Consider the following 288,358-nt stretch of genomic DNA (forward strand, 5'->3'; position numbering starts at 1 on the left):
ACAGGGTGATTAAATCCTCTTATAGGGTCACACCTAACAGTGTGTTTTGTAACCTTCAACAGGGTTGGATCCTAATAGGTCTCACTTCAGAAGAGTGAAAACAGTAACTAGTTGCAATTAGTGGTTTTTTCCAAACTGGGTTTCCACGTTAAATTCTGGTGTCAAATGTGTTCATGTTATTTTCTTTTATGTTTGCAACTTAGTTAAAGTAATGGTAATTACAGACATCTAAAAGTTTATATGTTAAGCATTTACTGAGTTACAATATTTTATGTGTGTTTACCAACCTTAACCAGTATTCAGTTTTCAGTTTGTATTTTTGTACTAACATCTAAGGGGTTTGGGATTGATTTTAGTAGTAACTAATTCACCCCTCCCCTCTCAGTTACTCCTCTTATATTTCCAACAAGCTAATTATCTAAATAAAGATATTTTAAATTGCAAAAAGAGTGCATGAAAAGGTAAAAAGATAATTAAATATTAAAAGAAATTGATCAGCGAATTCCCTCTTGTGATTGCACAATTAGAGCCCCAAATTTAGGGGAGAATTCTTTGTTAGAGATCTAGAGCTCATTTTGCAATAACTGGGTTTTGGAGGAGGAATTTTTGAAGAGGAAGGGTTTTAGAAAAAGGGGATTGTTTGTGTGCTCTGTGCGATCTTCGTTTTAGCATTTGATCTAGGTATGATATCATGGTTTATTTGCACAGTGGTTTTAATTCTTCAAATTTATGTATTCTCTATGTCTGTTGCATATTCTAGTTTTAAATTGTTATTTGGGTTAAAACCTTAGTATGCAAATTTATTGTTCTTTGATTGAGAATTATATGTTTTCAAAATGAATTTGGAATTGAAACTCTTGTCTGGTTTATTTATTGTTCTTCATTTTTGAAGACGTTTGCGAATGAATTTCATTCTTTTGAAATCACTCTTTGTTAATTTAAAATTGAAAGCCTTGTTTGATGAATTGGAGATTTGTAATTGGATTATTAGAATCAAGATGAGGGTTTGGGAAAGAGAATTAGGAATGTTTTATATAGATGTGTATTGTTTGTATTTCCTTTTCTATCATAACTAAAAGAGTAATCTTTCAATATATATATATATATATATATATATATATATATATATATATATATATAGTTGCATAATTCTATGATAAACTATAATTTATAATATTAAAAGAGAGGAAGTACATTTTGTGTGTGTGTGTGGGGGGGGGGATTGTACCTTTTAAAAAAAAAATAAAATAAATTATATATATATATATATATATACATACATACAATAAGGTGTTGTGGTGTCCACAACACACACCCCATTCCTCACTAGGAATGGGGACCCCCTACATTTTTTGACTCTCAAACTCATAGTTCGAGTTAGTCGAGAGAAGAAAATTTGGTTAAAGTTAGAATTTTAGAGTCAGAAATTGAAAAAAATAACAAAAAAATTAGAAATTGAAAAAATAACAAAAAAAAAAAGAAATTTTTTTTTAAAAAAAAATAGAAAATTGAAAAATCACAAAAACATTGGAAAATTGAGAAAGTTGAAATGCAAATTTCAAAAATAAAATAAATGTATGTATCGCTCACCTGCGTGCATGTGAGCGAGCAAGGTTCACACCGCACACTAGCATGCATGCCCTGTCTTGCTTAGCATGCGCGAGAGAGGGAGGGGTTATAAAACCCTTCTGCCCCCCTTTTTTTTTCCATCTTTTTCGTTTTCTCTCCAAGGTGAGTGCTCACCCCTCCCCTTCATGTCTCCGCGGGTGGGCCACACACAAAGCTATATTCGATCAGGAAGGATCAAGTACAAGCTAGAACAAAGATCTGTAATCAAAAAATTAGTTACATTCAAATCAGGTCATCTCATTGTTACTCTCTAACCATTAGAGCAATGATCTAAATCTCTTAGCAAAGTTGGCTCAACATCTATTTGCAAATCCTCTAACAAGGTGGTAGTTCTATTGAATTGTCTCAAGACCTCTAACAAGGCCACTCCTAACAAGGTGATTAAATCCTCTAATAGGGTCACACCTAATAGTGTGTTTTGTAACCTTCAACAAGGTTGGCTCCTAATAGGTCTCACTTCAGAAGAGTGAAAACAATAACTAGTTGCAATTGGTGGTTTTTTCCAAACTGAGTTTCCACGTTAAATTCTGGTGTCAAATGTGTTCATGTTATTTTCTTTTATGTTTGCAACTTAGTTAAAGTAATGGTAATTACAGACAACATCTAAAAGTTTATATGTTAAGCATTTACTGAGTTACAATATTTTATGTGTGTTTACCAACCTTCAGTAGTATTTAGTTTTCAGTTTACATTTTTGTACTGACATCTAAGGGGTTTGGGATTGATTTTAGTAGTAACTAATGTACCCCTCCCCTCTCAGTTACTCCTCTTATATTTCCAACAAGCTAATTATCTAAATAAAGATATTTTAAATTACAAAAAGAGTGCATGAAAAGGTAAAAAGATAATTAAATATTAAAAGAAATTGATCAGCGAGTTCCCTCTTGTGATTGCATAATTAGAGCCCCAAATTTAGGGGAGAACTCTTTGTTAGAGATCTAGAGCTCATTTTGCAATAACTGGATTTTGGAGGAGGAATTTTTGAAGAGGAAGGGTTTCAAAAAAAGGGGATTGTTTGTGTGCTCTGTGCGATCTTTGTTTTAGCATTTGATCTAGGTAGGATATCATGGTTTATTTGCACAGTGGTTTTAATTCTTTAAATTTCTATCTTCTCTATGTTTGTTGTGTATTCTAGTTTCAAATTGTTATTTGGGTTGAAACCTTAGTATGTGAGTTTATTGTTCTTTGATTGAGAATTATATGTTTTCAAAATGAATTTGGAATTGAAACTCTTGTCTGGTTTATTTATTGCTCTTCATTTTTTAAGACGTTTGCAAATGAATTTTATTCTTTTGAAATCACTCTTTGTTAATTTAAAATTGAAAGCCTTGTTTGATGAATTGGAAATCTTTAATTGGATTATTAGAATCAAGATGAGGGTTTGGAAAAGAGAATTAGGAATGTTTTATACAAATGTGTATTGTTTGTATTTCCTTTTCTATCATAACTAAAAGAGTAATTTTTCAATATATATATATATATATATATATATATATATATATATATATATATATATATATATATATATGTATATATATATATATATATATATATATATATATGTATATATATATATATGTATATATATATGTATCTATAGTTCCATAGTTCTATGATAAGCTATAATTTATAATATTAAAAGAGAGGAAGTACATTTTGTGTGTGTGTGTGGGGGGGGATTGTACCTTTTAAGATAAATAAAAATAAATTACACACACACACACACACACAAGTGTTGTGGTGTCCACAACACACGTCCTATTCCTCACTAGGAATGGGGACCCCCTGCATTTTTTGACTCTCGAACTCATAGTTCGAGTTAGTAGAGAGAAGAAAATTTGGTTAAAGTTAGAATTTTAGAGTCAAAAATCGAAAAAAAACAAAAAAAATAGAAATTGAAAAAATAACAAAAAAAAAAATACAAAATCAAAAAATACAAAAACATTAGAAATTTGAGAAAGTTGAAATTCAAATTTCAAAAATAAAATAAATGAATGTATCGCTCACCCATGCATGTGCGAGAGAACAAGGCACACATCGCACACTAGCATGTGCGCCCTGCCTTGCTCAGCGTGCGCAAGGGAGGGAGGGGTTATAAAACCCTTTTGCCCCCCTTTTTTTCCATCTTTTTCATTTTCTCTCCAAGGTGAGTGCTCACCCCTCCCCTTCATGTCTTCAAGTTCCAAGGTGTACCTTCTAAGTCATGATTCCATGATGATTACGCTAAAATTTGAGATATTGACCTTAGAGACATGGATTTAGGGGATTTCTTGAGAATTTGCAACAAGCCAATCGAGAGGTCAGCCTTGGTATCTACATTGATCCATTTTAGATTAGTGAGTGTAGTGTCACATCCTGTGTCTATACAATCAACTAAACTAATCATGGCCCTGTCACAACACTTTGTACTTGATGAGAGGGTGGTCAAGAGCATCACAGGGGAAGTGGTATTGGATTTGTGACTTGATAACATTGAGAAGGTTTTCTACCTACCAAAAGCAGACTAGTTCATCTAACTTTCCTATGAAGCGGCTGAGAGATGGTACAAGGAGCATCAACAAGAGGCCATTGACATTATACAATCCTCATACCTTATTGAGAAGCCTCCTCGGGGAAAGATAACTAGGAAAGTGCATATGACTCGAGGATATATGAAGGATGACATTAGATACTCTATCATTCTCCTAAGCAGAGTCATGGGCTTACCTATAGCGGGTCATCTCACTACATTCATGGTCAACTTCATTTAGACCATCAGACATGCAAGGATACCACTGGATTGGGTCACCACACTAAATGAAAACTTGTGTGAGCAACTAAGGATGGTGAAGGACAAGAAGAAGTTTTATATGACTTCTTATATGGTGTACCTACTTGCAGCGAAGGCAATGAACTATCCTGGTTTGTACAAGAAAGGCAGTATGTAGGACCCCAATGCCTGGCCATACATAGTCTACCCTCAGTTGATGAAGAAGAAGCTCTCAACGAAAATCAAGGAGTATAGAATCATGAATGATGTGTTTATCTTTGTGATCATTTGATTCATTAATGGAAACTATGGGAAGAGGTTATCTGATGAAGCTAAAGCATAGATCATGGCTCTTAGAGCCTACTTCATTTAGTTCAAGACATTCACGTATCTTCGGGTAGGTGGTGCATCCATCAGTCCTAAGAAGCTCCCAAGATACCCAAGTGACAAGTTGGTATTATTAGAGATCTCTAGGAAAATTGAGTCAGCCTATGAGAAGATAAAGAGGTAATGGAGACCCTGTTGGGAATGGTCATTGGTCATTGGGCCGTATCAGGTGAGGCAGAAATAGGATATTCTGACCTTCAAGTGGGAATGGGAGAACTATCCTCTTGAAGAATACAACTCTCCTCAGCCATAATTTAACAATGTTGGTAAAGAGGAAAGCCTGACAGGAAAGGACTTCCATCATGATGATGCCATTGGAGATCATTTTATGAATGCCACAAATGACTATAATGTCTGCATCAGGGACTATTGTAGGATGACTTTGTATCTAGCAGAAAAGGCTCTCCATTTGAATATCCCTGATGAGATATGGCTACAAGACTCTAAAGAATTACTAGATCTCCTATTCAATGTAGATAAAGTCAATGAAAGACCCATTCTAAATGCAGAGGTTGACAGAGAAGAAGGAGATGACATCAATCATCAAGCAAGCCATGTCATTAGAATGACAAAGGATTGGATCAAGAAACCTTTTCCACTTGATCCAATTCTAGATACTGTAATATTCCATGCACATGCTCACCCAAAAAGGGGTAAAGGAAGGAAAGTCATAGTTCCTATCTTTGTGCTCCAGTCTCCTATTAGGCTAGAGATAGTCTACCAGCTTGATCACCTAGTTGGATATTATCACCCTCCAAAAGGAAGGAAAAGAGTAAGAGAACCTCTCCTCAGAGGATTTAGACAAAACAGGTTATAGAAGATGTGTCTTTCCAGCAACATAAATAGAGCTCACAAGAGTCCCAAGGTATTGGAGCTACTCAAATCCAAGATGAACCTCACTTGCCTCCTATTGTGTCAAGCCAACAAGAAGAGGGAGAAATTCCAAAAGCCTCCATTCCTCCCATACAAGAAGAGCCCCCTTCTCCTTCCATCCCCAAGAAACATAAGAGGATCAAGATTAAGATGAAGAAAAGGTAAAGGATCAGTAGAAGATTAGTACCTAATTTATCTATTCCTGAAACTATTCCAGAGGAAGAAGAAGATGAGAAAGAAAAAAAATTAGAAGAGGAGTAGGAATAGGTACCCCTACAAAGAAGAACTCAGTTAGTGAAAGTTGTAGAGTTAGTAAGAAGAAAGAGTGCCACAAGTACCCCACCATCCACCTAGGTAGAACCATTAGAACTCTCTTCTTCAGAAGACGAAGTGTAGCACTAGGTGAATGAGAAAAGGGAAGGAAGTGATGATGTTTTCTCCATGATGGATTTTGATTTCATGCCCATGGGTATAGAGTTGGTTGGAGATAAGATCAGAGACACCCCTATAGGTGAACTCCAATAAGAAGATTGGACACAGATGCCGCTAGATACATAGGGTCTTGATCTTACTTCTCCATCTCCACCATAGATTATGGTGGTAGATGAGGGTTCAGTAACTCCCCCACCTCCAAGTTTAGAAGAGGAACAAGTTCAAAAGGAACCATCACCACAAGAGCAACCAAAGCCAAGGGCTACTGATGAAGTGTCAAAGGAGGGACAGATGGTAGAATATGCACAAAAACCTTGCCAAGATGTTGAGGAGAAGGCTACAGGATCTACAGAGACTAAAGCTATCGAAGGAGACTCCTCACAATAGGAGACAACTCCAAGCAAGAGCGATCAAGGGAAGGAGGTAGTTGAACACACCCCTTCATCATCAAGAGCCAAGGTCATAGAGAAACACATTTTGAGATGGTTTCAAAAGGAGATAATGAGGAGTGCTAAGCCTTAGTTTTTTGCTTCAGAGGATGAGATTTGTGATATTGAAAAGATCTTGAACAAACCTGAGTCTCCATTACATGATGCAATGCCATTTGCATTTGTCACTACCATATGGAACTAGGATTTATTTGCACAAGTGGCTCTCCCTCCTGAATGTGTAGATGCAGAAGCCATTAGTCTTGAGGATTATGAATTAAAGGATTTTATGTTAGGAAGGCCTACATAAGATTCAACTTGACAGATGATGACTATGGGAGTCAAAGAGGTTCTTAGGCACATGGAACAAGATGAGATTGAACTCTGAATGCTTCAAAGGCAAGTTGAGATCCTAAAGGGATATGTACCCAAAGTTGTTGGTCCTCTTGATCCTGAATGCCTCAAGTAAACTTTAAATACCATTCTTAGAGAAGGGGAAGGTGTATGACTCAATCCATTTTTGAAAGCTTGTCAAGAATGGCAAGAAAGCCTTGAGGATAGCGGTGTTACCATAATCACAAGGAATTTGAAGTTACTGCATGCTACATAGGAGAATGTGAATAAGATCATAGTAATTTTGAGGTAGGACTTTAGTATCATGGATGAGGTACATGCATGGAGCAAGGATTTACAGACTCTACAAGCCATAAAATGGCAAAGGTACCACACTTTGATTGATGTATATATCGGAGAAGAGCTAGACTTGATTGATGATTGGATAGAGAAGATTGCGAATGGTAATAAAGTGATGGAAACATTACACAAGGAGATCCATCAGCTCAAGGACCAAGCCTAATAGTGAATTTTGGAAGTAGAAAAGTTGTACAGTGACGCATGCTTAGACATTTTTGTAGATGAAGAATGAGAGAAGCTATTCCAGTTGAGGCAGTAGTAGAGAATTTAAAGAATACATTAGAGGAAGCATCCAATGATGAAGATATTAGGCAAGCTTTTAGGACAGAGGAAGCACTGTTAGAGTTGGACACCAAACTCAGAGATTTTGCAGAGACTCGAATTGAGGTGGACAACTATAGATAGAAGGTGAAGGATAAATATGAGGCTTTAGACCTTCCAGATGTGGCTAAAATTACTGATATGATAGATAAATTCAAGGGCAAGCATCCAAACATAGCTTTGGGATGAAGAAGAACAAAACCCAAATGCCAGAATTTCAATTTTGACACATAATAAAATTTTGAGTTTTTCACCCAGTTGAGGTTCGCAGGTCCGCAACTCCACATTTTCATACAGGCTTGCAGCTCTGCAAGTACATAGGTCCATAGCTTCAAAATTTAGACGTGTTCCAATAGTTAACTACCAATTCCAAAAATAACACCTTCCATGCATCAAGAACACATTCTGATGACAGTTTAACTTCCACACACACCTAGTGAAGGACCAACTTTTATTTTTGGTGTCTCCATGCACTTCCACTTTGACTGATGACTTCCTCCCACTTTCTCTCTCATGCTTTCTTTATTTTTGACATGTAAAGGGCTCATGCATCCAATTAATGAATAAAATATGGACGGAGTCCCTCTAAGCACCAAATTAATTGTTAGTTTGTATATATTTAGTTTGTTTTAATATTTTTAAAGCATTTTATTGCATGAAGATATCTCTCACTCCCAACACAAATTGAGGAGATGATTTCTTATAAATACCCCATTGTAATATGTAACAAGGGCTGCCATTATTATGCAATAAAATTATGCTTTTGGTGCTCGTATTTGGAGTGTAGTGATTCTTGGCTGAATGTGTCATTGTTTTCTGAATTTTATTTATGAGATTGTGATTGAGCCAAAGGTTGATTGCATTGTTTTTGGTTGTGCGATCTTTTAGTTCTAGTGTTTGCTACAGATTTATGAATTTTGCTAATGTAATGACCTTGAGAAGAGATCATCAAATTGTGCCTGCATAGCCTTTTGTCTTGCATGAGCACACTTTTCATGGCCTTGCGATTTGATGAAAGGTGAAATATCATATGATTGTTAAAGTTTCTCACCGTAAATTGCATCAATGGATTCTAGGAAGCACTACTCTTGTTTTCATTGGTTTCCTATCAATTTATTCAAAAGCTTAACTCATAGCATATTGTTTTCTATAGCTTATGTCCGCTTAGGATTTCAATTTCAAGTTATTTCAATTTCATGTTATTTTCTTTTAGTTTCATTATTTTCTTTGCTAACCCCTTGTTAGAATATGAACTCATTTTAGTTGCACTATTAGAATTGCATTCATTAAAAAACTAGAAAATACAAAAAATATTGTTCTTTTGTGCATGATTTTGAGACAACAAATAGATTTACTTCATTCCGAGATCATAATAGAACCAGCAAAGGCCTCCTCGTGAACAATCACATTTATCTTCAACTGAGTGGATTTTGGTACATCGCAAGACAAATACTGAACCTTGGAGTTGATCCCAAAAAGATTAGCTTTTAAAGAGAGGAATTGTGCAATGGATTCATGTTGTTAACCTCATGTAAAATAACTGCTCATCAGAAGTGGTGCTAGAAGGAGGGACCCTTTTGACTCTCAGAAAGGAAGAAAACTTGTCTAAGTTTTAGAATTTTGCACTCCTACAATAATTTGCGCTTCACCAGAAGTTCAAAATTTTTTTTTGAGTCTTTGAAAAATTTAGTTATGCAACTTTGTAGCTCCGCAAGTATGCGGGTTCACAGATTTGCAAGTGCATAGGTGTGCAAAACTTTGTGATGCACAAAATTCAGAGAGGTGAGGAAGTGTACTTCTACAGAGGTGCACTTTTTACAAGAGTTGATGCAAGTTGGAGGATATTGATCCAAAATCCCCATTTCAGCGAGCATTAAGGTCTATGCCAAGTGCACATGAGTTTCTCAAGCTTACCAACTTTCATAAACCACATAGTGACAAGGGAACATCTCAAGTTCAACAACTTCCATTCAAACTTTCATCATCTTCCTCAACTCCACCTCCACTCCAACCACCTGGTGGACCACCACATATTCCAATAGGTACTCCTCAATAACCACCATTAGGTCCACCAAACCCTCCAATGGCCTTTTTTGCAAATGTTTTCGACTCACCAATAAACTTGAGAGGTGCACTCCATGACCTCCCTAAGAATCTTGAGAAGTTTTGCCCCAGATTCATCTATGGTAAGACTCAAACTGCTGAAGATCATGTCAAGGTATTCAAAGAGATTTGCAACCAAAAGCAAGTTGCTAATTAGGATGTGGGTCTTTTTTTATTTCCCTACTCTTTGGGAGAAATTGCCTTCAATTGGTACGTCAATTTTCCACTTGGATGCATTGGAGATTGGGATACATTCAAAAAATTGTTCTTGGAACAATTCAAAACATTCATCAATCCAACTATGATACATCAACAATTCATTTCAATCAAAAGGGACCTAGCTGAGATAGTCTCCTACTTCAACCATCACTTTCACATGGCCTACCGCAAGTTGGAAATGCCATACACCATACTGGTTGAAGCTACTATTTAGATTTATTTGAATGCTATGGACCCTCTTATGTGATCTTTCTGAGAAGACTTCCTGCAGCAAATATTGGCACATTGGATAAAGTCTTTCCAGATGTGATCACGTTCATTAAGCAAGCCAATCCTAATGGAGGAGGAATGATGCTTCCAACACAAGCAGTCCGTACGATACCAACATACCTTGTAGGAGCACCCATCGTGCCTAGCCAGTTCATACCTATGAACCCAATTCCATTATAGCAGACACCCACTCCACAAACTCAAGCAATAACATATCCAGGGTATGAGCCTCCAAAAATAGCTTTCTTTGAACAGAAAATAATGATTCCTATGGAAATGGATAACAATCTTATTTCAAAAGTTGGTCAAATGAAGAAGACTATGTCACAAATGAACAATGAGTTGACACATCTTAGATTGTCACAAGGAAAAAATAACAACTTCCAAAGAAATAATGTTGGCCCCTACAACAACAATTTTGGACAGAATTACAATAGGAACTTCATTGGGAATAACAACAACAATGTAGGAAACAATGGCAGAGGAAACAACTTCAATCCTCCTAATTGCAACAATGGCTTCTAAAGGCAAAATTGACAATGGAACACTTGACCAACTAATGGAAGCATTCCTACTGACAACAACAATAACAACGTGCAATATGCTAATATCAATCAGCTTGATGATAGCCAAAATGTGCCTAACCACGATCATTCGTACTACAATGGTAATTAAGAGGTGAATCAAAACTCACAAGTAAATGAAAATCCTCCTCCTGTTCAATTTAATGCTATGCTATTGGAGTATTATGATTCTACATAGAATCCACAAGTGGAACAATCATCAAATGAGGAATTATCATTCCCTTTTAGTTAGAAACTTGATATTTAGCATGATGAGATGTTTGCCTTTCAAAATGACAATCAGAACACATACAATCTCAGAAATAGAAAGGATCCCTTGACAGATGGGATTCCTCTAGGTTTGTAACCAACTCCACTTGATCCAAGAGCAAGTAACAATCTGCCATTGGTAAGACTAGTGTAGGGAGGACAACAGTATCATAACCCAGTTAATGTACCAACAATACTGAAAAACCCCGCTTGGTCCACAAAAAAGTACAATGCAATAGAAGATTTGAAGAAAACAAAAGCCAATATGTACATATTTGACATGTTACAAAAATTTTCGCAACAAAGAGAAGCACTCATGAAGACATTGGATAATACAAAGGTTTCCCACAATACAAACATTGTCCCTCAAAAGATAGTATTGCAACAAGCGAATGCTATAGAAGCGATGCCCACTATGTTCAAAGACAAAGTTGAGGTACCCCGATTTTTGCTTAGCATCAAGATATATGGGAAGAAACTTCAAAATTTCCTAATTGATTCAGTAGCTTCATGTAATGTAATGCCATTATCAATAGCTCAAAGGCTAGGAGTTAGTCCTCAACCCTCTAACTGAGTGGTAATACAGTTGGATAAAACAAAGGTAAAAGTCATTGGTGTATTGAAAGATGCATGGATACAGTTAACAATTGACCCTCAAATCTAGGATGTTATTGACATACATGTGGTAGATATCCTGAAAACATATGGATTGCTTCTAAGTAGAGAATGGACGAAATGTCTAAGAGGATGGTTTTCTACAGACTTCACTCAATTATGGTTGCCATGGAAAGGATTGAACAATCAAATCAAGATAGATGTTGAGCCCAAATTGAAAACAATGATCATAGATTAAAATGGCCCAAATGAGATAGCATTCTTACAATTAGATTTGGCTTCATACAAAGTGATGGTATTAGATATGGTTCCAAACAATACACCTCAAGATCAGAAAGGAGAACCTAAGATGCCAGTGCTCAAAAGTGAAACCATGACACAGTTCATAGATAGTATGGTGACTAATTCACAATGTTTAGGAGAAGAAGTTGATCCCAACATTCCCCTCCTTCTAGGATTTTGTCGGCTATAGAAAGTTAGTCACTCTAAATTTGAATGTTCATCATGTCAAGAAGTAGTTGTGAAGGTATTGAACCACATGATGGAAAACAAGGATACAAAGAACTCATAGAAAGTCAAAATTCTGTGAACTAGAAGAAAGTGAAGATCTAAATGTGTCATACAGTGATACATCTTTAGATGGTGGAGGTTTGTCTTCTCCTCCTCTAGGGATGATCAAAGTCCAAAGAAGAAGATGATATGTGAAAGGTAAAGGATGGACTTCAGTAGTCATTCATCTTGAACCTAAAGTTGAGGAAATCAAAGAGATGATAGGGTAAATTCAAGAAAGACAAGAAAAACACACACTTCCTCTATCTACAGATTATGAAGGGGACTCATCAAGTCCTGTACGAGGAAAGTTACAATGGGTTCCTAAGAAAAAATCATTCAAGGCTCAAGTGAAAAAGAAGTTAAGGATGAATAAGCATAAAGTTAGAAAACCCAAGAAAAATGCAATTTGGACACTCTGCTTTGATGGTTCTAGGTACAAGATGGGAGCCAATGCAGGTATTGAATTGGTCAACCCAAAAGGTAGGTCTTTTTACGCCACATATCAGTTACAGTTTAGATGTACTAACAATGTTGTAGAATATGAGACGTTAATATGAGGACTCCTCTTTGCACTAGAGAAAGGAGTCATAGCTCTTAAAATCAAAGGGGATTACCAATTGGTCATACGAAAAGTAAAATCCATATACTCTTGCAACGACAAAAGATTACTTGCTTACAAGAAAAGGGTATGGGATATATTGGATGACTTTGAAGCCTTAAACATCAAGCCCATTCCAAGAAGAAAGAACATGGTAGCAAATGCTCTTGCCATCTCAACTAGTGCATTGCAACCAGTTGAAAGAACCAAGTTGAAAAGATTTTTAGTAGAATTGGTCATTGTTCCATCCATCCTTGATAATATCACAAACTTTTAGGTCTTTCAAGATGATCAACATATACTTGAGTTTATCATGTGTAGTCAACATTTTGAGGGACAAGAAATTGATGATACACTAGATGATAGACCTGAAGATGATGGACTTGAAGATGAAGATGGGATTCTAAATTTAAAAACTAACACTATTCCAAAGGGAATGGTTAAACTTAAATGTATCTTTGACCGTGATGAATCAACACTCAATAGAAGGGAAACCCAAGAAAAGGTAATCGAAGAATGTGACTCATACAATTTGAGTACTGATGAAGAACCAAGAATGGTAGAGATAGGAAAAGTGTGTAACTCACAAGAAAGAGAGGACATGCTTAATCATCGAGTATAAGGATATCATTTCTTGGAGCTATGAATAATTAAAGACTTATGATCCTAATATTATCACGCATGATATCCTACTGAAGCTCGACGCCAAACCATTCTGACAAAGTCAAATACTGGTAAATCCTCTCATTGAACCATTGATCATGAAAGAAGTAAAGAAGCTACTACATGCTAAGATCATCTTTCCTATCCACCATTCCAAATGGGTGGAAAATTTGGTTCCCGTGCGGAAGAAGACAAGAGAGATTCATCTTTGTGTTGACTTTCGTAACCTGAATCTAGCATCTCAGAAGGATAACTATCCTCTACCCTTTCTAGATGAGGTTTTGAAAATTTTTAATGGTTAAAAAATGATTTCATTCTTGGATGGATACTTAGGATATAACCAAGTGATGGTTGATGAAGAAGATAGGCTAAAGATGGAATTCACAAGTAAGTGAGAAACTTTTGCCTATAGAAGGATGCCCTTTGGACTAATTAATGCGAGAGCTACATTTCAATGAGCGATGGATGAAGCCTTCAAAGGATTGATTAATAGTTGTATAGTTATTTACATGAATGACTTAACTGTCTTCTCAGAAGATCGAAGTACTCACATTGTTGATCTAAGGCAGGTATTCAATAGGTGTCGTAAATATGGTATATCTCTTAATCCCAAGAAATGTTTATTTGGAATTACTAAATGAAAGCTTCTGGGACATGTTATTTCTAAAGCTAGCATCTCCATTGATCTAGATAGTGTCAAATCCATTTTGAAGTTAGCACCTCCACACAATCGAAAGGAATTAAAGTCTTTATTTATAAAGATAAACTTTGTGCAAAAATTCATAAGTGGATTCGTAGAGATAGTTCACCCTCTTAATGATTTACTCAAGAAGGGAGCTAAAATGGAATGGGTTCCTGAGATAAAGAAATTAGTTGAAGATATCAAGGTTGTCATTTCAATGGCCCCAGTTTTGGTGAGTCTAGATTACAAGTTACCCTTCAGGATCTATTCCTTTGCTTTCAAACATTCTTGTGCAGGGATTTTGACACAGAAGAGGGAAAAGGAAGATGAAAGACCCATTTATTTTAATGAGTTGTCCTTTGAAGAATGTAGGGTTGAAATATTTAAACCTTGATAAACAATCCTTTGCATTAATCAAGGCAATAAAGAAGTTATGCCATTACATATCGAGAAGTAAGGTGTATGCAATTGTACTTGATCCAACAATAAAAATACTTTTGATGCAGAGTGAACTCAGTAAAAGGAGAGGAAAATGGATGGCCATACTTCAAGAATTTGATCTTGAAATTCAATCCATGAGATTAGTCAGAGGTCAAGGGTTGTCAAAAATGATAGCTGATAACCAGGATGGAAATGAAAAGGAATTCAAGTTTGACGATGAAATGTATGAGGATGATCAAAAGAAGATGGTTGTATCACAAGTTAACATTAATCAGGGAGTGGTGATAGATGTTCGATATCAAGACATTGTTTATTATCTCCTACAAGACCAATTTCCCAAGTGGATGAACAGTTCACAATATAGGGGACTTAAGATGAAGTGTGAATCTTATATGCTACATGATAACAAGTTGTACAAAAGAAACTATGAAGGGATTTATTTGAAGTGTTAGCTATGAGGAGGAAAAATAAGTCTTGGAACACTTTCATGACAAGTATGGTATAGGACATGGTTTGGCAGAAGCAACAACCCACATGATTCTAAGATTGGGCTATTTTTGGCCCTCGATATTCAAAGATACTTTCAAGCATGTATGCTCTTGCCATATCTATCAAACCAGTGCCAATAGAGAAAGGAATCTAGTAATCCCCTTACAACTTGTGTACGAGATACACCCCTTTGCAAAGTGGGGGCTGGATTTCATTGGTCCAGTAAACCCACCATCATCAACTGGACATGCATTTATTCTCAGAGCTACGGATTACTACACACGATGGACAAAAGAAAAAATATTCAGAAATTGCACTACTAAGGTGGTGACAGATTTCTTGGAAGAACACATGGTTACTAGATATGGAATGCCATTCGCCCTTGTGTGTGATAACGAGTCTCCTTTCGTATCCACATTCTTGACCTAGTGGGTATTTGAAAAAAAAGTCATTATCAAGTTCTCTTCAAATTACTACCCGCAAGGAAATGGGGTAGCGGAATCTACAAACAAGAACTTGATCATAGTGATAAGATGATTGTTGAAGGAGAATCCTAGGGATTGACATACATAACTTAAATATGCCTTATGGATAGATCGAGTGAGAGTAAAAAATTCTTTGGGGACTTCTCCATATTTTCTTTTCTACGAACAAGAACTAGTGTTCCCACTTAATCTCAAAATTTCAGTTTTAAAATTCATGAGTGGGTATGCTAAAGATGCTGACAAAGTACAAATCAGATTGATGAATCTTTTAGAGATGGATAAAAAATGAATAGCTATGTTGGAGCACATGGCTAAACACCAGGCTGTTGTGAAAAGATGGTTCGACAAAAGAGCCACAACCAAATCATTCAAGATTTCTGACCTTGTTCTACTTTGGGATAAGGCAAAAGAAAAGCCAGGAAACCATACCAAGTTTCAATGCTTGTGGACAGGCCCTTATCAAGTCGTGGAAATTCTGGGAGAAAACACTTTTAGGCTCAGTTCCTTATAGGGGGGATTTCTTCCCTTACCTGTGAACGGGCAATTTTTGAAGCATTATTCTGAAGCCTAAAAGACACAAAAGAAAAAGAAAAAAGTTAAATTTTATTTCCGCATTTACCTTAAGATTTTAATTTTGGCAAGTGTGTTTATTTTTGCAAGTGTGTTTGCTTTCATGTTGTGTGTTTTCTTTCATTCGTGTGTTTCCTTTCAAAGTTGTGTCAGTCCTAGGGGGGAAGATGTACTTGAGATTTTCTCAAAGATTTCACTAACCACTTGTTGGTTCTGATTTCAGGAAGAGGTATTTCTTTGTCAAAACATTTAGACAATTTTGTGTCTTATACCAACCAAGCAACAGGTATTTCTTGTGGAAATAAGAGATTTTCATTCTGGAAATCAGAGGCCTAGACCAACAAATTCTTAACACCTTGTAAATATTTAAAATTTGATTGTTTTAGGTGTTGTCAATTTGAAGTCAAAGATGACGAGAGATGATCCAAACTTCAACTGGTTCAAATAGGAGGGGTCTCCTCGAAAGGTTGCTAAGATCATTGTTTAGCATGAGAGTTTCCAAAAAGTTCTAAAAGAGGAATGCAAGGGATGTTCACAAGAGATTGAATCTGAGAAACGACATCGATGTCTTGACTAAATAGCTTAAGCATAGTCAAGATACATAATTTTTTTTTTAAAAAAAGGAGAAAATGTGGTGTTAAGTCTGAAGGATTCTAAAGATCTAAAATGTCAAAAGATACGTTCTTAAAATAGAGTATCTTATATTCAAAATATTGTTTCATCAAAAATAGCATTTTGAACGACATGAAGCAATTATTCAAAAAGCCATAAATTAAAAGAACACGACATCCTATCAAGAGCCCTTGAACTAATTCTCTCATCTGGTCAAGCAATTGATTGATAAAAACCTTTGTGGAGTTTCCAAATGAATGAGCTAGGAGGAGTGGAAGATTGTTTCAAGTTGTCAGAAAACTTTGATTGACTACATCTTCACACGTCAAAGGGAATGAATACACAACACACACATAGAGTTTGAAGGTTTCAAGTTCTAAGATTTTGATTGAAAAGTCATCCGAAAGATGCTCGAGATGTTCAAAGTTTGGTTGGTGTTTGACACACATTGGAGGAATGTTTGTTGATGAAGAAATGCCTTGGTCATTTCTTCCTTTTTTTGGGGCTATTTGTTGTGGTGTCCATAACACACACCCCATTCCTCATTAGGAATGGGAACCCCCTACATTTTTTGACTCCCAGACTCACAGTTTGAGAGTCGGGAGAATTTTTTTTGGTTAAAGTTAGAATTTTAGAGTTAGAAATCGAAAAAGAAAAAAAAAATTAGAAATAAAAAAAATAACAAAAAAAAATTAGAAATCGAAAAAAAAAAGAAAATAGAAAATCAAAAAATCACAAAAAATTAGAAAATTGAGAAAGTTGAAATGCAAATTTCAAAAAATAAAATAAAAAAATGTATGTATTGCTCCCCCACGGGCCCATGCGAGTGAGCAAGGCATGCACCACACACTGACGTACACACCCTATCTTGCTTAGTGCTCATGAGAGAGGGAGGGGTTATAAAACCCTTCTCCCCCCCTTTTTTCCATCTTTTTCATTTTCTCTCCAAGGTGAGTGCTCACCCCTCCCCTTCATGTCTCCACAGGTAGGCCGTGCGCTTGGTGCTGTGTACACTGGGCAGCGCACGTTGGTGCTGCGCTTGCTGGGCCACACGCTCAATGTTGTGTGCACTGGTGCCATGTGATCATATGCCTTGCATGTGCCCTCGGTACTGCATATGCCTTTGCACCTTATGCGTTCCCTCGGCATTGCATGCACCTCCGAGCGCAGGCCTTGGCATCGCATGTTGCGCGCGCAGGGTTTTGATTTTTGTTATTTTATTTTGTAAAATGTGTTTAAAAATAAAATATAAAATGTTAAAATATATATATATATATATATATATATATATATATATATATATATATATATATATATATATAATGTTTTTAAATAAAATAATAAAAATAATAAAAATAAAAAAAGGGGATAAAATAGAAATAATAAAATGTTCAAATAGGACATTTTTTTAATTGTTCAATGTTTTGCTTTACGTTATCTTGTGACTAATAAAAATTTTCTCTTGTAATGTGTAGGTAACATAACTAAATGACATCCACCTCTGGAGCAGCACCCAAACCCGTAGTCTTCAAGTTCCAAGGCATACCTTCAAAGTCATGATTCCACGATGATTACACTGAAATTTGAGATACCTACCTCAGACACACAAATTTAGGGGATTTCTTGAGAATTTTCAACAAGCCAATGAAGAGGTCTACCTTGGTATCTGCATTGATCCATTCTGGATTAGTGAGTGCAACATCACATCTTGTGTTGGTACAATCAACTAAACTAATCATGGCCCTGTCACAACACTTTGTGCCTAATGAGAGGGTGGTCAAGAGTGTCATAGGGGAAGTGGTATTGGATTTGTGACCTAATAACATTGAGAAGGTTTTCCACCTACCAAAAGTAAACCAATTCATCCAACTTTCCTATGAAGCGGCTGAGAGATGGTACAAGGAGCATGAAGAAGAGGCCATTGACATTATACAATCCTCGTACCTAATTGAGAAGCCTCCTCGGGGAAAGATAACTAGCAAAGTGGATATGACTCGAGGATACATGAAGGATGACATCAGATACTCTATCATTCTCCTAAGTAGAGTCATGGGTTTACTTACAATGGGTCATCTCACTACATTCATGGTCAACTTCATTGAGACCATTAGACATGCAAGGATACCACTAGATTGGGCCACCACCCTAAGTGAAAACTTGTGTGAGCAACTGAGGATAGTGAAGGACAAGAAGAAGTTATATATGACTTCTTATATGGTGTACCTACTTGCAGCAAAGGCAATGAACTATCTTGGTTTGTACAAGAAAGGCAGTATGCAAGACCCCAATGCCTGGCCATACATAGTCTACCCTCAATTGGTGAAGAAGAAGCTCTCAGCACAAAGCAAGGAGTATAGAATCATGAATGATGCATTTATCTTTGTGATCATTCAATTCATTGAGGGAGACTATGGGAAGAGGTTATCTGATGAAGCCAAAGCACAGATCACGGCTCTTGAAGCCTACTTCATTTAGTTCAAGACATTCATGTATCTTCAGGTAGGTGGTGCATCCATCAGTCCTCAAAAGCTTTCGAGATACCCAAGTGACAAGTTGGTATTATTAGAGATCTCTAGGAAAATTGAGTTAGCCTATGAGAAGATAAAGAGGTAATGGAGACCCTATTGGGAATGGTCGTTGGTCATTGGGCCATATCAGGTGAAGCGAAAATAGGATATTCTGACCTTCGAGTGGGAATGGGAGAACTATCCTCTTGAAGAATACAACTCTCCTTGGCCATACTTTGACAATGTTGGTAAAGTGGAAAACCTGGCAGGAAAGGACTTCCATCATGAGGATGGCATTGAAGATCATTGGATGAACACCACAAATGACTACGATGTTCGCATCAGGGACTATTGTAGGATGACTTTATATCTAGCAAAAAAGGATCCCCACTTGAATATCCTTGATGAGATAAGGCTACAAGACTCTAAAGAATTATTGGATCCCCTATTCAATGCAGATAAAGTCAGTGAAAGACCCATTCTAAATGTAGAGGTTGATAAAGAGGAAGGTGATGACATCAATCATTGAGCGAGACATGTCACTAGAATGACAAAGGATTGGATCAAGAAACCTTTTCCACTTAATCCAATTCCTGATCCTATAATCTTCCATGCACATGATTGTCTAGAAAGGGATAAAGGAAGGAAATTCACAGTTTCTATCTTTACATTCCAGTCTCCTATTATGCAGTAATAGGTACCCCTATAAAGAAGAACTTGGTTACCGAAAGTTATAGAGTTAGAAAGAAGAAATAGTGCCACGAGTACCCTGCCATCCACCTAGGTAGAACCATTAGAACTCTCTTCTTCAGAAGATGAAGTGCAACACTAGGTGAATGAGAAAAGGGAAGGAAGTGAGGATGTTTTCTCCATGATGGATTTTGATTTCATGCCCATGGGTATAGAGTTGGTTGGAGATAAGATCAGAGACACCCCTATAGGTGAACTCCAATAGGAAGACTGGACGCAAATGCCACCAGATACACAGGGTCATGATCTTACTCCTCCATCTCCACCATAGATTATGGTGGTAAATAAGGGTTCAGTAACTCCTCCACCTTCGAGTTCATAAGAGGAACAAGTTCAAAAGGAACCATCACCACAAGAGCATCTAGAGCCAAGGGTTACTGATGAAGTGTCAAAGGAGGGACAAATAGTATAATATGTGCAACAACCTTCTCAAGATGTAAGGAGACTCCTCACAATAGGAGATGACTCCAAGCAAGAGTGATAAAGAGAAGGAGGTAGTTGAACATACCCCTTCATCATCAAGAGCCAAGGTCATAGAGAAACACATTCCAAGATGGTTCTGAAAGGAGATAATGAGGAGTGCTAAGCCTCAGTTCCATGCTTGGGAGGATGACATTTGTGATATTGCAGAGATCTTGAACAAACTTGAGTCTCCATTACATGATGCAACACTATTCATGTTTATCACTACCATATGGAACTAGGATTTATTTGCACAAGTGGCTCTCCCTCCTGAAGGTATAGATGCAAAAACTACTAGTCTTGAGGATTATGAAGTAAAGGATGTTATGTAAGGAAGACCTACACGAGATTTAGCTTGAGAGATGATGACTATGGGAGTCAAAGAAGTTCTTAGGCACATGGAACAAGATGAGATTGAACTCCAAATGCTTCAAAGGAAAGTTGAGATCCTAAAGGGATATCTAGTTGAAGTTGTTGGTCCTCTTGATCTTGAGTGCCCCGAGCAGACTTTAAATACCATTCTTAGAGAAGGGGAAGGTGTACGACTCAATTCATTTTTGAAAGCTTGTTAGGAATGGAAAGAAAGCCTTGAGGATAGAGTTGTTACTACAATGATAGGGAATTTGAAGTTAGTGCATGCTATGCAAGAGAACATGAATAAGATCGTAGCAATTTTGAGGCAGGACTTCAGTATCATGGATGAGGTATGGGCATGGAGCAAGGATTTGCAGACTCTATAAGCCATAAAAGGGAAAAGTTACCGCACTTTGATTGATGTATATACCGAAGAAGAGCTAGACTTGATTGATGATTGGATAGAGAAGATAGGAGATGGCAATAAAGTGATGGAAACATTACACGAGGAGATCCATCAGCTCAAGGAGCAATCCCGAGAGTGAATTTTGGAAGCAAGAAAGTTGTACAATGATGTATGCTTGGACATTTTTGAAGATGAAGAATGAGAGAAGCTATTGCCAGTTTAGGTAGTAATAGAGAATTTCAAAAGACATTAGAGGAAGCATCTAGTGATGAAGATATCAGGCATGCTTTTAGGATAAAGGAAGCACTATTATAGTTGGACACCAAACTCATAGATTTTGCAGAGACTTGAATTGAGGTGGACAACTATAGATAGAAGGTGAAGGATAAATATAAGGCTTTAGATCTTCCAAATGTGGCTAAAATTACTGAGATGATAGAGAAATTCAAGGGCAAGCATCCAAACATAGCTTTGGGATGAAGAAGAACAAAACCCAGATGCCAAAATTTCAATTTTGACACAATAAAATTTTAAGTTTTTCACCCAGTCGAGGTTCGTAGGTCCACAGCTCCACATTTTCATATAGGTCTACATCTCCATAGGTACATAGGTCTATAGCTCTTCAATTCAGAGGTGCGCCGATAGTTAACTACTAGTTCAAAAAATAGCACCTTCCATGCATCAGGAACACATTCTGACGACAGTTTAACTTTGACACACACCTAGTGTAGGACCAGCTTTTATTTTTGGTGTCTCCATGCACTTACACTTTGATTGATGGCTTCCTCCTACTTTCTCTCTCATACTTTCTTTGGTTTTGATATGTAAAGGGATCATGCATCCAATTAATGAATAAAATATGGATGGAGTCCCTCTAAGCACCAAATTAATTGTTAGTTTGTATATATTTAGTTTGTTTTAATATTTTTAAAGCATTTTATTGCATGAAGATATCTCTCACTCCCAACACAAATTGAGGAGATGATTTCTTATAAATACCCCATTGTAATATGTAACAAGGGCTGCCATTATTATGCTATAAAATTATGCTTTTGGTGCTTGCATTTGGAGTGTAGTGATGCTTGCCTGAATGTGTCATTGTTTTGTGTATTTTATTTATAAGATTGTGATTGAGCCAAAGGTTGATTGCATTGTTTCTGGTTATGAGATCTTTTAGTTATGGTGTTTGCTATAGATTTATGAATTCTGTTGATAGAACAAGCTTGAGAAGAGATCATCAAATTGTGCCTGCATAGCCTTTTGTCTCACATGAGCACACTTTCCATGGCCTTGTGATTTGATGAAAGGTGAAATATCATACGATTGTTAAAGTTTCTTACTGATGATTGCATCAGTGGATTCTAGGAAGCATTGCTTCATTTTTCATTGGTTTCCTACCGATTTATTTGAAAGCTTAACTCACAGCGTGTTGTTTTCTATAGCTTATGTCTGCTTAGGATTTCAATTTTAAGTTATTTCAATTTCATGTTATTTTCTTTGCTAACCCCTTGTTAGAATAGGAACTCATTTTAGTTGCATTGTTAGAATTGCATTCATTAAAAAATTAGAAAAAAATAAAAAATATTGTTCTTTTGTGTGTGATTTTGAGATAACAAACAGATTTACTTCATTTCGAGATCATAATAGAACCAGCAAAGGCCTCCTCATGAATAATCACATTTACCTTCAAGTGAGCCTATTTTGGTACGTCACAAGACAAATACTAAACCTTGGAGTTGATCCCAAAAAAATTAGCTTTTCAAGAGAGGAATTGTGTACTGCCTGCCCTCATTTACCTTTTTTTGGACACATTGTTGCTATTATTATCAGACTATGTTAGACTAGTTTTATGTTGATAGATTAGTAGCATTGTTTTGAGACTATTAGACATTATGTTATGAATTTAGTTGATGTATGATGAGATTATTTAGACTCTACATTTTATGTATGCATGATGATTATTACATTGTTTTCAGTCATTGATGACGATTAGTTAGATGGCTTATTATCACATGTGTTTTATTATGAATACTTACCCCATACTTGCATGTGTATGGTGTGCATGTTTGTTCTTATGTATGGCATTTCTAATGTGGTTAAGGAAGAGAGTCGTAGTCACCTGCTAGTTAGGATCTACACGATGCACCACTTCCTACCATTGCCTGCTGAGCTTAGCATTATATATATATTGTATGTACATGCATGGTTTTTATGCAGGTTGCAGGTACCGAGTATCAACTTTCCTGAATTGCCACGATGAGCGTACCCCATTACACTATCTCAATGATAAGAGAAGGGATATAAATTCTCAAGTCCAAATTCCAAACCCTTAAACCATTTTTCCTAGTAGGTAGGACAAGTATCTGGATATTTTACCTTTCGAATGTGTCGGATGACATATTTCATGATTTTTAACCCTTTAGACTGATTTTGTATGAATTATTCTATGATGGGTTTTCATATTTTATCTTGGAGGTTTATGGTGAATTTTCTATTAATTAAGTCTTAATAAATAGATTTAATTAATAAATTAATTATTTGGAGAAAATTAATATAATATCATGATCTTTGATATTTTGACTATAATTAATTAAATGAGAATTAATTGAGAAAAAGAATTAAATAAAAGAAATTAGAAATAAAAATAAAAATAATAAAAATAACAATAAAGTAATAAATAAATAATAATAATAAAAGTTATAAGAAAATTAAAATAAAAGTTATAAGCTTGCCTAGGAGTAAATGCACCTCTTGATTTCACATATGTTAACAACACAGGAATTAGTGCACCAATTAAGCACATGGTGTCTACAACCTTATGAATCATCTAGAAGGTTAGAATAGACTCATGCTTAGTTGTCAACACCTCCTAGTTGTTTCTAGAGACATTCTAGGTGCTTCTTGGGAATTCTTTATATTCAAGCACTCCTAGAGGCTTAGGGAGAGCGTTTGGAGAGCATTTTTGGAGGACTCGGGAACATGGGAGAAGGAAGGAGCTTGCTCTGCAATTTTTGAGAAGAAGCGAATTAGTATCAAAATACGAGTAGACTCTTGTGATTTTACCTATGTTATTTTCACTTCTTGCATTTCTTGTCTTCTTCGTGTCTTCTGAATACTTTTTGAGGATTTTATGTGTGAATGATCCAGTTGTTTAGATTTTGTAATGGATATTTAATTTTTCTATGTGTAAAAGCCCCCACATGCGTAGATCTAAATAATTTCCAAAACTAAGATTCAATTGTTAATGATCAAACCTATTAGACAAATTAATAGGTACATCTGAGGAACGATTATTATGAATAGAATTGCTAATTTGATAGTATTGAAAAGCCCTTCCTATTTTAAAAATTATATATATATATATTAAACACTGTGAAATTTATTATATTTTGCAACATATACATACATACATATATATATAACTATCTATATATATATATATATATATATATATATATATATATATATATATATATATATATATATATATATATATAGTTAAAATGCAGTCAAAAATTTTCATTAAAAAATTTGAATCGCATATGATGGCAACGTTTCATAAAAAATGTTATTGAAATAGTATTTGAAAAGAAATATATAATAAAAATTTATTATGGAGGGGCGGGTTATACCCTGTACCCCCCCTTCCACTGTTATTAATGATGAAGGGTCGCAGGGTACCCGCAATTGACAGGACTGTCGTGACTGATGTCTGATGGCGACCGTAACAACCCCGACGTCTCTCTAATGTAGGGTTGTGGGTACCATTAAACGCTGCGGCCAAGGTATGTATGATCTATGATACACAGACTATGGTACAATTGATATGACCGCAGGTACTACGTACCCCGACAGGAGGGGTTAAATTGATATTTGAGTATGAATTTCAACTTTTCAATGTTGCATTGTTATTAAATTATTAAATGTTATAATTATATATATATATATATGTATATATATTATTAATTATAAATAATTATTATATTTAAAAGATTTGAATTAATGGATCATTCTTTTAAAAGATAAATGATCTAAGGTATTAATAATAGCTTGTCAATTATTATTAAAAGTGGAAAGATATTAATAATTAACTTAATTAAACTTAGTTTAATTAAGGTTAATCAATGGAATATATTATAAATCAAAGTTTTGAGTTATGCAATTATTGTTTTGATAATATTGGGTTCATTAGAATTGCTAATTGATTATTGATAAGGGCCATTTTCAAACAATGTTTATATAAACCAAATATTATTAGAACAATTAGAAAATTGAGTCTAATGGTTTTGGGGAGAAATGTTAATCCATCAAAACAATACATGAGTTAGAAAAAAATGTACAAAATGTTTCTCTATCTAAATTTGGAAATGAAAACTGAGACCTCCACACATTATTCAACTATGTAATTTTAGCAAACCAAAACATGTGCTTTCATTGTGTACTCTCTATGCTATTTGTTTTGGGTTTTGGGTTGACTAGTGTTGACCAGTTATAGGATGTCTACCAGAGGCTCGGGGGTTATGATTGTGATATCATGATGATGTCTTTTGATTTCGATCTTTATAAACCCAACCATGGTTATGTGATGGTATGCTCTATGAGATGTTTGTATTTACTGATTGTTAATGCTTTTTAGTCTTCTTGAGTGAAGCTGAGTTATATGTATCTAAAACACTTGAGTTAACCATTTTGATTCATCGATCAGTTATCCTTGGATTACTTTCCAGTCACCATGATGGGACTGAAATGTTGATTTATGATGTCATGTTGTGACATGTTTTGACTCGACCATTTTGGAGTCTTTGATCAGTATGATTTTGAGATATATTTTGGTTATTGAGAACCAATGGATACTTTTGATTGTCAGTGATACCTTCAGTTGCCAATAGAGAACTGTTGTGGTCATGATTATCTATGGATGCTTTTTAGTTGCTCATAGAGAATTGATGCTTTTATTATGGATATTTGATGTTCTTATTGTGGATTATCTTTTGGTATTTCTTTCCAGTCGCTTGTATAGGATTGGGGTGATTATGAGATTTATGATTCCATGAGCTTAGGGTAGGTTATTTTCTTGTAGTTTTGGGTAGTGGCTTGCAATGGGGGCCAGGGCCCTAAGTGGCTGCCAGGGTAACTCATTGTAAGTTGTTTTAATAAGTGAAAACATTCTCACCTAATACTGACTAAATGAACCTAATAAGATAATGGTTTTGTTCTCGCCCATGCCTCGAGTGCTAGTATAGACTAGGATGGGAGTAGAGAGAATGCTTGGTTGCGACCTTGCATTCCATAGTATGCATTGTCAATATGAGAGGATACTAGTGGCCGCATAAGGATCAGTAGGGACCCTAGAGTCCTAAGCTAACTACCAGGGTAACTTCTACATGATTAATGCGATGACACTTGCCCTCTTATAGAGTAGGTTTCCTACATGTCTTTGTGTGCCTCTAGGATTAGATGTCGATTTATGTGTTGGAACCTTTGAGTTAGTATACTTTTAGGATTCCTGGACTTAGAGAGTATTTATGCTATGTGATTTTGATAGCCTGTTTGGGACTTAAGTTTATCTCCTCAGCACGATTGGAGTGGACCACTTAGGTTCCACGTGGTCGGGTGGTAGTGTTTTTCTACTCTTATCATTTGAGATCCGTTTGAGACACTATGGCTGATGCATTCATGATTATGATGGTGGACATGTATCCTTATATTGATGATTTGCATATGTTAGATGATGTTATCTTATGCTTTACTTTGCATGTTAGATTTTTTTTCTGCATATGATGTAGTATGTTCTAGCAGTGACATTCCTATTATAATAGTACCGATGATCTCTTCGATGATTTGGGATGTTTTGCATGGAGGGATGGCTAGGGCCCACGATGGTCTAATGATGCTATTTACGGTTGAGAGGAACCGTGCAGTTAATTAGTTATGTTTGATGATTTATGGTTATCTCTTATGATGATGTATCATGTATGATGTATGGATTCATTTATGTTATTGAATCATGGATGAGAATTAGGATGATGATATACTTTATTTCACATATGTATATTCTTTTAAGCCTTTCATACCATGTGATATGTACAGTGGATGATTGAGCATTTAGAAATGTAATTCAAAAAGGACACTTGTATATTTTTTAAGTACATTGGATGTATCATTATTATATGAGGATGTGATGTTAGATGATTAGTTAATTTAGATGTAATTCAACATTAAGGGATCCATAAAGAATGTAACCTATTATGTATGTTTATGTTTACTTTCATTTGGATTGTTGCTATTGCTTCCATTATTGTGTATAAGTTATAAATGGTTTTTACTTTCATGTATATTTAAAAAAAATTTAAAAAAATGCTACCAAACTTAGTGAAATTTTAGGTTAATTCCTTGGATCCCTTAGCGGGGCATTACAAAATGTGCAATGGATTCCTGTCGTTGACCTCATGTAAAATGACCGCCCAACATAAGGGAAGGGGCAATGACCACCCCCTATCTTGCTACTTGGCAACGGCTCATGCTACCATGGTAGCTGTGAGCACTACTTGACAGTGGCTCACACTGCCATAGCAACATTGAGTTTTGACACAATAGCCTCATGCATAGCGTGAGAGCCCTTTTGGGTAAGGTAAGTATTTAAATTATTATTTTTAGTTTATTTTATTTTTTTATTATTAATAGTTTTATTATTATGTTAATTAGAATGATTAAAATTTATTAATTTATTAAATGTTCTAAATATATAAAAATTTATTAGTTATTAAATATTCAATGTTATATTATTATATTATTAATAACGATTATTTTATTAATTGATTAATGATTGTTTATTAATAATTTAAGATAAAATATTTTATTAATAAATAACTAATTATTATCATTAATGATTTAATTATAATAATATTTAATTAGTTCGTAGTTAACTAGTTTATTATTCAAATGTGTTTGTTCAACATACTTTAAATTGTGATTTGGGGAGATTGGCAAACTTGGGTTTTGCTTAATGATTCAATTTTATATGATTCAAATGTTTTTTTTACTATTAGGGGAAATTGATTACATCTTTCAATAATTCGAGAACCTTAGTAGTTTTGATATTTTGGTAATGAAGACTGAAACCCTGGTTTTGAATATTGAATCTTGTGTTTATTTGATAAAAAATTGAACTATGAAACTAGGTTTAAGCAACTTTATATGATTTTTTGAATTGTTTGGAATTCTAGTGAACTCAAAAAACCTTAGTGAATCTGACAATTAGAGAAATGAAAATTGAAACCTGAATTGAGATCGAAAAACATTATGAACCAATATACTTGATGATGAAGTTGAAAACTTAAAAACCTATAAGTGAAAATGGAACTGGTGTGCTTTCAAAACCTAATATATTTGTTGAAAGTTACTTTTGTATGTACTCTTTTTATGATGTGTGATTTTACTGTTGGGTTTTGGGGTTGTCTTAGCTTTGACCAAACCAGGATGTTTACCAAAGGCTCAGGAGTTCTATTTTGTGATGTCATGATGATGTTTTGATCTCTATCTTTTATACTCAACCATGGTAATGTGTCTTGTATGCTTTAAGAGGTGTTTTGATCTATCGATTATTATTTCTTTCTAGTGTTCTTGTGTGAAACTAAGGTGAATGGTGTGACCTTTTTGATATAACCTTTGAGTCTTCGATCAATTGTCTTTGGATTTCTTTTAGTTGCTTGTATAGGACTAAGGTGTTTGTATGATTTTTTCTTGGTGATGTCATGTTATGATGTGGATTGGCTTATGTATACTTGACTTTGGGATTAGTCCTATTAGGATGATCATATTGGTGGAATATGTGATTATGATTAGTATTTTTTAGTACTTGTCAATTGTTTGTTTAAGAACTGATTTATGCTATGTGGTTTTTTGTGTTCTTCTTCTTTTACTGAGTTCGGGTAGGTTATTTTTATGTCATGTTAGGAAGTGGCTTGCAATGGAGGCTAGAGCCCTAAAGAGGCTACTTGGGTAACCCATTTTAGGTTGTTTTAATAAGTGATAACATTTTATTAAATGGGTTTAAAATGAATTAACAAGATATTGGTACTACATAAAGTCATTAGGGGGCCAAAGCATTAAGAGGTTAGTTGGGTAACCTTAGAGTTGACTTGTTAGTATGCCTTGTCAGTACGAAAGGATACTAGTGCTGCATAGAGTAACTAGGGGGCAGAGGATTAAAAGACTAGTTGGGCAACCTTAGAGTTGGCTTGTGCAATGACACTTGTCCACATGCATAATAGATTTTCTACATGTCATTATTGCCTCTAGGTTTAGTTGACACTTATGTCTTGGTACCTTGAGATAGTTTTCTTTTAGGTGATTCCTTGAACCTAGATGTTGATTTTGGATTTTGAGTTTATTATCCTATTTGGGACTTGATTTTATCTCCTCAACAAGTTGAGAGTGGGCCTTTTTGGGTTCCACAAGGTTGGGTGGTAGTGCTTTTTCTTATACCATTGAGATTGGATTGTTTGATTGTCATGGCTAGAGTTCCTTATTCTATATCTCTTTCATCATATTCTTGTGTACTATGATGGATGGTTATACCTATTGTATTGTATTTATTTTCATTAATCTTATGAGATGTTGTTGTAATCTATTTTTATGATGTATATTCTTTCAGCCCTGTAACGCCCCGCTTGGGAACCCAAGAGAAATAAACCTAACATGTTACAATGTTTACTGAACTATTTTTTTTTTTTTTGAAGTTTAAACAACATCAAGATAACATTAATGCGGAAGCAATAAGAACATACACAACAAATACACATTTGCAATTACAGATATAGTTTCAATTCCTCAAAGGTTCCTTTACGTTGAGTCACATTTAATAATTTTAAATTAATTAGTTTAAGTTTCCAAGTACAATGTCTCATGATCATAAATAAATAACCAATACAAGATCGCATAAGCAAATGCATAAGTATAACTAATACAATGAAAGTACATCCAATAAATAACATCCACTACACATGTCGCAAGGTATGTGAGAAAAGATACAATACATCAGAATACATGACAACTTATATACATCATCTGAAAAGAAGTCTCTAAGATAAGAAATAAGAATGATAAAGGTACATCTTTTGCAACGAACATCCAACAGCTAGCAATATGAAGGGGAACCCAAATGGTAAGAAGGCACTACCTCCCGACCGTGTGGTTACCTAGTCAGGCTTCCACTCCCACCGTGCAGGGAAGATAATGAACGATCCACATACGGCTAATCAAACATAAAAAATTCCTAGGCAAGGTACCCCTAATAGCCAAAACTACCTCAAAGGTAACACATACTACTCAAGAAGATAAAATAATCCAAAAGTAAGAACACTCAATCCAATACCGACACCACATAACCAAACATCATACACAAACCAAGTAGAAACCAAATACCAAGATCATAAGATAAAGTCAACAAAAGACAATCACCTCAAGTCAAAAACCACTTATCAAGAGTACACCATCCATGAATTACCAATCATCATCAATGAAAGTAAATAACCATAATAAACACATCCAATAATAAGTACACCACTAGAGATACACAAATCTACAGAGGAGACTCAGGCTACATACTAGGGAGTGTCATCACATGGCTGCTTGAGTTACCCTGGACTGATCTCTTAATAGACCTCGGACCCTCAAGCGTTGAGTTACCCAGGACTGGTTACTTTGAACCCCGGACCCTCAACATCACACATATGGAAAACTAGAAAGCCCTCTCAAGAAGACGAGGTACTCATCTCATTCCCATCCTTAGTCTATACAAGCACTAAAGGCATGGGTAGATCAAATATCTCTAACTTATCTTTTTAGTGTGTTTTCCCCCATAAATTTTAATTACTAGATTATCACTTATTACATAACTTGCATTAGGTTACCCTGGTACTGACCACTTTGGGTCCCGGACCCCTATGCAAGCCACTCCCAAGTCACATACCTAGACAACCTCTCCTAAGCACATAAAAACACAGTTGTGTCCCATACCACAACACCCATAAAGATCAAACTCGGTTCCTTAACAGGCAACCTGATAACAAGAAAGTTCTCCCATTCGAGTACACATAAAAGCTCCACAAATAAAACTCATAAATATAATCTCAAATATGAAAGTCAAAACACATCATGGCATCCAATAACATAAATGGTAAAACAGAAATTTGACAAAGCCTCTGGTGTACATCCTAAACTGGTCAAACTAGGTCAACTCCAAAATCCACAAGTAAAGACAATACATAGAAAATAGTACAATTTCATAGTTGGGTTTGATTTGAAAAGACATAAAAAAATAATCAAAAGTAATGTTTTCAATTTGCATTACAATGAACGTTCAAGTGTAGGAAATTCTCGGTTTATTCTACCCATTAACCCATTCATTATTCGACTTAAATATGTAAAATTACCATCATAATAAAAGTCATTTCCTAGTAAAATAATCTAGAATAATCGTTTTATTCTATTTAGGTTATTAAAAAAAATAACAGTTCATTGATTTTAAATAAAATAACCATAATTTTAATAAAATCAATATTATTAAATATGATAAATTAATAACTTCATTAATTAATTCTTATCGTTAATAGATCCTAATTAAATCAAGTTTAATTAGATTAATTAATAATTAATAAAGTTATTTAATTTTTATTTAATTACAAAACATTTATATAAATTAATAGTTAAATAATTATAAAATTTAATAATACAAAAATGTTATTAAATTATAAAGTAAATTTATTACAATGTAAATTAAATACATTTTAAAACGTATTAAAATTTAATTAATAAAAAGAAAACAAAATATAAATACGTACATATTTCGGCATGTTTAAAGGCCCGTCGGCCTGGTACCTGCGACAGCAGGTACCCTGTTGTGCGCAACAGCGGTACCAGCTGCCGCGGCAGTCTCTGCCAGCAGCAGGTACGGGAGGGGGTATATCCCCACCCAATCAATTTTATATATATATTTTTTAAATTTAAAAAATTATAAAATTAAAATAAAACATTTTTATTATTATAATTATTATAATTAAAAGCTTTGTGTATATATAAAATTTATTTTATAACTTTCTTTTATCTCACATATATATATATATATATATATATCATTTTTACACAATACTTCTTCCAGTTCATATTAAAATATGTATATATTTTTAATCCATGATTGAAACTTCAGTCTAATAGGAAAAATAAATCGAACCCTTTGAATTTTCAATCCTAAGATTTTCATTTCCAAAAAAAACCCTTCCAAATTTTAATTTCTTAATTTCTTCTTTTGATCCAAAGAACAGATCTCGATTTAACACTAATTCCTTTCAATTATAGAACGAGGTTATCTAAATAGTTTTTCAATCCTGATTCCCAGAAGAAATTAAATCGCAAAAGATTCAGAAGAAAGGTAGCAAGATTCATTCAATAAAATTTGAGAAAGCAATTTCCAACAAGCACGAAGAAGACAAAGATCCAAAAGTGTTTCTAGAATGGTTCACAAACCCTACCTTGATCTGATGCTAACAATTTGGTGAAACCCTTGCTAATCCGAACCCTTCCAAGCTTCCAAAGATTTCTTTGTTCCCCTTTCCAAAAGTGTGTTCCCTGAAACCTGTCCCCGTAATAATGACCCCAAAATCCTCTAATATAGAATCTAATTACCTTTAGGGTTTTTGTCTCTACTACTCAAAAATAGAATAATTACTTTATTTAATTAATTCATTCATGCACAATTAATTTTTCTTTTTAAATTAAAATATTCTTTTTATTATTCCTTCATGCACTTTAAGTGAATTGTTAAATTACTTTATTTAACTATCCAGTTGACTTCTATTTTAATCAATTTATAACTTATAAATCTCATGCGCACTTAATGCGATTAAATATCTTTATTAATTTCACATGTTTAATCTTTTCAATTAATTTCTTTTATTTTCAACTCATGCATAAATCATGCGAACTATAATCTTTATGATAATTAAATATCTTTTCACTTTTAATTTCATTTTTTTTTTAGAAACTTAATTGATAAAATATTTATTAACTTAAATAACAATAATATTTAGCATTTATTTAAAAATGCACTCTAAATATATTATTATTAAATTAAATAAATATAATCACGTTCTAAATTTAAACTTTATTTAACTTTTTAATATATTTAGAACGTTTAATTTGATAAATATTTATTAACTTAAATAACAATAATATTTAGCATTTATTTAAAAATGAACTCTAAATATATTATTATTAAATTAAATAAATATTATCATGTTCTAAATTTAATCTTAAAAGTTTTATCTTCAATTTAATTCTTTATATTTAATTAATTTCTCAATTAATTAAATATAATTAAATATTCATAATATCATAATAATTCTCCATTAAATTAAATTATTAATTTAATCTATTAATTAGACTTAATTAATAGAAATTCATCAAAGACTCACAAAACAACATACGCACAAAATACTCACGGGTTTAAAAAGGGTAGACAGTCTGTTACGAGTCCTCCTTGCAGGACAAGTATTTTAGGCTATGGCTAGGATTGGACCTGATCATTATCTTCCCATTCTCACCATTTGAGTATTTGTAATAGGGCACGCTCATCCTGGCAATTCAGGGAAGTTGATGCCCGATACCTGCATCCTGTATAAAAGACGAGCATGTACATGTATATAATACATCTAAACTAAATAGACAATGGCGGGGAGTGGTTCATCATGTAGATCCCGACTAGCAGGTGACTACAACTCCCTCCCTTAACCACATCAAACACGTCAGACAGAAAGATAAAATAAACACGCACACCATACACATGCAAGTATGGGGTAAGTATCGTAAAAATCACAAGTCTAACATCAAATGCGTACATATAATAATGCATCTCTATCAATACAACATAATCATCATTAAAGACATCATGTTAACATTTTTATGAAAGAAACCACACTTACTAACTAGGAATCATCATTAACATCATGTGAAATGAAATCAACTAAATAATTATAACCGATATATTTGTAATCAAAGTCATGAAATACTATCATAGTATTGTAAATCCAATATCTCTAACTAATCAATGCACAAAATCAACCTAAAGCAAATTGACAATGATAACAGAAATGCGAAGTAGGGGCAGGCACTACAAGCCCTTCATACCCTACAACCTGTACAGTGGAAGGTGCATTATGATTATTACCAAGTGGCATTCGAGATGATTGTATATTGTTTAAATGGATTTATACTTGTACATTATTCTTTGATGAGGATTTATTATATATTGGATTTAGTATTGATTAAAATTAAATGTGATTCATCATCATGGGACCCTTAAGAGTTGTAACCTGATTATATGTTGTTAATATTTGAGTGTATGTTATTCCTTTGACTATTCTATTACTGTTGTGTATGTTAATAATTAAAAAAAATGTTTGGCAAACTTAGAAAAACTTTAGGTTAATTTCTTTTGGGTTCCCTAGTGGGGTGTTGTAGATTCTCAATTGTTTATTCTTCATAATAAAATAATTATTAATTTATATCTGATAGTTAAAAACTTACTTTAAAATATTGACAATTAATGATTACTAATTAAATATATATTTAATAACATGTAAATGTTAATTTTTATAAAATATAAGAAGCTAGGTATATATGCATTTTCATCTGGAGGGAATTTAGCCAATTTATTTTTGCCATGAAAAAGGGTGAAGAAATAATTTAAATCATTTTCCCTCTGGTTAAGTGTAGATTTTCTCCATGAAAGTTTATTTTGATGAAAATGAGGGTTTATTCTTATTTATGATTTTCCTTTGTTGAGGAGAGAAGAAGGGTGAATTAGGTGAGAGAAAAAAATAGAGGGGGATGATGGATCCTATATTGAATGCTATGGGAAAAAATTGTGGATCATTATTGTAATATATTTTCTACCGACTAGGCAGGATGGGTGATGAGCCTATACCAATTAAGATTACACCATGCTAGAAGATTTAGGATCCCTAAGGAATCATTAAGAATCTTCCTATCATGCCCTTTGAGCAATATAAGAATAACATCAACACTATTGATTGCTATCCCTCTGGCCTTACCAATAACATACTCATATTTTTTAGCAACACCTTTTAATCTCCAAATGAGCAATATTACTAGTGTAAGTTTAGCCAGGTATTCTCCTTAATTTGTTTTTTAATCTAGTTCCCATTTCCAAAGATGATACCTATTTTCCCAATGAAAGATGTATCATCAGACCTTTATAATTAAAGTGTGAGTTTAACTTTTAGATTTTTAAATTGTTTTCACTTTTATTTTGCTTCTTAATTGGATTTTTTTCTAGATTATGTCTCTTGCATATGTGGACTCAAATAATCAAAATAATGGTATTATTATATGACATCATAGAGAGAAATTAAAGTATGTCAAGAATAGGAAGCACAATGCTTGAGCACTTATATATCTTGATACTTGCATCTTGTTTTAAAAATTAATACTGAATTCAATTTGGGTGTACGAAGATGTAGAAAATGATATATATTAGCCACTTTAAGTTGTGATCAACATATAGTGTAATTTTAGTTGATTGTTGTTATTTCATTCTTGTTTCACATATCAAGTATATATGTTTTACATGATAATCTTGAATGAGGACATTGCATTAACACCAAGACAAACCAAAACATAGTTCAAAGAACCACAAATTTGAGCTATAATGTATGAACCATTCATTTCCAAGAAACGAATTACCCACTTAAAACAATAAAGCTATATGTTAGCACATTTCATAAGAAACTTTAATTTTCTTTAAAGTGATTCATGAACCACTTTAAATTTAACATTAGTTTATGGTATATATGTACATTTGTAGATATTAAATAATAGGTCATGATGCGCATAACTGGAAGCCACTAACAATTGCCCTCTCAACTACCTAATGAACTACTAACAATAGAAAGTAGCTTAGGGAATGAATTAAGTAGAGGCAATAATTTTGAAATTAAGAAAGAGCTAGGAGTTTGGTGACATGATAACTTTGAAGCATAAAATTTAATACCATATAAGAAAGCTTTATTTGTGTAAGCTCGCTCTAGAATGATACCAGATATGATATGCAAGAAGGTAAACAAGTAATTGTTGCTTCTTTAATGTCTATATATGTACTTTAATATGCTTCTTATATTTTAAATGCTAAAGAAGAGTGGACATTAGAGGCTCTGAGTTTAAAAAGCATTAAATAAATGTTATGTCAAATTTTTTTTGCTACTTTGAATTTTAAGGTGTCACTTTTAGGTTCTACATTGGTGGATAGGATATGTTCTTTAGTGGTCCTGGACCAAACATTTTTCTTTTGGGAAAATTACATATGAACAAGCCCAATTGGGGAATATGAAGAATGTCTAATTGACATCTCATGCATAGATGGTGAGAAAATCATGTAAAGGAAACTAATTTGGTGTCAAGGTTTGTTTAAATCAATTGGGTATTAAGAAAGGAAGTATATTCACTCAATGTCACCCAAAAAAATTTACATTTAGAAGGTAGGATATTCATTCTAACTATGATTTCATATTTTATTCTTCAATTTCATTTATCATTCATTCCCAACTCTTAAATTATGGTTATTGATTTATTTTTTGATGTTTGGATCTCGTGACATAATAGGCCTAAAATGAATGCTCCTATGATATTGGAACTTGTTAGATGCCACTACCCATGCCATTTTTATATCACATGTGATATATTTTCCTAAAGATAATTTTTTAACATATCTAAATAATATATCTATTTGTTGTTTCACCTTCTAATTACATCCCTTAAATATACAAATTACAAACACTATGACATAACAAAGTAGTTTTAATATCTTTTGAAGACAAAATTAATATTTTTCTTAAATACTTAACACAATATTTTAATTATTTTAAATAAAAATTCGAGTGTTTTCAGTTGTCTAAAATTACAAGAGGGTAGAGACAATTTTGGGTCAGACTTTCCATGGAAAGCATTAAATCCTACTCGAGAAATTTTTCTCACATGAGAAAATAATAGGGGAAAATACCAAAATTTATTACTACTTTCAGGAAAACAAAAGGGTGAGAATTCGATGAGATTCACAAAATTTTTTCTTAGAGACATTGGGCATCTGAGCAAGAACACAAAATATTGTGAAATTTTATGGCTCACCCTTTATCCCAGGTGTAAAATTAGGGTTTCTTCCTTACTAAACACCACCGTTATGCATTGGTATGTGACTCAATTTCATTTATTTTTTCCTCATTTCCCTTATTATCTAAACTACTTCAAATTGTATCCATGTGACCTATCATTAAAATCTATTTTGTTTTATTTTTGAATGCTTTAAATTTTAGCAGAAACCTATTCCCCAAGATTGGAGAAAAGAGATTATGAGGTATATCTCTGTACATTATTTTATTTAGCTCTTCCCTTATGCACATCTCTATAATGTTTGCACATGTGTTATGCTTTCTCATTTCTTTTTTTATTAAAGACGAATGATGCTTGTCCACAAAACCCTTATTATTTACTTCATCTAGTACTCGCACTATTTACCTGGGAAGTCAGATTCTTTCTAAAAGTCAAAAAAGTATAACATTAAAAGATTGACTAATGTAGGGAAAAGAAAATAATGATATGAAAAGATCAAAATGGAACACTCATGTTATCTAATATGAGAAACTCTACATGCCCTATTTGACTGTGTATGAAGTTCCACTCTATTGAATAGAATAATGTACTATTTTGATCATTACATTCATTATGTCATTTATGCATTCTTCCTTTGTAGCTTTTATCTTGTCCACGCCTCTTTTCTCTAGTACTAATTAATAAGAGTCATTTTTCCTCATCTATTTTTGCTGCCATAACATCTTCTTTATGCTTAAAATATCATAGCCTTTCTATTCTTTAGTGTGTCCTCTTTTGACATTTTGTGAGGATTTTTCATCCACCATGAAATATGAGACCTCTAAAGATCTCCATCATTCATGTTCCTTCATCTTTAATGTTGATTTCTTCCACAATTGCAACATCTTTAACCACCTCTAGTGATAGAATACATAATTCTTCATTTCAATCTTTGAACTCTTTATCTTTTGTATTGTAATCATAAATTTTTTTCTTATTCAATGTAACACAACCCAACATCTTCATCCCTGTCATCCTCTTCATCATCATTCCTTTTATATGCATACTATCTTTGAAACATTTTTCAAGTAAGATTTAGGGGTCTTCTATCCACTCATAATTCTGCCATTATCGTCAAAAGACTTTATCATTCTCTATTTAGCAATTTTATTCTTTATCTAACCATAATATTTGGCTTTTGTTTTTCAAAATAGCTCTTGATAAATAGGTGAGTGGTCATCCCTTGAAATTTTTTCACCTTATTATATCCCTTCCACACATTTGCTTCAAAATCATATTTCTTTGATTTCCCATTCTTTGTTGCATCATACTACTTTAACATTGACAATAATTTTAAAAAAATATATATAAAGTGGCAATATTACATAGGCTTAAAAAATATCCTTCATGTTCATAAGAGGGAATTTCAAAGGACTAGCCATTTATCACATCAAAGAAAAGTCATCTCACATCAAAGAAAAATCATTTCTCAATCAATTGGTCATGGTAATTTATAGTTCATTGCTCACCATAAACTACCATTGCTCTCAAGTACAAAGATAAATCTAATGTGTACTAATTAAAAAACCCTGAATACAAATAACTTCTTAAAACCCTATCCTTTTCAATCTTCATTTATTTACTCCCTTGGGAATCCAACTTGATAGTCTTATGGTTACACCCAAAAAAATATTCTTAATGTAGCATTTTTGTCCCCAAACTAATTCAAAACAATTTCAGCAATAAACTACAACCATTGAGTTTCAAATAAGACAAATTTAATGCTTATGAAAATTTATAATAAAAAAATTTAACTGAAATAGGAGTTAGTTCATATGCAAAATTAGATTGGTTCTATGCAAAATTAGATTGTTTCATATGCAAAATTAGATTGGTTCTATGTAGAATTACATTGGTTCTATGCAGAATTAGATTGCCTCATCATCTTATCAACAATCAAAAAGTTAAAAATTATGTAGAAAATATAGTTAAACCATCCAAGTGTTACTAGGCCAAAGTTGTTGAATCTATTGTAAGACTTTGAATACCCATCATGGTTACTATACATGTCCATCATGTTCCTATTGAATCTTCGCCTATTGTGCAGGTCTGTGAAATAATAATAACCCACAAACATCGTATTCATCTAACAATAAAGGTGTTGTGAAACTTTTATACTAGACTATTCCAAACCTGTGATATGGCTATCATGATTCAATTATGCAATTTGAATCAAACTCATTGACATGTCAGAATTGTGTCTATAAGTTTTGGACATGATTTTTATGCAATGTAATGTGAAAATTATACCACCGAATATGATTAAAATTAATTAAAAGCCCATTGGTGGAAAAAGTCCCAAAAGAAAAAGAACTTTGGGGGTTTGGAATATCTTTATGCCCTTCAAAATAGTCTTGGAGACCTAAAGTTATGGGATTGGAAATCCGTTCAGATTCTATTTTGGTTATTAGTCATCCCATTAGTGCTCTATACTTGTGAACTATGGGCAAGAAATACTTTACACATCAAATGGATGGAATAAGAGAGAGTCAGAAAATACATGCATACAAATTCAAGTTAAAAATTTGATCTCACATGAGATCCTTCTATCTCAAACACGTGCATTTTTTGAATATATCTGAGAATTTGAGCAGATGGAGGCAAATTGGGGGCTTGATGTCTTGAGAAAATGAAAGAAGCCATGGATGAAGGTAAACTACAGGGGGATGAACACATGGAAATTTACTTGAAAGCTTACTCTAATAATGGAAAAATAAAATAAAAATTGTTATTGACTATATGTTGGAAAAGACATTAGGGAGAAGAATAAATATTACCTTGAGGAATTTAACAACACTCTTCACAATCAACAAAATTCCTATTTAGAGGCCGATATCTCTTGGAGAGAAGATTACCAACATTAATCATTTTGTTTGATCATTCCATCAGCACTTATTTTTTTTCTATCTCCATCATCTTTACCAGAGATCACATTATCCAACTGGTTTAACCAATCAATACATCATGTTTCAAAGCCTTGTTACTTCCAAGTACATATGCACACATTCAAGGTTTTAATCTATTGATAGGTTCAATAGGTCATTTCCATGTTCAACTAAACTATAGAACACAAAATATAGTCAACAACTTGTTAATCAAGGTCCTCCAAGATTGAAATTTTTTATTGTAACCTTCCACTACCAAACCACAAATGGTTACATAATCATCATAATTAAAAAAATTTCCTTAAACACAATACCAACTAGCAATATGAATGCAAATATAGACTGAATATGAAATCTTTTAATTGTTGTTTATTAGCTATTATTGAATATATCATTGATTTAAAATTTTGAATCTTTCATTTTGAAATTATGATAAGCATTGACATTCATAAATTAATTGAAAGCTAGTGGTGATTTAATTGAATGCTTGTATATAATTCATGTAGTTTGAACTTGTTTGTATATTCATTAGTAAGTATAAGGCTTTGAAATATAAATCTTTACAGTTAGGCTTTAAGGATGCACAATTATTCTGTGTTAGTATAAATTATTTTTATCTATTGTTAATGATAAGTAACATGTTTCTTCAGATCTCTCCTAACAAAGATCCAAGGAGAATAGGTAATTCTATACTTACACTTATGAAATTAACAATTTTTTTCATGTAAAAAACTTCATATTGCATTAATCCATATCAAATACTCTCTTTCTTTAAAATCACAAGAAATACTTAGGTTTCTCTATTTTAGGAAAATTAGCCAAAGTTCTCATGACAAATCAAAAATAGGTCTCATAGAGTACCAAGCATTCTAAAGAGAAGTAGGTTAAACACCGAGGTCGCTCAACTATATCAAAGTAATGCTGATTTGAAAAATTTGTGGCTTCTTTATTATTTATTTTCTGCTTGAGTTAAATGTAGTTTTGGAGATAAAGAAAATGAAAATCCAAATATAGTGGTTTTGTGGCTATGTTTATAAGTTCAAAAGATGAATTTATTATTGTAGTGATAAAATTCATGTTTATAGAGTCCTTTCTATGGAAGATTTGATATTATAAAACTATTTGTTTATACCTCAGGTGCAACTCTTCTCCTAGTATTGTCAAACTAAACTGATCCATAATATAGGAGGAACAACATTTAGGTTCAAAAGTAATTGAAGAGCAGTAAAGAGACAAGAGATAAGGTATCCTAAGTGCAATGTACTATGGTCTAACATGAAATACTTAGCAGTGTAGCCATGTATCAGAACTTGTATTTAATTTTTTCTTTGTAATTAGATGTTACATGATATTTATCCTCTGTACATTTGGTCTTTTTAACAACCCAAAGTCTCAAATCAAAACACCAAAATATGGTGATAGTAGCAAAATGCCATAAATGACAAATGGAAAGAGAAATACCTTTTTCATAATATTATCCATGTCTATTTTGTCAGGCTTATTTAACATAAATGATTTTTTCTGAACATTCTCCTTATTTTCCAATCAAAATCTTATTTGAAGGCCATGACTAATTTCTTGTAATTTTCCATATTTAGCATCCTCTACAAAGTGCAAAGATATTCCTACAAGAAGTTGTTAGTTAACCTTTTTTGTCATTTCTATATTTTTTCACCCTATTTTTTTCTTTCAATCTATTGTATTTGGAAGAATTCCAAAATGGTAGAGATGTTTAAGATGAACTATGGAGATTTCTTATGGGGAATATGTTGACCAGTGTGTCATTCAAAGCTTATCTTAACACCTCCTCCATTTCTCTCAAATATAACTACAATTAGGGAGAATTAGAGAAAATTAAAATCTCCTAGTCCTAGTCATTAGTAATTGAGTGTGGAGGTGGATGTCCTTTTTTCAAGCCTAGACTTGTAGCCTAACTTCACCTAAAATTTACACCAAGTTGCATGATACTGGGAATTCAAAGTTTGAGTTTTTAACCTATGAAATTTTTGAAAGGTCAAATCATTCTTACCTAATTTTTATCATTAGGCTATTATGAGAAGGTATGCTCAATTTATGCTAAATATTTGTGTTGATAGTATTCCCTAGTGTTTCCTTACTATATCAAAATCGAAGAAAGAAAACTCATGATGCCCCAATTAAAATTGGTTACGATCCTTAGACAAACGCAATAATGGTTCTTTTTCTATCAAAGACAAAACAATTTTTGTAGGTTCTAATGAATTAGTAAATACTAAAGGTTTTAATACTCCTAATGTTGAACGAGACTTCTCTGCTTCACCTAGGCTATTTATTGAATCAAAATGACATAAATATAACCTTTGAGACTATGATATTAAAATTTATGAAGGCTCTAGAGTTAATGTTGGCATATGGCGGTGGTCAAGAGAGCTAGACCTAAACTTTAATAGGATCTAGTTGACTAGATGTTGGCTTAGCTACATCATGATATCCCAAAACATGATGCAAAGGGTAAGTGGAAATGACCATGATTGTTGTGTAACACCATCTATTATAAAAGAAGTTGCACCAACACCAACCATAGATTCAATTTGTGTTGCTTCATTCAAGATGGGAAGGGTATTAACAAGACTAATTAGTATGTCATTCTTAGAAACTGTTTGATGGAAATCATTACTGGGAGTAGAACTCTAAAGCTTGAATATTTTCCACATGCCATCAATTTCCAGATTTATCATTTTCCTATACTTTGCATAATCTATTTCTTAAAACCGAAATAAAACAAGAAACATCTCACATGCAATGAACATTTGTAAGGTCAGTGGACTTGTTTGGCACAACTATTGTACAATATATGTTGGTTGCATATGGATTTCTCTTGAGTTGTCAGGTTGACAAAAATTCATGATAATTTGAATAAGACTAATAAGGAAAGTATTCTCTTGGAAAGCTGCATTGTGTTTAATGAGATAATTAAGAATTTGTAGCACAAAAGTTATAACACAAGCATTAGTCACCTTAAGCATTTCCATTAATTGTGTTAACCCATGTTGACTAAAAAAATTATTTTATGATCAAGACAACCTAAAATATTGCAACAAGTTTTTGGCATACTAACACAAACATATCCTCTAATTATTTTGGTTTCAATAGGATAATCAATCTGCTTACTTCTGCAACCTATATAGGGAAAATATTTGTGGGTTCCCATTTTCCCACAAAACCAAGTTGCCTATTCTAATGCCATCCTCTTTAACAACATCCATCATCAAAGAAAATAAGGCATTTCCATTTTTCCTTTCTCCTCTGCCATCTATTTGCTTCTAAGCCATCCTTTCTCTCAATTTTTCTGCTAGATCATTTTTCCAATATTAAGATAAATTTGAACAACCCAAATTCATCTGAGAAGAAGGTGTAGTAGATAAGCTAGATTTTTCTACAATTTTTCAATTCTTGGTGACTCTTTAGAGGTTCTCCAAATAAGTCATCCAAGGAGCCATCTACAACTATATCACTATACCTATTTAGTATTAAAGATGATGTTGCATTTTAAGCCTCCTTTGGAAGCTTTGATTATACAATATTTTGCTAATAGCTATCAACATTGATACTATTTTATATAGCTTTATAATAATGTGATGAAAACACATTTCTCTGTAGGAAGAACTTTTGCATTCATCTCCAAATTTCCATTGGATGTTGGAGAGTCTTGCTTTTTGAAAATAACCATTTCATCTAGAGTCTTGGCATTTAACAAAGTTGTCCCAATAATTCTACAACACATTTTGGTTTTTCTTCTAAAGCAAATCTTGGTTGATAAAATTTTGAATTAATTACTAGTTTATTAGGAATAGCCAATAATACCTCGTGTTAAGGCTTGGTCACTCTCCCTATCAATAATGTCGCATGTAACACTTCTTTATAGTTCATGATATTTTTTTTTATAAATTGAATATAAAAGAGCCTGCATCATCCTCTATTCTATGGTTATTTTCATGATATTAGATAATCATGAGTGATACATGTTGGTGTCAAGAATGATCAAGGTCAATATGAAGCATAATAGACTAAGAAGGGAGATTGCTAACTAAATAAGACTATTGGTTTTCTAAAGATACAAATTATCAAACGATGATTAGTACAAGAAATTTTAGGTACTCAAGCATATGGTGATTACAATATAATTAATTCTTTTCTCTTTAACATGGGGTTTTCATTTCACAATTCATGAATTAGAGCCCATGCTTAGAAAAATATCATCCTCAAATTTCAAATATGTTTCATCCTCTAATATATGATGCAATCTGTGTTGGTTTCCATGCTTGCTAGAAGGTAGACAATATATATTTTTATTTTGATGTTGCATTTGCTACCTCAAAATTAAGGACACTTTAATACTTCTACTGCCACCTCTAATAATTTTCTTGTAATGATATACCAAAGTGCTACTTATCCATTTTCTTTGCATGTTATTCATCTTCCACTTTTGAATGTTCTTCATCTCTAGCATCACATGTACCTGATGTATTTTCACTTCTCCATATGGTGGTGATATAGCAAATTCAAATCCATTCTACCTCTGTTGATGACACCTTCTCTTTATACTGTTGCATTCTATAGGATACTGTCTCATATTGTTGAGTTCATATGAATTAAAGCTTTACATATTACAAAGACATTTATTCCACAATCATTTATTTAATGATGAACACATTTTCAAAGGTGTTGTAAACTATATAGTGAAAAATTAGATGAAGATTTGGATACAAAAATATTTCCAAATGTCAAACTTTCTTATTTCAACATCATTAATTGCACTCTTCTACTTTCTTTTCAGAAAACAAGAATAAAGTGTACAGAGATAACTAAAAAATATGAGAACATCATTCATTCTTCACAAACTTCTCTAGTCTTAGATATATGTTAGCTATAAGTGTGATGGTTTGACCATTTTTACCAGTATCCATCAGCTTCACATATTGCTAGTCCTAATGAAAATGCATCATGGTTTCTATTCATGCTTTTCTAATTAGGTCTACACATTCTTCCATTTGATATTTGCATTTAATTCTATTGAAAATTTTCTCAATGCAAGGAATATTTAATGTTTTTCTTGAAATGCATAGTATTCTTAATGATTAGAAAATGATATTTGAATTTTTGGTATTCCTATTTGTATGTAGCTTATAGTCCTCTTTGAATCTTAAAGTTCAACTAACTAAGATGAGACAATGAAGCTACTTGGTTCTAATGTGATCCGTTAAATACATAATCATATGCTCTTTGAATCTTCATGATGATCAAAATAGATTTTTAAGATGATAACTAGGTTAGGAGATAATGATTTGTTAGAGGATCATGGTGATAATCTTTAGCTAGGAATGTTTGTAGAAGTGTCACTAAAGAGGCACGAAACAAACAATTGTGACTCTATGAAAAGTTACACTTTAAACAACATATATATTCACATAAAAAATCATTAATGTCTTTTTGGAACACAAGACAAAAGCATTGTGTTAGTAGACTGAGCATTCTCAATGTAATTTTTTCTTGTACATACCCTTGATTACATGTGACACTTAATACATTTTTTGGGCTTTCTTTTATTGATTTTTAAAATCTATTAATGCTAAACTCATCAACTAATCATCCACTAAAAGGTTTAGAGAACCTTTATGCTCTCTTGTTAGTGATATCAATTGTATGGACTTCAACATGGAACATATAACATTCTTTTGATACTTATTCTTGTTCTTGGTTATCTTGGACATTTTGTACATGATTTTTAGTAACGTGTTCTCCTTAGGTTGTCACTAATTTCTTAGTAAATGGATCTTTAGATGAACTTCATGAAATCATTTAAAGTGTAGGAGAGCTCTATACATAACATATATTATGATTTAAGAATGGAATGAATACCATAATTATAGTCTTTTTCTAAGTTAAAAAATAAATATGCTAAGTTAAAAACAATTACACAACCATCTTTTATCTAACCAGCTAAGGGTTGGGCATGGAAAATGCTAGAAGTGTCCCAAGCTTAATAAACATCATAGTATTATGGTTGCATATATGCAACAACCCATTCAAAAAACTATTCTAGTTTGTCTTGCTAGTACGCAGCTAGTAAAATAAGATTTGATAACTAAGTTCAAATATTCATATTACCTTAGGTTTCAATTTAATTTTTTCAAAAATTTCCAAGAATTAATGAAAGTTTTCTAAAGCCAATTTTTTTATGGTCATTGAAACTTGATCTAATTTATGTTAATACTAGGATTAAATGGCCTTTATAGAATTAAAAAGTACCATCTAACTTTGTTTTTCTTTGTTGGTTTTGAAGTGTTACTTGCATTTCTCGGAAGTGTTCCTTCTCCACTACAACATAGATCCCATTCAACAAAATTATCCAAACTAGGCAATTGGTAACTTCTTTTCTTTCTATGGAAGATTGTAATTGACAAAATTTCATACCTATATAAATACCATAATGAATCTTTTAATGATATGATTTCTCATTGGATATGTGGATTGTTAAAACAAAAATATGAACATATTGTATGTTTCATTTGGGTGGCTCTGAAGATTAACTATTATTTTACAAAGAATAACCTTATTTCTTGACAAGAGTATATAGATAATCATTGAAAATATTTGGACCTATTCCTTGGATTACAATAACAATTAACATTCAAGTCTTCTTCTATTTCAAAATTTCAAACTCATCTATCAAGCATGCTAGTAATAAATGCAACCCCCTAGTCCATCTATACAATATGCCCATTCCATACCATTGATCCTAAGCCACACACCATGTAAACATGTACATGCATAATGTATATGCTAACTAGCTATCCTGCCACTCTCTAGAATTACTTCTTACAAACCTATACAGTGCAATTTAGGCTTAAAATGAAGGAACAAGGTACAATCAACACCATGATAGGTTGGGCATCACCATAGAGCCAACTAGGATACTAAACATGGAAAGGGTATTTTCATGACCCATTGGACTTCATCTGTACATCAGATTAAATTGATGTTGAGGTTGGATGGTAGATGCTTCATAGGGACTCTTGATCACTTTAGCCCAATGTAGTAAAAAAAGGACTTAACCTTGTTTCCTAAGAGGATACTAGAAAACCAAAATTTGATTTAGGTACCCTTTTTGGAGTTGTTTCATGGCCCAAATTATGAATACTAGGTAGCCAATGCAATGGGTCCAAAACTAGAATGTTGTTCAGGGCTAGAGGGCTAATTAGTGTTAGAAATAGGAATTATTGGTGAAGGTGAGGTGAATAAGTAATTTACAAGCTTTAGTCACCAACTGAATATTTCTTATTACTTTGAACCATACATAAGAAAGTAACAAAGTAATGTTGAATAGTAATAGTAACCATGCACAAAGATAACTCATAACACCATATTTTGTTAACTAGGGAAACCCTGGCCTAGGGAAAACCCTGGTGGAGATGATACCCACTAGATAATATACTGATATATATGTTCCTTGTTAGAGGATGGACCCGTTTAGGAGTCAATGAGAAACTTCAATATAGAGAGTCCCTATTAGGAGATTCCAACCCTATTAGGAGTTGTAGTATAGTAGATGCAAGATGGGCCCACTTCCCAAACATGCATTTCCAATTACAAGAAGAGCTCATTGCCCAAACAAGTAATTAGTCCTCTAGAACATAAGTGTTGTAACTTCTTTCTTGACTGATCTTTGATGTTCATCTTGATTTCGAATCACAAAAATAACTTCTCAAAACTTTGCATATATTGCTTTATAGAAAGTTCGCATATCACAATAGCACACAATACTGCACTTCTCTTCACAAGATGTCCTTTTCCTAAATACCATGCCTTTACACAGCTAAGATCATAATATACTTTTCTAACTTATAGTAAACATCTAGGATGTTGGCCCTAATTGATCAAGTAATTATTTTGTAAATAAAATAATTCCTTTCCCTTAATTCCATTGTCTTGTTTCACTATTAAAACACATATATCTCTTTTCCATACAATTTGTACTGATGTCCAAGGTTATACATATCATCATCAACATGTATACTATCTTCATCTATCTTCACTAGTCATAATATGACGTCTATAACAAGTTACATACAAAACAATACACTACTGTAAACCAAATTCATACTTAGATAATTTTTTGAGTACCAAAAGCTAAATATCTTTATTTTTGAGATTTTCTATAAGCATGTACATCATGTATTGCCATAAATGAGAATAATTACATATCTTCATTAGCTAATTGTCAACAATTTGGCCTCCAAATACAAAGAAAGTACTAGAAATTGGTGACTTCTTTTGTCAAAACCAATTAGGAATTTAAGAGACTATTAAGGAGGTTAATCTAGAGCTTTATCTTTTGGCTACAAAACCTTGATAAGTTATAGGTCGGATAACATCTTTATGAATGGTGTATACATAGGGAAATACACCTAGGGCTCATTGTTTCTCTTCCCTGCTTGCAAGGACAGAAAAAAATTACATAATCTTGAAAGGAATATTCCAACCTAGTATTCTACCAAAGGCCATTAAATTCCCATGGTGGAAATGCCTACAAATCAAAAAACAATCCAAAACCCTATGTTAAGAGGAAAAACCAGAGCAACAGAGACCAAATTTGTTATAACTTTAGTTTTAGGATAGATCTAGTCACCAAACCAAATGAATTTGACATATTATTCTCCAAGAAATCTAAAACTTCCCTTGTCTTGGTCTATACACGTCCATATAACCTTTGAAACAATAGATTTTTGCAAGAAAGTAAGATATTTTAATTGATTCAAATGAGCAATTACATATCTCTTCCTTCCACCCGCCTAGTAGGGCTATTTGAAGGCCTTCCCCAATGGTTAGGTGTAGTTTTTTCAAACTCCATAGCCATTGGAGGGTTGATTACAAAAGGTTTGTCAAAATACAACTTTTAAACAACTTTTGCATTTTGTTGCAATTTTTCGTTTAAAGAGCAACTTTGCTCATTATGAGTCCCAAAGTCCTCATAAATACCAATATGAAGTAAAAAGACTAAAATAGTCTAATATCCTAAAATCTGTCTCTTATTGGACCTTTGACCATAGTTGACCTAGTGGCTTATAAATGCCAAATCCTAGGAGTAGGTCTCACAATTGGGTCAGAAACATGCAAACCATACTTTATCTTATTCATTAACATAACTTTGACCTCTTGAATGTGTGGACAAGCTATAAGGGTCTCTATCCTTCATGTGGTTTCTATAGTTGGTGATATGTGCTCCTAAACCAAATTTTTTGCATGATCATGGAGAGTTTGAAGAGTTATCTCTTCTAGAGACTCCTATAATGGAGATTATATCCTTTGGACTAGCCTTTATGGTAGTATGAATTGATGATAGCATTTTTGAGTTAGCCTTGTCTAGTCAAGTGGACATCTTTGGAAAGGTCATTCACACATTTTTTTATGAAAATATGCTGTAAATTATTGAATAGAGTGGGGAGAAAATGGAGAGGTTTGTAGAGCAATCCAAAGCATTGTAAGTAAAGGCTACTTTCCCCAAAGGAATTACATTAAAAATACTTATAAAATTGATGTAAATATAGTAGTCTCTAGTTATGTAGATTACTTGCCATTAATCTCTATAGAATAATTTGATAGCAATTTCTATACAATAGATAATGATTATTATTCCATGACCACTTTATGTTAAGCAGTCCTTGAGTATGTTGAAGGGAGGTGGATTATTGAAGGCTCTAGACCTACTGACGGATTAGGAGAAGATAATGCAAGATTATACTTTATAGTTGTTCTTCAAGGTCATATATAACTCCACAATTGTGTAAGTCTTTTTCTAGAAAAAAATACACTTTAAGAAACATCCATTGTGTAATTGCTTGGATTGTGCGTAGAATTTTTTTGTGGAACCATTTGCTATTAAAGACAGTATGGGGAGATCTACGTGAGAGGTTTTTCATTTTTCTTTTTATATATCATTATTTGTTTAAAGGGGTGTCAAACATATGAGCCCTTTGCAGTGAGCTCATGTCTATCATTGCAAGAAAAGTTCAACACCATCAATATATAGAGGAATATACAACCACATTAGTAGGCCCCTTTGGAATTTTTAGACACAGAGTTGAAAAAGTTGTCTAGATAAGGGTACTTGAAGACATGCTCGATCCACACAGTTTGGATGGTGGATAGAAGTAAACTGAAGTAGTGGATTGAATTCCTTGAAAAATTCCAAGAGGGAATTTTTAGCATTATGAATACATCCTAAAACTTAGGGATCGGTTGGAGTGACCTTATCAAAGAAGGTGTAATAGGGACACTTGGAGGACAAGGGTGCAATAACACAAATAGTTTTAATTGATTGAGAGCAGATCAGTAAGGGTTATGGGGGAACAAAAAAAGATGAGTTGGTAAAAATTTACCCTTAAAACCACAAAAATCTATGCAAAAATAACATTAATAACACCCTAAGAAAACTCTAACCATTGTCACAATTGAGCAATACAATTTGTTGCACCAATATTTTTAGAATGACTTTTTGTCAGCACTAAGTTGCAACATAAATGCAACCCCCTAACCCATCTATACAACGTGTCCATTCCATTGAATCAACCGTAAGCCACATACGCATTCCATGGAATTGCCCTTGAGCCACATGCCACATATGTGCATAACACATATATCACCTACCTACCCTACGAATCTCTAGCTAGGTTTTATAGTGAGCAAAAATTTATATTTCTAAGGTGACTGATACACTAGTTGTAGGTTTAGACAACCCCTACAAAAATTGAGAGTTCTTTATCATTTCTCAATGAAAGTTGAAGAATCAAATGAGCAATTTATAGAGGAATACTCCCCTTATCTTCTCCAATAGGAGTTTGAACAAAACACAAAGATAATCACAATGAAAATTTCTTCTAAAAGACTATAAATTAAATAGAAAAGGAAGAAGTAAGTAAAATACTAACTTTATATTGTTATTACTCTTGTCCAAAATTTTACAACATATATACATTTATTTCAACTTCCGCCAACACACAAAATTCCTAACTTCCCTTAGAAACTAACTTTTGACCTCATTTAAACCTTTTTACCAAAGGGAGCCTACTATTAGAAAAGTATCACATGGATCCTAGGGAAAAAAATATCACAATAAGGGTTGTAAGTTTAGTAATAGAGCATGCCAACTGTGCACAAGAAGCTTTCTTATTTAGAGTCCTAGCTAGTCCATGGAAGCTAACAAGTCATATAGGATTGGATGCTCTTTTTTACTCAATTCTATACACCAAAAAATCTTTAGGGTTTGAACTTGGTTTTTCCCCATGAAACTCATTTATTTATCATTTGATCTCACCCATAGAGAATATTGTGGCTAATAATTAGATTTAAATGTTCATTTATGCATCCCAACTGGCACACAACTGGATGTATTTTGTAACACAATTTTATACTTGTACATATCTTCCAATTTAGAATCCTAATAGCTCTCATTTTCACTCTACTAATATTTTTATCCTTATTGTGAAAATGATCTAAAATTGGTTTTTCATTTTATGCCTCATTTATTTTCAATTGTCAAAAGAACCCTAGCCAAATCTTTTTACCTCAGTTAAAATAGTGAAAATCTTTCCCTAGGGTTTTATTTGGGTATACTAAGGTTGTGTTTTATCTTTCCATTAAAAAATTTCATCTAAATTGCAACCTTTTTTCCCTTATCCTAAGTATTTTTAGGTAGGATATTGTATATCTTCCAAATCATAGGGCTCCAATCTTAGGATCATAGCTTTGGTGTTTAGTTGCAAGCTCACATTTTCTTGCTCTTGATGTTATGACACAAATTTTAGAGGAGGATTGTAGAGTCATGTTTTAAGTTCCCTAATCTTAAGATGTGCCATGGTCATGGTATCATAAGTAAAAAAGAAAGGGTTCCCAATCTTAAGATTTCCCTTTGTATTGTGACATCGTAAGTTTTTGATGGAAGGTTTTAAGTCATGGTGGGTGATGTTATGAAAAATGGTAGTCATGGGATTGTAGATGTAGAAAGAAAAGGTCATAACCATGCGATCACTACTTGTTGTAGGATCATAGAAGTATGAATACAAGGAAGAAGCTAGAAGGTGTCAATCCTAAGATAGAAAGGTGATTGAGGCATCATAATGGTTTGTATAAGGTGTTCTGATGTTATGCTAAAAGCTCTAGTTGTAAGATTGGGAAAAAAAATTTAAGGATCATGATACTACAGGAAATGATGATCATAAGATCATAAAGTAGTAATTACAAAGAAAGTTGCCAATTAAAGTCAGAAAAGTGACATGTGTTCCATCCTAATTCGTCATAACTATAATACATTCAAGGTAGATGCCACGTCAAGCTGATGGGGCCAAAGATGTCTTTGGATAAGCCTATAATCTAATGGATCTCATTCTCTGATATTGTGATAGACAATGTTTTGTAAGATCTTAAGTGTATCAAAATGGTGTTACGATGATACAACAAGCAATATATTGGGAGATCACAAAGATGAAAGTAGATGTCGTTGATGCCACAATAAAGAGAAGTGGCAGTTCTCATAACATTGTAGAGGTGAGAAGGATGACTACCAAATTCATGAAATAGTAATCTAAACTACAATAATAGTATCGTAAGCCAAAGGAAAATTAGATAAGATTCTATGCTAGTAAAGGTAAGCTGGCTATTGTAAGATCGTAAAGAATTTAAAGGAAAGCTCTGATGCAATGGTAACTATTGTATGATGAGATCTGTTGGTCATGTTTTTATCTCATATTTTATAGTCATGTCATTTTATGAATTTTCCTAGCTTTTTAATGAGAAAATTAGGGTTTAGTTACTTTCAAAAGTTTAGCCCTAACTGAAACCCTAATTAAACAAAATTTGTGCCCTAAGTAAGCCCTTTTAGGTTGTTTACTTTTATTTTAAGGTTAAGCAGGTAAATCATTTTGAAATGTTATATATTATTTTGGGTGCCTTTTAAAAGGTTTTCAATTAGTTTCATTATTCACCCAAAAAAAAATTTGTTGTCAGATTTTTTAAGATCTATAGTGGTCATCACATCGTTATAGAAACTTGTAGTCATTTTAATCATGTAATATGGAAACCAAGAGATTATCAAAATTGGGACCCACTTGACATAAGAAAGGTTTTAATAAGGATATCTCATGTCATCTGATCTTTTCTTGATCAATGGTGGTCACTATGTCACCACCCAAAGTTGCAAGCCTTTTTTCGATAGTGACATGGTGACTTCTCACAAAATGAAAACACAGTAGGCCAAAAAGTGTTTTACAATGCCGCAAGTTATGGTCATCATTAATGAACTGTGACCATGAAAAACTGTCAGATGTGTTAGAACTATGGTAGATAAAGTGTCATATTGAAATCATGTGTTATTTGCATGATACTAGGTTTTTTCAGGAACAATGGTGGTCACTATGTTGCCAGCAGAACTTGTGGGCTCTTCACCAATAACAACATAGTGACCTCCTAAAAAAGGAAGACATGGCAGGACTTATTTTTGAAAAGTGATGCCAACAAGGTTTGTTGTATTAAATAATTTTGCTAGCGTGTAAAGGTAAACTGATGTCACAGGTTGCATGGACTCACACTTGGAAATAGAATCAGGTTGATTGACATTATTAGATCATTTTAAGATCTATGATGGTCATCATGTTTCTATAGGGACTTTCTTGATGTTTATTACATGCGACATGGTGACCAAAGGGAAATGGAAAGGACCCACCATAGTTGCATTAAAATACTTATAGAATATGCACCGTCAGATTAAAGAAACATCAATGACTGTCGCTATCTACCATACATGACATGCTCAATGTTTACACATAGCAACATAGTGAGAGTGAGACACGTCCTTGAGTGCTAGTGGGTTCAAAATGAGTCAGCAACTTATGTGGAAGAAGAAGCTTATGTGGAGAAATCTGATTGGATTGACTACCAACTTGGCAGATTAAAAGTAAATCATGTGCAATTTTATTCCTGAATCATTAGATTTTTAAAATCAATAGTGTTCTTTCAAAATTAGAAAGTGGCATACCACTTTGTTTCTCCTTAAAATTCATTTATGAAAATTGAAAGCTCCCTGTGAAAACTAGAACCAGAGATATATTGCAAGATGTCACCATTTATTCTCTATGCAAATGAATTACTGAACTGCAAAGAGCTAAGAATTAGCTAAAGAATTGTTCCTAGTGTGATTAAGGTGTGACGAAGCTTCCAGTATTCACAATGTGTGTAGAATTGAAGTGAAAGAGTAACAAGGAGCCAAGTAAGTTTCTCAAGCCATTATATTCATAGAAGTATTCTAGTACTTTGTAAATTTTATCCAATATGCCTCCCAATAAAGTATTCTTGAGAATGGTAGATTATGTGAGAAAAAATATACATTATGATTTTCTTGAACTATTGCCCAAATCTACAAACGAGTCTACCTAGGTAAAAAAGTTAATTCTTTCAAACCCTAGGCTTAAGATTGTTGACGACCTGTATGATAGAGGAAATTAGGTTAGGGATGCAATTACAACCAAAATAGGGATTTATCTCTTTAAGAAATAGTTCTCAAAAAGGAAACTATTTTCTCCCCATGGAAATATTTGGAATTTTGATCTAGGAAAACTAGTGGTCCCTAGTGTTTTTATGGATGTTGACCTACTCATGGCCATTGCCCAAAATTATGACCCAACAACTAGGATAGTAAGAAGAGTACATGGGGAATGCCTACTGCAAATAAATTCTGAAGAAATTTGGGAGGTTTTTAGTTTAGAACCTTTTTCAGATTACCATGTACCCATTGACTTGCCAAGGCTAGAGAGAAAATCTTTATCTAAGAGGGATAGGGTCAGGCAGGGTGCACTAAGGGCAAACTTGGGTTTAATTGGAAATTTTCTAGTAGTTACAACATCTAAAAAAGAACCTTTTAAGAAGGAATTTTTCACTTTCAGGGCCATGGAAATATATATGATTCTATGTAGAGTTTTTGGTGAGGATGAGAAGAATTTTATGCCTATAAAATTTATGTATATGATGGCTCAAATCTCTTGTTTTGGTGTGGATATTATTTTTGACTTTGCATCTTATATTGCTAAAGAGATCCATGTAAGGTTAGTTGGAATTGCAAAGAGCAAGGTGGATAAGACTTTTGGTCATTATTCACTATTAATGCACATGTTTATTTTTAAAGTAGTTACATATTTTGAAAAGGAAATGGTTTAGAATAAAAAATATGAAGAAGAAAATTTACCTATCCAATTGTGGAGCATAGACATGACCTGGGATGCACAGGATGCTAGTTTTGTTAGGTTTGATAGATATTTTGCATCTAGGTTAAGATGCCTCTTATTAAGGGACAATCCCAGAATCCCCAAGGCACTAATGAATTTAATTAGACCTATGGATAATCCATATGATTTAAAAGTGTCCCATAATTGGGTTGATATCATACCATACCCTATTTCAATAGTCTTTGGGGTATATGGTTTCCAAGGGACTCCCCATGTACTACCCTACCAGGTGTCTTTGAAGGTAGGAATTGCAGAGATGTTGTGGCAGATAGGAGGACTGGAGGAAGCACAGTTGGCTAGAAGAAACAAAGGCTCTCTTTTCCCCACTTGTACAGTTGCCCACCATTTCATAATCACCAAAGGTGGTTGGTTAGTTTTGTACAAATTCCTAGACCAATACAAGATGGTCATCTCTCATCCTCATTTTTGTGATAGTAAGGGATTTTTTGAGATATTCAGGAAAAGGGCTAAGGTTTGTGCAAAGGATCACCAATTTTATTTCCCTAAGGACATAATAAGGAATGAGTTCTCTCTACAAGAGCAGGAGATAAAAAAGGAAAAGTGAAGAGTGTATTCTAGGGTTTTGGAATTTATTCATTGTTTTGATGACAACTGCAAACCTCAAGCTAGTGCCAAAGCAGAGGAAAATAAGCTAAATAAACTCATGACTATCTTTTTTGAAATCATAGAAGTCATGAATGAAAAGAAATTATTCTTTATTAATAAATTTCTAGAAAAGGCCAAAGAGGTCATGAGGAAACTATTTTTTACCCCTACAGAGGATCAGGGAAATTAATTGTTCAAAGGAGACATGGCTCTAGTATAATTCAAAATAAAAGGGCCTCTATAGATAAAAGTAAATAGATAGTAGGGTCAACCAGGGTTGTGGTTGAGGAAAGACTTGATGAGCCCTCACCTAAGAGGTAGAAAATAATAAGGGAGCAAGCTCCTCAAATTGAGGAATATTCATGTACTCAGTCCCCACTGCAACTGGGAGATGAACAAATGATACACCTGGAGCAGATGGAGCAGTTAGAATCCCAAGGGGGAGTATTCATTACGTAGGCAGAGTTAGAAGAGAGGAATCCTCAAGAACCTCCCATGCCAAGCCTTGAATTAATAGTGGTAGACTATAGAGGAAAGGAACTGGATCCTGTGATTGAATAGGCCAGTCATGAATTCATATCTGATGACTATTTTGTCAAAACTAGAGCCTTCTACCAATTTTCCTAGAGGATAAACATGAGAAAGTTTGAAGAAAGATGCAATAAGCTAAAAATAGAGCATCCTAAAATGGAGGAGGCAAATGTGCATAATCAGATAAAAGAAGAGATGGTGTAGGAATTCCAAAACTTGACCCCTAAAGAGGGGAGACAAATGGTAAAAGCATCTAGTGTTTTGCTGCTATCCAATTGGGATATAGCAGATGCTTTGGTTTTTAATTTTGTTACAGCTAGAATGAGTATAGAAAACCTAGGGAAGAAAGAGGTGCTAAATTTAGTGAGGACTAGGCAACCTTGATTATTTAGTTAGTAAGGAAAGGATCTAGGATTGTCTCTTCCCAACCTAATAATACCAGGTTGATAGGCAACCTCATCATCAAAAGAGTTGAAGAAACTACTATTGAAGAAGCTGCAGAGCTAGGTATTGGATCATCCAACCTCATCTATGTCACAACTCAAAGAGACAAAAGGGAAAGGCAGGAGCTACAAGAAAAATATGAGAAAGTCTTGGAGGCATACAATAAAGAAGTTCAAAAGAGAATTAAACTTGAAAATAAAGTGATGGGAATACCCACCAGGCCAAGAATTTCTCATCCTCGCTCACTAGTGGAGCCTTTTAAATCCACTCCTCTCATTGAGATACCAGATACACCATAGAGGCCACAATATTACACTGTAGAGGACTTTGAAGAGGAAAAAAGTAAACTATGGGAATTACACGTGGAACTGGAAATTCAATATGAGGATAAGCTGAAGAAAGCCCTCATGTATTTGGTTAATAAAGTTTATTAGCCCTCATTTTATTAGCAATTGGCAAAAACAATAAATGTATGAGATGAGATAAAGGCAAGTGATCAAACCTTAAAATCAATTGTGAATAAATGGATTAAGAGGAGTAAAGATATTACCTTTTTATGTTTTTCTATAATCAATTCATCTAATCAACATATTGAGAAAAATTATGATATTGTACATGATCTCTCAAATTTTGATGATAGGAGAGTTGAGATACAAAGGATGATTGTTAATTATTTTTACAAATATAAAAGTGTCAAATTTGATTTATTCCCACATGCTATAGATAGAAAGAACATATTGAAAAATAAAGAGGAATGGACCCAAGAATTGAATGGCCTATTCTGTTTGAGAATGAATAGAGTCATTAATGAGAAAGGAAATGCATGGTAGGTAGCCACAACTGAAGAAATTGTAAAAGCACAATTATTATTTGATTCTTTAAGAAGAGATTTTGTTGACATTGACAAAATTGCTGAATATGTGATTAAGAAACAAAAAGATATTCTACAATTTAATTGGCTAGATGACACACTTTTTGACAAGTGGATGGCAGATATCACTCAGGGAGAGTAGTTGGAAGAAGCTGAAACTGATGATGATGAGATAGAACAAGATGAGGTACAAATTATTAACACATCATCAAGAGATCAAAAGGAAGAAGAGGACAAAACATAGCAACCAATCATAATTGCTAGTACAAAAGTTTGAGTTGATGATGTGGAAACTGAGCACACAGGTGTAACTATTGTTTTAATAGTGAATGATGATGAAAATGGAGAGCCTCAAATTGAAGTAAATATGCAGCAATCAAAGCTAGACACATCAATAACAAACCTAATGGCTACATATTTCGAAGAGTCAGAATAGCAAAAGGGGCAATCATGAAATTTGTAGCATTTGAAAGTGTAATAGAAAGTGGTCCTACAAAAAGAATATTATGATGTAAAGCTTATTTGTTGCACAATTTTTGTCTTTTATGACAACAACAAATGTAAATATCTTTTAGAGACAGCTGTCATTTTCTCTATACTTGAAGCTTGTTGCATCTCACCATAAGTAAGATCCCAAGGTTAGAGAAAGGGTCTAAGAATTTTGTATGTTTTTGTTCTAATCAAAAAGTAATGTCGGTCTACTTATGTGTATTTTTATCAGTTTACTTGAAAGATTTGTAATTTTTTGATATTTTCATCGCAATGACAAAATCAACAAGATGTTCTAAGTTTCATTGAGTTTCTATTAGTTATTGTATCATTCTTTTTCAAAGGATAATACAAAAAGGGAATTTACACTATATTTGTGTTGTTAATTTCTATCTCCTATTTATAAGCTTGTTTACTTAGAGATCAGTTAAATAAGGTTTAATTGATTGAATGCTAGTTGGATGGGTTGTATATTGATTTTATTGTTTCTTTTAATTCAAGGAGTTAAGGAAGTGCTTCAATAAAATTGGTAGGGTCTATGGGTTTGTAAAAGGGATGCTAGTAAGAATGAGAACTGGTGATTATAGTTGATAAAATTCATCTACAAGTTATTTGAAATAGGTCCCCTACTAATAGTTGACTTTGTGCAGCAATGGATAAAGCATTGGTCATATAAATCATAAACAAATTGAAATGAATTTTGCTACATATATCAAATTTATATTCAAATCTGAATCAATCAAATATTGTATCAAGTGTATAAGGGTGGTCATCATCTATCTGTGGGAATTTATGAGTTATTTTTAGCTTCTGTAGCTCATCTTTGTCTCACATATATCAGAGAAATTGGACCATATCTATTGTTTCTAGGGATTGAGGGCAAGATTCAAGAAGTTAATTGAATCCCTAAGGTACTCCCACCTTGATTTTTTAGAGCCAAAAGTGTAGGAAGCAATTATGCTTTGTGTTGTTGGCCCAAAGACATATTTTATTATGCTAAAAATGAGTGTTGGCTACCTCTAGGTATAGTAAATTTTGTTGTCTACTGGTAATAATAATTGTAGTTAGATTAGGAGCCAACAAGATCATAGAGACTTTTTTTAGGGTTTATGATAGTGCAACAGGGGTTTTGACTCCTGGGTTGATCATAACATCATAAAACCCTAAGTTGACATGAAAATATATTTTCCATGTTTTTGAGCTAGAAATAACAAAGGGATCTCAACCAATGAGATACAAGCAAAATACATAGAGTGTAATGTTGGATAGTAATGAGGACGCTCCCTTGAGGTGATAGAATAAGTTAAGTTTTAAGGCTTGAGTGTGCTAAAAATAAATAAAAAGTGATGTTGATGGTGGATGCTAAGTTATAAAGACATTCTATTGATCAATTATAGTTCACCGTTCACAAAGAGAAGAAAATCTAAGAAGTTGTAGAGTTTCTAGTGTATGCAGATTATTATTTTTCAGTGCTTAGATATACTTTTCTCCAGTATTTTCAAGCTATTTCAAAATGCCTGATAAGGAAGTGGAAGAGATTCAGGCAGCGGACCTGGAAATTGCAGAGATCTCCACTTCTAAGGGAGGGAAAATAAGATAGAAAAAAAGATAATAGGTTTGTTGAGGAATGAATTAAGCTTTTCCTAGGACCTTCAAATGTAAATAGTGTAGATGACCATGCTTTCATAGACCCATATTATTCCCTATATAGAGATGCTACATACCTTGGAGTCATAGGTTTTGAGATTTTTAGGTATTTTTACCATAACAAGGAGAAGAAAATCCTAGTATGTAATCCGTGGAAGAAGAACTTAGTGAAATTGATTTTCCCTAAAGTTTTTGTCGATGTCAATTTGGTAAAAGCGCTAATCAAGTTGTATAATTTAGCTACCAAATCATTCCATATAAGCAATGGAACCATTCTTTGCACTCTGGACCGTGCTTCATTCTTTGAAGCTTTTATATTGGATGGTGCCATGGGTTAGCTTGTAGACTTGGAGGATTTACAAAGGAAATTTGAAAGAAATAAAAAAGCTTATATAGGGAAGTCTATGCTACAACATATTCCCATGGACTTAAAGAGTGTAGATGATTACTCTAAGAAAGTGGAGAAGATGTTGCCTTTGGACAAGTTTAAGAATTACTTTGTAAAAACAATGTATGGTGTCCACAAACTGGTTGGAAAGGATGGAACATATATGGTGTATTTTAGTTTATCATAACTAGAGATATACAACATTCATACCATGGAGGGGAATATGATTATGTTGAATATATCCTAGAGGTGATGAAGGAAAACATTGCACTAGCTCAAAGGGGAGAAATGAAAGATTTCAAATTCTATCACTACTCACTGTTGATGCACCTAATCCTATATAGGAATGTGAGGTACATAAGCCCCGGTTCATTGATCATACCATTGATGCAAATGGAGAGCTGCTAGTTTAGCTATGGACATGGGTATGGGATAGTTCATATCATTTTGTTGATTCTATTTCTTTCTTCAATAATTTTAGTACTATTAGTATGAAAATGTTAGACCCAAGTTACTTTAGGGCACCTAAAATCCTAAAAAGTCTTTTGAGACTAGCCCTTCTCCAAGAGAGTAAGAGCTTAGACCATAATTGCAGAGATATTATTCCTATTTCCAACTTTTTCTTTGATGAGAGTATATGGTTTTCCCCAGCCACCCCATATGTTGCCAAAATTCATTCCTCCCAGACTGGCTATTATTGAACTTATGTGGCAAATAATTAATGGTTAATAGGGAATAGTTAGGCCCTCAGGTTTGTAGGGGTACATTTTTATGTAGATATTTTAGGGAGGGGGACTTTTCAATTGGAAAAGAGGCCATAGATAAAATTTATTCTTTCCTCCACCACTTCAACCTATCAACTGGTCCCTACAGGATGTATGATCCTAATGATTGGATAAAGAACACCCTTAAGGAAATAAGGAACTATGTGTTGCCCAATACCAAGGAGCTACCCCATGAGGATGTTATTCCTATTATTATTGCAGAGGGGGAGGCAATAGATAAGTTGGCCAAACCTAATGATGTGTTAAGGGTAGAAAGGGAAATGAAGATGACAGATCCTAATTTCAAGAGATTTTATATAGATATTGCCTATCCTCATAGGATTAAGAAGATGATCAATGACCATAATGCCAGAGGGACCCTTACAAGAGGAAGAGAGGGTATGTCCTGACAATCCTAAACCTGATGTAACTCCTAAAGAAGAAATAGGGGAAGATGATCTTGTTGATGCATCATGGTTCACCAAGAGCAACAAGAGACGAAAGGTTGTCCATATCCCTACAAAGGTTGAACATAGGACACTTCAAATTCTACTAGACAAGAGTTAGTACTTTGTTGACTTGAGGAAAAGTTATTTATAAGATAGGGTTATTGCATCTAGGAACACACTCACAGACCTAGAACTAGCTACTAGCTACAACAAGGTTGGATGATACGATCATCCAAGTCTAATAGTTTAAAGAAGATGATGAATTCATCAAGAAAGAGTTCAATTTTTTTATATAAAATAATGTAGAATGAGTTGGTGTTGAAAATGAAACCAGGAGAATCAGATGAGTAGAAGTTAGAATTGGTTGAGGAGTTGCAAGCCTATGATTCTGAGAGTGAAGTCATGACTCTGGAGAAGGCAAGAGACCATGTGTAGTGGAGTGGGATGGTGTTGGTACCTAGATGGAATTTGGAGGAAGCATTTATGCTTGATCAAATTAGGAGATAAGAAAATGCCATCTAATATGAGGCATATGGTGTTGATGGACTGCAAAGAGTAACAAGGTTCAATACTGACAAAAAATCCATGGCATTTTGGAGCAAGGATCCTTCATAAAACAAGCCAAAGTTAATGGATGTGAAGAGCACATAACATGGTAACATGGTAGTATGGACCTTGCAAGGTACTTTAGGCATATATATCTCAAAGGCCAAGAAATATTTTTCATTCATGACTAAGGCCAAGGTAGAGGAGATAGAAACAAGGCTTTCCAAGTCTGTACATGACTACATTGATGCAAGGAAGCTCTATGAGGATGATCTTAGGAAAATCCATGACTACAAGGAGAGGATTGAAGAGCTTGAGGCCAAGGTCCAAGTACTAGAGTCTGAGGTTGCATCTCTCAAAGAGAAACTTGAAAATGCAAAGCAAATGATTAATGCTCAATAGAGAAAAAAAATCAAGACAACCAATAACAACCATCTAAGATCACAACTGAGGCTCCAAAACAAACATATTTGACTACATAAGGGGGGTGAATAGGATATAGAGGATACAACAAAGCCTGAAAGGGTAAGTATTGTTACTCCACCAACTTAGCAAGGAGATGAGGTAAGGACATTTTTCCTTTAGAGTATGATGAACCACAAGGTTGAAACTCTAAAGAATATATCACAATAGGTTCATAAATTTTATGTTTCTTTACAAAGTGTTGAGCAATTTTTCAATGAGGCACTTTCATGGCTATCACCCACATTCAATTTGCGGGAGCCATATATTCAGTTTTTAGAGAGGCTCATTGTATTGATGGCTAAAAAGCCAGATTTTCTTGATAAGATAATTATAGTGAAGGAGGGCTTAGAAATAGTTAAAGAACTAATTGGCTTCTTCACTAGGAAATTGCAAGTCATATAGGGAAATTTGAAAGTTCTATCTCAAGAAATTCAGTCCTGCATACCACCAATTTTGGATGCCACTAATACAATGAGGGATTGGTAGGAATGATTTGATTCCTTTGGTACCATTTTGACTCAAGAGGCCATAGTGATAATTTTTGAAGACAACATGGATGCACCTTTTAATAAATTAGTTGTTTAAAGAAGAGACAGAATTAATCAAATTCTTAGTTAAGTCAAAAGCTATCACAAATTCTAGGTGGACTAAAGCCACTAAGGACCTAGAAGAGGTTAAAACCACAAAGTGACCCACCAAGTGAGAGATATATGTATGGGAAGTGGTGTGAGAAATAAAGACCTTACTAGTAGGTAGCAGCTGAGAAATAATTAAGGTTAAAGGCAATATGAGAATAAAAAGATAAGACCAAATACACTGAGCACTTCATTAGAAAGGTAAACCTCTCATGAATAGACCTATCAAATTTTGAAACTTTTGAGGTTGCAGTAAAGTGCCACCTATTGACTTTTCAACTACTTTCTTGATTTTGGATCAAGCAAGGGAGAATATTTGTGAATATCTTTTTGTTTATGTCTTGCTTTTCTCTTTTCCATTATTATAATGACATGTATCCTCTTCCCACCTATAGCTTGTTGCAATCCTATATAAGGATTTCCAAGATGTGGAGTTGAGGTCAGAAGTCTGTATAATTTTCAGTCTTATGCTATTTTTATAGTCCGTCCAATTTTTGTGATTGTATGAATGTGTTTATCTTGTATACTTGAAAATACAATGAATATGAATGATGAAACCACCAAGTTTTGAGTTATATTGTGAGTCTATATAAGTATTGTGTTCATTTTTAAAGAAAATAATACAAAAGGAATTTTTGCATATCTGTGTATCTAAATTTTGTCTCCTTCCTATCATATCTGTGATCTTGAGATTGAAATGAGCAATGTTCTTTCAGTTTAATACAATTCATATACATTATATATCTTTTATTGATTTCTTTTAGTTCAAAGAACCATGTAATTTCTTTCAATAAGTGGTAGGTTTTTGGGTATATAAGGCGAACATGACAAGAATGAGATTCAAAGTCCACTATTGACAAATTTAATTACAAGAAAATTGAATAGGTGTAGAGATTGTTGACTTTGACTCTATATAACAATGGATAAGGCATTGATTAATTAATTTTAGTTTCAAGATTGATGGTTATACAATTGCAAAATACATATATCAATCAAAATCAATTTCCATTTTATGTAACAAAGAACTAAAAGTGTTGGTAAATACTTAATTTGTGATAGTTTTCCTATTGATTATAATTAGCTATTGTAGTCAAGGAATTTTTTGCAAACCCAAGAAGATTTGTGACCAATATCTGCTATAAGGGATAAGGTTTGAAAGAAAAAATATCAATGAGTAAGTGTTTTAAAGAAGAATATCAAAATAACCTATCACATTTATATCCTTGAGGTTTTCCCACCTTGGCCCTATAGAGCCTAAAATGAAGTCCTAGTGATTCTATTGATGTTGGTCCAAAGCCAAGATAAACCCATTTGAATATAGGTTTTAGCTATTCCTTAGGCTTGGTCTATGTCTTGTACACCCTGGTATTAGGTTCAAAGCAACCTTGTATGTTCCTTACCAGTAAGAACTCCAACAAAATGGTGACTCTGCTGGGGAGTTGTGTGAAGATTATTGTCATATACACTAGTACCTTGTCTATAGAGTAAGGATTATATTACCTAGTGTGCAGTGTTGAAGGTTTCTTAGTTTGACCCTTTATGTTAGCTTCTATTATTAAAAGCTTTCCTATGTTATTTTTTAGTCTAAAAAGTCATATTTTAAATACTTTCCCTCTGTAGGGTGGCAACTCTAGTCTAAGGTTTTATAGCCCAGTGCTATAAATTTTTAAGAAATCCTAATCAATGGCTTATAGGAAGAAAAATACATGTTCTTTTACAAAAGACTACCCATAAATACCACTATATATAGAATTACGTCCCAGGTGTAGAAAGACTCAAAAAAGAAAAATAAAGCTAAATCAAATCCTAATTGGATCCCCAGGGGAAGTTTCTCTGTCCAATCACATTACCACCCCATGGTAGAAAAGGAATCATCCTCCAAGATATCTGAATCAAAAGATGTTATACTACTAGGAGAGGCTTTCACCACCCCTTTTGAAAAGGGGAGAGCTTATTAGGATAAAAGGGAGTCTCATGTGGGGGATGTGCCTTGTAGAAAAAAATTTGTAAATGAAAAAAACCACAGTTGGGTGTTTAGGGAAAATATGGGTACAAGTTTCAATCTAGGCAAGGACCATATGTGGCTAAGCTTATAGACCTAGATAACCTAGTGGATTCTGAGGCCACTACTGCAAACCATGAGGATTTGTTTCGAGAACTAGTCATTCTTAAGAGGAGGGTTACAAAAGAGGAAGCCAAATGCATATATTTAGAAAAGGAGAAAGAACAAATCACACTGAATACTCTCATTAAGAGAGACAATCTACTTAGGAGAGTTCCTTCCCTACAAGAGAAAAATATGAGGTTAGAGGAAAAATCTTCTAAGCTAGATTTTGATATTTTTTGAGATATGAAAAGCTTAAAATATAAAGTCCAAGAGTAGGAGCACCTTCTAAAAGAGAAGGAGGGGCCTGTTATTTCACAAGTTCAACCTTATAAACTAGTTGAACCTAAAATTGTAGATTTGACTGTGAAAGACCCTGACGAAGGAAAAAAAAACTATTGGGGGAGTACAAATAAATGAGCTCTAGGTTATTCCAAATAAGTCCACTAGCCTTGTCATGTCAAAGCTTGATCTAGACTTGGAGAAGGCCAAAAAGGAAAAGGAAGATTTGGCAAAGGAACTTGAGAGAGTGGAGAATGAAGCTCAGACAACTAAAACTAGGAGAAAGATTCAATTCGTTAAATCTAACTCTATATTAGCTTTTCAACTAGGACAATACTCACAAATTACCCCTTCTATCCCTACTATTAGACCTTTGATAATAGGAAATAGCTCTTCACAGTCAGCCCTTGCCTCAACTTCTACTACTAGCCAAATCCCAGTTATTTAGCAAGCCCAACAACCATAGATCCCTATCCAAAGTTAGGTTGCTTGAGCAAGCACATATATTGTTTCTTAGAGAAGACACAACTATCTAGAAAAATATAAGAAAATTTCCTTTGCAAGCATTCTCAATTTCCCCACCCTATCTTTAATGACCTAAGAGATAAAGTTGTCAAATTTTTAGGAAACAATGCCATAACTAGTGAGGAACAATGAGAATAATAAACTAGTATTGAACTCCTAAATACTATATTCTAAATTTGATATGCTTGTGTTCAATGAAATTAATTTGAATATCTTGATTTATATCTATTCCAAATGTGTGAAGTACATAATTTGTAGTCTGATATATATTGAAGAGTAATATAATTTTGGAATTTGATTTGAATGAATAAAATCTTACAATCTTGAAATTTTTTATTTCCTCTATCCCATTGGCATACTCATCATCTTTTAGTAGATTTCTAACCAGCTCCTTTGTAATTCCTAATCATCATCTACATCTTCTAGTTCAAGTTCCTTTATGGCCATATAATTGACATAAATTGACATGATTGGTATTGGCCTAAAAATTGAGATAATTATAAGTATCTTTCATAATTCTTTTGTAGATTGAAAGCTCAAATGAGGTGTGAGCTAGATGGCAATCTCCTCTAGATAAATTGATAGACTAAATGATTTTCATACCACCTAAGGTAATACAAGTTAGAATAATCTTTTGCAAACTAAAAGCCCATATAAATCCATTGAAGAAAGATTGGTCAACTGGACCTAAAAAACATTTTTTGGAAAATTATAATTCCTCTATTTTGGAATGTAAACATTAATTTCACTTATTTTTTCTTGCAATAGGCTCAATGTTTTTTGCTAATTTATGGAAAACCAAAAAGAAAACAACTAGATTGTTATAAATGAATTCTTGTCCATAAAAAAATTCTTCTTATTCTATCTTTAATTAGGTTCAATGTTTTTTTGAGAGGCCCAACATTGCATAATTCCCCGAACTATGTAGTATATGTTATTGATCTGATTTTTCACAATGCAAAAATTATGGAAAATTTTAGTGAAAAATCATTTGAGTCTTAAAATCTTGCAAATTAGGGTTTTGTTCCTTGTATTTTTCAAACCCTTAGATTGCCCTAGTTTAAAAAACCCTCAAATTTTTTTATTGCTTTTACCCCAAGGAAGGGCTTGCGCAAGCATGAATTCATTATAATTTTGTCTAAACTTTATGTGGTTGTGCTTGGCCTATAAATTGTTTGATCATTCTATTAGGAAATACCTCTGATGACACAAAGTCTTTATAATCGTTGATCTTGTTCAAATCAACGGGTGTTGCATTCTCGCAATTTTGAGATGCAAGGTTTTTAAATAATGTAGGCATGTGACTTGGTGACACGTAGCCCTTGCCTTTTTTAAGTTTCAGTGAACTGTAAAGTTTGTGGGGAGTCATAAGTTCTCAAAAACTTTTGTAGGTTTGTCAGTACTTTTCGTGCATGTTCTGCATTTCCTGCGATATCATTGGTTGAGTTACTAACAGAGATATGCATTTATCACCAAGAAGCATCAACCATTGATTTCATTTGAATCAAGGGATAGCGCTTTCTCGCAAGAAGGAGATGCTCGTGAAATAAATAATGCAAGGAAGCATCAATAGGACAAGTGGCATAGTCTGACAAGATGGGCCTGCCATTCTCAAGGATGATGTTGAGATTTCTTCTGTGGCAAGTGTCAGACAAGTTGGAATGGTTGGAAATTTTTTATTCATCACTTCAGCCAATGTGGTGTTTCAGATACCTGATTCTATAACCATAGATCTGTCAAAGATCAAAGGCCAGTGCATGCCCCCATTTTGAAGCTGCACAAGAGATAAATAATGTGGGCAAGCAATTTTTTGACATATGGAAAGGTGGGGTCGAGAATTGTTAGTATGTGTTTTGGTGTGCCAAGGTGTAAAAAAATTGCTAATATGTACTGCCACTTATGCAAATAAAGTGTTTTGTTTGCCAGATCAACTTAAGTTTTGTTAGACCATAGATCCTTCAAAGATTGAGGGCTAGTGCATGCCCGCATTATGAAGCTGCTAGTCAAATAAGGAATGCGGGTATGCACCTTTGCGATGCATGTCACAGTTGGGCCAAATTATGGAAGAACGTTGAGTCACGCCATGTGGTTTGCCACTTGTGCTTAGCTAGAAATACTTATGATGTGGGCACAAAAAGTTTTAGAAATTAATGCAATATTCAGATGAGTTAGAGCACGCAGATTGAAAGCACTCATTTCATTGGCCCAAGTGGATGATGCAAGCATAAAATGCAGAATAGTTTCACACCGTTGATCCTTTCTTGATCAATGAAGGGTGCTTGCCTGCATTAAGAACTTGACTGAAGTTTAAGTAAAGTGGGTATGCGCTATGCGAACATGTGTCCATGGTGACATCTAAAATTTTAACTCAGAAGATCTGCAAGGTATAATCAGTGTCACCGTTGATCTTTCAAAAATCAACGGCTGGTGCAATCCTGCAATAAGGAAATGCTTGATCAATAAGGAAAGCTGAAATGCGCCAGCTTGGCACATGGAAATAATGATATCAAGCACCTGCTCGCTCAGAAGAAGATATGGGACCCACTAGCATGGAAGTTGTCAGAAGGCACAAACTCATATAAAGGCTTCCTATTGGTCAGTATAGCTGATTGAATTTTGTTCAAATGTGAATTGATCTGATTGTTGATCTTGTCTTGATCAACGAGCAGTGCTTCCCTGCAATTCTAAGGTGCAAGAAATTTAAGAAATGCGAGCAAGCGATATTGCGACATGTAGCCTTGTTTTTTAAAGCCATAAAGCTTGTTACCTTTTAAATCAAAGCCATCCAATCTGGTGAAAATCTACAGATAGGATTCAAATTTGGTTGCAATTTGGAGGTAACGATACTGAGAGTAAATATGGTTCAGATTTCATTCGTGCGATTTCAATGTATGAAAAGAACTCACCATTAATGAATCACCAAAGCACTAAAAGAACATCAAGGCATACAAAATTCTCAGAGCTAGGGCAGGAAAATTTTAGCTAGCAATCCAATAAAATTGTAGAAGAAATCACACAGTGTAGAAGTGCAAATTCTAGCGGGTAAGTACTCTGTGACTCTTTAAAAAATTCAAGTATCTGCTATTATAAAATTTCTAGGGTTTTATTCAAAATGCCTCCACGAAAAGAGTTCACCGGACAAACATATTATTTGAAGTGTTCTGTGCATGATGATTTTCTTGAATAATTCCCCTTATTAGTACATGAAATAACTAAGGGGAGGGAACTCATTCCAAAACACCTAAGACTAGCTATAGCAGAAGATTTTAATGACAGAGTAAATTGGGTAAGAGATGCCTAGGTTTCCATGGAGGGTCTGGAGTTGTTTAAGAAATGGTTTTTAGAGCAAAAAATGGACACTCCTATGAGCAATGTATGGGAGTTTGGCATTGGTAAATTAATAGTCCCCACAATTTTCTTTGATAGTGATTTGTTGATGGATTTGGCCAAGAAATATGATCTGACTACAGGGTGGGTAAAGAACCATGTTGAAGTGGATCTCTTTAGGGTTTGCCCTGAATTAATTAGTAAGGTTTTCAACCTCAATCCTAACCATGTTGTGCATGAAACTATTGATGTGGATGACCTTCAAGCAAGGTATGATGCACAAAGGATTTACCTAAAAATAGGGCCATTGCAGGAGCATGCTGCTAAAATTGGCACCTTGCCTGTGATTACAGCCAACATCCCAGAGCCATAGCTGAGAAGGCACTTCAACCTGAGAGCTCAAGCATTATATTTTTCTCTTTGAAATTTTTTTGGGATGGATGAAGTTGATCAAATCCTAGGCTCTATTGTCCTTATCATCGCTCAAACTCTTCAATTTGGGATGAGCACTATTCTGGATTTTGCTACTTTTTTGGTGAAAGAAATTCACAATGGTCTAGTGGGGATAGCACGGGGAAAAGTGGACAAACCATTCTGTTGGTATTCATTTCTTATGCATGTATGCTTGTACAAGGGATTTACCTTCTTCTCCAAGGGTATGGAGCTAGAAATGACCAAGGATGGAGAGAGGAATCCAGTGTAACTGTGGAGTGTAGATATGACTTCAGAAGCTACAGATGCCAATTATGTGAGATTTGATAGATACTTTATCAAATCATAGGCTACTTTTGAAAGGGGATAGCCCTAGAATTCCACAAGCATTGTTAGAATTGGTTAGACCCAAGGACCATGCACAAGCACTATTGGTTAGTCATAATTGTGGGGATATAGTCCCTTATAATGTTTCAACTATAATAAGAGTATATGGTTTTTTGGGAAAGCCACATGTGTTTCCTTTTCATGTGCCCTTGAAGAGAGGGATAACTGAGCTCCTATGGCAAATAGGCACTATAGATGAGAGGGAATTGTCTAAAAGGGTACCTTTTTTCTAATTGTTACTGCGGTACATGATTTTGTCTTTGTCAGGAAGGGGTGGAAGCACCTGAATTTTTTTTTAGATCGATATAACATGGCAAAATCTCATGCCAAATTTATTGATCCTAAAGGATTCTATGACCTCTTAAGAGAGAGGGTGAAAGCTTCTCGCATGGTACAACAAGTTTATTATCCAGAGGATATAATCATAATTACTTTCACTTTGTAAGAACAAGAATTAAGGAAAGAAAAATGGATAGTATTCATCAAGACCCTAGAATTTATTAATGCTTTTGAACCCCAGTATGACCCATTGAAAGACAAAAAAATATTGGGAAGCCAAAATGCAAGCATTAATGAATAATTTTGATGTGATCATCCAAACTATGAATGAAAAGAAAGCCATGTATATGAAGACATATCCAGACAAGGCTGCAGAAGTACAAAGGAAGATAAGAAGCAAAAATATAGTGGCTCCTAGCCAGTATACATTACAGAGAAGGGCAAGTTATGTCATGGTTCAAAGTGTTCAACAGGAAACCCTTCATCAGAGGCCAAGGTCAAGAAGTCCATCTATAGCCAGCTCTCCAAAAAGATAAAAATTAGAGTAGGGGCCTTCTTCTTCTCAAAAAGAACAATACTCCACAAGACAGTCCCCAATCCAAATAGATGATGAAGCATCTCTAAAGGAGTAGCTTAGAAAAATTGGTGGAGAAGGGGATGTAATTGTTACATCCACAGATTTGGAGATTGGAGAACCACAAGAACCTCCTATGCCTTCCTTGGATTTAACTATTGCTGATTACCAAGGTAAGGAAATTGATTTGATAGTTTCCCAAGCCTCTGAAAGTTTTATTAATGATGAGAATTTTGTAAAATATATGGCTTTTGCTCAATTTTTGTGAAGATTAAACATGGGAAATTTTGAGAAATCCTGTGAGAAGATCAACGTTGAGAAACCATACAAACTTGATTTAGATATTAAGGAAGAGGTGAAATCTAAATTTTTGAATGATTTTGCTCAATTTACTCCTGAAGCTGGGAGGCAGATAGTTAGATAGTCAGGAGTCCTTCTGCCAGAATGGGATATAGCAAATGCCATTATTTTTTATTTAGTAAGGAAACAGAGGGATGTTCAACTAAGGATTGCTGAAGAAATACTACAGGCTCATAGAGGAGTCAAATTTAGTGATGACCACCAAGCCCTTGTTATATGGTCCATGGAAAAAAGGGACAATACCAGAATGCATGAGATTCTCACTACAAAGCATACTGGTGCATTGACAATGTTTAGGGCTAGAGAGATATATAGTAAACAAATAATTGGGATGGCATCAGAGATGCTAAAATTTGGTAGCATGGTGTCTGGCCAAGAGGACGATAAATTTTCCCAACTCAATGCTAGGTTTGAAGAAGTTTTGAAAGCATATGAGGAGAGGGGTATGCAAATACAATCATTAGAAAATAAAGTAACTCAAATGGAGAAGATTCTTGGGAAAATAAAATTAGGAGAGACTAGTAAACCCAGGATTGCATACCCCCCACGCCCACCTGTTGAGCCTTTTAAATCAACACCAATTATTGAGACACCTGATACTCCAAAAAGGCCTTAGTTCTATACTAAAAAGAATTTTGAAGAGGAGAAAAATAAGTTATATGCAATGCATGTAGAACTTAATAATCAATATGAAGAAAATTGAGGCAAGGTATCATGTATTTAATAGAAAGGATAGAATGGCCCACATTTTTTGATCAATTAGCGAGGATTTCAGCTATCAGGGATGAATTGAAGCAAAATGAAGCTATATTCAGACCCATTGTACAGAAGTGGACAAAGAGGAATTTAGATATCACTGCTATGTGTATATCTATTATTCAACTAACATATCATCAGATAGAAGAAATTTTTGATTTACAAAATAAGTTGCAAGGTTTTGATGATAAGAAAGACTCTTTCTATAGAAGATTAACTATTTGTTTTTCCAAGTAATTTGTGGAAAAATTTGATTTATTCCCTTGTGCTCTAAAAATAATTGATAAAATAAAGGAAAAGGAAGAATGGAAGAGGAAGCTAGATGAAGTCTTTTGTGAAAGAATAAATAAGGTTATAAATGAAATGAGCCATTTGTTATGGGCAATGACAAATGAGGAGTTGGTAAAAGTATAGTTATTCTATAATATCATTAGAAAATATTTTGTTGATATAGAGGCAAATGCAAATTCTTTAGTAACTATACAAAGAGAAGTTCTAAATTTTGACTGGCCAGAGGACACTACCTACAATAAGTGGAAAGAAGAGTTTATGTCTATAGAACAGATAGAATGAGATGATGAGGTGGAGGATGATGATAAAGAAGAGGGTACAAAAGTAGAAGCCACCTTTGCCACTAATGATAAAGACAAAGAGGATCCTCAAGTAGTAGGAGATGACTCATCACTGTCACATTTGATGGCCACCTATCTCGAGGAACCAGAATGCTAAAGGAATTTGGTCATAGTATTTTTGTCTTTCCAAAGGAAATAATAGAAGCTGATCCACCAAGGAATTTTCAATGTACTAGTCTTTCTGTTATTCACATTTTTGTTAGGTTGTGATAGGTGTATGTAAAACTCTTTTGAAGGACACCTGTCAATCACATTTGCCCTTTGCTTGTTGAAACTCATGCCTATATAAATGAGTTTTCAAGGCAATGTGAGGGTCCGAATTTTGTATAATTTTTAGTCTTGTGAGAGAATACAATCGGTCTAATAGTGTGTAGTTGTTTTGAGTTTATTTTTAGTTGTACTTTCTGATGATATATAGAAATGACAGAATCAACAAGGTATTCTGGGCTTTCCATTCTATTGGTCATTGTATTAGTCATCTAAAAGGATAATACAAAAGGGTATTTACACTATATCTATGTCATCAATTTTTGTCTCCATCTTATGGGTTTATCTACTTTGAAGTCATTTAAATAAGGTTTAAATTGATAGAATGCAATCTGGATGGGTTGTATATTGATTTCATTGTTGCTTTTAATTCAATGAATTATAGAAATGCTTCAGTGAATCAGTAGGGTTTATGAGTTTATGAGAGGGATACTTCATAAGAATGGGAATGGGTGATTACAATTGATTAATTCGTTTACAAGTTATTTGATTTAGATCTCCTGCAAATAGTCAATCTTCTACCCAATGGATAAGGCACTGGTCACATAAGTCAGAAGTGAACAAGGATGAATTCTACTGCTGTATATCAAACCAATTATAAAATCAAAATCATTTTTCATTCCATTTTGTTCAAAGTTATAAATGCTAGCCACTACTCGTTTATATATATTCTCTGAGTCTTAGGTAGCTGCTATTTCCAGGAATATTTGTAAATCCTACCAAAATTATGACCAGATCTGCTAATAGGGGATGCATATAGATTTAAGAAACTTTTACAAAAAATTGATAAACTGTGTATGTGTCTGAGGGTAAAAGATGAGAATCAGAATGAAACTAAGATAATTTCATATCATAGTTTGCATTAGAATCATCCCTAAGTATACCCACCTTGGTTTGGTAGAGCCTAACGAGTAGGAAAGCATCCTTTGGTTTTGTTGAAGTTGGGTCATAGTGGTTTATTCATGTAATTGCTACTAGGAATTGGCTAATCCTTAGATTGTGTGAGTATTTTCACTGTGATATTGAGCATTTTGTTGTCCATTAGTTTGAAACACCAACATATGCAACACATAATCCCCAACACCTTAGATTGAAATAGCCAACCCAAAAATAATATGAAAAAGACAAATATAGGTTTGTTGAAAGAAATGAACTAAAAAGTTAAAATTTGTAAAATAATTGAGCACAAAATCAAGAAGATTTAATACCTCCCATTTTAATTAATGTTCTAGTTATAAAAAAGTCGTCATAAATCCATAAGTAGCAATTATTAAAATTATAAATGTAAAGCCAATGAAAGGCTCAGCTAGATAAGCTATGCATTGAGTCATTTCATCCACACAAAATTTATATAAAGCAACTTTGATAGATGACATAATAGAAATCCAATGGAATTTTAACCAGCTAACACTACTAAAAAGAAATGATCATCAATCAACTATTTACAAATTAAGTAGGCTAGCATGCTAAGATCATTGAGAGTAGATAAAATTCAAATTAGCAGAGTTGTGCCTAAGGCATAGATGGTGAGGAAATCACAAAAAAATATTAAAATATAAAATGTCAACCTACAACATATAAGTAGAAATACAAATACCAAATAGAAATTTTACATTCCATATCCATCAATACAAGACATAACACCTCAATAATAAAAACACTATTTTACATGGAATGTGGTTCTTTGAAGCCTACTTTGGGTGTAGCAAATTCTACAATCATGAAAACTCAAAAGTTAATACCAGGAAGTAGCATGATTGGTGTTTAAGAAGTCACTTATCTATTAATGTTGTTCTATCAATCAAGTTGCCAATATAATAGATGTGCATGCTAAAAATCATGGATGGAAGTACATCGTAATAACTTATGGTTGTTTTCATATATACTCAACAATCATTGCATTATAGTTTTATACATTCATTCTTTTAAAATTATCACAATTTTTCTTTATCATAATGATAAGAGAGTAATTGTTAGTGCAGGAACTACAAAAAGGTAATGTTGAAATTCACAAGTGGGAAGATTTACTTCTTGTGGGTGGAGGTGGGTTGAATCAGAAGTAACAAACTTTAACCTCTAGAACTATTTAACTTAAATCAATCACATGCATCTAACATCTTCTAATAATCATGAAAGTAAAGACATGCATGAAAATAGATAACACAAGATTTGATCACCTAGAAACCCTCCAAAATGAGAAGATAAAACTGGGGTCGGGATGACACCCACAACTTATCATTGTAGCAATATGTAATTGGTTAAGGTTACAAAGTTTGACCACCATCAATGGTCTACCCTGTAAAAGGCATGCCCTATTAAAGGCTTTACACCCTGTTAAAAGTGGCTTGTCTAAAGGATTTACAAACACTCACTTGGAATGTCACCTTGTTAAAGGATTTACAATATGGCTGTTAAACCAACCTATCATCATAGGATTTTCATTCCCCTAATATAGTGGCTAGAAAGTATAGTAGAATGTGTTGACCTGATGACTTACAATCTTCAATTGCTAATTCTGGATCCTTATTTTGTTAGCTCTGATTTGATATAACTCTGTTCAAAGTGCTGATACTTTGTTTTGATAACCTAATTTTGCAATACTATTTTTCTTGTAAGTCCTCTCACCCCTTTCAAAACTTTGCTAGAATTCACTCATGTATTCCCACATGACAGTCAACTATGGAGTTTTTGTCCTCCTTAAAAATAGGTTTTGAGGCTTAGGGTTAGGTATGAATCTACAATTGAGATTCATCCATCTTTCTCACTCAAATCTTTCCAATTTTCTGATTGGTTGCATGCTCTCTCCATTTTTATAATTGGTTGCATGCTGATTACATAGGGAATATAATAGATTTGATCTTATCTTTTAGATCCTTTGAGATTCATCTTTAGTCAACTCAAAAATGATTTACATCTAAGTTTGTGAAGGCACAAACACATATGTTGATTCTGTGTTACTTAGCACTTATTGATTGCTGATGCTTGACACGTATAGGCATTCTATCTTTCTCGGCTCCTATAGTAACTTTGTCTTACTCGGCTCTTATACTTTGTTCAGCACATATACTGGCTCGACATCAATTGTCACTCGACACTTGAGACTTGCTCGACACCTGAATAACTCGGCACCTATTGAATTTTTGGCTCGGCACATACTGTAGCTTGGAATTTATATTATACTCAACATCAACTTAGAAATTTCTTTATTGTGTTGACACTAAATTGTCAAAACCAATCTAAGACCAACAGGTAATTTTTTCATTTCATCTAAATTTCATTTTCTGATTTAATACTTTCTTGAAAAATATTATTATTTCAAAATCAACACATTAATTCATTAGGGAATATGAGCTATATGGAGAAGCCTTTAAAGTACTGTCATGGTTCAATATAATCTTGATTATGTATATTTAGCTGCAATCTAATCCTTATGTACTGTTAACCAACTATCATAACTAAATTCTAGTTTTCTATATTTAAATATGCTAATAAAAAATTCTTTTTAATCTAAGTATTCAAATGTAATTTATTCTTATTTGTATCATGATGTCAATGTGGATGATGCTTTTGTGGAATATCTAGCTTGTCCCAAGATTGATAGGAGCATTAATCACATCACTTTTTGATGAAAGTATCCAATGAATAACAAACAAATACAAAGAAATCATTTTAGGTAGATGAACTCTCCTAGCTACAAACTTTTATCAATTCTTTCAAATATCATCCTTATTCTTCTTCTTTCTTGTCCAAGAGTGTGATAGTGAACCCATAGATTGTCTTGCCATGATTCACAAATTTACAGTCTCTTTATTTTGTCACTCTATGCTATGAGAAACTTACATCTCATCTCCCACAACTAAAGTGAAATAATTCTAAATTTTTAAAACTAGGCATGAAATAATTTCAAAATACTAGTTTTCCAATATCTTGCCATCTAAATGGTCATCTTTTGGAAGAACTTTCTCAAAGTTTCCAATAACTTCTACTGTTGCATTACTACACTCAATCTTAATTTAGATAAGATTCATCATACTCTAACTTAGATAAGTGTTACATATACTACCATTCATGAAACCTACCTCCTGATTCTTCTTTTTATTGCATATGTTACCATAGGATATCACTTCTGGATGAAAAGTATCGATGACACTAGTAATAGTATGATTTATAACTATATTGATCAATGTAAGTGTACTATTATCAATTGTGTCTTAGTATTTATAAAATAAATCAATGTTGTAATATATGTATCATCTTAGGGGATTGTACTCATCATCTGTATTACCCAACCATGGTGGTTTACACCTATCTTATCTTGCATATACTAATGATGGTGGATTTAACAAGTAGACTCACTCTAAATAGTGGCCTTCTAGTTACAATCTATAGTGTACATTTTAGTTATGGGAGTTGATTGTAACTTGAACTACCATAGGTTCTTCTATAGTAGTCTTCACAAATAGAGTCACCAGTAATTTAAGTTTTTTGTTGGTTTTAAATAATGTTTCATGTGAAGTTTTATAGCTTTTTTGCTTTTTCTTGGTTTTAGTTGGAAAACTTTGCAAACTTTCTTCTCTTTGTTTTAGTAGAAATAAAACTATTGTTATTGATGTTAGGTGCAAATTCTTTTAATCAGTGAAGTTTACACCATCTTGGAGATAATCCAAATCCTTAAGAACAAGCAATTTCAATTATTGAATGGACCTTGTTTGCTTTTGATGAGGACAACTTAATCTTGTGTTTTGGTTTTTGGGATGGTAAGTTTCAAACTTCTTTTCATATTATCTTGCCAATTCATTTTCATATGACACTTTATAGAGTTCACAAGAGACAAAGTTAAATGCATGCCACTAATTATACATTGTTGTTGCATCATATAACTTCAACTCATGACCAACAAGTGTTCAATTTTTTATCTAGATGGTAATTTATGCAACGGATTTGAAGAAGCACTAAGAGGATACAGGGAATTAGTCCCCAACTGTGAATTGCTGATTAGTAAGGATTTGCATTTGATTAAGCTTTGATGTTTATGATAAAATGTAACTGTAGAATGGCTTGTGTATTGAAGTCTTGGGCTCATAAAACATGTCTTTCTAGAATGATTGATTGGGTTCACATTTATATTGTTCATATATGTAGTAGGTATTTAATATAGTTATGCCATTTACTAATGTATTTCATACTTTTATTTTTCTATTAGGGCCAACATCTTTTACACCAATCATCAAAGCAATGATTCATATTATGGAGTAAAGTGGGGGGCAATATCATGTTCTTTTGATAATTCTAGATGGATACATTGTATATCATTTATTTATGCTTCTTTTCAAATGTACTGTTAATTTAACAAATTGAGATTTCTTTCATCTTGTTGGATAACAAACATTTTCTTACTAGAATTATTGAATCATATGTAACATAGACTTACACTGCACACACTATCCTTATTATTTATGCTTGTACCCATCATCAGATTGATCTAATTCAAGTTAAATATTTATAGGTAACAAGAAGTGTTGACACTGAAAATAGTAACTTGAGCCCACAAGAACAAAATACAATCAATGCAATAGTGCAAGCAAGGTAATCCCATGTATACAATTTTGTCATCATTTTTTTAATGCTAATAACTATTCTATAAAATTATAGCTATAATGCAAGAATTTTTATGACTCATGTAATTAATATCTACAATTATATCCTAATTTATGGCATACAGTTTTATTCTGAATAAAGTTGAAATTAAAGCCCTTCTTGCCAACACTCATAAACATCATTTTCATCAATTTTATCCATGTTGTCACCTCAAATATCACTTTCTTCATCTTTAGCTATGCAAGAACACAAATTTGTAGTTCGATACAATTCAAATACTAATGCTCTTACAATGCTCTCCCAACTTCACAATATCTATCATTGAATGCCACGTAGAAACCAATCTAATATTTACATTTATACATGCTTTATGTAGTTTTTCTATACAAAGTTCTCATCTTGTCTATGTGGCTTCCATTACATTTGTGGGTGTTAAGCCTTTCTTTTGGCCCCCAATCATAGCAACATGATGCTGAGTAGTATATTTCTATGCAACTCCTTCCATTTCTAGCAATGGAGGCTCATTCAAAAATACCTAGTTTCTTCTTTCTACCTAAATATATGAAATAGAAAAGCTCAATTATAAGTAATTAGATTATATATTGAATAACAAGAACTCAAAAGATAAGAACCAAGACAATGTAGAAAATTACACATTGTATGATCATTTTTAAAGGGTACTAGCTCAATTAAAGAAAATTTTCTTTACAAGGGAGGTTCTAAATCTAAATCTTAAGCTCCCTTGTTGAGGATTGATGTCCGTTGTGGTGGGAATTTGTTGGTTGTTCCCTATCTTTGTTTGGTGACTCACACTATTGTATTTGGGCCTTATATTGTCATATCTTTAGATTTTATGTATAAGGTTTCGAGTCCTTTCAAAACCCATTTTTACCTAATCAAAACATTTGCTTTACAAGCAGATGGATGGTGGTTCAATTCCATCGTGCCCTATTATGACCAAATATACTATTAAATACACTACTAAATATTTGAATAAATATGCTACTAAATATACCACTAAACATGACTAAATATACTAAACATGTTATTAAATATACTAAATATGTAACCAAATATATGATTAAATATGTGACTAAATCAACTATATACAACTAAATATGTGATTAAATAAACTACTAAGTATGTGCTAGCCACATGATTAAATATACTACTAAATCAACTACTAATTATACCACTATATATACTACTAAATATACCACTAAGTCAATGATCAAAATCAGTGATCAAATAAATGACTAAAATTGCTCATTAGTGAATTTACTAGTGCTATAAATGACTAGATATTAACTACTATTAGTCACGTGACTAAGTTTAGTCACCTATATACAAATTCTAGTGGTTTTGTAGTCATATATTGTTATTTTTGTACTAGTGAAGTCTTTGGAGGTGACAAAAATGTGTAGAGAGCCAAGGAAGAAAGTTTAAGAGGAAATTTTGATTGATTGAAATTGAAAGAAGGTGAGAACATTGTTCAATAGAGTGAAAGGATCAAAGATTGTGTAAGTGCAATCAAAGCTAAAGGAGGTAAAATTGATGATGAAATAGTAATCAACAAGGTACTAAGAACACTTCTTCCTATTTATGCAATTAGAGTTTTAGTTATTCAAGAGATGAGATGAAATCCATTACATGATATAACTCTAGATACTCTTGTGGGAAGATTGACTACATTTGAGTTGGATAACTTTGATAACTATGCTCCTTCTTCTAACAATCTTGAATCTACATTCAAAGAAAAATTGACCCTTGGTAGAAAAAGGGAGAACTCAAAAGAAAAAAAAGTTGACGATGAAGAAGAAGAAGAATCAGATGAAGATCTTGAAGTCATTGAAGCTCTTCTAGAAAAAAAAAGTAAAAGGCAAAGGAAAATTCATAGGTAAAATTCCATTGATTTGTTTCTCATGTGAAGAAGTTGGTCACATTGTTGCAAGATCTCCAAACAAGGAAGATAAAGATGAGAAAAGGTTTAAAAAGTTCAAAGGTAAGAAAGACTTAAAAATTTACAAGGACTACAAAAGAAAATGTAAGAAATCATGTTACATTGCTAAAAATTATCATAGTGATAATGATGAAGATGACATAGTTTATATTGTTGTTAAAGATGAATCTAATGATGAGAAAAATGAAAAGATGGCACTTATCTCTCATGTTAGAAAAAATGATTCATGGATCAAAGATAGTGGTTGTTCTCATCACTTGACCTGTGATAAAACACAATTTGAACATTTGGAATGTTATGATGGTGGAAGTGTTAGATTTGGAAACAATGAACCATGTTATGTAAAGAGAAAAGGAATCATAGCATTAATTGATGAAATAAAATATGAGAATGTCTATTGGGTTTAAGGATTAAGACATAATATACTCAGTGTAGCATAGTTGAAAAATATAGGATAAAAGGTTGAATTCATGAATGGAAAATCTAAATTATTGGATGGAAAAGGAATACTAGTTGGAACTGGAAATTAGACAAAAGGAATTTTTTTTTACCTAGACCTCACTAAAATTTCATGCTTGCTATCTCAAATTGAAGAAAGCTAGCTATGGCATAAAATAATGTGTCATGTTAACTTTCATAACCTAATCACCATAAGCAAGAAAAAAAGAATAAGAGGCATAACTTATCTAAAGAAACTTGATATGGGCATGTCCAAATAATGTCAAGTTGGTAAAATGAGAAAATAGAAGTTTCAAAAGTAAGTCCTACAATTTTGAAGAAGCTTTGGAACTAGTTCACACACATATTTTTCAGCCATGAGGTGTGGAAAGCTACTATGGAGATGTGTATTTCATTCTATTTTTTGATTATTATTCTAGGATAATGACTATAATATTTTTGAAGGATAAGTCTAATGCTTTTCAAAAGTTCAAATGGTATCCAGCTAGAGTTCAGAAAGAAATGGGGAAGAATTTGAAATGCATAAGATCAAATAAAGGAGGAGAATTCATCTCAAATTAATTCAATGGGTTCTACAATGAAAGAAGAATCGAAAGATAGGAATCAACACTTAGAACTCCAGAGAAAAATGGAATATCAGAAAGAAGGAACATATTCACCATGGAGTGCAAGAACACTAATGATAGAGAAGAATGTTCCACCAAAATACCAAAGAGAAGAAATCAAGACAATAGTTCATACATTGAACTGAGTTCAATTGAAGAAAAAACAAAACACCTTATGAATTATGGTATGGTTACAAACCCAATGTTTGTTATCTTAGAGTATTTGAAAGAAAATTTTATAGCTTAAAAGATGTAAGGAAAATAAAGCTTGATACAAAAAGTGATGAAGGGATATTCCTAGGGTACTCCAATGGAAGAAATGCATACAAACATCTAAATCTTAGTACTCACAAAGTCATAGAAAGTGCCCATGTAAAGATTGAAGAGTTTATAGAAAGAAGTGAAGAATAGAGTAGCAAAGAGCTTGAAGATTACAAAAAGTTTATGTATTATGAAGAAGAACCTAAGAATTTATCTCAAAAGGTTGAAGCCAATCAACAACCAAGTACACCTAACAATTTACTAGTAGTTCATCCTGAGTCTCAAACAAAGGCACCCGAGTCATTGATAGTTCAACCTGAGTTGTAGCCTTAGGAAATGCAACTTGATTCACAAACAGTGCAACCTAAGTTTCAAATAAAGGCACCCAAGAAACAACCAAATTAGGTAGAGAAACTTGAGGAAATTGATGAAGATCTTAGAGAACTAAGTTAACCAAGTTTAGAATCAAGAATGAAAGATCCAAGACTAGCCAAATGTGTTAGAAGGTATCATGCACCTAATCATATAATTGGAGGAGAGACAAAAGGAATACTGACAAGGAACAAATTAAAAGGTACATGTTTTCTTAGTGAATTTGAGCCTAGATCTGTAAAAGATGCTTTAGAAAATGAAAGTTAGATAGAAGATATGAATGAAGAGGTTGAAAAAATAGAGAAGAATAAAACTTAGTCTCTTTTTCCTAGATTAAAGGATACGAATGTGATTGGTACAAGGTGGATATTCAAAAATAAGTTAAATGAGAAAGGAGAAGTAACAAGAAACAAGCAAAGCTAGTATGAAAAGGTTATGCTCAATAAGAAGGTATTGATTATGGCAAGGCTTGAAGGAGTTAGAATACTTATAGCTTATGCAAAACAAAAAGGATTTAAAGTATATTAGATGGATTTCAAATCAACTATCTTGAATGGAGTCTTGGAAGAAGTAGTCTACATTGAAGAACCTGAAGGCTTTGCTGAATCAAGCCAAAGAAACATGGTATGTAAACTTCATAAATCTTTATATGGATTAAAGAAAGCTCCTAGATCATGGTATGAAAGACTACATGGATATCTAGTGAAAATTGGTTTTCAAAAGATAAATGATAATAACAATTTATACATTTAATCAGAAGGACCATATGACAATTTATTGCTTGCAAAAATATTTATGGATGATATCATATTCAGTGGACATGAGACATTATGCAAGTCATTTACTGAAGAAATGATGGAAAATTTTGAAATGTCTATGTTTGGAGGGATTAAATTATTTGTGGGTCTACAATTTCATTAGATGAAGGATGGTATATATATCACTCAATCAAAATACATCAGGGAAACATTGAAAGTATTTGGAAGGGAAGATTCCAAACCAGTTGGAACACCTATGTCTACTAAACATAAGCTCTCAAAAAATGATGAGTCAAGGGAGGTAAATCAAACTAATTTACATATCAATGATTGGGAAACTTCAATATGTTGTTGAAACTAGACCTGATATTGCAGTTGGCATAGTTGCAAGATTTTTTGTTAATCCTAAAGAAAATCACATGATGGTAGTCAAAATAATTTTAAGATATCTGAAAAAAATTGAAGATTATGGGTTATGGTACAAGAAAGGAGGAAATATTGAGTTAAGAGCCTTCATTGATGCAGATTGGGCAAGAAGTATTGATGTTAGAAAAAACACTAATGGAGGAGCATTCTTTCTTGGAAAGAGGCTAGTGTCTTGGATAAACAAGAAGCAAAATTGTATTTATCAATCCATAGCAGAAGTAGAGCATGTTGCTATAATAATTAATTGTTCTAACTTAATGTGGATCAAGAAATTGATGTTAGGAATGAAGGAAGAAATCAAAGAACTAGTGGTTATCTATTGTGATAACACAAGTGCAATTAATATATCCAAAAATCTAGTGATGCATAAAAAGACAAAATGTATTGCAATCAAATATCATTTACTAAGGGAATTGGTTCAAGACAAAGAGGTGAAAATGGAATATGTGAACACCAAGGAGAAAATAACAAATATATTTACCAAATCTTTAGCTAAGCATGCATTTATGTAGGTCTTGAGCATTGGGCTGTCTACAACTCTATACAATTATCATTCAGCAGAGGGTGTATGACTCTACAGAATTGATGCACAGGCATGGTGTGGGTCTAGTGTCACTTTTTTTCCTTGACATGCATCTTTGTTTTCTATGGTCCCCTTTTATTAAATGGCATTTGGTTGCATGTGGACTTTTTTGCCTTGTTTTTTTTTTTTTTTGACAGTTATGGTTGGGACTGTTTGACCCCTTCAATGGCTCACACATGTGAGCCCAAGATGAAGCATGTTTTAAATGTCAAACCAAATAACATGCCCAGAGGAGTAAATGTTAATGATGTTATACAAGAGGAAATTTTCACATTGGTTAATGATAGCTTTGAGGAGTCAAGAAATAATGAGAAGAATGATGAGAATGAATGCACTGATAAAGTTATTAATGATAGTTTAGTCCTTGATAAGAATGTAGATAAGACATCTTGCAAGGCTATGCTCATAGAAGATTCATTTCCTAAATTCCCTGATTCCAATAGTTTTGATGGTAAATTTGAAAAAGTATTTTTTATCGAGTGCCCTAATGGAGTGGGTGGGCTATAGCTGATGGAGGTGGATGGGCTTCCAGTGTTGTAGGTGGAACCCTAGAGTGAATAAATTTGGGTAGGGCCTCATTTGATGGTTTGAAAACTGTAACCCTATCTCCCAATGATGATATGGTTAAGACAGTTAGAGAAAATCAATATAGGTTAAAGAATATTGCTATTTCTTTTTGTGTTTAGATCTGAATACATTGCCATCTCATAAATTCCTTGATGATTGGTTAAATGTTGTTTGTGGCAAGAAATTTGGTCTGCATGTTAATTTCTACAAAATAATTCAAAAAGGGTTTTTTGTTATTTTCTTAAAAAGTCATAATATGTAGGAAAGAATTATAAAAAAGGTTTTTGTAATGTGGTTCATTCTCTATTTAGAGCATATGCATGGTCTCCAAATGGAAATTTTGATAAATTTATTGAAAGGTCCACATAAATTGGGTGGAGATTAAAAATTTGAAAACTAAATTTTGGCCTTTTATTTCTCATATTGTAAGTCCTCTTGGAGATATTTTGCAAATTAAGGAGTCAACAATTACTTTGCCTCATTTGAATGCTTGTGTTCTTGTTTTACATTATCCTAATGTTGTTTTCCCTAATATTATTTCTTTAGACCCAGAAGGTGAGAATTTCACATTGGATGTCTCTTTGCTAGGTAATCTTAATGCATGTTTTCACTGTGAGCTTAATGATCATATGAAAAACATTGCCTAACCATTAAATTGCATGTTGATAAGGCTAAAGTTAATGTTAAGGTTGGTAATAATCCTACACCATTGAGCAAGGAAATTGTGGTTGAGAATGTGGATAGAATGACACTGTGTTCTAATGATATTGATAATGGGGACAATCGTAGCCCTACACAGTCTTAGCCTCCAAAGATTTCTTCTAAGGTTGAGACAACAAATTGTGGTGGGTTTGTTACATTGGATAATATTCTCTATGACAGGGATTTCATGGTTATTTTGGCTGAAGGTACTTCTCATAATTCTTATAAGAGTCATCCTAAGGCTTTGACTCTAGTTAAAATAGGGGGTAAGAAATTGGATAAATCTAATGAGATCTGTGTCCTATTGAATACCTTGGTGGTAATTCTAAGGAGGTCGGTGCTTTTGCACTTGTGGCTTAGGGAGATGGGAATACAAATTTAGAAGGACAATTCATTGAAGTAGTTAGAAAAAAAGAAGACATACAAAAAAAGGATTGGTTTTGTTAGTGATGGGAGGAAAAATGTCATTCTGAATTATTTTAATAGATTGCACAAGGCTTAGAAGCCTCCTTCAAAATAATCTCAAGTATTATGATGATTAACCTTCATATTTGGAATGTTAGAGGTCTAGAAATATCTAAGAGAAAGTACTTGGTTAGGAAATGGTGTAATAAAATTAAAGAGAAAGACATCATTTGCCTTCAAGAAATAAGACTGGTTGGATTTCAAGCTTCTTGAGTGGTTAAATTTTTGTGGGATAAAGCCACTGGATTCCACTTTGAGCACAAGAAGGGTAAAGGTGGCATTGCTATTGTGGTAGGACATAAGTGGATTGATTCCATTGATTAACATGGTTGTTCACTTTATCAAAGGGCTATTTGGGTGTCTTTTTCTGTTAAGGATACTCTTATTGGAATTTGAAAAAATCATAATTCATATGATTATAGAGAGAGAGCTAAGATAAGGGAATGGTGTTCTATTGGACTGCCTAAAGTAAAATGTATTTTTATGGGGGATTTTAACATGATCAAACATGTAGTGCCTCTCCCATTTGACTTCTATTACTCATCCCGATGAATGCAACCTTGCTGATCTTTTGTTGTGATGGGATCATGATTGTGACCCTGAGTGGTCTACACCATCGAGGTGTTTGGATTTATGTTTCAGTATCAATTGCTTTGATTACGCTTTGGACTGATCTATGAGATTATGATGTGATTTATGGTTCACTAAGGTTTGTGCCTGTGGTTACCAGGATCAATGTGGTATCATGAGGTTGTTCTCTGATTACCTTGAGATGTATGCAGAGATTGCACTATGTACTATTACCATGCTACATTGGACTAGGTTCCTGTAGCAGTGGTTAGTCATGTTTATGACTATGGTTGTTTATGTGTTTTAAATGCCTTTTTAATGCAGAGTAATCAATCATTATTAAATGTTTAAGTAATTAGAATGGATTGTCCATGTTGGATTCTTTGGTTTTGTGTTGCTAACATTTACCTTGTTATATTTCTAATTAGAGAGATGTTTGTTACTCATGTTATGTTTACTTTTGAGTTGACCTGAGGGTCTAATGTTACACTTTGATTCCAGTATCATAGATATTAGACTACTATGTTGTTCAGTTAATCATATTGCATGATGATGCCATTTTGAGATGACAATGTGTTTTATGATGATATCTGGTTATCTGATATTTGGACATACCTCTGACTATGTTAAGTGATGGATTTAATGCTATGGTTGTTTACTTCATTCCTGCATTGTTATGCTTTATGTGAACATGAGTGATGTAAATAGATTATTTTAATATAATTAAATAAATGGTTAAATTAGGTGATTTAATGCATTTATTGCTTTAGCTATGTTATTATATGCAATTGCACTTGATCGTGTTGTTTAGTGTGCAAGATTTATATCCCTGGTAGTGGCACATGGAGTTATTGATTCAACCATTCATATTTTACCAATGTTGTCCTTATATGGTCGACGTATCCTTAATTAAATGTTTAATTTAGACCTTTCGGTGATTATTAAATCCAATCTCATTTGCATTGTGTGTTTAGACTAGTGAACGTGTCTGTGCATTTAGAGTTCGCATTGTCACGAAAGTTGTTAGGAGATTTCTGTGTTTTTGAGTTTTTGAGCTTTTTAATTGATTTATTTTAATTTTTGGTAGCTTTTCCATAGATGAATTCCTGTTCATAGGAATAGCCTATTTTCGTTTGGTATGATTCGGGGTTTAACTAGGTTGGCTAGTTATTTGCCCTAATCGATTATTCACTCGAAAAGTGAATAAGTATCCAAAGAGGAATTTAATTCCTCACTTCTCACTTTTGAATTAGGAAGTTGGAGAGTAAAACCCAAAATCATCTTCATGAGGATTTATTGTTTCATTCGTTGTGGGAGCTACGGGCATGGGATCGTCACGAGGTTGGGCTCGTTGGATCTAGCTTGGGGAAACCTTGGATTGCTATGATTTTCAGTTACTTCTGCGGGATATTTATTTTATGGTTTAGATTCCCATTTTGCCCTTTTGGCTGTGAGGTAGGGCTTTCTTGTTTTATTGTTTCTGCTTCTATTTTTGGTAGCCGTTTGTTTGGAGGCTAAGAACTAGTGTTCCCCTCCGTTTCTATATGCTAGTTCTACCTGGTTGGGTGGGTACGAACATTTCATTATTTTTCGGGATGAGGGTTTAGGATTTTGCACCGTTATGCTGGTCATTTTTGCATACGATGTTCGATTCCTTTTATTTTTGGATTTTTGGGGTTTTTGAACCCAAAGGCCAAATGGGTTTTAATTTTGAAATTTTTCTAAAATTTGGGGTTTTTACATCGTTTTGCATGCCACCCTATTTTCTCGAGTTTTCTTGGCACAATGTGGGTCATGGACCTGGATGATCCATTTGGATATCAGTCAGACCACTATTGCACTTTTGTTGCATTGGGATGCGTGTTGCATCTGTACTCCTGACATTGTGTTCGGTTGAGTGATTTTATACCTGTTGTTATGGTTTTTGTTGGACCTTTGCTTTTGTTTCATGAGCGCTAGTAGGATTCATGTAGAATCCATACTCTCAGATTAAGGCCGGTTGAGTAAGTTCATGATGTTTGGTCTTGTTGCATCATTGGGATTCATGTAAAATCCATACTCTCAAATTTAGGTCGATTGAGTGATTTCATGATGTATAGTTTTATTGGCTTTGGGATTCGTGTAGAATCCATCCTTCATGTGTTGCTTTTAGTTGGGTGTTTTCTTTGCATTGTGTTCTCATTCTTGTCCTTGTGTTGTGATCTTCATGATGGTGGTGTACCACACACGAGTATGTGTGCGTACATTTGTTGGGTGACTTGCGAAACTCGATCTTCCGTGGTACTTTTAGAAGTTATGATCATTGGGGTTGGGATGGGAGTATGCATGCCCACAAGCACTTGTTGTAGGATGAACATGGGTAGGGTAGGGTAGCATATGGAGGAGGCTTCTATCTCGCAGCCTGGTGACCTTAGTCCCATAGGGTTGGCGAAGGATAGGAAGTTTTAAATAAGTGATAATTAAAGAAAATGTGTGACTGGTAATAAAAGTTAAGATAATAAAATGTGTGTGCAGGGCCTTCCATTGAGGAGTTGAAATGCATGATCCGAGCTTGGGCTTGTCAATGCCAAGTGACTCTCCATGATGTCAGCCCCTACTTAGTAGCCTTTTGAGTGTCTGACCAGGACCTGTACTCCTTGCACTGTCTTAGGTTCTTGGTTGCAGCCATCATACTATCTGGCGTGAGTGTTAGCCATGGATGTTGTTTTGTGTGTTTTTGGTTGGATCTTTATCTCCATCAGCACAGTGGGTGTGGACCTATGGGTTCCATGTGGTTAGGAGGCATAGCTACCTTCACCGCTGCTAGGGACTGGTGTACAAAGATGATCTTTTTCCCTAGTGCGACCATTGATGGATGTTTTCACTTGGTACTTCGAGTTTTGGAGTATGCTTTCTTGTGATTTATGCTTTCATTGGAATGCTTAGATATCATGTTTAGATGATGTTAGTTTATTTGACGCATTCCCATATTATGATGTTTAGCATATGATTAGATGATGTGAATTGTTGTAGTAGCATATCTATTGCTTATTGATGTTTAGCATGTGATAGGTGATGTTATCTACTGTAGGATTATCTTATTCTTTTCTTCTAGCATGTTAGATTTCCTTATGCTTTTGGTTATTCGCATGTTTATTAGTGACGTCCCTATTATGACAGTACCGATGATCTGATCGGTGACATGGGATGTTATGCATGGGGGATGGCTAGGATCCATGATGGTCTTATGATGCTATTGATGGTTGGGAGGAACTGCGTACTTAATTTGTTTGTTCAGTTCATTGCGATGTTGCTTATGTTCATTGTGATGTTGCTTTTAGTACATTCTTTTCTGCTATAGTTTTAGATGGATAGATGTATCTCCTTCTTGGCATCTTGTTGTTTTTGCACTCGAGTGTTTGCTTCTTGATCTATGTGGATCCGATACTCCCTAGTGTGGAGGTTCTGCTCTGTTTGGCTTAACATTCTTCCTTTGTAGTCTTCTTGTCTTTTTTTGGGTGACCATGTGTCAGCATGTTGCGATACAATAAAGTGTCACACACCCATTTGAACTATGTCGTGCACACCCTGTTTGTGTCGCACGCCTCTTGGATTTTTGTCATGCGATACTTCATAGTATCACACTCCCTTAAAAGAAATGTCATACAATACGCTTCTAGTATCGCACGCCCTTTGGAGAAGTATCGCCCAACCCCTGATTGTGTCACCCTCCTTCTGGAGAAATTTCACATGACACTGGTAAAGTATCGCAATGTGCTGATAAAGTATCGCACAATGTTGATAAAGTGTCGCATGATTTTTATGAAACCTGCGCGGGTGGGCAGCGAGAACTTTTTGATCTAATCTGAAATTTACAGGGATGGTTCAGGGTACCCTCTTAGGTGTTCTTCAATCCCTTGGTGTTGCTTTTTATTTTTCGTTGTGTGTGTTTCTGTTATCGGTCTCTTGGGGTTTAAAATATATCGTTTAAGTATAAGTTGACTTAAGATATATTTTAATATATGCGATGAATCTTTTGAGATAGGTTTCAAACCTCTCAAAGATAAGTTAAAGATTCTAAGAAATTTTAGGGCTTCAAAAATCCAGACTTCGCCAATTTTCAGGGCATCAGGATTTCAAGCATAGCCAAATTTCAGGATTCTGCATTTTACCCCAGCTTGGTGTTTTGTTGATGAGTGGTCATTTCTTGAGACCTCATCTTGCTATGGTGGTTGTTGGCTTTTGTTCGCGTGTGTCAGTTGGTAGTGGCGTTTAGAGATCTGTTGGTTGCTGGGATTGTGGTGAAGTCTTCCATTGCAATCTTTGTGATCCCTATATGATGTTGTCATGTGCATTCATACTTGTAAAAAAAAATTCTTGGCTTGTATTTCATCCTTGTTTCCAAGGATCTTTAGGCGGGGCATTACAAAACATAGCTATAATAAATAGGGTGGGTTGAGACACTCATGGAAGGGCAATGGGCAGTACTTTTGGATGAAAGTCAAAAGGTGTTTCAATCTTATTGACCCCATTAAAAATAGAAAAGTTGAATTTAAAGATATATGGTTTGATAAGTAGGAGATAATTTCCATAGCAAGTCAAATTATGATATTTCTATCAGGATTTAACTGTGTGATTTTTGAGTCAAACTCATTGACCCATATTTCATGAGTAGTGATTCAACATGAATCCATCTCTCATGAGAATAAATGGAACACTTAGCACTCATTGGATCTAGGTGATGCTCACAGGGGTGAAGCACCAGGACTTCTTGGGAGGTCACCCATCCCAATACTACTCCAGCCTGAGCGTGCTTAACTATAGAGTTTCCTCCATAGTTAAACCCAAAGCTTGCAACCCCATTTGCAAAACCTTCACCAAGTGTTGTGTGGACTTCACCGGGAGGTCATTCATAAGGCACAACACTTGGTGAAGGTTTTGCAAATGGGGTTGCAAGTTTTGGGTTTAACTATGAAGGGAACTTTGTAGTTAAGCATGCTCAGGCTGGAGTAGTACTAGGATGGGTGACCTCCTAGGAAGTCCCGGTGCTTCACCCCTGTGAGCATCACCTAGATCCAATGAGTGCTAAGTGTTCTATTTATTCTCGTGAGAGATGGATTCATGTTGAATCACTACTCATGAAATATGGGTCAATGAATTTGACTCAAAAATCACATAGTTAAATCCTGATAGCAATATCATGATATATGGTTTACTTGGAATAACAACCAAGATGGCCGCAATCGAGCATTTTGTAGGCTGGATAGGGTGTACACTAAAGGTGCATTTTTTTGTTGTCTTAATAAGAAAGGACACTCTCCAATTGTAGTGAGTCTTGTTGTGATTTATAACCACTCTGTTATTCATGCAAAAATTTCCATTAATCAAGGTGGAATTAATAGTATTGACAAATAGAGGAAAACCTTTTTTAAATGAAACACCTTGCTACTCAAAGATGCAAACAACAAAGAAGCTATTAGAATGGTTACAATCTTATCAAAAATATGTAACCAGTCCCCAAGGCTAGTTAAACAATGGAATCATTTAGTTGACAGTTGGAGAAAAGTGTTTCAAATTATTGGAAAAAATTGTTAGAGGTACAAATGAAGAGGAGAATGATCTCCAAAGGGAGTTAAATAAAATTAAATATTTTTTCCCAAATGAGCAGGAGGATCCCGCTCTTCTTCTGAAATTATCTTCAATCAATCATCGGTTGAGAATTTTGTAAAGGCATAAGATCCAAGGGTTAAAGATTAAGGCTAAGATGAATTGGTTGAGAGATGGGGATTTTGGTTCAAAATATTTTTTCAATATTATTAGGACAAAACAAAAGATTGAGAGAATTGAAGAGATTCAAATGGACAAATACAAGGCTGAATGACCCTAGGGCTATCAACAATGTTTTTTTTCAGTTTTTACTTTGATTTGTTTACATCAGATTATGGACCTCTTCAAAAAGAAGCTTTGAAGGACTGTATGAAAATGATTTCCAAGAAGGTATTAGTTATTGAGAGGGAAAATTTAAAAAGGACATTTCTCTCCTGGAGATTCAAGATGCTATCAAACCAATGGCTAATGATAAATCACCAGGACTTGACAATCTCCTAGTTTAATTCTACAAAGAGAATATGGATATGATTAGTGAAGAATTGTTGAGGTTTTATAATGATGCCTTTGATTTTGGCTCTCTTGGAAATAGTGTGAATAGAGGATTTATCAAACTACTTCCAAAGGTTGGGGACAAAACTATGGTTAAAAATTGGAGGCCTATTACACTTCTTAACTTGTCCTATAAAAATATTGCAAAAGTCTTGGCTAGAAGAATTGTGGATGTCACCAAAAATATTGTGTCAGTTACTCAAACTGGTTTTATAAAGGGGAGATACATACTAGAGAACCTTATCACAAGTTGGGAGTCTATGAATTGGGCAAAGGTAGGTGGGCATAATGTGGCTTTGGTTTTGCTAGATTTTGAAAAAACATATGATAGAGTTGAGTGGGCATTTATCTATGGAATGCTTGATGCATTCAGGTTTTCCCCCTACTTCTGCAATTGGATAAAAAATTTGTTCAAGACTCTTCCATTGTTATTGATGTTAATATAGAGCTATCCGAACCTATTGTATTACAGAGATCTATTAGGCAAGGGTGCCCTATTGCACCAGCCCTTTTTGCGATTGCTACTGATACTCTTTTCTATATTCTCAGGGATACATGTTTGGGTTCTCCTATGAAGGGTATTACTCTCTCCAATTCTAAAGAGTTGAATATTGCTCAGTTTTCTAATGATTCTACTCTCTATCTAGAACTTTTTGAGGATAAGTTTTCTTCTACTTTGAATAGGCTCATTTTTTCTATCTTTCTTCTGGGGCCAAAGTGGCTCCTCATAAATCTACTATTTTAGGTTGGAAGGATGTGCCTCCTAATTGGTTGAACAATATGGGATGGAATTGGACTAGACCAAAAACTATTACCAGAAACTTGGGTATTCTCTTTTCTTTGGAACCCTACTTCTCTAACATGAGGAATTATTTTTTTAGTAAAATGAATAAGAAACACATGAAATCAAAAACTCATTCCCTATCCTTGGTAGGAAGAATGTAAGTCATTCAGAAAGTTCTTGCTTCTCATCACATTTTTTTTTGCATCTACTTGGTTGTTTGCTAAGTCTCAATTTAATCTTCTTTAGAGAATTCTCAAGGATTTTATGTGGTCAGATGGTATGGGCTCCAAGAAGAGACATTGTGTTAAATGGGAATAGTGTTTCCTTTTAGGCATCTTGGTGGACTGGGTTTAAAGGATATTAGAGCTAAAGGGATGGCCCTTGTGACTAAGTGGATCTACAAAGAATTTTGGGGGAATGAGCCTTGGAAGGCTCTAGTGAGAAACAATATTGAGCAGTCTGTTATTAGAAAAAGTTAACAGTGGGTAAAAATCCCTTTCTAGGACATCATTTTGAGGGATTTCAAGATGAAGATTTTTGGTACTAAAATCTTTAATTCTCTTTGGTTTTCTTGGAGACAAGTGCAGGAGTTCATCTCTTGTAGGAATCTTTCTAGGGGCCCTCCTAAATATGTGGTTGCTAATAGGTCAATTTGGTGGGGTTTATACTTGAACAATAAACCTCTTGCTCTTACTCAAAGTTACTAAACCAAGTAATGGAATGACAAAGTATCTCATTGATTAGTGATTTGTGGGTTAATAAGAAGTTGGGGACTTGGGATGATTTTTCCAAGAAGTATGAGATCCCTATATTACAAAAGAAAACATATACCTTGCTGTCCAAGGTGATTGGTAAGGAAAAAATTGGTAAAATTCTGAATTGTGATGCATTTATCAGGAATATGAAGTGGAGTGATGGTAATAGTATTGATAGTATTACTACTAAGAAAATATATGGTATGTTTAAATGTGATAAATCTTTGCTCCTATGTGTAGTTAATTGTTGGGGGTTTGAATGTCCTTTCTCCAACTAGCAATTCTTTTTTGAGTATTTTTGTATAGTCCTTGTGAGCAAAAAATCATTCATTTTAGATGGTTGTTGATTAAGAAGCTTGCTATTGTGTCTATTTTGTTATCCATCAATATTAATCCTGTTATTTGCAGTTTATGTAACCAAACTGAAATTTTTGAGCATGTGTTTTTTGATTGTCTTGCAATGACAAGAGTGGTTTCTCATGGTGTGGAATTTTGGCTAGATATGTTAAGTCTTTTGATCCTTTTTTAAATAGATTTTGGTATGCTCCAACTGGTGAATTACTATGGCTTCTTTGGAAAGACAAGAAAAAGGATTTCTTTTAGAACATCAGATGGTGCCCTACTGAGTTTAATCTTAAACTCGCTCATTTTCACATAATGTCATAGGTATCTTTTTGCTTGGAGATCCCAAGATCTAGATTCATGAAGCTAATGCATGATGGGGTTATTCAAATTTTTAAAGATGTAAGTTAAAGTTGCGCATTATATTACAAAATATCAAAGTTTTCTTACCAAGGAGGAAATTGATGATTTGAGTGTGCTCCTAGGTAACTGTTAGTTGGACTCTTCTAGTAAGGATGAGGATCATCAAAATCAGAAGGGTAGTGGAAGGGGAGCTAGTACAACAGGTCCTATTACTACTGACCAGGGGGACTTTTTCTACTAAAAGGATGTTGGACACCAAGCAATATAAAGTACTTTCAGGCTATGTGGATATCTTTAGACTTTAAAACAATAGTTTTTGTTGTGGTATAATCATCCATTGTAAAATTTAAACTTACTGTATAGTTTTCTTCCTCCCTCTACAATATGTATTGGTGAGGGTTAGTTGATTTTGTTGTTTCTCTCTATGTGAACTTGTATGTTGTTTAAACTATTTAAATATTAAAAAAGGATGCATTTATGTATCTAATAGGTAAAGTATGGGTTATTCCCCTATTTGATGATCACTAAAAGAAATATAAAAAAATAGTGTGGCATCAACCAAGCTCCATTGAAGATCAATCAAGTTGATGCAAGTGTAATACAACACATATTGCATATGAATTAGTACAAAAGGTACATTGTAATTTTAGAAGTCTGCATCCTTTGGAAATTGATGTTAAATGTTAGAATTCTTTAGAATAACTAAGAGAGAGGGTGAATCAGTTATCCAAGGTCTAGATGTAAAAATAAATTTGTTTACAACTTATTGAACCCATATCCATAAAACCTTAATATGCATGCATATATTAGATCATACAATGCTTAAACTTTGTAGGTTACTATCCTAGGTCAAAACAACTTTGTAGAAATGTAAACATGAAACATAACATATTTAATAACACATTTGGCACATGGATTTTATGTGGAAACCCAATATGGGAAAAACTAGTAGTTACATGCTACTAATTCTCACTCTTCTGAAGTGATGCCCTATGACAAGCCAAACCTATTAAAGGTTACAATATACACTGTTAAATGTGACTTGGTTAGAGGATTTCAATTACCCTATTGGGAGTGAGCCTTGTTAGAGGACTTATCTATTTAAAAGATTTAAAAATGATTGTTAGGTCAACCTTAATCCAAAGGATTTACCCTAGATTGATACAATGATTAGAAAGTAACAGTGAGACTTGACCTAATAACACCTTACAACACACTTGTAGATTATAGATCTTTGTTTTAGTCCTCCATTCTGCTTGACTTTCACACACTTTAGTTCTGATAGCTTTTTCACCATTCAAGAATTCATACTCTTAATCTTTCTTCCTTTGCTTACCAATAGAAATCTCTTCTATTCGACCATTGAATGAAGCAATACACTAGACACCTTGTCTTCCTTAGGTTCTCACATATGACAACCCTTGCTTCTAACCAACTCTCTCTATAAATAGAGATTTAAGATCCTTTGCTGTTCAACCTCAATCGTCCATTTTAGGATTAGGTAGGATAAGGTAGGATGCAATGAATCTACCCACTTTTCCATTTAGTTCATCTAGAAACTTCTTCTTTGAATTTTCCTCAAAATGGTTTACCTTGAATTCTGTGTCACTAGCTCATTATAGTTATCTTCCACACGCTTCATACATTTGAAGAAAACAAAATTGTCTACTTGGATTCATCAAATCTATGATTTTACATGAATACTTGCATTCAACATAAATATGTTGTTAGTAAACTTCCATATTGTTCTTCTACTTGTCTTCAACTAATTAACTTGACAAACACTAAAGTTTACTAGTGCTCAACATCAACTAAGTTTTACTCAGCTTGCACTGAGTTCACTCGACATGCACTGAATCTTCACTTTGGTGGGCTCCAACTGATATTCTACTAGGCTTGCACTAATTTTTCTTGAACCTACTATCCACTCAGTCAAGCTTGGTAGACTCAATTCTTCTTTCTTGTTCTTCTAGACTTAATGAGTGCAACCAACTTTTGTAGCCTTAAGTGGATAAACAATACACTATATCATCACTGTCTTAATTGATCTTTGTACTCTTTTTACATACCATAACTCAACTTTTCCTCTAGGTTCTCTTGTTATCTCATTTGATTAGAACCTCCTCATAAATCAAACAAATGATAGTACTTAAATCAACTAAGCAATTGTCTTACCAACAAGTAACATGTTTGACATTAGTGACAAAACAATGATTGAAGCACATCCTCATACTCTTATCAACATTTTCTCAACAATATCCCTCTTTGGCATTGATGGAAAACCAATACCAACAACAATACCAAAAAGAAAATAATTCCTTGTATTGAAATCTCTCGATCTATCAACAGTTTTCATCTTCTATATAGGCTACAAAATTTTATTATGATCAACATAAAATCAACTCATCCTTATGACTCCCTCTTGATCACTCCCTCTTTCTGATATTCAAGTATTTTTGCACTATTCTTATATCTCTCTCTTACTAGGTAGATGCATTTCTCTTTGTCATTTCTTCCTCTTTAGTAAACATCAGGTACACTATCTCCCTCTAAGTAGATATTTCAAGTATTTCTCTCTTTGATTGGTATTCTATATTCTCCCTTCTTGACAAAAATGCCAAAGACTTGTCATCTCAACATGTTGATGTTAGTAATTTTATCTTCTCCCTTTGTTGCCTTCGATGTGACTAATCTTCTATTCCATTTCCTTTGATTACTTTAGGCAGCTCCTAAAGTAAGATCCACTGCATAAAGTTGTAAGATATAACATTCAACTCCAATTGATGTATGGTACTACTTATACTTCTTAAGTAGTTTTGAATATGGGTATCACCCTTAGTTTACCTCTTAGATACTCATGAACATCCTTAGGTAATGCTTTTGTGAAGATATCAGCTATATACACTCTTGTATTCACATATTCCATCTTCACCTCTTTGAACAAACTCTCTTAAGTAATGATACTTTATTGCAATGTATTTAGTCTTTGTGTGCATCACATGACTCTTTAATATATTTATAACACTTGTATTATCATAATAAAGTATCATAGGTTTAGTGATTTCTTCCTTTATATCTTTGAGTAGTTGTTTGATCGATACAATGTTTGTATAATTTATTGCAGCAGGAACATATTTAGCCTCAGCAATAGATTAAGATATGCAATTTTGTTTCTTGTTTCTCTAGGTGACCAACCTCTTTCCTAAGAAAAATGCTCCTCTACTTGTGCTCTTTTTGTTAGCAATATTTTCAGCCCAATCACCATCAGTGTCGACTCTCAACTCAATTTTTTCATTTTTCTTGTAGTATAGACCAAAGTCTTATGTTCCTTTCAGATATCTTATTGTTTTCTTAACAACCATCAAATGATTCTCCTTAGGATTAGTAGAGGATCTTGCAACTATCCCAATAGATAATGCAATATCAGATCTGCTATGCACTACATATTGCAATTTTCTAATCATAGATCTATATAATGTTTCATTCACATCAGCTAAATTATCATTCTTTGACAACTTGTGTCCTGTCACCATAGGTGTGCTAATTGGTTTTGAATCTTCCAATCCAAAAGTTCTCAATATTTCCTTCACATACTTAGACAGAGTGATGTATATACCATATTTCATCTGATATACTTACAAACCAACAAAGAACTTGATCCCTCCAAACATAGAAATCTCAAATTATTTCTTCATTTCATTTGCAAATGCCTTACATAATCCATCTTGACCTCCAAATATGATATCATCAACACAAATTTTAGCTAGTAAAATACCTTTACCTCCTTCTATCTTCAAGTACAAACTGTTGTTATCATCACTCCTCTCAAATCTAATTTTCACAAGATAATTGTGAAGCCTTTCATACCACGCTCTTGGTACTTGCTTTAAACCATATAAAGCTTTGTGTAGTCTAAATACCATGTTCTTTTTGTTAGCATCAATAAATCCTTCTAGCTATTCAATGTAAACCTTTTCTTCTAATATGCCATTCAAAAATGTATATTTCACATCCATTTGATAAACTTTGAAACCTTTGTATGTAGAGTAAGCAAGCAAAGTTCTTAATCCTTCCAATCTTCCAACATGGGAAAATATTTCACCATAGTTTATCTCTTCTTCTTGTGCATACCCTTTGCAAACTAATCTTGTCTTATTTCTTGTGAGTTCACCATTTTCATCTAACTTGTTTCTGTACACCCACTTAGTTACAATCACATTCTTGTCTTTTGGTCTAGGAACTAGAGTCCATGTCTTGTTCTTCTCAATCTATTCAATCTCTTCTTTCATGACTTTTCTCCAGTCCACATTCTCTAAAGCATCTTTCACTAACTTAGGTTCGTGCATGCTTAACAAACATGTATCACTTCTTAGCTTGTTCCTTGTCATTGGTCTAGCATTTCTATCTCCAACAATTTGTCTAGCAATGTGATGTCTTTTGACATCCTTTGAAAATCTTGGTTCTACTCTACTTTCCTCATTAGGTTTGAAAACTTTTGAATCACTGTGTACTTCTCTATCATACAATTCAACATCTTTTTCATGTACACTAATCTCAGGATCAAAATGTGTCTCAACTTCAGTATGTAACTCGACACTTGACTACAACTTGGTTCTTAAATGCAACTCGACATTCATTGTATGTGACTCAATAGTCACTAAAACCTGTTGTTAATTTGTAACTTGATTTACAACATCTTCATCAGTAGGCATACCTTCATAAAAGTATACAAAATATTTGTATTCCTTTGGTTCCTTCATAGGCTCAGCCTCATGTACCTCTATATATTCATCAAACTTCACATTTGTACATTCCACAAATTTATTAGTTATGAGCTTTACTTCTTGTGGAATATCCAAGGAATATACCTTATTCACTTTTAGCATCTAATTTACCATTCTTGAAATCTTTAAGAATATAGCACTTGTTTCCAAATACCTTAAAATATTTTACATTGGGTGAGTATCCATACCATAATCCAAAAAATGTTGAATGAGTACATTTCTTGACTTGCACATGGTTCAAGGTATAGACAACTGTACTTACAACCTCTCTCCAATATTTCAAAGAAACATTCTTATCCATCATGAGTGTCCTAGCATAGTCCATTACATATTTGTTTCTCCTCTTAGCAATTCCATTTTGTGGAGGGGTCCTAGGTGCAAATGTCTATCATTTGATTCCACTATCATTATAGAACATCTCAAACTCATTTGATGTAAATTCTCCTCCTCTATCATATCTCAAATATTTTATGCTTTTACCTATTTCCTTCTCAATTCATGTTAAGTATCATTTAAACATTTGGAAAGCATCATATTTATGTCTTAGAAACATAACTATCATCATCCTAGAATAAATATCAACAAATAGCATAATGTACTTGTCACCCTTGTAGATTTTCACATTAATTGGTCCACACAAGTCAATATGAACAATCTCTAAAATTCCTTTAGAGGTGTGAATCTTACTCTTAAAACTAGATTTTGTCATCTTGCCTAACTGACATTGTTTCTAAATTACACTATCAGGTTTCTTCAATTTAGGCAAACCTCTGATTCTTCTTATGTTACTGATACTAACTAAGTTATCAAAACTAACATGACATAACCTCTTATGCCATAACCACACATCATCAAATTCTACAATAAGACAAGTAGCATCATTCATATCAAGATAAAATAGATTACCTCTAATTTGATCACCTTTCTCAATTAGTTTTCAATCAATATCATATATCTTTGCTATCTTGTTCTCAAAATCAACCTTGTAACCTGACTATTTAGTTGTGATACACTCAAGAAATTATAGTTAAATCCTTCAACATTATAAGCAGTCACATAAAATATTTAATGTGGGTTTGATAAAACCTTTTCCTTTTATTAGATAGGGTATATTATTACCAAACCTTACACTATTTCCATCATAATAATTTAGGGTAATGAACTTAATTGTATCTCTAGTCATGTGATGTGAACACCCACTATCAATGATCCATCTGTCACTCTTGTTCACATAACATACCAGTGCAGTTTCCTCATCCTCATCAAAATCATCTTTCATTACAACATACATGACTTCATCTTCATGATCATCAAATCCATATTTGGTTTTTTCTTCTGCAATGTACCAAGACTTCTTGCCTTTGTCTTTGTAATCTTCATTGTCCTCATCTCTTCTATTGTTCTTCTTCTCTAGACATATAGCAGCAATATGACCAACCTCATTGCAATTAAAACAAATGATAGGAAACTTACCTTTAAATTTTCCTTTGCCTCTATGAAATATCCTTGCTAGCAGTGGTTCAAGTTTTTCTACATCCTCCTCATCTATTTCACTATCACTAGAAACATATTTAACCTTTTTCTTCTTCTCCTCAAGTTCTTTTAATGAAATCTTAGCTTTTAAAGTAGATTCAACATTTTCAGGTTTGAAATTATCAAAATTAGAGAGCTCAAAGGCAGTGAGCCTACCTACCAGACCTTCAAGAGTTAGATTAGAACTTAGTATACATCTGAATTCTTCTATGGTAGAAGCTCTAATAGCATAAACATCATCTTTTATTCTAGAGCAATATTGAGCAATGTTCTCACCTTCTTCCATTGTCATCTCATCGAACTTACCTCTAAGACTTTTAGATTTGGCTCTTAAAACATTTGTGTCTCCTCCATAAATAGTGTGAAGAGAATCCCATATATTCTTTGCACTGTCACAACCCTTGATATCATTGTTCTTAAAATAACTTAGGGTAGAGGTAATCTCCAAAATTGCCTAATTATGTTCCTTCTTGTTTTTCAGATATTTAGCAGTTAGGGCTCCAACAGGATTGACATGCTCAGTGATGTTGGTAGATTGTGCATGATCTCCAAGACCTCCTAGGTGTAGCTTCATCAGACTTTTCCATGTAGGGAAGTTGTCCTTGTTAAGCTTGGGTACCTCTCTTTTTGGGATTTTGATCTTTTGCTTCTAGTACCTTCAAATTAGTTCTCTTAAGCAGATGGCTTTGATACCAATTGTTGGAATTATTTAGAATAACTAAGACAGGGGTGAATTAGTTATCCAAGGTCCAGATGTATAAATAAAACTTTTCACAGCTTAGTGAAGCCATATCCATAAAACCTAATATGCATGCATCCATTCAATCATACAATGCTTAAACTTTGTAGGTTATTGTCCTAGGTCAAAATAACTTTGCAGAAATGTAAACATGAAACATAATAGATTCAATAACACATTTGACACATGGATTTATGTGGAAATCCAATTTGGGGAAAATCACCAGTAACATGCTACTAATTTTCACTCTTCTAAAGTGATGTCCTGTGAAAGGCCAACCCTATTAAAGGTTGGGAGTGAGCCTTGTTAGAGGACTTTAGATCATTCAATTGGAATTCCATCTAGTTAAAGAATTTACAAATGATTATTAGGTCAACCTTAATCCAATAGATTTACCCTAGATTGATAAAATGATTAGAAAATAATAGTAAGGCTTGATCTGATATTTACAACTCAATTGCAGATTATAGATCTCTATTTTAGCCCTCCATTTTTCTAGGCTTTCACACACTTCAACTCTGATAGCTTGTTCACCCTGCAAGCATTCATACGTTTAAGCCTTCTTGCTTTGCTTGCCAATAGTAATCTCTTCCATTTAGCCACTGAATAAAGTAATACCCTAGACTCTTTGTCTTCCTTAGGTTCTTGTACATGAAAACCTTTGCTTTTGACCAACTCTCTCTATAAATAGAGATTTAAGATCTTTTTTCATTCAACTTTAATCATCCATTTTGGAGTTAGGTAGGATTAGGTAGGATACAATGAATCTACCTACTTTTCCATTTGGTTCCTCTAGAAACTTCTTCTTCAATCTTCTTTGAATTCACCTCAAAATGGTTTACCTTGAATTTTGTGCCACCAACTCATCATAGTTATCTTCCACACACTTCACAAAATTCAAGAAAATAAAATAGTTTTCTCAGATTCATCAAATCTACAATTTCACATGAATAATGGCACTTGACATCAATATGTTGTTACTTGGCTTCCATATTGTTCTTCTACTCATCTTCAACTAGTTAACTTGACAAACACTAAAGTTTACTGGTGCTCAACATTAACTAAACTTTACTCGGCTTATGTTAAGTTCACTTGGCATACACTGAATCTTCACTTTGCTCGACTCCAACTAATTTTTTGTCTGGCTTGCACTAACTTTTCTTGGCACTTACTGTCTACTTAGTCAATCTTGGAAAACCCAATTCTTCTTACTTGTTCTTCTTTTGCATCCTTAGATGAATAAATAATACACTATATCGTCACTTTCTTACACTATATCATAACTTTCTTAACTGATCTTTGTACTCCTTTTGGATACCATAATTCAACCTTTCCTCTAGGTGATCTTATTATCTCATTTAATCAAAACCTCCTCATTAATCAAACAAATGATAGTACTCAAATCAACTAAGTAGTTGTCTTACCAAAAAATAGCAGGTTTGACATCAATGACAAAATAATGATTGAAACAAATCCTAGTACTTGTATCAATCTTTTCTTAACAGTCAAAGAGGGAGATTCTAGTGTCAACATGGAAGGGTAACATGCAATATTGAGGAAAGTTCAGAGGGAGAGTCTTGATATTCAGATAATAGAATGTATAGATAAGAGGGAGAAAATTATAGCACAATATTGACAGGAAAGCAATAGAGACAAATCCAATTAGAATCTTAGAGGGAGTTCATATGGATGAGAATCATAATGAAACTAAGGATATTATCTTATTGCTCATACTTCTATCAGTTTATGTTGACATGTTGTGTTTCCATCAATGCCAAAGAGTGAGTTTGTTGGAAAAAATTATTCAATTGTAGATTGTCATTGATGTCTACACAAATGTCAGTATCAACCGAGCAATGTAGAGTTTGCAATATTAACCTTGTATATCTTAGTATTAACTAAGTAGTTAGGTAAACAATACTTTCCAATATTAACCAAGAAAGTTGGTTAATAAAATGAGTCCTACTTGCAATATTGATCAAGTGGTCAGGCATTAAAGTAGAGAAATATTGACTGAGTGGTTGGGCATCGAAGGAGAACAATATTGACTAACCGGGCAGGCATCAAAGGAGTCACAGTGTCAACTGATTGTTCAATCCTAGTATTGACTAAGTGATAAAAAAATATAATTGTCAAATATTTTATTGATTGAGCCCAACTATTTGGATGTTTATTGATATTTTGAAAGGGTATTCAAGCCAAATTTTCCTAGCTTATTATATATAATAAAGGTCAAGTTGAGAGGAAAAAATGTAACAAGTGGAATATGAAATAGATGGATATGTGAGCAAAGGAAAATGACAGAGTAGGAAAGTGTTAAAGATAAGATATAAAGAAATATCTGATTAAGAAGGATCTATACTCATGCCAGAATAGGGATCTAAATCTGCAAAGAAAGTTGCTTCATAAATCAAGTCAGATTGCAAAGCATAATTCTTTGCAAGATCAATGACTTTCTGGCTATCTGTAAATATATAATTATCCCTCTATGGATGTCCCAATTCTTCCAAGAAGAATTGAAGCTATATCATCTCCTTGACTACCTTTGTGGAAACAACGTACTCTGCCTTTACAGTGGATAAAACATTCACTTTCTATAATCAACACTATCCTACCAACACTAAATACATAACTTATAGTACTTCATATGGTATCAATATCCCCTGCCAAATCTGAGTCAACCTAGCCCTATAAGTCAGTAGTAGAGCCCCCAAAATGTAAGCACTTATTGGATGTTCCTCTCAAATATCTAAGAATCCATTTGACTACATTCCAATGCTCAATTATTGGATGACTCACATACCTGCTAATGAATCCCACTACATGTGCAATATCTGACCTTGTACATACCATAGCATACATTAAGCTTCCTACAACTGAAGCATAAGGTACCTTGGACATCTTATCCTCCTCTTCTTATGTCTTTGGATACATCTTCGTAGTCAATTTCAAATAACTAGGTAAAAGTGTGCTAACAACTTTAACATTCTCTATAGAAAAATGTTACATCACCTTCTCAATATAATCAACCTTAGATAATTTCTATACAAATCTTCATGCGAAGGATTTTTTTATGCTCCCAAATTCTTCATAGAAAATGAATATGTTAATTGTTCTTAACCCCTTAATGTGATCCATGTTAGACCTAGTGACAAACATACCATCAACATATAAGCATAAAATATTGTAACTATTATCATCCAACCTCTTAAAATAAACACAATGATATGAATGACACCTACTTTATCCATGCTCATGCATAAAACTATCAGATTTCATATTACCATTGTTGGAGTACTTGCTTCAAGCCATATAAACTTTTTTCAATCTGCACACTAAGTTCTCCTTACCTTTGACCTCAAATTCCTATGGTTGTGCCATATATATCTCTTCATCCAAATCACCATGAAGAAAGGTTTTTTTAACATCAAGCTTCTGCAAATGCAAATCTTCAGTAGCCACAATACTTAAAATAGTGTGAATAGAAGTCATTTTAACAACAATAGAGCATATCTTATTCAAATCAATGCCCTTTTTATGTGCAAATCCTTTAAGAACTAACCTAGCTTTAATTTTTTTCTTACCTCTATCATCTTCTTTCAACCTGTATACCTATTTATTTTGAAAAACACTTTTACCTGCAAGAATCTTACATAAATCCTAAGTATTATTTTTCAGCAAGAAGTCCATTTCTTCAGTCATTTTAGACTCCTACTAAATCTTAGTATACACCTACATAACTTCATCATAACATTTAGGTTCACCAACACTAGTTAGTAAAATAGAGTAGAAAGAGGGAGAAAATCTTTTTAGAGGTCTACTTAGCCTTGTTGACCGTTTAACATTCATTGGGGTGTGTGGTATTTGTTTATGTGGTTGTTGTAGAGCATAAGGACCTTTTGGAACATCATCTTTTGGAGTATCATCCAACATTACATAATCATTTTCTTTCTTCTCATGTTGCTGCAAAAACTCTTTGTACAACTTTCTGATTGAATAAGACATTCCTGCTTCTTACAATTTTATATTTTTGTAAATTCCAAAGCCTATAACCAAATTCATCAATGCCATATCCAAAAAATATACATTTCTTTGACTTATCTTCCATCTTAATTCTAATTTCAAAATCTACATGTGCAAATGTTTCACAACCAAAGGTTTTTGAGAAAAGAATAACTCACCTTCTTACCAATCCATGCTTCTTCTCAAATTCCACAACCCAAACGAGTATAAGGACCTCTGTTAATCAAATATATAGTAGTATTGATAGCCTCTTCCCACATGTTTCAGGGCAACATATCATGTAACCCCATGCTCCTTGCACACTCCATTATTGCCATGTTCATGTGTTCAACTACTCAATTTTCTTGTGGAGTCCTTGGAATAGTTTTCTCTCATGAATACCATTAGTGGATAAATAATATTCATATCCATGATTGAAATACTCACCACCATTTTCAAATTTGCGATATTTTAATCTCTTACCAGTCTCATTTTCAACCAAACATTTCCATTTCTTAAAAGTTTGAAATATTTCAGATTTTTGTCTAAGGAAATAAACTCATACTTTTCTAGTTACATCATCAATGAATGTAACATAATAATTAGAACCACCAAGGGAAGGTAGTTGAGCTGGTCCTCATACATCTATATGCACAAGCTCTAATTTCTCTCTTCTTTTTTTATTCTCACTCTTCACAAAATTTGCTCACTTTTATTTTCCATACACAAAAATCCATATTGACACATTTCAGACTTGGTAAAAATTTCTTTGAATGAATTAATTTCATATCTTTCTCACTCATGTGCCTAAGTCTATTGTTCCAAAATGTTGTATCAAAGTCTACAACAATTGTTTGTTCCCCTTGCTCAACTGCATCAACTGTTCTTGAACACTCATTTTTCTCTGAAATAATTAAAGTAGAAGGAACAATATTACCTGTATAAAGATATAAGGTGTCTTCTTTCACACCTTTTTCTACTACAAAAGGAACCTTTTGAAACCTTCCAATTTTTATCATTAAAACTAATTACACAACCCTCATCACCTAGTTTCCCTACTGAAATTAAATTCCTACTTAGCCTTGGAACATGTCTCACCTCATGTAGTCAATGATTCCCATGTTGCAACTTAATCTTAAATTTTCCCTTTTCAACAATCTAACGAGGTTCATTATCCCCCAAAAAACCAAGCCCGAAATCCCCTTGGACATAATCAATAAAATAACCTCTATGAGGTGTACTATGAAATGAAGCCCCACAATCTAACGCCCAAGAATTTTCAACACTTCATAAAGAAAGAAGCAATGCACCCTCTTTAATTTTGTTACTTACCACATTTTCCTCGTTTCCTTTTGGTATACCTCCTTCATTATTCTTTCAAATCCAAAAATCTTTCTTCTTATGCCTTGGTTTTCCACATTACCAACAATCTCTTGGTCCTCTAGATTAAGACTTCTTCCCCTTTGATTTTCCTCTCAATTTCCCACAATTTTTTAAATTACTTCCTCTCTTAGTCATCCTGCCTCTTCTTTGTGCATTCAAAGAACTTCTTGATGTAGATCACCCTAAGGTTTTCCTACGCATTTCCTCACTTAGAATAACACCAATCACATCATCAAATTTTAGGATATTAGATACAGAAATAGAATTACTCACAACCATTACCAAGCCATTACAACTTTTAGGCAAAGAACACAAAATCAAGACAACCCTAATTTCTTCATCAAAATTGATATTCACAAAAGATAACTGACTAGTAACTATATTAAACTCATTTAAATGATCTGCAAAATATCTAGCTTCTACCATCTTCATATTAAATAAATACTTCATGAGAAATACCTTATTTGATGCAAAGGGATTTTCATACAAATTTGCCAAGGTTTGCATCAACTCTTCTGTCATCTTCACTTTTGTAATGTTAAATGTCACTAATGGTGCTAGACATAATCTAATACTTCCAAATGGCTTTCTATCTAAAATTTGCTAGTCCTCATCTATTGTAGTTTCTTGTTTCTTGGCTTTTCCTTTCAATGGCTTCCATAAATCCTTTTGATAAAGATAGTCCTCCATTTGCATTTTTCGTGACTAAAATTTTTACCTAATAAAATTCTCAACCTTTAGCTTACTCTTGTCTGCAATCACTCCCACACAACCATGAGACTCCCACTCAATCTTTGAGACTTTCCTGCAAATGATAATTGAAAAATAAGCAACCTCACTCTAATACCACTTGTTAGGATTAACCATGAACATAAATAAAAATTACATGCAAATATAACCAATATTAGAAAATAATAAATTACACAAAAGAGAACACAAGACACAAATATTTAACGTGACTCACCCAATCCTTGGGCTACGTCCACCAAACAATGAGTCAAATATTACTATTGTCGAATGATTACAACCTGATTACAATCTATAATCCCTTACAACTCAATACTACCACAAGAAGAAAATATCACATCACACCTTATGAAATCCCTTACCCTAAGCCATTTTATACATGTTTTTTTTTCCACTTTAGGGTTAAAATTAGTTACAACATTACTTTCCTGATCAGTCACCATGAACTAACATTAATCTAGAAACCCAATATGGAAAAAGCCAACAACAACATGTCACTAGTCTTTCATTCTTCTCAAGTGATCTATTTAAGAGCCAACCTTGTTAATGTTATAAAACACACTATTAAATGTGACCTTATTAAAAGATTTAATTACCCTATTAGGAGTGACCTTATTAGAGGATGTTAGAACATCCTATTAGAATGCCACCTCGATTAAAGGATTTACATATGACTATTAGTTCAACCTTGATTAAATTATTTCAACACCGATACAATGGTTAAAAAGTAATAACAAGTTTTGACAAATACAACTCACTTTGTAAATATAAATCTTAGTTCAGCTCAAATACTTATTCACTAATTAGCCTTCATTGTCATCTCAGTCTTTGATTCGCTTGGAAACCCTTCAAGGAATCACACTTCACCTCTTCTCAACTCATCTCATCCTTCTGCTCAAGTTCACCAATCAATAGCATCAAAAATTGCTCCAACCTTATTAGGTTAGCCCTTGTATGTCCTTAAATAAGCAATTCTAATATTTTTTCACTTAAACACCACCACTATCTTAGGTTTAGGTCAGATTCATCAAATATTTCCAACATTTCATCTCTTTTTTTCCATTCTAGAAATTTCTCCAAACTTCTCCTTGAATCCTTGCATATAAATGTGCAAACACAAATATCCTTGATTTAAATGTTATAGGTCATCCATCCTTATCTTCAACACGCTTTACATATTTCAGAAAAATAACTTCGTTAGCTAGAAATCATGAGTTCTCATAAACTGTCAAAATGTTGTTCCTTGGCCAACACTGTGTTATGACACTCAATCATCATTGGGTTACTCGATTGCTACTAATTTTCTGTTCAATACATGTACTGACACTTGATCAATACTGATGCTCGATCAACACTATTTTTGCTTGGCACATAGTGTAAGTCAGTCGATTCTAGCATCACTCCACACAAACTTCAAGTTCCTTAATCTTTTTCTTTGTTGCTTGATCGAGCCTATGCATTTGGTTAATCTTTGATCTCTTCTTGAAGGCTTCAATATGACTATCTTCTTCACTTGTAACATGACTTAAACAATTAGTTTATCTTGTCAAAGTCTAACTAATCAAGTGCTCATTGTAGCTTCTTTTCATAACTCAACCTTTCCTCTAGGTACTGTTGTTATGACTAGCTTCTCAAATCCTCTTCATCAAACATCTAGATATGAAACTCAAATAATATAGAAAACTATCTTACTGAAAAGGTTTGTCATCAATGCCAACAAAACAATTGTTCCAATTGTAGTTACCAACAGTTGCTTCCATACCCATTTCTTGAAGTGTTCTTCACTCATTTAGCATAGATTCATATCATTTATATCAAACTTGAGACTCTCATAGTTGTGTTTGGGAGAGAACATTCACATCCATCAATCTTGAGCACACTAACAAGCCCTTTGGGTTCACCTATTGAGCTACTTTGAGGTTGTGTTGAACTCTATTTATCAATTGCATTTGCTTAGTTAGATTCAAGTTTGTTAGTTTTTTTCTTGTATTTGATCTTGATATACATGTACAATTGACATTTTCCTTACTTAAGCATGCTCCTAACATGTATGTTTTTCATGTATATGGTTTGGGATGCCTGATGGGACCCACAACCCTTTTCCTATTTAAAATTTAAGATAAAATTTGTCACTTTCTAGAAAAATTGTGCATTGTCATCTTCACTTATATGCAGTGTCGTCTATGTAGAGGAACTATCATAAATGAATTTTGGTGTCTGTGGCTTAACTTCATATGAGTGGATTTTACCTATGACCTTAACCTACATTGTCATCTACAAAGATTGGCATCTCCATTACGTCATTTGTACTTCTCTTTCATCTCCAACTAACATCACAAAACACAAGAGGTTTTACAAATTTTATTAATTTCCAATATTTTTTATAGTATATTCTTTTAGGTTTTTAGTAGAAATTCATATTCACACAATAAATATGGATAAATTAACTTTTTGTTACATTAATTTTCTATTTTAAATATGTTATTTAAATTTGTCGTCTGCATAGTTTAGTGTCTTCAAAGTTTGGCATTTGCAAGTCCTTTTTGTTATCTATGCTCTATCAGGATAAGTATCAAGTATTACCAATAATTTTGGTCATTTTGTTGTCTCCATCTTCCATATTCTTTCATTTGGGTAGCTTGGTTTCTTTTCCTTGCCTTTGGTATTTGTGTTATTTTTGCACTTAAACTGATTTAAACATATTTGTAATTAATTTGTCCAATTTGGTTATTTTATCCACACAAATTACTAAGTAGTTTTGTTACATATAGTATATTTGGAGGACCTTAGACTTATAAAATGGAATGAACATGCATGATTAATCACTTGTCTTTGAATGAATGTTGAAAATAAACTTGTAATACAAAAAAACTCTTGAATGCCTTAAGGTTAAAAAAATTTCATCCAATCTTGAATGCCTTGAGGAATTAACACACATTCTTGGAATGCATGTTAGGGACATAATTAAAAATGCACTCTTGAATGCCTAGGGATCAAAGAAGAATGCTATGAAATGTTCGAATTGGGTATAAAACACTTTCATAAAATATTGAATGCTTAAGGGGCAAAGAGCATTACAAATGAACATTTGGACTTGTTGCTTAAATGAACACAGTCAATCCTGAATGATTTAAAGAAATTCATTCTTATTCCCTCATATTTCAAAGCTTTGGTGATTTATTTTCAAGCATGCCTACATTATCAAGTTGGAAAGAACCTTACATATTAAACATGAGTGTCTTCAAGCGCAATTAGTGAACTTAAAGCTTCAATTTGAGAATGAACAATTATCTTGTGTGTTTGAAGGGGTATTTTCCAACACTACCTTGAGCTAATTTACTTTATTGCAAACCATTAATTAAGTGGTGCATGTACCAAAAGTTGTTAGCAAGACCATCCAAAATAACTCTAGGAGCGCTTCTAGAGAGTTTTAGCCTTTGGGAAATATGTGTCCCCATTGGATTGCGAGCTCAAACTAGTAAACCCCTCCCTCCAGTTGCTATATAAATGAGAAGTAAGGTAAAATAAAATTCTCATACCCCCAAGCTCAAGTGAGGTGTGTCAATGGTAGCCTGAGGTAGGAAAACTTTCCTACACTTTTGGCATGGTCTACTAGGCTCTTAAGTGAGTCACACACATGAAAATTAATTGGGGGGACTCAAAAAATATTATTACAAACTAAATAGGTCCAACCCCTTATCCTGGGTATGTTATTTCTATGAATATAGTGTGGGCTTTCCCATGTTGTATTAGTTTAAATGGTGCAAGACGAAACATGACGCTCTAAAGTTACTTACCATTGTGCTCTCTTCGTATAGGCATAAGGCTACTTGGACTTCATTCCCAAGAGTCATTGACCAGAAAAAAAGGGAGCTTCTATTTTTCATACCTTGAAGGTTATCTAATGTGTAAGTTTTTTTATATTCTTTTGTATTGACTCACCTGTAAGATTGAGAGGGAAATATCACAGTAGATCGAGGAGACACCAAGTTGTGGGCCCATGAATAACATATTGAAACCAATTAGCCTAAGGAATGAGTGTTTGAATTTTTCTTGCTAGTATTAAAATGAGCTATCACTTGTCTCACATATGTTTGTCTAGGTTGATATGTACCTAGTAGGATTTTTTTTTAATATTGTATACATTGTTTCTTTAAAATCAAAGATAGTCAAAATTATTGATTTGGTGAGTTGAACATTAGTAAGCAAACTAGTTTGTGTGTGGTTCCTTTTCCATTTGCAATTTTTTTCTTGAGTCCTTGTGCTCAGTCCAAACATTTGAGGTTTTGTTCTTGCCATGTCCAAAGTCATCCAACATAAAAAGGTGAAACTATCAAAACCATTTCCCTACAAAGAAAGGAAGAACCCACAACACAGTGATAAACAATTTTGATATGTCGTTAAAGACATCAAAACCAAAGAGGATAGAAAATAATACTATGAGAAATTTGAGTACAATGCCAAAATCCTACAACGGTGAATTCCTTACTAGAGAGACGTGATTAGAATACTCACATAGTGACCACACCATCCACATTTTCAAAAAGTCTATTTCCAAGATGCATCTTTTCAAACCTTATAGTCTTCCATTTTCCAAACTTTTCTCTAGAGAGCATTATCATTTGAACCTTAGTCATTGAATCAAAATGCATATTGATCACGATCCTTTATCCTCAACATTTTAAAATCCAATCCTAGGTAGTAAGACTTTTGAACCTACAACACTAGACCTTCATCTGTAGCAAACATTTTTTTATTATCATAGTTTCTCTCTCTCATTTGGGATCATAAGTCAATCTCCAAATATTGAGTCTTCTATCTTGGTTTCCTATTTTGCTTGAGATCATTTGTCCATCTCAAGTAGGAGAAAGATACCTATATCATATATCACATTTTGTTTGCAAATCCATAAGGTCTCTTGTTCACATTTAGGTTGTCTCATACCTTAGTCATATGTCCAACATGAAATTAGTCAAACTGAATCAATCAATCATAGTCTTTGGTCATTAATAAGAATTTTTCAATCCTTGCGTTTTCCCTCCTTTTCACAAGGTTCATTGTTCTCTCGCATTTTTCCTTCTTCCACCAATCTTTCATCCATCATTGTGGTCACACTTGTATGGACACATGTGATCTAGTAGATTCACTTTTAATTCCATGTCTCATTTATTGGTACCACAAAGACAACATGAGTTGGAGAATCTATTCCCTCCTAGATCAACACATTTGGCAGACCCATTTCCTAGTCTAAATATCAGCATGCCTAGATCAAAACCTATGAGGGAACTTGAGAATCCCTTCTAGAACACTAGTATAGGCATAGATGTCCAAAATGAAGAAGAGCCCTATCATGATAAAAAGCTCTCTCAGAATGAAAATCCTTCCGATGAAGTCACATAATACCTTGCTGATGGAGACACAACCAAAGACTAGAATGAACACATAGGAAAAGGGAAATATTATTATCAATGAAAAATGCCCTATGGGCTTACAATAGTATGATTCTGGAGAAAGAAATCCACCACACAGTACCTTCTCTCTATGCACTAAGAACTGCCTTTACAATGCCAAACATGTTCTTAAATAGACCCCAATTCGTTTAGGGTTAGGAATACATTCTAGAATATGCTATTTGGCATCCACCACCAAAATAGAAGGTTCTAGAAGTCATGTTAGAAGTCGGTGTAAAATTAGAAGAATCCAAAAATGGTAGTCCAACTTTTGGGAGGCATAACTTTTGAACCAGAACTCCAATTGACAAACCGTTTACATTTTCAGAAAGCTCTCGAAGTGCTCTATAGCCCTATGGACAAGCTTGGCTCATTCCCCCACTTTTTTGCCTCATAAAAGGCCATTTAGTGCCCTAAATTTGACTTTGAAGCACTCTTAGGAGGTCTCTAGGAATCTTAAAATTGCAATAACTTTCTCACTCTAAAGTCTTTTGACTTAATTTATTTTCTAGAGTGCTTTAAATTAAAAGTAGAATCATCTCTCTAAATTAAACTCTCTAATGGCTCTATTACAAAAAACCCATTTTTTATATTTACACATATCCCAAGGTGCTTAAAAACTCTAACTCAAAAAACTAATAGTGGAACTGTGAGAGTTGGAACTTTTATTTGACCCAAATGTGTATCTAGAAATAAAAACACATTAAATAGAAACTATCTCTAAGCATATTTTTGGGTGATACAGGATTGCCTTTACACCACTGGATGTTCTTACATCAGACACCCAGGGTAGATTGAAAAGTGACCCTGTCACTTCATGGTAGAGGAAAATCCAAATGGGCAACCTCCGCTGCTGATATCCAAGTTGAGTCCTCTATAGGTCATCCTTTCCACTTCACCAAGTACTCTTCATACTACCTATTTCTGGTACTCCTAGCCACATGACTATCGAGAATCTCTTCTATCTCCTCCTTCTTAGAAGTAGGAATTGGAAATGGCTCCAGCATCAACCCCTCATCTGCACCATCATCATGATATTTTGTTAAGTCTTCAATGTTGAAGATAGGAGAAATGTGAATCCCATCTGGCAACTCCACCTCATACGCATTTCTCAAGTCATGTTTCTTCAAAATTTTGCAGAGGCCAAATTTCTTCATCTTCAGCTTGTTGTAAGTACCCACTGGAAACTGTTCCTTTCATAAGTGTACCATAACTAAATCCCCTACTTGGAACTCCTTATGTCTCCTCCTTTGATCTACCTTAGCTTTATATTGTTGATTCATCTTGGTGATGTGTGCATGGACCTCCTCATGTAGGCTCTTGATATGTTCAACAAATTCTTCTACCTTGGCACTTGTCCTCTCCCCTTGCTCCATCTTCCTCAATTCTGGTGCAGTCCTTGGACTACTTCCATACACAATTTGGAATGGTGATCTACTAGTACTCCTATTTAAAAAATTATTGTAAGAAAATTCTGCTTGTGGCAGAATCAAATCTCATCCTTTGGGCTTATCTCCCACTAAACACTTTCGCAAATTGCCCAGACTTCTGTTTACCACTTCGGTTTGTCCATCAGACTGCAGATGTTGTGTAGAATTGAACCTCAATTCTATCCTCAACTTCTTCCATAAAGTCCTCCAGAAATACCCCACAAATTTAGTATCTTTGTCGAAAACAATACTCTTTGGGAGACCATGTAGTCTCACCACCTCTCTAAAAAACAAATCTGCAATATGTACAACATCACGAGTCTTGTGGCATGGATGAAATGTGCCACCTTGGAGAACCTATCAACCACCAAAAATACTGAGTTATTACCCCTTTGTGTTGTCAGCAATCGAAGAACAAAATCCATACTTATGTCCTCCCAAGGCTTTGATGGAACAAGAAATGGCTGATAAAGTCCATTATTGTGACTAAATCCTTTGGCTACTTGACATACTTGACAACTCTGCACAAATTTCTTCACATCTTGTGACATTTGAGGCCAAAAATAATGTTCTCTAAGAATGGAAATGGTCTTATCTCAACCAAAGTGTCCTACCATTCCCCCATTATGTTTCTTTTTGATCAAGTTTTCCCTCATGGAACTCCTTGGAATGCATAATTGACTGCCCTTGAATAGCATACCATCCTGAATCAAATAATCTAGCCACCTAGTTCTGTCTACAGTAACAGGTTCTTTACAAGCCTTCCATGCTTCAGCAAAATTAGGATCCTCAGGGTACATATTCTTGAGTTCATCAAACCCAACCACTTCAACTTGCATTACTGTAAGCAACAACTATCTCCTACTCAATGCATCTGCAACTCTATTAGACCTTCCACTTCTATGTTTCAACACAAATGTATAGCTCTGCATGTACTCTACCCACTTCATATGTCTCTAGTTTAATTTACCTTGGCTATTTAGGTACTGCAATGCCTGGTGATCAGTATACAAGACAAATTCTTTTGGCAATAAATAATGCCTCCATTTCTTTAAGGCCTGAATGATTGCATAGAACTCCTAATAATAAACAGAATACTTCTTTGCATCATTCAATTTTTCACTAAAATATGCAATAGGCTTACCTTCTTGGCTTAGTATAGCCCCAATCGCATTGCCACTAGCATCACAATCTACTTGGAACACTTTACTGCAATCAAGAAGTGCCAACACAGGTTGTTCTGTCACCTTCTTCTTTAACAATTCAAAACTCCTTGCAGCTGTTGTGGTCCACTTGAACTCTTTCCTATCCCCCCTTATTGTTTCAGTCATGGGTGCACATATGCCATTGAAATTCTTAATGAACTTCCTATAAAAACTAACCAGACCATGAAATGATCACACCTCAGTAGTAGGCCTTGGAGTAGGCCATTCCAAGATGGCCTTTACCTTCTTTAGATCCATTTTGAGACCTTCAGATGATGCAACAAACCCCAAGTAGACTAACTCTTTTTTTACAAAGTTACATTTCTTCAAATTAATCAACATTTTCTCTTCCCTCAACCTTTCAAGGACACTATGAATGTGCAATAAATGTTCATCCAAATTCTTACTAAAAATTAAAATATCATCCAAATAGATAATAAAATTTTTTCCCAAGAATTTCTTTAGTACCTCATTCATAAGTTTCATGAAGGTGCTTAGCACGTCAACTGGTTAGTCCAAAGGGCATGACTAATCACTCATATAGACCCTCCTTGGTCTTGAATGCAATCTTCCACTCATCTCCCTCTCGTATCTGTATCTAGTGATAGCCACTCTTGAGATCTATCTTTATGAAGTACTGAGCTCCACTCAAGCAATCCATAAGATCACCCATTCTTGGCAAAGGAAACCAATATTTGATGGCTATTTTGTTTATAGCTTGAGAGTCTATGCACATTCTCCACTCTCCAACCTTCTTTGGTTCCAGTATTGCAGGTACTGCACATGAAATTAGGCTCTCTCGAATCAAACCCTTCCTCAATAGCTCTTGAACTTGTCTGTTTAGATCCTCAGTTTTAGTAGGAGTCATCCTATGAGCAGCCTTGTTAGGAAAACTAGCTCTAGGGATTAAATCTATCTGATGACTGATCTACCTTACTAGTGGCAACCCTTCTGGAACATTATTAGAGATGACATCTCCATATTGACTTAATAGGCTTGAAACTTTAGGTGGAATTTCACTACTACCTTCCTTATCTCTTCTAGGAATCAAAGCATAACACATACGCTGATGTTTCATACCATCCAAAAATTTTCTTCGATCAACAAGACATATCCTAGCACTACTGCATACCTTTTCACCTTCCTTTATCAAGGGCTTCAGTTTGTGGTGAACTCCATCCTTTGTCAGAGAGTATCTATTTGCATGACCATCATGTACAACATGTCTATCAAATTTCCATGGTCTTCCCAACAATAAATGGTAGACATCCATTGGAATAATGTCACCGAGAACTTCATCATAGTAACTCCCAATCTTGAACTTCACCAAACACTGTTCATTGACTAGGACCTTATGATCATCCTTCACCCAAGCAATTTGATAGGGTTGGGGGTGTTTCTCCCTCTTGAGCTTTATCTAAGAGACCATCTCCTCAGACACCAAGTTGTCAGCGCTACCACCATCAACAATCACATCACAACACTTATCCTTGCACTTGCACCTGGTACGAAACAAACTCCTCCTTTGTCTAGGTTCAATCTCACCACTTAGTAAGACCCTTTCATTTACAAAAACCTCTCCTCTTTCTACATCCTTAGAATGCGATGACTATGCATCCTCATCCACATGAGCAACCCTTGCTTGACCATCAGCTCTCCTATATGTCCGTCCTTGTCGTTGAGGGCATTCAAATGCATGATGACCTTCTTCATTGCAATGAAAATAGGTACCATGGAAGCCTCCTCTTCCTAAACCTTGTCCATGTCCTCTACCTCTTCCTCTTTGATCTCCAACGTTTTGATCATGGGAGCGGTTGAAACCCTCCTTCCTCTGGTTCCTGCTAGTACCCACATCTTCATTTTTCTTCTGGGTCTCATTTCAGCCTTCAAATGACCTACCACCGCCCCTTCCTCCTTGACCACGTCCTCTTTGCCTTCTATCAAACTTTTTGTTTAGCTTCTCTTCAACTCGTAGGGAAAACTGGTATACCTCTTCAATGCTAGTCATTCTAACTAGACTTAACTCCTCCTGAATGCTAGGTTGTAAAACACTGAGGTAATAGGCAACCTTCTCCTTATTAGCTTTTGCATGTCCTACCCTAATAAGAAGTCGATAAAATTCCTCTATATATTCCTGGACAATTTTTTTTGCTTTCTTTAACCCTTGCATTTTCTTGAACAAATCAAGCTCGTAATCAACATGAATGAACTTGTTAGAATTGGTAATCTTTCCTTGGTTGTATTTATTAAATGGGATAAACCAAGGTATCCCTTATGTTTTTTTTCCTCTAGTCCACATGTGAGGACAAGTTTTTTTGTAATTCCTTTATTAAGCAAAATAGTTTATTCCTCCTTAAGAGGATTATGACACTTTTTATGCACACACTTATGAATGTGGCAATCATTCACATGGGAGTTACACATAATTCCTTCTCTCATCTCTTTATAAGAGATGCTTCTCTCTCATTCTAAACACACAATCACTATGTAGTTCATGTGATGAGCCTTTTGGCTCCACATTATCTCATTCTCTCACTCTCATCATTCTTTAGGCATTTACCTCATTCATATAATTCACAAGAGGTTTTCTTTGCTTTCCCCTTTCAAAATCCTTGTCTCCTCTTTTGTGTTGATCTTGGAAAGCTCATATAAAGTATGGTAATTATGTTAATCACAAACTCTCTTGGATTAATTTATGGTTCTTTATTTTTAGTTCATTTTGATTTTATTATTTCTCAGAGAAAACTAATTCTTGTTTTGAGTTTTGTGATTATGGATTGGAGCTCACCTTATTTCGACCTAGGTAACTCTATTTAAAAATTATTATTTTTTGCTCTTAGTAGTATTTATTAATTTGAGTTTAATATTTTTATCTTTTTATTTAAAATAAAAAATTACATTATTACTTCCATAACATTTTATTCAAGGGATTACTTAAATAATGATAATTAATATTATTTATACATTATAGTCAATTAAATTTAATTCTATTCATATTATATTTTTAAAAATTTAAATATTTTCTCTCATCTTTTTTTAATATTTAATATCTATTTTTTTTTAGAACTTATGTGAATTTCTATTTTTTTAAATCTTATTTATATATGCAACTTCAATTCTATGTCAAAATCTATTGATTTTTTGTTTTTTGTCACTATATATATATATATATATATATATATATATATATATATATATATATATATATATATATATATATATATATATATATATATATATATATATCTCACTCTATTAATATTTAATCTTAATTTTTTTTTTAGAAATTATGAACAATTTCTAATATGATTTCTTAACTCTTTCAACTATTTAATCCTGCTTCTATTCTATTCTCTTGTTTTGTTCATATGTTGTTATCATGATTCTTTTGTTGATGAATTTGTGTCTTTTATTAGTTGCTATTTTTCTTTATCTAAAGTTTCTTCTGATATGCTTGCCCTTCTCCTCTTCCAAATGTGCCATTTTGGAATAAGGAGGAAGAACTCTAGCAAAGAATTTTGTTTTTAGCTATTTGTCATAGAAATTTTAATCGTGATCTGCAAAAGTTTTGTTATTGGGTGTTTATGCTTTTCTATAATAAATCTGGAAATGTTAGCAGGGTTTAATCTTAAGTTTTTATTTTTTCTTGATTTTTATGAGTGATTCTCTATTAATACCATATCTCTAGAGCTCACATGAGATTTAAATATTAAATCCAATGCTCGATTTAAGATCTTAACACTATTGTGTTATAGGCGTCTGATTTGGAATTGGGTTGAAATGCATTTTTTCTTGAACCCATGTTTGCATTTTTCCTTCACTGCTATAGGTGAGAAGAATCATTTTTTTCCCTTATGCTTCTTGGATTTGTTTTTTTCTTTTTCTTTTTTTCAGATCCCATTCTGTATGGACCTTCATCACTATTGTTCAGAGGCTTGACATGCAAAATTTCTTGATTTATTCCTTGGTTAAAATATCCCTTTGATGCCGTCAACCCTCTATCCTCAGACTTGCATGATCTATCATCTATTTTTGCATGCTTTGAAGGCCGGCCAAGAAGAATTTTCTCATTCTTATTTCTCCATATGTTTTCACTGTTTCTTGACACTTTGTCCATCAGAAATAGACATTTTTAAAGTTTTTTTCTCGACCGTTCAAAAAAAACCCTTAACCCTCTTCTCTAATGGTCATCCTACTCTTCCTCTTGTTCGCAGCGTATGCTAGGGTTTGGATGATTTTTTGGCAGCCTAAGAGCTTTCGCCCTTGCCAGGCTTTAGAGCATGTTCTATTTAATTAGATGCTTGAGATGTCAAACCCTTAAATTGTCAAATTTTTAATGTTAAATCATTTTTTTAATTTTGCATGTGTTGAGTGGCCGGCGTCATCTTTGTGCAGTATTAAGGAAATAGATTAATAAGTTTTTTAATAGCTATTAATTAGCTATTTTAATAAGATTTTTTAAGCCAGGTTTAATATAAAGTTTTAAAGTTTTATATAACCTTTTTTTTGGATTGTCATTAATCTAACGCTTTTTTTATTAATCATATCAAGGTTTAATATTTGAATTTAATAAAGTTTTTTTTGGTTTGTCATTTATAAAATTTACTTTTTAAATATTTAATTCATTTCTAAGTATTTTAGAATGGTTATATAAATAATTTCAAATTATAGATTATGATCTCAAGTTTCAATGTTTAATATAAAGTTTTTTAAAAAAGAGCTTGTTTGTGCTCATAAAGTTTAATATAGTTTTTTTTTGGTTATCCTTCCTTAAGCTAACTTTAATCTAAAGTTTTTTATTATTTCTTCAATAATAAACCTTGAGCAATTCTTTTATTAACCAAGTTTATGTAGTAACTTTATTTTTTTCTCTTTTATTAAGCATTTATTAGTTTCAAATGGCCATATTGTAGGTTATAAAACTAATTTATAACCTCTATACGACCTTTGATCACATTTTAAACTCTGTTATAAATTTAATTTATAAGTTTGGTTATTTACTTTAGTTCACTTTTTTATAAGTTATAAATTATTACGTTACTAAATCATTTATAACTTATTCATTTGACTTTTATAATTATAATTTGTATTCAGATACGATTGACTTTAAGTCTTTTAAAATAGTTTTCTTTAAAGGGATATTTGCAGATTCCTTAGTAATTTAATAATGGTTCTACATCAATTTGATTCCTTATGCTGCAGGATTATTATTCCTTTAATGTTTTCTTGCAGGATTGCATTATTATTCATTTGTAACAACATCTATTTTAAGTTATTCTCTAACAAGTTTTTTTAACTCTAGATTATTTTTTTTCAAAAGAAAGAATAATTATCATTACCAATACTTTCATTTGCAGTGTTGCCTTAAATAAAGAGAAATCACTGCTAACAAGAGAAGTTGTTAATTAACAAAGTTAAAACATCTTTTCTTATATTGAAATGAATTCATGTAGGCAATTAATACAGTACTCTTCAAATTTTCATTAATCTATTTCAAATAAAAATGAGTTCATAAATGTTACCTTTCTTTCTCTCTCCTTCTATCATAATTAAACCTAAACCTATTGCATGCCTAACCTTTTTAACCCTCTCCTCTAGACCCCATTGCATATATAAATAGCCCAACCCCCTACACCTGATTAGTAGAACCCGCCGACTCCACTATAATCCCTATGTTGTCATCCCCTAAAGAGGCCCTCATTTGAGGATGAATCCTTTGACTTTCACAGTATCAGACCACCACTAAGATTGCATCAAATAATGCATATGCCCTACCCACCATATCCTCTGGCAATAGCCCTACAATATGAATCATTTCCCTTTCAAAATACATGCGATTCCTTAGCCTCAATCCTATCCTCATTCTATCCAAAAGAGTCATTTGTACCTTATCCTCGTCAAACTTCTTGATGGGAATAATTCCTCCCACCCATGCCTTTGAATCATGCAACGAATAACCACTGATTGCCTCATCCAATATGGTCGCATTCACAAAAGGTGGATTAATACATAACTCTTTAATCTTCATCATCGTCCTATACTCAAGTAACATATCATATATGTTTGAGTACAATATGGACAATATTTGAGTTTGATAAATAGGACGTGGTGCTCTTGGCCTCAACGTCCCATCTCCTATTATGCTCCTTATTGCATGCTCCACCTCTCTAGGCATTCTTTGAAATAGTTCTTCAAAATCTCCCCTCAAGTTGTTAATTCCAGAGGAAATTCCCATCGTAAAACATGAATCTTCACTCAGAGATTCAACACCTTGTGATCCATTTTGTTTTCTGCAACCTGCATTCAATATACATAGAAATATAAGTTTTTTTTTCATGACAAAAATACTATTAAGTATAAGTTGTTTTTCATGCAAAATGTTTTATAATAATATACTCCACTGTCATATTCTTTACCTTCACCTATTATCAGCTCAATTGAAGTTTTCTAAGTAAGACTCCAAGAGTTTCTCTCAACTCCTGCAACTTATAGAAGTTTTTTTTTCTGTTCTCTTTGATTACACTATTGACTGCCCAATGCATGTTAGTGGATTTTTTTTTGGCTTACTTGCAACTATCTACTCTAGTTATATTCTTTTGTAATTGCTAAACTTTTCTATCATTTCTTTAACGTCTCTATCCATGTATGCATAAAAATAAGAGTTTTTTGTTGTTCATGTAATATGCTTTAACCAAAGCTTTTTCGACTTTCATCATTCTAAAAATTTGGTTATGTTATTTTTAACAAAAAAGAGTACTCTATTTGCTTTGGTAGTCATTCCTAATGATCATACATTTCTTTGATTATGATTAGATTTCATTATTTCAATTTATCAAAAATTACTATTTAAGACATTTTGTCTTTAATCAAAATATTCATTCTACTTGAAATATATTTTTATAAAAGGATCCTCTCAATGTTGTTGTTAAAGGTAAATATTGTGACTTATCATATATTTATTTAAGTATATATGGGTGCACACATATATACCCAGATAAATATATAATTGTATTTATGACTATAATGATTCATAAATTGATATATATACCTTCACAAAATGAATTAAGTACTCATGTTTACCCTCAATGGAGTTTTATACCTGATATCCATATTTTGTTTATTTTTTCATTGATCTTCATTGGATACCTGAATTTACCTTAATTTTTATTGAATTATGAGTTATCTTACACATTTGCCTTTAACTTTATTATGATATTTTGATGCACACATAGTTGCACTCTTATGTTTTTATAGCATTGTTCTATGCCCATTTTGGCACTTTATGGTTTTATACCATTGATCAACATGTTTTATATGATTTTTTTTTTGAGTTGCATAGGGAGCCAATTTTTCAAGGTTAACTATGTAGGTCCCCTCAGTATAACTGATACATAGTTTCCTTATCTGGCCCATGGAGTATCCCTCCATCCTATATTGGTGTGTACTCATTTTATATGGAGCTTCCTTCCATTTGATCCTATCTGTTCCACTTTGATAGGATAATATCTTTATGGAGTTTCCCTCCATTTTGTTCTATTGGTTCCACTTTGAAAGATTGATATTTATATAGAGTTTTCCTCCATTTGATTCTATATGCTCTACTTTGAAAGGTTGATATTTATGGAGTTTCCCTCCATGTTCCATTTTGTTCCTCAATGAAGAGGATGTTATTATTGGAGTTTTTCTCTCCAAATTCAGATGATTTGATCCAATTTGAAGGCAATATGTTGTTAAATCCTCATAATCCATTCCTTTGAGTATCCTAACAAAAAATCATGATAATACTAATTTGATTAGCATGTCTCTCCTTATACTTTATTTTCATATATTAATGTGATAATGATCTACATACTTTATTGCTTAGATCATGAGTCATGCATGTTATGGAGGGACGCCCCCATTAACTTGCAGTGGGATGATTCATTAAGTGGATTGTCTATATCCACATGATTAATGCAATGTTGGTGCAAGTATCATTAGTTGGCCTTGTCTGTGGTTATTAGTACATTAGTATAATATGCTTTTCATGAGAACACTGATCAAACTTTTTTTTGTACTTATTGATAATATTTTGAGCATATACTTTATCTTGATATCAGGTTATCTCCATTGTTTTGTGGTAACATGTTTTATTTTCCTCATTGTTTCTCTATGAGAGTTTTCTTATCCTTATTCAAAAGGATTTCTAATTTGAATATAAGATGAAATACTTCTTGTGGATAGTTGTCTTGTTTCTTGTGTCTATGTTTTTTAGGTAATCCATCCAAGCACATACAAGACAATATTATTTGGTGTACTTTAATGACCTATCCACTTCTCTCTTGGCTCTACGAAGATCTACCTACACTCACAAGAGACCTTTTTGCATAATTGAAGACATTGTCAAAGTTTCAATTGCTGCTATTTAGAATTTCATTGTAAAAAATTGGGTTTAATACCCTTTGATGTAATTTCCCCAAGTAAAGATTAAAGGGGGATGTTAGAATTGGTAATCTTTCCTTGGTTGTATTTATTAAATGAGATAAACCAAGGTATCCCTTATGTTGTTTGTCCTCTAGTGCACATGTGAGGACAAATTTTTTTTGTAATTTCTTTATTAAGGAAAATAGTTTATTCCTTCTTGAGAGGATTATGACACTTGTTATGCACACACTTATGAATGTGGCAATCATTCACATGGGAGTTACAAATAATTCCTTCTCTTATCTCTTTATAAGAGATGCTTCTCTCTCATTCTAAACACACAATCACTATGTAGTTCATGTAATGAGCCTTTTGGCTCCACATTATCTCATTCTCTCACTCTCATCATTCTTTAGGCATTTACCTCATTCATATAATTCACAAGGGGTTTTCTTTGCTTTCCCCTTTCAAAATCCTTGTCTCCTTTTTTGTGTTGATCTTGGAAAGCTCATATAAAGTATGGTAATTATGTTCATCACAAAATCTCTTGGATTAATTTATGGTTCTTTATTTTTAGTTCATTTTGATTTTATTATTTTTAACAGAACTGCTTCTTTAGTTTGTCCACCATGCGATCCCACCTTGTGATTTTCTCCTTTCCTCTTCTTTTCCTTTCCAGCTGAATCTCTTGCCACCAGATTTTGGCATGGCCCTTCATTTTGGCCTTTGCAAACTTAACCCTCTCTGGGTCCCTGATATCCTCATACTCAAAATACTCCTCTAGTTCATTGATCCAATCGGTCAACTCATTCGGGTTTAGAGTTTCCGTAAACATACCCACATCAATTTTACGTCTTTTTTCAAGCTTAGAAATGGCCCTAAAAATCATCTCCTCTGCCTAATTTAGGAATTCCTCTTCACCTTCCCCTTCCTATCCAATATTTTCTTCTTCTTCATTTCCTTCCTCACTTTCGTTGCCTGCGACAACATTCAGTCCTTTGCAAATCTCCTCCTGCAATGCTTGAACTTGTCTCTGGAGGATTCTAACCTCAAGAGTAACAAGTCCGGCCCTTCCACCACATTCCCTTTGTGGAGGCATCTTCTTGTCTCAAACCCACAACCACACAATCCTAGTGCAAACTACCTCACAGTTGGTGCTCTATCTATACACTTAGGAAAACCTGCTCTGATACCACTTGATGGAGACACAACCAAATACTAGAATGGATACACAAGAAAAGGGAAATATTATTATCAATGAAAAATGCCCCGTGGGCTTACAATAGTATGATTATGGAGAAAGAAATCCTCCACACTGTACCTTCTCTCTAACTCCACTAAGAATTGCATTTACAATGCTAGAAGTGTTCTTAAATAGACCCCAATTCGTTTAGGGTTAGGAATACATTCTAGAATATGCCAGTTGGCATCCACCGCCAAAATAGAAGGTTCCAGAAGTCACGTCAGAAGTCAGTGTAAAATTAGAAGAATCTAGAAATGGTAGTCCAACTTCTAGGAGGCATAACTTTTGAATTGGGACTCCAATTGATGAATCGTTTACATTTTTGGAAAGCTCTCAAAGTGCTCTACAACCCTATGGACAAGCTTTGCTCGTTCCCCATTTTTCGGCCCCATATGAGGCTGTTTAGTGCCTCGAATCTAACTTTGAAGCGCTCTTAGGAGGTCTCCAGGAATCTTAAAATTGCAATAACTTTCTAATCATAAAGTCTTTTGATCTGATTCTCTTTTCTGGAGCGCTTTAAATTACAAGTATAATCATCCCTCCGAATTAGACCCTCTAACTCATCATAACTTTGGCTCTATTACAAAATAACTCATTTTTTGTATTTACATGTATCCCAAGGTGCTTAAAAACTCCAACCCAAAAAACTAATAATGGGATTGTGAGAGTTGGAACCTTTATTTGACCCAAATGGGTATCCAGAAATAAAAACACATTAAACAGAAACTATCTCTAAGCATATTTTTGGGTGATACAGGATTGTCCTTACACCACTGGATGCTCTTGCATCACTTGCAGACCCATACAACTTGGAAATGCTAGAGAAATTCATTAGGGTAAATGACTGAGATTTTCTTAAATCTCGTTAAGGAAGGTGCTAATGTTCCATAAAACTTTGATGAGAGTATTTTGTTTCAACAAATCAATAAATAATATTCAATCTTGAGTCCTTAAATGAGACATATTGGTAAACAATTCATGTGCACAAAATAGTAAATATCTTTTAAATTTCATAATTTCTATTCTATTCATTTCTTTTAGTTTTCTTTCCTATGTTGACAAGTTTTCTTGATTTGTTTCAATTCTTATTCCTATTTACTGCAAAAAAAGATTTTTTATAATCTTTTATCATTGCCCTTTCTCTATTAGCACTCTTTGTTCGTGGTTTTTTTGACAACAATAGAAAGATTTTAGTGCGATAAAGAAGGGTTTGAAACTTAGTTTCTGAGAATGAAAATTAAGGCGAGATTTTATTTGAACTTCTAAAATTTTAATTTTGAAGTTTGATTTTTTGTATGATTCATTTAGTAAAACACAATTTTCTTGATTTGATTTAGGCATAAGAAATTGTGTTATTTAAGAATTGGCATTAATTAAGGTTTGATCTTAACTTATAGTGGAAGAAGAAGCATGCAATGATTGAAAAGAAGGGCAAAAAAATCAAATTTGCAGTGAGCATAGTATGCTATCATTGGATGCATAAGGAATTATATAATTAAGGATGATTCGTGCCTCTCATAGATGAGTTGAGCATTTTGTCAAACCTTTATTCGATCAAGAATAGTGGATTTAATTGAGACCTTTAATATTTTCTATATTATGTTTTGAAAGATTAATATGGGAAGAATAGTTTCCAATGAATTATGATATTATTGAATGGATCAAATTGCTTTATGTCATTTTGGACTTTTTCAAGTTATGACATTTACAAGATTTGGCTATGGTTTATTGGTTAGTGCATGCACTAATTATCAAATGGCTTACCAATTATTGCATGCACCAATGTTTGTTTAATCATTCAATGCATTTTGGAAATAAGAAAATTGAGTTGCATTTAAGATGCTAAACTTCAAAACATACTATCCTTACATTGGAGATTTCTTTTTCACGTGTATAAATTGAACATTTTTTCTCTGAAATCCGTATTTTTTAAAGGGACCATCTAAAAATGATAAATATGTAGGGTTTTAGAGCTAGGGTTTTTAAGTTATAAATAATACTCATCACATGAAGTTTTTATTTATATGGAATATTTGTGATATTTTATTAAGTATTAGGCTCATGATTTCTATATTATGATTGTTTATTTTCTAAAATGGATAAATATTGAGACAAGTGTTCACATGGTAAAGCCATAAGTGTACATTTGTATTTCATAAAAAATAAGTAGATAGTTGTAGGGATTGATAAATGAATTAACTACTTTTTGATGATTTATAATACCACCATATATTCTAGAGTTCTAAGTTAGGAATTTTACTTATCATTCTTACTCATTTCAATGATTGGAGCAATCATAAGAAATGAATTGGAATAGTTGCATTAATGTTTTAGATTATTTGCATTAATAATATGGAACCTTCAATCAAACTCATTCTTTTTAGTACTTTGCATGCTAATGAATGATTTAGAAAGAAATCATTTGTGGTATTTTATCAAGTATTAAATTGTCTTCATTTATTATGAGCACGTGTTCTCTAAAATGGGAGGTTAAGATAATTTTGCAATTTTAATCATGATTAATCTTTTATTGAATGCTCATGAGTTATGAGAAATACAACATCTTTACGTCTTTATTTCCTCTTGATATATTTAGTTATGACAAATTATATAGTATCTTTATTGCTTCATGATACTATGAGCGTCTTACCTCACTTGACTTCTTGTGTGAATTTTTTCTTCTATTTCTTAATATTCTAATAAGATGGATATTGGAGTGTGATTTGAAATATTGATTTAAAAAGATAAATTAGATAAACACAATTAAATATAAAATATTTTTTGTTAATTTATAATCAATATTAGTATGTAGATTGTCAAAGCTTTCAATATTATGTTCAATAGTTGGAATTGTGGAAACTTAATATCTCAATCACTAAAGACCATTAATGTTTTGAGAAACAAATCCTTTTTAGAAAGTGACTATTTATATTCTTAAAAAAATTATATTTACTATTGGCTCATAGTGCACAAGAGCATGCCACTACTAATTTAACTTGTCTTTCAAAGTTCAAATGAATGATATAATTGAATAAGGGTTTTGGATTCTTCCTATATAGATCTTAAGGTGACTATCTCTATCTACACTGAGTTGAATCATAAGGACACCCCTAATGATTAACAAAAGCTAACTACATACTAAGGTAGGGGTCCCATGGGAGGGGCTTGGGCTCTATTTTTGTGGAGGAAGTGGCTCTATGATACTTTTTTAAGGGAGGCTAAAAGGTTAATTGGAATATTTTCCTACAAAATAGGAACCCCGAATTTTTAGCCTTCTCAATTTGAGCTGGTGAAAAAGGGGTGGGAATGAATTTAGCCCCAAGCGTAGGGAGGAATTATGCCATTTGTCAACAATCTCTACTTCATTTTCCCACCAAAATGAATTCCCACCAAACAAATTTATGAATAAATTTAATTTAATTTTTTTTAAATTTATGAGACAAAAGCATCCTTAAATTTAGCAGCTATGTTTTTAAAGCAGATTTACTTGTAATTCCATAGGACCGCCACCCTTTTTAAATATCCCAAAAAAATATCAACAGCACCCGCTCTATTTTTAAGGAAGCGAGTGTCCATAGGACCCCAACCTAATCCAAACTCCTTCGAAGATAATAATGAAAGAATGGGTTGGACTCCTTCAAAGATAAAGACAAAAAGAGAGTAGATTTTAAAGGTTTCAAGTGAGGTGGCCATGCCATGGACTTCACATTTATGATGTTCACATGGTTCGTCAAATTTGACCTTATAAAGTGAAAAAAGTGGACAGATATTCTAAAATATAAAATGTAAAATATAAAACAATTACATGCTGATTCACAAATATACTTTTCACCATTCACGTTTCTGCACGTCCGTAAAATTTGCCTTTTTAAGTTCACCATTCACCTGCAGGTTACTGGTATTTAGATCTCGACGATTCTTAATTTGTGGACTAGAGCTAATTAATTATTAATAGTACACAAATATTGGTTAAAGTGTCAATTTAAGTTCAACGTTTTGAGTATATATGTTGTTGTATGTCCCGAGTTCGAATCTGCACAACACATCTGTCATTTCACCTCAGTCAAATTGATTTCTTTTCAATAATGGAGGCCGCTGCACCGATGTTACATCCCATGGAAAAATATGAATCCAGTTTCTTTGTCAACGAGGAAGCTCAGGCAACAAATCTTTCACATTTTCTTTCTTTTTAATTTACGTTCTTTTTTTTTTTTTTTGCCAATTTGTTGTCTCACTGGTTTTACTGCGAATTTGCTTAAATAACGGTCTTATTCATTTACAGTTACGTAATTGTTTCTTTATATTACAAATGCATTCTTTCTATTTTAGCTCTCAAGCTTTTAATCATGGATTCAGAGTTTATTAGTGATCTCCACTTCACATAACTACAAAGTAATGGTTTGAAAAATAGATTCCTCTGTGTTTTATTTCCGAATTCCCGGGAAAAATTGTTCTTAACATGAAAATTCTTTCTTTTTTGCAAAGGTCTGGAAATCTAAAATTATAAATAATTTAGCGTTATTTTTTAGATTAAGTTATAGAGGAATGGAAAGAAATTGCATGACAGGATAGTTCCGGCATATTATTTAATCTCTCTCTACGTCTCTCTTAAATTGAATAAAGCTATACTTATGTAAAAGAAGAGCAGAGTAACAAAGTTGTACTGTAAATTACAACTGGAAAAGAAATTGCTGGAACAGGGATTCTTTAGAAAAGTCTTTTTTATTAGGCAATATATGCTGATTCATCAAGAGTTTAATTAAATTGACGAGCAGATTTTTTCAGTGGACACGATATAAATCAGTTGTCTCTATTTTATTAGGCAATATATGCTGATTCATCAAGAGTTTAATTAAATTGACGAGTAGAATTTTTCAGTGGACAGAATATAAATCAGTTGTCGAAATTTCTTTTTTAAATTTAAACTTTAGCAGGGTATTGGTTCATGGTTTTCTGTTGACATTTCTCTTGTGTTTCTTCATTTCAATTTTTCCTATAGAAAAATCCGTACATGACATTCCTTCCCTTCTATATTTTTCTTAGGTAATTAAAATTTGAGAATTATTTTGCATATTTGCATGAATAAAATTTCCGTAAGTTTTATTGTTTTATCCAACTAATAAAGGGCGTTCAACCAGCTAAGAAGTGCGACTACCACATCTATTTCAAGATCTACCAAATTCAGCCATAGATAATTGAACAGGATTTTGCAGAAATTTATTTTAATTTTATTAAATGCATATATCCTCTAATGGTGAAAGGTAAATAAAATGATTTGGTCTTATAATCTGTATGTTAATGTATGCAAAATTACACATCAAGAAATGGCTTCAAAGCAAAACGACTTACGGACGGATTTTCCTGAGTGATTCCCATTAAGTGAAAGTACATAACCCAAAGAAACAATTTTTTTTAACTCCAAATTAAAAATTTCCGTGATCTACATCCATTAAATTGCTTCTCATTTATTCCATATAAATGGATACAGTATCTGCATAAACTATGGAAGTTTCTGTAGTTCCTCTGTGCTAAACATACACCGATGCAGAATACAGGTGGTTCAAATTGGCCACAATGGCTGCCTTCTTTCAGGATATGAGGAAAAGGAGAGAGAACTGTATTCACAGTGGGATTTTATGACTGCGAGGGTGGCTGAATTTGCAACAGTACCCTTCCTATTAATGCAATTTCCGCAAATAGTTCTAAACGTTCAGAATTTAATAGCAGGGAACGAGTCTGCACTCTTCGCAGTACAATGGACGGTATGCAATTTCTCTTCCCCTTTCCCTTCCATCCGTTCTCTGTTTCAAGGCTGTTTGAATTTCTAGATCCGAAAATGTTAAAACTAATTTTCTCTGGTAAAAACCTAATTTGATCTGGTCTGTAGAGTTTCTATTGTGAACTCTTTAATTAGGACTTCGGATCCGAATAAGTACAGCCTCTAACTTTCAGTGTACGCAGTATCTAATATTGTTGTCAAATGAATAAAATAATTTTATAACAATATAAATTACTGTTTTCTGGGAAAAGATATAGACTAAACTTTTAAGAAAATGTTTTTTCTTCCATTCAAAGATGTTCCACGAAGCCCGCTCTACAATTCAGATCTCAAGTCTAATTTGTTGTGAATAGGATAGTTTATGATAAAATATAATTTCGTGTTTGAACTGCGTATGCTGTGAAGAATCATCTCTTTCCTTTGCCCCCATAAATTGGTCAATGGCGCATCTGTATAAGCGTTACCCTCTGATGGGGGAGTCCATGCAACTACAGGGGAAATTTTCATGTTTCAATTTTTATTTACTGTTAGTTATGTTTACAGTAAAACAGATGGTTCTTTATTTTCTTCCAATTAAAGAATGACAAATATTATATACATTGAAAAATAATTTTACCTGAAAGGTAAGGTATAATACTAATCTTTTATATGGAGAAATGATAACTTCACAAATAATTTTTTCCTTTAACATGAAAACTCATTGATGTAAAATATAATATAGATTCTGTACATAAAGTTTATTGAAGAAAGAAGTTGATAGAATAAGAATGACTTCAAAAGAAAAACTATATAGTTGTGTTGTAATGTCTTAGGTATATAAAAAATAGTATTAAAACTAAACAATTTCAATAAAATGACTAATTTATTGAAACATAAAATTTTCATTTAAAATAATTTATTATATAAGAATTTAGATAATAGAAATATATCAAATTTTGAAATTAAATGTATACAATTTCTAATGAATAAATTATGTAGGTAAACTTATGTTGATTCAATAAAATAATATAATAAATTTAAATTAATTAATTGTCTATAAAATTATATTTAAATAAAATAAATAATAATAAGACTATAAATTTTTTTAAAATAGAAATTAAAGTCATAATTATCATAAAAAAGAGTCTTTCCTTTCATTTCTATAATAAGATAATAATATTTATTTAGTTCTAAAATTAACTCATTATGATCACTAGTTGTAAGAGTGAGAAAATTTAAATATAAAAATAATTTAAATATAAGACATAAAATGGTAATAACAAATTCAGAATGAATATATAAGAACACATATGAAATAAAGAATACAATTAAAAATCGTATTTATAAAAATTAGATCTAAATTTTTTCCATTTAATAAATTTACATTGGATATTCTTACAAAATAATTATAAATTAAATAAAAATAATTAAATATATCAGTTTCACCATTATAGTCTTTTAAATCTTGAATATAATAATGGCTATGTTATTCTGAAGAAACCCCGAAAATCAACTCTGAATTGGAAACAGACAATTTCTCACATACTTTATATTAAACCAACGATACTCCCTTTTAAATCACTGACAAATAGTATTTGCCTTTATGAAATCAGGGGTATATTCCCTGTTCCGACGAATTGTGCCATAGAAATCACACATATAAAACTGTTATGTAACGTACCAGAAAAATAGTTACCGTTTGTTTCAAATGTTTTTGGGACCACCAAATACCTCTACGTTAAACGGAAGAATTAGGAGCGGCAACAAGGCATCAAATAAAGCACTTCTGGAAGCTTTTTAAAAACACATTATGGTACTGCTTTAAAATGCTCCACTGCAAAAGATGGCCCATATAAAAACTATCATAGAAGATAGCTCATATAAATTCATATTCTTCATGTGATTTACTGTAAGTAGGAAGAGCGCTGAAATGAAATGAATATGAAAATTAGCTAAAGCAACACAAAAATGACAGACAGCAGGCTTGAGACATGGAAGATCAGTGTGGATGCAAAGGCTCAGGGATTTCATCTTAAATTGAGAGCTAGCAATGCCTTTAAAAAAGGATGGTTTAGTCGAAAGAAATCTAGTCTTCTTCAAGTTTCTCTCCGGGCAAATGTATGTGGTGTTTTTCTGAGGATTAAGGCTGCAGCTAGAAGATTATTGGGTACATTGGGAGATCGAAATCAAAACTGGAATAATGTGAAATGGATTGGAGAATTTCGTTTCAGAAGGAAATCCTTTCGGATTAAAGGACAGTACGTTGATCCAACCGCCAGACCCAGCCTCAGAAACACTTCATGTTGTTTTTACAAATCCGGCGATTCTTCGCACAGTCAATCCATCAGGAACATTATCTTTACACAGAAGAAGTCAGTCCATGAGAGTCACACGGATAAATCTTATCTGAAGTTCTGGGAGGTGGGTTTTCTAGAAATTGCTCATTTTAAATTTTTATGTGAAATCAACCAGTCTGTGCTTCAGGTTTTGGGTCATCTCGATTTCTAGCACGTTTAGATCTTTATATAGTACGTATATCTGGAACGCATGATTTGTTTTGGGATTCTTTAAAGACAATAGGCAAACTATATCTTTTTGTACTTCAAAATAAATTGAGTTCTTATTGAAAACAGAGGATCAGCTAGACTCAAACCAATGACCTCCCATGCGCACTACCTCATTCAACTATTTGACTAGTGTTCACTTAGCATGGCTTTTATACCATTTTGAAAACTTAAAACTATGGACTGTCTAGAAATTAATCCAGGACGTCAGAGCATGGAATTTGAATTTATAAGACAGACGGTCTCATTGAGACCGTTGAATGCAGTGACCAGGCAGCTAACATCTAATAAGTTTCATTTACAAATGATTTTGAATTATATTTAGTTGATCCATGATAGTGAACGTCTGAAGACTCCAACAAGGGAGAGACAAAATTTAAATTAAATGTAATAACGGAGTCCCGTAAATGCCAATTGACAAAAATTTAGGCAGTTTTTCCCCAATAGACTTCCACTATGATGAAAAAGTGCAAAGAGATACTTTAATTAATATATTGTGTTTTTAGTTTTACACTGTGATGTTGTCATCTTTGTGATGGGTTCCGAATGCATTTGCAGGCACAGCTTACATCCCTCATGGGCAATTTGTCCCTACTTTCCTATTTTGTGAACAAGAGGGAGAGGGGAGCCAGCATAGTCCAGGCAGTGGGCGTGTTAACCACTCTCATTGTGCTGTTGCAATTGGCTATAGCCGGGGCTATGCCCTTACTTGCTTTTTGTGCCACTGCAGCAGCATGTTTGATAGGGTTTGTTGTGAATTCATTAAATTATACAAATATTATCACTGATGGTGCTTGGAAAATCTGGACAGAGATTCTGGGTGTAGGAGGCATGTATGTGCTTACACAGGTTGGTACTAGCAAGGTCAAAGTCTGATGTCTTTTGGAACAATGAGGCTAAAAGAAAAACATCTTTTGGAACAATGAAGCTAAAAGAAAAACATAGAGGAATACTAATAAAGTAGTGTTTCTTGATTCTGTTTCTCATGTAGGTGGTTTGGTTGACTTTTGTCCCCTATCTCCCCAGAAGTAAATTGCCTGGAATAATTGCAGCTGCACTATTGCTGGTCTTAATGGAACTGGTGAGATTTAACTTCCTGCGCATAATATATTATATTATCTAATGGATTCATTTGGGTTGGTAGACAAAAAATCCCGTTCCTAAAATGTCTGAATGCAGGCAGGCAATTTGAAGGGAAAGCTCTGTTTTACTTTTATAAACTTTTTTCCTCTCTAATTTTTCAAAATTTATTTGGCTGGTAAGCATTTTGTCTCAGCTGCTATGGTGATTCTTTTACTTGTTGGAACAACTTAGATCTGTATGCTTTGCTGGAAAAAAAACTTCACAAAACATAGATTTGTTTTGGTACACATATATTCTTTGTTTTGCACTGTCTGAAGGTAGAGAGCTGATTTCAATATTGTAACTCTTCACTTTATTAAAGTTCTTCCCTTCACAAATTTGTTTAGGCTTCTTAGTATCTGAATTTGGGTGTTTTAGATTTTGGGAGTTCGAGATTATGAGATTTGGAAACTCAGGAATTCAACAAATGGGAATTCAGAAAATATAGTTTTATGAGGATGACACAATATAGAGTTTAACATCTCTAACATCTTTAGAATGACCGGCGAAAAACTGTTGAAAGTGAAGATTTCAATTTATGTTATTTTTTTAAATTCAGTTGACTAATGCATTATTAAGAAAGGGTGTTGAAAAATTATACCTCAATACAAAGAAATGTAATAGTCTATCATGTAGGGATATGCTAAGTATCATAATGAATTCATCTATTTGTATTGGAGATGTTGTTACAAGATTCAAGAAGAGTTGGCAGATTAACAGATTTCCGGATGATTCATTGATTAACAGAGGAACAAATGTGTTCCTTATAAAGAATTACAAGGATGTTGTTTCTAAAAGAAACAACGTAGACTGAAGACGGAATTAGAAACAAAACTAGAGACAGGATAAGAAACATTCCTATTTGGACTGAAGACAAAAGAGACAGGATAGGAAACATTCCTATCTAGACTGAAAGATGGACTATAGACAAGTAGTTGACTATTATAGAAAGTATAAGATATTATCTTAATAGATGTTACTGTTTATTATTATGTAAGGATATGCTAAATATCATAAGAATTCATTTATTTGTATTGGAATGCAATTGCCTATTATGTATAGATTTTAAGTATCATAAAGGATTCATTTATTTATATTGGTCTTATTCTCCGACCGTATCTTCCCTTGCTTTTCTATTTTTAGGATGCTACCTAGATGGCTTTTTACTTGTTGAGACACCTTATGCAAACTGGATGCACATTGTTGGAAAAAGAAAATCTGAAGAATCCATAAGGTCATTGAATCCTATTGTCTACGTCCACTTATTTTTTAAGTCCTTAACAACATCATTATTTCGAAGCACAAGCTTCAACAAAATGCTGGATTTTCAATGCAAAGCTCCTTATTATGCCAACATTGAGTTGTCATTGGCCATAGCCTCTCACATTATTCTTGTGGCTTTACCTTTTGAGTTTAACTACTTCTTGTTCTTTTTCTTGATCAGGCAAATTGGGGATGGCTACCAGCTGCATTACTGAACATTTTTGAAGGAATTTCAGGATGGATAGCAACACTTCTCTTCATGTGGTCTCCTGTGTCCCAATTGGTATACAATTTAGAATGTAACCTGAATAGTACTTTTGCATGAGTCCAAATATTCTTTTTAACTCATGCCATGTTTTCAGAAAATCCTTATTCTCCTATGGAAAAGCTTACTCTCCCATAAGTTTGTTGTTTTGATAACTCAAAAGTAGGGGAAGTTTTTTTGCTGATAACTAATACTCTTGGCTGCTTATCCAGTATTCAAACATAAGGAACCCTGTGAATCTTCATGGGCTCTCAGTCTTCACAATTCTACTTGCTCTCATTGGAAATGGAATGCTTATACCTCGTGCTCTTTTCATACGAGACTTAATGTGGTTTGTGTTAACCTCCTCAGCATCTTTCCTTTCACCTGTTTGTTGGCTATCTACCTTTTATCAAGAAGCATCTTACGGAGATGAATGTGATTACAGGTTCACTGGTAGTTCATGGGGTTCTTTAGTACAAGGCTGGACTATTCTACTAAGCATGTACCTGTGAGTACTATTGTTCTTTTGTCTCTGAGCTTCAAGTGATTTGTGTACCATAGTCCATGATTTTGTTTTCTATTGCCATATTTGACCTTTGTAAAGGTCTCATGCAAAGTTCTATTTACGACTTCCTGATAGGGTTAAATAATAAGCTATATTTATGGATGTGTTTGTCTATATTATGTTATTCATGCACTGCAACATTTCTCTGGTTAGTATAACTTTCTGCAAAGATCTTATGTGAATAATTCGTGATGCAGAAATAAGGCAGCAAATACTTTTTTGTTTTGGGGAGTGACATGCACCTTCACACTGTGGCTAGGTTTGTGCCAAATTTGATTCAATATATATTTGTTTTTGTTTTTAAAATATTAGATATCTGCATTTAAAAATCCAAGCTTTTCAATCTTGATCTGTTAATTCTAAGTATATTCGTTGATTTCTGATATGAGAATAAAACAGTGATATGGATGATATGGCACCAATTGTAACACTGTTTGACAGCCATGATTACATGTGTTTCCCTAAAGCATAAAACCTTTTGTATCCAATATTTTTCCATCAAACGTCGGCAACAGATTGAGTTGCTTGCTTAGATACTGACTTGTCAATCACAAGATCCAGAGCATCTCATGGCCCCTACAATTATCTTTTTAAGAAGTCCGTCATCATTTGCAAAGCAAGCCACACTCTTTTAAGAAGCACCGAACTTGATGTGTGAAAGGCTTTGCATAAGCACTAAAGTCACAAAGTTTGAAAGGCCCCTTAGTACCCTGAATATATATTTTCCAAAACAATGCAGCACCTTATGCTCGAGCTTCAGGAGTTCTGACCCCTCATTCCCTTGGTAAAGTGAGAGATCCCAAAGCAAAAGTGGAATCTTTTTCTCCCCACCATGTTTTCATGGGGAAGGCTTCTCAGCACCTTCTCTAGAGGAGAAATTGTGAGAGTAAATAGACCTTTAGAATAGTAAATGTGCCATGCTGAAAGAATTTTGTAATGTAACCATCCTGACAATATCTGGGCTGACTACAAACTTCTGAGTAAGTTTAAGAGCAAAGGAATCTCCTTATTTTCCCCATACATGCTAGTTATCTTCAAACATATAGCAAAGAACGTACTACAATCACAAAGAAAAGGGACGCTAGAGGACTGACAGCTGTTTTTATGTACATACAATTTCAAATAAAACTCACAACGAACTTTACCTTTCTTGAAATAAAATCAAATTTTGGGATAAGATTTAACTATCCCAAGGCTTCAAATGTGAAGTATTGACTAGCAAAACATGTGAAATCAATATGAAAATTGTTTTATGATGGAAATTTATGGCTCAGGAGTCACTAGATTGAAATGAATTCTTAATTTTTGTTTTTAAACATGATTCTTTTTTATTTGCATAGATCATTAGTTATCTTAAAGAAATTGCAGGATTGTTGATAACTTTGACCTATTCTTCTAAAACATTATTAGAAGATTTAAAGAAAATGAAAAGAAAGAAAGAGAAGGTAAAGAGAAAGGGTAAAGAATCTAAGTTTCTCAACAATATTACATGAGTACACTTTAGTGCTATAAATTAACACCACACAAACAATGAAAATCTTCAAAGGAGACTTCTCAAATAAAAAAGAGATCAAAATACACTGAAATAATGCTGTAGTACCTTGATATATCAAAATATTGACACGGAATTTACAAGTCATACAAAACTTGCAATAAACATATCTTGATTGATGTAATAGTTGCAACTTTGTAGGTATAGCGCCTAGGAAAACAGCATGCTTTAGGTAAAAGGAAACCATTAAGGAAATGAATTAATTATAATTAAAAGCTCCACAGTTTCTAGTCCCCAAAATAAAGTAATGATAGCTCTTTTATAGAAAGCTAGGTCCCAAAGTAAGTTACAATCCGACAGTTCAAATTTTATGAAGATGATGAGCCTTTACAATTCGAAAGGCAAGAGAATGTATTAAAAGCATCGTTATTCTTACATTTGAAAGGCCGAATCTTCATTTTGGAGTTGACATCTTTGAAAGACAATGTCAACTGGGCAATACCAATGAAGTTCTAAGCGAGAATTCTACAAGACGGGTTGGTGATCAAAATACCGTATACACAATTGGAAGCCAAAAATCTTGCAGAATTGGAGCCCAGTTTCCTGTTTCATTGCCTGTTTCAACTATCAATCCACCATCTTTTCAGTTTTCTCATCTTACAAAATCTTAGTAGGCAATGATGGTTTAATTCATCTTGCTCCTCTCTTGATCTCACATGCATTTCCATCTATAACTGTAGGATCCAAATGTCATGGAGATCTGAGCATGATCTGCAGCCGTGCCTCTTGTTTTCTTCTCATGTTTATTCATTACAACTATGGTATTGTCTGCTCGACTCATTACTCTGGATCATTGGTTTGCTCTATCATCTGCACCTTGTTAAACATTTTTTTGAGCCTGGCTATAGGAGCATTTTCATTCTAAAAAACACGGAAACTAATGATCGTCCCAATATCTTTTCAGTGACAGTTAATTCTTCAAATTTAAAGTTTGTAGCAAACTTCTTTGATTCTTTCATTTCTCCAATACACTCTTTAGCAATTCATCTTCCCACTTAGGTGTTTGATCCGCGGTCTAATTTGTGGAGTGTTTTTTTCATTTCAATATTTTCTCACAAGAGTAGCTATTACTGAACCTTTCAATCACCCTAACCCTGGGCAATTCAACCTAATTATGCTTCAATTGAGCTTCATAAAAATCTATCAATTTCTGAATTTATCTTCCCATTCTATCACTTCTCATTTTTCTCTTGCAATTTGAAAGGTTTCTTCTCCTTTGGATACCATTTTTCTTATCCATTCCTTTGTTGCAGTACTTATGTGCTTCATCCTATCAAATGACAAAACCTGATCTTGTGAGAAAGTATTGGAATTGTAGGTATCTGATGTCCTAATTGTAGCCCTGTTAGTTTCTTAAATTAACCTTGTAGTGTAGCAACATATTTCTTCAATTCTTTCTTCTAGTTCTTATCATTTTAAATTATTGCAACTAGAACAACTACAAATTGGCTTAATGCTTTGTCATTTCCTGCTCCCTGGTAAAGTATCCCAAATTAATAGTTGACACTTGGTAATCAGTAGGAGTTATTTCATGGCGATCCTCATGTATTCTCCTGATCTTGTGAGAAAGTATCAGAATTGTGGCAATCTGATCTGCTGATTGTAGTAGCCCTATTAGTTTCTTAAATTACCTTGTAGTTTAGCAACATATTTCTTCAATTCTTTCTGCTTGTTCTTATCATTTTGCATTCTTTCAACTAGAACAACTACAAATTGGCCTTAAGCTTTGTCATCTGCTGCTCCCTGGTAAAGTATCCCAAATTAATAATTGACACTAGGTAATCAATGGAGTTATTTCATGGTGATCCTTGGGTACTAATGGTATTGCAATATGTGGTACTGTTGATTCTCATGCGTTCTTTGTAATTGAAGATAAATTTGTAAGTTTCAATCCTTTACATTAAAAGCTCTTGAGATCAGTAGAAACAACTTCAATTTGCTTCGTATGCTCTATCTTATTGGTCAACAAAGCAAGGATATTGTGACCTATTCTTGTTTCTCATGGTTGTAATCTTTTTGGTGACATTCTTTGATTAGTGTCTTTTTCTCTTTACCCATTTGTTCCTCAAATGTATTCTTGTTGTAGTTCTACCATTATTGTATCTTTTGAGGCAGGGACATGTGCTTCTTGTTGCTCCATGGGTTTTGCAATTCAAATACTGACATCAAATTCTTTATTCATGTCATCTACATTTTCAGTGGTAGGCACTTCTTAGTTGATTTCATCTAGTACAACCTCTTGTAGCATAGAAGCATTTAGTTCTTGTTGCTTTGTTGGTTGTTCGTTTTGAACTCCAACATCAACTTTTTTACTAGGCATATTTACTTCTTCCAGAATGAGTGTAACTTTGCTAAATGCTCATCAATTTGTTTAGGAATTACCAATTTATTTCCTAGATTATGGATGCTATACTTGAATCAATTCCTTTTTTTGTTGGAATGTGCAATTGCCCCTCAAATGAAATGTAAAGGCATAATAGATGATTCTAGAAATTGCTGGATTACCGAATAGGTTAGGTCAAATTAATATTTAGATTTGTAAAGTTCTAGAAATCATATATGTTTAGATAGTTCTAGAAAAGTCTATTTGTATTATGTCGGTCAATTTAGATGTTTCTGGATACAATTGAAGACCTCTATAAAAGAGGCACAATGTAATGTTTTTTGATTAAGGATTAGGCAATGAAATTATTCTATAATTTATGTCAGTGCCTGTAGTGTGTATTTTTGTGTTTAATTATTATTGTGGATCCAATCCATCCACCCCCATCAGATTGGTATTAGAGCCGGAAGGACAAAATTGTTGATTAAAGAGGAAGCGATGTTTTGGTGCTGCTAAATTGTGGAGGATTGATTTTTGGTATAGAAAAGACAATTGTTTTGAAGAAGACCACACATGAAGTGTTGAGCAGCTGCGAGCAAAAAGAAAGAGGGCAAGTCGGCAAGAAAGCACATTATTGAGAACAACAAAATCAGTGGAGAAAAGGTTTTTCATGAAGATTATGAAGGAACCAAAGTGTTTGTAAAGCATGGAAGAAAGGACAGAGGAAAGAACAAAAGGTATGATCATTTGAGAAATTCTCCTATTGCCATTAAAAGAAAAAAAAGGATATGACATGGAGTCAAGTTTGATATTTATGTAGGGTTTGTTTCAAGTTGTTTGAAGATTTAATTAAAAATCTGGAAGTAAAAAGGCATTTAGAAATATCTAAAAGAAAGAGTAAGGTGTGTTAAATTGTTGATTTCAATGGGAAAAGTTGGTAGAGTTCAGAAAGAGAAGACAAATAAGTTAGAAGAAGAATTAGTGATGGTGAAGAAAGGAAATGCAAGATTATTGTGTGAAAAATATATTTTGCAAAAAGAATTGGCAAAAGTAAGAAATGAAATGGGAGAAGAAAAGTCTAAATTGTTAAATGAAATTAGTGTCTACATAGAGGAAATTGAAGAGCTGGAAAATAGGTTAAAATTTGTGGAAGAAGTACATAATTGGCAGGTGAAGGAAACATGCAAGCTTAGAGAGCAAAATCAAAAATTAGAAGAAAAGTTAAATTTGTTTGGTGATGCTGAGAAAAAGAACAAAGTTTTAGAAAGATAATGTGAAGAAATTGGAAGAGGAAAATGATATGTTAAATAAGAAATTGTCTACTCTGAAGCAAGAGAAAGAATATTTAAATGCGAAACCATTTGTATGTGATGGATCTTGTGACACAAATGATTTGAGTGATTATGGGATCGAGAAATGTGACTTTGCTAAAGTTGTTTGCAAAAAGAAGTGTAATGAAGAACATGAAAATTGTATTGATAGAACTTCTAGCTATTATAATAACAATATTGGTTTGAAGATTATGGAAAGAATGGGTTTTAAAGATTAAGGTTTAAGAAAGGATGAACAGGGATGTAAGAAATCCGATTGAAACTACAGTCAGGCCGAAATATGGTGGTCTTGGATATGATGCAAGTAGTGGAAAGATGAATAAAGGTTGAACAGAATCAATTGAAAGTATAAAGATTGTGCAATGGTCACACTGTAGCAAGAAAGGGCATACAAAGGATAGATGTTGGGATATACATCCTTGTAATATTTGTGGCTTGAAAAATCATTGTGATAAGACATGTTGGAATAGAGAGTGCAATAAAGATTTTATGGCAGGTTGTACAAAAATGGATTGTGGATGGAGCTACGAACCGAGTTGGTAGAAGTTTATAGGTATGATAAAAAGTTTATTCGGGTACAAATGTTCAAGTGTAAGAAGGAATGCAGTAGCATTGATAAACAGATTAGAGAAAGGCATCAAAGAGGCAAAAGGTTATTAGTGAGCCCTATCATTGGCATTTTTGACAGATGAGGCAAAATTATCACTGGATCTTGTGAAAAGAGGAAATCGTTTTCAGCCAATTGCTTATTAAATGTTTGTAGAAATTAAAGGTCGCAACCTTGGAAGACACTATTCATGAAGGCATTAACGGATATCAAGATTATCGGAAATTAGCTTTTGGCATCAGGCAGAAGAAAGGATTTGGATTTGTATGCAACAACATTTAAGGTTGAAATTAGGGAGTGTTGGAATGTGTAATTTCCCCTCAAATGAAATGTAAAGGCGTAATAGAGGATTCTAGAAATTGTTGGATTATCGAATAGGGTTAGGTCAAATTAATATTTAGGTTTGTAAAGTTCTAGAAGTCATATATGTTTAGATAGTTCTAGAAAAGTCTATTTGTATTATGTTGGTTAATTTAGATGTTTCCGGATACAATTGAAGACCTCTATAAAAGAGGCACAATGTAATGTTTCTTGATTAAGGATTAGGCAATGAAATTATTCTATAATTTATGTAAGTGCCTGTAGTGTGTATTTTTGTGTTTAATTATTATTGCGGATCCAATCCATCCACCCCATCATTTTTTGGTATCTTCAACAATGTTGAGGAGAATGAATTTCCTATTGCATTTTAAGTTTTAACCAATTCTTGTTGAGTATTGTTATCTATTTGACCTACTGGCTCAAACAGAAAGAGCTATACTGCTGGAAATGACTGATTATTTAAGTGTTTATGTTCAAAGCATAACATTATGCAAACACTTGGTCATTCATGTCTATAAATTGCATTTTATGATGAAAATAGAACAATATCTCATGAAGTAAAACAAGTGTCATAATTTTTTCTGAAAATTTAATTTTATTCATCAAATGTCCATAATCTTCCACATAGGCTGTGAAACTAACCAGTCATAGAAATAAACCAAAGCTTGACTTTAAATATAAATACACATGCGGAAAAGAAATATAAAGGTAAGAAGGGTCATGGGTGTCAGCCATTGCCTGGAATGACTGGCTGTGTTGCCGCTTCTCCATGCGCTTGCCCTCGTTGTCTCACATTCCATGCTGCCGCTCCAGATCTTGCAATTGTAAAAAATGAGTTAGACCGAGAAGATCTAAGCAAAGGCCAACAAACTCACCATCCTACCCTACATATGCATCTACATCCAAAATCCTAAGCTATGATTTATTTTACTAACTGGTTGTGTCATGTGCAAGAAAAGATCAATGTCATGTGGATATAATATGTGGCTCCAGCAAGGGTTCGAGCCCAGCGTATCATTGATCAACAAACTTATATCAGATAAATCAGCTAAGTGTTTAAGGGACATATTATCATTAATTTGAAACCTTACAATTGAAAAATAGTTAAAGATGCAACAATGAAGGAATAACCAGCAAGTAGAGAGGAAGTAATCATACAAAAATGATGGAACAACTGGAAGAGTAATGATGAAAATTTCACAAGGAAAAGCCATAAGTCACATTTGTTCTTCAGCTAACAACAACACTAACTACGTTGACAATTAGCAAGGGTGTTAAGAAATACAAGATGTTTTATTGATACACTTGAAATTGCCATTTGGGCCACCGACTTAAATTGAAAAGAGAGCAGAAATGAATATACAATGTGAGTAAAGGTGCAATATTTGTAAATGATTCAAACATCACTTTTAAAGGAAACAGTAAACAAGCATTTCTCACATTTTGAAAGAAGGAAAATGCAGCCTATAATTTGAGTGATACAGTTGTTAAAGACAAAGAACATAAAAGCAACAGCAAGGGAGGTATTTATAATACATTATTTCTTATTTCAAGCCCTCAGAAATGTCATTTCAAGATAACATAACAGTTACAAACTGGATAAGGTGCACAAGAAGTATAAGTGTGTAAACAAAATAGGAGCTGAAATATTGATGCACCCATTTTGAACCAAAGTGCAATGAAGATTGAGAAAACAATTTCTAAAGAACATATCTATTTTCAGCTTATAAAAGAAAGCACCAAAAGCTGTGAAGGTTAATCTAAGACTATCAGTAAGAAATAAGTAGTATGTGTAATATATGGATGGAAGGTGTTGCATATAAAAAGTGAAACAAATATGCTAAAAATCTTTTGTTGTTCCTGTTAGAAAGTGAAGGAATGGATGATATAGAAGTCAGCATGAACAATGAACACAAGAAAGAAAATGAATAGTATTATGTGTTCTTAGCAATAGAATGCTTTGCTCATAGATAAGAATTGAAGATTACTCAAACAACAAGTTTACATTTTATGAAGGTTGGAGTCCACAGAGCAACACTTCGAAAAGGAAACTTTAGCATCAATTTTAATATGAGTGATCTTTGCCTATCTGGAAATCAAAGAAATACCCAGAAATGTAAAGCAAAACACTCAGTAACATATGGGTGATTTAAGCATTTCTCCTTCAAACAAGCAAAGTTTCCTGAATGTAGTATTTCAGGTTTTGATGATAATAGTAGAAGGGACAAGCATTTGACAAAAAACAAAGACATCTCCATTCATGGTGCCCATTCCAAATGAAATAAGTAGATATTTTCAGCCATGGTCGTCATGAAATTTAATAAATCTTGCTTCAGGACCGGTTTCACAGTAAAGATGTAAACCCAGTTTGAGTTATGACCAATGTTACCTTGGCATGGGGGTATGGTAGAGCGGGGGGGGGGGGGGGGGGCGGTGTCGGGACGAGTTTTAGGTGCAGGAAAAAAGGTCCTCAATTTGGGGACAACAGGAGTGCAGTGGCGAGGGAGCGGAGGGGGGGAGGGGGGGGGGGAGTGGGGGGAGTGGGGGGAGGTTGCATAATATATATATATATATATATATATATATATATATATATATATGACTGAAAATGCTAATTATGAAATGATACTTCAATATATTATATAACATACCAAATATAGTTGAATAGAGAAAATTGAAATGCGATTCACAAACCATAAGTTCAAACTTGAAACTTGAAACTTCATGACCATTACCAATGACCTTTTAACAAATTAACTTAGTTCAAGATGCAAGATTCAAAATTCATTTTTCAAATATGATTTTATGAATATCATATATCATAAAGATGCTCATGATGACGATGAGCCGAATAGCATGAAACAATGAAATAATAATAATGTATCATAGCCATATCAAAGTGAGTACAATCAACAAAATGACAAAATGTCAATAATGAGAATGGAATCATCTCAAGTGCTCTCTAATCATCCCCTATACCAAATTCGTCATCACTGGAACTACTATACTCCTCGTGGGTAAGATCCTGATCCTCTAATGGAACACCAACTAGCCCTACATTGGCCTCTGCTACATCGTCATCCTCATCAATCTAAGACGGATCCTCTGGCTCCACATCCCATCGTACTGTAGGGCTCTCCTTGTACTCACGTGTCTTGCAATCTTTGAGCCGCAAGTAACCATGTACAATGACCAACTTCTCCGCTCTCTTAGGTAAGTTTGTTCCTCATAACAGAGTGAATGAAGCTATAGGTCAACCAATTCCTCTTTGTAGCTGAGGAGCTAGACACTTGAGATAATAAAGTTGAAAGTTACAACTTACGAGTTACAAACAAATGTTCATACAATTTGTTAAAAATGATAAATGGTAAATCAATGATCATTGAATCAATGAATCATAAATTAAAATTAGTAAAGTAGAACTCTTAAAGTTAAGATTATAAAGAGCTGGAATTAGTAATTAGTATTACAAACTTGAGAAAGCAGTGAGATGGCTAGTGAGGTGATCTTTGACTTTTGTGACCCATGACATTTCCACCACAAAATGGGATTCTTTTGTGCCATGGTTTTGAGATCCACCTTTGCAATATTCGAGTATCCTACAAGTTACAAGTTAATAACATAATATTAAAATAACTTAAATAAAGTTATAAGTAAAGTAACAATTAAAAGAACTTATAATTATAAAGAGTTTAGAGCACCGAATCAAGATTTAAGGATTACCTGAAAGACTAGCAAATTTGGACCACTCCATGCGAATCTCACTAGTAGTCTCAATATCATACATCTTGGCAATGCATCGAAAGAACCCATTCTTCACCTCATCATCCTGAAGTGGTGTGACTCTACCAGGCATAGGTATGTACCACTTTAGGTTCAATGAATAGGCAGCCATGTGCAAAGGAGTGTTCAACTTCTCCTACCTGCAGTGAATGATAGGCTTAATGTGTTCTGTATAGAATGCTAGAGTGGGGTCTCTCTCATGCACAACAACCCTCATCTGCCCAAGCATGGAATCAATGCACTCATTAATCTCTCCAAGGCTAGGTGAATCTGCATCTCCATATCTGATCACTTGAAACACTGGAGTAATGATGGAAACTATGTATTTTGCATCACTCCAAAACTGATCACTCTTCATTGTCTCCTTTACCCTCTTCCCCTACTCTGTTTTGGACTCAAGCCATTGATTCCATTCTTGTGTCATACCCATGAGTTGCAATGGCTCTTGCAACTCAATCATTCTCTCCAAGAGAATATAATATGATTGCGAAGCTCCTGAAAAGTGCATGTGATGAATGGTGATTGCAGATAAACATCTGCACCTCTCTCCCATTATTAATTGCCTTTCTAATCCACTCTATTTTTCCCATGTCTTTGAGTACATTGTTCTGGTATGCACACAACATGAAGTCCACCAAATATGCCTATAGGCTGCCTCAACAAGCCTTCCTACAGCTTTGCACACATGTGCTGCATTTGTCACAACTTGGACCACATTTTGTGGCCCAACCTCCTCAACGGCTTCCCTAAGCACATGAAACTGAAAATCAGCATCTTTATGATGCCCTGAACAATCAACTACCTTGAAAAAGTATGGGTCCTTGATGCATGTAACCATAATGTTGATGAGTGGATGATGACTAATGTCCATCCACCCATCCATGATAATGCTGAAGCCTGAATCCATCCAACATGCTTTCATCTGCTCCATCAAGATCCCAACCTTGTCATAGGCTCTATCGAACACTGTGTCCTCAACTTGTGGTCACCTAGTGGCACATATGATGGCTCTTCCTCATTCACTGCCATAGACATCATCCTCACAAAATAGGGAGATCGAGCCACATGTGTAGAGATGCCATTGGAAAAGAAGAAATCACCAACAACATCATCTAACCGGTCCCTTGCATGCACGTTAAATAAATGAGCAATGGGGTTACTACCACTTGTAGTTGCTTTTTGTTTCCCCCTATTGTTATCCCCTGTTGAACTGTGTGTAGGTGAGGAAAATGATGGTGTAGGTGACATAGTCCTTGCTCTCTGATGCAAGATACGACTAGATGTATCTCGCTGCCCCTCTAACTGTTGTATATTCTGTACCTGTTGCCTAGAAGACAAAGATCTAGGTACTGGAACATCACTATAATCAAGAATGCCCCCATAGTTTGTTCACTTCAATTCTGTATTTCACATCCACATGTTTTGACAAGAATATGCATGGGTTCACACCATAGCCACTCCAAAAAAGGTGTGCATTAACTCTTGTAATGCTGCCGAACCGTTATGTGGTACATATATTACACTTCCATTTACGTGTGCCACCACCTGAAGGTGTAGAGTGTGTAGTTTTTGTAGCAAACTATTTTAAAAGGGACTTTGGATCATAAGGACCCCTAGCATACTTTGTCAAAATCTCTGAAGGGCAATCAATAGAAGGCACCCCTGGTGCAACATAAGGAGGCTCTTCTTTAGATTAACCATTTACATCAGCCCCATGATCACTTCCCTCGAGCTTAGGCTCATAATTAGATGCACTTGCCTCAGTAATTTCTGTGTCTTCTACACTTTGGCCGGATCTAGATGCCATTTATAAAATTGCATTACACAAAATGAAAATAAAATTATAAAAATGATCATGATACATTTCAGCCCAAGTAAAAATAAGTTATACAAACTAGTTTCAGCATACTTAAAACTTAAAAGTTAAAACTTTACCATTTAATTTTAGCATTTACTATTTAAAAAATTAAAAAAGGAAGCTAAATGCTAAATACTAAATATGTTTCAGCATATGCCATATTGCCATATTTTTATTTGAAGAACAATGAAAAAATTAATACAGATAATAAAAATCATAGAACTATCAGCTATCTACTATCAACAAGATTCAAGAATGAAACATTCAAAGATTTAAGTTGAAACTGGAAAGTGAAACTGTTGATGTGAGTTTTGTACCACTACATAACATATTAATAATTGAATATCTAATATGGAGTATCAAACACACAATTCCTCTCTTGAAAAGTTAATGTTCATGGGACATGAGAATAACTCCAATGTTCCTTACACTTGTGGATACTTGTTCAGTTTTATCGATGTGATTTGCTGGTAATCATGTAGGCAGCCTTATGCTATTCATTTGAGGATGACTTGGGCTTTTGGTGAGATGGTGATGATTTTGTATGAGTGCTAGGTGATGGTGATGGTGATGGTGATGGTGGAGGATGTAGCGCCAGATAATGTTGATTGTGCGAGGAGGCAATAATGGTTCTAATGACTTCTACCTTCCTAATTTTCTCAGAGTGAAATTCAACTACCCAACTACTCGCTATTCTACTCCTACTCCTTCAACTACTCACTATTCTACTCCTACTCTCATGAATGGAAAGGTTAGCAAATGGACGGGGATCGAATCTAATGAAAGCTAACAGGTGGCCCCACCCTCACAGATGCAATGATTCAAAGGAAAAATAAACTAGTTTGCCACACAAGGCTTCCCAACAAGTCGCTAGGATGCTAGTGGTCTAGTATTGATCCCTATCAAACATTCACTAACATCACCATACAATTAGCCATCTACTTCTACTCTAACAACATGAAATGAAATCCTACTTTAATTTGAGAGATGAGAAGAACCATGCAATACACCAAAATAATCATATATATCCACCATGCAAGTCACAACAATGAATATAAAACAATTTTGATAGTATCTTGGCAACAATCCTCCAACATAACTGCCTCACAAATGTTACTCTAACTATTTGGAAGTAGAAACCATGCAATAATACCAAAGGCTCTTAATCACCATGCAAGTCACATCAATAAAAAAGAAAGCGATTTTGGCATTATCTAATGCAACAATTTTCTCCCCCCCTTACAAATGAGAGCAAATGGCTTTTTATAGATGCCAAAATTACAATCGACAGTAGAGATCAAAGGCAAAACTGACGATCCAGATTGAATCCTAGAAACTCTAATTAGGGTTGCCACCCCATCGGCCAATGAAAAGATGCCACGTTGTCAATGGACCAATAAAAAAAGTGTAAAAGTAGCAACCAATGAGAAGGCACCAAAATGACAGCCGATCATAAATAGACACTTCTCCTATTCTAGAAGAAAGAGAAATTGCCACTTGGGCTTACATTAAATGATCTTCTAATATGACTCTCCCCTTTTCTTTCTTTCTTTTAGCTAAGGCAATGAACCTAGCTAGCCTTTCCTTGACTTCCTCTATAGGAGGACAAGGTGTGTGCTTTATCTTGAGCTCTCCCGATTTCATCATGCTGTTTGTTGCTTGTAGTGTCTTCTCATGATCTTTCTCATACTCCTTTCCGATTCCAATGAAAGCATTTAGGGAGGAAAGGGTGTTCAAATGTTTCTTCTTGATGGCAACCCTTCCTAAATCATCCAATCTCGATCTGAGTCGTCTCATTGATATCTTCTTCTCTGATGTCCTCAAAATCAAGTGTTGCCCCAACGTTGCTCATCATGGTTGAAATAGAAGTGTTGAAGCTTGGGTTGTGATGTGCAACCGCCTTCTGTATATCTTTTTTGCCAAGGGGGACTGTCTTTCCTTTAGTCTGTCTTTTACCCGTATCATGTCTACTGTACCAATATTTGTGTCCATTATTCACTTCATTTTCGACAAGAAAGGTGTTTTGGGCATCATATCCTTTTTGTCTTTCTTAGTGTTTGCCCCCTTAGGATTCTTGCTTGTACTAACATCCTCCATCTCGTCGCCCTATTACGGGATGGTAAAGTGGTGGACAATTAGACTAGCAAAACCAAGGGAGGCAATCCTTAGACTAGAACGAAAGAAGGAAGTTAGCTTAAGGACCCTTTTCAACTCTAAATGATTAAAAGTCATCTCTACCAATAGCCAGATCTTGACTCTTTTGGAATTTAGGATCAGACCTTGAGAATTTCAAACCCTCTTGCAACTCAAAAATTTAAACACTTGAAACTGTCCACCATTTGTCCACAAGAATTCAAACCTTTGATCTCAATAATTTCCCAAATAAAATCGCTCAATTTAGGGCAGAAATTGCAGCTCCAACAAAAATCAGAATTTGCAAAAAAATCGCCTAACACCATGAAAATTTGTCTTTCAACAAAAAAATGCCCAAAAGAAAGAGCTAGTCTGCCCTAGGAAAATCACTTACACCTTGAAGAGGAAGAGTGAGAAGTGAGGAAATGAGAGGAAAGAGTTTCCTCTTATACCCAATTTGTTCATCCTCCCAAGCTGGCCGATTGGGACCTTGGGAGCAAAAATAAATTAATTAGTGCACAAGATATCGTCCCCAATTAAATGCTAAGCATGAAATTAACTTTGCCAAAATGAAAATTACTTTTTAAAATTGCCAATTAGTTCCAAATTGCAAAAGAAAATTAAATAATGCCTTGGGGGTGTTAAATATTTCTATTTAATGAAGATTTAGTAATTAATATGTCATTAAAATCGGATTTTGGCTAGCCAAAAGCCATTTTTCAATATTAAATCAATATTGATGGTTCTAACTTCATTATTTTCTCTTTTGGAACATGAATATAAATAGGGAATCCAAAGATTATGAAATAACTAATATTTGTTGTGATATTTTTATCAAGACTTAATAGTGTAGTCTTTGAGTCAAACTCATTGACCCAAGTCTCATGAGTAGTGATTCACACAAATCCATCTCTCATGAGAATAAATGGAACACTTAGCACTCATTGGATCTAGGTGATGCTCGCAGAGGTGAAACACTGGGACTTCCTGAGAGGTCACCCATCCCAATACTACTCCAGCTTGGGTGTGCTTAACTACGAAGTTTCCTCCATGGTTAAATCCACTCTGCTTGCAACCACATTTGCAAAACTAGGCTATGACCAACTGCCAAAGCCATCCACAGCTCTGGCAAAAATAGCAACTACCAAAAATAGACTTACTCAAAATAGTAAGTCCACAACTACGACTCCCAAATCACTTGGTTAGCTCACGAGGGTCACTATGATAAGTTAACTCTAACAACTGCACAAACTTGCCAAAACGGGGACATTACAACACATTCAAAAACAAAATAAAAATTTGAAGACAAAATATGACCTAGCTCTTTCCACTTTTGAATCTTTGATATATTCATAGATAAATGAAAACCATGGATAAATAAAGCAACAATTTGTTCAAGATGTTTGTAAAGTAAATGGGGGAATTTTTTTGAAAAGTAGTTACCTGTTTACAAAATTATCTTTCCATCATCCAAAATTGCTAGGGGTTCAAACAAGTTCAAATAGGTTCATTTTTGGTTTGCCAAGGTTCACCCTAGATGAAACAGACTCCAATTTGCAATACCTTACCGACAACCACAGCGCATTGAAATTCTACCTAGATCTATTGCAAACCAAATCCAAATACAGCCATGTAATTGGCAAACCCAACAACTTATGTTTCTAAACTAGGTTAAGCTAAGGTTTTTAGTTTCATTTCCATACTTGTGCATCTATTACTTAGCCTTTTTTGGAATTCAATTATTTTAGAAGATATCATAGAGAATTTTAAAGAAGTTTCCACAAGGTACATTCCTAAATTTGTAGAAATCAAACCCATGTGTTGGGAAAGTTGAAAGTTTTGACAACACTTTTGTAATGGGCTTCTTAGATGTGATTGGTACATAATTTCTTTCTTTCTTTGTGTTTGGTCCTGAAATGCTAGGTGTAACTTCCAGATTTTGCTTATTATGAAAAACAATACATAACAAATCTTCCAATATAACAAATATAGAGATATAATGCATAAAATAAAAAATTTCGGCCTTTATTGGATTTGATTTTCAAGCATTACAAACTGATAATAATAATAATGTAGCAGACCTGGTTATGTACTTAATACAAATAAATGTTATGCAAATCTGTTACAGTATTTACAGCCCGATTCGGAAGAGCATGAACATATGTTTGGTGCCATACTACACTCCCAAAGCCTTTGAACTGCTCCAGCTCCATCCAGTCTTTACCAGCAAGAATAGAGTACTGGATTGGTATCTCAGAAACACATGAAATGCAGGCTTTTGATCTTTCTAGACAGTCAACTGCCTGTAGAAGCTACAACAATAAACATTCATTGAATGCAAGTGCAGAGGACCACCAGAATGTAGATATAAACTCCTTAGAACTCCCCATGCAGTTTCGGCAGTCATATATTTGTTCCCCAATAAAGTATGGCCTGCATGTAGGGTTCTCTACTAGCAAGGAAGGAGCTATGAACAACCACCCCTCCATTAACAATCCTTTGATTTATCTCCAAAACTTTCCTTTTCTCTATAATGAATCAATCACTCTACCAGCGAATAACTGATGATAATTATTAAGTACCTAAATGAGAATTTGAAACGTCAGATTTTCCTTTGAAACTCAATAGAAATCCTCTTGACTGTATCTTCCAACAGCGAAGAGAATGTCAGTATATAGGGTTTTCAACCCCTTGAAGCCTAAGAATATCATCGAAGGCTAATAATATCAGTCCACCAAATAATCTCATAAATATCATTAAATTAATTTTAAACAGGCATGCTGAAAGAGAGCTCTCCAATCTCTTTTATAACACTTTCTAAAAGCTCAACCACTCACCTAGACGATCTGGGATAAACAAAATCACCTTTCTCCCCTTCCCTATAATTTTAGGATTTTTGCTTCTCACCCCCATTTTCTTGTGGATACATTTTTGGCCCCTATTTTATCGAGATTGCATTTTCTTTAAGATTTCATGCCATATAACATGATCTTTCTTCACTTAAGTCCCCAATAAGTTTTATTTCTTCTTCCAATGTATTACAGAATAAAGGGGGACATTTCATTACATATTTCCCACAAACCATAGACCATGCATCAATAAAGTTAGATAATTAAATTTAACTTCATAAAATAACTTTATTAATGCATAATAAATTACATCAATGATAAATAAATGACCTTGTTGATATTACCAATTTACCTTTGACATGTCACTACAACTGAAAGTCCAACATGCCCATAATGACTTACTATAAATAGAAAGTATGCCTGAAAATGCCTCAGATCACCTTGGAATGAACTAAACAAAAACTACCTAGGCCAAATGGCCTTAAAGTCCACTTTATGTCCTTGTTAGCCTACAAGACCAAGGAAAATAGCCTAATGACAATATTGTGTCGTGAACTCTAAAAAGGGAACATTAGAATCCGCCCTTCCCGAAATAGCTTTTCCTCAAGCAATGTCAATGTAATTCCACATTCATTGAACTAATCAAGATTATAACCAAGAATAATCCAGCCAAGAATGATCCCAGGGTCCCAAGTCATCCTACGAGATCTGTAGTACCATTTTCTAAAACACTGTCGTACAAGGTACCCAAACAAGTGATCTCTTGAAGTGCTCTTGAAAGAAGAGAAATCAAATATTGAATCAACTCTATTAAGTGCTTAGGATATTTCTCTTCAAAATAACTAATCTTTAACACCAAAGGAGTAACCTCCAATAAGCCAGCATTGGCTTCCTCATCCTCTACTACTAAACTGCAAACCCAAATGCTTCCAGGGTTCCAAATCAATCTCATAAAGGAGCCACCATGTTGACATTGCGCTGCTCTAATCACAACATGAAACATTTTATGTTGTGGCATCCTAGTAAGATCCCTAATTGCAATCTTAATAAATATCATGACCTCGGGTAACTGGAAGAAATATCTGCTCCACTCAAAACCATGATCCTCTGTATATCTCTCCATGAAGTTCCAAAAAAGAAATGGATCTATCACAAATGATATAGATTTTTCTATCACACCAAAAGCATGTACTTGTGGTGGAGAGGGATCTCATTAGTGATATAGTCGCTACACCAACACCCCCTACACGATGGAACCATATACAACCACGTATCATGTGGGATTTGCATCCACTACATACCATGTCGATAAGACAAGCCATGCAGACGAAGGGTCAAAGGACTTGAGGAACTCAAACCAATGACCTTTTCTTTGAAACCATGTAAAATCTCCTACGGTTGTAAGATCTAGCTAAAAGAAAAAGAATAAATAATTTCAGAATTAAACAAGAAAAAAAATAGAGCTACTCACAATAAAAATTAACTGATTACATTGTGCTCTTTCTCATTATTGATTAACAAAGATTATACTATGCATGTTTTATACAAATTGAAACCATCATTGACAAGAGCAAATTATGGTGAAGAGTTTCAGTTATCACAAATCATGCATGAGAAAGTGGAGTGCATCTAAACTCTATAATAGTTCCCCTTATTGGACTTAACACATAGTAACTAGCTCCGTAAATTATGGATGAGAACAAAATCTTAACATTAACACCCCCACTTAAGGCTAACTGAGAAGAATGAAAAAGTAATGAAAGAAAAGATGCAACTGAAAATCTTTTGTGACAAGAAAAGTGCAGATACCTATCAATACCTATCAAATGGTAGCCACCATATTGCTGATTGAAAAACCTTCTTTGAGACCAAGATGATTATTAGGATCAATTTGCATGAGTGCCCCCAATAACACTACTCGAAAAATGAACAGATAACAAACAAAGGCAAAAATCTATCAATCAAATTGAAGATACAATAGGCAATAATTTGCATAGCTCCCTCAAAAAGGGTATAGATGGCAAACAAAAGCAAACATCTATCATTCAGGGATGCACTTGACACATTGTACGAGTGACCCTAACGACACTACTCAACCATGTAAGAATAAATTGCTGATTGAAAATACAGGTGCCAATCATCTATAAATCTAATCAACTATGGAAGTAAAGAAGCATGTGCACAAAGAGGTATGATAGGTCCACTGAAGGAGATGTCACTAAAGAGAAAATGAATGTAAGACCCATGCAAAGAGAGCATGACCTTGACCTTTCTTTGATGTAGAATTAGGTCCAACCTATAATGCCATGACTTTTCGATGCAAGCCTTTTCTCATGGGCCTAAGAAGAATTGGTGTCTTCTATTCGAAATAATTGTATGACATAGGAAGAGAAAAGGTTGAAAAATTCATTCTTTCAAGCTCTAATCTGTTGTACCTGCAAAAAAAATGCCTCTTCTTCCAGCTCTCTAGCTCTGATAACATGTAGATTTTTTCATCACGCCAAAAACACATACTTGTGGTGGAGAGGGATCTCATTGGGGATATAGTCGCCATGCCAACAAATGAGGTACTAGTATAGATGTCTATACAAATAACCCTAAAATCAGCTTACCAAGCAATGCATCTGTAATTGACAATTGGAATCATATCACTAGCACATAACCTCCAAGTGTCAAGGTAGGAAGCTTGAGTACACGAACAAACCCAACTTACTGCAATCAACCAATTATATCTAGAAGCATAAATACTGACATCATGAAGGTACACCCATAAGCCCAACTTACTGCAATCAACCAATTATTATCTAGAAGCATGTATATGAACATCATGAAGTGACTACAATGACACAAACTCTCTGAAGTGGGAGTGAAAAATAACTGAAATATACCAAGATGATTGCCCACTGACTGAATTGAAATTTGCTAGTGTTCAAAATCAAATTGCTCCAAGATTGAGGTCAACATAAGCAATGTTGAAAATCTAGGTCAACAGTAAACAATCTAAAATCTCACCGGATACATAGAACTCATGAATATGGGAGTAATAGAAAACCCATCTTCTCCATCATCAATCCTCAACCAAGAATTGCTCATTCACTGGACTAAATAAAATGTCCTACTCATCTGCAAAAAAATATTGAACCCATATGTAATCTGATCAAAGAGTGGACAGCGGTGCTAACATTCATTATTGTAACTTCAATGCCCTCTGAAAGATGAACCATAACATAAAGAGTTTGTTGCTGTGGACCAATTCCAAAGGTAAAATGTTGAAGCTTACAACACAAACCTTCATAGGGTGAGCTCCATGAGTTTGGAAGATCTGAAATAATAACTACTGCGGTACATGATTGAAATCAGGGTAGTACAGTCTGATCTAAGTACACTACAAAGAGGACAGCAATAATACCAATGAATTCTCCAAATACATGCATGAATGTGAGCATTGCAATGTTCAAAGATAACTTAGAAGTGGCTAGACAATACCTTCAAACAATCTCAAATTGAAATTTTTACTTTCTAGACAAAAGAAATTGTACCAACTACCTTGAATGAGAGCAAACCATAAATTGAAGTGACTGATCTGCAACCAAAAAGCAAGCTCAAATCTGTAATCTTGATCCATTCTTTTCCGAATAGCACTCCCAAGATTGACCATTCATTAAGTTCTCCTATCCTTGCTTAGAATCTCTCTCCAATCCATTTGTATTACTAAATAAACCAATGGAATAATAGCATGGCTGGTAAGGAAAGTAACATTACTATGGATTCTGAAATTTAGATCGTCCCTCCTCCATAACTAACTCCAACTAGCCCCAGTAAGCTCCATTATTTCTTGTTGAGAATTGTAAGCATGTATACCCAACCATAAATAGCTTCCAACATTCCCTTGTAGCCTATACATGAAAGCATCCAAAACTAAAGTATGAGGAGCAATAGCTGTGTTCAAAACCAAACCCATAGGAAGACTACTATGATTTACAGCATCATTCAATTCAAGGGATGGATTGTCGAGTATGCAGATATCATATGTATCTCCTCCTTTCTCCATAGCTGCATATGAAACAAGATGGAAATTGGCGTTACTTCTTGCTGTTCTAGAATTTTCTGCAAGCTCAAGAACAAGTTCTAAAAATCTTTTAAAATATGAAGTGTGGAAGTCTCCAAGACTAAATATATCCTGTGAAAAAAGTGCATCTCCAACTACATATGGAAGGCATTCATTACCACTCATTAACTCAAACAAAATATGAAATGTCACACTTGCTGGCCAATCCCAAAGTTCAAGACCAAACCTCATGTCAGATTGAAGCAACTCAAAATGAATGCCAACAAATAAATAGCTCTCAATTAAAATCATTAATTTGCATACCCACGTTATCCTCCAATTCCTCATGTAGTAAAAAATAATGATGCCTCCTAGATTCATATCGCTCCAAATGCAATCATAATTTGTTTCCTTATTTGCACATTTCATATCCAGGGGTCTCCCAAGAGGGTACACAATCACCTCACAAAGCGAACTCAGATCATTAGCAGGCTGAAAATCATGTTCCAACTCAGGTTCTGAATCTTCCCCTGGATCCCATACCTTACTAGTTTCACCAAGTGCAACAATACAGCCAAAAGTTGTTCCATCATCGGGCTCAAAGTGAACTTTCATATGTCTTCTCTACACCCACCTCAAACAATGGTTTATCATTGAATACCACAAATTGATTCTTCCAATTATGTTTATGTAAATCAAGAGAACTGCTGATATGATGAATTTCAAAATCAGAGTTGTTATACCTTCATCAGTGACTCCAAGGTTGTCTCAAGTCTCTCGTGCATCCTCATTATCATTTTCGGTAGTATACTGCGGATCTACATTATCAAAGTTCATAAACTTCTTCCCAAAGCCAGCCCCATGCACAGATAAATCAGATTTTCCTTTAAGATCTTCATTGCAATCATCATTACTATCCTCCATACTTGCATTATGGTCATTTGTAATATACCTTTAGAGATCCTTTCAAAATTTGAAGTTGATTTGTAAACTTAAATTGCAAAAGACTTATTCCTATTAAAACATGCACGTAATTCTTTATTTGTTTCAATTGTACATATCAAATATGGTTTGCAAATGGGTATATCACCAATACTCTTGGTTGAATTGGATAAATGGAGAATCCAATCGATTGCCTTGATAGTAGTGGAGGGTTTTCACTGTCAACCATAAGTATGATTCTCTAAAAGATGGACATCATCCTAAGCTCCCACGAATTTACACTGTTAATTGGTTATATAAATGATATATTTCTGAGATGCAATCCTATTGCTTATACGATGTTCATCTACAGTGATCTTCTTCCTTAATATTAAATAATTCGAGGATCTCTTCTCTTCTCTCTGCTCCTTTCCTTTTCTTCCTTCCTGCATATTGTCTGTTATTCCCCAAATATCCACCAACATGGCTAGCTGATTGGTCTTCCTGTCATTTCTTATATGTTACCACTGATTCCGCTTTCTTCCCTTAGCTCGTCTTTCTAACCCTATCATGTTTTGCATGAAGCATAAGAATAAGTCCATGGTTGCAAACTCCAATCTGCCATATCACAGTCTAATCATTTTTGTACCCACTAGGATGGCAGGATACACTGCTCTGATACCATTGCAATGGGTTGTCTGGCTGGGCTTGGTACTTCAATTTTTTCTTTCTTTGTGTTTGGTTCTGAAATGCTAGGTGTAACTTCCAGATTTTTCTTATTATGAAAAACAATACATAACAAAGCTTGCAATATAACAAATATAGAGATACAGTGCATTAAAAAAACTCTTTCAGCCTTTATTGGATTTATTAATACAAATAAATATTATGCAGATTTGTTACAACATTTACAATCTGATTTGGAAGAGCATGAACATATATTTGATGCACACTACACACCCAAACCCATCAAATTGCTCCAATTCTGTCCATTCTTTACCAGCGAGAATAGAGGACTGGATTGGTATCTCTGTTGGTAAACAGATTGTTCTTTCCCTTTACTCTTTTGGATGCCCAATGTTTGTGAACAACTGATTACAACAGTCGGAAAGTTGTTACTAAGTGACTAACTTTCCTCTGAATTCTTAGGTACAGCTCCCTTTTGTGTTTGAAATCTGCAATGAATCATGTTTTATCTCTAAATCTAAAATGTGGTACGTTCTTAACCCAAGAACAGGAACGGTGAACCAAGTTAGGCCTACACAGGAACTAGCTTAGGCAAGAGTTTGAATTTTAGGATTAGGCAAGTTTATGGATTCACACATCTTATGAACCCGAAAAGTTTAAACAATTCAGCAATGTATACTATCTACAACTAAACTGATATCAGCAAGATCCTAGTTCTAAGAATGGAAAAGAGTAGAGTTGAAAGAAAGCATGGAAAGGGATTTCTCTTGAACTTCCAATAACGATACTATTATCTTCAATTCACTATTTCGAAATAGGGGAACAAAACTCTGTCTATTCCTTCATTCCTTTCAAACGAAAAGGGAAAACATAAAAGTAATATAGAAATCAATGGAACAAAAAATGATTGACACAAAATACCCTCAAATTGTCTTTGCAACATCAAGTATTTCACATAAAAAATTAGCCAACCTTTTATTAATCTTTCAATTCAGTACATATAGGATTCTGAGATGACCCTTACAAAATGAGACTCAAATCAATTCATCTCCTCAAAATTGACAAATGGCAAGGAGCCAATTTGTCAGTTACAATCATTACATCAAAATGTGAAAGAGCAAGATATGAATCAGTTCGCCTTCTTTCCTTTTTCTGATTTTGCCTTATAGGCCTTGGCAGCAACAATGATTGGAATCAACTCCTTGTGCCTATGAACATTGACGTTAGTGTATCTCAAGAGCCACTTGGAATGCTCTCTGGTTAACTCCTTGACAACATTCAACCAATCCTGTATTTCCTCCACAGCCACGTGTACACACCCGCCAAGTTTTTGGAGCTTGGACACTCTGTTCCAGAGATTGGAAGATGTCTCCGTCAAGCCATCTAGATAATTGGAGAAGTTCTTTTGCATGACGGCTACTCCAACAATCCCTTTTCCTTGTCTGCTAGCTTGGGAATTTGTATGTAGACCTCTTAATAGTTCATAGTCTCTATCTTGATCCTTTTCCACTTTAGCTTTCGTTTCCTTTAGTCCTTCCTCTGCTGCCAGGATCATTTCAGATTTGAATTGCATGCTCTATAGCCATTCAAATAGAGGCTCATCTCCCCTAGGCAGAATCTTTACCTCCATAGCTTCCTTACCCTTCATATGGATACTCACCTTTAGTAAAGAAATGCAATCTTCACTCTTAACTTTCTTTGCTACCAAGGTGGCTCGATTGGTTGAGATATTATCCTTCTCTGTTTCGAGCCTCAGTACTGCATCGCCTGTTTGCTCTATAATTGCAAGTCCTTCTGACTTGAGTTTTCCGCTCCACTCTCTACCAATCTGTCCAAAGTGCTTGTCTTCTTGTAGCTAGGAGATGAGAGCTTGAACGTCAATAGTAGTGGGATCACAAGTGATTGACATTCCTGAGATACTTGCCAACATGGTGACTAACTGCCTGATAAAGCCATTAAGCTCATGAATCTCCGCCTTCATTTTGACTTTTGCTAGCTTAACGCTTTCGAGTTGTCCCTCTATCACATCATTTGTTAACTTCCACAGGCTCACCTTAGTATCATGTCTTACTTCTCCGAGATCCATAGAATGTAGGGCGAAATCATCTGCGGACATATCTTCAATTCTCCCTTCTTCAGTGGGCTTGGCAATCTCCATAGTCAGATGTCCTGTCTCAGGATCTTGTCCAAGGATTGACAGGGTCTTCTGCTTCTTGACTTTACTCAATGCTAATCTAGAGTGGATAGCCAAAATCTCTTTGTTGGGGACTCCCTCTTCTTTCCTCTTCCTCTTTCTATCGCAGGTGTCCTCTAGGCATGATTCTGTGCCAATCACCTTGTAGTGCAGTCCCGAGTGTGTATACTGAAGATCTTTCCTTTGACCAGGGTCAATGTCTTTGTATCTAAAGAGAAAGGATTCTTCAAGACCTATGAAATGAGCTTTGGAGATTCAACACCTTTCTCTACTTCTGTAGTCTTCTTTGTTGCTTTGTCAGATTCAGTAGACTCAATCTCATTGCTTCCACCATCTCCAAGATCCACCACTTGTACTTGGGGGCTGCTTGGTAGGAGTAATGCAACACTCATAGATGGGATCAGACTGCTATGGGGTGAGAGAGCCACTATGACTGTACTATCTTTCAATTCCTCCACCTTATTCTCAGCTTCTGTTGTAGTTCCAATCATTGGTAGAGAACCATCCTAACAAGTTTTGGCAAGAGGAATGCTCTTGTTGGGAGGTAGTTCCAATCTACCTCCACCTGATGGTTGTGTTGGCCCTTGAGTCATAGACAAGGTTGCACTAGATGTACCACCTTGGAAAGAGGAAGCCGCTGCATTTTTTGGAGAAGCTTGAGTGTATGTGCCTTTGCCCGGACTCCTCTGAGCTATGGTCCATTCGACCCATTTTTCAGTCCTCTTGTAGATTTGACCCATCATTATATCTAGCTCTTCTCCAGTGTCTTCATAAGGCTCTGAGCTTATTGGAGTGCCTCTGAGCTTGGTGAGGTAAGTGTTGCTATACATGTTCTGGCCCATCGTCCTCCACCCCTTCAACATCAATGCTGACTTTGTACATCTTCACCTGATCAACTGTTAATCTGGCAAAGGCTTGATCACGGCTCTCGAACTCATCCTTGCAGTTAGCCCAGTAATCCTCAATGGTGGTGATATGCTTAATTACACTTCCTATTTGCAAAACATCCCTAGCATAGCCATTTGGGTCGAACATGGGCCTCAGGACGTTGTACATGGTAGCTTATACTTCATCTCAAATACCTTCAACATATTCTTTGTGTCGAAGCGAGTGTTGCAACTGAAAGCCCCCACCTTCATGGGGAATTCATATCCCTTCTTCTTCAAGCTCGTGCTCAATATGTTCACTTGAATGGCTTGCCACACAATCTCGATCAACACGAGCATGTCACTGGGATATCTTGGTAGCTTCAAGGGGAATCCATCGAAAGCTACAAGACGCAAATAAGAAAAAGTTGAGAATTGAATGAAATAACTCCCAAACAGGCTGATGGTAGCCATGGTTTCAAGACTGAATCTCCTTTCTGGACATCCCTGTAGCTCCTTGCAAATTCTCAAAGTGAATGCATCATTTACTTTCACATACTCTGCATAACTATTGTACAACTGTAAGCATGGATAAAACTCATAAGATTTCACATCATTAGGAAAACTATCTAGTCTTGGGAGGCCTAGCCATAATTGCAATGAGGCCAACATATAGATGAGGAAAGAAGACAAATAGAATGTATTATAAAATTTGGCTGCGCTGAGAGCATTGGATAGAATTTCGCTTACCTCTTGAGCCCAATCTATGTATTGAGTGTCAAAGCAAATGACTTGTACTAAAAAGAAATACTGCTCAACGAAATTCAAAGCTTCTACCTCACCTTTTAACCTATGTAGGAGAACCAAGATGTCAATAATCTCTGGTTTGAGGTAGGTCCCAAACAAGGTTTTAGGGACTTTACTCTTAGCACTCCGTGGTTTCTGGAACCATGTCCACATGATTTCTTTCCTCCAGATCATCTTCTTTGCAGAGAACTCAGAAACGGCTCCCCTGAAGGTCAAATTTGAGAATTCTTCCCATTTTGGCACATGGAGGCAATTGACCACACTTTGTTTGGCAATTGAAATCAAGACTGTGTCATCAGGTAGCACAATCTGCCTTGTCTCCAGGTTGTAATGATGTATGCACTTGTAGATTAGCTTTGGTGCTTGAATTGTAATGGGAAAACCAACAGCTTCAACCAACCCACATCCTCATAGTTTCTTAGTGATGGTGTGAATCCACTCAGACTTTACCCTCTTTTGAAAATCCTCCATGTCGTAGAAATGAAGAGAGGTGTTTGTGAAATTTTGCAATTGGGATTTGATCCCAATCAATCTGTCAAAACCCGCAAACCTGGTTGCCATGATTTTGAGAACAAGATTTGAATTGAGGAAGTAAACGGAATGGCTCATGCAACAATTATTGGCTTTTCAAAAAGCTATGCACATTAATAGAATAGTAGTTCAAATAAAAAGCGGTAGTTTGTTCAACTGCTTATCTTTCTATATATGGGAGCCATCGATTCATCCGTTGATCTTCAAAATTTGCGCCACATGAATGAATTTAAGGGGATATTCGTTAAATAGTAAATGCGAGGGTTTAATGAGCATCTAGAGGTCTTTTCACTATTTCGTTGGGCTCAACGGTAACTTTCCATATTCTCATAACTTACTTTCCCGTTTTCCTTTAAGTTTCGAGAAGTTACTATTAGGGTACTCCGTGGAAGAATGTCCGCCAAGTTAGATCCTACTTATTATTTCTTTTCCATAATGGTTAGGATTGCTTTATTATCATTCTAAGACATTCTAAACACGACTTGCAAATCCAATCTGATCATTAACTTGATTTTCTTTGGAATTTGGGAAACTATCCTCATAGGTTGAGAACCCACCGAGGAGAAGGCAGTTTCCATTTCTCCATTAATTTTTCCTTTCTTAATCGAACTTTTGGATAATCGCCCTTCTTGAAGTCGGAAATGTCTAAATGAGATGCGAAGACCTTTTCGAGGACCACTTAATATTCCTTTTCATTCCAAACTATCTTTTCGGAAAACCAACTTCATGGGTTGAAAACCCGCCTAGGAGAAGTCAGTTTTGAGTTTTCTGCCAAGGATGATTATGAGAGCTACAACGAATCTGAACCATTTTCTGAAGTCATAATCACAGATGAAACATTGATTCACTGTAGGATGCCTTGCTATTTGCATGTTTTTGATCTGTGTGCATCATTTAGTGCCTTTCACGGGAAATAATCCTCATGGGTAGAAAACCCGCCAAGAAGAAGACGATTTTCAAATTTCCGCAAGCATCAATTTTTCAAATAGTGATCCATAAACGGATATAACTTGTAGTTGATCATTGAATGAGTAACATGAATCTCCGTCGAACTAGGCACTAACCTACCCATAAGATCACTCAACAAAATGAAAAACCACCCGGCTAGGAATGAAGAGAGGGAGAAAAGGGAAAATCCAATAGAGACTCACCTAACCTAAAAGGACTTAGACCTAGACTCAAACAAAACCAAGAATTCGATCTTTTTGTTTAAACACAAGTAGTCACTTTTGCTAATTGGCTAGAGAACAAAAAGTGGGGCAACAATCTCAAAAACACATGAAATGCATAATCTTTCTAGACAATCGGTTGGTTGAAGCACCTACAACAATAAACATCCAAAACGCACATATAAACTCCTTAAAACTTCACACACACTTTCAGTGGTCCATACTACCTACATGTAGGGTTCTCTGCTAGCAAAGGAGCCATGAACAAAAAACATTTTGTTAGAGTAAAGGTTAGTTTATCTTAATTAATTTAATTAATTAAGTGACCTTTTATTGCTTTCTTAACAATCACTTAGATTTGCATAATCGGTATTTCATAATTATAAATAATTATTAAATACAATTTCCCTTTAGGGTTTTTACCTTTTAGGTTTTACCTTTCTCCTTTTATAAGGATTCTAGTTGTAAATCAATTCATTCTCTCTAATGCATTTTTACTCTTTGAGAGCAATTTGCCTTGTCTCTATTCTTCTCTTGTGACAAGTTTTTGCATGCAAGTTTCTTGGGTTGAGAAGAATTGTATTTCTCAAATCCAACTATATTAAAGCTTAGATCTATTGCAACTTGTTCTTGATTTTGAATAATTTTGGAGTATTTGAGGGTTTCAGTTTTCAGAGATTTTTTGTATTGGATGTGGGGGGACCTTCATTTCAGATCCCTTTGGCTCAAACAAACATCACTGTTGAACTTAGAGTGCCCAAAAATCCCTATTTTCATATTAAATATGTGCAGTTTGGACACAGTTGCATTCTAAGGCAAATTCTTTTTGGCCCAAGGTTGTACGACCTTGGGCACAAAATCAAGGATGTCGACTTTTTTGTAAAATATATTTTTGCAAGAGTTCATCACAAAAAAATATTATCAAATGCATATGTTTTAATTTAAAGAAAGTGCATACATTTTGGATCCCATGTTTTACGAAAGGAGCGTGCCTTTTTTTGGCTACCCTATACTTCTGTACATGTAGGCAGGGTCATTGACAAGTCTGTCCGACCCCACCTTGGGCCCTGCACATGTCCTTTGGCAACACATGTTTCTTATTGGAAAGAGCATTGGTTTTTTAAAGAAGGCACAGGATTTTTTTGGGGTACTTGCAAGCCCTTTTATCGTACCCACTGATGTTAGATCCTCTCACCCTTCCTTGTGCCTTGGAAGCAGTTGTACACTGGTCCCTTCTTCCATGTTAGCTAGTGGCTTTTACTCCCACTGGTATGTCTCCTCAACACCACCTGAACAACCTCATTTTTTCCTTAGGGCCCTGCACTTAGCTCCCAACCTTCTGCCACGTGGCAAGTAGTCCCCTATGAATATGTTTTTTGGGGCCCTACATCAAAGTCAAAAGACCCTGCAACATCCATACTTGCTGAAAGGCCAAGAGTGGATTTGGAGTACTGTAGGCCCTATGCAATCCAAACACCAAACACTCGCATCATTAGCTACATGAACTGTACCCTACCTCATGCACCCCATCTAGTCACCTTGACCTGTAGGATTTGATTGCCTTGATTACCCACGTGGCACGTAGGCCAATACCTTGGGTTTCCCCCTCCAACGTTGGCCCATCGCAAGCAGTTTTTTCTAGTTCTTTGGTGGTTTCCGTTTTCATACGGTGGTTTTGCAGGCTGTTGCAAGGGTTTCGCATCTCTCTTGGGTGGTTTCCCATTTATGAAAGGCAGTTTCAAGACTTTTTTATTCATCAGTGGTTTCTCAGGTGGTAGTCAGTTTTATGAGCCATGTATGGTGGTTTTGCATGTATTCAAGTGGTTTTTGCCTTTTGTAGCAGTTGTCATTTTTCTATGCAGTTTCTCGCTTCGAAAGATGGTTTGGTGGCATTCTTATGGTGGTTTACCATTCTTTTGATAGGCACATGCATTTTTTTTTACTGTTTCTTGATAGGGATTATCTTTCCCAACCATAGTGGTACTTTCTTGCAACCTTTTTCGGCATTTGGGATTTTCTCTAGCTTTTTTTGCCTTGACAGCCATTTGATTGTCAAATTTGGTCTCATCATCTACTGATGTTAGCACTGCATCAACATACCTTGCTTTCCCTTTTGGCTTAGTTTGGACCTACCTTTAGTTTTTTACTCATATCTTGGGCATACGGACTCCGTTTTCCGCAACAATATATCACCAGAAAGTTGGTTCCGAGCCCATCACAATGGTGCATGTATTTTTCAATTTTGATGCTTTTTTAATGGTTTTTTTTGTCAAAGGCAAGGGTTCCTTTTTGCACTTCGGGAGACATCTTGACCATTCAATCTCAATTTTGAAAAAAACTTGATATCATTAGAAACCTTGTTTTGTGCTTTTTCCAGTTATGCTAGTTGTTCTTCTAGATTCTGCTCCAGGTACATTCTATTATGTTTTTTGCATTTTTGCACTCTAGTGCATATATTTGATGTTTCAGGTTTGGGGATTATTTTTGTTGCATGGGATGACTCATCTTGGGCTGTACTTTCTATTGTACCAGCGTTATGTCTCTTTTGATCTTTGTTGACATGTTTTGTAGCATGTTTATACAAACGCACTGAGATAAAGTGCCATATTTCTCTTTGTACTTTCACTTTAGTTGTTAGTCTTGTTTTGCCTTCTAATTTGAGCAGTATCATCTAAGGGCACTCATACATATTACTATCTTCTTGAGATCTACCTTATCTTGTGCCTTATTGTACATGCACTACTCTAATTAAGTGTTATAGGGGTTGATGTTTGCCTTTGTTTGCCATCTACTTTTGTCAATGAGTATTCCTTCCATGAGATTAGCTTCATGACGTGTCTTAGATTGATCACCTCATGACACTGTTATGTATACTTTTGTGCATCTTGATTATGGTTCCTTGGTATGCAGTTTTTATTGGCAGACTTGTTTAGTTGCTTGTCATCGCACCCTTGTTTGCATTAGGAGGGTTTATCCTATTGGTTCTTATACTTCCTTGGTTCATTGGAGTGAGCTAAATATATAGTATTTGTTCCCATGTACTAGGCGGATGTTGTGACTGAGTACTTATGCATTTTGGTGAGATGAATTAGTTACCATATGGGCACTTTTCTTTTCGTTCCTATTTTGGATGCAACCTTTAATATTCGATTGATCAACTCTTCAGGATTTGGTGTTTAATGCCCTCGGTATCTTCAAGTGCAATTGTTTGCTTTTGGCTCGAGTATCTCATTTGAGTTCATCCATGCAGATTATAGTCTTCTCTACTTGGCCAGGTTCTATTTCAGTGGAGGTTCTTCATATCAGCAGTTATCTTTTGACAGTGTTTGCAATTTCTGTATGCATCAATGCTGTTCTTCATGACTGTCCTTTGTTCCTATCTTTTGGGACATTCTCTAGTATGGAGGCTTTTGCAATCCTTTACTAGTTTTTCAACTTTCTTTTCATCTCTTTTTGGAGTACAATTTTTCCCATGTAGTTTTCTCTATGTCTCCACTTTACAAAGATTTGGTTGTGATTGGGTACCTCATTAGGCCATGTTGTCGGGACTCACATTTATGCTTTCTAGCTTCTAGTTGCACTTTCATTTAGTTTGCAGCTTCTCCCTAAACTCATCTTTATGGGGGTTGTTAGAGTGAAATGTTAATTTATCTTAATTAATTTAATTAATTGACATTTTATTCCTTCTTAAGAATCACTTAGGTTTGCATAATAGGTATTTAATAATTATTAAATACAATTCTCCTTTAGAGTTTTTTAACCTTTAGGTTTTAGCTTTCTCCTTTTATAAAGATTGTAATTGTAAATCAATTCTTTCTATCTAATGCATTTTTACTCTTTGAGAGCAATTTGCCTTCTCTCCATTCTTCTCTTTTGTCAAGTTTTTGCATGCAAGTTTCTTGGCTTGAGAAGATTTGTAGTTCTCACATCTAACAACCTCCACTAACCATCCTTTGATTTACCAACACTCACCTTTCCTATAGATATGAATCAATCACTCTACCTACAAATAACTCATGATAATTATTTAGTACTTGAATGAGAACTCAAAATTTCAGATTATTCTTTAAAACTCAATAGAAATCCTTCTGATTGTATCTTCCAACAACGAAGAAAATGTTAGTGAAAAGGTTTTCGTCCTCAATCCAATAATATCAATCCACCAAATAATCTCATAAATTTCATTTATTTCCAAGCATGTTGAACGAGAGCTCTTCAATCTCTTTTATAAAACTTTCTAAGAGTTCAACCACTCACCTAGACAATCTGGGATAAACAAAATCACTTTTTCCCCTTTCCTATAATTTCATAATTTTTCCTTTTTAGCCCTCTATTTTCTCGTAAATACTTTTTTAGCCCCTCTATTATTAGGATTTCTTTTTCTTTAATATTTCATGCCATATAACATGATTTTTCTTCACTTAAGGGGGACATTTAATTGAATATTTCCCTCAAACAATAGACTATGCATTAATAAAGTTAAACAATTAAATTAACTTTAAAAAAAAACTTCATCAATGCATAATAAATTATATCAGCGATGAATACACGACCTTGTTGCTATTACCAATTTACCAATTACATGGCACTACAACTAGAAGTCCAACATGCCCATAATGACTTACTATAAATAGTAAGCATGCCTGAAATTGACAGATCATCTTCAAATGAACTACAACAGGCCAAATGGCCTCAAAGTCCTTTTTATGTCCTGGTTAGTATACAAGACCAAGGAAAAGTTGGCTAACGACAACATTGTGTTGTGAACTCTAGAAGGGGGGCATTGCAACTTTTCTTCTTACTTGTTGGCAACATCTTCTTTTGCAACTTTGTCTCTACTCAAATTTGCTTGTCTAGGGATTTCTATGCTTTGTATATTCTTTGCATTTGCTTTTTTATTCTCAAAATGCTTTGCCATGAAATGTATCAACTGTGCATGCATTTAGTCCTCAATAAGGATAGGTGGGTAGTTGATGACGTAAGTGAGAATGTTAATACTACGGGATTTTGAATTTGAACCAAACCTTTTGTTTTCCTTTTGAAAATATTGAGTACCATTGCATGGTTAATTTATAAGAGGAACAACATTACCTTTCAAAAGGATTTTGCAGAATTCTCGAAGTTAGTCAGTTGTGTTCTTTGCTCTAAAAGTTAAAATGCCCCCTTTTGGGAGAAATTTACTTTCAATGAGTCTTGTGGACAATGCAAATGAATTAATAATTTTTCACTTGAAGTTGTGGTTAAATAAAAAGTTTTGAAGGTGATGTCATCAAAAGAAAATGACGATGTCAATATGATGTTATGATGGGTCAAGATCATGGGACAAATGGATGGTGTCATGACTCACAAGTTTGGTTGTCATAGCCAAGCATCGTCCCCAACCACAAAAAAAAGTAGATGGTTGCAGACATTTTTAACTAACAAAAGAAAGGTATGTATATTGTGAAGATATTTTTGGAACATATTCGCCTAATAGAAGCAAATTAGGGATGGCTTGTGAATGTTTTCAAACCATTGCTATCTTTATTCAGTAATTCTACCTATATAGGTCCCAATAAGTTCATAGAAGTCAGAAATTTAGTACATACAGAGAAATTGATGCAAAAGCTAACTTATACCCAAGATAATTGAGTCCCTCCTCAATTTGGGTTTCCCCATTTCTTCCCTCTCCATTATAATTTTCTTTCCCATTCCACTTTGAAGTAAATAACATAAGGGACTCTTCTTGAAGCCTACTTTATACCCCTCTCATTGCCCCATTTCTTTATTATTTGCTTTCTTTTTATTTCTTTGTTGCCCTTTACATCATGAAATCCAAGGTTTCTTATTTTCGAAATCATTTGAGGGATGTTATCAATGTCCTCGTTTATTGTAGGTATAGCGAAGTAGCCCCCCTGCCACCTACCCTTGCAAAACATTTCTAACTGACAAAGTGCAAATTAGGACTGTTGAGACATTTTGTAAACATTTATAGATAGCAATGGCAAATTAGGGAAATCTCCTAGGTGTTTTTGATCCATTGCCATCATTATTAATCAAAATCTACTAATATAGGCTAGGAGTTGATAGAAGTGAAAACTTGAGTATATAGGTAGAAATTGTCACAAGGGAAAACCTACACCCAAGATAAGTAAATCCCTCCCCAATAAGGGATTTCCCCTATTTCTTCCCTCTCCAATATGGTTAACCTTGACTTTCTTCTCTCAAATAAATAACTTGTCTCTTCTTGGAGCCTACTTTACGTCCCTCTCATTACCACATTTCTTTATGATTTTCTTTCCTTTTCTTTCTATGCTATCCTCTACATAGTGAGATCCAAGGGTTCCTATATTCTGAGTTGTTATAGTAATTATTCTCAAATGTCTCCCCACATTTTCTTGATTGATGATTGTTCTCTTTTGTGCATGGCATTAACTTATCAACAATCATTACTTCAGGATTTTTACTTGACACCAAAAGATAGTGCTAATACCGAAATGATTTCTTGCATGGATACAAATAGGTTCCAATCAAAAGAGAACGAAAAGTCACAACCAAAAGAAGATGAAGAGTTGTGGTAAGAAGAAAAAACAACTATCAACAATGATGAAATATGCTCAAACAACACCCAAAGTAATGAAATAAGAAAAAATGCTTATTTGAAGACAAATGCCTACTAAAAGGAGAAAAGACATCCAATGTTTTACTCCAAATGGCCAACTTTAGCGCATAAATTTTTTTTGATGAAATGTCAAATGAATCAAAACAACCAAGATAAGGTATACAACATTGAGGTCATTTGATAACTAGGACAATACATAATAACCAAGTAACTTATGCATCAACAAAATGTTGTCATACAATTAAAGATCTTGCACAATACTTTACAACAACATGGAATTATTGCCGAACAATTAGGGACTGTTATGAACCACTAAAAGCCTCATTACAACAATATAGAATTATCACATGATGTTAGTTAACAAATTTGTCTTTTCAAAATGATCATGGAAATGACTCTTTATGCCCAAAGTGAAAGACAAATTAGTAACTAACAATTGGAGAAATCACTATTAAATCAGAGATTTTCCTCTGAATTTTAGAGGTACAGCTCCCTCTTATGATTTAATTTTAGTTTTTCTGGGGTATGCTGTAATAAATTCTGCTAATTCTGCTAAAGAATCCCAGTTTAGACTTAAGGTATTTTGTCAAACAGATGGCATGAAACCCTGGTAATAAGCTGTGATACTGCTGTAATATCCCTTTTTTGTTTGACAGTTACAACTCGAATCTGAACTACTGACTTTTCGTCAAACAATAGGTGTGCAACCAAATAAATTTAAGCGATGAACTATTTAATACTATTTTACTAATTGGTTAATTTGTGAACTAGAGAATAAATTGTATTATCAGTGAAAATGGGTGACTTCAGATTAGACTTCAACAATGGCACAATATCACAAGTATATTACCGGTCCATGTAAACAACAACAATTTAGCTCTGAACGTTAAACACCAATTGACTAGGTCTCATTATTTGGAGACGTACATACATGAACAATAACATGTGATTTGGAGAGGGAGATATAGACCCGAGTGAAATGCTCATGCCGAATAAATCGGAATGACAACCTGTTGCTGCCAACTTCACGTGCGATGCCTAGTGCTATTTCACAGCACTGTTTGTGACTGATCTCACACACCAATCTCCTTCCTAACGGGAGCTCAAAAAACCCAACTTCTGATGGTTCAAACTGTCGACAGTTGGAAGTGAAGAAACCCGTGAACTGCCCATAAACCAACTCTCCTAGTAATGCGATATGGACCAAAAAATTTGGGCTGAAGTTTTTGAGACCCACTCTTCTTCAAGGATCTTTGCTTGTATAGTTGGAGATGGCGATAAACCATGTCACCCAACTCAAAACTCTGTTTAGTCCATCGGTGATCAGCGTACATCTTCTCTTGATTTTGGGCTCGTAGAATGTTCTCCTGAAGAGATCCGAGGATATCCTGCTGATCCTGTATCCAATCCTCGGCTAGTGGTATCCTGCTATCCTACAAAGCCAGGTCTACAAATGACAGGGGCTCACTGCCATAGAGAGCACAAAATGGAGACATTTGAATGGACTTGTGGTAGGAGGAGTTGTAACAACACTCCCCTAGAGACAACCACTTAACCCAGGCTCTCTACTGTCCTACTACATAGCTCCGGAGATAACCCTCCACCCATTTGTTAACTATCTCAGTCTGTCCATCCATCTGGGGGTGATAACTAGTGCTGGGTGTCAACTCTGTATCGGTCAATCTAAATAGTTCCTGCCAAAAAGTGCTAAGGAACTTGCTATCCCTATCGATCACAATGGTGCGAGGAAGACCATGTAAACGAAAAACCTCCCGAAAGAATAACTCACCTACCTGAGAGGCTGACCAATCTGTTGCTATGGCAAATAAGTGAACGAATTTCCTTAATCTATCCACTAGCACAAAAATAGAATCCCTGTCATGTACCTTAGGCAACCTTGTAATAAAATTTGTGGAAATACTCTCCCACTTCTGCACTAGATGGGGAGAGGCTATAATAACCCGGTTGAAAACTCATGCTCTAACTTGTTCTGCTAACAAGTCTGACACTCCTTGATATGCTGGAGGACATTGTCCTTAAGGCCTTTCTATGAAAATCTTTCCCTAACTTGTCTACAGGATTTGAAGAATCCTGGGTGTCCTGCTGATGGTGCATCATGTAGAGTTTCCATAATCTTACCTTTGAGTTTAGATCCTAGTACGAGGAAAATACGATCCTTATACAAAATCACATCATCTATTACCTTATACTTGCTATCCTGAAGTTGCCCATACATAATCTGACATGCTTGAGCATTCTTAGAATACTCAACCAACAATTGAGACTTCCAATCTACTGATTCTCAGAAATAGCACAACATTCCGCTATTGAGGGTCTCTTGGAAAGTGCATCAGCAACTACATTGTTCTTACCTTTGACGAACTAAATGTCAAAATCATAGGCCTGAATCTTGCTGACTCGCTTTTGTTGTCTCTCATTAGGATCCTTTTGTTCTAGGAAGTAGCACAAACTATTGTGATCCGTCCTAACTATGAATTTGCCCCCCACTAGCTCCTATTTAAACTTGGCTAAAGCATGCATAATAGCCAACATCTCCTTATCATAAGTGGAGTACAGTCTCTCGCCATCCTTGAGCTTGCTGCTTTCATAAGCAATCAGATGCCTATCCTGCATGAGAACTGTATCAATACCACTCCCTGAATCATCACACTCAAGAACAAATGATTGAGAGAAATCGGGCAGTGCCAAGACTGAGCATGTGCTCGTCACTTGTTTGAGCCTATCAAAGGTCTCCTCTCCCTCAACTGTCCATCTGAAAGCCCCTTTTCCATGTGACATCGGTGAGGGGAGCTGCTATCTGGGAGAAACCTCTAGCGAACCTCCTGTAGTAAGAGAAAAGATCCATGAATCCTCTCAAGTCTGATACATTCCTCGGTGGTGGCCAATCTAGGATTGCTTGAATCTTTTCTTGATGTACCTTCACCCCATCTGCACCAATCACGTGACCAAGGTAAAGAATCTCGGTTAACCCGAACTCACACTTGGACTCTTTAGCAAACAATGAATGCTCCTCCATGATATTGAGTACCTCATTTAGATGCTACAAGTGCTCTTCCCAAGTTCTACTGAAAATCAATATGTCATCAAAAAATACTAATATGCTCTTCCCCAGCTGCTTTCAAAAGATGTGGTTCATACATGACTGAAATGTAACTGGTGCATTAGTGAGTCCAAATGGCATAACCAAGAACTCATAGAGACCATAGTGACATCGCAAGGCTGTCTTATGCACATCCTCTTTAGGAATTTGTATCTAATGGTACCCTGATCTGAGATCTATCTTTGAGAAGTAAACTTCCCCATGTAACTCATCCAGGAGCTCATCAATGCGAGGGATTGGGTACTTGTTCTTGATGGTCCTCTTGTTGAGAGCACGGTAATCAATACACATGCATAGAGTGCCATCCTTCTTCTTCACCAATACAACTAAAGAAGCAAAGGGATTGGAGCTAGGTCTGATGGGTCCCATGTCTAGAAGTTCCTTAATTGTCTTTATTAACTCCTCCTTATGATGCCTAGGATGATGATAAGGTGTCATGATAACGGGTTTGGTGCCCTCCTCCAACTCGATGATATGCTCAAACCCTCTATCTAGGGGAATCCCTGGAGATATGACCTCAAAAACCCTCGCTGAATGTCAACATGAATCTGTAGCCATAATGCCTCATGATTGCCTCCATCCTGTGCACTGAAATCAACCTGGGTTCTACCTCTGGCATAGCCTTGAGGATCACCTATCTGCCATTTTGTAAGAATTCCAGTTGCATCTTATCATGATCAATTGTGTACCTACCAATAGTCTGGAACTAATCTCTACCCAACATGGCATCTAACCCATTTAAATCAACCACATAAAAATCTATCTTAAGAAGGAAATCAACAAAATGAATCGGAAGTCCTCACACCTTCCTTGCACATCTCAATCTCTCACCTCCTGCCACTCTAAACTCAAACTCAGGTATGTTGTCAATTTGTAACTTCCTCTTACTAACCTATTGTGAGTTTATGAAGTTATGTGAAGCACCTGTATCCAAGAGACATAATACGTTGTCCTCTCACAATTCCCTTCAAACGAAAAGGGTGTCTTGTGGGATCGTTGAAAAGCGATGCTATGATAAGAGGCTGTCCCTGGGTGCCTTCCTTCTTCCTCTCTCTAGGTGGTCGATCCTCATTCTCTTTCTCATCACTGCCATCAACATCGCTGCCCTCTTGTTGCTCATCCTCCTTTGAAAGTACCTCTACATAATGTATCTTGCCTTTGCCAAGGCATCTATGATCCGATGTCCATGGCTCTCTGCAAGTGAAGCATAGCTTCTTCCTCCTGAGTTCATTCCGTGTCTCAAAGTCCATCTTGGGAGGTGTAGCCTTATGTTGGTTTTTGTTCTTTTGGAATGAAGTGAACTCCTTATACGTTTTCTTAGGAGGTTGTAATATCGAAGAGGATGACTCTAGATTGTGTGCGATATTAATAGCATCATCCAGAGTGTTTGGTTTAAGTACCTTAACCAAACCTCTATATCTGTCCTGTAAACCCTCGGTGAACAACATTACCTTACGCTATTTTGACATATCTGGAACCATCATTGAGATCCACTGAAACTCGTCAATGAAATCATCCAGAGATCCACCCTATCGTAACTGTGCCAAATCCCTGTAATAGACCTCTATATCCTTCCTATCAAAGCGAGTAATCAGCTTAGAGTTGAAAGTCTCATAGGACGTAATGAGACCATGATCCTAAGAAACTAACCCGTGATGCCACCAATCATATGTCGCTCCCTCTAAATGCATCGTAGCAAATCTGATGACTTTTGTCTCTAAGATAGGTTTAAGTGTTAGGTAAGTGTCTAGCTTGTGAATCCAAGCTCTCGCAAATGTCTTACTGCTGCCATCAAAAGTAGGGGCAGAGAGTTTGATCATAGCATGCTTTAAGACCCTGTTCGGTGCTCTAGGTCAACTGTCCAACTACTGTCTTTCTGTCTCCCGTTTCTGATTTAAGTATAGAATAAAGGAGATATTTTGTTTAATTGGGTCAGGAAACAAATCTTATTCATCATACATCACCATAATGTATTCTGGCAGTAAGTTTGGTGTCATTGGTGGTGCTACCTCTTCCTTTGCATTAAAAATAGACAATAAAGGCTTGTTAGTTTTTTGTGTGGGGGCCCTAACAGCTCGGGGTGATCTTGCCACACTACCACCTCTACTATGATGGCTTAGGGCTCTCCTATCAACTGAAGCTAATTGCTGCATAGTACCTGCAAGTTGGTGAAGTGCATTAGCAATGCTGTTCTACCTATCTCTGATAGCCCACAATGTTTCCCTTACTTCTCATTCCTGTTCATTTTCATCATGAGCCATTTGAATGTTGTTTGCTTGATCAGCCTGTTCAATTTGTTCAACCTATGTAGCCTGTTCAATTTGTTCACTTGTTCCAAAAGTTAACTCTTCGTCAATTGAATAACTGTCTTCAATGTCAATATGCTCTGAAGATTTTGCTTGTTCCAGTTGGAGATGACTAAATTTATAAAGTTTCTTCCTCATACTTGGCTGCCATTTTTCCTATTTATTCCCACTTGAAGGGTAATAAATTTTCCCACAAGATGGCAGGATTTATAGCTCTGATACCACTGTAATGAACTCTGTTAATTCTGATAAAGAATTCCAATTTAGACTTAAGGTATTTTGTCAAATAGATGGCATGAAACCCCGGTAATAAGCTGTGATACTGCTGTAATATGCCTTTTCTGTTTGACAGTTACAACTCGAATCTGAACTGCTGACTTTTTGTCAAACAGTAGGTGTGCAACCAAAGTAACTTAAGCGATGAACTATTTAATACTGTTTTACTAATTGGTTAATTTGTGAACTAGAGAATAAATTGTATTATCAATGAAAATGGGTGACTTTAGATTAGCCATCAACAATGGCACAATATCACAAGTATATTCTTGGCCCATGTCTCATTATTTGGAGATGTACATACATGAACAATACTATAACATGCGACTTGGAGAGGTAGACACAGACCAGAGTGAAATGCTCCTGCGAGATAAATTAGAAAAATGACCTGCTGCTGCCAATTTCATGTGTGATGCCTATTGCTGTTCCACAACACTGTTTGTGACTAATTTCACACACCAATCTCCTTCCTAACGTGAGCTCCAAAGACCCAACTTTTGATGGTTCAGACTGTCAACAGTTGGAAGTGAAGAAACTCGTGAACTGCTATTAGAAAATTTAAGTGTTCTTGCAACCACCTCAAGCACCCGTATACTGCTCCAGCTATCTCTTTCTTACTTGTCACTATTGGGAAGGTGTTCACGTGCTGCATTCATTGTGATGAGAATCTAGATTGCCGATCATCTATTCTCCTTCTCACGTGCTCAGTTATTGTGGATTGTTGCTAGGAAGAAATGCAAGATAGAAATAATTTCCACGTTAAGACATTGTTCTATAACAATATCTTCTACTACAAGATGATTTTCCTCCTCGCCTGCTTGCCATCCTAAGTAAATATCCACTCAATGGTGACTTGTGCATGTAATCCACATATACTGACCTGTATTACTCACTGCCATCTAAAGAACTCTAGCTTTCTATTAGCCTCCAATGTAATCAATCAAACTCTAGTACTAAAAAGACAAGCTAAGAATAAGCATCTCTGACGTTACCCGACCAACCAAATCTTTGAAATTTCAATGACCACGACAGCCAGAACAAGACAAAAAATGTGAGGCCAAAGACACGAAATACAAAACTCGATCACCTTGGAATTTTATCCAACTCCCTCACCCCACAACATTACACACAGATCATAATCGTCCAAGATAGGACATCAGATGTGAATACAAGCCGCAAACAAGAGAAACAGTGCCAGCAGAGCATTCAACTAATGAAAGGAGAACATAAAGAAATGAAACCGACACCACACAATCACCATACTGCAAAAAAATTTAACGCAAGATGTCAAACAATAAAATAAAATAAATAAATACTCAAATCCATGTTATCATAGCGCCACGGAGGAGAAGGTGAGACGTTGGCAAGAGAACCCAAAAACAAAGGCAAGACAGAGAAAACTCTGATCAATCAAAAGCAGCCAGACAAATAAATCATACCGAAGATGGTACCCTACCACTCATATTATTTGAAGGTTGAACATAGCTATCTGACCATGGTAGTTCCAGTCTTGTATAAGATATGGGATAGAAAGCCAAACAATACTTACTATTGGAGAATCGTACAGACACAATTACTAAAAAAAACTTTGAAAAAGATGGACTGCATGAAAGGAATAAATCTCCTGACCCATGTCACCAAAATCATCAAATGGACATGATAGCAAGAAGCCAAGAACCTCTCCCAACAATGAAGGCAATAAAAAAATAAAAAATCTTTTGCAGCAACTTGAAGTAGAGAGCTAAATTACAATTATCAAAACTCCGTCTTTGATACCATGTTGAAACTTAGAGCTCAAAAATCAATAATGATCAACATTAACAAGAGTAGAGCTCAAAACTGAAACAATGAACACCAGAAATATCCTAGGAAAACCCTTCAAGAATGAAGGGAAAAACCCAGCCACACAACAAAAATATATCTTTATTGATAATGAAATGTTCAAGTGTACAATATCCTTTGCATGATGCAAATATATAACAATAGGAGACTCTTCACATGATAATCGAAAGGTCTCTTGAGATTCCTATAACTCCTATAATTAATTATGACTCTTCGAATATTCATGACTCAATGCATGAGAATGACACGTCATTTACATTTAATATTACAAATTAAAACTTAAGTGTCTTTTTCAGCTGAACGTAACAATAACGATAATAACATTCATATTTCCAAAGATAAAGAACTCTATTGCAGCTACCATCTTCAACAAATTTCACACACCAATCTCCTTCCTAACGTGAGCTCTAAAGACCCAACTTTTGATGGTTTAGACTGTCGACAGTTGGAAGTGAAGAAACCCGTGAACTGCTATTAGAAAATTTAAGTGTTCTTGCAACCACCTCAGGTGCCTGTATACTGCTCCAGCTATCTCTTTCTTACTTGTCACTATTGGGAAGGTGTTCACGTGCTGCATTCATTGTGATGAGAATCTAGATTGCCGATCATCTATTCTACTTCTCACGTGCTCAGTTATTGTGGATTGTTGCTAGGAAGAAATGCAAGATAGGAATAATATCCACGTTAAGGCATTGTTCTGTAACAATATCTTCTACTACAAGATGATTGTCCTCCTTGCTTGCTTGCCATCCTAAGTAAATATCCACTCAATGGTGACTTGTGCATGTAATCCACATATACTGACCTGTATTACTCACTGCCATCTAAAGAACTCTAGCTTTCTATCAACCTCCAATATATTCAATCAAACTCCAGTATTGAAAGTGCAAATGTGAGTGCCAGGTTTGTGTCCGACCTCACTATTTTCCTTAAGGGTTTCGTCCTTAGGAAATATCTAGCCACATTCAAGCAACTTATAGGATTTTGTAAAATAACATCAATTCATGGTGACAATCCCAATGCAAAAGCTTTCTTTTATAACCTAGAAGTGTGGAGAGAAACAAACATCTTAACAATGTGGGATAAAAGACTATTTCATCTTTTAGTCACTTAAGTCATTTTGTCATAAAGTGACTTTTAAACAATAAAGTACTTTATATTTCAACTCAATAAAATAAAGTGACTTTAACCTTAGGATTTCCCATTTAAAATCTCCTCAACTAAAACCAAAACTCCTGTGACTGGCTGGCATCCTAAATCACATGCCGTTAGCCTATCCGGATGGAAAGATAGACCAACTAGGCGCCATTAATGCTAGCGCAGAGAAGGGGACATTACAACTTTTAACCAGAAAATAGGAATGGTAACTAACATTCACCCATCACCATGGCATAGATGTGAATAAAGATTTAGTAATAAAAGAATGGAAACTAATGATTCAAGGATCATTCAGCTCCACACCCACAAGTCATAAAACAAGGGAAAGATTAGTAGTTCACCTTCATCAGTATGAAATACTTGAAATTCAAAGATTTCACAATACACATACACACAATCCAATGAACAGAAACTCATCAAAGACAACTGCACTAATTAAAAGATAAGCTGCAATCACAATGAACATCTATAAATTCAAAGATTCATAATGCATCGCTTCCTTATTCTGATGAAAGATAAAAGCCTATAGGCTATCACATCCATCTACTTAGAAGATCATGCATGAACAAAAAAATGTACTCCTTTCTCACCAACAAAACTGAAATCCAATTGTCCAGGACTCTGATCGAGTTGTACTCATGCCTCCAAGGAAAAGGGGGCTCCTTCCTCCTCATGACTATCTTTCAATTACATATTGAAGACATTATTCTCTGTCCTTTCAGTTTCCATGACTCTTTATTTTTTAGTAACTGATTTCATTTCATTTCAACTTCTGTAATTGTCTCCTTATAGCTGTCATTAAGATTCTGCTAGCTTAAATTAGTTGTGATTGGGCATTCTTCATTGTTACGGAATCAACCAGATATGAAGTGGTGAACCCCACATTTGAAAATAGTTTCTTTGTGGTATGTTAGGAACCTGTGTGTTCCTTCTGTTTATTTTGTTAGAGTAGTGTTGTTGGACGCATATGCTTTGTAAGTCGTCCCGTGAGTATATTTTATTATCCCACATGCATAGGTAGTATTACTTTTCTAGATCGTACCCAGTATATAAGAATAGGTTGAGGCCCTTGATGGGTACGGACGAATTTATTGTATTGAGCTTGCTCAAAGGAGGTTACCCCCTCGAAGTGGCCTGCGATCAGTAGATTCATTCTGAGTTCTGCTATCACTTGGTATTCTGTTATTTCGAGCATTCTCACGATATTGCTATAAGGAGGTTCTTCTCATATGGTATCAGAGCACTCTCTTGGGCTCGCTGGGTGGAAATTACATCAAATTTTTTTTCTGTCGTGGCCTTCAGGTTCCTCTCACTTCTAATATCTCTTGTTATTGCAATAACTCTTTTCAGTTGTTCTGTCTGTGAGTGAATTTTTCTAAGTCGACTGTTCAAAAAAAAAGAGTAAAATTTTTTCTGTTTTTTAGTCGTAGCTTCCTTGTTTGCTTTCTGTTTCTGCTCATACTTCCGCAGAACGTCTGCAATATCATTTCGCATACTTCCTTCCTTGGCGACCCAACCCCAAATTTTACATATCAAAGCCCTAAATCCCTCATTTATCTAATTTTAGGGTTTGCCCTATCTTTTTCACCTCTCATCCAATCGCCACCAAACTGAGCCACAAGATTCGATTCCTCATTTTGCTCCCTTATCCCTCTTGGACTGTTCGCCTCATTTCGCCTCCCTACCCTTGAAACCCTCATTTTTCTTTTTCCCTTGTCCCCAGGTAGTCTCCCACCACCCGTCGAACACCCATTTCCTATATGAGTTTTACCCAAATCCAAGTTTGCCGTAACTAAAAAAGTTTTTGTTTCTCATCTTCTACCCATTCCAAAAAAAAAAAAAAAAAAAAAAAAAAAAAAAAACCTTTTTTTATGGTTAATACGCGTACAGGAGCAAAAATCATGGAAGAGGAAATTGCATCCCTCAAAACCAAACTTCAAGATCTGGATGACAAAATTCTGTGTCTTAACTTTCAGCAGTCAGCCATGAGCCGAAACCATTCAGGAGATACTGGGTCCTCTTCTGGCAATTTCCGTGGACCAAAGCTTGATTTTCCACGCTTCGATGGTTCTGATCCGACTGGATGGATCTATAGGGCAGAGTAGTATTTCAGCTTGCATAATACTTTGGATAACCACAAAGTCCCCCTTGCATCTTTTCATTTGGAACATGAAGCTCTTCAATGGTTCCGTTGGTACATCAAGGCTAATGTAGGCCCAACGTGGAGCGAATTGTGCACCCTCATTTTGGAGCGCTTTGGCCCTAGTTCCTTTGATGATTTCACAGGAGCACTCACTAAACTGCGTCAAACAGGCACTGTAAGAGAATACCAGACAGAGTTTGAAAAATTAGCTAATCACACAGAGGGCTTGTCTGATGAATTCTTCCGTAGTTGTTTTGTCAGTGGTCTGAAGGATGCACTTCGCTCAGAAGTCAAAATGTTTCGACCTACTACAATGATGGAAGCCCTTGGGTTGGCTAAGTTAGCGGAAGACAAGATTAGTGCTCTACAACGCTCCAGATCTAATTTTGTTCCATTCAGAAATACAGGTTCTCACAACCCTCCAGTCATACCAGCTCCCAGAACTACTCCGATCAAGCACTTGTCTGAAACAGAGATGCGAGTCAGGCGAGACAAAGGGCTTTGTTATAATTGTGATGAGAAATGGTCTCGGGGCCATAGATGTGTTCAACAAAAGCTCTATCTCTTGGATGTGGATTCTCCACCGGAACTGGAAGAATATGTAGATGCTCAGGAAACAGTGGATGATGAGGTTGAGCCTCACCAGCCTGAACCTCCTTCACCAGAAGCTCCACCAGAGATATCTGTCCATGCTTTGGCAGGAGTCACTACTCCACAAACCATGCGGGTCCAGGGTTTCTTCAAGAAGATCCCTCTTACTATACTCATTGATTCTGGTAGCACTCATAACTTCATTGATCCACGAATAGCCAAACAGGCTGATTGCTTTATCCATCCCTGCTCTAGCTTTGAAGTCATGATTGCCAATGGGGGCACTTTACCTTGTAAAGGGAAATGTCGCAATGTACGTCTCTCTATTGGAGATTATAACATGCGCTCTGACATGTTTGCCTTACCCTTAGGTGGCTGTGATGTGGTTTTGGGTGCCCAATGGTTACGCACTCTTGGCCCCATTCTCTGGGATTTTGCTGAACTTTGGATGCAGTTTTCAGCCGAGGAGCACCAACACACTTTGAAAGGCTTACAACCAGGGTCTCTCAGCATCATCAGTTCACACCGTATGGAAAAACTTCTTAAGAAGAATTCACATGGTGTCATCGCTCAGCTCCATTCCATTCAGATGCAGCCATCAGCAGTCTCTAGCACTCCTGCCGATCTCCAACACATTTTGGACAAGTATTCTGGTATATTTGCTGAACCTGTGGGATTACCTCCTTCTCGTCCAGAGGACCACCGTATTCCGCTCCTTCCTGGCAGTGTTCCGCCCAACATCAGGCCCTACCGCTACCCATTTCATCAGAAGACCGAAATCGAGATACTTGTCCGTGACTTACTGAAGCAAGGTATTATTCGCCCTAGTACCAGTTCCTTTTCTTCTCCAGTTCTGCTTGTTCGCAAAAAAGATGGGTCATGGCGACTCTGCATTGATTTCCGAGCACTTAATCATCTCACTATAAAGGACAAGTTTCCCATTCCAGTTGTTGATGAACTTCATGGGGCTCATTTTTTCTCCAAGTTAGATCTTCGTTCTGGGTATCATCAAATTCGGGTTCATGAGGAGGATATACCTAAAACTGCCTTCCGCACACATGATGGTCACTATGAATTTTTAGTCATGCCCTTCGGCCTCACGAATGCTCCTTCAACATTTCAGGCAGTGATGAATAACATATTTCGGCCATACCTCCGGAAATTCATTCTAGTCTTCTTTGATGATATCCTCATATATAGCAAAACTTGGGCTGAGCATCTCCATCATCTGGAGCTTGTCTTGCAACTTCTCTCTGATCATCAACTCTGTGCAAAACTATCTAAATGTGTGTTTGGCCAGGAGGAAGTGGAGTATCTCAGGCATATTGTTGCACACCATGGAGTGCGGGTGGATCCTACAAAAATAGATGCCATGAAAACTTGGCCGCATCCTAAAACTCTCAAGAGCCTTCGGGGTTTTTTGGGGTTGACTGGCTACTACCGCAAGTTTGTCAAAGATTACGGGAAAATTGCAGCACCATTGACAGCTCTGTTAAAAAAGGATGCCTTCTCCTGGACCCCTGTTGCTGAGACTGCATTTGAACAACTGAAACAGGCTATGTGCAGTACACCTGTTCTCGCGATGCCAGATTTTTCCAAACCCTTCACTATTGAGAGTGATGCTTGCGGCAATGGATTGGGTGCTGTTCTCCTGCAAGATGACCATCCTATTGCGTTCACTAGCAAAGCCCTCTCTGGTAAGAATCTAGCCCTCTCTACTTATGAAAAAGAAATGATGGCTATTTTGCATGCTGTACAGAAGTGGCGGCCATACCTCTTAGGGAGTCATTTTTGCATCAGAACCGATCACCAAAGTCTGAAATACTTCCTGGAACAACGGGTATCCTCTCCTACACAACAGAAATGGGTCAGCAAACTCATGGGGTATGATTATGAGATCACCTACAAGAAGGGTAAGGAGAATATTGTGGCAGATGCTCTTTCTCGCACATTTGATAATCAAGCTTCCCTTTCCGCTATTTCTATGCCCATTCCCAATTGGTTAGCGTCTGTTCAGCGAGGCTATGACAGTGACTCTTCTTTATCTCAAATCATTCACCAGCTAGCCAATAATCCTTCTGCTATACCACATTACTCTTGGGATGGTGCTTCTCTTCGATACAAGGGTCGGCTAGTGCTTCCTCAGAACCCAGCTCTACATCAGGCTATTTTTTATGAACTCCATGCTTCTCCTTCAGCAGGGCACTCAGGCTTCCTCAAAACTTATGAGCGAGCAAGGAGAAACTTCTTTTGGAAAGGGATGAAACAGACGATTCAACAGATGGTGGCTGAATGTGATACTTGCCAACGCCACAAGGGTGAAACGACCCTCCTTCCTGGCTTGCTCGAACCATTGCCCATCCCTACATGGATTTGGACTGATATTTCTATGGATTTCATTGAAGGGCTTCCTAAATCCGGTGGCAAGACAGTGATCTTGGTTGTGGTTGATCGTCTCTCGAAATATAGTCATTTTTGTGCCCTCAGCCACCCCTATACTGCCTCCTCTGTTGCACAAATCTTCATGGACCAGATATTTCGTCTTCATGGACTCCCTTCTTCCATTGTCTCTGATCGTGATGCAACTTTTACCAGTCATTTTTGGACTGAACTGTTTCAGAAAACTGGCACCAAACTGAAGATGAGTTCGGGCTATCACCCACAAACTGATGGTCAAACTGAAATTGTCAATAAATGCTTGGAAACTTATCTTCGTTGCTTCACTTCCGAGTAGCAACATCAGTGGGCCAAGTGGCTCCCTTTAGCTGAATGGTGGTACAATACCTCTTACCACACTGCCTCTAAAATGACTCCATATGAAGCAGTCTATGGTCAGGCACCTCCAGTGCTCCTTCCCTACACTCCCAACAGCTCACCAGTCCAGGCAGTTGACATAGTTCTCCGCAGCAGGGATTAGATTCTTCGTACCTTACAGGATAATCTTCACATGGCCCGTAATCGGATGAAACAGCAAGCAGATCAACACCGTTCTGAGCGATCATTTCAAGTTGGGGATATGGTTTTTCTTCGTCTACAGCCATACAAACAATCCTCCCTAAAGCTGAAAGGGCGTCATAAGCTGGCCCCAAAATTTTATGGGCCTTATAAGGTTCTGCAGAAGATTGCTTCAGTTGCTTATAAACTGGAACTTCCTCCTTCTTCCCGCATTCATCCAGTCTTTCATGTTTCTTGTCTAAAGAAAGTTCTGGGTACCACTGTCAGAGCACAAACTACTCTCCCTGAAATGGATACGGAAGGATCCATTATCCTGGAGCCGGTGGCAATCATTGACCAGCGCACTCGCCAGCTTCGCTCTCGCTCCATCTCTGAGGTCTTGATTCAGTGGCATGGCATGCAACCAGAGGATGCTACCTGGGAACCCCTTCTTCAGATTCAACAACAATTTCCACACCTTAAGCTTTGAGGACAAAGCTTTTTTCTAAGGGAGAGGGGATGTTAGGAACCTGTGTGTTCCTTCTGTTTATTTTGTTAGAGTAGTGTTGTTGGACGCATATGCTTTGTAAGTCGTCCCGTGAGTATATTTTATTATCCCACATGCATAGGTAGTATTACTTTTCTAGATCGTACCCAGTATATAAGAATAGGTTGAGGCCCTTGATGGGTACGGACGAATTTATTGTATTGAGCTTGCTCAAAGGAGGTTACCCCCTCGAAGTGGCCTGCGATCAGTAGATTCATTCTGAGTTCTGCTATCACTTGGTATTCTGTTATTTCGAGCATTCTCACGATATTGCTATAAGGAGGTTCTTCTCATGGTAACCTTTTGTGCATTCATGGCAGAATCTGCTTTGCCATTAACAAGACTCTATAGCAACAGTCTATTGGTATCATGCACACATCATGGGCTTCTTCCAAATGTCCCGTCCTCTTCTTGCCCTTATGCGTGCCAAGGTCAAAGTTGTGCATAGATGAAGCATTGTGGAAACAAGTGCGGAGAGAATTTGGTGAAGGAAGTGATGGCAGCACTGGAGATGACACTGAAACAATCACCTATCTTTCTGCTAATGTCAGATAAGGAGGACTTGCCTCCTATTTTATCGGCCATTTACAAAGAGTCTTATTGAATGAATAATTTCTTTTGATCTTTTAGAAATGGCCATTGTTGGTGTATACTCTTCCATAGAATTGATTACTTTATCTTCTTGATAAGTTTGGTTTCCTTGGTACTCAAATAGAATATAAAATGGGGTTTCAAAACGATTAAATTTATGTCTTTTCTAGGCATGACACCAACATAGTTATCGCTTAAACAAAATTTTATATTTTCTGAAGTATTTTTGTATTTCTTGTATTGTATCCTTTTAGAAAATGTGTTTGTGCTAGCCATTTGAGGTCACTAAGTGGCTTCCACATATGTTTTGACTAATTCACCAAGAATCTTTGCCTCAGTATATTGAAGGTATTTGGAGTCCGTTATTTCATCTAGCAGCTTGTAGACAATGACAAAGTTGCCTCGTGGAGATAATGTTGGAACACATCCACCACCTAATGTAATAGGAATTAGTTGTATTAGGGTTCTATCCTGATGTCATTATAAGGTAGATATTGTTGTGCAAAAGAAGTATGTAAGTCGCCCTATTGTCATAGACCATTGGCTTATGTAAAGTAGGAAAACCCTAGTGAAACACGAGGACCCGCACCCCCCTCCCAAACCTCAAAGTACTCGTCCTTGAGACATACCCACACCTAGTACTTGAGTACCCAAGTACCCCAATCTTCGCCATTCCACAACCATGCTGCCGCTGGGATGGGTACTTCAATTTCTATTTGAATTTTGATATTTGAATGTTACTATTGGGTATGTAATATGTTACTATGTTGAATGTTCAATTATTCTAGCCCATGTTGCAATTATGCTATGTTCAAGTATTTTAATTTGGTATATTATACTGAAACATCATTTTATAACTTGCATTTCAACTTCAAGTTCTATATGTATACTATACAACACCCCTCCCTACCCCGTCCTCCCCTTGCCACCGTCCCTTGGCCGTCCCCCCACTGTCTTGAAAATGAGGTCATTGTCCCCCTGTCCTGAAAACTCATCCTAGTTTCTTGACATACCCTAGTATTGGTGTTACACTAGAAAACCCTATATCTAAAACCATATACAAACCTTCAACCAGTGATTGTTCCTAAGCATGTTTCAACGAATACCCAAATTGTGATGGAAAATTCTTCAGTCTTGTGATGCTGACAAAGCCTACGAGGAGATGCCAATTTGATTGGAATTTTCATTACCTTAATAAAAATTCTCGCCTGATGTATTTAATTGAGGGCCGATAAAATTTTCAATGAATCCATTTGATGTTTGATATAAATGTGTTTTCACTTGAATCTTTCTTCAAATCCCAAGTTGAGTTGTAGGGATAACTGCAGATGTGACTATTTGTTTTTATTTCCATCAATATTCTAGTCATGACTTGGGAGATGTTGGACTTTTTAGAGGTCCTTGGGATTGCTTCGAACTCAAGAATTAACTTGGGAGTCAATTGGTAATGCTAATAGGATGTAGTTACAAATGATTGTCAAATTTTATAATAAATTCCAAACATGGTATCAAAAGTCAATGCTTATTGTGGAACTAATTCACAATGCCAAGAGATGCTTCCATCTATGTGTTAGGGGCCAATGTGGTTCCTAGAACTGCTTTCGAGATCTGACAACCATTCTATCACAAATAAAAGATGATGCTTTGAATTGTAATTTCCATGTTCCACACAAAATGTCGGTTTCCAATGAGGTTCTAGGAACCTTATTGGGATCCGATGGGATTGATGGAACTCTAAAATTTTATTCATTGTAATGCTTCCATTATCACCTCGAATGAATTTCTAGACTTACAAAATATCAACATGTCTATTCTATGAAATGGTGAGTTGGCCCAACAAAGGAACAATTTAGTAATTCCCAAATGCGATAAAGGCATGCAGTAGCCTTGCTCCTAGTTGAAATTTATTACTAGAAATTGCTGGCAAAATGTTATCTATATAGCCTATAACCACACCAATGTCAAGTTTAGCATTGGCATCAGAGTTGATAAGTGTGGAAGAAAACGAATTGGCTACAGAGTCGTTCCCAAGCTACAGAGTTGTTCCCAATGTTTGGCAAAATGGCCATGAAATAAGGGTTGGAGGATTCAACACTATTCATCTTAATCTTTAAATTTCACATTCAAAAGCTCTTTCGATCAACTTCTATTTTAGAGAACCTAGCAAAACCTGTCCATCAGTTCTATGAATACCCTTGGTTAGACACCTCAAACTTTTTGTGCAGGTATACACGAACCTGCCATACAAAAAGCATTGCATTTTGAAGCTTTCAAGAAGAAAGATCATGTTCGAAAAATACACTTATTATTGGTAGTCATTGACTTATGACTTTTTTGCATTTTTTTAAAGTTTTATGCTTGTTTGTGAATAGATATAACTTAATTGTCAATTATGGGAGCATTGAATGAATACGTTTGAGGCTTTAAGCTTGAAAGTGACAAGGTTAGCCCAAATTTTTGTAGGGTTTGATATTTGGGCAACACATAACTTGGATGTTTTGTTGTTGAGGTTAGCTAGGACAATACAAGATCTAGTTAACATATTCAAACATATTATGTATTGAAAAACCCATTCACATAGATACCTAGATTCTCTCAACAACTTTTATTCTATTATGGTTACATGGTGTTTCTTATAGACTTAGATGCTTGTGCATCACATATGAAAAACTCTGACCAAAGGCTTTGTCAAATTTTAAAAAATGAATTTTGTAGGTTTTTTAACGTTGAATATCTCTTTTACATTTTGAGAAAGCACCTCATCAAAAACCATATTTGTAGCCATCTCCTCCTCTAGATGTTTGGATTATGGAGAGTCCACCTAGGTATTTCCTAAATGCTCTACAAAGGAATGGAAATTGTCATTGAATCACATCACCTCGATTGCACAAGCTCCTTGCCTTTTGTGTTATGTCTCATCAAACAATGTACCAACACATAGCCATTAATAAATTTGGTAATTTGTCACATCCTTGGCCGCACTTTTGGTTCATCCAATCTTTCCAAAGTCCTCCATTATTAAATCTAGCCAAATGGACAGCACACACCTTCTAAAAATGGTGGATGTCTCTCTTAATTAAATCTCCTCGTGGCTACACATTTAGAAAATAGTCTCCATTCCAACCTCCTACATCTCTTGCTCTACTACATTGCTAAAAGTCTTGAAATTCTTAGACTTAATGTGATACATCTATGGACATCAAGATTGCCAATGTGACTTATCAATGTCCTATTTCTATCGCCAAACCATCGATATAATGAAATGCTACAACCCCTTTCCACCAGTTTTTTGTAAGCTTTTATTTCTAGCTATGTATTTTTATGACTTCCTTTAACAATGGAACATTGTAATTCATAGATGCTGGAATCTTAAAGCCCACATCAACAACTGTTATGCATTGATCAACTTTTCTCAATATGGGTTGTGAGCTACATTAAATAGTATAATATAATAGTACTCAAAGGTTGCCTCTGCTGGGCTAGGAGCTAGCTTGATTCGATAGAGCTTCCTCTGGTGAAGCATGAGGTCACAAAGTCCCCAGGCCACGTGGTACTGCAGAACGTGTCACACTAGTGTCAATGGTCATGTTAAAAAGTTTACCAAGTTCAATGCAGTTTATAGGGGGTGCTATACTTGATTTTTTGCAGTCTAAATAAACAGTTGCCCCTGCCATCCTAGCCAAGGTTGTGTCATTGGAATGTTTGATAAATTAAATGGATCAATTGACTAGAACTCTAGTCAATGGAGGTAAATCAAATCTGTGTGCCAATCAAAACAATCTCTACATGATAATTCAAGGGCAATAAGGGAATCTATCACTAATGGCACTGCTTCCCTTGCTGGCTTTCTTTCCAGCTTTTTCTATTTTTCTTCTCCCCGTAGCTAGAAAGTAGGGAATTCATTTCTCTCCTCAGTTCTCTTCATGTAAAATCTCCAAATATTGCTTATTATTGTCCTCTTGATCTCATCTGGTGTGCCATACTTCTATGAAGATTGCTCACTAGATTTTGGATGTTCTTAAAACATAAAAATTGAGCAGCACAACAGCAGAGTTTTCATTCATTTGGAAATGAAATTTTGGCAAAAAGAAAGAAAAACCTAAGAAAAACAAAACAAATGCAGCAGAGGGGGTTGGAGAAAATATAAAAACAGCAGCTTAGCAGCAAGGTTTTTTTAAAAAACTTTAGGGTTTAAATTTCTTTTTAAAAAAGTTAGAAAATAAAGAGCAAAAATATAGAAAATACCTTTGCAAATCCACTTCAATTGTCGACTCAATCTTCATATCAAACCTCCAGTCACTCAAAAATTTATCTAGTCTTATAAGTTTGCAACTGCTGAAGATGAGGTAGAGAAAAAAATTAAAACAAATGGTTTAGAAAAATATCCGCAGCAGTGTTTTTCAGTAGTCAAATCTGAGTTTAAAAGATTCCAAGCTTTGCTGAGGAACTCATGAATTATCGAGTGTGACTCGACCTGCAAGTAATTTGTTGACTAAATAATCTCCCAAGTCTAGCAAGAACATACCTAGCTTTCATACTATAGATGAATTTATCTTTAATAATACAGGAAAACAGAAACTTAATTCTTTCAGCCATGCCTCTGTGACATAAATTGGAGGTAGACGCCAACCGGATTTTCAATTCCCATTGCGAACTTCCCTGTTCTAGGTTTGGGAAGAGTTTGACGAATTTCCTAATGCTTTCGTTCGTAATCACATCCACATCTTGTACAACCCCACAAGACCTTCAGAAGATTTCTCATTCTTGAGTTCCTTCTTAGCAGCCTTTCATTCCTTTAGGGCCTGTTTGGCGACCAGAATAGGAATTAAGAATAAACATTTGTTATCCTGGATTCATTATTCTAGATTCATTATTCTCAATGCATTTGGTTGTGCAAAATTAAAATAGGAATAAGATTCAATTAAAATATTTCCACCATTATAAGTTTAAATATTACAAAGTCTTCCCCATTCTCGTGCTCTGGAGAGTCAGCACCGCTGTGAGTGATCCAAGCCTCATCGCCATCGCCCTCGTGGCTGCTGTCTTCCTCATCCTGATCGCACTCCTGTATTCACTAATCTTCTTCTCCATCAGACTCTTCTAATCTGCTGTAATTATGAATTCCTCACCACAGCAATAAAACAAACTAGATATAATAGCGTCAGTGGGACATTACTATTCTGCTCTATGGTGCCCTACTACTAAGGCCAGGCCTGCAGCTTGAATGAGATAAAATTGACTGGGTTTTTCTATCGGTATTTGCAGAGCGTGTTCTCCATTGATTGCCTGGGTTTGGCCATTGTATATGCAGAGTGTATTCTCCATCTTCCTTACGCAGAAATAATACACCAATGCTCGGATCCCAAAAATATTAAAATGTGAAAAAGCAAAATGCAAAATCAAATGGACATTTTCATGGAATTTGATATTACACCTATTTTGGTGGAATATCAAATGCACGTTTTGAGGTCAAAATGAGCATATATATTCGTATTCCTAAATCCTATTTGTCACACCCAAACGGTGAATTCAAAATTTTTAGTATTTGTTAATGCCTATTCCAGTCATATTCCCATCACCAAACGGGCCCTTAATTATTATCCCTTAACCGAGTTCTTCTTGGAAAAACTTCTATTTTGCCATTGGATGATTTGTTCGATCATTTTGCATTCTTAGAAGCCACGTAGTTAACTGAATATTCTTTAAAAAATGATCCTGAAAGATAGGCTGAACTTTGAAGAGCTAAAATCCTTTTCAACATTGTATTTCTCTTTATATACTGTTTACAAAATTCTCACAGAGCAATAGTATAGGATATTTCTATTGTAAAATGATTTCTCCACTTAGTCGGAATGTTTCATCCAGTTTAAGTCAATAACTAAATTATTCAGTTCTATGCCACAGGATGCGTTGCTTTGTATTCCACAGAGAAAAATTGCATATCGAAAATTGAACTGGATTAATAAATCCATGCATCAACCAATGTAGATAATTGTAGAATTACAAAAACAGAAGTGTCCAATACACTCACAACACAAATTACATGTACTTTCTTTTCTTATGGAATACGCATATGTAATATACAAATAGAGAATGACAAGGGGCAACAGTGATCATAGCAAGGAATGCCAAAGATAAAACTGCAGTAGTAAAGAATCACAGCAATGAAGGAGACACAGCCCTAAAGGCAGCAAATCCATATGATCACAATATGAAAGCATTAGAAACAGTAGCTGCAGAAACCATGGAGTTACATAAATGCAGATAAAACACCAATCAACCACTACAATGGAACACTACCATTAAAGTCTTCCACTGCAGGCCATTCAGTAGAAAGAGTTTACAATTAGCAAACCTGTCAATAGTAGCCCAAAAATGTTTTTTAAGTAGTAGAAGTTAGCATGATTGATCAGGTCTTCATTATGGAGGGTGGAGACAAGAAAGGCAAACCCCTGTTCCTGTTAACAAGAGCAACTGATTGAGCTCTTCAACTTTCCTGTTTTTCCTCAAGGTCATGTGGCATCTTCCACTACAGGCCATGCAGTAGAGATATTCACAGTTAGTTAGCCTGTTAATTGTAAATTGAATGCTCTTTATGTAGTGGTGATTAGCATAATTGAACAATGCGACATTACAGAGGATGGAGCCAAGAAAGGAAAGTACCTCTGTGCTATCAACTAGAACAACCAACCAAGCATCACAACCATTTTGTTTTACCTCAAGAGGATGAAGCTGATCAATGATGATGGGGATTTGTCTTGTGAGATCTTGTAGAGTGGTTCTCCTTGACCAGCCTATAAAGATTGGCCATCTGAAAAGACAACAAGGAAGGAAACATATGAAATTTGAGCTCAATGGAGAAGCAACAATCAACAAATATGGTGAGGCAACAAGCTTCCACAAGGAGATGATGAAATTCTCGAGAATACTTGGAGACAATGTTGTGCGAAAAGAAAGAACCAAGAAAACAATGCTTCTAATTCAATTTGTAAAGGAAAACAGTAGGAAGGGGGGGCAAAAGAGAAGCTGAAGATGGAAGGCATGAGAATTGATCCAAAACACATGTTGGTGATCCTAAATTTCTTGCAAAAAGGACAGAGATTTGGATTGTTAGGAAGGAAGGAAAGGCGACAACAAAGAATGAGTTTAAAGTGGAGAAACATCCACACAACAAATAAGCTAGGACTAGGTAGCAAATCTGGTGAGCCAAATCCAAGAGCTAAGCTTGAATGAATTGAAAATGGGGATGGAGCAATTCAATTTGCATCAAGATGGGTGTCAAAGGAAAGAGAAGGAATCTAACCACAATATTTAAGCTTGAGCAGAAACAAGGAGAAAGAGCTAGAGGTTCAAGATCAATCCTTGAAAAAAATGTACTGAATAGAGGTGGAAAGCTTAATGAGTAAGAAGTGCGAAACTAGCCCTTGAATCTCAACAAGGATGGGATGTTGTATGGTAACAAGACAAAGTTAGCATTGTAGGGCTAGTTTCCCAACAGAAATCGATGAAATTTTAAATATCACTTGATGTAATAATATCCATGTAGAAGATTTCAGAGCACATAGATGTAGAGAGAGAGTGAGATCGTGTTCATTTAGTTGGATCAACCCATGGAAGATGAAGAAAGTAAAACAAGAAGAGATTGATTGTGTCAAATGAACTCAATAAAAATTGATTGCCAAGTCCTCCAAATATTGTTGAAAGGGCTTAAAGGTTTTGTCTTGAAGATGAGCAAGAGGAATAGCTATGATCCATATTAGTGGTTGAAGCAATGTAGTGAGTAACAAGAGTGACCCAGATCTAGAGAAAGAGCCAGATGCAAGGATGAAGGAGAAAGCTCAACTTCCTAGTCCCTACCTAGTAGCTAACCCTAGACAAGGGGAGGAGGAAATAAGACGTAGACCTTGTGGGAAGGAATATTTCTACCATATGTGTGCCATGGAGAGCAAGGAAGATCACAAACCATGCATGAAGTTTGAGTTGAAAAATGAGTTTGTGGAGCTAATTATGCCAAAAGGTTTGAAGCTTAACCTTGATGACATGCGCAAGAAGTCTCAACCCAAAATTCAATGGAGAAAAGAAGATTAGAGCCAAAGGTGTGTGTAACACATCAAAGAAAGATGCCTTGTTGAGGAAAGTGATGCCCAGTTTTGGGATGATTGGGAACTTTCCAGCTCATCACTTGAAGTAGGAGTGCTAGAGAAAGCCCTAGTTCGTGAATAATAGACTTCCACAAAGCCTTCAATTCTAGAGCAAGACGCCCTATTGGAGCCTTGACAACAACCATCCATTGGCTATGCAAGGATGTCTCATTAGGTATTTGGTTGAGGCCCTAGCTCATTGGTCTTCAATTGTCAGGTCCACATTAACATAAGAATTGGTACATCAATGTGTCAATAAGGTTTCTTGTCACTAGAAAGTGACTACCAAATTTATTTATGTAAATTTTTCATATGGGTCAAAAATAGAAGAGTATGCCCCCTTCTTCCCCAAATCCCATGTTAAATTGCAAAGCGACATATCATGCAAAAGAAGTTAGGTCACCAAGGGAGTTTAGAAATCTAGTTAATGGGACCCTTAAAAGTGGTGTTGTTGGTTAGGTTAGGGTATGTAGTGTGTTTTCTCATTTCCGCTAAGTGATGTCATGTTTGATCCCCTCCATTGGTGAGTTCCTTATATAGTCATTCTTCCCCTATTTGTGTCCCACGCATATTTTTGGTTTAAGAGAAATGATGAATGCAAGGATGATTAATGACCTACATTATCATTTAGGAACTATTTAGAGCATTTGTACACCACTGACAACTAAATTACAATGTTAAGAGTTAAACATGTTAAGCCTCAAGCCATGTATGCTAATTCACTAATCCTCTCAAAGCTAGATATACTCTAAAACAACTTATGTTATTGTTATTGAGTAGAAAAATGGAAGCGTTTTAATAGGATGTAGGACTCCACTTTTCACATCGAAAGAATTTAAAATACAAGAGAAAGAGGGGCTTCCAAAGCGCAAATCTCAACACAACTCGACTTAGATTAGCAAAACCCAAGGAGATAAAAGGGATGCTAATGTTAAACTCAAATCGTATCAAGGAAGTACACAAGCATATCCTCTTTCATGCAATGTAAATTTGAATGAGGATATGTAAATGTACAAGTGCAATAGGTTTAAATTGATTAAATGAGAAGTGTAAGATAGGTCAAGGTCCTAAATATATGCAATCAACCCAATTAAGATATGGAATTATGCTAAAATTTAAAAATGGAAGTAAATGATAGAGCAATTTGAAATATGCTCGGAAAAGTGTGTTTTTGCTCCAAAAAGTGTGGATATGGGCCAAATTATACAATTACCTTCATAGATGCAATTGAATTCGATATGTGATCCAGTATGTATATGTAATAGCTTTGATTCAAAGAAATCAAAGGGAAATCAAAGAAGCCAAAACCTCGTGAATGGGAAGGTATGTGACATACTCTGATGAATGATAGAAGAGGCCTAAAGGATTTGGGAATGATAGATCTCTTCTTTTGAAGCCAAACTCCACTACTATCACCTTGAAGGAAGAAGCTTGATGCAAAGACGAAATGCTTGGACTTGATGAATGCTTCCAGATGCTTGCTTTCTTGCTTGAACGCCTTGAGCCTTGAATGCTTGATCACAAAGGGTGTGGATATGAAAATGAATACCACAAGCCTCCTTCTATACTAGGTTTTGGGTGGGGAAACAATACAGGCCAATCCCAGAGTAAAATAAATAAATTAGGAACCCCGAGGCACTTCGGGCCCTGTGCTTCACACTCACCGGGCAAGAGGTCTGATGGAGCCTTAATTTTAGTCTCCATTTTTGCACAATTTTCTATCACTTCATTATCCATGTCATGTCAGTCAATGGAAGTATTATGGTTACTATGGTTGATCAGAAAGATATAACCAGGAGATGCCTATATGTGAAAAAATATATATAGAAGCCCATATTTAAATTAATACGAAGTAAATTAATAATACTGGTGTGATGCATAATTTATAATGTTATTAAATTTGGGAGAAGGCAATCAAACAAGACAAATATTCTTTCCGACCCTTATTCTGCCTTCTAAAGTCAGCCGTGAGATTAGAGTGCGGGCACATGAATACTTCAGTACTGGTGGAATCATATGGAATGAGTTTTATAACTTGGAAGGAATAACTGAAATAATTGTGGGTCCCAAAATCATTACTGGGAAAATATATCTGAAACCTTCATCATATGGTCCATTTTCCATTTTGATCGAAAAAACATTTTATGGCTTACGCAAAGTTTTTTTGAGTTTGACAGGGGTAGCCAAAATAATAATAAACTAGTACAGTGAAACAACAAATACTTGGATGAAATGGAAATAAAACGGCATTAGAATTAAGAATATGTAGGAATCGAAAGGCAGACAAAGCGGTGAAAAGCGATAATTTAGAACATTCAGTATGAAGGAAATTCACTCATTACCATCAGAGGCAATCTATCGAAGTAGCGATAAGTCAACTTTGGTATATCGCATTAGTTGTTATTTGCAGCAGTGGTCTCGCTGACTTAGCATTGAATGGTCGAATTGTTCACCCAGAGATGTTGTCGTTATGAAAAGAAGATTAAGGCAATGAGCAAATTTCTTGAGTACATAATGGACAGGACCGGACCACGCAAAACTTCGCCATGACGAAATGCGGGAAGAGTAAAATGCGACATCTATATCCTCGTCATCGCGTGGAAGATTTCTCTTTTATCACCGCTTACTCAATCGAATTATTAAGTTTAGAAAGACAAATATATGCATCAGGCAGTTTGGAATAATATTGCGATTCATTAACGATAAGCGGTTACAATTTTAAGGACGCCGCTATTCTCTCCCACAAACCACAAACTGTATAGTTGATCAATTTTCAAAGAAATTTAAAAAAATATATATATAGATTTTTTTAAAAAATTTTAGCATTTAATCTTTATGATCTATATAGTTTGTAGTTGAAAACAACAATAAATTTTTTTGAAAAAAATTTACGTTTTGGTAGAACTGAATTAGTGCATTTTGTCCTATCCCCAATTTTAATATCATTAGATTCTTTGGATGTGTGTCTATTAGTCTTTACACCCTCTTGGTTTATATGGAATAAGAAAAATAAAATAAACGAAGCAATACAATTACAAAGGAGTATTCAGAATTTGTAAAGGATTATGATGAATGTTTCACTTACAAAGATAAATAAAATAAAATGAGCAATACAATTACAAGGGAGTATTCAGAATTTGTAAAGGATTATGATGAATGTTTCACATACAAAGATAAATTAATGTACTATTATTTTATGATAATTTTTTTTTTTCATTTTTTGTTTATTTTAAAAGGCAAGGAGAATAAAATTAATGTTTGGATTAGTTCCTTATGGTCACTAAGTTGATTGATGAATTACTCTAATCGTGCATGTGTATTAGATTTTTCATAGCATTTTTGTTTGATAATTAGGGATTGTGTGAAATATACATATGTTTCATCATCCATGTCTAATTGGACTTTCCTTCTAAAGAAGTTAAAAATCCTTCGAGACTAACATCAATTGCACATATGATTGGTCTTCCACATATAGAATACATGAACTTGTGATGTATGTCGTCCTCTAAGGTTGTATATAAGAATATTTACTATAAACTGTATTGCCTAAGTAAACAAGGCACTGGTCATTTAGAGTCATTGAAGAGTAGTTATAAGATTCAGTCAAACTTTGTGGTCCTCTCGACAACGGTTTAGGGCACCTATTCGCCCTAGTTCATACCCTTCGGTGCTTGGCTTCTTTTTACCGAGGAAGGACCCTTAGTCCTTGCCTCATCTTGTGCTCCATGCTTCTTCTTTTATATCTTTTTCTTCCCGTTTTCTTTCTTTCCTTAGCATCGTTTGGTGCTCTTGCTACTAGCGGTCTTGTATCTTGTATCTTGTATCTTGTATCTTGGACATTAATAAATTTATCTTATCTTATCTTATATATATTCCCTTCCTACAAAAATCAACTCAACTATTTTTAAAATCTTATGTAAACATTTAATTGTTTCAAGCAATCACATAGCTTTGTTTCAATAGAGTTTGGGGACCTTGCCACCCTCAGAACCCATAAACCTTAAATTCACTATAGAAAAACTTTGAACTAGGTGATCAAGTTTGAAGTAAAAGTTCACTAGCCTAGGTGTAGTGAAGCCTAAAGTATAGGGAAATTTGAAGTATTCTTGTTCATTGGTCAGAACTAATTGTGGAATCCTATTGGAGAATAAAAAAGCTCTTGGATTTCCAATCTTTGGTTTTGGGAACCAACAAGGACAACCTCCTTTTATACTAGTTTTTGGGCAGGAAAACAATACACTAGCTAGAGTTGGGAACCCTGAGCCATTTTGGGCCCCGTGCTTTGCAATCATCGAGGAATAGGTCAACCTCTTCCAGAACAAGTTGACTTGGGTTGACCTATTATTGGAGAAGGGAAGAGGAAGGGCCTCCAAAAGTCTTAAAGGAAGTGCAGAAAGAATTGTGAAATATTGGGCCTGCCATAAGATATGAACAAAAAGGTAGAAAGATGATATAGAAGCATGAGATGGATTAGAGAAGGATAATGGGAGACCACAACCTTAAACTAAAGAAGGCTAAAATGTCTCAAAATGAAGTGCATCCATTTTAAGACAATACATTTAGCCCCTACTTTACTTGGAGTATGGGGCAAGTCATACTCTTGGTAAAAGGAGAAGAGAGAGGAGACACTGACACATCAAGATACAACATCACTAAGCTTAAGGATAGAAGCCCCCAAAACCTAGGATCCTAACTCCATTCCCATGCATAGGAGCATGAAAACAAAGCAAAAGAAAATGAAAGGAAAAGAAACCCAAAGAGACACAAAATGGGCTAGTACTAAAGCCCAAATAAACTAGTGAAAGCGACCTTATCTAAGGAAATGTCTATCCACTAATATCATATCCAAAAGACTATTACAAAGAATAGAAGATTAAATAGTAAAGGAAAGAGCACCATAAATGACTACATCCCACATGATTCTATCCCACCAACAACGAGAGAGAGAGAGAGAGAGAGAGAGAGAGAGAGAGAGAGAGAGAGAGAGAGAGAGAGAGAGAGAGAGAGTATCTCACCTAGTAAGGTAGAAAGAGTTTTGATTATGAAGAGTTAAACAAAAGTAATCTTTCCCAAAAGATGTGATGGTTTGGAAATTACCTCTTAAAAGGTTATATAAGCTATGTGAGATTTGGAAGAACAGAACATGGGAGAAAAAAGAGAACGAAAAAATTTAAGAATAGTACAAGGAAGATAAATAATTGCAAAGGATAGGACGAGGATCAATTCTAGTTCTTGTCCTTTTCTATGGCAAGAAGCATTCATAGGAGGACACAGTTCTTACTTAGAACCCCACATACCTTCACAGTATGAAACACATGCCTTATAGCATCAAACTAACATAGTCCTGGTTAGGATACTCCCAGGTGTATGTTGTACCCTGAGTTGGACACACACTGTGTCCTTCTCCAATGCCTAATGCCAAGCCAAAGAACTTAGTTATGCTCCCTTTCCTGCCCTTTGTAATTACTTATCTTCCTTGTGCGCCTTATTGTGAATCACAAAAAGGAAGGATTGAATGGTCTACCAGGTTTGTGTGCTTGATAGTCAATCCCCAAAAAACAAAAAAAGAAAGAAAGATCAAATGGTCTAGTAGGTTTGTGTGCACAATAGTCGATCTTGTGCACCCATAGACATCTTATACATGCATGCATACGTGTATGTGTATGTGTGTCCACCCATGGATCAATTTCTTGGTATCACCACAGAGTGTAAAGGTGTTTGTATGTGTGTGTGTTTCCCTAAGGTGGAGAAGTATCACTGATTCTAAAGATTTAGCAATTTGTTTCCCCAGGATGGAGAAGTATCATTGTTATCCATTGTGGATTTAGCAAAAAAATAAGGCGCATAAAAAGGTAAACTATAGTATAAAGAGAGTGTATGTGTGCGCCCTCATGATGATTAGGTAGCCATATACATCATAAGGAATACAATCAAGGATAACTACTTCTATCAACAAGGAGATATCTTCCATCAATAATGTACGCCACAAACTTAGTAAAGATAGTTGACTCTTGTAAGCTACGGAAATAGATAAATTATGAAAGGATATGTCACTTATGACAATAGACCCTTAAAGGAAGAGATCTTGTGTACAAGACATCTACCTTCGAGAGGAATTTCATGAACAAAGATACAACTTCAAGACAAAAGAGGAGAAGAATATCAAGAATGCACTTATTCAACCCCCTATGTATAGGTGAAATATGGATCCTTGGATGAAGGATGACAAACTTTAGAGCACATAGTAAGGGAAAATGTTTATAATGAATATGGTTTTGCAAATAAAGAAGAGGTGATGATCAAGGACATGCACCTCTTGTATAAGAGAGAGTCATGATCAAACAACAATTCCTTATAGGAAACGAATGTCACATAATAAACAAATTCCATTGTACTAAGGAAAGTTGATAAGCGACAATTGATAATCATGCACGAAATGCAAATGCCCTATATCCAACAAGAAGTATCATAGAATAATGCAACACCATAGAAAAGACAAAAAAAAAAAAAAAAACATAGAATATGCAATTCCAAACAACATAAGATGCTAGAAAAGATGTCACATATGAAGTAAACTGTAGATGATTATTAAATGAGAAACATTAAAATCCATGGTATAAAAAGATATTTGCTAGGTATAGACACATGATCCTACATGTAGCAAAACTTTTATAGCCAAAGATAAGAATGTACCATAAAATAATGCAATGTATAGAAATGAGTTAAAGAAATGAAAGGATGCTACGTTATGTCAACTTTGTTATCACAAAAGGAACACCAAAGGGATAATGGATCCTTGAGAGAAGAGAAAATAAAAGTCCAATATATGCTCTAAATGATAGATTTTTTATAATAAAGATGCACTTAGAAGCATAATATTGCACTTAGGATGCTAATCCCTACATGGCACAGTAAAATGATGCAATAGAAAACATCAAATTATAAGAGAACGTAAGTTCGTAGAGGATATTGGATGTATTGAAAAAGAAAAGGACACATTACACATCCCTAAGTGGTTTACATTTATACTTGACATGTGATTTCAAGCAAACATAAGATTGTACTTGGGATATTAGTCTATAAGTAATCACAATAAATGAATGCGAGAAATGATGCTATCATAAAAGGAAAACTAATTGGAAAAGGGAGAAAATGATCCTATGATATATATACAAATATAATTAGGGCCCTTGCCCCCAAAGTGAGGAGACAAGGGAAATGACTATTATGTCGTTGAAAGTTGGACAATGAATCCACACAGGTTAGGCTAGCAATGTAACAAAACTAGGAACAACATAATAGGGTTATAGATGTATCAAGTAAATGATCATGAAAAAGATACCATTCAGTATTGTAAGTCATATAAAACATAACATAAGCAATGAATTGAAAATAAGGATAAGAGTTAGAATAAGATCTTAAGTGTAATTAGCTTGAAATTGAAAGATAAATATTTTATACGCATATACTCATCAAAAAAAGGTGTTTGATTAACAAAGTCAAGAATGTAGGGTGTTGGTTTTGAGGTTGGGCCTTAACACAAAGGCCACAAATGGAAACATTAGGCCTACGTGATCAAATAAATTATTGGATCAGAGAAATAATATAGGAATTTACTAAAAAATAAGGGCCTTCCCCAATTTCAAACAAAATTGAATAAAAAGAGGACCTATATTTAAATTAGGTGTCCATTAAATTCCATATGAAGCCCTACTATGAAACACACTAAGATTGCTGCAAAAAAATCATGAAATTACACACCTATAGCGTGTTTACATTTACGACGAGGGAGTGATTCCCCTTCTTCCATATCATCATTGTTTGAGGTGTTCTAACCTTACTTAAAAATAACTTATATATAAAACTCGTCAAGCTAATCTTGCTTAATGTCAACATCATTGTACACTATCCTCTTTAGAAACTCTAAGGCGTGACATGTCCTCTCCCAATGTGTAGAAATTGGACACAAACAACAACTACAACAATATTGTGCCCTTCTCGGGGTAACCCTTAGCTCATTCTAAAATGGCCCTCTAATTAATTGATTAATTATGCCCTCTTAGTCACCTAGGTCTAAAAAAGAGCCAACAATTTGAGACATAATAAATGTGTTCACTCTATACCTTCCTCACTATTCAAATTGTTGCTCTCTAAGTCCTACTTCATGCCTAATAAGATCAATTCATCATTTGAATTTATGCACCAATTGTGTATTAGTCCGAAAGTAGTCTTGGACCTTTATTGGTGTGAGCCCCACTTAGGGCTTTTTTAGTGGTGAATATTCGTAATTCTACGAATTTTAGAAGTTTTTTGCTAGTAATTTGGCTAATAATTTAAGATTTAATGCAAACTAAATCTCAAATATTTAAAATCGCTCAATAATTTATTTCATTAAAAAATTTAAACTCAAAGATTCGCCACAATATTCGATACATCATTAGATTTGATTCACCTAAATATTATATATTATCAAAGAAATTAAAATTAATTCACCAATAATTATCATAATTATTGGTTACTTTAGGGATATATTACCAATATTTAGTTTTCACTATTGATTTAAAATATAATGTAATTATCCTCATAATTTCCATGAGATAAAACATGTTCAATTTTGATTTGTAATATTGCATGACAATTAGTGAACTTCCTATTATTATTAAGATTCCCCAATATTTTCTAGTCAAAAATTATGATTCCAAAATAATGACCAATGTAAATAATATTAAAATAAAAAAAATTGAGAGATTCGTTGATAAAAGTAAATTGGTTTTTCAAAATAATGAAAGATTCATCAATAATTTATATCTTTTTTTGGAGGGGGGTTTCTTAAAGTTTACCTTGGCCCCACTGGTGTACCCATGGGAGATTAAACCTACACTACTAAGCACATTAATGAAAACTATTCTACACTAATGCCACTTTTGGAATGATTATCTAAGGTTGACAATCTCTTTTTATAGCCATCCAGGGGTTCTCTATATGCACAAGCATTTAACCTTGAAATATGTGAAATGACCTCTAACATACTAGGGTAGCTTTGCCTAGGCTTTCATTCTTCGAGTGGAAATTCAATTGACAAACTTTGGCTACTCGCAAGTGTAGATGATAAATGTTTGTACCATTTGGTTTTTGGAAGGAATTAAAAGCATTTACTACACCATTTGTAGAATAAAATATTATTTCATATTTTCAAGGTACAAACTTATAAATCAAGATAGTGAAGCTCTAGTCATCTCATTGTATGTAGTTGGCATCAATACTCATTAATAGCTTATTAATCGCCTATATAAGTTAGTGTTTGGGGGGTGTTCAAACTTGGATTGGGTGAAAAATCTAACACCTCTCAAGTTGATCATCATATAAGCAGAGAGGACTAGATCTGTCGTTTATGCTCCTTGTCTAAGGCCGAGATAGAGACACATTTCATCTTTTGTTGCCCGTCATACTATGAGATTAGAGGAAGGTTCTTGTAGTTCCCTCGCAACTTTCTTCATGTATACAGATTAGAGATGTCTGGTTCGCTATCTCAGGGAGGCGATGCAGCTTTGGGACTCCACTTTGCAGCGCTTGACCCCCTAGAAGGTCATAGGTTAGCCCCTCATCACCACCTTCTTCTTTCCCTTGTCTCCGACAAGGGGGTGAAGCGGACCTCCAACACTAGCACTACCCCCGTGGCTAGCCACTCTCAATCTGTGAGACCCAGACCAGGTTTACTACTCTCACTCCTCAGTGGCACCACTCTAGAAAGTCACAACGACAGATCAGAGGTCCTTCATGCCCAGATTCATCTTGTCCGGTGTTGGAGTTCTTTCAGTTGAAGAAGGGTCCCTAGTTCTTGCCTCCTTGTTGGCCCCTTTAGTGTTTTATTTGTTTTGATCTCGCTTGCTCTTTCCTAGACACTATTTGGTGTCTTGTAGTTTGTTGCTTCCTTGCTTGTATGCTTTCAATTGCTTTCAATCCCTTAGACCCTTGGTGGTCTTTTGTTGGACATTAATAGACTTATCTTATCTTATCTTGCTACTAGCTCAGTTTCCAACTTGGCCAAATGACTTCATTTTCAATGACCCAATGGGAAAAGGCATTTAAATTAATGAAAGTTACAAATTTTAAAGCTTCAAGTCATGTTGGTAAATTACTAGGGCTATGGGCACTTGGCTAGTCCTAGAGCTCTATGCTAGTGGAAATCAATGTAATATCCTTGTTAGGGCTATGAACAACTATCTAGTAGCAATGTTCTAGCCAGTTGACTATGGGAGACTTCCTAATTACATAGTTTTATGTGGGGACACAATTCACTTGTAATTACCTCAAAAGAGGAAGGATTTAGCTCCTTGGCCACCTCCCACATACACATCCAAATGTATATTTCATGATCAACTAATTCTCACTCAATATAATTTACAAATTCTTTACAACTCTTGAGACACCCACCATACCAAACTTGAGGATTTCCTTAGGTTTAGGATCCACTTATATTATTAACTTCTTCCCTTCTTGTCTAACTCTGAAACCACACTAACACTCATACCAAGGATTGCCACCAAATACATCAATACAACTTGATGTGTAGGAAAATAATGTACTTAATTACCTTTATCCAATTAAACTTCATTACATTCCTTGATATTTAGGTATAGTATAATATAAGTCATTACCTTGTTATCTACCATCTCATGACTATATAGTACTAGTATCATGCAAAATATTAAGTTGATCGCTCTATTATTATCAACTTCTTCCCTTTAGTATAGTTCTTCCTTTCTTCTTGTCTAACTTTGAAAACCACACTAAGACTTGTACAAAGGATTGCCACCAAATACATCAACTTGATGGCTAGGAAAATAATGTATATAATTACCTTTATCCAACTAATCTTCATTAAATACCTTGATATCGAGGCATAGTTTAATAGATGTCACTACCTACCATCTCATTACTATATAGTACTAATATCATGAAAAATATAAAGTTGATATTTCATTACACCTCTTCATTTCTTTTTATTATGAATATATTATTTATGCCTATTAATAGTTTGATATATAAATTGAAATAATACATAATTTTTTTTGAGAAATATAATAATCTTAATATTCTATACTAAAACTAAATATAATACAATGAGAGGGCCCTTATAGGGCCCTTATCATATTTATCTAATAAAAACTAAATCATGCCATTTCGCCTCTCAACATAGAAACAAAAGTAATTACAAAATATATTAATGGTTATAAAATCTTCTCTCTAAATTGTTAGATATAATTTAGATAATTAAGATGTAAAAGACGATTGATTTGATTTGTTTTAATAATAGAGTGATTTGTTTTTTGCTTTACGAAATCAAACATTGACTTATTTAAAATATTAAGTTTTAGATTTTTTAATTATATATTTTTTATATTCTAATAATTGTTTTTGAATATAGGTGTCATTGCTTTAAAGGACATGCATGCTTATTCGCTAAACAATCCACTTGATCCATTCATAGAACTACTTCAAGGCAAGAGAAAATATGAAGTTCCTAACTGATATCATGTTTAAAGGAGATAACTAATTGTATTTTGTATTCTGTATATACAATATTTATTTCATCTTTCTATTTTCAAATATCTTTAGAGAATTTTGACTATATTTAACATTTTATGTTAAGTCTATTTTATTTTGAATTATAATGTCTTTTAAAAATATAAACTTTACCAATTCAATTAGATTTTGCTTTTCAACCTATCAATGATTAATAGTTTATGAAGCTTTGAAAATCTTAAAAGAAGTATAATCAAATATTATTAATTTAATTTACCTTTTGAAAGGTATGGTCAAAAGAAGGTAAGATTTGTAGAAATAAATTACTAGATAAAATTTTATTGATTTAAATGAACTTTTAAAAGATATTTTTAAAAAAAAATTATAAAAGATAAATTATAAGAAAATGTAATTCATCCATGACTTATAAGTTTTGAAAAAAAAAACATGAGAATATTTTTTTCAACTTTAATTTTTGAATTATTTTATAAAATTTAAAATGTATGAATTTGTATTTATATTATTTTATGAAAGAATATATTTATTTATTTTTAAATCTATTTAAACTTGTGGTTAGCTAAATTATGTTTGAAATGGAGATAAATCGTATACTTATGAAAGTAATTATTGCATTTATATCTCAAACATCATATATGTTATTTTCATCTTTTATTCATCCTAAATCTTGATTGATTGATAGGTATTAGAGAATAAATTAAAAATGTTAGGGATTCTTCTAGGACCTTAGAATCAAACTTTTTAAGGCCCTTGAAAGGTCCATCTTCATAATTGAAGTGATCATTAAAGAGAATAGTCTTAGAAAATGCTAGTGTACTAGGATGATGATACAATAATATATATTCATGTGATAGTGCTCCAAATAATGTTCATAAAGTGGTGCTTATGATTTTGATAATCCTATGATGATAATAGGAAGAACATTTAAATGTCTTTAAATAAAGGGACATAAAATTAAAATGATTTACCTATGGCAATAAAGAAATATGTTATATTTTTAGATAATATTAATCTTGTACTCATAATATTACCTTAGGAAAATGAAATGATATATCCAATTCAATGAATGCATGCCTAAGCATGGGGATACAATAAATAGTAAGTGTATATAGAAAGGTCAAATGCATGAGAATATGAATAAATGAGGATAAATGGAAGAGAGATTGTGTCATTTGTTGATAGTTTTACTAAACCCTTCTCTCAAAATGGATTGAGAACTGAAAGGGAATTGATACAAAATAAATAAAATTTCTATTAAATACTACTATTAGTTTTGTGGTACATGTCAATTTAATATGAGAATGTATCTTAAAGAAAAAACACTCACGAACATGTATGTAGAACAAATCTTTACAAAAAAATGATATTAGAACCCTATATAATAATTAAGCACTATAGATGATATCATATGTTCATCCTTGACATGTATGTTCTATGGGAATTTGGAAAATGAAAAAAATGATGGATGAATAAGCCAAAACAATCACCCTTATCCTAGACAATGCTTCGAGAAACACTAATGCCATGATGTTTTTTGCTAGGTTCTCTTCTATTTGGCCCAAATAATCACATCAATTGTGGTGTCATGGATAATATTTTTTATTAAAATAAATAGTATGAAAAAGATGTTAACCCTTAGGTTACTAATGACAAGCTTTCTTGGGCTAGTGTGCCTTAGATTGCTAATGTGGTTTCTTCTCAAGCTATTTTGGCCACTTGTGTTGTGGATGAGGATGTTGACTCACAATCTTATTGTCTCCATTTTTTCTTGAGATGTGAGTGGGAATAGGCCCTTGGTAGTTATATCCATTAGTAATGGCACTGCTCTATCCACTAATGATGGGCTTGCTTAGGCCAATGTGCATCGGGTTGCTCATGTGGTTTCTTCTCAAGCTATTTTGGCCACTCGTGTTGTGGATGAGGAGGTTGACTCACAATCTTATTGTCTCCTCCATTGTTTCTTGAGATGTGAGTGGGAATAGGCCCTTGGTAGTTATATACATTAGTAATGGCATGGCTATCAATTTTGGTTGCACCCTTATGGATATTGGGCATGTTTGGAAATATTGTGACACTACCTCTAAGAGGGTTGGTTTTGTTGGCCTTCTTTCTTAGGATGGTGATGTTTTAGCATTGGGTTTATTTCATTTGACAATACGTTGCTACTAAGGTGGAAGAGGGATGAATCATTGTGAAAGGAAATAAATATAAGATTTCTATTCCCTTTTTGACATGAATCTTTGTTCCCAAAATGACAATGCTTAAGAAAAATCTTGCAAGTTCTTGGTTGTGGGTACTTGAGATTGAGTTTTCTTTGGTCCTTTCGTTGCTGCCGCTTACTAGCTTTTTGTGTGCAGTGTTTGTTTCAAGTTGTGGGAACCCACTAGTAAAACTTGTTTTGTGGTTTTGGTTTGTTCCTTAATTTTTTGATGAGATTTTATGATATATCTTTTATAATCATTTTGTAAAGGGTTTTAGGTCCCTTCAAAATGTGTTATTTCCTTAATTAAAAACAAGGGTGTTGACGCTTACACAACCACAACCTAAAGGTGTCATGGATAATGTAACTATGTCATCTCTTAGTATTTTTTGTTGGTTGTTGATGTGGGTGGTAGGGTAGTTCTTGGTCTATCCTATGTGGTCATCACAAGCTTGGGGACTCTCTTTGAATTTATCGACATGGAAAATAGTGGCCCCTTTCTTGTTCACTTTCTTTCTCTATCATGGTTAGTGGGAAGCATATAATTGATAATAAAAAATTATTATTCATGTCAAATTCTAATTTGAAAAATTAATTTATTCTACATTTGTCTTAGATTTGCATAAGTAGGTTTTCGAGAGTTGAAGGCCTCTTATTAAAGACACAATTAAGATTTTTCCTTGTGTTAGGATTTTTAATTGCAACGTTTTAGACTTCAAAAGACATGGAGTTAATTCTAGATGGTAGGTTGTGGGTTTGGGTGAGCATTCTCTCTCAAACTATGATTTCCCCCTTTTAATCATATTGACTAAATATCTCAAGATTATAATAATTATGATGAGGTTTCTTAATCTCCCTCTCAAAGTCAGAGAAGAATCCTATATGAAGAAAATGGATTCAATCATTCTCAAAATCAATTATTACACCTTTCTATGTATTCTTCTCGACATTGCTATTTCTAAAAGTCTTCAGTAGGATGTCTTAATTTTTGAGGATAAATGATAGATTTAGTTTCTTGATTATGAGAAACTTTCATTCCATTTTATAAGCTCATGTACTACTAGACACTTTTCTCTACTTATCCTTTTTGTTTTGTATTTTTAAGTTGTTGACTTAACAACACGGTGGTAAACTTTCCTTTATCACTTAATATGGATTTTGTATTATTATTTTACACTTTAGTTGATTCAACTTCCCCTAATCCTTATTAATGGTTCACGATGTGATCTTGGATTATTCTCCTAGGGAAAGTTTTTCCATCAAGTTATGTAGATCAAACATTTTATCATTCCCTATAAGGACTTCAATTGTAGTTTAAGCATCTTCTTAATTTTATTTCATTTCCTTGCTAATGGGATCAATTATCCTATGTTTTCTACAGATTCCATGAAGCACATGAAATATTTGATTATATATTCTTCCTAATTGTGTGAGGTAAATCTAATTGCAATAGTAATATCTCTGTAGTAAAAGTATTAAATAATGATATGGCTTTTATAATCATTCAAAGGAGGAAGATGTATTATCCTAAATTTCTTTTTAAATCCCATCATTTGGTTACATGGGAGAAATAAGGTTTGGTATAGTGTAGGTCTAGTATAGTTTCGGCCAAGCTTCTCTAATAGAAGCTTAGTTACAACTATGTTTTTGAGTAAATATTTTGGTAGTAATTTCATGTTTGATGTAAGAGATTATAGGTCATTCCAAAACCTAATGTTAACCCATTAAGAAAAATATAAGTCACAAAAATCACATGTGCAAACTAAAGTTTATCATCAATGACCGTGATGACAAAGTAGGGCTAGAATTTTTTTGTATATGAAAGGGGTTATGATGCTTAACCTTATGTAATGATTAGATGATGAAATAATATACTAGTCACTATTATATTGGATTATCATGATTTGTGTATAAATATGGTGACAAATAATAGGCACATATAACTAGTTATAATCTTAGTGTAACCATGTTAATGATAGAATATTTCCTCTAATAGTTAATTCATTAATCTCATCATATCAATGAAATTATATGAAATGGAAAAATAATTCAAGAAATACCAATGTAAGCTAATTATGAATGGAAATTAATCATGTTAAGTAGTATTCATAATAAATGCATCAATATAATTATTTAATTAGGTTTTGGGCGTCTTTAGAAGCTTACCATTTAGAATCAATTAAAAAAACATAAGTAAATGCAATGTATAACAAAAAAAAAGTATCATGAAACATAAACATTGTGTGTGTGTGCACGCACATGCATGAGTCAGTGTGTCTAAGTGTATGTGCATGTGTGTGTGTGTGTGTGTGTGTGTGTGTGTGTGTGTGTGTGTGTGTGGTCACACACTGATGAAGGGTGCTCTCCTTAATACCACAAAAACATCACAAAAAGTAACAAACAATAATCATTTTGAGAACAAAATATGGACTTGTTATTATCTCCACAAATGTAAAATTATGAAATTTTGAAATACAATAAACAAACCCACACATACACCTTCCTTACAATAATTTACAAAGAAGAGTTGTGAACTATCAACTAGAGATATCTTAGATAATCTATGGGCCTACCACCCAAGAAGGTTCTAGACATCAAATCCTAACCCTTGACATCGACCAACCCTAAAATTACATATAGTGTTAGCTCAAAAACAATTATGATATTTATTTTGATCTTTTTGGGTTTCCCAACTTCAGATTACCATAACTTATAAATCGTTGAATTGATTGGCTATTGTGACCCCATTTTGGAATCCTCAACTTTAGATCTGCAATGTGCGACTCACAAAATCTCCAATTGACCTCATTTTGGAGCTCATTCAAAGCCTATAAGTCCTTCAAATTGAGTCAAATTTTTTTGTACTAAACTTCCACACAAAAAATCTATAATATCTTCACAAATAATCATGATATGGCGATGAACCTCCACCTCTAAAACTAGGACATTCCAAACTCATATGACTAACTTACTAAGTAGAAAGTCTCCACAAATAATAACTCTACACTAAGGCAACCCTTATTGAGGAAATAGTAAGGAAATATTTTTGGGTGATGCAAGATTTCTCTTACAGCCAGGGTGTTATTGCATCAGACATTCAAGGTAATTTGAAAAGTGATCCCCCTCATGTCTCAAATTTTTAGAGGAAAAATAAGATCCTCCCTTGTCATCCATGATGAATCTTCTATTGGTATCCCTTTCCATTTGACTAGATATTCTTCATAGGTCATGTTCCTTGTACTTATGCCAACATGACTATCCAATATCTCCTCAATCTCCTTCGTCACTGAAGTAGCTACTAGAATACTCTATTGTGCTTCTACAACTTAATCTCCACTACCTCCTTCATGAAATTCTTTCAAATCTGAAGTGTTAAATACTATTGAAATATTCAATTTAGTAACTCTACTTCATAGGCATTTCCATAATCATACTTTTTTAGTATCTCACATGGTCCAAACTTCTTCATTTTTAGCTTAGTGTATGTTTCTACTGGAAAACACTCATTCCTCAAATGAACCATGACTTCATCTCCAACCTAAAATTCTTTATACCTCCTTTTTTCATCTTCCTTAGCCTTGTACTTAGGATTCATCATTGTAATGGGCTTCCTCACCTTTTGATGAATGTTCTTCAAATATTTTGCAAAATCCTCAACCTTGACACTACTTATATCTCCTTTATCCAACTTCATCAAGTCAGAACCATTTATGGGATTGCTCCCATATATAATCTAGAATGTTGATTTACCGATAGTTTTGTTGACAAAATTATTATATGCAAATTTTTCTTGAGGTAAAATCAAATCCCAACCTTTTGGCTTATCTCCAGCCAAATATCTTAGATTCATAACCTCTATCTACCCATCTTCAAATTCTTCCACAATGTATGCCAGAAATACCTAATAAACTTGTTATCTCGATTTGAAACTATGTTCTTTGGAAGACCATGAAGTCTTTCCATTTGTCCATGTTAGCATGAATATTGATGCTATTCCTTTGGGGAAGTATCCTAACCATTTCTAGTATAGTTGGAGAGATTGTTGGCATGATTAACATGTTTAATTCATGATTGTGTTTATCATTGACGTTAACATTGTATTGAATTTGTAGAGACTGGTAGAATAGAAGATAGAGAGTGAGTTTGTATGAACTGTGTATTGATGATGATGTCTAGAGCTATTGAGGATATGTTCTACATTGTGTATTGATGAAGTGAACAAGTGTGTGTGCAGAAAGTCAAAGACATGAGAGAGTTATTCAAGAGTTACAGAGAGTAGTGTACAGACAGAATACCTAAGAAAATTTTGATGTATGGATTGTATCTCTTAAGAGGGATATAATTATGATGAGAGAAGTTAGATAGTGACACTAGACACCCTAATGATGATGCCAATGAGTGCATGAGGTTTGAGGTTGCATGTGTGAGAAGTTGTGTTTACTAGGAACCAATAGTATTTTGCAATTGTGAAAAGATGTAATGAATTGTAATATCTAAATGAGGTCCTATTATAATTAATTGGGAAAACCTCAAGGTTGACTCAAAGAATTATTTTGAGGATATGATATAAAGGAAGGCTATTTTCCTTGAGATTCATGTGTGTTGTAAGTGAGTTGTATTAGATTCATCAAGGTTGGTAAATGCATGTAAGCAATCAAAGGGATTAGTTTGTTGCGAGTTTGAAGATTTAGTATTGAGATCTAAGAAAGTGTTTGGTGAGGTATTAGCATAGTAAGAGGAAAAAGAAAGAGTTCAAGTTGTGAAGTTCAATTTCATTTTATTATTCTACAAGGAATAATAAAAAGATCAATTGGACAATGAGTTTGGTGGTCTTTCCCCTGAAGCTATTTGGATAGTGGGTCTATTGCCTTCTACGACTCCTAACAAGGTTGGTACAAATCCTAACAGGGATTCAAAGTGTCCTAATAGGGACTAATATGTACTGAATGTATTTCATTGGCATCTAATAGAGTCCATCCTCATACAAGGAACTTTATATAAGTACATCATTTTGTGGGTACCATCCCCACCAGGGTTTTCCCTCTAATCAAGGGTTTCCCTAGTTAACATATAAGATTGATAAAAGTTATATTGATTTGATAACTGATTCACCCGCTCCCCCCACCCCCCTTTTTATATTGGTGAACTTACTTTCTGACAATTGGTATCAGAGCGTCATGTCCTTGAAGGGAAAACTTAATAGCTTAAGGATATCTATGGTGCGTCATTTCAAAAAAGAGTCATAAGTTTTATGGAGTCAACTATGACAACTGGAAAGAGAAGATGAAGACACATTTACTATGTATGGGTTTCGGATATTGGTTGATGACAAAGAATAAGAAGAAGATTGTGGAAGAAAGAAAACTTGAAGAATGTAGTAATTTTGAAATAGATCTAGTTATGTGCAATATGCTTGCCAGAGAAGCATTATTATTAGCTCTTCCTAAAAATGAATATAGTCAAGTAAAATCTTTAGAAACATCTCATAAAATTTGGATAGCTTTGGAATCTACTTTTAAAGATGATAAGCATGCTAAGAGAATCATATTACAAAATTTGATATGTTTGTTTTAAGATGCTAAGATGACAAAAGATGAATCTATAAGAATCTATATTGGTAGAATATCAGAGATTGTTGCAAGAATTAAGTCTTGTAATGGATCTAAAGATGAATATAATATTATATGGAAGATTTTTAAAATATTAACACCACCATTTAAGAAGACGACGTAGATGATTAAGTAAGTGATACCTTACATTGAGAAGTTAATTAGAGAAACTCTTCTTGGAAGCTTGGAAGCAATAGAAGTGATCTTGAAGTAGACTGGAGATTAGCCTAGTGTGGAAACCACTTTTAGTGCATCAAATGTTCACCTTCCCTTGTCAAGAAATGCAAGCACCAATGGAGACTATTCTAATACCAATAGATCTAGATCTAAGGAGGACAAAAGGATTGAAGAAGGAATTGCATTTCTTATAAGAAGAGAACCAAATAGTAAGAGAATCTTTAAATGTTGGACTTGCAATAAATTTGGTCATAATGCTTCTAAGTGTCCTAAAAGAGAGAAAAAGTATAAAAATATTTGAAGTCTAAAAATCCTAGAGATTGTTTGTATGCAAATGAAGATGATGAGTCTAATGAAAAATTTCATACTGAAAGTGATGATGAGTTAGGATTTGTATCTATAAAAGAAGAAAATGTTGAAATAGAAGTTAGAGAAGAGAAAGCCCTAGTTTCATAGGTTGAAAGAAAAGCTGATTGGATCATAGATAGTGGTTGTTCACATCATATGGCTGGTGACATGAATAAATTTTTAAATTTTAGTTGTCACGATGGACAGATTGTCAGAGTTGGTAACAATGTGGCTTGTCATGTCAAGGGGACAGGATCAATTACTCTTGATGGAAAGACTAACACAGACGATATTTACTTTTTTGATGGATTATATAACAACCTATTGAGTGTTGGATAGTTGGTTGATAAGGGATATCAATTAAAATTCATAGAGAAGAGATGCATTATCAAAGATAAAGATTGTAAGTTGATTGACATTGGTACAAGATCCATAGGTAATGTCTTTCAACTGAACCCTACAAATATTACATGTTTGGTTGCAAAAGTGGATAACAATTGGTTGTGGCATATAAGGTTTTGTCATATAAGCTTTGATAATATTGTGAAGATGGGTAGTAAATTTTCTTTTAGAGATTTACTAAAAATTGTGAAGCCTACTAATGTTGTGTGCAAAGAATGTGTTATGGCTAAGCAAAAGAACATCTTCTTTTCCTAGCAAGAAGTTCTCTACAACAATGAAATTAGATATTGTTCATATAAATTTGAGTGGTCCTACTAGGACAAGAGGATTCTATGATGAAAGGTACTTCATGATTTTTGTTGATGACTTTATTAGGATGATGTGGGTAACATTCCTCAATTTTTTTTTGAAGTATTTGAGAAGTTTAAGTTGTTTAAGAATAGAGTTGAGAATGAAAATGGAGTAAAGATCAAAATTTTAAGATCAGATATAGGTGGAGAATTTATCTTGAACAAGTTTAACACCTTTTGTGATGTGAATGACATTAAGGGAGAACTATTCACACCTAAGACTCCTGGGAAAAATGAAATTATTGAAAGAAGAAATAGGTCTGTAACATAAGCAATGAGAGCCATGATGTTTGAGAATAATGTATCAAAGACATTTTGGAGAGAAGTGGTGAACACAACAGTGTACACAATGAACATAGTACATATCAGAAAAGAAGCAATTAAGAATTATGTTCTGTATGAGCAATGTTAGTATGCTAATAGAAACCAAATTTAAATAAAGCTTCTACAAACTAAAAAAAATTCATAAACTTCAAGATAGACTAAGATGAACTCTCAATTGAGAATATGAGCCATTAATGGGCTCTCTCAATGAGAAGCTCTCTTGTTGAGTAGCTTTGCCTAAATAGATAGGATGTATGCTCAATATGCTTCCAAAGGCTTCAATGGATGATTGTAGATTTTTGGTGTGGATAGATGGCTTTAGTATGGATTTGGCTCTCAAAATAGCATTATAACTTTACTTCATGGATTGTGTTATTTTGCAAAGGGGAAGGATCCAATTTATAGGCAAGAGGCTTGAGGGATTGAGGGCTAAGATGCAAGGATGGGAAAAAGCTTATGGAGGGCTCAGATTGCATGAGAAGAGAGCACATGGATTGTGCTTTCTTATAGCCAATCAAGGAGTGACACATGTCACATGGTGAGAGGATGGAGGAAAGGGGAAGGATGAGTCAACAAAGGAGGCTCAAGGGATAAAATCTTCATAAAGACCCTCATAATGACTTGTAAGAGCAATAAAAGGGCTTGTAAGAGTCATTTATGACTTTGTGGGCTTTATAAAGTTTTGTGGTTGAAGATATTTGTGAGAGATACCATGAAATTCGAATTTGAGGGTTTAGGAGGTTTTAAGCTTGCTTAGGGTTGTAAAAATGATTAGAGGAAGGGTTAGAGATGGCTTAGGACTAGGCAAGTGGATTGCAATTAATGAGGGTGGGTGAAGGAGGAGATATTTGTTAACTTTGGCTTGAGTTAGCAAGTCTTAACCCATGTTTAGGGAATGTGACAAGGTTAGGAGGGGATTAGGATTAGGGTTAAAGACATCTTTTAGAAGAGTCTAGGCTTTGGATGAGGATGAAGACTTTCTAGAAGAGTCTAGAACTTCCTAGGATGAGATTTTATGAAATAAATAAAGTTTTATTTATTTCAAGGGTTTGGGTTGAGGAGATATTTATTAAAATATTTTTAATAAACATGAGGATTAATATTTAATCTTGATTAAATATTTTGAGTTGGGATTAGGGGTAGGAAATGATGAGATTAGCCTTTAATCGAAATTAAAGAAGGATTAGAAGATTTTGGAAGAGGTTATTGGTCATAAGGAAATTGGCCAAGATTTAGGCAAAAAATAATTTTTTTATTTATTTTAGGATTTTTGGTCAATTTATTAATTAAATAATTAATAAATAAGGAAATAATGTTTAAATAAGATTTAAACATTTTTGGGAGGGATTCCTTAATTAAATATTTTTAATTAAGATAAAGGGATTTAATGACATAAAAATTAATTAATTAATAAATGATGATGTCATCAGGGATTTTTTCAAAAAATAAAAATACTTTATTTTTTAAAGGATTTTTAGGTGTCTACATGTTCAAGTTGTGGAATAGAGAGAAGAACCAATATCTAGACCTAGAGAAGAAGTATGAGGTGAGTGAGTGACACCTACACCTAACAAGAATCAAACTGCTAATCAGATTATTGGAAGAAAAAAAAAGGAGTTATGACAAGAAACAAAGTTCATGAAGAATTGTGTTTGATTTCTCAAGTTGAACCAAAGAGTCTAGATGAGGAATGCAAGAATGATCACTAGATTCAACCAATGAAGGAAGAACTAGATCATATTGTGAAGAATGAAACATGGGAATCAGTTCCTAGACCTAAAGATAAGAATATTGTAGGAACTAAATGTGTTTTTAAAAATAAGATGAATGAACAAGTTGAGGTTGTGATAAATAAAGCAAGATTGGTATGTAAAGGATATTCACAACAAGAAGGTATAGACTATGAAGAGACATTTTCCCTTTTTGCCAAAATTGAAGTAGTAAGAATGTTCTTGGATTATGTAGCAAGTAAGAAGTTTAAAATGTATCAGATGAATGTGAAGTCAATATTTTTGAATGGAGAACTTGAAGAAGAAGTCTACATTGAGCAACCTCAAGGATTTCCTTTAACAACAAAAGGAGATATTGTATGCATATTGAAGAAAGTATTGTATGGACTAAATTAAGCACTTAGAACCTGGTATGCGATGTTGGATAAGTATTTGGTAAAGTTGGTATTTGGTAAATGTACTACAGATAGTTGTTTGTATTTAAAAAAAAATGAAGATGGCTTGTTGGTTTTTGTGATATTTGTGGATGACATAATTTTTTGGAGGTAATGATGAAGCAAGTGACAAATTTGTTGATGAAATGAAGAATGAAATTGAGATGAGTATGATTGGTGAGATGAAATATTTATTAGGTTTACAGATTGTGTAGAATAGTGATGACATTTTCCTATCACAGACTAACTATTTGAAAGATTTCTTGAGGATATTTGGCTTGGAAATTTGTAAGTCTATTGGTATACCTATTATAACTGGTCACAAGTTATCTAGCAAAGATGAGACACCTACAATTGACAGAAGAAGTGCAGATCCATGATTAGAGGTTTACAATATTTGAATTACACTAGACTAGATATAGAAAATATAGTTGGTATAGTAGCAAGATTTCAAGTAGACCCTAAGGAATCACACTATGCAACAATAAAGAGGATATTCAGATATTTGAATGGTGGACCTGATTTTGTCTTGTGGTATGATAGATCAAATGACTTTGCTCTATGAGCATATACTAATGTGCATTGGGAAGGCAATATGGATGATAAAAAGAGTACATGTGGTGGAGCATTTTTCCTTCGAGGATGATTGGTTTTTTGGATGAGCAAGAAACAAGACTATACTTCATAGAGAACAACATAAGTAGAGTATGTAGTAGCAAAAAAAAATTGCAAACAGATCATGTGGATGAAACAAATGCTAAACGATATTGGGATAGAGTTTTTAGAACTTGTTATCATAAAGTGTAATAAATAAAGTATAGTGAGTATGTCTAAGAATCCTGTATTACATTTTGAGACTAAGCATATATTGGTTAAGTATCATGTTTTGAGAGAGAAAGTTTTAAGAGAAAGAAATCATATTAGAGTATGTGAATACAAAAGAGAAGATTTCAGATATTTTTATGAAGCCTTTGCCAAAGGATACGTTTGAGTATTTGTGAGGTATACTTGGGGTTATGCCCATGCCTACTTCTGAATAAATGATGCAGAAAGTGCATTAGTCTGATGGTATAGAGCACTATTGTTTATCTAGACTCAATGATGATGCTTCCTATATGGGCACATATCTTTGGTTGAGAAGAGTCATTAAGGACTCTTGGTAGTTAGTATGAGATAATGTCTTTGGAAACTTGAGCTAGTTGAAGACTTTGAGTAGTTGATTGACATAATTATGCTTTTGTAATTGATGTTAATGGGGGAGAGATTGCATGAAAACATCTACTATGAATGAGAGAGAGTGTATGATTGCAGAGAGAATTTTTCATGACATATTGATGTTCATGGGGAATTATATCAATGAGGGAAAGTGTTAACAAATGATGCCATTCATGTAAGAGTGAGAAAAGATCAGATGAAGAATTGTTCCTTTCAGTTTTAGATTTGATTGATGAAGAGGACTTGAAAATATGAGAGTGGCAAAATTTTTTGATTTGGTATTCATGGACTTAGATGTTTTCCATCAATGCCAAAGGGGGAGATTGTTTGAATGAATTTTGATGGTATTCCTTTGGGGGAGTATCCTAAGCATTTCTAGTACAATTGGAGAGATTGTTAGCATGATTAGCATGTTGCATTCATGATTATTTTTGTCATTGAAGTTAACATAGTATTTTTTTATAGAGATTGGTAGAGTAGCAGATAGAGAAAAATGTTGTACAAATTGTGTATTGATGATGAGGTCAAGCGTACTTGAGGATATGTTCTACATTTTTTCTTGATGAATTGAACAAGTGTGCATGTAGAGAGTCAAAGACATATGAGAGTTATTCAAGAGTGATAGAGAATAGTGTGTAGACAAACTACCTAAGAAATAGTTTTTGATATTTTGATTATATCGCATAACATGGATAGAATCATGATGAGAAAAGTTAGACAGTGATAGTAGACAACCTAATGATGATGTTAGTGAGTGTGTGAGGTTTGAGGTCACACATGTGAGAAGTTGTATTTATTGTGAGCTGAAAATGTTTTGAAATTGCAAAAAAATGTAATAAATTGTAATATCTTAATGAGTTCCTATTATAATTAATTATGAAATCCTCAAGGCTGACTCAAAGAATTATTTTGAGGATATGATATAAAGGAAGGTTATTTTCCTTCAAATAAATGTGTATTGTAAGTGAATTGTATTGGATTCATGAAGGTTGGTAAATTCGTGCAAGTGATCAATGGGATCAATGTGTTGCAAGTTTAAAATTCTGGTACTGAGATCTAAGAAAGTGTTTGGTGCGGTATTAGCATAGTAAGAGGTCAAAGAAAGAATTTGAGTTGTAGAGTTTAATTTTATTCTATTATTCACAAGGAATGATATAGAGACTAGTTAGACAGTGAATTCTATGGTCTTTCCCTTGAATCTATTTGGATGGTGGGTCCATCTGCCTTCTACAACTCCTAACAGGGTTGGAATCTCCTAAGAGGGATTCAAAGTCTTCAAATAGGGACAAATACATACTGAATGTATTTCACCTTGCTAGCATAGCCCCAAGCTATTCACATTGGATCCTAATAGAATCCATCTCCTTCAAAGGAATTTTTATATTAGTACATCATTTTGTGGGTACCATCCCCACCGGGGTTTTTCCTCTGATCAAAGGTTTCCCTAGTTAACATGTCTAGTGTTATTGTGTATGTGTATCTTCTTATGGTTGGTGATTATATTGTTCACATGCTTAAGGTTTAATAAGGTTGATAAAAGTTGTATTAATTTGATAACTAATTCACCCATCCCCCCTCTCAGTTATCTTGGTGGACATTACTTTCTAACACTAAAAAATAAACCCAATCACATAAACAACACCACTAGTCTTCTTACAAGGAATAAAATGCATCATCTTTGAAAACCTCTCAACCACCACAAGTATTGAATCATTCCCTTACCGAGTCCTTGGTAAACCAAGAACAAAATCCATGTTGACATCCTCCTACAACTTATCAGGTACATGTAATGGTTGATGCAACCTTACATTCTACTTTACTCCTTTTTCCATCTAGCATACTCTACAACTCTATACAAACTTTTTGACATCTTTCTACAGCTATGACTAGTAATAATTATCTTTAACCAAAGTAATGCTTTTATCTCTATAAAAATGTCTAGCCAGTCCTCCATTATGTGTTTCCTTGATGAGATTCTCCCTCATTAAACTTCTTGGTATGCACAATTGACTTCATTTGAACAACATACCATCTTGGATTATGAAATCCAACCTTTTTCTCTTGTAGAGTGAAAAATGTTTTGTACAAGCTTTCCAAGCTTCACCAAAATTAGGATCCTTTGGATACAAACTCATGAGTTCCTTGAACCCAACCACCTCAACCACCTCAATCTACATCTCTGTCAAAAAAAGTTGTCTCCTACTAAGAGCATCTACAATTTTGTTAGACTTGGCACTCCTATGTTTCAAAGTAAAGGTGTAATTTTGTAAAAAATCAACTCATTTCAAATGCCTCTAGGACAATTTGCCTTGGCTATTCAAATATTATGAAGCTTGTTAATTAGTATACAAAACAAACTCCTTGGGAAAAAGATGGTGTCTCCACTTCTTCAATGACTGAACTATAGCATAAAATTATTGATCATAAATAGAATACTTTCTTTTAGCATTATTCAACTTTTCACTGAAATAAGCAATAGCTCTACCTTCTTGGCTCAAAATAGCTCCTATTGTAGTACCACTAGCATCATAGTCTATTTGAAACACCTTGTTAAAATTTGGAAGTGTTAAAATAGGCTATCTTATAACTTTATGTTTCAATAGATTAAAACACTTTTCTGCCCCTATGGTCCACTTAAATTTTTTTATCCCCTCTCAATTTTTCAATCAAGGGTCCACAAATACTACTAAAATCTTTAATAAAATTTATTTAAAAAACTAGCCAAACCATGAAAAGATCTTACCTCCATTGTACTCCTTGGAGTAGCTCATTCAAGGATAGTTTACACTTTCTTAGGGTCCATTTTAAAACCTTACATTGAAACTACAAATCCAAGGTACACTAACTATACTTCAAATTTATCAACAACTTTTATTCCCTCAACTTCTAAAACACCTTATGAATATGCTTGATATGCTCCTCCAATGTATTTCTAAAGATCAATATATCATCTAGGTAAAAAATGATAGCTAAATTTGATGGTACCCACTCTTCAAATCCATCTTTGTGAAATACATAGCTCCACTCAAATAGTCCCTGATACCATCGGTCCACAAGAATGAAAATCTAGACTTGATTGTGATCTTGTTGATTGACTAAGAATCTATGCACATCCTTCATTCTCCATTTGTCTTTGGTACTAATATTGTTGGTACAAAACATAGACTCAAATTCTCTGAAATCAACTACCTCTGTAATAACTCCTGCACTTATCTATTCAACTCTTTACTTTTTGCTAGTGTCATTTTGTGCACTAACTTGTTTTGAAAACTATGTCCTAGAATCCATTCCATTTGATGATTAATGTTTTGCATTGGTAGTAATTCATCAAGAATATTATCAGATACAATATCTAGAAATTCTTCCAACAAATCTGCAACTTCTGTGGGTACCTCTTTTACTTTTTCTGTACCATCTTTTGGAATTATAGAAAAATACATATGCTCACACTTCATACCATCTAGGAACTTCTTCACACCAAAAAAAAATATTCTGATGATACTACTTACCTTTTCTTATTTGTCCTTCAATAGCTTTAACTTATGTTTCACACCATCTTTTGTCAGAGTGTAGGTGTTCACATGACCATCATGTACATTACGCTTGTTACAAAGTAAAGTCCACCAAGATAATTGAGAGTGGGGGGAGGGGGGGGGGAGAGGTTAATCAGTTGTAAAATCAATATAACTTTTATCAACATTATTAAACCTTAAGCATGTGAAAAATTTAATCACCAACCATAAGAAGATCTACATACATCATAACACTAGATATGGTAACTAGGGAAACCCTTTATTAGAGGGAAAACCATGGTGGGGACAGTACCCACAAAATGATGTACTAATATAAAAGTTCCTTGTAAGAGGATGGATTCTATTAGGAGCCAATGATATGTAAATTTAGTACATATAAGTTGTTGAGATTATGTGTGTTGCACACATTGCATAATATTGTTATATTGAATTATTTTATTTTATTATGTAATGTTACACCTAAGAGCACCTAGATGGACATGTAACATGTAAAGATTTCTATAGGATATACTTGATGAGTTGTATTGTGACATTACAATAATATTTGATGTAATTATTTAATATTGGGGAAAATAATTAAATATCCAATATTAAATGTGAGGTGAATGGGTTTGGTAGCACATGGTTTATGTAATACCACTTGATGGTTTTGTGGGACTTGCTATTATATAAGAAACCACAAGGGTAGTTGTTGTATGAAAAGGGAAAAAGGGGAAAAAAAGAAAGTCAAGCAAGACAAGGCTTGTCAGGTTGGTCAAGGGAGCATTTGTGAAGGTTGGAATCATGGCATGGGATGTATGGATTCGTGCTTGTTTACATGGATTGCCTGGTTGTAGCTAAGACTTTGAAGGCTTCCATGGTTGTATTTCAATGGTGTTTTGATGAATAATACATGGTGATAGATGCTTTTGGAGGTTGGATGTTTCCCTCAATGTTGGTTTCCTAGAGTACATCTTGTGTCACATTTTTGTGGGTATGTTGTTTATTCTCTTGCATGTGGATTTTAAGTGCTTATTTATTTCAAATCTATTATGGGTTATGTGGAAATAGTTATATTTTTTGTTGCAATTTTCCTTACAAGTGATATCAGAGCTATCATTTTGTTGTTGTAATCCTAGATTGAATCCATGGTAATGCATGAAAGAATGAAAGAAAGGGAAAGATATATGAGTTTCATAGGTTATTTATTATAGATATGAGGGTTTTGGATTTTCTATTATGATGGGATGTTGGCAAGTTTTGGGCATGTGAAATTGTTGGTCAAAACGGTTCTTTGGATTTTCCATTTAAATGAGGTTTTTAGGAGGGGAGTTTGTAGAAATGATCTCTTGGGCAAAAACAAACCTCACCACTAGACCCACATTGGATTTTTCATAAAATTTAATATGTAATATGCCTAAGTTTGGCCGTGTTAAGAGAAAATGCAAGAGATTTTTAGTTTCATCTTGTGTTGATCATTAAATTTAATCCCATTGGAATTTTCATCACCAATTTTTTTTTAACAGTGAAAATGGTAAAAAGATCATCTTGTTAAAATGCCATATCTTTCATCTAGGATATCAAATTTTGGACTTTTTATAGTTGTTGGAAAGCTAATTCAGAGAACTATAACTCGGTATAGGTTTGCATCTATGATTTTAAAATTTTGTCAGATTTTAAGAGCCCAAAAATTAAGTTTTGTTAATTTTGAACGTAACTTGGTCATATAGAGTTGAATTTTAGACTTTGAACAGTCAATAGAAAGCTCTTGGAGAGCTCTACACATTAGTTTAGATTTAATATAGGTTTGACATGGTTTATTAGGTGACATATTGATCTAAAAAATTTATGATATATATTGACTATGGTAGCATTGTGAGTTTATGACATTGTATATTTTAGAGATTTGAGATTTGATGTTATTGTATACTCAACTTATATTTCATATTGGTCTCATGATGACATGGTTATTGTATGATGACTTGTTGGATCTACAAGTTGTGCAATGTTGTAAGTGGTCTACACTTACATGTTGTATTTATGTATTAGATATGGGTTGTCTTTTACTATTGATCTTTCATTATTGATGCATATTCATATTTGTGCCTTGGATTTAGGTTGCATATGCCCTTAGTCACATAATTTGCTAATTTGTTTTCATGTAGAAGGGAAGAGATGTTGTTACCAATAGTCATGGTAGAGGATTGTGGTTGACTATTTTATATCGATGAATTGGACACTTTGAGAGTTAGATGCTCAATTAATGGATGTGATCATGATGTCATAGATTTTGGCATGAAATGATTAGATATACATGTACTTTAGTTTGGATTCTTTATTTGGTAATGGTGGTATATCTTCTTGGTTGAGATCGTAGTTACTTGGTTTCTTTTGAGGAGTTCATGATGTGCACTTTGAGTTCTTTGATGGTTTGATGCCTTGATTGATTCTCATGGTTACAGGAAGGTTTTTCATCACGAAGCCATGGATATCTTAGATACATAGTTTAGTGGGAACTTGTGATAGAGATGAGGTGGCAATCTAGAATTAGTTCCTAGCTTGGTTTGTATCTTCTTGGTTTCACTTGGTACTAACACTTTAGTTGTGTATGTTTGGTAGACCTGGAGGATCTTCATGTAGGATATTTATTTTATGATTCCATAGGTGACTTGCAAATACTCGGGTTGAGTGGGAGCTGTTGGCATTGATATATTTTATTGAGGGTTTGTAGATGTTGGAGGTTATCTTCTAGATCTTGTTGGTGCAAAAGCATCTTTGACATTTGCATGGTGCACTTGTTATCTTCATAGTGTGTGGAGATGGTTATTCATGGTGTATAGAGATGGTTGGATATTGAGGACACATGGGGTTTTTAGTGATCTTCATGGTGTGTGGATACGGTTCCATTTTGAGGACTTATGAGGTTCTTGGTAAATGTGTGGTTTATGCTTTCATTTGACATGTTATCCTTGGTGTTAGGATGGTTTCAATATTATAACATGGTATAATCTTCATACATGTTTAGAGTTTTGACATATTATGGTATGTTCATGTGGAGCATGATATCTTTTTGGTTGAGATGGTTAGATCATGTTTTCATATTGATGTTCCTGAGGCCATGGTTGGAACTTTGACATTGATCTTGGTTTAGTTTCTTAGTATTAAGTACATTGATCATTTGATAGATACTTCATGATATAGCTATGTTGCATTTGGAGTTGGCATGGATTGATTGGTTACTAGTGCGCAAGGATACTAAAGACGGTGGTGATGTTGATTTCTCTTAGATTATAGATAGATTTGTTTGGATATTTATTTAGCTTCAATAGGAAGACCAAGGGACATTAACTTGATATGACTTGAGAGGATATTGTTCATAGATGGGTCTTACTTGGAGACTTGGATATCTTGATAAAAATTCTCATTCTCCACTCTTGGTCTACTCGATGGTTTATTTCTCTCGGGTGCATTATTTTTATGCTTATTTTTCATGGATATAGATCTTGATCTATGGAAGATGAGTTAGTTTTGGAGGTTTCATTTGAGAGATGGTTTGGAATTGGTTATCTCCATGTGCATATGTTGTTGTTATGCTCGTTGAGTTTGGGAGATGGTTTTATATTGAGCATATTCCTTGGATTAGCAATGATTTATGAGTTTGATCTTCTTGTGAGAGGATTACAACCATGATTAGTTATATGGTATGGTTTGGGTATTTTTGTGGCTTATTGGTTGGTGTTTTATGGACAATATAGTACTTGGTACAATTTATGTCTAGAGATGTGTGTAGAAGGATGTGATACATGTTATGATTTATATGGTTTCTCTTTGGTCTTGGTTATCTTCTTGGATGTCCAGTTTCACTAACATTGGATTTGAGATTGGTTAGATCTTGCGATCTCTAGTTTTTGTTCATGTATGTCATATGAGAGATGATATGATTAATCCTTTATCTCTTTCCTTCATTGGTTGTAGAGAACTTGGGAGAGTGTTGGAGACTTGTAATGAGAATTATTCTTGTACATTATTGGCTTACATGTTGTGGATGTTCTTGATGTTACATAGATTCATTTGTTTGAGATGTTGTGAGTGGATTGGTTATATATTTGACATTTTATTTTTCTAGTGGGAGATTCTTGGTATATACGTGGTAGGAATTTCTCTTGAAGCTTATGATTTTAGGTTACAGATTGGATATGTTGATGATTGTATGCCTTTGGAGATATGGATAGTTAGATGGGTTGGCACTTGTGGGTGCTATTAAAGCTATTGATTTTGACAACTATAGATACATATGATTTCCTTTTGATTAGGTGTTTACACTTGGCATTTTAGTTGGTACAAGATTTTATGATTCTTATGTGATAGGTTGGGTGGATTTCTCTTTGAATGGCTTCTATGCATGTCCAGTGGCAGTGGCATAATAGGAGGTGGGATCATTCATGTTTGAGAAGTTAGATACTTTGATTTTGTTGCAAATAGCAAGATGGAGCACATGGTGTGCTTTGATTCATGATGGTGATGTGCTAGGAGGTATTGTTCCCTTATTCATTTATGTGGCCACAGATTGACCCTACACAATGTACACAACAAGTGGGAGATTGTTGAGATTTTGTGTGTTGCATACATTACATAATATTATTATATTGTATTATTTTATTTTGTTATATAATGTTGCACCTAGATGGAAGTGCAAGACAAGGTTTGACAGGTTGGTTAAGGGAGCATTTGTGAAGGTTGGAATCATGGCATGAGATGTATAGATTCATGCTTATTCACATGGATCACTTGGTTGTGGCTAGGACTTTGAAGGCTTCCATGGTTGTATTGATATGGTGTATTATTGAATAATACATAGTGATGGATGCTTTTGGAGGATGGTTTTTTTCTCTCAATGAGGGTTTCCCAGGTTACATCTTGTGTCACATTTTTGTGGGCATGTTGTCTATTCTCTTGCATGTGAATTATAAGTGCTTATTTATTTCAAAACTATTATGGGTTATGTGGAAACTGTAATATTTTATTGTTGCAAGTTTCCTTACATCAGTCCCTATTAGGAGATTCCAACCATGTTAGAAGTTGTAGAAGATAGATGGACCCAATGTCCAAATAGCTTCAAGGGTAAGACCATTGAACTCACTATCCAACTAGTCTATATATTATTCCTTTCAGAATAATAAAAATTAAATTAAACTCCACAACTCAAAGTATTTCTCTAACATCTTACTGTGCCAATACCACACCAAATACCTTCTTAGATCTCAATACCAAATCTTCAAATTCACATCACACTGATCCCTTTGATCACTCACACGCATTTACCAACTTCACATATCATTTGCACAATTCACACTTGCACACATTCTACACTACATCACAAGGAAAATAACCTTCCTTTATACCATGTCCTCAAAATAATTCTTTGACTCATCCTTGGGGATTTCCCAATTAATTATAATAGGACCTCATTAAGATATTAAAATTCATTACATCTTTTTACAATTACAAAATACTGTTGGTTCACAGTTAATACAAAATATAACACATGTGACCTTTGATCTTGTGCACTCACTAGTGTCATCAATAGGTTGTCTACTATCATTTTCTAACTTCTCTTATCATGATTCTATCCCTATTAATAGATACAATCAAAATATCATAAAATACTTCTCAGGTACTCTGTCTGTACACTGTCCTCAATAACTCTTGAATAACTCTTTCATATCTTTGACTGACTACATGCATACTTGTCCATGACATAAAAACACAATGTAGAACATATCCTCAAATATTCTTGATCTCATTATCAATACGTAGTTTGTATGACCTTGTTATTTGTTTCCTACTTTTCTAATCTACAGAAATAATACTATGTTGACATCAATGACAAACACAGTCATGAATGAAACATGTCAATCATGCTAACAATATCTCCAACTATTCTAAAAATGCTTAGGATACACCCCCAAAGGAATACCATCAACATTGATGCTAACAATCTTTGCCTTTGGCATTGATGACAACATAGATGAAAAACATCTATGTCCAAGAATACCAAATCAAAATATGTTGTTTCTACTCTCTTTTCAAATCATCTTCATCAATCAAATCTGAAACTTATAGAAATAATTCTTCATCTATGCTTTCTCATTCTTACATGGATGGCATTAATTGTTCACACTTCTCCCCCACTGATATACTTCCCAATTGACATAAATATCTCATGAACAATACTCCCCCATACATTCTTTACTTCATATATATCTCCCACTTACTATCAAAATATGTTTTTCATGCAATCTCCCCCCTTAACATGAATGAAAATGAAATCATTATATAAATCATCTGCTCATCTTCAACCAACTCAAGTATCCAAGGATACTATTTCATACCAACTACCAAGAGTCCCTAATGAATCCGCTCAATCAAAATACTCTTATTCAATCTAGATAAACAATAGTGTTGTGTACCACTAGACAGATGCATTCTTTGCATCATCTACTTAGAAGTAGGTAGGTGCATAACGCCAAGTGTACCTCAGAAATACTCAAATGTATCCTTAGGAAAAGGTCTCTTAAAAATATCTACAATATTCTCTTTTGTATTCACATACTCTAATATGATTTCTTTCTCTACAACTTTCTCTCTCAGAACATGATACTTAATCGATATATGCTTAGTTTTAGAATGTAACACAAGATTCTTAAACATACTCATTGTACTTGTATTATCGCAATGTATGATAATAGGTTCTAAAAACTCTATCCAATTTCCTCTAGAATTTTTGTCATCCATATGATTGATTACAATTGTTTGTTGCGACACACTTTGCTTTTGTTGTACTATGTAAAATATATTCTTATTTCTTGCTCAACTAAGAAACAAATCTTCCCCCAAGGAAAAATGTTCCACCACTTGTACTCTTTCTATCATCCATATTGCCTATCCAATCTACATCAGTATATCCACATAAAGTAAATTCATTTGATCTATCATACCACAAGCCAAAATTATGTGTACCCTTCAAATATCTGAATATTCTCTTTACTGTTGCATAGTGTGATTCCTTAAGGTCTTCTTGAAATATTTCTACTATACCAACTATATTTGTTATATATAGTCTCGTGTGAGTCAAATATTGCAAACCTCTAATCATGGATATGTACTTCTTTTGCTGAACTATAGGTGTATCTCATCTTTGGTAGATAAGTTGTGACTAGTTATCATAGGTGTACCAATAGGCTGACAACTTTCTAAACCAAATCTTTTCAAAAAGTCTTTCAAATACTTAGTCTATGATAAGAAAATACCATCACCATTCTACACAATCTATAAACCTAAGAAATATTTCATCTCATAAATCATACTCATCTCAATTTCATTCTTCATTTCATCATTGAATTTTTCACTTGCTTCATCATTACCTCCAAAGATTATATCATCCACAAATATTACAATAAACAACAAGATATTCTCAATTTCTTTCAAATACAAGTTACTATCTACAGTACGTTTAGCAAATTCCAATTTTTCCAAGTACATATCCAACCTTGCATACTAGGTTCTAGGTGTTTTCTTTAGTCCATACAATGCTTTCATCAATTTTCATACCATGTCTCCTTCTGTTGTCAAAGGAAATCCTTTATGATACTCAATGTAGACTTCTTCAAGTTCTTCATTCAAAAATGCTGACTTCATATCCATATGATACACTTTGAGCTTCTTATTTGCTACATAAGCCAAGAACATCCTAACTACTTCAGTTTTGGCAATAGGGTAAAATGTCTCTTCATAGTCTATACCTTCTTGTTGTGAATATCCTTTACATACCAATATTTCTTTATTTCTTACAACCTCACCTTGTTCATTCATATTATTTTTGGATACTTATTTAGTTCCTATATCATTCTTTTCTTTAGGTCTAGGAACCAATTCCCACGACTCATTCTTCATAATCTGATTTAGTTCTTCTTTTATTGCTTGAATCTAATGATAATCCTTGCATACCTCATCTGCACTCTTTGGTTAAACTTGAGAAATCAAACACAATTATTCATGAATTTTTTTCTTGCCATAACTCTTTTTCCTTTTCTTCCAATAATCTAATTAGCATGATAATTCTTTTTCAAATTTCTATTAGGTGTAGGTGTTACTAACTCAACTCTTACTTCTTCTCTAGGTTTAAATGTTGGTTCTTCTCTTTGTTCCACAACTTGAATATTATTCTACAAATCATTGTTAGTTTCAAAGAAAGTTTCAACAATTTCATCAAAATTATAATTCAACATTCTTTCTTTGACTCCAAACTTCTCATCCACTTTTACATTTGCACTCTCAACAATAGTCATAGTTCTTTGATTAAAACATCTATAATATTTTCTTTTCAATGAATAGCCAAAAAACATACCTTCATCACTTCTTGCATCAACCTAACCAATGTCATCATCTCTCTTGATATAACATTTACTTCCAATAATTCTAAAATATTTTGCTAATGGTGCATGTACAAACCAAAGTTCATAAGATGTCTTGTTCGTACCTTTTCTAATCTGTATTATGTTCATTGTGTATATTGTCGTGTTGACTGCTTCTCTCCAAAATTTCTTTGGTACATCTTTCTCAAACATCATTGCTCTTACTATTTCTATTACAAACCTATTTCTTCTTTTATAAACTCTATTTTTACCAAGAGTCTTAGGTGTGTTTCTCTTTCTCTCTTAATGTCATTTACTTCACCAAATGTGTTAAACTCATTCGAGGTAAATTTTCCACCTCTATCTAATCATAATTTTTTTATCTTCACTCCAAACTCATTCTCAACTCTATTCTTAAACAACTTAAACTTTTCAAATGCTTCAGACTTTTCTTTAAGTAACACTACCCACATCATCCTAGTAAATTCATCAACAAAAATATGAAGTACCTCTCACCGTAGCATCCTCTAGTCCTAGTAAGACCACTCAAACTTGTACGAACAATCTCTAATTTTATTTTTGTAGTGAACTTCTTACTAGCAAAGGAGTTTTTCTTTTGGTTATCTAAAACACATTCTTTTTACACACCATTAGTAGGCTTCAAAAGTTTTGGTAGAACTATAACAACAAATGTACTACCATCCTTCCCAATATTATCATAGTTTATGTGACAAAAAATTCTAAGCTACAACTAATTGTTATCCACTTTAGCAACCAAATATGTCATCTCTGTAGGGTTCAGCTGAAAAATATTACCTTTGGATCTTGTACCCATGCCAATTAACTTACCATTTTTATCCTTGATAAAAATTTTCTTCTCTGTGAATTGTAACTGATATCAATTATCAACCAACTCTCCAAAATTCAATAGGTTATGCTTTAATCCATCAACAAAGTAAGCATCATCTATGTTAGTCTTTCCATCAAGAGTAATAGATGCTATCCCCTTGATATAACAAGTTGCATTATTACCAACTCTGATAATCCCTCTAGTATGACTACTGAACATAGAAAATCTATGCATGTCGCTAGTCATATGAGGTGAAAAACCACTATCTATGATCCAATCAGATTTCTATTCAACCTGTGAAACTAGGGCTTTCTCTTCTTTGACTTCTTTTTTAGGATTTCTTCTTTTATAGCTACATATATGAACTCATCATCACTTTAACTCCAAACTCTCTCATTAGACTCATCATCTTCATTTGCATACAAACAATCTCTAGGCATTCTAGGCTTGAAATTCTTCTTATACCCTTTCTCTATTTTAAGACACTTAGAAGCATAATGACCAAATTCATTACAAGTCCAACATTTAAATATTCTCTTACCATTTTCTTCGCTCCTTAAAAGAAAGGAAATTCCTTCTTCAATCCTTTTATCCTCCTCATTTTTGAATTTTTTTGTACTAGTATAGTATCCATTGGTGCTTGCACTTCTTGACAAGGAAGGGCAAACACTTAATGCACTAAAAGGGGTTTCCAATATAGGAAAATCTCCAGCCTCCTTCAAGATCACTTCTACTACTTCCAATCTTCCAAGAAGACTCTCTTTGGTAAAATTCTCAATGCAAGGTATCACTTTCTCCATCATCTAAACTATCTCCTTGAATGGTGGTGTCAAGGCTTTCAAGATCTTCCAAATAATCTCATCTTCGTCTTTAGATCCATTACAAGACTTGATTCCTGCAACAATTTATGATATACTACCAATATAACTTCTTATAGATTCATCTTCCATCATCTTAACATCTTGAAATAAAAATATCTAATTTTTTAATCTAATTCTCTTAGCATGCTTATCATTTTCAAAATTAGATTCCAAAGCTATCCATTTTTTATGATATGATTCTAAGGATTTTACTTGACTATATTCACTTTTAGGAAGAGCTAACAATAATGCTTCTCCAGCAAGCATAATGCACACAAATAGATCTCTTTCAACTTCACTGCATTCTTCAAGTTTTCTTTCTTCCACAATATTCTTTCCATTCTTTATTGTTAACCAATATCCCAAACCCATACATAGAAAATATGTCTTCATCTTCTATTTCCAACTGTCATAGTTTACTCCATCAAACTTAAGAATTTCTTTTCTTAAATGACTTGCCATAAATCTCCTTAATCTATTAAGCTTTTCCTTCAAGGACCTGATGCTCTAATACCAATTGTTAGAAAGTAAAGTCCACTAAGATAACTAAGAGGGGGGGAGGGTGAATCAATTATTAGATCAATATGAATTTTGTCAACCAATTTAAACCTTAAGCATGTGAATAATATAATCATTGACCATAAGAAGATACACATACAAAATACCACCAAATATGATAACTAGGGAAACTTTTGATCAGAGGAAAAACCCTAGTGGGGATGGTACCCAAAAATTGATGTACTAATATAAAAGTTTCTTGTAAGAGAATGAAATCTGTTAAGAGCTAATGACATACATTTAGTACATATATGTCCTTTTTAGGAGACTTTGAATCCTTGTTAGGAGATTCTAACTCTGTTAGGAGTTGTGGAAGGCAGATTGACCCACTGTCCAAATAGCTTCAAGGGCAAGACCACTAAACTCACCATCCAACTGGTCTCTATATCATTCCTCTTAGAATAATAGAAATAAAATTTAACTCCACATGTCATATCCCTATTTTAAGATATAATTTTAATAATGATTAGATAATACAATGTTATTAAATAAATAATGATAATAAATTTATATTAAAACTAATACTAAAATATAAAACTAGGAAATAACAATTTTTTAATCTATATTATTAATGTAATAATATCTGGTATGAGACAAGAGCCTACAACGCATTGGTAAATTGTGAACTTCTCATTGAGGAGGTCTTGGGTTCAAATCTACTCACAATTAACACATAATAATAATTAATCTTAATTATAATTAATAACCCAGGCTTTGGCCATTTACCTATCAAAAAAATAAAATTAGTATGATATTTTATATAATAATAAAAATATTAATATTCAAATGAGTAAATAAAGAACTAAAATTAAATACAAAAGACAACATTTTAGAAAGTATGTTAACTTCTAAATAACATTTAATAATAAATAATAAAAAACATAAATAAGTAAGTAAATAAATAATATAACATAAAATAATATAAAGTAACTAAATCTAATGAAAAGTGAAGAGATGTTTAACAAATAGACATGACTCCTTAAAATTAAGATATAATATAAAAGTTTCTTGTAAGAGGATGAAATCTATTAAGAGCTAATGACATACATTCAGTACATAAATGTCATTTTTAGGAGACTTTGAATCCCTGTTAGGAGATTCTAACTCTGTTAGGAGTTGTGGAAGGCAAATGGACCCACTGTTCAAATAGCTTCAGGGGCAAGACCACTAAACTCACTGTCCAACTGGTCTCTGTACCATTCCTCTTAGAATAATAGAAATGAAATTTAACTCCGCATGTCATATCCCTATTTTAAGATATAATTTTAATAATTATTAGATAATACAATGTTATTAAATAAATAATGACAATAAAGTTATATTAAAACTAATACTAAAATATAAACCTAGGAAATAACAATTTTTTAATCTATATTATTAATGTAATAATATTTAGTATGAGGCAAGAGCCTACAACACATTGGTAAATTGTGAACTTCTCATTGAGAAGCTCTTGGGTTCAAATCTACTCGTTATTAACACACAATAATAATTAATCTTAATAATAATAAATAACCTAGGCTTTGATCATTTACCTATCAAAAAAAAAAAAAATTATTATGATAGTCTATATAATAATAAAAATAATAATATTTGAATGAGTAAATAAAGAACTAAAATTAAATACAAAAGACAACATTTTAGAAAGTATGTTAACTTTCTAAATAACATCTAATAATAAATAATAATAAACATAAATAAGTAAGTAAATAAATAATATAACATAAAATAATATAAAGTAACTAAATCTAATGAAAAGTCAAGAGATGTTTAACAAATAGACATGACTCCTTAAAATTAAGATATAAAAGGGAGCAAAGTTTATTTTATAGAGAAGGAAAAAGAAGAGGAGAAGAGAGGAGTTCAAAAAAGAAAAATGGAAGAGGAAAGTAATATGAAGAAAGTAAGGAAGTGACTTTCTGAAAAGGTATCAATGATATTGAAAGGATGTGAACCTTTGAAAGGGTCATAATTATGAATAGTTGTGACTCTTCAAAAATATTGTGATTATACAGTATTGAGACTTTTCCAAAGGATTTTATTTATGAAGTGTTGTGACTTTTTGCAAAGATTATAGCTATGAAGTGTTGTCAATTTTCAAAAGATTTATATTATGAAAGGTTGTGACTCTTGGTAAAGAAGAAATATAAAAGTATATTTTTTCCTTTCTTTATAATTAGAAAAGGAATAGTTTTAGAAAGACAATTTAGAGTTGAGATAATTCTAGAAGGAATAATTCATTGAAGGGTCAACTAAGGATAGAGCCACATGGACCAAAAAAAGAAGAAGGTGAGAAAGGTATTTTTTAAAATTATATCTATGAATTTATTTATATTAATGAATCATACTTGTGAATAATATTGTGTTAACCTATGGGGTTAGCACTATGAATATTAATGAGACTCGAAGAATGGAGCATGTGAGATATTAAGATATCCATTGTTTGTATGACCAAGATTCAATGTGTCAAAATATTTTGATGTTGTTAACATATGCATATGTGATTGGCCTTGGATAGAGGATGCCCATCCATGAAGAATCTCAAGGGGTGCACTCCTGGAAAGACGATGAGGTAGCTATGAACTAGGAAGCTTGATTTAGAGAAGTACTTAAGATTGGGGTTAAATTAGAGGGTAGAATAATATAGTTAGTTTTTTTATTATTGTCATTCTAACCATTATTTTGCAGGTGTTACTTGTCCCTGACTAACACTAATAGGGGGGACATTACACTGCAACTACAATGCTTTCTCTATCTTCTTACCGTGCCAATACCACACCAAATAATTTCTCAAATCTCAATACCAGATCTTCAAATTTACACCACACTAATCTCTTTGATCACTTACATGCATTTACCAACTTTGCATATCACTTGTACAATTTTTACTTGCACACATTCTATATTACATCATAATGAAAATAACCTTCCTTTATACCATGTCCTCAAAATAATTCTTTGAGTTGGTCTTGAGGCTTTCTCAATTAATTATAATAGGACCTAATTAAGATATTATGATTCATTAAATCTTTTCACAATTACAAAATACTGTCAGCTCATAGAAAATACAAAAATTCTCACACGTGTGGCCCACAACCTCACACATTCACTGACATCATCATTAGGTTGTCTACTATCACTGTCTAACTTCAATTATCACAATTCAATCCCTCTTAAGAGATACAATTGAAACATGAAAAACTACTTCTCAAGTACTATATTTGCATATTGTCCTTTGTAACTCTTGAATAACTCTCACATGTCTTTGTCTCTCTATGCTTGCACTTGCCTATGATATCATGTTATAATGTAGAACATATCCTCAAGTGTGCTTGATCTCATCATCAATACACAATCTATAGGACCTTGTTCTCTATCTACTACCTTGCAAATCTTTACAAAAATAATATTATGTTGACATCAATGACAAATATAGTCTTGAATGCAACATGTCAATCATGCTAACAATCTCTCCAACTATTCTAGCAATGCTTAGGATAATTTTCCAAAGGAATACCATAAACATTCATGCTAACAATTTCTATCAAATTTTTATGGCCTATCTATAAATATATGGCATTTATCCATAGGTATGATATCACAAGAATCTCACCCTAGTAGCTTACAATCCTAAAATTGACTGGGAATTGTTCATTAACTATTACCTTGTAGTTATCTTGCACCTAGGCAATATGATATGAATGCAAGTTTTTTTATTTTTTGAGATTTAACTTAGTGATCACCTTTTCTAACACCAAATTTGTAACACTTCCACCATCAATGATCATGTTACAACACTTATCTTCACACTTGCACTGGCTACAAAACAAGATCCTCCTTTGATCAAGTTCATTCTTACCACTCAATAAGACTCTTTTGTTAACTAGGACTTCACCTCTTTCAACATATTCAAAATGTGATGATTTGACATCTTCATTACTATGCACAACTTTGGCTTGGCCTTTAGTTCTCCTATCCTTCCATAGCTATGGGGACATTCAAATGCCCTATACCCTTCTTTTTGTAGTGAGGACATGTTCCACAAAAAACCTCCTCTTGTAGATCCTTCCCCTTTTCCTCTTCCTCTCTGATCTCTATTATTATGATCATGGAAATTATTGGAATTTTTTCCCCTCTGGGTCTAATAGCTACTATTGGGCTGTTCCTTATTCTTTTTATCTTCATTTTGACCTCCATAAGACCATCCTCCAGATCTTTCACTGTGACTTCTTCCACTTTGGTGGATCTCAAAATTCTTATCTAGCCTCTCTTCTACTTTTTCAAAAAACTAGTATACCTCCTCATATTGTTCATTCAAACCAAACTTAACTCCTAAATGGTTTGTCTCAACCCATTAATATAAAAAGCAACTTTTTCCTTGTCATCTTTTGCATGGCCTATTATGATTAGAACGCAGTAAAACTCTTTTGTATACTCATGAATAGATATCCTTGATTCCTTTAACCCTTGTAGTTTATTCAATAGACCAAGCTCATAATCCATGAGAATGACTTCCCTCTTCTATTTCATTCCAACTGAGTCTCTTGCCTCCAGATCTTCACATGACCTTTAAGTTTTTCCTTTGCAAATTTTACCCTACCAAGATCCTCAATATCTTCATACTCAAAGTATTCTTCTAATTCATTGATCCAATCAATCAATTCCTCTGGGTTAATATTTCCTAAAATTGTGGGAACCTTAAAATTAGTTCTTTTTTCAATCTTGGAGATGTCCCTAAAAATCCTTTCTCCTTCTAGATCCATAACTTCTACTTCTCAACATTTAATTCTTCTTTTCTTTCATCCTTGCTTTATCTCTCTTATGGGAAGATTCCCCTCTATGCATATGTTCTTCCAATAATTACATTTTTCTCTAGAGGGGCCTAAAACCCTCAAGTGTAATACCTCTGGCTCTTATACCACACTTTCTCTTCATGGTGGAATTTTTGTGCTTCTATTGAAATGCTAGTTAAAACTACCTCACAATCAGTGATTTGTCCACACATGTCACTCAAACTATAGTCTTGGTACAAACTATCTCATAGTCGACAATTTGTTACACACTCAAGAAATTCTACTTTGATGCCACTTAATGAAGGGTCTTCCCTTTAATACCACAAACAAATCATAGAAACAAAATATGGGTTTCTTATTATTTCCACAAATATGAAATCACAAAATTTTGAAATACAATATGCTGACCCACATGGGTTCCTTCCTTACAATAATTTGAAAGATAAAGGTAGCAACTATCACCCATAGCTATTATATAGTTTCATAATAGATGAAGATAATCACACCATTGTCTCTCTCAAGGATACTATATCTATTCTGAAGACTACTAATTCCATCATAAAATACACTTGAATTGTCAACCTAGGGACATAGGACTTGAAATGGGTCAGCATAGTATGTGCACTAAGTTCCTTTTAGATTCTTAACACCTATGTTGCAAGAAATTAAAATGCATGAAAATAATCTATACCACTATTAGAAATTAGTAAACACAATTGGGCTAACAACAAATAACAATAGAAAGCTTTGGAAAATGAATCTAAACTAGTTAACAACTCAAAATATCCACCATGATCATTTTCTACAAGTGTTGTGGGAACTTTCACAGTAATAATGTTGTAGGACTAATATAGTAAATCTATCTTGAAAACAAAAAATTGCAAAGAATGAATATACTCTACCTAAATATATTCTACCTCTGAAGTAGGCCCCCTTGGTTGGTTTCAAATAACTATGAACACAACAAGTATTCTAGAATCACTCTTTCATTAAAATCCTTCGTTGATTACATCAACTGAATAATTCATGAAGAACAGAAAAAGAGTTACTTTTGAATCTTAAACCAGCATTGTCTATTTCTCATTGGCTTACTAAGATGATCCAAATCTATTATATAGAGGATTGGATACTTATTAAAAACATAACATAAAAGTCTTGAACAAACATCTCCAGAAAAGAAGGTGGAAGATCAACCATGACATAGTACATTTATTACTAAGCAAAAAAATAAAAACTTGTAGGAAATATAACAAGTCATGTCTTCTAGATTTTATGGAACAATAGCTCCTCTGCAGGCATGGCTTATCCATAGGAACTAAACTGCACTTTCCTTGCCATGATCGATCTCCATCATCCTCTTCCTTTAAGGCAGTAATCACCACCCTTTGTGTCATTCTTCATTTTTCTAAAAGTTAGAAACATCCAGAACATATGCAAGATAACATTCCTACTCTTATTTAGATATTAGAATATAGCTTAAGATATTTATATAAAATACTGCATTCTATGTATAATTCAAGTAAAGAATGTCATACACACTACCCATAGGTTTATTAAGTTCTAGTTGTCTCTAGCATAAGTTCACAAGATATTTACACAAATGTTTTGGAATTTTTTTGACAAAGCACAAAGAGTAAGTCCAAACTATGAAAACTATATCAAAATGAAGACATTAATATGCCTCATCATTTGCACCCCACTATTCAAATGCTTGTCCTCAAGCATTATACTTCCTTACCATAGCTCTAAAGTATCCCATTGTAGTTTTCCATTTCTTCCCACTTCTAAAAGTGTAGAAGAATCCTCTGGTGCACTTCCAATGTTCACCCATGTGTTCCTTAACCAATGGATCTGGTTTGGTAGCATCATTACCATAAAGAGGCAAAAGAAGGGTAGGAGGCTGAAAAGCCAATGGCATCCATAGTTCCTTTTTGATTTGTCTTCCCAATTTTATATACTTGGCCACCATATTAATACTTGCCTCATAATTGATAGAGCTATGTGGTTTTTCCTTTTTGAAAGCTTCTGGCAGGCAATTCCATCAGTTCCTAAGCCCTACAATAGATATTTCTTATGTAAAGTCTGGAAGTGTTTGATAATCTCTATAAACCTTTTCTCTTTCTACAAACATTGTCTCCTTGATCTCTGGTTTCAATTTCCCATATGTTAGTCTAAACCAATCTCTTAGAAGGTCATCAGGCTTGCGTGACTCATCCCATAGTGGTAATGGTTCAGATTTCTCAAGATCTCTATAGGCATTTAACTACCTACCATATTTTATCTTGTTGTGCATCCAAGACATTAAAGCTTCGAGGTGAACATCCCCTATGTAAAGCAGACGGTTCCACTTTGTCTCATGTGGAATTATGAAATTATGTAAATAAAGTTCACACAACAAATTCTTCTACCATGAAGGAAAAATTTGATACACATTGTAGAAATATTGAGTATTTTTAAATTCACAATCAACATCCCTTATTGTCATTATCAGTTGAAATAGCAGAAGCTTCTCCTTCAAACAAATGGAATACACCCTTGGTGGTGGCCTATATGCCATTACTAGTCAGCTAACTCTAAAGCCTTATTCATTCATTGTTTCTATTTTTCAAGTTTCTCTTCAGTGACTCAATTTCCTCATCTTTGTCAACTATTACTTTCTACATTTGGTCTCTTTCTTTCCTCCATAAGGCCTTTTGAAAAATGAAGTGATTGTATAGAACAAATAATATATATTGAATTATAGATGAAGGGAATTCTTGAGCCATAGATTTCTTCTTTTATTTTTTAGCAACTTGCTGGGAGTAATGGGTATACTAAGAGGATCTATAAGGCATGATAGAAACATTAGAATATATAGGGACTGGTAGAAAAGTAGGTTGACCATTTTTAGGGGCTTTTTCTAAGGTAACAACAAGGTTCGACAAACACATTTCTTGATTTCCCTATGACATCTCATTAAGAGGTTTATTTTCATTTGTTTCCACATTTTGGGGTTCTACCTATATAGGAGAGTCATCTAGAATATTCTCAACCACTCATTCTATATGAGATTTTGAAATTGAAGCATTTAGGTTCTTAGTGAAAACTAGGGATACTTGACCTTGCATACGAGGGCTTCAATGCATAAGAACCTCTTTAACTTCTACTATTTTGTCGATCCACTTTGGTTTAGGTGCTACTAAGGTAGATGATGCATGAGTGGTTGCTACAAGAATATACCTTTTTCTCTTTGTCACTTTAGCAAAAGGGTTTTGGGCTTCCTTTTCAAGATTAGGGCTCTCTTTACCAATCTTATGCTTGCCTTTGTCTCTAGAAGAGCTAGGTATATCACCCTCTAAAATAGGCTCAACGGATTTATCAAGAGAGGGTAATGCTAGTTCTTTTTCTATTTCAATTAGATTCTGACTAAGCTATGCAATTTCTTCCTTAGCCCCTAAATTTTGCAGAATAGGGTTGACTTGAGGTTGCAAGGTTTTAAATTTAACAAATTCTACCCACAATATAGGGGAGGAATCCCAAAGAGACCTTTCAACTAAAAGTTTGATGAGGGCATGATGCGAAATAAAATTTGAATTTCCTTTTTGAGTTTCTTTAGTGCTAATACACAACATATTATAAAGGAAATTGGAGACATTAAGTTGAATGTTATGTCTTACACAACTGAGCAGCTTAAAATGGTGAGCATGCAAGTTTGAAAACCTGCCTTTGCAAGTCAAATACCTAATGATATGGGTTGTCAATTCTAGATATGAAGCTAGGAGAGAGATTCTTTTACACCCTTTCTTTAAAATTTCCAATAGAGGGTCACCCGAACGAGAGAACTACACCCATGACGACCTGGCATCATGTTTATTCAAATAATGCTACCCATTAACTGGTAGTCCCGTGACTTCTACTATTTTCTCCTTAGTAGCAATTACTATTAATCCCCATACTATGGCTTCCTCTTCATCAAAATTTCTCATAAACGCTATTACTACTTCTTCATTGAGCTCAATTAAATATAGGAAGTAGCCAAGCCATCCACAGGCATTAAATCGTCAGACTACTTCCACATCCACAAGTATAATACTATGAACAACTAGCTCATGTATCAGCAAGTGTCCTCCCATGTTCGAAATGCCTAGCCTCAAATTTATTTATTCTTAACACCCTAATAAGTTTTACCCTTTTAACACTTCTGCAAATACCCTCTTCTCAGAATTTCAAATTCATTTTTCTAAGAAATGATGATACCAAATTCTCTTAACAAGAATCCATTATGTTTGGCATGTAAAATAATGATGCAATTTATTATTAAGGACATTAATGTTTAACTAGAAGTGTTCTCGTAATAAATCATAGTCCTTTTTAGTCATGTCAAACACATGAGATCTTTCCCAAAATTGAAGGTACGACAGATACAAAAAGATTTTAAAATTAAAATTAGACTATTGCCAAAGTACAACCTATAATGTGGACATTAGTAGGGTGATGTGGAGATGACATTTGGAAATTGATACACTTTCTCGGCCCCCACTAAATTTTGACAAGTGTCCACACTTAAAATTTTGGCATAGGAATGAGAAATTGGCTTAAGGCTTATACGATACATTTAATGCAATATTATATATAAATATTGAAACCTATGTGCTAAAAATGAATAAAGAGTAAAAATGTTGTACCTAAAAATTTTAGAGTGTACTTCTATATGCAAATTAATGAGATGGCGAAGTCTAGTGACTATATAAAAGGTGTTGACAATATGTTTTATCTAAAGTGGTAAAAATAGAATTTGTGGGTGATGTGGAGTGTGAGTGGATGATAGATAAAGAAATGAGATGAGTTGATATGAAAAAAAATAAAAATGAATGAAAGAATAGACCTCAGATTAAATGAGGTTTTATTATGAATTCTTATTGAAGGTTTGTCATGGTATAGCTGCAGGAAGAAGGTTTGCACCCTCCGCTGTAGGAACTATGTCTGTAGGAGCTGGTAAACTGTTTGGTTAGAACTACTATAGGAACTCATTCTTGGTTTGTGGTTTATGATAGAGGTGCAACCTATGGCCATTTACAAGCAATTTGAACTAGACAGGATCAATGGTTGTCTGCTGGAATACTCCATTATCGAAAACATACTAAATTTCATAAGGCCCTAGCCACTAAGTTTACAACTTTCCTGTATTCTCTTTGAAATGAGAATTGTATAGGAGAACCCAATCTCCCACTTGGAATTTTTTATTACTGATATAGGCATCATGCCACTTCTTTCACTGCTACTGAAAGATCTTTGTTCTTTCCAAAGCTATATTTCTCATTTCATCCAGTGAGTTTAAGTGGAGAAGTCTCTCTTCTTGTGTTGCAAAAAGAGTAATGTTCAATTACAAAGTAGTGTACAGTGTTTTATGTTCAAATTCAATAGGAAACATTATTGCTTTTCCATACATAAGTTCAAATGGAGTGAATCTAGTTGTTGTCTTCCATGTGGTTTGGTATGCCTAGATAGCTTCAATTAACTTGTTGCTCCAATCCTTCCTATGTATTTGCATTGTCTTGGTTAGAATGGCCTCAATTTCTCTGTTGGTGAACTCTGCTTGTCCATTTTCTTGAGGGTGATAAGGATTGGATTTTTGGTGCCTTATGTTGTATTCTTTGATAAGTTCAATGATCAAGTTTGATGTGAACTAGGTGCCTTGATTTGTAACAAGTTCTCTGGGAACTTTGTAGCACGTGAATATTTCCTCATATAAGAATTTAGCTACTTTCTCATATCTTGTATTTCTCATTTCCCTGATTTCCACCCATTTAGTTGAATAATCTATGCATACTAAGATGTACAATTTTCCATTTGATGGTGAGTCAATTGGACCTATGAAATCCATACCCCATTTTTCAAAGGGTGTTACAACAATCTATGGATTGAGTGGCATCTCATCTAACTTGGTTGGTCAGCCCATCCTTTGGCATTTGTCACACTTGGTTGTATAATTTACTGCATCCTTATGTAATGTTGGCCAATAATATCTAGTTGAAAAGTACCTTTAGTGTTGTTCTTTTACCTACAAAATGGCCTCCACATGGTTCGTCATGAAAGGCATGTAGTATGTCATATATCTCATCCTCCCTAACACATCTCCTCATGATCTGATTGGGTCTAGTATAGAAGAGATTGTTATCTATCCATGAATAATGAAAACTTTTCTCTGCTAGCTTCCTCTTGTCTTTGTGAGAGAAGAGTGGCGGCATTATATTTATAGCAAGATAGTTTTCTATGTCTGCCTACCATAATGTATGAGTTACTATGTGGAATAAATGCTCATCTAGAAAGGTATCTTTAATTGGAGTGAGATCTTCATCAACAATGTGTAGTCTAGACAAATAACCAACAACTATGTTGGACTTGTCTGGATTATCAACAATGGTAATATCAAACTCCTACAACAACAAGAGCCATCTTGCTAATTTGCCAGTTATAGAAGGTTTGTTCATTAAGTACTTTATAACTGAGTGGTCAAGATCAATAAAAATAGGATATCCAGTTACATAATGTCTAAATTTGTTCAATACATAAACTATAACTAAAAGTTCTTTCTCAGCTACTGTGTAGTTTAGTTTAGGACCATGGAGGCTTTTACTAATATAGTAAATTTCATTTTCAAGGTTAGCAGGATTTTATCCTAATAAAACACCTACAACATAGTCTGATGCATCAGTATGGATATGAAATGGAATTGACCAATCTGGTCCCTTTAGAACTGGTGCTATGGTGAGGAGTTTTTAAGTTGTACGAAGGCTTCATTACATGTGGGTGTCCAAATGGATTTATCTTCTTTAGTCAATAGTGTATACAAAGGACTAGCTATTTTACTGAAATCTATAATGAAATGCCTATAATAGCTAGCATGACCTAAAAAAGATCTTACATCCTTTGGCTTTGTAGGTAAGGGAAATGTTAGAATTACCTTTATCTTAGTTGGGTCCACTTGTATCCTTGTAGCTAATATAAAATGACCAAGTACCACTCCTTCCTACATGAGCATGAAACATTTCTTGCTATTAAGTGATAGATTATATTCTTTACATCAGACAATAACCTTTTTAAGATTCATCAAGGCTTCCTCAAAGGTGACTCCAAACATTGTGAAATCATCCATGTATATTTTGTGAGGCCTCGCCCTGACCCATCGTGGCATAGTGATACATTACCCTTATTTTGTTATTCACGACTCGAGATGTCGAGACATTATCTGATGCTTGGAACATATTTTATTATTTCATGTTGTGTGATGTTATTTCCAGATATATTTGATGATTGTCATTTAATGTTCATGTATATGTATGTTGACGAAATCAGTAGATGTAGGATTGAGATGTGATTTAAGATATTTCAAATGGTTAAGAAATATAAAGGATGAAGAAACTTTATTGATGTATGTTTTAAATTATGAAAATTTTTGATACATATACGTTTATATACATGTGATTTTACGGGACTACTGATGGGTGCAATGAGTGTGCAGATATTTAGCCGAGGAACCCTACGGAGGAACAAAACTGATCTCCATGTGCTAAAATTTGGAAACCCTATTGTTCGTAATTGTGTTCTTTCAGTGTCGCTTGACACTCGTAAAATTTTATGTGCTTAATTTGCTAGTTAGAGTTGTTAGATGGAACTATTTTATTTCTAGATTTTATTTTGTCTCTAACCTCTTCCCTAAGGCTTTAAAACATGTTTTTTTTCTAACCTATGGGTGTGGGTATAGGTTAGGGGTCTTTTCCAACCCCTAAGCTCCTAGCTTTGACTTTTGAGGGCACTCAAAAAGCCCCTTTTTGCCTTTGTGCGAAAATTGCAAGTGGTTGTCATGAGTTTTCTTACCCCACCTCCTTTTAAGGTTTAACCATGGTGTAGGTTGAGTTAGGAGTTTCTAGTGTGGCTAGTGGGTGGGAATAGTTATTGCTCCTTTTGGGGTGGTTGAGTTGGAGGCTTATTTAGAGGCCTTCCTTGGTCTAGTGGGGGGGTTACCCAATCTCTATTTTTAGGGAAGATTTCTTGAAGCTTGAAGGAAGGAGGGATACTCTACTCAAATTTGTTCATTGCCATTACCTCTTTGAGAAGGTAGGAAACACCCATCTCCCTTATTCAATTTTTGTGTTTTGTTTCATGTTCTTGTTACCGTGTTGTTGTTTTACTGTTGTATGGTTGTGGGTAGGTTGGGAAGATTTGTAAACCTTGTTTTTTCTTTTTTTTGGTTGTTTTCCTTTCTTGTTTATGTTTGCAATTTTGAGTTTCCTTGCATGGGTGTTTTGGTATTACTCACCCTAGGAGAGGGCAGAAGTGACCAATTTTGGGAGAGGTATGTTTAGTTGGACTCCAACCTGTGTAGAGTCTCTTCTCAGGATGAGAAGAAGGATAAAGGGTAGGGTGTTATGGGCCCCTACCTGTCAGCACAAACCTGGTATGGGTATGGCAAGTTAAATGGAAGAACGGAAGTTCTTGGTTATTGGCCCTGATTGGGCATTTGAATTGGTGTTGTGCTTGACTTCTCCAGTTGGAAGAATCCACCTCTCCCTAGTCTTGATTCACTGTGAATCTTATTGTGTAAACCATGTATGATTATGCATGCTTGATGTTCTTTTGGTTATGCTTGATTGTCACCCGATCAGTTATTGGTTTCTTCCATGGCTCTTGAAATGAGATTCAGAAAACATTACAAAATTCTTGATGATGACCATGAAGAAAATTGGATAAAATTGTTGTAATTGGGATTGAGATCCTATTGTAAATTGTAATTTTAATCCTTATTGTACATGGCAATGAAGCGGAGTTTTCTTCCTGATTCTTTCCCGGCTGAGCCCTTGAATCAGGTTAGCCAATAAAGTAATGGATGAGTGTATTTGGTTCTCTTAATATTTGTTCATAACGTTTAGTTGTATGAGTGCTCATCAAAAGAGAATAAATTAATTTGCATATATATATATATATATATATATATATATATATATATATAAATGGGAAAATAGAATCATAGATAATGTCTTGATTTATGAATGTTCAAGTTTTAATTACGATAATGAAGAGTTGAATTGATATAGTGAGTTTCAATTTTGATGTATAAGTATTATGATGAGATCAATCAAGAGCAAAACCATATATTACGAAATCAAAGATAGTTCATTCCTTGATAAATTTCATGGTGGTTACAATCAAATTTGAATGAGAATAATCCACCACCTTTTCTTTTATTATGTGCATAGTATCATTCACCTTCTAAGTTCTTCAAATATGATCAATTGGACTGAGAGGTTGTATTCTTGAAATCAATAATAATAATAATCAGAACATAGAACTCATACCATGTCCTTGAAGAATTAATATTAAACATACATGTTTAACTAGAGATTGAGAGACTTTACCTAATGTACTCCTTTGCATTGGAATACTTGTATTAAGGAAACATGTTAATAATAGATTTATTCAAATCCTTAGCAACATGAATGAAATGCTTAAAATAGCATGATCATGCCTTGTCAAAATTTTTGCTTTCAAAAAAAAAATATGCACTCCCAGGAGTAAAAACTCTCTGGAAAATACATGGGGAAAAATAATTCATTGCTTCCAAGCCATAGAGCATATTCTTGCTCAGATTCCTTCCTTAGTGAATAAAGAAACTAGATAAATATTATGTAAATCTCTTTGGTACATAATTCTGAATATATATATATATATATATATATATATATATATATATATATATATATATATATATATATATATATATATATATATATATATATATATATATATATATATATATATATATATATATATATATATATACTTTTCTTATATAAAGCCCATATCTAAATATCTCCTCTTCACCTATAAAACTTTATATTTTTATTGCCTCCTTGGCCTTGCACGTTAGTTTAAGCTTGCCTTTAACAAGCTCTTTAATGTCTGCCTCATGTCATAGTGGATGGGATGGGTGGGTGACATCACCCTGCCACCTTTTCCCATCCCCATCCTTCTCCCATCCTAGCGGCCAGTTTGGATTAATGGCATTTATGTTGAAAAGGGTATGGAGGTGGTCACTTTTATTTCAAAAAAAAAAATTCCCTTGCTCATCTATGATCACGTGCCCACCTTGGGATTGCGTCCCCCTTCCTTGGGCTACGTGGAAATGTTGGGAGGAGAGATCAATGTCAACACATGACATTAATACTTGGACGCTGGCCTAGCTTGGGAGTAGTATTAATGTTCTAGAGAATGTTTGTTTAAAAACTTTAGACCTAATCCCCTCTATGTACCTTCTTCCTGATGTGCAGGCTTGGGGTTGCGTGGGGCCTAGGGTGAGGTGTAGGGAGGGGTCAAATCGACCTGTCACATAAGCTAATGTTATGATTAGTGGTTAGGGTAGGATAGCTGGGATTAGGATAGACTAGAGTTAGTAGGGTAGAGTTAATTGTGTTTAGGTGTAGGTTAGTTTATTTAATTCCTTGGTTTTAGTCTCTTTATTAATATCATTTTATACATATTATTTTATTTATGTATTTTATATTTGTAGTTAGCATTTTAGAATATGTTTTAGTATAGATTTAGATAATTTAGTATTTATTAGATGGTTGTGTCTTTAGGTTGTTTTAGTTTAAAATTGTAAAGAGAAATTTGTTTAAATCAAGTCTTAAGTTAGCATTACATATGAAGTTAATTTATAACCACTTAGTTATATAGTTAGTTTAGAATGAAACTTTAATCTATTAAAGTGTACTTAGTTTAATTTAATAGAGTTTTAAGTTAACGTTGAAATTATTTTAAATCTTTTAATTATTAAGTTAGTTGATAACTATGTTGTGTAATTTTGAGTTGGTTTTAGGTTATCCGTTTTAGTATATTTAGTATAATTTTTTAAACATTTAAGGTTTTAGCAAACTCATTATGAAACTATTATCTTGTTCCATTACGTTAGCATATGATAAACAAATAGAGTATGTTGGATTGTTTCCTTTATCATTTAGCCAAAAGTTAAGAGTAACTTGCATTGTTGGTATCTTTTGATATGTTTAATTCTTAAATAGCATAACTTAAGATCGATATCAATCTAATAACAAAAGTTTCAAAATCGTAATGTTGTAATCGCCCTCATGTTTATAACCTTAGGACGTAAAGTAAAGAACCTGTACTAAAACTATTATCAATCATTTCAAACCTAGGGCATGTTAAATTATTAATTCAAAAAAATTTTGTGTGTGTGTTTTTGCCTTCAAGTTTTGGGCATAACATTTTGGTATCAGAGCCCGTGTTTCAACACTAGGAACCTTAAACCATTATGCTTCCTAAACTTAACTCAAACTTTTAATTGTGTAGATGTCGCCTGTTACTCACAACCGACGAGGCAGATGTCACAAGACTGGGGGTGGTAGAGCGGGACAGGAGGGTGGACCACCTCCACCTCCACCACCACCTCCACCACCACTGAACCCAAACCAGGACATTATTGATGCACTCCAAACTTTGATCGGTGTAGTTCAACAGAGAGTGGTACCTATAGTTTAGCCAGTCCAACAGATTCCAGTAGTGGAAGCAGAGGGACCCAGAGGAGGTGGGCCCAGAGTCAGAGAGAGGACTAGGAGTCCCCCACCGAGACAGATAGAGGGTCAGGGTGATCACGAGGAAGAGTCCATACACCAGAGAGGACCCCCTATTGACAGACCTCCTAGGCATGTAGGGGATGACATCAGGGAATTGATATGACTTAGACCACCATTGTTTACTGGTACCACTGAGGGTTCAGTAGCAGAGGCATGGTTGCAGAGCTTACAGCAGTGCTTTGGGTTACGCCCTTATGGGAGTAATCTAAAAGCATGACTAGCAGTTCGTCAGTTGAGAGGGGATGCCTCCAACTGGTGGCATTAGGAGGAGATCATTGGTGGAGTGAGGATGGACACCCTCACATGGGAATCCTTCCTGGAAAGATTTTGAGAGAGATACTTGTCAGAGCATTTCTGGCAGAAGTAGATAGAGGAGTTCCATTCTCTTTATCAGAGAGGCCTTACAGTGGCTCAGTACGAGAGTAGGTTTCTCGAGCTCCTTCCCTATGTGGAATACATGAAGGACGAGAAACTACGGGTGCATCGCTTTATCATGGGTCTGAATTTCTCTCTTCAGGGCCCAGTTAGGATGGCTTTCCCTAACACCTTCAGACAGGCAGTGGAGATAGCACTGGTTGCTGAGGATACTCGAGGGAGGCAGGAGTCACAGGATCGGCCTCAGAATCGAAACTCCTTCCAGCAGAAACCCCCTTGGAAAGGGAATCAGAATTATACAGCAGGGTCCTCTATGGGCCAACAGTCTCAGCAGCCAAAACCCCAACAGCAGCAGCAAAAACCTTCTCATGGTTATCAGGGCTCTAAGCCCAAGCAGTGGCAGTCACAGGGTCCTAGGCAGGAGCAGAAAGTATAGGTTCCACAGTCTCAGTCAGTGAAGACTCAGCAGTCTTCTAGGGGAGGATTCAGTGGCTCTAGTAGACCAGGAGGCCCACAACAGTCTGCGTCACAGGGCACACGATCTTATTCTCGCGGACCATGCTACACTTGTGGTGGCATGGGTCACATAGCTAGGGAGTGTCCGCAGGGACATGCATCCAGTGGTCAGAGCAGGGCTTTTTCAGAGCCGACAGTTGGTGACATGGGTAGATCCCATAGAGTTTTTGCAGCGGTTGACAACCGCCAGGCTGAGCATCAGGCCACAGTTATCGAGGCTACAAGTATTATACATGGCCATATGGTTGCAATTTTATTTGATTCCGGAGCTACTGACTCTTTTATATCTCCATTTGTAGTGGAGCGTTGCAGGCTAGTGGCAGTTAGATAGTATGTTAGTTGGGAGGTAGAGTTAGCCTCAGGAGCTAGAGTGTCAGTTAGTTCTATGGTGCGGAGTTGTCAGATGCATATTGGAGACATGTCCACTAGGAATGACCTACGCATTACCCCTCTAGGTTCTTATGATGTTGTGCTTGGCATGGATTGGCTTTGTGCCCACAACGCCAAGGTGGATTGTCGATAGAAGAGGGTGGAATGTGTGGATGATGATGGTATCTCTAGGGAGATCTTCGAAGTGAAGAGGCCAGTGTCCCTTCGTATGATTTCCGCTATGCAGCTTAGACGGTGCATGCGAAAGGGTTGTCAGTTATTTGCTATCACTATCAGTGACCGAGAGGAAGAATTAGAAAGGGAGCCATCCCTTGATGATTTTCCAATCCTTCAGGAGTTTGCAGATGTGTTTCCCTCAGAGCTTCCTGGTATGCCTCCACCATGGGCAGTGGATTTCCACATAGACCTAGTGCCAGGAGTTGAGCCAGTTTCGAGAGCACCATATAGGATGACTACTCATGAGCTTAGTGAGCTAAAGGCTCGGTTGGAGGAACTCTTGGAGAAGGGGCATATACGACCTAGTGTGTCACCTTGGGGTGCACCGATGATTTTCGTCAAGAAGAAGGATGGATCACTAAGGTTGTGTATCGATTATCGGCAATTGAACAAGGTGACCATCAAGAACCGATATCCTCTTCCCAGAATCGATGATCTCTTTGACCAGTTGCAGGGTGCCCGAGTATTTTCAAAGATTGACCTAAAGTCGGGTTACCATCAGTTGAGGATTGTGGATAGTGATATCCCCAAAATAGCTTTTCGTACTAGGTATGGCCACTACGAGTTCATCGTGGTACCTTTTGGCCTTATGAATGCTCCAGCTGTATTCATGAGCCTCATGAATAGAGTATTTCGTACCTTTTTGGATAAGTTTGTGGTTGTGTTTCTTGATGACATTCTGATTTATTCTCATGATGAGAGAGAGCATGAAGAGCACCTGAGACAGGTATTACAGAGGCTGAGAGAGAATCAGTTATTTGGCAGCTTCTCGAAGTGTGCATTCTTCAGGCCTGAGATACACTATTTGGGTCATGTCATATCGGGTGATGGTGTCTCAGTATACCCATCAAAGATCAGGGCTATCATGGATTGGCCAGCACCCACCAGTGTTACCGAAGTGAGGAGCTTTATGGGGCTAGCAGGTTACTACCGACGCTTCATTTCAGGATTCTCTAGGTTGGCACACCCCATCACTTCTCTTTAGAGGAAGGGGAAGAAGTTCGAGTGGACAGAGAAGTGTGGTAGAGCTTTTGAAGAGCTCAAGAGAGCCCTCACGAGTGCACCGATTCTCGCAGTACCAGATCCTATTGCAGATTTTGTGGTGTGCACCGATGCATCTTTAGATGGTTTAGGAGCAGTCCTTATGCAGGAAGGACGACCTATTTCCTTTGAGTCTAGGAAGTTGAAGACTCATGAACTCAATTATCCTACTCATGACCTAGAACTAGCGGCAGTGGTTCATGCCTTGGTGAGATGGCGACATTTCCTTCTGGGTCATAGATTCGAGCTTCATTCCGATCACCAGAGCTTGCAGTACATATTTTCTCAGCCAAACCTTAATGCTAGGCAAAGGAGGTGGATGGAGTTCCTCTGTGAGTATGATTTTGATGTTCATTACATCAGGGGAAAGGAGAATGTGGTTGCAGATGCCCTAAGCAGAAGGTGCCATGAACTTTCATTTGTGACCACTTGCACCGACTTGAGAGAACGGATCTTGTAGCACTTACCAGCTGATGAGCTTTATGCAGAAGTAAGTCAGTTGGTACATTCTCAGAGACCCTTGGAAGGGAAGTTTGTAGATTATTCTTTGGAGTCCGATGGAATTTTGCGGCATACGGGACGTATGTATGTACCTTCCATTGGGGGTTTGTGTGAGCTCATTGTACTTGAGGCTCACAGAGCACCATATGCAGCGCACCCCGATGTTAAGAAGTTACATGTAGATTTGAGGCAGTTGTATCATTGGCCAGGCATGAGAGTGCAGATTGCTAGCACAGTTGCGAGATGCCTCGAGTGCCAGAGGGTGAAGGTGGAGCATCGTCATCCTGGCGGGCTTCTCCAGCCGCATGAGATTGCAGTATGGAAATGGGACACTATATCTATGGATTTTATTGTTGGTCTTCCTATGTCATCTCATCGCCATGATGCCATTTTGGTGATAGTCAACACATTGAGCAAGGTTGCCCATTTCTCACCCGTGCGTACTACATTTACAGCACGAGACATAGCTCAGGTGTTCTTGCGGAACATTGTTAGACTTCATGGTGTTCCCCGTAAGATCATATCTGACAGAGGACTCTTTGTTCACTTCTTCATTTTGGAGAGAGTTGCAGTCGGCTTTGGGCACTAGGCTCAATTTTAGTACATCATACCATCCTCAGACCGATGGCCAGACTGAGCGAGTGAATCAGGTTTTGGAGGACATGCTACGTATGTACGTGATGGACCATCAGGTCAAATGGGAGGAATACCTTCATCTTGTCGAGTTTTCCTATAACAATGGACATCATTCTTCCATAGGTATGCCGCCGTATGAGGCATTGTATGGGAGACCGTGTAGGACACCCTTGAGTTGGGATAGGATCGAGGATCGAGTATCTATTGCTCCCCAGTTAATAAAGGAGATGGAGCAGCAGGTGACCCTGATTAGACAGCGCCTGAAAGAGGCGCAGGATAGGCAAAAAAAGTATGCAGATGCGAAGAGGATAGAGTGAGAGTATCAGGTTGGTGATAGAGTGTTCTTGAGGGTACGACCACACAAGAGTCCGATTCGATTCGGAAAGGGCTCTAAGTTGGCACCCCGATTTGTTGGGTCGTTCGAGATCCTTGAGAGGATAGGACCTGTTGCATACCGTTTAGCTTTGCCACCTAGCCTGTCACGCATCCACGATGTGTTTCATATTTCAGTACTTAGAGGATACATTTATGACGAGTCTCATATTATTGATTGGGATGCTTTACAGGTGGAGTCAGACGGGCAACTAGCACTGGAGCCTATCCGCATTATTGCCCGACGGACCCTAGCACTTCGAGGCCGAGAGTTGGACCAGGTTAGGGTCCAATGGGATTGTTACGATGAGGTCACAACTTCATGGGAGGATGCTGCGCAGATGCAATCTTAGTACCCGTACCTTTTTGATGAACTCCAGGAGGAAGTTCATGCCTAGTGGGGGAGGATGTGAGGCCTCGCCCTGACCCATCGTGGCATAGTGATACATTACCCTTATTTTGTTATTCACGACTCGAGATGTCAAGACATTATCTAATGCTTGGAACATATTTTATTATTTCATGTTGTGTGATGTTATTTCCAGATATATTTGATGATTGTCATTTAATGTTCATGTATATGTATGTTGACGAAATCAGTAGATGTAGGATTGAGATGTGATTTAAGATATTTCAAATGGTTAAGAATTATAAAGGATGAAGAAACTTTATTGATGTATGTTTTAAATTATGAAAATTTCTGATACATATACGTTTATATACATGTGATTTTACGGGACTACTGATGGGTGCAATGAGTGTGTAGATATTTAGCCGAGGAACCCTACGGAGGATAAAAACTGATCTCCATGTGCTAAAATTTGGAAACCCTATTGTTCGTAATTGTGTTCTTTCAGTGTCGCTTGACACTCGTAAAATGTTATGTGCTTAATTTTCTAGTTAGAGTTGTTAGATGGACCTATTTTATTTCTAGATTTTATTTTGTCTCTAACCTCTTCCCTAAGGCTTTAAAACATGTTTTTTTTTCTAACCTATGGGTGTGGGTATAGGTTAGGGGTCTTTTCCAACCCCTAAGCCCCTAGCTTTGACTTTTGAGGGCACTCAAAAAGCCCCTTTTTGCCTTTGTGCGAAAATTGCAAGTGGTTGTCATGAGTTGTCTTACCCCACCTCCTTTTAAGGTTTAACCATGGTGTAGGTTGAGTTAGAAGTTTCTAATGTGACTAGTGGGTGGGAATAGTTATTGCTCCTTTTGGGGTGGTTGAGTTGGAGGCTTATTTAGAGGCCTTCCTTGGTCTAGTGGGGGGGTTACCCAAACTCTATTTTTAGGGAAGATTTCTTGAAGCTTGAAAGAAGGAGGGATACTCTACTCAAATTTTTTCATTGCCATTACCTCTTTGAGAAGGTAGGAAACACCCATCTCCCTTATTCAGTTTTTGTGTTTTGTTTCATGTTCTTGTTACCTTGTTGTTGTTTTACTGTTGTATGGTTGTGGGTAGGTTGGGAAGATTTGTAAACCTTGTTTTTTCTTTTTTTTGGTTGTTTTCCTTTCTTGTTTATGTTTGCAATTTTGAGTTTCCTTGCATGGGTGTTTTGGTATTACTCACCCTAGGAGAGGGCAGAAGTGACCAATTTTGGGAGAGGTATGTTTAGTTGGACTCCAACCTGTGTAGAGTCTCTTCTCAAGATGAGAAGAGGGATAAAGGGTAGGGTGTTATGGGCCCCTATCCGTCAGCACAAACCTGGTATGAGTATGGCAAGTTAAATGGAAGAACGGAAGTTCTTGGTTATTGGCCCCGATTGGGCATTTGAATTGGTGTTGTGCTTGACTTCTCCAGTTGGAAGAATCCACCTCTCCCTAGTCTTGATTCACTGTGAATCTTATTGTGTAAACCATGTATGATTATGCATGCTTGATGTTCTTTTGGTTATGCTTGATTGTCACCCGATCAGTTATTGGTTTCTTCCATGGCTCTTGAAATGAGATTCAGAAAACATTACAAAATTCTTGATGATGACCATGAAGAAAATTGGATAAAATTGTTGTAATTGGGATTGAGATCCTATTGTAAATTGTAATTTTAATCCTTATTGTATATGGCAATGAAGCCGGGTTTTCTTCCTGATTCTTTCCCGGCTAAGCCCTTGAATCAGGTTAGCCAATAAAGTAATGGATGAGTGTATTTGGTTCTCTTAATATTTGTTCATAACGTTTAGTTGTATGAGTGCTCATCAAAAGAGAATAAATTAATTTTCATATATATATAAATGGGAAAATAGAATCATAGCTAATGTCTTGATTTATGAATGTTCAAGTTTTAATTACGATAATGAAGAGTTGAATTGATATAGTGAGTTTCAATTTTGATGTATAAGTATTATGATGAGATCAATCAAGAGCAAAACCATATATTACGAAATCAAAGATAGTTCATTCCTTGATAAATTTCATGGTGGTTACAATCAAATTTGAATGAGAATAATCCACCACCTTTTCTTTTATTATGTGCATAGTATCATTCACCTTCTAAGTTCTTCAAATATGATCAATTGGACTGAGAGGTTGTATTCTTGAAATCAATAATAATAATAATCAGAACATAGAACTCATACCATGTCCTTGAAGAATTAATATTAAACATACATGTTTAACTAGAGATTGAGAGACTTTACCTAATGTACTCCTTTGCATTGGAATACTTGTATTAAGGAAACATGTTAATAATAGATTTATTCAAATCCTTAGCAACATGAATGAAATGCTTAAAATAGCATGATCATGCCTTGTCAAAATTTTTGCTTTCAAAAAAAATATATGCACTCCCAGGACTAAAAACTCTCTGGAAAATACATGGGGAAAAAGAATTCATTGCTTCCAAGCCACAGAGCATATTCTTGCTCAGATTCCTTCCTTAGTGAATAAAGAAACTAGATAAATATTATGTAAATCTCTTTGGTACATAATTCTGAATATATATATATATATATATATATATATATATATATATATATATATATATTTTTCTTATATAAAGCCCATATCTAAATATCTCCTCTTCACCTATAAAACTTTATATTTTTATTGCCTCCTTGGCCTTGCACGTTAGTTTAAGCTTGCCTTTAACAAGCTCTTTAATGTCTACCTCATGTCATAGTGGATGGGATGGGTGGGTGACATCACCCTGCCACCTTTTCCCATCCCCATCCTTCTCCCATCCTAGCGGCCAGTTTGGATTAGTGGCATTTATGTTGAAAAGGGTATGGAGGTGGTCACTTTTATTTCAAAAAAAAAAATTCCCTTGCTCATCTATGATCACGTGCCCACCTTGGGATTGCGTCCCCCTTCCTTGGTCTACGTGGAAACGTTGGGAGGAGAGATCAATGTCAACACATGACATTAATACTTGGACGCTGGCCTAGCTTGGGAGTAGTATTAATGTTCTAGAGAATGTTTGTTTAAAAAATTCAGACCTCATCCCCTCTGCATACCTTCTTCCTGATGTGCAGGCTTGGGGTTGCGTGGGGCCTAGGGTGAGGTGTAGGGAGGGGTCAAATCGACTTGTCACATAAGCTAATGTTATGATTAGTGGTTAGGGTAGGATAGCTGGGATTAGGATAGACTAGAGTTAGTAGGGTAGAGTTAATTGTGTTTAGGTGTAGGTTAGTTTATTTAATTCCTTGGTTTTAGTCTCTTTATTAATATCATTTTATAAATATTATTTTATTTATGTATTTTATATTTGTAGTTAGCATTTTAGAATATGTTTTAGTATAGATTTAGATAATTTAGTATTTATTAGATGGTTGTGTCTTTAGGTTGTTTTAGTTTAAAGTTGTAAAGAGAAATTTGTTTAAATCAAGTCTTAAGTTAGAATTACATATGAAGTTAATTTATAACCACTTAGTTATATAGTTAGTTTAGAATGAAACTTTAATCTATTAAAGTGTACTTAGTTTAATTTAATAGAGTTTTAAGTTAACGTTGAAATTATTTTAAATCTTTTAATTATTAAGTTAGTTGATAACTATGTTGTGTAATTTTGAGTTGGTTTTAGGTTATCCATTTTAGTATATTTAGTATAAATTTTTAAACATTTAAGGTTTTAGCAAACTCATTATGAAACTATTATCTTGTTCCATTACGTTAGCATATGATAAACAAATAGAGTATGTTGGATTGTTTCCTTTATCATTTAGCCAAAAGTTAAGAGTAACTTGCATTGTTGGTATCTTTTGATATGTTTAATTCTTAAATAGCATAACTCAAGATCGATATCAATCTAATAAAAAAAGTTTCAAAATCGTAATGTTGTAATCGCCCTCATGTTTATAACCTTAGGACGTAAAGTAAAGAACCTGTACTAAAACTATTATCAATCATTTCAAACCTAGGGCATGTTAAATTATTAATTCAAAAAAAATTTGTGTGTGTGTTTTTGCCTTCAAGTTTTGGGCATGACATATTTCCATGCAGTCATGTGATATATCAGTAAAAATGTTCATTACAACTGTTTAAAATGTTTTAGGAGTATTACATAGGCCAGTGTAAAGACAAAATATGAAAAAGTAGCCAATGGGCATGTAAATGTGGTTTTATCCTGATCTTTTGGAGCTATACTTATCTGGTTATAACCATTGTACCCATCAAGAAAAGAAAAATATTTCTTACCAGCCAAGGTGTCCAAAACTTGATCAATAAAGGGTAAAGGAAATTGACCCTTCTTGGTTGCCTTATTCAATTCTCTATAATCTACACAAATCTACCATTTCTCTCACTTTTTAGGTACTATAGCCAAAAATGAGACCCATCAACTATCAGATAAAGGGAATATTAAACCAGCATCAAGAAACTTTTATAGTTCAGTTTTAACTATTTTTTTGAGTGTTAGAGTAATCCTCCTTTGGCGCTAATAGAGTGGCAAGCACCCTTCATTGATACATATTCTAGAGTGCATAATGTAAGACTTAACCCTTTCATATCCTCATAGCCCCATGCAAAAGCCTTTTCATAGTTTTGAAGAAGCTCTGTTAACTATTTCATCTGTTTGGGAGGCAATTTGTTATTGACATGGAGATTATGACCTTTGACAACTCACTAGTAGTTGTGAGATCAACCATAGTAGCTTCAAAGATTGGACTTGTATCTAGCTCACATGGTAAAAGCTAATGAATGATGTTTGGATCCTTGGGTAGAAAACAATTCTCATTACATTCCTCATATGTAGTTAGTTCCAACACAGAACTATCACATACATTCATTTCTATCATACAAGTATTATTAAGAATACTCTAAATTACTGAATCCTCCTCCTATATCTTTAGAAAATACTATCTATGTAACATCATAGCTATGCTATAGAGCTTAACTCTTCCTCTCCATCCCCTAAATTTGGTGATACAAGTGTGCTTAAATCTGGTTGGGTTGTGCTGGTTTGATACAAGACAAATTTCTTTATTGCTTGTCTATTTGATATGGTCATACCCCCTAACCTACAACTTATATTTTCATTGTTGTAGCTAACCATGGTCATCTTAAAATGATAGGGTAACTAGCTAAGTTGACTTTTGGGGATAGAATCATCAAATTTGTAGGGTACTCTAGAGAGTCTAGGATTACTACTATGTCTTCTATCATCCCATCAAGAGTGATAGTAGAACTATCAAAAAGTTGTAGAATTGTTGGGGTAGCGCTTCATTCTTCTATATTCAATTTTTTCATAGTATCCTTGGTCATAATATCTATAGCAGCACCAAGATCAATCAAGGCATTTTTAACAGACTAACCATTTATAATCACATTAACAACTAGACTTCTTGGATCAGAATATTTAGGAATAAAAAAATTTCCTAACATAATATCAACCAATTGTCTTATAACATGGACTATGGTTGGGTCCTTTTCCTTTCTCCTATGATTTTTCAAACAAGCTTCTCTGATGGATTTTCCATAAATAGAAACATCTTTAATAGCTTGGAACAAAGGAATCTAGACATACATTTTCTTTAGCTGATCAATGATGTCAAAGGATTGTTCCTCCATTTGTGCAAGTTTACTTTGTATGAGCTTTTTTGGAAAAGGAGGTTCAACTATTGTTTGAGTTTGAGCTGAGCTAGATACATTGGTTGGGTCAACCATTTGTGGTAGAGAAGTTGCTGGTACTGATGTTGCAGGAGTATCTAGTATTTTAGTTATGAGAGGCGGTTCAGGCACTGGTAGGGTTATACTAGATCTCAAATGTATATCTACAACATTTAGAGCATAAGTAGGATATTTTTGAGCATAAAAAAATACATGGGTTGTTATGACTGTTGGTTATTTGGATTTGGTTGAGGTTGTGCAAGAAACTAAGTCTACTTTTGAGGTCCAGAATTTTCAAGTGATGGCATTAGTGCAAGTATATTTGCTGGAGGTGGTAAAGGTGGGTACCCAACATTGTTAGGCCATTACTGAGGTCCTCTTCATTGGTTTGTAGACTGCCAATTCCCTTGGAGTGGTTGCCATTGGTTTGGGAACTATAGCCATTGAGGTTGTTGTGGATTATTTTGCCAAGCACTATTCCAATTAGGTTGACTATATTGTGGAGGACCTTGGACACTATGATTTTGCCATTGATTACTATATTTATTTGAATTTTGTAAAGGGTCTTGAGGCATACCTTGACGTGGGGCCTATGGCCAGTGTTGAGCAATGAAGAATAATTGCTCATCATCTCCTTCTATCTTGAGGTACTTAGTTAGAAGATGCTAGTTCTCCACACTAGCGACCAATTTGCATTAATAATCTTTCTTCTACTTTTGGTAGTGTGGACAATACTCAGCTAACTGCACCTCAACCTCTACATGCTTCTTCTTTGTAGTCATTTTCTCAAGATGTGTAGTGACATCATTTATGATGTCCTGCTTGAAATTTGAGAGTAGATTAGATATCTCGACCTTTGAAATACCCTTATTGCCTTAAGCAATCGTGGACTAGTATCCTCTTTCTTTCTTCATAATTGACCTTGAGTAGTTAAGAAATATTTTCTTGAGGTCATCCGAAGAGGATTGATCTACATCACCACCAGCCATTAGCTCTGGTGCTTCAAAACAATTATCATTTACCCCTCTCAAGAAGACTAGTTTCTATGAATCCTCTACTAGTATATGTTAGGGGTTCTTATGTAGTGTATACAAGAAACATAAAACATAGTCTTCCAATGTTTCATCCTCCTTTTGTGATATTCTAAGATGTCATCTCCTCTTGGATCATTCCCCTTGCAATACACTTTATATTTATCCATAAATGGAGTTTGTATTTCATCCTAGGTACCTGCTGCATTGGCTCCTAAGCCCATGAACCATCGTAAGGCTGATTCTTTTAGTGTTGCTGAAAATAAATTGAGCTTATGGGCATCAATATTATAGTCAAGGCTACGATAAAGTATGTCAAACTCAAACAAGAAAGTAGCAGGATCCTTAGTTACAAGGCCATACAACTTTGGAAGAGTAGCTGCAGGTATATTTTTAAGATTAGCATTGGTTATGAGGTTCGGGAGAGGAAATGGAAAAGTAGGTTGTGCCATTATTGGAGGCATTTGATAATGGGGTTGCTGCTGAAAAGGAGCATTGGCTACACGATTGTTAATGGATTTGGACCAAAACTATCAAGAAAGATGGCCAAAATTTCAGCAAAATGTTGAAGACCACTTGTGTACAAGGTTTTTGCTCTAGAGGAAGACCCTGCAGGAAAATTAGGGCTTACATCCTCAAAAGGTAACTCAAGTTCTTCAATTGCTTCATTCAAATTAATACACTCCTATGGAAGAAATCTATCATATTCATCTCATTGTCTTCCTCTTCGATGCATGCAATTGAATTGGTGACTTGTTAATCAAGCCCACAACTTTTTGATTTTTAGCTAACAAAATAATCTAAAAATAAATGACTCATGAAGGTTCCTAGTTTGACACCATCCCCAAAAATGGTACCAAAAATGTACAATTTCATAATAGATGAAGTTAATCACACCATTGTCTCTCTCAAGGATACTATATCTATTCTAAAGACTACCTATTCCATCATGAAATACACTTGAATTGTCAACCCAGGGACCTAGGACTTTAAATGCGTCAACACAGTATGTGCACTAAATTTCTTTAAGAGTCTTAATACCTATGCTGGAGGAAAGTAAAATGCATGAAAAAAATCTATACTACTATTACAAAATAGTAAACACACTTAGGCTAACTATAGATAACTGTAGAAAGATTTGGAAAATGAATCTAAACTAGTAAACAACTCAAAACATTCACCATGATCATTTTCTTCAAGTGTTGTAGGAACTTTCACAATAACAATGCTACAAGACTAATATGATAAATCTATCTTGAAAACAAAAAATTGCAAAGAATGAATCTACTCCACCTAAATCTATTTCACCTCCCAAGTGGGGCCCCTTGGTTGGTTTCAAATAACTATGAACACAACAAGTATTCCAAAATCACTCTTTCATTAAAATCCTTCTCTGATTACATCAATTGAATAATTCATGAAGAACAAAAAAAGAGTAACTTTTGAATCTTAAACCAACATTGTCTATTTCTCATTGGCTTACAAAGATGATCCAAATATATTATATAGAGGATTGGATACTTATTAAAAATATGACACAAAAGTCTTGAATAGACATCGCCAGAAAAGAAGGCAGAAGATCAACCATGACATAGTACATTTATTATTAAGCAACAGAATAACAACTTGTAGGAAATATAGTAAGTCGTGTCTCCTAGATTTTCTAGAATAGTAGCTCCTCTATAGGCATGGCTTATCCATAGGAACTGAACTACACTTTCCTTACCACGATCGTTCTCTATCATCCTCTTCCTTTAATGCAGTAATCACCACCCTTTGTGTCATTCTTTATTTTCCTGAAAGTTAGAAACATCCAGAACATATATGTAAGATAACATTCCTACTCTTATTCAAATATTAGAACATAGCTTAAGATATTTATATGAAATATTGTATTTTATGTATAATATTAAGCAAAGTATGTCATACACACTACCCATACATTTAGTAAGTTCTAGCTGTATCTGGCATAAGTTCACAAGATATTTATATAAATTTTTTGAAAATGTTTTTGACAAAGCACAAAGAGTAAGTCCAAACTATGAAAATTATATCAAAATTAAGACATTAATATGCCTCATTAGCTATCCTAGACAATCTATGGTCCTTCCTTATATAATAAATTTTACATCAACTAGGAAGGTTCTAGACATGAAACCCTAACCCTTGAGGCCAACCAACCCTAAAATTACATATAGAGTTGACTCCAAACAATTATGAAATTTATTTTTGACATTTTCAAGTCATCCAACTTTGGAAGACCATAGCTTATGAATCATTCAACCGATTGGCTATTATGACCCCATTCTAGAGTCCTTATCTTCTGATCTACAATGCTTAAAATGTGTATGCTCTAGTCAGCCTTGTTTTAGAGTCCATCCAAAGCCTCCAAGGCTTTCAAAATTGAGCCTAAAGCATTTGTACCAAAATTTCACACCAAAAATCTGCAATATCTTCACAAATACTCATGATATGGAAGTGAACCTCAATTGACAGGTTGATATACCTATGATGAACCTTTACATCTAAAATTAGGACATTCTGAGCTCATATGACTAACTTACTAAGTTGTAAGCCTCCACAGACAACAGCTATGCATTGATACTATCCCTATTTAGGAAATAGAAAGGAAATATTTTTGGGTGATGCAAGATTTCTCTTATACCCCGGATGCTCCTACATCACATGTGCACATGTGTACTTTTGTGTGTGTGTGTGTGTGTGTGCGCGCGCGCGCATGCCAGGTATTACATGAATGGTTTATAAACTTATCAACTTTGTAGTGAATATTTTTTGTTATGACCCTCCATGACCAAAAGTACACATGCAAGATGATATAGTAAGTTAATATGTAACCCCAATTGCAATGTTTTCTATCATGAGAGCATGTGGATTAGTAAGGCAATACAACCCTAGTGGAGATAGAGATACATTTTGATACATTTGATGTTACACATTGACATATAATTGATACTAAATAAAAAATTTAGGTGTCCCAAGTGAGATTCTTGGAACATGGATAGGCCATGAAAATACATAAGATCAAACATAAAGTATAATGCATGAGTGTTCCCAAATATGAAAACTTGGCTCTTAGGATATGGTTAAGTCATGTAATCATATTCATTTAAAATGTGATCGTGAAAGCATATGTCAAAATGATTTACCACATAGTGGTAACATAGTGCAATGATGCAAAATTACCTTTAGGTATGAATCATAAACAATGAATGCCTGTCCAAATAATGAGGTAAGATGACCTTTAATGGCCAAGAAATGGAAATGTAGTAATTTTAAATAGATAATATGTTGATATATAAGCATGTAAGGGTTAATATATAATTTATTATTGTGAATGTAGATTAAACCATATTTTCATCAAAATGAACAAATTAATGAAATGAATATCATGTTTTGATAGAGGAATAACATGTATAATGATTATGAATAATCCTTTCTCCCCCTATGTCAATCAATAAAAAGTAATATTGTTTTAAATGACTAATGTTGGTCATGTCTTACTATTTTTTCATCATAAATGGAAAGGTCAAATGTACTTATGTGAAATTAATAATAAAAGGACCAATCCCATTAAATCAAAACTTTTGTCAAAAGTTATTTCTTATAATTTTATTTCTAAGATTTTACACAAAGTGCTAAGCCTTTGAATCAAAATTCTTGTTGGATAATTACTTTATTATTTGGTTTAGTTGAATTTGGTATATGTGTAGGTTATCTAATGACTTCACTCTACTTACATCAAGGGTTTCTATTTCTTGTGAATAGTGTTCTTGGTATTTATTATATTTACTAATATTTCATCACAAAAAAAAACATTTCTTGAAAATAAACTACTAATTATATAATCTCAAGATTAAGATTCATGATGGACCTTGTTTCATAAACTAGAAGAGTATAATAAAAAGTTTGGTAGTATAATGTAAGTAATATTTTTTTAATTAACATTAGGAATGGACTGTAAATTTGAATCATTGTTATGTTTGCTAATTATTTTTATTAATATTTATTAAATAGTTTTCTTGATGGCCTCAATATATCCATTTCCTTATTTTTAATTAAATTTATTATAGAAAGGTTCCAACCCATGTTACTATTACAATTTTTAGAATAACTGGGAGGGTGAGGTGAATCAGTTACTCAAGGTCCATAAGTACCATTTAAACAATCAAACATTAAACATTCATGATTTTTCATATCCTGTTGTAGCTCAATCTCTATTGGATATTGATCAATATAATTATTTTTAGTTTTCTTTCCTATTATAACAGACCTTGCTAAATGTAAAACATGTAATACAAAACACCATAAAATATTCAACACAAGTTTAACACTATGATTTTACATGGAAACCCAATTTGGGAAAATCCACTAGCAACATGTCACTGCCTTTTCACTCTTTCAAAGTGAGCTCTGTTAGGAGCCAACCTTGGTAAAAGTGACAATACACATTGTTAAATGTGACCTTGTTAGAGGATTTAATCATCTTGTTAGGAGTGGCCTTGTTAGAGGACTTTGATCATTCCATTTAGAATTTTTACCTTTGCTAAAAGATTTACACGGAGTATTAAGTCATTTAATAATTGTTAGGTCAACCTTTGATTAAAAGGATTTTAATATAAATAGTTTACAATGATTGGAAAGAAAATAGTAGGGTTTTGATTTGTATGATTATAACTCATTTTTGCAAGTTTAGATCACTGTTCAGATCATGTGTTGATTCACTAATATGTCCCCCTTGTCAACTTTTCCTCTTAACTCACTTGGCAAACCTTCAAGAAATTAATCTTCTTCACATCAAATGTCAGCCTTTTCTCAGATTCACTTATCAACTTTCAACAACATATATGCAAGAATTTCCTTTCTATTGCTTCACTCTCACACTCACACTTTATCATTGACTCTATACCTCCTTAAACAGGTAATTCTAGCTTGTCCATTTTTCATGATCATTGTAGATCTTAGGGTTTACGATCTAGTTCATCGGGTTCATTATATTTGTCCATCTTCCTTATTTTCTAGAAACTTCTCGTCTATCAAATTCAATCCTAGGTTTGATGCCCAATCCTCTCCTTAAATTAAATGATCCAACTCATCAATCTTATCTTTAACATGGTTTCCATATCCCAAGAAATCAAGTAAGCCAACTAGAAATCATAATTCATCTTACGCATTCAAAATATTGTTACTCAACCATAACTAAGTTATGGCACTCATATCACTCAATCGATATTGATGCTTGACGTCAACACCATATTTTCTCAACACTTACTATTGCTCAATTAACACTAGCATCACTCAACATTCCTTAGCCTTTCACTCTATTTCTTAGTTAAGCTTTACATCAATGATATATCTTGATTTATACTATAAATATTTGAACATCAACATGATATAAACAATCACTTTGTCTTATCAAAGTCTAACTAATCAAATGTCCAATGTAACTTCCTTTTCATAACTCAACCTTTCCTCTAGGTGATTTTTTAATTAGCAATCTCTCAAATATTCTTCATTAATAAAAATAGATATGAAATTTAGAGTGGATAGAAACATGTGTCATCAGTAGATTTGACATCAATGGAAAAACTTGTTCCAATTGTAGTTTCCAATAGTTACAATTCCAAATCCAAAACCATTAAAAAGGATTAGATATCAAGACCACTAAACACCATAGATAGACATATTTTTATAAGTAATCCATTTAGGAGGAATCAAGAAATTTGAAAATAGAAAGAATCTAACATATATAACCCCATTGTTCTAGTATTTTGATCAAGCGCATCTGCCTATGGATATGAAACATTAATATTCATTTTCTTGTTAACAATATGACATTTAAAATATTTTTTGCACATGGAAGTATTCAAATGATTTATTTACCTTTTTTATTTTGATTTTGTGTCATTATCAACTACAATGGTGTATGGAAGGTCAATTTTGAAATAAAATTATCCATTTTAATTAATAGATATCAACCATAGTGGTGGTTTGTAGGGATATTCATTTGATCATGTTATAAAATAATCCATGATATTGAGATTGCATTTATCAAATTTATATTGTCCTACATCCCCATCAAAGATGGGATACATGAGGAGAGTTCCTTTCTAGAGTGTGATCAGACATTTGATGCACACTATTCTCTACACTAGACCATACATTTCCCAAGCATTGAGAGTCCTTTCCAAGTTTATCTCTAATTTTGGTAAATTTCACTAGTCTATTTTAAAGATTCTATATTTTTTAAGGGCGCCTTAGAGGAATATATATGTCACTATTGTACTTTGATAGGAGATGTGATTTCTATTGATATTCATGGTTATGTGGATTTAAACTAGGTGAGTGGTTGATAATACAAGATACACTACTGTTAGGTAGGGATAACTTTAAGGAACCCCCCCTCCCAAAATTTATAAAATTGTAGTGAATCACATGTCATTTGGGTGAAAAAAAAATTAATAGTGTTGGCGAATTATGCGTCAATCGATGGATATTTGGTGGTAAATTTTTTAATAGTTTAGACAATTTTTATAAAATAATGGTGATTATACTTTTTGTTTTTAATAAAATTATTAATATTGATGGCGAATTATGTTTTGAAATATGGATATTGGTTGGCGAATATTTTAATAACCGATAACTTTTTTATAAAAAAATGGCGAAATCATTTTCCAAATAATTGAATTAATTTATTTGTTATGGCGAATGGTTTTCAGAAAGTTATAGTTGGTATGGCTATTTTCAAAAGATGGGAAATAAGTAGCCTAACCTAACATACCAATTTACATAAATTATTGGCAAGTGGCAAGTGGCAAGTGATGGTTTAAAGAAATGGTTGTTTGAACGTACATTATGGAAGCATAATCTTTGCCACTACCATTGTAATTATGTTAAATGTATTATTTGAGAACTCAGACCATCTGATGATCCAAGACCAATGGCTGAGGTTTAATTTCGGCCAACATTTCTTGAAGGAAGAAGAATTGTTGAGGTAGTCATTAGAATGTTGACATGTATCAAGGTAAGTTGTCTGCGGAGTATAGTGTACTCGAAAAGAATTAAATTCCATGTTAGTGATAGCGACATTCTCTCGCTAGTACGCTACCACTAACCACACACCACTTCCCAAATTGTACAGCTGATTTCTGACAATTTTTTATCGACAGTTACCAATACCATTGCAGTTTAGTTTATCTATAAAAATATTTAATAAGTCGAAAGATATTATTATTACCGATACAAAATGAACAAAGCTCGGATGATTGAAATGACAAACATTAATTACATGTAGATTATAGATAAAAATTAAAAATTAAAAATGAACAAAGCTCGGGTTATTTAAATGATAAACATTAATTACATATAGATTATTAATTACATGATTCAGACTACCGTCCAATGATAATATATCAATGGTTAAAGGTTTATTTTAGGACCAAACATCTACAATGAAGCCTCGACCTTGTTCAAGTGTCTAAAATGGTGACATGTTTCTGTCTAGTGTATATCACTTAAGTTGCAAGAATAGTATATTGATGTCTTGTCACTGTTAATTACAATTTACAATTGGCCTTTTCCATCGGCTAAGCAGCTTCGCACGCATTACAGGACATGTCACCGTCCACTAGCAATAGTACTATTAGTCTTAATTATAATTGGCCTTTTCCATCGGTTAAGCAGCTTCACATGCATTATAGGACAATGGACGATGTTAGTGTTTAATTACAATTGGCCTTTTTGGCACGTACTTGCAATTATGTTCAAGATTTGAGAATATTTGCTAATTTAATGTAATTGAATTGGTAGTCAAATGGACAAATATTTAAGAAATATTTCTCAAAAGCTAAGCTTATTTAGGAAAAAAATTAATAATCCTTGGCACCCTGCCCACCAAGCTTATTTATAGTCAATTGAGGTACTTCTTTCATCATTTCTTATCTCATTTTTGGTAGTCGATAGGTTTGGTTTGTTTGGTGTTAGTCTGTTAGAACTTAGAGTTTGAACTTTGTAATTTACAAAGTTACGGATTCTTAATTTCTAGGTTGAGGATTGTGGTCCGAGGAAAGCAACAAACTACAATCTCTCAGCTCTCTGCAAAAATTGAAACTAAGGGCAACATGACCGTGAATGGGTAAGTGTAACTACTAAAATCCTAAAAATTTACGTCCCACATTTTAAATTTTTCAAGCCTCTTGATTTACAACTTTACTATTTATATTATATAAAAAAATTTAGTCTATAAGGTTTTAATTTTGAATCACCCCTATAGGCTTGTAGCTGTGTTTAAATATTTACCACAATGGGCAAAACAAATACCAAGAATAACAAGATGGGAAAAATAATAGAATTCCACAATACGCTTAAAATACCAAGTTTCAGTGATTTATTCCATGATATACATGATCCTATTATTCATGGAAATAAGGGTATAATGGAGATAAGATTTGCACTTGAAAACAAGTGGAACGATCCAAATAAAGCTTCAAAATTTTGTTCATTTAACCTTAGTGTAAATGCAACTGCAAATAAAATTGCATCGTGGGTAGCTGGGTCAGCACACATGGCATTACCTCAAGTATTCCCTTGCCCAAAAATTGTTATGCTCTGCGCCAAAAATTATGATGAAAATAGAAAAGCAATTGTGAATAAAATTACTCAGGAGGAAATTTTGTCCATAACTGAGAGTGAATTTGCTAGTCTGATGAACCTAGGGTTTCAACAACAACAGTCAAACATACATATTGACCTAGGAAAGTTGGCAAATGATTATGAAAAATTAGATGCAAAACAAAGAGATTCTTATATCAGAGGAATAACAAGCGGTTGTAGGTTGAGTCCAAATCATATGCCTCCTTATGATTTTGAATTTTTTGTGCCATGGGCACAGGACAATATTTCCTTGCTAGCATTTTGTTTGGGATTGGATAGTAACAAACAAGTGGATGCCAACATTCTTGAAATACTTTATCATATTCATTTTTAAAAAGAACCAGTAAGATATCGTTTTATTGAGCACATTGTTGGTTGCATGCAAGATCAATTACTTATGATTCAAAGAGGTTGAGAGAAGACATTTAGATTCACAACCTACTTGTGCTATCTTCTCCTAGCAAAGCATCGTGCATTATTTGAGGCAAACAAGCTTTGTAGTCAGACTCAAGGCCAAAATCCAATATATGAGTGGACACCTCAGATAAGGATGATTGATAACAGAAGGAACTAAAACAATTTTGTAGACTTCTTTTTATCACCAATGTACCATAAAATTATAGGCACTCCAATGCCTAGATTGCCTATTACTTGTAGAAATTGCATTCAACTCAAAAGTGAACTACAATTGGCTAACTGGTACTTAATGGAAGAGTACATTGTGTTAGGGTTTTACAGTTCATGGGTAGAACCCTACAAAATTCCAATACATGTAACAAAGAGGGTATTTGCATTGGAATATGCATGACAAATGGAGAGCACAGATGTACTCTTTCATGGTCAGCAAAAGAAAATGATATTTCCCTCCTTGTCATTCTCCTTTGGAGGGTTTGCATTTGAGAGAAGAGGATTCAAAGTGGTAGAAGCCTTTTTTTAAATTTTTTGATTTGATGTGGACAGTCACCGGTAGTATCATCCACTGAACATAATTGGAGCAAGGCTTAAGGGCATTAGGATTTCTGCAAGCAAATATCAACATGAAAGTATGCCTTTGATTGAAAAATTTAAAAACATGGACTCCTGGGAGGAGGTCAAAATATAGATGGAGAAATATGCTGCTAAAAATAATATGTCAATACAGGAATTATCATCACAAATAATGGCATTGCACAAACAAAAAGGAAAAGTGCAGGGCATGACATCGTCCAATTTCTACAAGAAAGCTGATAAACCATCTACAAAACCTATTCCAAAATAGCTAATGAATGAATGTATAGATGCTAGATGGAGTCGAAGCAAAATTTCTCAATTTTGGGAAATGAGAAAAAATCTCAGTGAGCTAAAGGCCTCTGCAGATCTTGATGAGGTTAAAGAGGATACAATGTTTGACGAATTGTCGAATAAGGAGCATCCAATTGAAGCACATCACAGTGATACTGATGATGATTACGATGACCAGGATTCTTTGAATCCCTCATCTAGTACACAAATTCAGAGAGGAGTTGATGCATCCACCAAACTTCTATATAGCAAAGGGGAAGAAATTGTAGAAAAAATGGGCTACCAAGGTTTTGGTGGTCTGGGTCCCAGTGGAGAAGGGGTTTTGTTACCACCTCAACCACCAGCTGTAGCACCAAAACATGGTAAAAAACCAAGCCATGGGCATGGAGATCAATCATCAACTCAGTCAATTCCATCCACATTGGATTCATCTTAGTTAATTAAATTTGTTCCTGCTTCATTTATAGTTCCACTTCCAAGAACTCAGATTCAATCTGAATCAACTATCACTCCCACAGCTGTAGATATCATGGGTACAACTACAAATAGTGGTCTGAAAAGGATATTGTATATAGATGCAAAAAAAATTGGTCCCAGAGTTCAAGAAAGTATAAAGAAGCAAAAGATTATGACAAGTTTTAATAGTACTACTAGTACAACAATGCTAATGGTGACTGTGAGTCCAACAATTGCCCATCCTTTAGGAAAAAACCCTTAGAATAGTCCACAAACCCCACTAATGGATCTAGGTGTTGGTTATCCTCATGGTATTGGTGGAAGCTCATAACTCAGTGCAAGTGCTGCTACTATTTCACCATTCAAACATTCAATTGTCTCACAAAATCCTGATTTTCATTACAATGAATTTGTAACTAACTATGAAAAATCAAAAAACAAGAATAGACAAAATAGCAAGACAATGAAGATGGAAGCAATTTTTCTAGCTCTTGATGTAGAACCTGTAACCAACAAGTTATTTCCCACATATAACCCAAATAAAGATATGATGGAATTCATGGTTGTTATGCCCCCAGCTAGAGATAACAATCCACCAGGGAGTCAGTTAGATCTATCTAAATTTCAAGTTAGCACCCTCCAAATGGATTTATCCAAAATTAAAAATGTGGACAAGATAAATGTGTCCAAAATGACCAACCAAGTGGTCTACAGTTCAGTGATGAAGTTGGAGAGAGAGAAAGGAAAGCTTCAGGGCACAATAGATAAGTTAAAGGCAGACCTAGCAAATGTAAAGGCAAGTGAGAAAGAAATAGTAAATAGGTGCAAAGAATTAGAGAAAAGGATAAAAAAATCATCCTCTAGCTCTAAAGAAGAAATTGAATAGCAAGAACAAATGGATGCTGAACTAAAAAATTTGAGGGAAAATTTGGAAAAAATGGAAAAAAAACTTCAGGATGAAAAAGACTCTTCAACAAAGTTATATAGAAACTTGGAGAATTCTGCAAATGTAAACAATAAGTTAAATAAAGAATTGGAAAATGAGAGGGTAAAAACAAAAGAATGGGAAGAGAAAGAAAAAGGGTGGGAAAATAAAGCAGAGCAAATAAGAAAAAATAGTGAACACCAGTACTCAGAAATGAAAGAAGACCTAAAGAAGGCAAATGATACTATTAAAAATAATGAAAATGGCTTGAATGACCATGTAAATAATATAGTCAAGAAAATAAAAAATTACTTCTATGGGAAAATAAAGACTTCTACTGATAGGTTGTGTGATTGGTTCAATCTCTACGAAGCTCTTATAGATGTTTTTGGGAAGTTGAAAGAGCAACTTGAGGAGAACAAAAGTTTTGGTTAGAGACAAAAAACTGCAAAGCGGATTATGGAAGAAATCAATAGCACTGCTGATAGGCATTTGGCAAGCAAGGGAATTCAGGATTGCATTGGTTCAATAATAAAGGTGACCTCTGTATTTCATAAATGTCAAAAACTAACAGAAGCAGAAGAAGTTCTTGCTTTATTTGGGCCAAAGCTCGCCAAGATGAACAACAAAACAACCAAATTGATATCTCTTGGTTTACTGAGTCCTGGACCTGATTTCTCAGGAACGGGTTTCGTTCGAAGAGAAGTTTACAAAAAAAAGTTGGAGGACCAAATAACCTTTGATTTAGGCAACCTTCCTCAGGACAGAACTCATGAAGGCATTGTAAAGTGCATCAAAAATTCACAAATTTGCATGCACTAGTGGAAGGAACATTGCTTGAAACTTGCTCTTCCAAGTATGGAATGCTGACGAGAATGCAGGTCATTTACCATAACATCAAAAAATTTTCCCTTCCAACCGAAGAAGAATGGAGCATACTACAGAAACATATGGTTTGTATGTGAAAGTACTTTCAGTTTCAATCATCTCTATATCTTTACTATATATGAATATATTTCATATTATCCTACATACTGCAGTCTAGACTCTAGAATTGAGTTTAAAGTAACAAGTTTGAACTTTTTTTTTTGAAGAGTGTCAATGTTGTAGTCTTGCAAATGCTATTGCCTATGCTAAATTGCTAATTTACTAAACTGGCTTGTCAAATGCAGAAATGTACAACTAAAGTTGTAGAGATGTTGTAGACTTGTAGATGTCTTACTGATTTAGATTCTGAGACTTCACATTAGGAAAATCAACCTGAAGCTATTGTTGCTCCCTTGTTTCTATAAAAGGGAATTCAGGGTCATTGGATTACAAGAATTGTACCATATTAGCTGAACATTGCAAATGAAAACCATTAATAATTATTAATTATGGAATTAAATCTATGATTCTATCGAATTTTCATGTTTTCCAATTCAATGTATGTGTTGGGTGATGCAACACGCTCCCTTGCCCATAGGTGGTTAATTATGTGGTGTTCCATGTTCACTAACAGTCATGGCTTTTGGTGCAATGGCAAATGGGCCCAACAAGTGGTATCAGATTGAGGTTGTCTTTCAGTTATCCTCTGCAAGAAAGTCTCACGGTTAAGTGGGAGTTTCACAGTTGAGTGGGAGCGATGGTAGATAAGGGAAAGCTGAGGGTTGACAAGTTTAATGGGTAGAACTTCCAGTTATGGAAGATGAAAATGGAAGACTATCTATATCAGACGGATTTATGGAAGCTGTTGGAAGGAAAAGCAAGGAATCAGGGAACTATGTCAGAGGTTGAATGGGATCTTTTGGACAGAAAGGCACTCGAAAGCATTCAGTTATGCTTGTCACCATCGGTGGCATTTAATATTACAAAAGCAAAGACGACAAAAGATTCGATGAAAACCCTAGCAACACTATATGAAAAGCCTTCCACTTCAAACAAGGTATTTCTCATGAAGTGTTTATTTAATATGAAAATGGCAGAAGGTGGATCTGTTGCAAATCATTTAAATGAGTTTAATACTATTACTAGTCAGTTATCTTCTGTGGGTATCAATTTTGATGAAGAAATTAGGGCTTTCTTGATTTTGTGTTCTTTTCTTGAAAGCTGGAATGGTTTGGTAATGGTGGTGAGTAATTCTGTTCTTGGATCTAGTACCCTAAAATATGATGATATGATCAGTGTTGTTTTGAGTGAGGAAACTCGTAGGAAATCCTTAGGTGGATCTACATTAGGAAGTGCTTTGAATGCACAAAGTAGGGGCACAATGACTAAAAGAGGAAGTAACTCTGGAAGTTGTGGGAAATCAAGAGGAAAGTCAAAGGGGAGGAGGTCTCAATCGAGAGGACCAAATGATTGCTGGTACTATGGGAAACCAGGGCACAAAAAGAAAGATTGCTGGAATCGAAAGAAAAATGAAGGAGATAAATCAGATGAAGACAAGGAGGCAAATGTGGTAAGTAACAAATCCAAAGAGGATGCTTTGCTTCTTTCCTTAGAGAGTGTTGATGATTCATGGGTTTTAGATTCTGGTGCTTCATTTCATGCTACACCTCATAGAGGTTATTTCATTGATTATGTCTAAGGGGATTTTGGGCTTGTTTATTTGGGGGATAATGAACCCTGTCAGATTGTTGGAAAGGGAAAAATTAAGATTAAGTTACAGAATGGGAATCATTGGCTACTACATGAGGTAAGACATGTTCCAAGGCTGAGTAGAAATTTAATTTCAGCCAAGCAACTCGGTGATGAGGGTTGTGTAGTTACTTTTAATGATAAAAATTGGAAGGTTTCAAAAGGTTCCCTTGTAGTAGCAAAAGGTGTGAAAGTAGGCAGCTTATATCTTTGTACAGGTCATATTGTTCCTACTACTTTGATTGTTTCAGAGAAAAATGAATGTTCAAGAACAATTGCTACAATTGAGCAGGGAGAACAAATAGATGTTGTAGATTCTGATACAGTGCTATGGCACACCAGACTTGGGCACATGAGTGAGAAAGGTATGAAAGTACTTCATTCAAAGAAAGTTTTACCAGGTCTAAAATGTGTTAATATGGATTTTTGTGAAATTTGTGTGTATGGAAAACAAAAGAGAGTGAGTTTTGTAAAGACTGGGAAGGAAAATAGAAAGGAGAAATTAGAGCTTGTGCATACAGATGTATGGGGACCAGCTCAGGTATCTTCCCTTGGTGTCTTTCATTATTATGTTACATTTATTGATGACACAACTAGAAAAGTATGGGTTTATTTCCTTAGACAGAAATCTAATGTATTTCAAACTTTTAAGAAATGGAAATGCTTGGTTGAAAATGAGACTGGTAAGAAATTAAAATGTCTCAGATCTGATAATGGTGGTGAGTATTACAGTCATGAATTTGAATATTATTGCTCCACTAATGGTATTCATAGACAAAAAATTGTTCCAAGGACTCCATAGGAAAATGGAGTGGCTAAACGCATGAACAGGACTATAATGGAGTGCACAAGGAGCATGAGGTTGCATGTTGGGTTGCCCTTACACATGTGGGCAGAGGCTATCAATACTGTAGTATATTTGATTAATAGAGGTCCCTCTACTCCTTTGGGCTATGGTATTCTAGAGGAAGCATGGACTGGTAAGAAGGTGAGTTATTCTTTTCTCAAGACCTTCGGTTGTGAAGCTTTTGCTCATATAGACTCTGAAAATAGAACCAAACTAGAAGCTAAATCAAAGAAATGTGTCTTTGTTGGATATGGCATTAATGAATTTGGTTATAGGCTTTGGGATTTTGAAAATCTTAAAAATTTTAGAAGTCTGGATGTCATATTCAATGAGAAAGTGTTGTACAAAGATCTGTTGCAGCAACATGAGAAGAAAGAAGATGATTATGTAGTGCTAGATGATACTCCAAAAGCTTATGTTCCAACCATTCCTCATGATGTGCAACAACTGCAACAAAAAATACCACACACACCAGTGAATGTTAGATGGTCAACAAGGAAAATTAGAGCTCCACAAAGATTTTCTCCCTCTTTGTATTCTATTTTACTTACTGATGCTGGTGAACTTGAAAGTTATGATGAAGCTGTGTAGGTGGATACTAAGATTCAGTGGGAGTCTGCAATGAAAGATGAAATGGACTCTTTGCTACAGAATAAGACATGGGATCTATGCAAGTTACCTACAGGTAAAAAGGCTTTACATAATAAGTGGGTTTATAGGTTGAATGAAGAGGAAGGAGGTAAGAAAAGATTTAAGGCCAGGTTAGTTGTAAAAGGATTTGCACAAAAAAAGAGAATTAATTTTGATGAGATATTTTCTCCTGTTGTTAAAATGACTTCTATCCATACTGTTTTAAGTCTTGTGGCTACTGAAGATTTGCATTTAGAGCAATTGGATGTTAAAATAGCCTTTCTTCATGGTGATTTGGATGAAGAAATATATATGGCCCAGCCATGGGAATTTGAGGTCAAAGGTAAGGAGAACTTAGTGTGCAAATTGAAGAAAAGTTTATATGGCTTGAAGCAAGCACCTTGGTAATGGTATCTGAAATTTGACAGGTTTATACATGAGCATGGCTATAACATGTGTCATTCAGATTATTGTGTTTATTTTAAGAGGTTGGATGATGATAGCTACATTATTTTATGTCTATATGTTGATGATATGCTTGTAGCTGGGTCTAACATGGATCATATTAAGGGGCTAAAATGCCAGTTAGCACATGCATTTGCTATGAAAGATTTGGGGGCAGCAAAACAAATCCTTGGTATGAAGATTTGCAAAGATAGGATGAATAGAACATTGACGCTATCTCAAGCTGATTATGTTGAGAAGGTGTTGCAATGTTTCTCTATGGAGAATGCTAAAGTTGTCAGCACACCTTTACCTCGTCATTTGAAATTGATTAAGGAGATGTGTCCCAAGACACAAGAAGAGGAGGATAAGATGTCCAAGGTACCCTATGCTTTAGCTGTAGGAAGCTTGATGTATGCCATGGTATGCACTAGGCCAGATATTGCACATGCAGTGGGAGTCGTTAGCAAGTATATGAGTCATCCAAGATTTGAGCATTAGAATGCTATCAAGTGGATTCTCCGATATTTGAGAGGAACATCCAATAAATGTTTACACTTTGGGGGCTCTACCACTGATTTACAGGGCTATTTTGACTCAGATTTGGTAGGGGATATTGATACCAGGCAAAGTACTATAGGTTATGTCTTTACTGTTGGTGGGGTAGCTGTGAGCTGGGTTTTTAGGTTACAAAATATTAATGCTCTATCCACTATAGAGGCAGAGTATGTTGCTGCTACAAAGGTAGCCAAGGAGATGATATGGCTTCAGTTCTTCTTGGAAGAATTGGGACATCCTCATAAGGATAATTATTTGTTCACAGATAGTCAAAGTGCCATTCATCTTGCTAAGAATTCAGCTCTGCATTCTAAGACCAAACACATACAATTGTGGTACCATTTCATTCGGTTAGTTTTGGAGGATGGACAGTTAAAGCTGGAGAAGATACATACCAATGAAAATTCAGCAGATATGTTGACAAAGGTTGTAACAAGGGAGAAGCTGAACTCCTCTTTAGCTTCGGTTGGTCATTTAGACTAAACATGAATAAAAGAACAGCAGAGTCCAGGGTGGTTTGATCCAGTGGGAGCCCCATGTGGTAGTGGTATTGGTACATGATTAGTCTCCAAGTGGGAGATTATTGTTTAGTGTGGAGCCTGATCAGTCCCCAAGTGGGAGATTGTTAGATTGTGGTGACTAATCAGGAAAGTATTGTACATACTTCATAATTAGTGGGGTTTGAGGCATCGGCCCAATTTTTTTTTTTTTGGTACTATTTGCCAATCGTTTTGGTACTATTCGCCATTCATAGATTTGCAACTAAAGTTATGGCTAATTATGGCCGACATGTTATAACCCTAAAGCAATTTAATAATTGTATAAAAGGGTTTAGGGTTGGGTATTTTTCATTATGTTGTGATGCAAAATTGGTTCTTGTGGTGGTATTGAGCTGTAAGGGATTACGAATTGTAATCAGGTTGTAATCACTGGATTGTAATAATATCAGACTTGCTGTTTGGTGTATGTAGCCCAAGGATTGGGTGAACCACATTAAATCTTGGTGCCTTGTGTTCATTTCTGTGTGATCTATTATTTTCTGTTATTGGTTATATTTGCATGTAGTTTTTATTTCTGTCCGTGGTTTATCCTAACAATTGGTATCAGAGCCTGGTTTTGGCCTAGTCATGGGTTCAAATATCCTCGGTGCCTTCCTAACCTGCGTAAGGACCTAGTATGTGCATCGAGGGGGAGATTGTTGGGTGATGCGACGTGCTCCCCTACCCATAGGTGGTTAATTATGTGGTGTTCCATGTTCACTAACAATCATGGCTTTTGGTGCAATGACAAATGGGCCCAACAGTATGTTGATAAATGAAGAAAATAGAAAACAAAATTTCATTTAGGAATTTCAAATTCAAATATGAATGATCATTGATGACATGATATAAACTACACTCTACAATAATAATACTCTTTGTTCTCAAATTTTAATGATGAAACAGAATACATTCTAATTTCTTGCTTTTCTAAAATGAACATTGAATGATAGGATATCATATAGTAGTTAATAAGTTCAAAAAATACCTATTGGTTTCCACTGCTAATTTAGCAAAAATATCCTAAATTTTCCAATTAGTCTCTATGTCATCATCATCATCATCCAATTCTGGTAGTCTAGTTGCTTCATTGTTCTCTTCATTTTTGTTTGTGTCTTCTTCAACTTCAAGTTCACTCTGACCTCTGCTTCTATGACTCACAATCCCATGGCCAGTGCCATTGCCAACTATACTTGTCCCACTTGGAGTCACTGTAGCAGATTGGTTAATGGTGTTGCCCACCCCTCTTCTTTTGCATCTTTTCTTCCAGATTTCCATTGCTTTTTGATAAGGAAAAGTATTGACATCATACCTAGATGTGTATACCCTCAAGCATGATTCCAAATTCTTGTCTAGTTTGTTTCTTAGCTTTGATTTTAGGAAGCCCAAAGCACTGAGAACTCTCTCATCCTCCACTAAACCCAATATCATGGTTTGACATAGATCAGCAAGTTTGCAGTACTCTGAAATTTCTTCATGCAACAATGTGCTCTATTTTAGTTCTGTCCAAAGCTTTGTTGTCGAGCCCTCTTCATATGGGTTACACATTAATTGATATTGATGCTTCATGGTCCTTGCAAAGGTGCCTGATTTCTGCCTAAGAAGACCCTCATCTAATATTATGTTGATAGTCACTCCATTGAATTCTATAGATTTGCAAAATTCATTTATCAAAATCAACAGCCTTCTACGATAATCTTCCTTATTGTTGAAGGACCAATATTGAGGAAACACAATTGCCATGGCCTCAAGAAGTTGATCATATGGAAATCATGATATTATTTTAGAGGAAACTCTATAGGCTATGTCCCTTGCAGTAGATGCTATAGACTCGACGATCTTGGTAAACTCTTCCCTTGTAACTCTTGTAGCTCGCTTCTTTGGGGCACTGTAGTACATTGGTATTTGAAATCCCCTTACACAAACACATAAATCTCCATTTTTAATGATCTTTAAATAATTATCGGGATTGTCCAAATCTGTTAGTTTTGGCCAGTGATTAAATCTATCATTGGATAAATTTAGGTCAGTATGATAGAGACTATCGAGGGCTTGGCATGACATTTTACGCAACTGAGCATATTTTGCAATATACATGACTCTTTGCTGGGATTTTTTCATAATTAACCTCATTTCTTCTAGCATGGGAAGAAGAGATGCCAAAGTCAAAAGTGTCTCTATATTGCTTAACCTTCGAAGCAGGTTGCCACATCTCTAATTTTTTGCATTGTCCCAATTTTCATACATCAGTCCAATCAAAGATTGATATTTGGAAAATACTCGATGCACTGGTCCATCCAAAGAGATCCATCTGGTATCAACATCTTTTAGAAGCTTGTTTCCATCGATAATTCCATCAACAAAGTGCTGAAATTCCCTAAAATGCTTGGGACTTTGACAAAAATATGCATACAACTCTCTTACTAAATCTTCAACCTTGTTTACTGAAGGAAACTTCTTCACAACTCTAAAAGCAAGATTCATCCTATAGGCCATATAGTGAATGCCAACAACATATGGTGAACAAGAAGCCTATATCTTTGTGTAAAGACCATTCCTTTCACCTTGCATTACTAAAGCTCCATCCGCTCCAACACAGACCAACTTCTTCGCTATTGTCAATTCATCCGTAGTTTCATATTCAATTAAATTTCTCTTTACTAACTGAAATAAAGTTTTTGCTATCACATTGTCTCTAAATTTAGCAACAGATAATAGATGTGGTTGGTGAACATTATTCTGTACAGTATAAACATGCATGCATACCCACGATGTATTATCTATTGCCGTAATGTCATCTAAGGACAATGTAATAAGGGTTGACTCTTTTATTTTTCTTTGTACATCCTCTATTTCAACCTACGCAATAAAACTTGCCCATTCCCATCCACTGTTTATTGACCAATGACTGACAGGATAGTTGGGAACTTTTAGAAAGTGTAACAAACCACTCATTTCTAGATATTCTATCATTGGATGCCCTCTGCTCAAAATATGGAAAACATTACTTAATTGAATAGCTTTTCCACGTTCTTCTACTTCACTTGCTTTTGCAAAAATAGCATTAATAGAACTTTGAACTTCACCAGGCTTCATCTGAAATTTTTGAAACATATAATATTCTTCAACATTCCTTTTATGTTGGCATTGCTCCTTTGTTTTATATCTTACCACTTTTATTTCCTTACCATCTACAGTTGAGGTTTCGTAGATCTTACCAACAATTGGATTGTCCACGGGCTCAATGAATGGATACTTTGCTACCCAATCAAATTTAAATCTCCTAGCCATCTCCCATTGATGATCAATTTTTTCTTTTGATTTTCCTCTCCCTTTAGTGGTACTTTTAATTGCACCATCATCATCACCGAAGTCGATTGATTCATCCTGGTACTGGTTATTTACTGGATATTCTTCTTCAAGGTCATCTTCATTAGAGATATCAAGTTCTGCAACTCCATCACCAGATTTATTAGGCTCCCCAATTTGTTGAATGGACTCCTATGTAGGTTGAGATTGTACAGGCTACTTTGATGATGTACCTTCCTTAGTTTGACCAACACTGTTGCGTCTACCCCCCCAAAGTATGAAGATATATAAATTTTTCATTTCGTTGGCCTCTCTTGGACATCTCCACCTTCATTAGTCTTACTCCTCTCCCTATTTAAATTTGACTATGACATCTCCATCAAATTAAGGCTACAATAAAATACTATGGACTCGTAGTCGTAGTCATTCCGGTTCTCTACTCATCGCAATACTATGAAGAAGGCTCCTTCTTTCAGCATGTTTCAATAATGAAACTCATATATCTTAAATAGACAACTACAAATAAATCATTTTCATTTTGGCGAATGGGCCGACCATTACGTATGATAAGAACTAATATTTGGTGAACCCCGCATAATTTCAAGTAATCGAGTGGGTGAATAGGGTGGGAATTTGGGACCCCATTGTGTGTGATGCATGGAGAATTGGGTCCTAGGACAAATAAAAATTTCACATAGGAAAATGGGAATTTGGTGAATGATGATCATCGAAAGAGACACTCAATTAATTCCGTGGCAAATAAGAGTAAACATTAAAGAGAAATATGGGCAAAGAACTCGACTACCAAATTGAAATTATGTAATAATAGTAGCGAACGTTCTGACCACTATATGAGTATTTTATAAAATCTAGGTGAACCGGTCAACTAGTATACGGTGTTTTTTTTCGGCAATTCCTATAGCCCGATTGGGACATATTCGCCAATTGGCGAATAATCCCTACTTAAAAAATCCCTGGTGTTAGGTGTTTACTTGTCTCAATGGAATAATTAGTTGGATATGAAAGTGATAAATTATGGTTTATTTGTCTACAACTAAAGTTGGGCATATGGTAGATACTTGTGCTTGTAAAGACATCATTTGGCTTAAGAGACTATATTAAGATATTACAATAAAACAAGCTGCAATGATAATTTATCATGATAACAAGAGTATGATCCACATAGTTGAGAACTCAAAATTTCAAGATGTTCTCAACTATTTCATGATAGGGTATTGTAGATTGATTTTCAATATCATTTTATTGTATATGTGGTTCAAGATAACAAGGTGAACATAGTTAAGGTAGAAACATTGATAGAGGTTGTCTATTCTTTATCTAATGTTGTCCACCCAATGAAGTTCAAAAGGCATTTGAAGTTTATGGTCTTTTTTGATACTAGAAATTTTATTATGGTATAGATACTCACATTTATCATGTGAGGTATTCAACAAGTGGAATATCACTAGGTAATTTTTGTGTCTCAACTTTTTAATTCCATAAGATTATTATGTATAATAAACTTACATTTGAGAAATGATTGGTCCAAATGTTTCCCAAACTTATAGATTTTCTAAATAAGCATGTTGGTATATTTTTGTTACAAAATTGTGTTTGGATTTGAAGAATTTAAAGTTTTATTTTTTTAATTTTCAAATTCAAATAAAAGACCTTAAAGAAACTTTTAGTCCTAAAAGAGATCCAATTTAGCATAGCCATTTATAGCCTTATATAGTACTTAACAAGGGTTTGACACTTCAAATGGTTCATTAATTTGACTACTAGATAAAAAATTATGGCCTCTAGAAGTTTCCCTCTTAGAATAGTAGATATAAAACTCTGTTGGACACATAAATGAGTTGTAAATAAAAGTTACATGTGTTGTTGTGTCTTTTGACATATTGTAGGATATCTTAAATTTGAGATAAATTGAGCACCACCCTTTGGGTGGGTTTAGCTCATGGTTTTGTAATTTTTTTGGATATTCATGAATTATCTATCTTATTAAATAGGTGTGTGAGATTAAGGTTGTGTGTAAGAGTCCTATAGCATTGAGTTACCTCGATATCATTGGTTGTTGATACAACTATGAGAATCTTTCTTTGCAGGTATATCATTGACATATGTTATATAATTTTGAATAATATAATAGATATCTTTTAGAGTGTGGTGTTTTCTTATAAAATATTATCCCCACACATATCAAAATTTTATTGTATAGATTCTTCTTATATTATTCATATTCTATGTGTGTGGTTGTTATGAACATCTAGAAAGTTTTGCACAATCCTTGGTGCAAGGTCATCCAAGGTGATCATGTCTCCATTAGGAAAAAATGATTATTTTAAAAGTTTGGGTTAAGATTTTGATTCAATTAATGTCATTTGATTTCCACAATCCATTAGTAATATCATGAGAATTTCTGGAGTTTGATTGTGTCGTAATTTTTAAGCATCAACGTTTCGGATCACACACAGTGATCCATCATCAGGATGAGGAGTGCAAGAGAATAGAGAAAAAATGTAAAGTGATTACATTTTTTCTCTATTCTCTTGCACTCCTCATCCTGATGATGGATCACTGTGTGTGATCCGAAACGTTGATGCTTAAAAATTACGACACAATCAAACTCCAGAAATTCTCATGATATTTTGATTCAAGTTAAGGGTTTTTGTTGAGTAGTAGGTCAATATTGGCAATTGTGATCATAGCATTGTCAAATGAACAACATTGTCATATGTTGAATCTATGGTACGAAAAAAATTTAAAAGCCCATTTGATCTCATTATGTGTTTTCTTAGTTTCTAGAAGTCATATGAGCTCTATTTAGGTAGTTTTGTGAACAACATGAAAAAATTGTGAATGTTGTTGAGCAAGACTTATAACTTTTCCATAATATCATTTGTAATTTTACAGTAAATGGGAACCTAATGGTCATGGGAATTCAAAAAGAATTTAGGACCATTGTAATAGGTTTGTTAAGGTTTAGATATGCTATATGTTCGATGTAAAGGAGTGGTTGTCAATTTTTAAAAAAAAATCAAATTAAAATTAAAAATTACTAATTTCATCCAAATTTATGATTTATTGTTGTTACAAAGACATGTATGGACATGGTAATATGGTGATATGAAACATATTGCAAATCTTAAATAAATGAATCTAATTTATTTTTCCATCAGTTGATCCTTGTGCATTTTCATGTGGTATAAGAGAATTTATTGGAGATTTTATTCATGGGGTCTTCATTAAAGGAGAAATATGCTATTGCATGCATTCATAATGGGATGTTTAAAATGGGGGTAATATATTACCTAAATAGGGTGAGGGGTATCCTTGTGGGGAAAGTTGTGAGAATTTATATAGAAAATTAGGTATGGGGAGTATTAAGTGTTGATTGACGGAGGAATAAACATGATAGACTAGATACTAAGAGGGTGGGGGTGAATCAGAATCTATAACATTTTATAGCTTTTCACCAATTCATTCACACCTATCAATAACTTGTGCATGTAAAAATTATAATGTAAATCTAATAAAACATATAAATTTGATCAATCACATGAATGAAAGTAAAACACATAACACAATATTTGTTACCTAGAAACCCTTCAAAGTGAAGGTAAAACTAGGGTAGAGATGACACCCACAAATTTTCACATCTACAGTAATAAAGTTAACCGGTTAAGGTTATAATGTTTGAAAATATAATATGATCTACCCTATGAGGAGTCTTCAAATACTACTAGTCTCACCTTGTTAGAGGATTTAACACTTACAATAAAGTAAGGACTTTGTTAGCAGATTTATAAAGATATGTTAAGACCACTCTGTTAAGAGATTTACCCTGATTCAAGTTGATTAAAAATGATTCAATACCTAACTCTAAATTTTCTTTGCAAGATAATTTTGAGTCTTTCATTCTTTGATCTTTGATTCATGAGTTCTTCATTTTCACCAGTGAGTTGATCAAAAAAGTCTGCTTGCTAAAGGGATAGTTGTTGAATTTCATTATCCTTCTCTTCTTTCACTTTTTTGGCTTTGTCTTTTCTTCTATGAACTCACATAATCTAACTGATTGGATTTCTTTCTCTCTTTTCAGCTTTTTGGCTTCTTCTTGAAGATTAAAATTTTTATCCAATAGGTCTTTGATTACTGCATCAACTTCATCTAAATTTATTTCAGGACATAAGTCTTCAATTGTACTTTCACTACAGAGATTGTCATCCATTTGTACTGCAAGATCTTTCCTTCTTTTCAATGATTGAGAGAGTTTTTCCTTTTCTTTCTTGAGTTGTCTAATGGCCAATTCCAGATCTAACTTTTCATTCTCAATAGCTTTATCTTGCTTGTATATCTCCATTGCCTCTAATCTTATCTCAAGCTATTAAACTTGTAAAGTGAGAACCGATAGCTCTGATACCAATTGTTGGAATATAAGGTAGGAAAGGTTACAGAGAGGGAAGGGGTGAATCATGAACCAATAAAACTTTATCTTCACCAATTAATCCTTCATATATTATTCTGATCTAATTGCATGCATGAAAAAATGAAAGCAATAAATATTTATAACACTTTGACACAAGATATGGTGACCTAGAAACCTTCCAAACAGAAAGTAAAACTGAGGTAGGGATGATACCCACGAGCTTTAGTATTGCAATATAAAGTTAACTTGGTTAAGGCTTACAATTGACCACTTTCTATGATCTGCCCTATTAGGAGCAGTAAGGACTGTGAGGTCCACCTTGTTAAAGGATTTACAAATATACAATGAAGTATGCACTTGGTTAAGAGAATTAAAAAAAGACAATTAACTCTACCCTATAAAAGGATTTGACTAATGCACCTATTAGGATGAACCAGTGGCTGATCTCTGATCTACAACTTTGATTTTCTTGTTGAGATTCCTTGTATTACAATGATCACCTGGCTATGATAGATAGATCTTTTTTGTACCTTCTACTATTGTAGCATTCTTTAATTTACACTTATCCATTTATCATTGATACTCATTTGGATATGGTATAATGTATTACATATATACCAATACAAATAACTAATTGCTAGAGTTGGCCAAAATACCAATTTCATCATAATTCACAAAGTCGACCCAACTATTGTAACTCGAGTTCTGAGGACAAACTTGATGATGTTCTAATACACAAAAAACATCATCAATGCTTGATAGACTTTGGCACTTGATTGTACTTGAAGCTTGGTCCATACTAATCACTTCCAAGTAGCTTGAACTTGGTCAACACTGTGTGACTCGGTGAACACTGAAAAACTTGGTAGATGTTGAATCACTTGGTTGACACTGCATGACTTGGTCAGCACTAGATTCACATCATTAATAAAATGAACTTAGTAGATATAATATAACTTGGTTAACATACCCAAGCTTGGTTAACCCTATAATCTTCTTCATTTCTACTAAATAGCTCAGTAGCCTTGTTATGCTCAGTTTGCATCATACATAGTCTTTGAAGCTCAGTAACTACTATGTAGCTTGAAAAACACTACAAACTATCTTAGGTGCTTAGTAGACACTGCCATTTGACTACTTGGCTTGAGAGCATCTGAAACACTTGTTTAACATTACTGAGTGAATGATAAGCTTGGTAGCAACTATAGAGCTTGGTAGCAATGTAAAAAATTGACCAAGTGTTGAGTCACTAATAGACAAATTGACCTTAATGTCAAAAATCTCTCCCTTTGGCATTAGTGACAAAAACACTTATCAAACCAAAGAAATTGAACATTCAAAACTATAAGTCAAAAACTTCCTTTATCATCATTTTGAGTTTGCAATTCAAATTTGACTTCTTGCTTCTATAGCTTGATAGCATACTCTATTTTTTTGATTTTTTAAAATTTCTTTTGTAAAGATATGTTTTTCTTATCTATACAAGTATCTACATTTTACTATACTACTCCCCCATACATATATCTCTCCTATATATGTACATTTGGAGTATGGTGTACTTCTCCTCCTTTACAATGTCTTCTCCCTCTTTATACAATAACAATATCTTATATATTTCCCCCTTTTGCATATTACTTCTCCCCCTTTTTGACATAAATGCCAAAGGTGTATAATATCTATATGTTAATATCAAAATGTGACAATAATTTAGAATGTAACTTCAAAATTAGTCCCATAGTCTTGTCTCAATTCTCTTGTAATATCTTACTAGCATACAAGGCAATTTAAACTTATGTTTATAAGTACATCATGTGATCAGCTATGGAGAAGTTGTTGTCATGGATGAGAGTCTTTGCATATGTAATGTGTTTATGCGATGCATCCATGTTTGGAAGAATCATGCCCTAAATTT

The 288,358-nt window shown here is 34.4% G+C and overlaps 2 protein-coding genes, 1 long non-coding RNA gene and 1 pseudogene across 4 annotated transcripts; 2 read left to right on the forward strand and 2 right to left on the reverse strand.

The window, feature by feature from the left end:
* Positions 1 to 42,295: 42,295 nt before the first annotated feature.
* On the reverse strand, positions 42,296 to 122,312 carry LOC149550013 (MAP3K epsilon protein kinase 1-like; annotated as a pseudogene).
* A 7,656-nt stretch (positions 122,313 to 129,968) lies between these two features.
* LOC149550014 (uncharacterized) lies at positions 129,969 to 133,486 on the forward strand. The gene is made up of 3 exons (XM_089794411.1): positions 129,969 to 130,087; positions 131,483 to 131,689; positions 133,370 to 133,486. The coding sequence occupies exons 1-3, from the start codon at positions 130,013 to 130,015 to the stop codon at positions 133,484 to 133,486; spliced, it is 399 nt and encodes a 132-aa protein (XP_089650537.1). The 5' UTR covers positions 129,969 to 130,012.
* On the forward strand, positions 133,421 to 207,388 carry LOC149550015 (maltose excess protein 1-like, chloroplastic). 2 transcript variants are annotated; one of them, XM_089793184.1, is made up of 8 exons: positions 133,421 to 134,106; positions 134,808 to 135,098; positions 135,241 to 135,330; positions 136,816 to 136,917; positions 137,112 to 137,230; positions 137,327 to 137,389; positions 137,644 to 137,705; positions 207,106 to 207,388. In XM_089793184.1, exons 1-8 carry the CDS (start codon positions 133,654 to 133,656, stop codon positions 207,207 to 207,209), a joined length of 1,284 nt encoding a protein of 427 aa, XP_089649310.1. In that variant the 5' UTR covers positions 133,421 to 133,653; the 3' UTR covers positions 207,210 to 207,388. The 2 variants fall into 2 exon arrangements, with proteins under 2 accessions (XP_089649310.1, XP_089649309.1); XM_089793183.1 differs by lacking the exon at positions 207,106 to 207,388 and adding an exon at positions 187,266 to 187,714 and having other exon boundaries at positions 133,461 to 134,106.
* On the reverse strand, positions 144,156 to 198,294 carry LOC149550016 (uncharacterized). The gene is made up of 2 exons (XR_016354162.1): positions 198,020 to 198,294; positions 144,156 to 144,395 (listed from the first exon to the last, which is right to left on the reverse strand). It is a non-coding gene; the product is annotated as an uncharacterized LOC149550016 (long non-coding RNA).
* Positions 207,389 to 288,358: the final 80,970 nt, after the last annotated feature.

The sequence above is a fragment of the Cupressus sempervirens genome, chromosome 7, assembly GCF_028749045.1.
Source record: "Cupressus sempervirens isolate cs-2001-9-10 chromosome 7, ASM2874904v1, whole genome shotgun sequence".
Taxonomy (NCBI): Eukaryota; Viridiplantae; Streptophyta; class Pinopsida; order Cupressales; family Cupressaceae; genus Cupressus; species Cupressus sempervirens.

Bases quoted from the DNA above. Each gene is read 5' to 3' on its own strand.
- LOC149550014 (XM_089794411.1), top strand. From the start codon at position 130,013: ATGGAGGCCGCTGCACCGATGTTACATCCCATGGAAAAATATGAATCC. The intron at 130,088-131,482 runs GCAACAAATCTT...TGCAGAATACAG, and splicing joins TTGTCAACGAGGAAGCTCAG to GTGGTTCAAATTGGCCACAA. The intron at 131,690-133,369 runs GTATGCAATTTC...GTAACGTACCAG, and splicing joins TCTTCGCAGTACAATGGACG to AAAAATAGTTACCGTTTGTT.
- LOC149550015 (XM_089793183.1), top strand. From the start codon at position 133,654: ATGACAGACAGCAGGCTTGAGACATGGAAGATCAGTGTGGATGCAAAG. The intron at 137,231-137,326 runs GTTTGTGTTAAC...ATGTGATTACAG, and splicing joins TTCATACGAGACTTAATGTG to GTTCACTGGTAGTTCATGGG. The intron at 137,390-137,643 runs GTGAGTACTATT...TTCGTGATGCAG, and splicing joins ATTCTACTAAGCATGTACCT to AAATAAGGCAGCAAATACTT.